Raw genomic sequence first — 288358 nt, 5'->3', positions numbered from 1 at the left:
GTGACATTGAGCATCTTTTCATATGCAATGGGCCATTTCTCTATGTCCTCTTTGAAGAAGTGTTTATTCAGATACTTTGTCTGATTTTAATTGGACTATTATTAACTTTTTTGGTGTTGAGTTTTATAAATTCTTTACAAATTTTGGATATTACCCCCTTATCAGATGTATTATTGGCTGATATGTTCTCCATTTTACTGGGTTGTTTCTTCTTTTTTTCCTTTTTTTAAATGAAAAAAATTAATTTTTTAAATTATTTTTCAACTACAGTATTCTTTCTTTTACTCCCTTCCCAGCCCACCCCCCGTGCTCCCCACCTCCCTCCCCTTTCCACCCCCCTTAGTTGCTGTCCATGTGTCCTTTATGCTATTTCCTGTAAATCCTTCCCCTTTTCCCCCTGAAATTCCCTCCCCTCTCCCCTCCGGTCACTGTCTCCCTGTTCTCGATTTCAGTGTCGTTCTTATTTTGCTTCCTTGTTTGTTTTGTTGTTTAGCTTCCTGTTAAAGGTGAGATCATATGGTATTTGTCTTTCACTGCCTGGCTTATTTCACTCAGCATAATGCTTTTCAGTTCCATCCAAGCTGTTACAAAGGGTAGGAGCTCCTCCTTTCTTTCTGCTGGATAGAATTCCGTTGTGTATATGTACCATAATTTTTTGATCCATTCATTTACTGATGGGCACCTAGGTTGCTTCCAGTGCTTGGCTATTGTAAATTGTGCTGCTATGAACATTGGAGTGCATAGGTTATTTTGGATTAGTATTTTAGGGTTCTTAGGATATAGTCCCAGCAATGGAATTTTTGGGTCATGAGGCAGGTCCATTTTTAGTTTTCTGAGAAAATTCCATACTGTTTTCCATAATGGTTGTACCAGTCTGCATCCCCTCCAACAGTGAACTAGGGACCCCTTTTCCCCAAAACCTCTCCAACATTTGTTGTTTGTTGCTTTGTTTAGGATAGCCATTCTGACTGGTGTAAGGTGGTATTTCATTGTGGTTTTAATTTGCATCTCTTTGATAGCTAGTGATACTGAGCATCTTTTCATGTGTCTCTGGATCCTCTGTATGTCCTCCTTGGAGAAGTGTCTGTTCAAGTCCTTTTCCCATTTTTTAATTGGGTTATTTGTCTTCTTAGAATGGAGTCGTGTAAGTTCTTTGTATATTTTGGAGATTAAACCCTCGTCTGAGGTATCATTGGCAATTATGTTTTCCCATACAATTGGTTGTCTTTTTATTTTAATACTATTTTCTTTAGCCATGCAGAAGCTTTTAATTTTGATGAGATCCCATTTGTTTATTCTTTCCTTTATGTCCCTTGCTCTAGGAGACATATCAGTAAAAAAGGTGTGTTTCTTTTTTCTAAACTTTGTTGATGGTTTCCTTTGCTTTGCAAAAACTTCTAGTTTGATGTAGTCTCATTGGTTTATTTATTTATTATTTTTGTTTCCCTTGCCTGAGGAGCAATACCAGAAAAAAATATTGCTATGAGTAATGTCTTAGATTTTCCTGCCTATGTTTTCTTCTAGGATTTTTATGGTTTCGTGTCTAACTTTTAGGTTGTTAATTCATTTTGAATTTATTATTGTGTATTGTATAAGAAGGTGCTCTAGTTTTATTTTCTGTATGTATCTCTCCAATGTTCCCAGCAACATTAATTGATTAAACTATCTTTAACCCATTGTATGTGTTTGCTTCCTCTGTCAAATATTAATTGAATATAAAGGTGTGGGTTTACTTGTGGGTTCTCTATTCTATTCCTTTGATCTACGTGTCTGTTTAAAAACTAGGAACAAATTTAACCAAGCATGTAGAACACATGTATTTGGAAAATTATAGGACACTGATTATAGAAATTGAAGAAGATACAAGCATAAGGTGGGACCCCCCAAACCATGGAATTATCTTTTGGAGAGCAGGCTCCTTATAGCACAGTCTTCCCCCACTATGTGAGTATTCCAGGAAATCATCTCTATCAGTGTACCAGCTGGCATTGTTGTGAAAGGCTGTGTTTGGCTTCAGTGAATCTTTTTTTGAAGACTCTTTTACTGTGCTTGCCCATTTCAGGATGGCTGATTTACAAGTGCATCTGCCCACAGCATACCGAGTATTCAGCAGTCAATTCTGAGTATTTAGTGAATACTAAGTATACTCAGTTTTCAGCATATTGAGTATTGACTAAAAATGCCATGACCCCCATGCTCCACCCTCCCAATTCACCTGATCTTGCCCCAGATGACTTTTGTTTTTGTTTCCTCAGATGAAAATCTCCTCAAGGGGAAACAATTTGCTGATGTGGAAGAGGTGAAACAAAAAATGGCAGAAGTACTAAAAGGCATCCAAATTGATGAGTTCAAAAAATGTTTTGGGCAGTGGAAAAATGTCTTGATAGGTGTTTTGCATTAATGGAAAGTGCTTTGAAGGTGATTGAAGTTTAAACATGTAAGAATAAATGCACATTTTTAAATAAATAAATTCTAGATGTTATTTTGGTCCCCCTTGTAGGTTAAAGCAAATACCATGTTCATGAGTAGGAAGAATTAATATCATTAAAATGTCCAGACTCTCCAAAGCAATCTATAGATTCAACACAATTCCTATCAAGATATCAATGATGTATATCATAGAACTAGAACACATATTTCAAAACTTTATATGGAACCACACAAAAGGCCCCAATAACAATAGTGAACAATAGTGATCTTGAGAAAGAACAAAGATGCAGGAATCATGCTACCTGTTAGCAAACTTAAGGTCACAGTAATTATCTTTATTATTTTTTCCTGAATTGCACACAGGAGGTTTCTGAATCAGAGCAGATTTCTTATTATTTACCTTACAGAAAATAATGAACATGTTGTGCCCATGTTCTTAGTTCTTACACTTACACCAACATGATAATTGTTACATCAAATATCCTACACTTACAAAGTCTGTCTTGTAGGACAGAAGTAGAGAAAGTAAACTTTCCATACTGACATACAGAAAAATTAGGCAGTTAACTCTCTTTATACATCATAGCATGTTTTCTTGGAAAATTCGAGTCTAATACACTGGAATTTAAATAAAGCATCTGGGGAAAATATGACTATTGCTTCAAGCTTTATAGTTCAAGATGACTTACTTTCCTTACAAGTGTAAAAACATAGTTCTGTAGTTAAACATATCTCTTGGAGTGGTCAACATATGCAAAGTGGTAAATTAACTTCTATGGCTTACTCTTTTAACACAAGTTCTAAGTTTCAGTAAAGTTTCTTCACAAAGTCCTAACTATGCAGAATCGTAAAAATATTTTCTCTTTTACCACATTGTTTCACTGCAGATTACAAATGTGCCTTCCAATAAAAAAAATCAAGCTTAGATGGCTCTACAATTGATTTTTTTTACAAACATGCAAGTTTAATCTAAATTATACATGATTTTTTTAGAAACCAGCTTTTCTTATAAGGTTCATGTAACTTGAAAAAAATCAGTGCAATACACAGCAATGAGAGGGCACAGATTAATGGAATAAATAAATAAATAATAAAATTTAGTTAACCTGACTTAAAACTACTTTAAAATAATAATATATCATTGTAAAGTGGTATTGCCCACACATATTTTAGTGGCCCAACAGTGGTACATCAATCTAATTCAACATATTTGCAGATTAAAGGAGAAATATTATATGATTACCATGATGGTTGCAGAAATAATTTCATAACTTTCAATTCCTATTAATCTTTAAAAAATATTTAGTAATCAAAAAGAATAAGGGAAAAGGTTTTTCAGAAAGTAGATGTGTGAAAAATTTTAGATAAAATTTCTGTGTGATCAGAAATCTAGAATGATGCTAACCAAGAGGATCACATACTGGAGGTATTGGCAGTGTTCTAAACACATCACTAAATTTTCTTAAGGAAACACACAGCAAATATTTTATGCTTTTGAGGGGTCAGAAGACAAAATTGAGGTATTATGTGTGAATGTATATACACATATTATATATGACCATAAAAATGCAGAAAGCATCCTCTGCCCCAGGGCCTGTATGGAAAAATAAAAACAAAGCCAATTGTTCATGTATGTGTCATGATTGTAGTTTCCTGTCTCCTCAAAAAAATAAATAAATAAATAAATAAAGGTTAAGCTTTAAACTGAGGATATAGATGTCATATGACTCAAAATTTTTGTATTCTGACACAGACATTATATATAAAATCTTTTTTTCTCTATTTTTTTCTTTGAATCACATGCAGACTTAAACAATGCTGATTGAATTGTACTTGTTTTAAAAAATAAATTTTAATGAAACTTGTAATAATGATGTTTCATTTTAATTTCTTGATGAGTATTGTGGACCAACTTGTTTCATTACATAAGATTATAAAAATATATTAACATAGATTCATAAAAAATGAAAAACATACTTTTAATTGAGAATTACTTTTTTAGAGGACCAAACTCAGTATATCATGCTGATTTTTATCTGCCACAATTTCAGACAGCAAATCTTCTGATTTTCTCATATAAAATATTCAGTGTTTCTCATATTTTATACAGTGATTATATTCTTTGAGGACTTTGAAAATAGTAAAGTACTACCTGAATATTCAGCAAAATTTTAAATTTCTCCACAAATATGTAATACAGCTGTGCTTCTGTCCAAGAAAAAAGCCTCACATGAACCACATAATATGAAGTGCCTTATTTTCCTTTGGTTGAAGTGTAGCAAATAGCCTCAATTGAACTCATTTGATAAAAATCCTTAGGAAATTTCATTTATATTTTTATTACAGTAATTAAAAAATTGTTTACAGTTTACATCTTCATGGTTCTGCCATAAAAACAGACACACAGACCAACAGAACTGAATGGAATGCCCAGAAGTCAACCCACACCTTTACAGACAAATAATATTTGACAAAGGAGGTAAATGGGGTAAAGACACCCTTTTCAATCAATGCTGTTGGAAAAACTGGCCAGGTACATGTAGAAAAATGAAACTAGACCACCTTCTTACACCATACACAGAATAAACTCAAAACAGATTAAAGACTTAAATGTTAGACTTGAAACCATAAATATCTTAGAAGAAAACATAGACCATAAAATCCCAGACATTGCTTGGAGCAATTTTTTATCAGACATATCTCCCCAGGCAAGAGAAACAAAAGACAAAATAAACAAATGAGAATGCATCAAAGTAAAGTTTTTGCTCTTAAAGGAAACTATCAACAAAATTAAAAAAGACAACCTACTTAATGGGAAAATATATCAACCAATGATAAATCTGATAAGAGGTAATGTCCAAAATTTAATGTCCAGAACTTATAAAACCCAACACACACACACACACACACACACACACACACACACACACAAACATTCCAAGTGAAAATGGGCAAAGGACCTGAACAGAAATATTTCCAAAAAGGACATAAAGATGGGCAATAAATGTACAAAAAGATGTTCAATATCACTAATCATCAGAGAAATGCAAATCCAAACCAAAATGAGATATCACTTTACATGTTTCAGAATGGCCATCATCAATAAATTTATGGACAACAAGTGTTGGGGAGGATGTGGAGAAAAGGGAGCCCTAGTGCACTGTTGGTGGAAATGCAAATTGAGGAAGCCACTGTGGAAAGCACTATGGAGATAAACATGGAATTGCCTTATTACCCAGTGATTTTATTTGGTGGAATATATACAAAGAAACCTGAAAGTCTAATGAAAAAGAGTATATGCATCCCTCTGTTTATTGCAGTGTTATTTACAATAATCAAGATTTGGCAGCAGCCCAAGTGCCCATCAACAGATGAGTGGCTACAAAAGCTGTGGTACATTTACACAATAAAATACTACTTGGTCATTTAAGAAAATAAATAAATAAATAAAAGTAGGAGATCTTACCATTTAGTACAGTATAGATGGACCTGGAGAACAATGTTCTAAGTGAAATAAGCCAGTCAGAGAAAGACAAGTACCATGTGATTTCACTCACATGTAGAATCTAATGAACAAAATAAACAAACAAAATAGAAACAGACTCATATATACAGAGAACAGATTGACAGCTTTAGAGAAGAGGGGTGTTGCAAGCCTGGTGAAAAATGTGAAGGGATTAAGCAAAAACAGACAAACAAAAAAACTTCATAGACAAAAGTGTGGTGATTACCAGAGAAAAAGAAGGGTGTGACAAGGTGGAAGAGACATTTGAGTGGATAAACAGTGGTGGAAGAGGACTCGACTTGGGATCATGAACACATAATACAACATTCAGATAATGTATTCTAGAAATGTACACCTGAAACCTATATATTTTTATTAACCAATGTCACCACAATAAATTCAGTTAAAGAACAAATATATTAGAACACCAACATTTATTTAAAAACTCTTTAAAAAGTAAACAGCTATCCTTAGTAAGGAAAAGGATAATTAAAAAATAATGCCCATACAACATAATGAAGGAAAAAGTCGGATGCAAAGGAATTGAATGTTCCTCATGATTGACGGGACTAGAGAGCTGCCCGTGCACTACTGCCAAGGACGGCAACTTCCTGATTGTCTTGATGTTCTCCTGGCAGCCTTCCTCCTAATTCTGTCAAGTGGCAGCCATGTCAACAGCAAACAATTGCATAGACATAATTTCTATCATAGCAAGGTTTTTATTGGTTTATTAAATTAGCTTCATCTAAGTGGGTAATCAGTTGCATTTTTTATTTAACATGTCATTCATTTAAATGTGTCATACCTGTACATGTGTGAGTGAGTTTGTTAGAGCTGGGTGATTCACTCTTACAGGATGACTTCATTAAAAATGGCAACAGCAACATTTTAGCTGACTGGAGAGATTTTTATTCTTAGTATATAGACCAGTCATTTTACTTGTGAAATTGGTTTCAAAAGGCTTGCAGCATAATGGCTTTGACAAGATGTCGCACTGTGAGATGTGGGTGACAAAATGGATCTCACTGACTAGTGTAAAGAAAGATGACATAAATTAATTTCAAAATAACAACTTGATTCTGCTGATAGAGGGAAAGGAACAGTGACTGTAACAGGACTGTCAGGGACAGTCCTGAGGCTTTACAAATACAGAAACCACCAGCTGAAGAGAATTTTAAATTTCATTCTTTATATATTGTTGAGGTAATGAGGTGGAAACTTTCAGGAAAACACAGGCAGAAATGTTCATTCAGATTAAGACCAGTGAGTTTGGATTTCCTTATGAATCTCTCAATCTCCTGAGAGTTGAAAAACAAGTTGGAACTCCTTCAGACTGTCAAGATACCTTCCTTCAGCTGTGGTATGAGTATTCAACTTTGTAACTTTCTCAAGTTCCTTATGTTGTACATGTCCAAGGTATGCATTTATATAAAAATATACATGCAACCTTTCATAATTTTATTTTTTTAAATATTTCTTTATTGATTGGAAAGAGAGAGAGAAAAAGAGAGAGAGAGATGGAGAGATTGTTTTGTTGTTCCACTTAGTATACATTCATTGATTGATTCTTGCGTATACGGATTGAACCAATAACCTTGGTGTATCAGGACACTGCTCTAACCAACTGAGTGACCCAGCAAGGGCCCATCATTTTCTAATTTATTTATTTCTAGATTGCCATCAGGCACTGGTCCAGGAGTAAAATTCCCTTCAAGTTGTTTATTCCTCATCTAACTCTAGAACCTCAAAAACTAAGGAAGTTGAACAATTTTATTTCTATTCTGGTTCTGTTTAATCTATCCAAAGAATCAAAAAATAAACAAGGGATATATTAATTGGCTTTTTTTCATGGACAACAGATATTAATAACTTATTAAGGGCCTGAGCTTTATTTACTAGGATTTCCTTGGTTTTACAGGTAGGGTTAAGCATGTAACAGATTTACCACCTTGATTATTTCAAAGAAGAGATAGGGAATATTGAGCAAAGCTTTTTCAAATGCCCTGCTCAAAATAGCTTCTTATTATATAATTGTTCTCAGGAAACATCTAAAACATATCAACTGACATATATATTTTGTATAGACAGCCTATCTTATAGCAGAAAGGCTGGAGAACTCACCAGGCCAGATGCCCTAGAGAAGACATATAAAGGGGATTATAATTTTGCAGCTCAGGTTAGCCCAATGATTGAGATTATGAATGTTAAAATCAGGCCTCCATGGTTCACAACTCTGACTTGAGAATTAAATGATTGTGACTATGTAAAAATCACTTACTTTCTCTAATAAGATCCAAATTATAATAATATCTTAATAAGAGTCAGGCCTCTAAGTGTTAACCAAGAAGCTAAACTTTAGACTGTTTCTTTTTGTTTCTAGCTCTTCTCCCCTGACCTCCCTTTTCTTAGAGTATCTTCCAAAAATTAGAAATGTAACTTCTTTCTCTGCCCCTTTGACAGGTACATCTTTTATCATCTACTCATAAGTTGACCCTTATTTGTTTTCATATTTTGGCCATTGTGAATTATGCTGCAATACACATGGGGTTGTAGATATCTCTCTAAGATCATGTGTCTATTTATTTCAATATATAGCCAGAAATGGGATTACTGGATCATATGGTAATTTTGCTTTTAAATATTTTAGGAACCTCCAAACTTGTTCCCATAGTATTGTACCAATTTACAGTCTAAACAACAGTTTGCAATGGTTCTGTTTTCTCCACATCCTGGTCAACACTTGTTCTCTCTTGTCCTCTTAATGGCAGGTGTGAGGTCATATCAAATTGTGATTTTGGTTTTGATTTTCATGATGATTAATGATGCTGAGCACCTTTTCATGTACCTACTGGACATCTACATGTCTTCTTGGAAAAATGTCTATTCAGTTTCTCAGCCCATCTTTTAATTACATTTTTTGTTGTGGGGTTGTACAAGTTCTTTATAATTTTAGAAATTATCCCCTATATGATATAAGGCTTGCAAATATTTTCTCCTATCCTGTAGGTTGCCTTTTTAACTTGCTGGTCATTCCCTTTGCTGTGCAGAAGCTTTTGAATTTGATGTAGTCACACTTATTTATTTTTGCTTTGGTTGCTTATACTTTGAGTGTCTTGGTAAAAAAAAAAATCATTTTCAACACCAATGTCAAGAAGCTTCTTCCCTGTGTTTTTTCTAGGAAATGTATGGTCTTATGTTAAATATTTAACCCATTTTGACCTAATTTTTTGAGTGGTGTATAATGGGGGACTAAATGTTGTTAAGAGAACTGGTGTTGAGAGACACCTTAACTGGTGTATCTTAACAACACTAGGGTCTCTCAACACCATGTGTTGAAATATCTATCCTTGTCCTTTGACAAATACTAGTTGACCATATATGTGGGGTTTAATACTGGGTTCTCTACACTGTCCCATTGGTCTTCATGTCAATTTCATTTTTTGCCAGTACAATTTTGTCTTAATTACTATAGCTTTTTTTAAACGTTCATACCATAAAGTGTGATAATGTCTCCAGTTCTCTTCTTTTTTTTAGGATTGCTATAGCTATTTGATACTTTTTGTAGTTTCATACAAACTTTAGGACATCTTTTTTACTTCCATGAAAAATCCCAATGGAAATTTTAAAGGGATGCAGTTGACTCTAGACAGCTTTGGTAAGTTTATTTATTAAAAAAAATTAATGGCTGTTCAAGTGCAGTTTTCTATCTTTTACTCCCATCCCACCCCACCCAACCCCTCCCATTTCCACCCCCTCCCTAGTTTTTGTCCATGTGTCTTTTATACTTGTTACTGAAAACTCTTCTCCTTTTCCCCTGAAATTCTCCTGAAATTCCCTCCCCTCTGGACACTGTCAGCTTGTTCTCTATTTCAGTGTCTTTGGTTATATTTTGCTTGTTTGTTTATTTTGTTGTTTAGGTTCCTGTTAAAGGTGAGATTGTATGGTATTTGTCTTTCACTGCCTGGCTTATTTCACTTAGCGTAATGCTTTCTAGTCCCATCCATGCTGTTGCAAAGGGTAGGAGCTCCTTCTTTCTGCTGCATAGAATTCCGTTGTATAAATTGACCATAGTTTTTTTTATCCATTCATTTACTGATGGGCACATAGGTTGCTTCCAACCCTTGGCTATTGTAAATTGTGATGCACTGAACATTAGGATGCATAGGTTCTTTTGGATTGGTATTCCAGGGTTCTTAGTGTATAATCCTAGCAGTGGAATTGCTGGGTCAGAAGGCAGATCCATTTTTAGTTTTCTGAGAAAATTCCATACTGTTTTCCATAGTGGTTGTATTGTGGAGCAATCCCATCAATAGCTTTGGGAAGTTTAGACATTTGGACAATATTCATTCTTCTAATCTACGAACATGAGATATCTTTCCAATTATTTGTATCTCATTCAATTATTTAATAGTTTTATAATTTTTATTGTTACAGATATTTCACATCCTTGGTTAAATTTATTTCTAAGTATTTTATTGTTTTTGATGCCATTGTAAATGGAATTATTTTCTTTATTTCTTTTTCAGATAGTTCATGGTTAGTGTATCGAATGCAATTCATTTTTGTATTTTGATTTTATATCTGCAACATCACTGAATCTGCTTGATTAGTTCTCATAGTTTTTGCTGCCTAAAAGCCTCTAGTTATAACACTAGATTGTCTTTCTCAAGGAACTAGGACCCAGTCATTTGAATGTAATATATTATCATAAAGATAAAGAAAATGAATCAAAGATCTAAAAATAAGACCTGAAACAATAAAGTACATAGAAGAAAACACAGGTACTAACCGTATGGACCTTGGTCTTGGAGATTTTATAAATTTGATACTAAGGGAATGGAAGTAAAGGCAAAAATAAATGAACTGGACTATGCTGAATGAAGACGTTTCAGCACAACAACAGAAACTGCCAACAAAACAAAAAAGCAACTGATTGAATGGGAGAAGATATTTTCAAACACCAGTATACCAGTGGTTAATATCCAAAATACATAAAGAACTCATACATATAACTTAACACCAAAACAACAAAAAAGACAATTGAATTAAAAAATGGGCTGAGGACCTGAACAGACATTTCCCCTTAAAAGACATGCAAATGGCCAACAGATATCTGAGAAGATGCCCAACTTCACTAGCTACTAGGGAAATGTAAATCAAGACAACAATGAGATACCACCTCACATCTATTAGAATGGCTTTTATCAACAACACAAGTAATAACAAGTGTTGGAGAAGTTCTGGAGAAAAAGGACCCTTAGCACTGCTGTTGGGAATGTAAACTAAGTACAGCCATCATGGAAAACAGTATGGAATTTCCTCAAAAAATCAAGACTGCAGTTACCAAATGACCCAATAACCCCTCTTTTGAGTATTTATCTGAAAAATTTGAAACTATTTATTCACAAAGATCTATTTATCCAATCTTAATTGCACCATTATTTAGGGTGGCCAAAATATGTAAACAACCTAAGTGTTCTTTGATAGATGAACAGATAGAGAAGATGTTTTGTGTGTGTGTACATATATGTATACATACACATATATATGTGTGTGTGTGTATATATATATATATATATATATATATATATATATAATGGAATACTATTAAGCCATAAGAAAAGATAAAATAGTGCCATTTATAAAATATAGTGGATCTTGAGAATATCATGCTAGGTGAAATAAGTCAGAAAAAATCAAGAACCATATGATTTCATTCACACATGGACTATAAAACTGAAAGCAACAAATGAACAAACAAGAAAACTAATGAACAAATAAGTAAACTAAGCAACAAATGAACAAACAAAAAAACTAAGCAAACAAAAATTCCCTGACACAGACAACATTATGGTGATTGCCAGAGGGAAGGGCAGTGGAAAGGTAGAAAAGGGTAAAGGGGTCTAAATATATGATGGGAGATAATTTGAATTTTGGATGATGGGCATGCAGTGTAATATACAGATGATTTATTATAGAATGATACACTTCAAACCTATATAATTTTATTAATCAGTGTCACCCCAATAAATTTAATTAAAAATAAGATAACACCTTCATCTCCCAAGCTTTTTGGGATGGTAGAAGCCTAATTTGGGTGGGTGCCTTGCCTCAAATTGTAAAGTTTCCTCCTATCACAAAGATACTTCTTTTTTGAGTAAGGCCAATTAGCAGATACAGATAGCCTGTGATTCTTTTTACACAGGTACTTAAAACTTTCACAGTTTCAGCAGAGTTGAGTTTGGACTGCATTCTAGTATTTCTTTTCTATTGCAATTGCTTTGAAAAAAGTCTTCCCTGCCTGTTCAACTTTGTGAGATGTGATTCTCATTTTGAAATTGTTTTAGGTACAAAATATAATTGAATGTTCACAAGAACTCAATCACAAAGGTGTTACATATGATTATCGTTCTTAACATTTTGTTCATTAAGAAGTTCTCATGTATAATTTGATATTAGAGGAGCACAGAATCTAATCCAGGAAGTCAAACTCTAGAGCTTATGCCATTGGCAACTATATTATGCTGTCTTTCTAACTCCATTTCCCTACATCTGAAAGATAGGTATAATGATATTGACATAAAAAATTTTTTAAAGTAATAAGCACTGTAATGCTAATCAAGCAAAAAATTCTATAAATATTATTATTACTGTGTTTTGCTTAATAGTAATAACTATCATCAATGTATTTTAATACTAGTAGATTGCAACCAGTTTATAAACTGTAATTCCAAAATATTTCTTTCCTTTAAATGTCAAATAATTACTCTAAGATAATCATCTCTGAATCAAGTCAAGGCCAGAAATTAGGTGATTTGATATGTCAGGATAGTTAAAGAGTATTTATGCACCAGCCATGGACATGGACAACAGTGTGGGGACTGGATTGGGCTGGGGAAAGGTGGGCATGGGGGGAGGGAGGGGAAAGGGGGAAAGTGGGAATAACTGTAACAGCTTCAACAATAATAAAAATGTACAAATAAAAATCTTCCAAAAAATAAATGATATCTTCAGCTTGGACAGATTCTCCACTTCTATCCCAACTTTTTCAATAAAAATGAGCATTCTATAAACAGCTAATCAGCTTCAGGGCCAAGAATGATTTCCTAATGTCTCACATACTTCTGGAGAAAGAAAATTCTTTTAGAAAGTCTAAATATAGATACACTCTGTAGACAGCGGAAACAACACAGATACCTCTACGGAGATATTATTTTGCTAAACAAAACATACCAGAGAAATTGTCAAGCCATGCCCATAAACTGCTCAGTTCTATGAGAGACTGACACACTCTTCAAACTACTCTGCATCTTTGTCTTCGAGTGCTTCGTTATCAAAGCATGTTTGAATGCGGGAATGAGGGGAAGAAATAGCTGAGGGGAAGGATAATTCTTTCGTTCTAAGTAACAATGATGAACTCCAGAACAGAAAAGGACTTATTAAAAACTACAAGATAAGCAATTTTGATAACAAGCAGCTGCGTTAAGTTTTAATGCTTTTTTTTCACTGCTACACAAGATAGTTTAGACTCTGCTTGGAGCAGCCTGGGAGCAGAATGTCCCAGATTCACTGCCTTTGTTCTAAATGTGCATCCCACCAACCTTCCCTACGCTGACAAGGATACACACACACACACACACATGATAGGAATGTACATATATTCCTATCTATATATAGATACCTATATACATATATATATATATTACTTATAGAGATAGAAGTATATATATACACACACACATATATATACCTATATATATATAGATATATACTTCTATCTCTATATAGGAATAGAGATAGGAATATATATTTTTATATATAAAAGGCCAAATATATTATCCATGGTTATGAGGGAGTAGTTCACCTTTGTGAAAGAAAAGTGCAGCAGGACACTTTAAAAAAATAGCACCATGAGATTTTGACTACACTGACACCTATATTCTGTTTTTGTGAAAACTCAAATACTTCATGTTTTTTTCTGGAGATGTGTAACCTAAATCTAACAATGCCTTCTCCTGTGGAGTTTTGAAATAAAGTAGTTCTTTTTTTCCTTTTAAGTCTCATTGGATTTACTTTTTTACAAAATTTGGAAGTTACTTTGAACAATATTTTATTATACCTGAATTCTGGAAAACAAGTATACTAAGAACTCCTATATTCAGGAAGTGAATCAGTGAAAGGGACCTTCCTTTCAAATATGACTTAAATAATAATTACAAAATTCCCCCCTTGTTACCTATGACAAGGCCAGATGTGGATTGTTCAAATTCCCATTCTTTGCTTCATAAAGATTAGCTGTACTGTTTATCTCTGCTGAACAGTTAAAACAAAGGCTTATTAATGGAAAGACCAAGTAGGCTTTTCCCCTCCTTTGACTCTTAAACTTAGAGTCACTCTCAGTTTTAGCCACCATACAATCTTTTCTTTAGGGTCCCTGAGGTATTATCCAATCTCGAGGAAAGACACTGTCAGAACAACTGTTCAGTCACCTCCCCCTCTAATCATATACCCTCACACATGTTTTGGTCCACTCTTGTTGACTCCTCCTTATTAAAGATAATCATGTTTGACTTCTGGTCAAGATGGTGGCATAGGGAAACATGGTTCACCTCCTCACACAACTACATCAAAATTATGACTAAAATATAGAGCAACCATCACTCAGAACCATCAGAAGTCAAGTTGGATGGAATGATCACAACTATGAAAATTAAAAAAACACGTTTATCTAGACTGGTAGGAGGGGTGGAGATGCAGAACAGGCTGGGCCCATATCCACTTGTGGTGGATAAATATTAAGGAGGGATATCTTGGGAGTGAGGAGTCCCAGCCCCGCACCGACCACACAGCCCAGAGTTCCAGCGCCAAAAAAGTAAGTCCTTATAACTTCTGGTTGCAGAAACCAGTGGGGTTTGGCATGGCGGAAGAAACTGGGATTCTCAGGGCTCTCTACTTAAAGGGCCTCGTACCACACATGGGCTTAACTCAGATGCACTCCCTCTGGGCTCCAGCATCAGTCATTTACTTTTCAGTCGCTGTAGCTAGCTGTTCACGAAGTTGAGGACAAGAATTGTCATAAGAATAGAGAGTTTACAACTAGAAAGCACCTCAGGTAATATATATCTTAGCAGGGAACAAAATATTTATAGTTTCTATTATAATAGTTATGTGCAAATAAAACAGGATGAAAACCCAGCTATTAGAGATATTTTTCTGTTATCACTTTACAACATGGTTGTGAATTCCAAGTGATCTTTGAGAGTTGAGTGCAAGAAGGTCCAGTTCTTTCTTTATTAGAAGTCAGCTTACTTTGTAATTAACCAATTTTATAAAAGTATGTGTGGTTGATATTTACACCTTTGCCTGTGCCAAATCTTTAGAAATGCAATCTATGTTGCTTCTGTTTTGTTTATAAGTGCTTAAATTTTGTATAATATTACAAAGTGTGAATTTTTTCTTTACCCTTTTATTTTTGAAACACTGTCCCATTTTTCAGTATGTTCTTAGATGGTTGTGGACAAATATGTGTATCTCTATCCAAATTGCTAGTGAAATGTCAAGTTTAAATTAGTTGTTGCCCGAGTCCATGAGTTAACCTATAGGAGAATTTGGCAGGGTTATCAGCATGGCAAACACTTAAAATGAAATTTGAATAGTACTGTATCAGGGAAAACAATAATTTTCAATTCTTTGATCTGTCATTCAAATACACATAGCTTGAGGCTAAAGAAAGACTAGAAAAACAGTAGGGAAAAGGAGAAACATTTCCAGATACATGTATTCAAAGATCATGTTCTATATAACCACATTCATTTAAGACATAGGTTAAAACATGTGAGCATTGTTACATACAATAACAGTATGTATGTTACATACGTATTATTATATTAATAGTGATCATATTTTTATATTATATTCTCTGTATCTACCTAAGATAAATTCTGTTATTTTTATATTAGTATTACACTATAAGTGTAGTGCTGCAGCCCAGTTCAAATGTTACCTGAGCAAGTGTTATAAACAATTAGCTCATTTGTATGAGAGTTTCAAAGCTCTCGTAATATCTCTGATCTTCTCACTTTTCCCATTACAAAAGGAGATATTGAGAGAATCCAAAGTTTATAAAATTTGTGTTTTAAAAATCAAGTTTATTTCTAGTTATTCCAAGTACTGTTTCTGAGACGATGAGCACATTCCTTTCTCTCTTGAAAAAACAGTTGTTTCATCTATAAATAATAATTTATCATTTTGTAGGCAGTTGAGCACAAAAGACTACGTGAATCTCAGTAAAGGTGTTGAGTATTTTTGTTCAACAGAGCAAATGGAAAAGCCTGTTCCCCACTATTCAATGCTGTTATTGGCATTGATTGCCTTTAATCATCTCCAAAACTGTGACAAATTACTGTATAAACTATGTTACACTACTTTTGAAAACTTACATGCATAAGTTGTAATTTATTTTTTATACCATTGTGGTAACTCTAATCAACCACTTTCCTTCTCCTTAAGTTTCTAAAATTATCAATTGGGAGAATTAGAGGCACTGAAATTTCAGCAGATGGTTCAGCCCTAGAGAGTCATGTGAGTCTGAGATGTTTTGGGTTGATTGGCTGAATAAAAGGTATAGCGGTTTGCTCCAAATTTAGATAGAATGATCTAAATAAAGGAAGAGCGATGTGATTGGAGTGATTCTCAAAAGCAGTTATAAAATGCATAAGCATTAAGGATACTTGATAATTGCCAGTAATTTTAAGTAAGTAAACTCCTAGAAGTATAAAACATAGAAAAACCTATAAATTGTCTAATTTATTAAAAAGGCAGATACTAGTATGTGATGATTTATCACATAATTGTCTCTGACTCACACCTAGACAGGAGTATAAGGACTAAGTTGAATGGGTCCTTGAAACTGCAGCTGTGTGATGCAACCCAAATGGACTTATCAATAGAAAGCTTCTATTTAATAATAAAAAAATTGTTTAACTTTATTTTTAATTTTTTTATTGTTCAGTTACAGGGGTCCTACTTTTTTTCCTATTGTTCTCCCCATCCCCCCAACACTCTCACAGTCAATCCCCTGCCATTGTTTATGCCCGTGATTCCTCTATTTGTGTTCCTTTGCTTGACCCCTTCTTTCCCCCATTACCCCCCTCCCCCTGCCCCTCTGGATACTGTTGGCTTGTTCTTTATTTCCAAGTCTCTGATTCTATTTTGCTGGCTTGTTTGTTTTGTTTAATAGGCTCCAGTTAGAAGTTCCAATTATAGGCGAGATCATAGGGTATTTGTCTTTCACTGCCGGGTTTATTTCACTTAGCATAATGCTCTCCAGATTCATTCATGCTGTCATGAAGGGCAGTAGTTCCTTCTTTCTTCCTGCTGTGTAGCATTCTATTGTACGTTTTTTATCCACTCATTGACTGTTGGGCACTTAGGCTATTTCCAGCACTAGGCTATTGTAAATTGTGCTACTCTGAACATTGGGGTGCATAGGTTCTTTTAAATTTGTGACTCAGGATCTTGGGACATAATCCCAGCAGTGAGATCACTGGATAAAAATAAATAGATGATGGATAGATAGATGAATAGAGATTGAAATAAAAAGCAGTTTTACTGTACACTCACATTGACATCTATCACCAACCTTAAATGTACATTCTTAAGAAAATGTATTGAAAAAAGTCTGTCTTAGATGTAATAACACATTTTATTTATAACAATGCTTCTGACTGGGCAAAAAAAGAAGTGATAAAATATTTAATTATTTTACTTGTATGTGTGCTTTTTTTCCCTGGATGAGGCCTAAACCAGCCTGGTATGCTGTGAGAACTTTCATACTTCTTGAAATCATCTGCTTTCCTTCCATGAACAGATCTGTCATTCACATGCTGTCACTCTGGCAACTGGCATTTCCTCCTCATCTTTCTGTACAAACCTAGACTGGTAATAAAGACCACCACAATCCCTTTTTTAAATCAAGTGCATTCATAGGGAAATTGCAAGATTTATAGAGTCTCAAATTGCAAGCCACATATTACCACATTTTACCATAACTCAGCTGTTCTACCATCACCTTGCAATGAGGAAGAAACAGTCCCAATAAGAGGAAGTCTATGTGATTGAAGTGACTTCGAACTAGGCCAGTCCAAAACCTCTTCCAAGCCACAGGCCAGGGAAGAGCCTGCCATAGGCCTGGAAACAATCCAGGTAAGAGTCAACACTTTCCACTAGTAGCACGGCTACGTTAATGTCATAATTGTTCAGTGATACGTCATCTGAACCTTTCATACATACGTTATTTAAGGTGTCGAAATATTATGTGTAAAAAGATAAGCTCTATAAAAATCAAGAGTAGTCTACTGCTTGGATAAATATAATTGTAAAAAAATCTAACCAAATGAATGTTCAGAATGTCTGTGTTTATGAGTTGCATGTCAATCCCTTCCTGGCATATAGTGGTAGAATAATTTTCTTTTGAATCCTACCTTTGAGAATATTTGGTTTGGGATTTAGAAAACGATGATGTGTTTATCACCTAACTTATTTCTTCTGTATATTTCCTTTTTTTTTTCTTTTGTAAAAGGCATCATTTGTCATGCTATTATTATATCGTCTGGGCTATTGCAATGCTCCAAAATATGGCCTTTTTTTTTGCTTTCATAACACACTGGGAAAAAGAGTGGGCTTCACAAAAATGATTGTGGCCCATTTGATATTTTGTCTATTCTCATAGAATTGGATTATAATATATCCTTCCTAGATAATTTCAAATTTTAACATACATAGTGAAGTGGTTATAGCTTTTATTCCAGGGTTACAACTGTTATTTTGGTCATATTGAGTAGTTATGAGAGTTGTACATTATTTTTTATTAATAAAAGCAGCCTTATATAACAATATAAATAAAACTGGAAGACATTTTTCTAAGTGAAATAGGCCAGCTGTAAGACGACAAATACCACATGTTCTTATTAATATGTGTTCTTGAAAAAAATTATAACAGAGAGTAAAAAACTGGTTACCATCACCAGGCAGGGGAGAATGGGGAGTTGCTATTCAATTGGTATAAAGTTTCTATTATGCAAGAAGAAATAGTGCAGGACATCTGCTGTATAGCATAGTTCTTATAGTCAACAAGAAAAAAAAAAGAAAGAGAAAGAGAGAAAGAAAAAGAAAAAGGAAAGAAAGAAAGAAAGAAGGAAGGAAGGAAGGAAGGAAGGAAGGAGAGAAGGAAGGAAAGAAAGAAAGAAAGAAAGAAAGAAAGAAAGAAAGAAAGAAAGAAAGAAAGAAAGAAAGAAAGGAAGAAGGAAAGAAAGGAAGGAAGAGAAATAGATTCTGGAGGTGATAGATATGTCCACTGCTTTGTTGTCAGTTTCATGGGTATATACGTTATGTCTAAAATCATCAAATTGTATATATTAAATATGTGCAATTTTGTATATCAATTATATCTTAATACAGCTCTTTTTAAAGATATTTTATTATGTTATTACAGTTGCCCCATTTACTCCTTCATTCTCTTCCACCCTGCACACCCTCTCCCTTCCACATCCCTCCCTTTAGTTCATGTCCATGTGTCTCAAGATTTTTAGCTTGTACATTTCCCATACTATTCTTGCCCTCCCCCCTATTTTCTGCCTGCCATCTATGCTACTTATTCTCTATACCTTCTCCCCCTCTCCTCCTTCCACTCCCCTGTTGATAACCCTCCATGTGATTTCAATTTCTATGGTTCTGTTCCTGTTCTAGTTTTCTCAGTTTGTTTTTATTTTAGGTGTGGTTGTTAGTAATTGTGAGTTTGCTGTCATTTTAGTATACATGTTTTTTGTCTTCTTTTTCTTAGATAAGTCCCTTTAACATTTCATAAAATAAGGGCTTGGTGATGATGAACTCCTTGAACTTGACCTTGTCTGAGAAGCACTTTATCTGTGCTTCCATTCTAAATGAAAACTTTGCTGGATAGAGCAATCTTGGATGTAGGTAATACAGCTCTTTTAAAAATATAATTGTTGGTATGTAGGGCATAATTGATGCTATAAGACATAAGAAAAGCTATTTGAAAATATAAAAAAACACGTGAAATGTCATCAAAAGAGTAAGATAACATAGGATATCATGTTATTTTTATATAATTTTATAATAGAATTTAAATATAAGTTGGCATTTTAGTTGAAAGAAGTCAATATAATAACTATACAATTTATATCACTTATTTTAGAATACTGATTAATGACACATATATAGGGTGATGTTACTTTATCCAATAATGTTTGTTTGCTTACTCTGTGGCAAGCATTTGGAAATGATACACAAAATTATGTGAATTAGGAACTCATATTTAAAGAATCTAACAGAGGATCTCTTTCATTATAGGATAAATCTAAGCTATGTATAATGATGATTTTGTAATTGCAAAGTTAATAAGTGCCAGAAAGATGTATATACAGAAATCACAGAAATTTGGAAGAGAATGAGACTACTATGAGCAGAGAAAACAAAGAAGAATGTCTCTAACTCAATGGTATGTGAGCCGTTTGTTCAAGGTTAGGTAGAATTTGAATTCATGGAGATTTAAGGCAAAAACAGAGCAGGTGAAGAAAACATCATGAACAAAGACATAGGTAGGTGGATATAAAAAAGTAAGGGAGGCTTATAGCAAAGAGGATGATTATTTAATCTATGCGTAGAGATGAAAGAATAAAATTTAAGAATAATAATGGAAATATACTTTGGGGCTAGAACTAGATTATTAGATTATAGAAGACATGGAAGGCTAAGATAAAAATATTAGATGACATAAACTTTGTATGATCATGAACAATCAATAATGATTTCTCAGGAAAGAACTGTGCTTCACAAAATTAACTCTGAAGAAATATATTAGATGGACTAAGGAACAAAAAAAAAGAGTAAAGACACAAATTAAGACTCTATTGTCACACAACTATTAAACAATAAAAGTGAAGATAAAAAGTCAAAATTTTGATTTACTTACATGAAAAACTTGGAAACATTTGAAGTGGACAAATAAATGAAAACAAAAATTTTAAAACATGCACCCAACATTGTAGTGTTTTCATTACTGAAACAAATCCTCAAAGGTAATATGAAGATTCTATAGCTTATATGGCCTGAATACCAATTTACTGGAATGGGCAATGGTTTAAAGGATGTCTTGGAAGTTGATGCCTCTGCACATAACAGAGAGAGAGAGAGAAGAGTGATTAAAAAAAGGAGAAAGTACTTTAACTATTTATGACCCACTGGGTTTGAGCTCCTCATGGAGGTATCTATATGGAGATTACTTATAGTCACAAGCAAATGGAGAATAGTATTTCATAAACTGATATATTTAATTTAGACCATGTGTAAGAAAATTCCATTAAGTTATAGTGAGAGACAAGTTGAGCTCCAAGTTGCAAAATACCTGCAAGCAATGACCATTGCCAACCACACATTGCAGAAGCTTTTCTGTTTGTGTACACTAAGGAAGGTGGCAAGCACTAACTTTTGGTGGGAGTATAAAATGTGCTGTGTCCTTGCACCACTATAGAACACATGGTATAAATGGTGAAGTATATCTGATTATGTACTTTTATTCAAACAAGGAACATAATTCAGTGTTTTGTACCAGAAGTATCCCTTTTAATTTACATGATTTTTTCAGCAAATTTTATACATGGATTTAGGTAAGATAACTAATGCTTAATTTCTCTGAGATACTCCTTCCTCCCATACAAAATATGGAGAATATTACCTTTGAGTTTATGTTTAAAGTTTAAATAAATAATAAATGTAAAGTACTCCACCAACCAAAAGTGACAGATTAGTGTTTTCAAAATATCCAATTTTTACTATCACTCCAATAAATTCTGTCTATAGGTATCCAGCCATGCAATATGAAAAATAAAGGCAGTTACTGAAGAAGATACAAGATATAACCTTGTACATAGGACAATGACAACTTAGTTCCCTTCAAAGTAGGCACCTTGGACCCCACACAGTTCTCCCAATTACCACCAGTTCTCCCATCATATTTTTCTGAATCTCATTAATGGTCTGATATCTCTTCCCTTTCAAAGGTGACTTTAGTTTTGGGAAAATCCAGAATTGGCAGGGTGCCAAATCTGGGACTGAGTCACCTGGGTGATATGATATTTCATCAAAAAACTCTGCACAAGATGTGATACATGAGCAGGTGTGTTGCTGTGATGAAGCTGTCAGTCACCATTTTCCCATAGGCGCGTGCAGACATCTGAATCATCTGAATAGTTCCTGTGGAGGAATGTTCAAGCTTAATGCAAAATTCGATGCAGATCTGTTCCTCTACTCACTCAGTCATTTTGAATGTGACAGCCACACGGTACACATGCTCACTCACCAGCATCTACTGCCCCCACTGACTAGTACAGTGAAGTTGTCATTGTTCATACCTGCATATTCTAGTCCAATTTCCTTGGCTGCCAGGTTACATGAATGTCTGCAAACAATTCTCATTATATTAATGGCTGGGCTTTTTCTGGACAGACCTCAAATGCCAAATTTATTTAAATCTTTAAAAAGTAAATAGCTAAACTTTATTAAGAAAAAATGAAAATTAAAAAATAATATCCACATAATATAATGAAGGAAAGACTCAGATGCAAAGGAATTGAATGTTCCTCGTGATTGACGGGACCAGAGAGCTGCCTGTGCACTACTGCCGAGGACGGCAACTTCCTGATTGTCTTGATGTTCTCCTGGCAGCCTTCCTCCTAATTCTGTCAAGTGGCAGCCATGTCGCCAGCAAACAATTACATAGACATAATTTCTATCATAGCAAGTTTTTTAATTGGTTTATTAAATTAGCTTCATCTAAATTGACAAGCAGTTTCAAGTTTTACTTATAGCTTCATTCATGATCGTATAGTGAATACTTGAGAATGATCTGATTTATAGTATAATTATTTAATTTTTTCCTCAGATCCCCAATGCCCATACCCACTGACGGCTGTCAATATTTTCTTTATACCTGTGAGTCTGTTTTTATTTTGTTTGTTAGTTTATTTTGTTCATTGTTTCCACATATAAGTGAGATCATATGCCATTTGTCTTTCTCTTACTGCTTATTTCACTTTGCATAATGCTTTCCTGGTTCATCCATGATGCGGTGAAATGTAAGATTTACTCATTTTTAATGGCAGAATATTATTCCATTGTGTAAATATACCACAATATTTTTATCTACTCATCTACTGATGGCCACTTGGGCTGCTTCCAAGTGTTGGCTATTGTAAATGATGCTGCAATGAGCAAAGAGGTGTATATATTATTTGAAATTAGAGTTTCAGATATCTTTGGATATACAGCAGAAGTGGAATTGCTGGGTCATAAGGTAGTTTGATTTTTTTGCTTAGGTAACTCCATACTGTTTTCCACAGTGGCTCTACCAATCTGCATTTCCACCAACAGTGCAAAAGTGTTCCCTTTTCTCCACATCCTCACCAACACCTGTTTTTGATTTATTGGTGATAGCCATTCTGACAGGTTTGAATTGATATATTGGTTTTAATTTGTATTTCTCTGATAATTAGTGATATTGAGCATACTTTCATATGTTTATTGGCCATCTATATATCCTCTTTGGAGCAGTTTGTATTCAAGTTCTTTGTCCATTTTGATTGCTTCTTTTTTGGTTTGAGTTGTATAAGTTCTTCATAAAGTTTGGAAATTAACCCCTTATCGGATGTATCATTGGTGAATAGGATCCCCCATTCCATGGATTGTCTTTTTATTTTGTTGATGGTTTCCTTGCTGTACAGAAATTTTTTTTAGTTTCATGTAGTCCCACTTGTTTATTTTTGCTTTTGTTTACCTTGCCTGAGGAGATATAGCAGAAAAAATATTGCTATCAGAAATGTCTGAGATTTTTACTACCTATGTTTTCTTCTAGGATCTTTATGGTTTTCCCACTAACATTTAAATCTTTAATCAATGTTAAGTTTATTCTAGTGTATGATGTAAGAAGGTGATCTAGTTTCATTGCTTTTTACATGTATCTGTCCAATTTTCCCCAAACTATTTATTGAATAGACTGTCTTTACCCCTTTGTGTGTTCTTGCCTCCTTTGTCAGATATTAATTGACCATGAATGAAGGTAATGTACATGTTATATGGCATAACTAGTGTTAATGTTGGTGGCCACAAATTGTGTAACTGATTTGAGACACTTTGGTAGCTGATACATTTCCGAGTATTACCATTTACCTGAAGACACACAAGGAAGTGACAGTACAAGGCAGAAGGTGGTGGTGGGTGGGGGCTCATTTGCCTGAGATCATAGAAGCAAATAAGGAAATTCTGACTGAATCTAGGCCTTCAATGTCTCAATCTGCCACCTTTTCCTTTAACCATTGTCATCTGTAAATATATTATAAATTAAAAGCAGCCTAATTTATTTTTTAAAAACTCAGATATGCCTATTGGAGCTACTGAATTTTAGCCTAAATTATTATAGTAGTGCATTACAATATTCCGTGTGCATTCTGAGATTCTGTGGCAAATTTATTTTCCCACACATTTCTCATAATCTGCATTATATCAGAATTATAAAATTATCACCTATCAAATAAAAAGGTATTTTCTGAAGTGACATCTCTTTCCTCTTTTTCAAGTCCCATTTAATTCTTTCAGAGGTATTTATCTCTTAGGACACCATTAAAAGTTGTTGCTGACAACAGGTGACTACAGTTAAGTAGTCTGTGCCCAACCAATGGCTCCCTCCCTGGCCGTCTGTTGACCAACACGGCTATGAATGAAGTCCAACGCAAAATTGTAAATTTACTTAAAACCTTTTTTGTTTTTTGGCCATCAGTTTTTGTTAATTTTTGTATGTTTAATGTGTGGCCCAAGACAATTTTTCTTCTTCTAGTGTGGCCCACAGATGCCAAATGGTTGGACATCCCTGGCAGGATTCTAACATTTGTAGCCTTTAGGTCCAAATATGACAGGAGTGATGTGTACAAATGATTATTTTTTTTAATTTTATGGATTGACATATAGTTTTTAGAAACAGTGAAAATTTTGTGATATGTGACATAAAAATAATGTTATACAAAAATTAAAGCACTTAATTATCTGTGACAATTTATTTTATTGGATCCTGCCTTAAGTACATCTCTAAGAAGCAGGCCCTTATGGGGATTTTTGTTCAGTGATACATTTAGGGCAATTTTCCAGAGGAGGAGTATGAGGGAACTTGTATGGGGCAGGGGTAAAAAGTTAACAAGAATGTGATCTGAGCATCACAATTTCCCCCTAGATTTCTCCCCACCTGTTGACAAGGGACTGTCCCTTTTTGTACAGCTCCTAGTGAGCTGAGGGTGAGGGTAGGGAAGGGAATGTGTCCACCCAGACAAAATTGTTTAGGGAGATATTTTAGAAAAGAAGAAAGATAAATGCATGCAGTCCCTACTCAAGCCATAATTCTGATGCCTGTAACCTTTTGTGGTTATACAAAATATATATCTAAATTCACTTGAAAATTATAAATTTCCTTGTCTTCTAGTTATAGAAAAGGCTTGTTTGATGCATGGTATTATTAATATAGCCTTAAAGTTTTAACACTATTTTCATGATTTTTTTTCTGTAAGATCTAGCAAATATATATAACAACTTTTATTTTCTTTTGCAAAATAATCTGTTCTCCTCAATCCTTTCATCTACTATAACAATCTTTCCTCTTTTTTTTTGACAAGTTCACTGGCCAAGAGTTCTCTGTTACATGTTTTTTTCATTTCCATGGGAGGTAACATATGCTACTGGGAGCAGTCTTTCAATGGTTTCCATCTTTCCTCCTCTTTTTCACTGATGTCCTTGTGGTTGAAATATTATCATGTACCTCGAGGCCACTCAAGAGCCATCAAAGTTCTCATTCATCTCAAAACTCCAATAATTGAAGTCTTTTACCTGCTCATATCTTTCTGTTAGAGGTAAGATTTGTGTGTTGCAAGAAATTTCCACTTCGTTTTGAGATTATGGATAGGTGCGGAAGTGTAGGCTACATTGAAGGATAAGCTCGCCTCACAAGGTTCTAAAAGTCCCTTTCCTCAAGCACTGATGAGCATGTGTTTCAGATTTAGAAGGTGAAAACCATATCATCATGAATAAATACTTTACATAATCTGCACCCCAAGAGAAAAGATAATATAAATTGCAATTGCAATTTTCAATACGTTTTTAATAGATTTTTTAAAGCAAATGGCTGCAAGGTTCTATAAAAAAAAAGGAGTGAGAAAAACCTAGAAACACAATGCATTTTTCAAGATTTTTTACCCCCTAACTTTCCAGGGAATCCCAAGATGTTTTACTTCCTACCTGCACTTTTTATCTTTCTCCGTTGTTTTTTTCACTATTCTACCCTTCCATACTTGTCCTCACATAGAAAGTTGGAAGAATCCTAGATTGAGAATCTCGTGCATTTTATTTTTTAAATTTATAATAGGCTTTTATTATCTTCAGAAAAAATATTGGACATACTATTTCAAACATAGATGCCTGCCTGTTCCTTGGGAAATAAACATTTCCCTTTTAACTTTTGTTTTCATTGTCTAGCTGTTGTGTAAGGCTACAACACAATCATAGGTTACTGAAGAATTGACCTAGGTAAACATCCGACAAACCATTGTGTTGTTGAAGGATGATCGTGAACACTTAGCCATATACTGTTAACTCCATGTTATCGTAACCAGACTTTGTAGTGGGAATCTCACACACTTTAGGGGAAAATCTGACATTTTGTATATTCTTTTAAAACTTTGGGGGTCAATTCATGTTGATTAAATAGTATCCACTCCTGTTGAACATGCTAGAGATTTGAGAAACTAAAGTGAGAATAATATGTGTATGCGCTGTTCATATTTCTCTGCTGAAGGTGTTGAAATTGATTAGTATCTCTTCTCAGACAAAATATTTTGATCAAGAGCTCAATCTTCTGGCAAGATAAGTCAAGATTCCTTTGGAGGTAAGGAAGACAAAATATAATTAAGTGTTTTCTTCATGTTACCAAATTAGAAGCTATAAAAAAGGCTTTTGTAACAATTTATAATTGGTCTTCTGCAGATAGATTACCTTTTAATAGACCATCTAAAGAAATAACCAACTGTATGACCAGTATATGCATCACTGGAGTTCCTTAAATATAAACAAGATTGAAATGAACATTTTAGCAGGTGAGAAATAGTGATCAGCAATGTCATGAAAATTCAACACACTGACATTTTTATGGAAAGACTACTCCCAGTTCAAGAACATTTACTTGTAAATTCATCTCTAGTCTGCTGAATAATGCAAAATTCTGTTCGATAGAATGGAGGTTTATAACAACTCTCTTTAATTCACTCTCATGGGCATTTGTGAGAAATAACTGCTAGTAGTATGTTGTGAAGTGCAATGATGCACAATCCATTGCTTCGCTTTGCTACCACTGCAGATGACCTTCATGCCAACTGCAAACACAAGTCCTTTCTTAATTATCACTGCTTTTCTTTTTTCTTAATTCTTTGTTAGTTGGTTTGGGGTTTTTTTGTTTGTTTTGTAGCTCTGGTCACTGAAAGACTCTCAGGATTACTTCTCACCAATCTCAGTGTTACTGTGGCTGTCCTAAGTGTGTGGCTGTCTCATTCTATGGCGGTAAGGTCACCTATTTCCCATATTATTCTGAGGTCCTATTTATCACTTCTGTTTTATTCCAGGAAATGGAAGCTAATTACTATCCATCCATTGAAAAAATTACCTGGTTTTTCACTCTGTCCGTAACTTGCCTTTACTCTATCGGATGCTTGCAGCTCAGATTCAGATACATTTTCTGAAGTGGGTTTACATCTAATATCCCCAATTCTCTCAATTTCCAATATTCATATGAATATAACAATATGATATGGGTTTACATCTAATATCCCCAATTCTCTCAATTTCCAATATTCATATGAATATAACAATATGATACAATGTAAAGCATTGAGCTCAAATCTATCATAGTAACCACTCTGATATATCCGCCAAATTTTAAAAATGCCACCTATATATTTTCTCTTATTATGGAAAACAAATGACCTTCTCATTCAATTTAAACTTCAATTATAAATTATCTATGTTCTTCAAAAATTAGTTATTTTTTTTAATAAATTTCAAAGAATTATGACTGACAAAAATATACGTAAATAGTTCTGTGGTAAAAATTAATGCCTTTTATTTTATTTCTCATCCGAACCCTTCTCTGTTTTTTTTTTTTTTTTGTCTAGGATCAAGCATATGTATTTCAATTCTATTTTAAGTCATCTTTTCACATTATTTTAAAATAGAAAAAGATACATTGAAGATTTGAAGATGTGAGTCAATGTGACATATTTTTCAAACTCACATGACTATTGCCAATGTGAATTATGGGTTGACATATTGACTCACACCATTTAATAAAAATAATAAAAAATTTTGGCACTCACACAGATGTTTCTTAAAAAAATCTAACACATCTGTTTTCTCCTGAGAATCATTTTTCTTGCCCCCAGTTTCCATAGTTGTAACAGAAATAAATAGGATGTTCATAAATGACTCTGTTGAGTACATTCATGTAAAAATCTGCTGACACATGTATGTAAAGATGCCTTTTGAGTACATATTCACAGTTCTACCTCTGGCCCTTAGAGCATGTGCACCTTTAACTTTAGAAGCTAATGCCTATTTGTTTCCTTGAGGGATTGCATCCATCAGCTTGGGGTATACGTTCATGGTAATATTTGGTATTGTCGAAGTTTATACTTTTCTATTTTCTCTCATTAGGTCCACAATATCGATTTCATTTTTTGGAGTCAGAATTTCTGACTATCTTATCAAAATATACACATTTTAAATTTTGTTGTTATTTTATTTTATTCTTTATCCATAATTCTCAGTTGTTTTTCACTGATAGTGTTGGTAAGAATAGCTAGTTTGCTGGAAATGGACTATACTGAAAGGCATGTGAAGTCTTCCTCTGAGAAAACTAGAAACTTCAAGAAAGTCAATAGTTTATGTGAGTGCACTTAAAAAAATCATGGAACAAGTATGCATAACAATTTTGGGTATCACTGGGAAGTTTCTTGTAAAATTGAAATTTACATATCATACACAGAAAGTCGACTTCTAGATACAGAAGTGTATAAAATGATCTCTCATATGTACATCCAATGATATAGTCAAAAACCTTTTGCCTAATTATTTAAACTATTAATCACTAGAAAAATGTTCATTCTAACATATGTAGGAATGAATAGAATATAATTAACATAACTAGGTCTTAAAAACTGATATGGATAAAAATTGTTATAATAAAAATTATAACTTATGCCAATTATATCACATATATATTTTTATATTTAAATAATATGGCCATGCCTCTGTTTCTATTTTGTTCAATATATTTTGTCCACTAGATTCCACATATAAGTGAGATCATATATTATTTATTTTTCTCATAGAAAATTATAATATTGATTGTTTATAGGTACTTGTAAGTATGTGAAATGTAATAAAAAACATAATTGGTTAAGTAATGAGATGCATTAACAAGCTTAAGATACTTGAGAGAAAGCTATTTGGGAATGAAATTAGGTATTAATGGGGAGAATTGACTCACATTCACTGATTTTTAAAACATGAATTTTCTCAGATTGTCAGTGGTAAAATGATTTATATTGTTATATCAGTATCTTCTTAAAAAATGGTTTAAGCCTCAAAGAAAGCAAAAAGTAGATTTAAATAATATCAATAGTAAGATAAAAAACATGCTCAAAATACTAAATTAAATGATTATAAAATTATAGATTAACTAAAATTTATCATTTTGCACCAATATATCATGTACTACTTTAATATAACCTTTGAACAAGTTCCCTCCAGTGAATGCTTAGTGTTAAGGATCCTAATATTAATGTTTTTTTCTTTGCTCATCACAATAAATAGGTTTATTACATATTAAAAGGTATCTATTTTATATTTCTTGGTAAATTAGAACAATGTTAGGACTTTATGAACTTGTCGTATTTTCTTTTTCATATCTGTGATAGTGAGCTCAGGCTCAGCCTTATAATTTAAGAACACTGTAAAATTCTATGTTTTTTGAACTTGCAAACTGTTTACCAATGACTTTTCTTCCCCCATGTACCAGATGCCTGCCAGAAGTGCAAAGAACAAAGAAGAGTTTTAAAAATTTCAATTTGAATTTTCTTTGTTTTAAAATTTGTTCTACTTTAAAATACTTGATTTTCAATTTTTTCCATTGGAAAAAATCAGAGTACACAGGCTTAGGGTCCCTTCACTACTCATATTCCCATTCCACCAGTAATGTTATTCACTTTGCATTGAAGAATTTGTGCATTTTTAACACCCTAAAACCTGTTAAGGTGACATCCTTAACTCTATGTGCTAATTACTCCCCAAAATGTATATTTCATCTTCTGGTGACAGTGATTATAACCACAAAGCACTGATTTAGATAAATTAGTGACAACAATATTATTGAATTGCTTTAATGTAAAAAACAGCCTATAACACTGAGATACCACTTGAAAAAATATCTGCTAAACCTTCTTAGTATTATTAAAAAGTGTCTTTAAGTATAAAATATAAGGTAGTTAGTAATAGATGCCCAAGTAATTCAGAACAATCTTCTTCCTGGAAGAATAAGAAATGCTACTAAAATTTGTGTCTGTGTATATTTGTAACTTTTATATGTATATAATATATAAAGTTTATATGCATATATCAACATGCAAGAGAAAATAAAATTAAGAGGCAAATCTATATAAAGTTGCCATTGTTCTAGGATAAGAGGTTGAGAAATGATTTTGAGACCCTTCAGATGAAAACCAAAAGTTGAAGTCCAGAATTACTGACACATAAGGAAGCTGGTAAATAGTTCTCTGCTTATGCTTATTGATATGTTACCTACAGGACACAGCTGCTCCCTAGGAGTAAACTTGAATCAAAATTAAACCGTGTCTTGCAGACACAGCATCTTGATTTCAAGTCATTTGGGTAGTCCAGAACATTTCAGCCTGTAAAATTTGTTTAAATTGATTTTAAATTGCTGGTTTCCTCACATGGTTGAAGAAACAAAAGAAAATTCCCTCTAAGAAAAGGTAATATTTTTCTAGTTCTCAAATTACCCATAAAAATCTCTAAAATTTGTTATATAGTACATATCTAAGATATTCTAGGCATAAAATAAGGCAAAGCATGTGACTGAGAATCAGTAGAAATTAACAACAAATATACACAATGCCCACTGAAAATCCATGTTGTAGAAGGACATTCTTTCCATTGGGGAAAAAAACTAAAGAATAACAACAACAACAAAACAAAAACAAACAAACAAAAAACCCAGGACATTAAAAATTTGCATTAGGACCAACTAGAAAATTTTAGAAGTGCAATACAAAATAACAAATGTTCAAAACTCATTGGTAGGATTAATAACAGTGTTAAAATTATTTTTGAAAAGGGTTTCTAGATTGAAGCACAAAGACAAAAAGATTGAAGTATTGTGAAGAGTAAAGAAACATGAAAAATGTAGTGAGAAAATATAGCAAATTTAATTGGTGTCAACAGAAATGAAAAGATATATGGTAATATAATTTTTTTAAATTGAAGAGAATTTCCTTTAATTGATAAAAGACAGCATCTATAGATTCAAGAAGCCAAAAACATCTTAAAGAGTTAAATAAAAAGAAATCTGTATCCACACATATCATTTGAGCCTAAAAAATCAAATGTAAAGACAAATATTAAACAGGTTACAGTGAAGTTAAAAACAGTTAGCAACCATTAAGCTCATAGATAACTTCAAACAGAAAAGTGAAGCATGATAGAAAATAATATTTTAATAGGTTAGAAGTAACTGACAACAACAAATTCTAAATACAGAAAAAATATTCTTTAAGAATGAATGTGAAAAAATTTATTGCTGGACAACCAAATTCTGATAAGAGCTAACATCAGCAAAACAGTCAAAAAGTGAACCCTTAGAGCTTTCCTCAAAATAATGGACAGTGATCTCCATTGTCAGTTTGGAGATGCAAAAAGGAATGGAGAGCAAAGAAATAAAAAAAAATATTTATCAAATTCATCAAGAATACTGAGCCATAAAACACACTTCAACAAATCAAAAATAATAGAAATTATACAGTGTCTACTCTGAAACCACAATGAAATTTAACTAGAAATCAATAAAAAAAGATAACTAGAAAACCCTAAAATATTTGGAGATTAAACAACATACTATCAAATAACACCTGGATCAAATAAGCAATCACAAGAAAAATTTTAAAAATATTTTAAGTAAGATGAAAACAAAGCCTATCAATATTTGTGAGATGAAATGAAGTGCTTAGAGGAAAATTTATAGAATTGAAAGCATATATTTTAAAAAGATATAAAATCAGCTGTCTAAGGCCTCGTTTAAGAAAACTAGGAAAAAGAAACCAAACTAAATTCAGAATAAACAGAAGAAAATAAATAATAAGAGCAAAAACCAGTTAAATAAAAATGGGAAATGAAAAATCAAAAAAAACAAAACTTGGTTCTTTGAAAAGATCAATGAAATTGACAAGACTCCATTGAGGCTAAATAAGAAAAAAAATGAGGATGCAAATTATTGAGATTCAAAACAAAACAGGGGACTTGACAGATTCCATGGACACTAAAAGAGTAATAAAGGATCATGATGAACAACTCTGAACCCACAAATCTGATAACCTAACGGACCAATTCTTTAAATGGTACAATCTACCAAAATTAACACAGAAAGAATTAGATAATTTGAATAGGTGACGTCTTCAATGTATGCAGTAAATAACTAATAACCTTCCCAAACAGAAATCACCATGCCCAGAGAGGTTCATTGATGAATTTTATAAAATATTTTTAAAAAATATTATACTAATTCTATACAATCTATTTCAGGGAATAGAAGCAGAGGGAATACTTTCTAAATCATTCTATGAGGCTTATATTACCCTAAAACCCAAAGCAGACAAAGATTATATGAGAAAACACAACTAAAGATCAATATTTCTCATAAACATAGCTGCAAAATTCCTCAAACAAATTAGAGTGTTGAATTCAACAATGAACATAAACTATCAGACACAGGAACAAGTGAGATTTATCCAGGCATGCAAATCTTTGTTCAAATTTAAGTATATATTAATGTAATTCATTACAACAGGCAAAAAGAAAACAATTACATAATAGATACAGAAAAGACATTTGATAAAATAGTATACCCATTTGTGATAAAAACTCTCAGAAAATCAGGAATAGAAGGGAACTTTCTCAAATGCATAAAAATAACTTTAAAAATAGTATCTAACATTATACTTAATGGTGAAAAAAACTTGAAACTTTCCCACTAAGAATAAAGCAAGAATGTCTCCTGTCACAATTGCTCAACATCATAGTAGATGTCCTTGCTAATGCAATATGGCAAGAAAACAAAATAAAAGATATGCATATTGGGAAGAAAAATAATAATAATAACAACAACAAAAACTCACTCTGCATATGATACAACAGTAGAAAATCCAGAAGGAAATGACAACAAAAATAATCCTGGAACTAAAAAGTAACTACCAAGGTTGCAGGATATAATTTAATATACAAGTCAATCATGTCCTCAACATCAGTAATGAACAAGTAGAATTTAAAATAAAAAACTCAGTACCATTTATATCTGTACTTAGGTACAAATCTAACAAAATATATACAGACTCTATTTGAGGAATTCTACAAAAATCTGGTGAATGTAGTCAAAGAAGAATGACATACATGGAGTGATATTCCATGTTCTTAGATAGAAGGCCTGAATATTGTCAAAATGTCAGTTCTTTCCAACTTTATCTATAGATACACTACAGTCCTGATCAAAATTCCTGCAAGTTACTTGTGGATATTGAGCAACTTAATATAAAAGTTATATGCAGAAGCAGAAGACACTGAATATCCAACACAATACTAAAGAAGAAAAACAAAGGTGGAGAATGGGCACTGTTTATCTGCCTTCAAGATTTGCCCTGGAGGTGCAGTAATCAAGGCAATGTAGGATTGGCAAAAGAGTACTCAAATAGATCAATAATTCAGATTTGAGCCCCCAGAAATTGACTCCCATATGGGACAAATATATGTAGTAGACATGTTTTTTTAGGTTAGTGAGAACTTTCTGTGTGCATCCACAATGAAGGATACATGTACAATCCCATAGATTGTACAACACCATCAGTGAACCATAGTGTTGAAATTTAAAGTATGGACTTTGGATGACTGTTATGTGTCAAGGTAGGTCCATCAGTCTCAATAAATGTCACCCTTCTGGTGATGGATGGTGATAACGGGATGGTTCCCATGGGTGACCTTCCCATAATGCATGTATGGGACAGGGGTTATATGAGAAATCTCTACCATTCTCTTAATTTTGCGGAGAAACTTAAACTACTCTGAAACAAGAAAGTCTTAATTGAAAAAATATATATGTGTATATATACTTACATATACATGTATACACATACATATGTGAATTTAAATAAACATTGCTTACATAACTATAATAGTAACACATTATAGGGTTTTTAAATGATTAAAATAAAAGTATAAGGAAACAGCATTTAAATTGAGGGGAGGCATAAAGCCAAAAATGTTTGTATTCCATTCAGTTTCCCAAAGATTCCACCCCTCCCCCATTTTTTTTAGCCTCCCTTCAAAATTCCCTGAAATCTTTAGCCAAAAAGTCTTGGCCAATGGAGCACAAAAATCTATATTTTTTGCAATGGATCAGACAACACTGAGTTGCTATTTAACCTCCAGAGTTCCTAGGTGAGACTTCCTCCTACCTTTTTCTCCTATTTCCCCACTTGTTTGCTGTTTCCCGTGGAATACTTCTTTAATAAATCGCTAACAGATTATACTTAACCTTAGGATCTTTCTGTAGGAAGCAACCTAAGGTAGTTTTTGGTTTTCATTAAACAGATGAACTCTTTTGAAGTGTTTATAAATGTATGGAGAAGAGTAAAAGTTCCAAATAATATTGATTGTGATAGTCAAGCTTGCATTATTTAGTCCTTGGCATTATGACCAATTAATAGCAAAAGAATGTATAACTTCTGAACTAAGAAAAAACAAATAATAAAAATAATCAAATCAAAAGGATACAAAAAGGAGAAAATCATAAAACAGGAAGAACAAAATTAAAGGAATATTGTAAGATAATAAATTAAAATCAAGTACATCACTAGTTACATTATTAATTCCATGAACATGAGCTTCAACGATAGGAACCAGGCATCTTGACAGTGTGCTGTACTATTTCTTTTATATTCAATTCAAAAATAGTCATTGTGTTTTGGGGTTTATTCTTAGGTAGTAAAACTATAACAAAGGAAAGCAAGCAATCACTTACTAAGGAAGTGAAGAAGAAATGTCAGCATGGTGACTATGATGAGCAGGAAGGGAGAGATTTATGATTTGTAAGGAACATGGTATGTGACAGTTAATGTTTTATTTCAACTTGACACGTTACAGTGCCCATTTGTTCAGTCAAACACTACTCTCAATGTTGTTATGACAGTGTATTATAGATGTGACTAAAATTTACAACAAATTGACTTTAAATAAAGCAAATTATCTTCCATAATGTGTGTGGATCTCATCCAACCAGTTGAAAGCTTTAAGAACAAAAACTGAGGATTCCTAGGGAAGAAAGATTTCTGGTTCAGAACTGTAGTGCAGTTTTTGTTACTTTTGGCCTGCCCTGTAGATTACAGACTGAAGAATACACTATCAACTCTTACCAGAAATTTCAACCCATTGGTTGACCCTACAATATTCACACTTGACAGCTCCCACAACTGGGCAAGCCAATTTCTTAAAATAAATCTCAATTTCAACCTTTTTTTCCTCCTCTCCCCACCCAGCTGTGTGCGTGTGTACTTGCATGTTGCGCTTATGTTTAGTCTCCAGTTGGTTTGGTTTTTCTGCAGCATGCTGACTTATAGGGTCTCTGGGTTGCTGGCTGTATTGTATTTTATTTTCCTACTTGTGTGATAGTTACATGGGCATTCATTTTACAATAATTTATTAAGCATTGCATTTATGTTTATGCCCTTTTCAGTAAGTTTTTATATTTCACAATAAAAAGTGAAGGAAAATAAATGAGAAGGAAAAGGAAGGGGAGGCCCTTCTCACTAGGGACTGTTATCATTGAACTTCTATGGGGTAATGGCCAATTACATACTATATGTCATCATTTGAGTACATTGACAATTTGAATAGTGTCAAAGGCCTATAAAGAAACTTCAGCAATGTAGGCAAACACACAAGTTAATACATTGAACTCTTCCTCTTCCCCAATAAAGGTAAAGCCTTATAACTATGCTTCTCACTGCAGTTTTAATTCCATGCCCTTACCTCCCTACCCTTGGCCACCTGAACCTATTTATGCTTCATTGCCCCTAAGGTAATTTTCTTTCACTTCCTTTCTCCCAGTGGCACAGACCAGATTATAGCAATGAGTAGTCCCACGGTTTCCTTAGACAGAGCCCTTCAAGTCAGTTAGTCTAATTAAAGAATGTGATTTAACCAAAATGAAGTGAAAAGCCAGTCATTAAAATAGCCTTGGCCTGCATATAAATTTAAAAATTACCAAGAGTTTAACAGACACAAACTATTTAATTTAAAATCCCAAATTAACTGTGTAAGATTAGCATGATTGTCCTGATTTTACAGTTGAGGAAACTGAGGTTAATAGAGCATAGCTGATGGCCCTTTGTCACTCAGCAACCAACACGTGAGAAATACATTAGCAACCCAGGGCTTCCATCTTTGAGGTCCAGCTTAGGACACTGTACCGATCAGTGGTATTGGCTTCAAATGGAGCTAGTCTATTTAACTGATATTCATAAGGCATGTGAGCATTTTAAATCCCCCATTTGGATCATGTTTGTGTGGCAATTTGTACTTTGAAAGTATTTTATATCTTCATATTTAGACATTTCCCAGTGTCAAAATATTGGTATTAATATCGCCATACTTTTGCATATATTTCTAAAGTTTCCCTGGTGAAAGCATACAGATTTGAAAAAAAATTAATGAATTTTTCAAAGGATAACTTGGGACTTAAATCTAGATGTCTAGGCTTGTGCTTGGAACTCTAGACCACATTACCCACACAATCACACCGTTAGAAGTACTTACCCCTATTTTGTAAGACTCTCTGAAAATCATGTTATTATGCTTATATAGTTACAATGGTACTAATTTTCAAAGTAAATTATATACATACATATATATTATTTATATAGTGTCTGGAAATTATATGTATAAAGTATATATATATGTGTGTATATATGTGTAAATGTGTGTGCATATATGTGTGTGTGTGTGTGTATATATATATATATATATATATATATATATAATTTGTATAGTGTCTGCACAGTTATCATTACTAAGCCATGAAGTTCTAAAACCAAATGCTATAAATTAGGATGGGGCAGATAAAGCTAGGCTGATATTTATCTTTAGCAAAGATTGCACACTTTTATTAATTTGAATTTCATTGATTCACACTTCACAATAATTCATTTAGGCATTTATGAAACTGTTATAAAATACCCAGAGTTTTTACTTATCTATAATGAAGGAGTTGGTAGAAAAATTAGTATTTGCCCAGGGAAGATTGAAATGACTAAAAAGAATGTAAGAACATTTTCAAGTGTCTAAGGGCTCTAGAAATAATTTACGTATAGGCGATTGATGGGCAGGTTTAAACTCATCTTATCTATTTATTGAGACAAGTTAGCTTTAGAAATACAGTGCTTTGTTAGTCTAATTCTAATTATAGTATATAACAGAGAGTATTTAAAATGCATTTTGGGGGGAAAAAGAATACATTTCATTAAAAATAAACCTAAAATTTAGATCTTTTATTAGGGAAACTAATCCAGATTAGAAACCGTATTAATGATTTTTTTCATTTATGACTAAAAAACTGTATGTGCTATGATATATTAAATAAAGGAGAAACCATGATCTACATTGTAGTTTTTATTTTCAGGGTTAATTATTTTTAATTAAGAATTTCTGCTTTGGTTGTAACTTTATCCAGTGAATACACTGGATTTCTAGCAGTATACAGGAATTTAACAAATTTTTATTGTAGAACTTGAGAGCAAGTCCAAGAATATATTAAAAACCCCCACAATCCAGGATGTTTGGTTAAGCTTTTAAATAATCCTAGAAAAAAATAAGCAAAGATTAGTAGAAATCAAGTCATGGAATCGAAACCATGCCTGGTAGGCCATTGAGGTAGTGTAGTGTGTTTAGAGTTACTGTTAGGGGTAGGGTACAAGATGCATGACTCATTCAAAACTTATGATGAAAACTTACAGTATAGAAGCAAGAAAAAGATCTAGTTCAAGTTCTAACACTGCCACTTGAGTACTGTATAACTTGTTGCAAATTAACTTTGTGGCACTGCTATTTCCTTCTCTACAAAAATGCTGAGAATAATACCTACATCCTATAAAGCTGTTACAAAGATGAAAAACATCAATGTGTCTTGAAAATGGTTAATCACTCTATAAATATAAGGCATAGGTTCATTTTAGGCATACCGTACTATATCACCAATTTATCTAGAAAAATCTGGGTGTGATGGTTTTAAACAAGTTTAGAAAGATCACTTTATTTCTCCCACACCTGCAGAGATCTTATTGTCCTGCACCAAATGAAAAACTGTCAGATCTGAGACTCTGACCAAGAATGTGGGGAAAATATGAAGTGGAATGACACAGAATATAGCAGAACCGGAGGCAACAACACAGCTGTATTAATTGCCAGCCTGCAGGACCTGGAAAATGTACTGGGGCACTGAAGAGACAACAGTTAATATTATATATAAGACCCGAGAACAAGTGTTTCCCCATAATCACAGTATAAGTTTATAAATGAAGTCATCTCAAAACTAACTTTCATTTTATCACTCAGTTTATATTCTCTGTGGCTTAAAGTATATTGATTCAGTCCCTTTTGTTCTAGACCACGTTGGTTGTCTAAACTCCAAATAAAAGCAGCATTGTTTTGTTCCTCTTATGCTTGTTTTCATAGATGCTTGACATGCTTCAAGAATGACACTAAGATAAATTATTTTTAAAAAAATCACCAATAGAATAAAGAACCTAGGTGTCATGTGGGTTGTAAGTTGTTTTGACAGCCCAAGGCAGTGAGCTACAAACAATTTGTACAGAAATATTTTAGAAAGACATCATTCTCCAAATTCAGGACTAAAGTTTTTATGGAAAGTTACATGTGTACATCGGCCTAGGTCTTGAAAATTATTTGTCTGAGCACTGCAAGCTGGCCACCCGAACTCAAGTTATAAATTAGGTAAGTTTCCACAGAACCAGAACAATATAGAGAATGCCCAACTAGGTCTTCTAGTTCTTTTAGAAACTTGACTGGATTTAGGTTTCTGAAAAAATTTAGCCTAGTGGAAACTTAAGCTTCCATAAGACTTGAGTTGAAGCATAACTATTCTAGCTTCAGATCCATTAATAAGTAGATTGTTTAATCTGAGCAAATGAAATTAATTCCCAGAGCCTTGCTTTTCATTACCTACAAGTAGGAGAACAGATACTGGAGAAATATTATCTACCAAATCGCTTTGTTAAGGTAATCAGATGAAGGCATACATCCCCAATAACAAGAACTTACTCAGTGCTAAACAGTGTGCATTATATTGGAGTTCTAAATAATGCATTGCATCGCTTGTAAAGATGAGATTTTTTTCTATGTATTTTTGAACAATTACTGAGCTTTTATGTTGATTTTGCTTATTGTTTTAATGACCCATTCCCCAGAAAGGACATGGAGATATCACGCAAGTCCCTGGGCTCTTTCCTTTTCTATTTTTGTCCTTGCCTTCTGTCAGTCTTTTATCTCTCCTTTCTGCCTTCCACAGTAAAGCATGCTGGGCAGGCTTTTTCCTGTATCAGCACTGGTATTCTGAGGGAGCTGTCATTTTCTTTGTCTACAGCTCGTCAAAATTCGGTGATTTAAGAAAACACTTCCTGGCTTAACTGCACTAAGCTCAGGAAGAAATATGTCCACTGCCCTTATTATTTCTGTTTCTAATTGCTAATAGGAACAAAAAAAATTTTAGGCAGTAGAAACTGTAGAAGGTGTGACTTTAGAGGGTTTCCTATATTCTTTGCAGAAAAATTAAACCTCCTTTTTCTGTCTTCACTACAAGAAATATGTGAGATTGGTTTAAGGAATCATTGTTAAAGACAGCGGGAATCAGTATGCGGAGCTGAGTAGTATTTGGGAGTGTTTTTTCATTGCTCAAAAACACCCTTCTGTGATCATCTCTCAGGGTTCAAATCCTGACTCTAACAGAAACTATGGTCTCAGACACAGTACATGAATTTTGAACATCTTAGTTTCTCCTCTGTAAACTGGGAGTAAAACTATCACATGTATCGTAGAGTGGTAATAAGCATCAAATGAGTTAATCGCTGCAATGATTTAGAACAGTGTTTGTCATGATAAAATGATTGTACATAAGTCATTATTACTATTCTATCTTCTACAGCATATCATGTCACTTGAAAGAAAGTGTAGTGTCTCTTAAAGGTTCTAGCTATTTAATCTCTCATATATACCATATGTACTGTAAATATAACATATATGTACTATCTACACAAATACATTTAAATTCACACACAAATAATCAATAAAATCCTTTGAAGTATTTTGGTCAGCTTTTTCAGATTTCTCAATATAATTGCTAATTAGCTGCACTGAATTGAAACAAGGAACAAGTCAAGGTGTTTTGAACAATATAGGTTGTGAACAGGCACTTCTAATGTTGCCATAATCTTTCTCAATAACGGTAGGAACAATGGTTCTTTCTCATTGTGCTCTTAGTTACCACGTGGGTTAAGTATAATGATACCAATTTCATATCTGTGACTGCTTTTCTAACAATTCACAAAGAAGTATGAGAAGCTGCAATTCAAAGGTCAGAGAAATCTGTGTTTGAATTCCATCTACACCATCTACTTATCTCAGATTGGAGGAAAATTACTTAGCCTCTCTGAACCTTCAATCCTTCTATAAAATGAGGATTTCTATCTCAGGAAGCCACTATTAGAGAAAATAAAACAAAAATGCACCACTCAGCTGCTTTTTAAGAAGGGTAATTGACCAAAGACCCCCAGATGCTGCCCTGCTGAATGGACACGGTGTTTGTGTGAGGCCATGATTCCTGGGGGCTGCTCCAGGCCATGTCCAAGAAAGGCGAGGGTCTAAGCCAACGTATGCTCACTCCTGAGAGAAGTCAGGAATCCAGACGACACTTTGGCTAGGAGACTCCGATGGGCCTGTTCGAACCTTTCTTAGAACTGTGCTACAGTGTAAGATCCTTCAAACCCGAGCTTCCTTCTTTCCTGTCTACTTCACAGTATCTTGTCTGTTCTGCAACCTAAAAACAAAGACAAAACAAAACAAACAAAAACCCTGTGCTGCTCCTCACTCTCACCCTTTACCCTGCTGATGCATGTCCCACAATTGATCTGTTACTCATACGCATCTTGTCATCGACTTCTCTGAAAATCCAAACTGACAAAATACGCAGCATAGCACATGGCACAAGGTAAGCATTTTATAAAATGCTTTTATCAAAACCTAAATTATAGGAATAGAGACAAAATAAGAATTTTTTCATAGACTCTATGAATTCAACATGCAGAAATTTTATTATATATAAAAATTTTATGTTTTTGTATATAGAATCTAAAAACAGTTTAATTGGTAGCAATATCAGCATTACCTTGTATTTTATTTCTATATAGATTTTTCTCCAACACCTTCTCTAGCCACTTTTTATCTCCTCCTATTTCATGAATGCATATTCCAATAATTATCACTATATTTTTAACTAAAATAATGAGCTAAAAATTCAGAACTCAGCCTTATTCTGGGGTGTTTTTATTTTAAAGGTATGGGAATCCCATACAAGGGATGTAAGAACAATGACTGTAAAAGGGTAACAGTCATTTAAAGGATTATGAGTGAAAAATAAATAGCCAAGGAAAAGCTGATTACATGTTTCCTCTTTATGACACCTTTCCCATGGAGCAATGTGTGTGTGTTGGGGTGGGGGTGGATGCCAGCATGTGCTAGGGAGGGAGAGTAGGGACGAAGTAGAAAATAATGAAAAAGAAAAACAAGATCATAAGCACTCATAAGAAATAGAGAGGAATTAATTTCTCCAAAAGTTGAAGCAGCCCTTTCCTGTCGTATACTATCTCTCCTCTCTTCCCTATGCCTGCACACTGGAAAACTAAAGTTTTGCTCCTCTTGCCCTCTAACTCCTGGACAATCATTTTGATTCTGAGTTACATGTGTTTTCACCACAAATGCATACCTATATGGTATTATTTTACTTTTACAAACTTTACAGGGTACTTACCATGCTAAGGACCGTTTATACAATCCCCCTGAAAAATACAATATAGTAGTGGCTTTGCAAGAGCTTTAAACTAAAGTGCAAGCATTAAAAGGTACTGTGCTAATTGTTTTTACTACAAATCAGTATAAATTGCTTTGTAATAATCAGTGAAAATGCTTTGCTCCTCTTTTAGGTGGGGAAGTACTCCACTAAAAGGTGAAATGCCATAGAGTCTTGGGGAGTAAACCTTCATTAGTGAGTTACGGTCAAGAAGCAAATTCTGAGGCAGAAAGAATAATAGTATCAATGAATTGAAAGATGCATAAAGGACCATGGACTACCCTAAGAATGCAAGTGAATCCATGTGATTGGAGCTAGGTTGGCATAGATGGGAGATAGCATGGGAAGATGTGTGGGGGCGACTTCTTTCACAAGTGCCCCCAGTGCCATGGACACACGTCAATGAGTAAATATGGCTGAGACAAGTTGAGATCTGTTTGGGGAGGAGGAGTGGGCTGTGGCCAGTTTCTCAGGGGAGACAAAGGCCAGCAGCGGCCAGTTTCTCAGAGGAGAAAAAGGCCTCGAACACCTTTCTGCATAGCCTTTTACTGAGTTGTAATACACAGGAATACAGGGCAGCAAGGATCAAACAGTAGATAACATTTCAAAGAAATCTGAGGGCTTCAGAGAGTCTGAGTCAGTGTCTGTCAGGAAGAGAGGTGCAGAAACTTTGGAAGACATACTCATTTCCTCTTGGACCCTTATTATATGAATGAAAGCACTCTTAGCAGAGCAGATTTCACAGGTTTATTAGCAAGTTTTTGTGATGCCAGATTGTTCCCCAGGACACACTCTAGAAAGCAAGGAGCTGCTCCTCTCCCCATCAGGTATTCAGGCTTAACGGGATTAGATACAGGAAGCACTTCTCCCAGAGAACATAGGGACTTGGGCTATGTCAAATCTGGGGGGCTAGAGTCCATTGTTCTCTGTTGCAGCCCCCTGAATCCTTCCATGAAAGCCTCCCAGGTGATAGAGTCTGGCTTAGGTTGCCCCCCACTGTGAGGGGTCTTACCGATCATTGACTTCTAACCAAGCTCTGGAGGCAGGGAGAGGAAACTGAGGCAGCGTTCGCTACCAGAGACAGGCTTTGTCTCCTGCAGCTGGCATTCCAGAGGTGGTCCCTCTCCCTTAGCCAGGAGGGGTAGAGATACAATTCCTAAAACTAGGCAGAGCGGTCTACTACAAAGACAGGAGCTAGATTAGTTGAAAGTCACATTATGAAAGCACCAGTGTGTTGTGCTTTTATTGCAGGGAATAGTTAATGTCGAACCATTACAAAGACATGTGGATGCTTTTTTTTTACTTAAAACTTCATCTCTCATTCTTATTTCCCAGTTGTTTACCCAGAGAAAACTTGCTTTCTAAGCACAATTTTGGACTATGTAGCAAGTGATTTCATATATGTAATTTATCAAAACAAAAATATTAAAGCTCATTTAATTTCCTTACTGTTTCTACATGTCAGCATTCTGCAACTATTTTGCTTTATATAGCATGCTTTCCCTTCCTTCCAAGTACTACTAAAATTATTCACTGAAAATCACAAAGACATGACCCATGTTCAAAGTTAAATATCTTACCTGAGGGATTAGAGATTCATGTATAAGAAACTTTATGAAAATGTAGTTTCCCATAGGTCTATATGAATGCAAACAAAAATAACTCTTAGCATGGTACAAATTATTAGAATATTCCCATTCAGAGCCATCTAAATTGATGTTGTTGCATGCAAGGAACAGAATAAAACTAAAGCTTTGATTGTATTTTCTGTTCATCTGGTAACTTGGTAACCATAGAGAGAGTAGTCTTCCAGATCCAGCCTCTAAAGAATAGAGAGAGAGAGAGAGAGAGATAACACATTCCTATTGCTGAGAACTCATTGTGACACCTCTCTGATAAGCATTTTGGGGTCAATGATAATTGTGAAGGTATGGTCATTTAGTTTTGCAGATTTAGAACTTTAATATCATGTAAATAGTTAGGGTATTGGTTTAGTAAGTAGTCATATAAATTTATTTTTAATCCTTAAAAAAACTTTCACAAACTTGAACAAGTTTGTAAACTTGTTTCCAAGCAATGTTGTTTTGATGTACATATAAGATACAAAACATAATAGTGGCAAGAAAATTTTTTGAGAAATGTTGTTTTTTCAAATTATATTAAAGTTTTATTCAGGTAGTACTTGTTAAAAGATGTGTAATTATTCAATTTTAAATGGATTCCAGTGAATTTTTTTTAACATTTTCTTTTTTTTTGAGGGGGGCAATGGTGTACTAATACAAGGTTATGATTAAAAATAAATAAGTGTAGTAACTATAATGTAAATATAATGTCTTAGTTAAATATGCCAATAAATCATCAATCTTTTCCCTATTTACTAGAATAAACCTACTTAACATTATATGGCTGCATTATAAATAACATGTAGTCATTTGAATAATATAAGACTAAGACTATGACAAATTTTCATATGAAATTTTAATAATTGTCAAAATCCACAACCATCTAGGCAAGACAAACTTCTACAGAGATACTTTTTTTAGAGAAGATACTATCCTAAAAATGTTATTTAATGGAAAAACCTATGTATACATATGTTTATCCTCATCCTTGATATTTTAGGCTGTTTGGTTATTATTGATCTTAGAGTAAAATCTGTAGAACTTTTTTTTTAAAGATTTTATTTATTTATTTTTAGAGGGGAAGGGAAGGAGAGAGGAAGAGAAACATCAATGTATGGTTGCCTTTCGTGTGTCCCCTGCTGGGAACTGGCCTGCAGAGAACCAGCCTGCAACCCAGGTATGCGCCCTGACTAGAAATTGAACCATGATTGTCTGGTTTGCAGGCCCACGCTTAATCCACTGAGCTATACCAGCCAGGGTAAAATCTGAACTTTTGACCATAACATGAAACTTAAAGAAGGCATCATATTTATACAGAGAGCTCTCTGTTTTTGTTAGTTTGATTTTGTCCCCCCTTCTCAACATCTCTTTTACAATCTACTTTTCCATTACTGAAAATACACTAGAATTTTGAAAGGGATTGCATCAACTTCCTATATCATTTTGAGAATCACGTCATCTTAATAATATTAAGTCTTCAGATCTATGAACATGGGATGTCATTCAATTCATTTAGATCTTCATTTCCTTTCAATAGTGTTTGTTAGTTTTCAGCATACAACTCTAACACCTCCTTTTTGTGAAATATAGTTCTAAGTACTTTTAAAAATTATATTGTAAATTGAGTTGTTTTCAAGTTTTTCAGATTATGAAGAAAGTGTTTTTCTTCTTGTTTGTTTGTTTTTTACTTAGGGTGCCCAGACATTTGGCATATCTGTACTACACTGGAAGAAGAAGAGTTGTCTTGTGCCACACATTAAATAATATTGTGACACATGATCACAAAAAAATCATATGTTTTACAGAAATTTACAGTTTTGTGTTGATCACATTTACAGCCATCCTGGGCTGCACACAGCCCACAGGCCACAGGTTAGACACCCTTAGTTCACTGGATACAGGATGCTTGGTCGATTTTCTTAAATCATTTCTAGTCCTTTATATGTTTATCCTATTGCTTTTTGGCCTCCATGGTCTCAGATGAGGAATTGTCTGTTAATTGTGTTCAGTTTTGTTGTTTATGATGCTTTCTTTTGTTGCTTTCAAGGACCTATGTTTGTGATTTTTGACATTTTGTCTATGACAATATGTTTATGATTGGCTCTTAGTTTATTGTACCTCAAGTTCATTAAGAATTTTAGCCTTGGCTGATGTAGTTCAGTAGGTTGGGCATAGACTTGCAAACCAAAAAATCACCAGTTTGATTTCCAGTCAGAGTTTGTGCCTGGGTTGCAGGTCTGGTCCCCAGTATGGTGTGCACGAGGGGCAACTACACATTGATGTTTCTCTCCCTCTCTTTCTCTTCTGTCTAAAAAATAAATAAAATTTTAGATATGTGTATTAGTATTTTTCTTTAAATTGATAAGTTTTATTATTTCTTGAAGCATTCCTTTTGCATGTTTCAACTTTGATTTGTAATAGGTACACTTGACAGTGTCCCACATCTCTGAAGATGTTTTCATTTTTCTAAGTTTTCTTCAGACACTAATTTCAGTTGACTAATCTTCAAGATTGTTGATTTTTTTTCTTCCACCAGTTAAAATTTGAATCCCCTTGGTGAATTTTTCATTTCAGTTGTTGTAAATTTCTATTTTTTAGTAAAATATTATTCTTACTTGTATTGATATGTTTTAATTTGAAACTTTTCTTAAGATATTTAGAAATGTTTTTCTTCATTTGTTGAACATATTTATGATAATTAACTTAAAATCTTTTTCTTCTAAGTCCAATGTTTAGGTCCCTTAACAGACAATTTCTATCACCTCTTTGGTTTTCATTTCTTTCATACTTATAACACAATACTTTCTTTTTTCTTTGTATGTCTCATTTTTTAATTGTGTATGGAACATTTAAATATTAAAATGTGTCAAATCTTGAAGTCAGATAACTTTCCTCCCTACAGTTTGCTGTTCTTGCTCTTTATTGTTGCAGCTTATTGTGAGTTCTATTTTTTTTCTGTTTGTTTAATGACTTTCTGGAACTAATTTGCTAAAATGATTTCTATGTTGTGTGTGGCTAGTATGAACTTGGGTTGGTTAACTTAGTGGTTAGATAATGTTTAGAGAGAAATTTTCTTAAATGCCTTGAACCAATAAATCTTCCAAACTTTGCTAAAAGGCTTTATGCATGTTTTGAGGAACACATTTAATGATTTTTCCAATTTACAACTCTGGCTAAACCTTCACTTCTTGATTACACAGTTTCTCAAGGTCAGACAGAGTCGAGAGATGCAGGTCTTTTCATATCTTTTCTGGGCATTCAGAAAGCTCTGAATATTTTTATGGACTTTAGATTCCCAAGAATACTTTTTGAACATTGGAAATTTTCAAGGACCTTGACTGACATTCTCTTCGATCATTCTTTTTTCATGCTTTTTAGCCAGTTTTTTGTTCTCCCTCAGTAAGTACTGCTACCTTAAACAGTTGTGATGTTAAACAACTGCCAATGATTTATTAAGAAACACTCTTAAAATAGGTATTTTCATACTAAAGAAGTATTGGTTCAGGTAAATATATGTATATGTCTTGTGAAAAAGACTTTTCCCAAGAGTCTTTAAGACGTGAAATAGTGACAGTTCTTGAGAAAGGGGTTATTGGTGATTCTATCATTTTTCAGTGTGAGTCTTCTGGTTTTCATAGCAACTGGGTTATGAGGCTGCAGATTTTTAAATCTAACAGAAAGAGTTATGTGGATAGGATAAGATAATTTCACAGCACATACTATTCTTACTGAGATTCAGCTGTCTTGTTCAATAAACACTCAACTGGTAATTTCCATAACTTGAAAAGGGTTTTATTTTGACAATGTTTGCCAGTGTTCTTATGGCTTTTATCAAGAAACGAACTTTTAGAAGTTGTTAATATATGTATGTGTGTGTATATGTGTAAGTGCTTTCCTGATTCACTATGATTATTATGAACAGAATGTATGGAAACATTAAATATTTTATAGCTCTCCATTTCTTTCTTAGCCAAATGGCAAAGAAAGATATTTGTGATTATATTTTTGTACTAAATGCTAGTGCTATTTTTAAATAGTAGGTTACCACTCAAAAATAGGACTGCTGAATCCTAAATGAGGCTGAACATTATACAATAAATTTTTTAAAGGGACTTAAGGCTGTGGTCCCATTTCTACCTCTGTATCTTGACTCTTCTATCAATATCTAATGCTTCATCATTGTTAGGGTATCTAAGGTTTAAATATATCTATCTACCTACATACATGTGTGTGCTTGTGTGTATATTTAAAAATAGCACATAGCCTAAAAATGATGTTGTTGTAAGAATCCATCATATATTTTAAATGTATGAATGCATTATTTTCATTATATTTCCTAAATTGCAAGCTGTGTGTGTGTAATATGAATGAGTGTGGTTGAATGTGGCTTTATTTAACCTTCTTGTTATCCTTGGTAGATTTTTTTCATAGTGCCTTAGAATTAACAGGCACTCAACATTGTTTCTGAATAAAATAAAAAATTTATCAATACCCAATATACAATATCTGTCCAGAAGGTATCCAGTCACATAATAGGAAAAATAGAGATGATTATTGAAGAAAATAAAGATATAAGAAATCTTGTACATGGGACAATGATATCTCAGTCCCCTTCGAAGTAGGCACCTTGGGACCTCACACAGTTCTCCCAGTTGCCATCAGGTGCCCTGTCTTATTTTCCTGAATTTCATTGATGGTCTGAAATCTTTTCCCTTTCAAAGGTGAGTTTAATTTTGGGAAAAGCCAGAAATTTCTGGGCACAAAAGCTGGGGTATAGGGGGTGCTGAGTCACCTAGGTGATTTGATGTTTTGTCAAAAAAACTTTGCACAAGATGTCATGTATGAGTGGGTACACTGTCATGATGAATAGGCACATTGTCAAGTTGCCAGTCACTAGTTGCCCATACCTGTAACCTTCTGAATCATCCAAATAGTTTCCATAGAGGAATGTCCAAGCTTAATGCAAAATGTGATGCAGATTTGTTGCTCTACTTGCTCAGTCATTTTGATTGTGATAGCCACATAGTATACTTGCTCACTCAACAGAGTCTACCACCCCCACTGATTAGTATAGTGAAGTCATAATTGTTCACACATATGCATTCCAGTCCACTATTCTTGGCTGCCAGGTTACATGTATGTCATGCAAACCATTCTTATTATATTAACAATGGCTGGACTTTTTCCAGGTAGACCTTGTACAGTCACAGATGTGGCATTAATTTCATGATTGCACAACTGTCTTTGAAGTATAAGGCTGAGGGCACTAACTTCATATACATAACACAAACACATAATCATTGCTGAAGTAATTTACCTGGCACTTGGTTCTTAACACTCCTGTCCTGCCCTTATGTACATAATGTTGAGAGCTGTGCTTTTTCACATTCCTCCTACTCTCGACCCTGGGTTTTACTCAGGTTCCCAGATTAACCCATGCCTAATTTTTCCCCTAATGTGACCTTCACCCTTCTGTGTCAGTTATGGATAAAAATGTCATACATCTAACACTCTTCCTAATGCGAGGTGGGATTCCTACCATTTCCCTCGAATGTGGAAGTCTAATGTGTATGCCTGGCACTCACTATGTGACTTCTGAGAACAGGTCACACAATGCTATGCCATTTCCCTGATACTTGTAGGACATTTATTCTCAGGATGCTTCCCTGTAGGATCCAGCTTCCACAATGTCAGACATCCAATCACTTGAAGGGGACATGTGTAGACATGCTGCTTGACAGACCCAGTTGGGGCCAGCCCTTGGGTCATCACAGACCATTTACCAGACAATGAATGAAATATTGTCAAGATGTTTCAGTTCCCAAATATTCACTTCATCCCCAACTAATTGGATCCTGTCAGCTGAGGCCCCAAACACTTGTAGCAGAGATGAGCCATCCCAGATGGGTCCTACCTGAATTCCTGAGCCACACAGTCTGTGAGTTTAATAAATTGATTGTTGTTTTATGCCATTAAGTTGGGATTGTTTATTTACACAAATTGGGCTAAGGATCTAACCTAACCCAAACATCTCTACCACACATGCTGCTCAGTGAAGTTCTGATAAGTAGTCTTAAAATTAACTTACTATCCTTCCAAGAAATTTTGTGAACATTGTTTCTTAGAAATTTGCTGAGCAACATGTATTTTCTTTCTAAGACACCTTTCTCTTAGAAGTGTCACTGTTGGAGGACATAAATCAACACACATTACTGGTCCCTTATTTTTCTCATTAGCACTATATCTTTGGAAAGGTAGAATATGTCTAAGGAAAGACCGGAACTTGAGATACCTCTTATCTCATTGCATCACAGTTCTCACTGAAACTGGAAAAACAACCATTTTGAAAACTTACTGAGAATCATTGGCAATGGTTGCCCCATGAAATTGTAATAAATGTTCAGTAGACATTTAAAACATTGCTTTTAAACAGAATCTTTAACCTAGATCTATTTGTAGTAATAAAATGTATACAGAGGAAATGTCTCTCCAGAATCATTTCTGCGCCTGCCATTTAATGTTGTTATGCATATGCTTTATGTCAATGTATTAATTTAAATTGCAGTTTGGTCATCTTCATTAATTAAAATATGCTGCTCTAAATGATGAAAAATCCAATCCATATCTGTAGACCCTGGTTCAGAGTCATCAGCACAAGGAATATAATCAAGTGCTGGCTATTAAACTCAATAGTGAAAATAGCCAAGAATATTAAGAGCAACAGTATATAAACTTGCCACCAAATAAGGATTCCTAAAAAGTTATGAGAGGATGCTTGCAAAAAAAAATAGCTATTTCTGTGCATAGATGATTTAATAAATATATAGCTAGTGGTATTATATAGAACCTAAGTAGCAAATTAGTGAGCTTAGCAGATATTAATTACAAATTTTATATTTCTTGTTTACCTTAAGAAAAAATTATAAATTTTAATAACTTAATTTTCCTTTCAGAAAAACTACTATACATCTTTCTCTAAAATAGTCAATAATTATTTCTGAGTGTTAATTTCTAGTGAGATAGTTTATAAATTGAACCAGATTATTTTTTGAAGTTATTTAGAGTTGAAGAAACAAACCACCTAGACTGCACATTAATTTAACATTTATTCTTTATGGATATATGATACATTGGCCATCTAGTCTGTGTAAGGCATCCTAAGAGATGTGTTGATGAAAAATAAAATTTAATAAAGTAAATTAATGGTCACAACTTGAAAATAAGACATCTGTAAGTAAAATACTACAAATACAGGTGGTAAAATATAGTATTAATTCACATTTTCAGAATAATTTTAAAGCATATGGTTCTTACACACACTTTTTTCCTTAAAATTTCACTAAAATCTCATTGAATATATTGGTCAAATTATGTATCTTAAATTATAAGTAACTATAAAGGCAAAGAAAAAAATAATCTTGGTAGAAAATCAAGATTATAAGAGTTAAGGGTAACTTTAGGAAATTTTAAAAAATGTACTGAGGTAATTGAAAAACCCATTTTCATAGTTTTCATATTTTATAACACAATACTATGCAATAAGTTATGGATTTTACAAATCTAGAGAAAGTACTTCCTCTTAATTTCAGATGGAGAACATCAGGATTCAAGTATAACAAAGTCTCCTAAAAATCATATTGTTGAGGAAAAATAATTTATTTTTTAAATTGCTGCTTAAAAATTTATATTTTAAAATTACTTTGGTTTCAATCCATGCAAGTATACACTGTTATAGAATTAGGCAAACTGCTATTAAAATATAGGCCTTGGTTCTTTGTTTGGTTCAACAAATAATAATATAGATATAGCAACTTTTGCAAATTAAATGACTGTGTAACTAATTAAATTATTTACAAGTACTTTAAATTAATCATAAATATAGTTAAAACTTTTCAGGCTAATATACTAGTCCACATATTTGGATGGTTAATTTAACATGAAACTTTGGAAAAGCATACTACTAAAAACAATAGATAATTCCAACTTTTTGGATTCGGCATTAATTAGGTTTAATTTTATTTTCCAATCAGTTGACTGCCCACAATGAAAGTTCAAAAATTCATTTTAGTATATAGAAACCATTTCAATAAATATGTGGATCAGACATATTACCAGGGACTTGGAAGACTGGGAGGAATGGAAAAGCATTCTGTACTGTCAAGAAGCCTAACATGTATGAGGGATACAGAAAGAAGTAAATTGTACAAACAATGTCAGAAGCTTAATCATCAGAGAATATATCAGGTACAGATAAAGAAACTATCAATTGTATTTGCAAAGAGGTCAGAGATATCTTCCCTGAAGAAATTTATTCTAATTTTTTTGAGGAATGATTGTTTCATTTGTGAATAGGGCAAGAATAGTTATTGTAATTAATTATAGGGAACAGTGATGAATATATAGAACAGAAATTTGATTTAAATGAATTATTCTACTGTGTCAGTAAGTGAAATGTTAGTTATTAGAAAACACACATACACAGACAGACAGACACCCTTACGTGAACTGTGTTCTGCCTCTCTGTATTATATAAATTGGAAATAGCCACATTTATATTCATAAGAAAGCCCTCACAGTGCTGTTACAATAACCATTCATTTTATTTGAATTTGTTTTTAACATTGCCTTCCAACTTCTAGCTCTTTAAAATATGTCATCAATTTTAATAGTGCTTTAATAAGGATGGTAAAAAAAATAAAATATAGAACACATCATTTATGTCAGCTGACTTTTTCAAAGTGAAAGGAAATGGTCACGCTGGCATAACTGGCAGCAAATGTACCTGTCACAGGTCAGTGTGCTTTTCTCTCCTGTCAATCAAGCCTACATTTTCCTCTCCATTAATATGTGTATAGTAGAAACTGACTGGGTGTTAGGAACTTATAACAATTCTTCATTATCTGTCACATGATGGAATATTAGTTTTTAATGAGGAATTTATTTCATAACCTCACTTAAGCATTCCAGGTTAGCTGTTACTATCAATATATCTCTACTTATACTTGAAAGTCAAACTAGATGACTGATTAAATATAATGCATGTATCAGGGGACTATTTTCACATTAAATTGTGTTGTTTCCCAACACGTTTCTTCCCTATTTTTTATTCTTTCTGTCTTCCAACTCACTAGCCTCACTTAAGAAGCAGCATTGGCTGTCTATATGTATTGCCTAAGTGCAAGTTTGTAATTACAGAAAGATGTAGAAAAAGAGAAAAGTATAGCTCAGTTTTAAATATTGGTTTAAGTTTCAGTTTTAAAGACAAGGAGTAAAGACCATATGTTTGAAAGAAAAGCTTTGGGGAGTCATAGAAGTTGCTCAGACCACCACTCTCCCAGATGAGAATGACGAACTGTGAAAGGGGGAAGCTCAAGCCCAGTGGCAGAAGTCTAGTTTGATAGGCAACTATCCTTTGATGTTGTACAGGTTTTTACTGTTTTGTTATATAGCTAAGCAAAACCTGTGCTTGATATTTGGGATGCTGAAAGAGATGAACAGGCTTCAGAATTAATGTGATAGTTTAAAAATACCTTAATTTCTTGGACCTGCATATTTAGCTGTTTTGGGATAAGGGATGCAGTTACTTCCTTATTGAGTTTCAAGTATATCACTGCAATCACGCCACAATATTTAGTGGCAAAAAGCTTGGTTGTTACTGTCATTCCTGCTCCTTTTTTATTTAGAATTAGAATAAAGTAGTATTGATACAGGGTGCAGCCAGGGGGGACCCCCAAAAAGGATTTGGAACGATGTCCAGAATTCAAAGTGTATAGGAGAGACATATAAGATGTCCTCACCACTGCCCCCAAGGGGAAGAGACAAATAGAGCCAGGGCCATTGAGAGCTATTTTGCATAGCAACAGTTTTGCAGCTAACTTCTGGAATGATTATTTAACATATCTATAACCTTTAACTGGTTTCATAGATATGTTAAATAGCTGTGGCCAAGTTTTGAGCCAGGGTGGAGGGAGTAGCTTGGACCCAAGATGTAACTAGGGGCGGTGCCCCTGAGTGAGAAGGCCTGTGTGAGAGCTTGGAAAAGATGGACTCCAGGACATGAGGTGATAACTGCCCAGGTGAAAGGGAAAATCAAGCAGCTTTGACAGAATAAAGATCCCTGCAGCCAGGTGAAGAAGAAAGCCACATGCTTTTGGTGGAGTGCAGACCCTTGCAGCTTTGGTAGAAGAGGCCCACGTGGCTTTGGGGTGCCCCCTTTGGCCTGGGGCCTGGAAAGCAAGAGAGATTTTAACTAGAACTTGGTAGAAAGAACTCTTGCCAGTGGACCATGAGAAAGTGCCACATGATTTTTAGATTAACTCGAGAGATCCTGCCTACATGGTGATACAGCTGACGGTGCCAGCGGCCTGAAACACAGACGTGTGTTCTTTTCCTGATTTACGGTACCCGGAGTTGGGACAGTGGGAGAAGGGGAGCTGTGTGGGTGTAGGTGTATACCCTAAAGGACTTTGATATTTTAGTGGAGGCATTAAGCCTAAATAGCATTAAATAAACATTTTGTTTCCTTTTCACAAATCTCTGGCATTGAGAGATGTCTTTCCAATTGGCGGTGGACAGAAGAGCCCAGTAGATATTAGTATTTTGTCCTTGGGAGGGGCCCCTGTTGTATAGCAGTTTTTGGCACCCTTAGGTGGGCCAAATATTGTATTGCCCCTCCCTCGGACCTCTTGTTCTGTAACAGTATCTCAAATATCTTTTTAGAGAAAAGAAAGAAGAGCATTTGAGATCAGAAGAGCATGAAAACACAAAGCTAAGGTTTATATGCACCATGAATGAAACATTACCAGTAGAATAGAGGAAGATCCAGATTGTTATCCTCTTAGAAGAATGGATAAGAAATGCTGGGGCTGTGGTGGGGAGGACAGGGGATGATACAACATGGGGGAAGGAAGAAGGGGTTAGCTAGAATAATAGCACTGGGTCTGGAGGGACTAACAAACAAGAGTCGAGTCCACACTAAGGTCCTGTGAAAATGAACGCTCTTTTCTTGGCTCCAGGCAAATGTGGGAGCCAAGTTCTCACAAGTTGTTATTGTAACCAGGAAAGTATCTTGCCTGTGTTGACTGCCATGTTATCTACTCATGTTATGCTCAAATAGCTGTGGTACCCAAATGTTGCTGGTCAATAACCCACTGAGAGTGATATAAACTTGTGTTATATGAGCTAACTTGTCTGGACATCCTCCCAAAACAACACAGTGAAGTATTGAGACCTTGAATAAAGGAAGGGTAAACATGAAAGGAAAGGGAACACCTCCCAGTTTTTGCTGTAATCTCTGCCTGCCTGTGAAGTGAGATATGTGGGACCCAAAGTTGGGCCAGGACAACTGGTATACCCTCGGAACTTTTAATGTCCCCATCACCACTTTTTGTGAATTTCATCTTCTGCTGTTAATAACACCTGTTTACCTAAATTACCCTTTGACCTCTTGATACTGTATTCTATTCTTCAGCAAATGAATTAATATAGACACAGGCTATTTGAAATATCTAATTGTTAATATGCTTCATTATAGAAGTTGCAGTTTAAGCAGTATTATCTTTCAATGTCCAACTCTATTCCCTTTTAGGTAAATAACTCCTTAATAAATCTAACCATATGTTATTACTTGTTCTCTGAAAGTTGCATCCAGACTCTTGGTTTATAATAAGCTCATAAGTATCATTCAGAAATTTTGTGATAAACCTCCATCTGACTCAGTTGTTAGTACCTGAACTGATGGTAGCACTATGATTTCTCTTTGAACAAGAGATTGAATTCTCTTTATAACACCAAGTCAAAGATAAAAGGCCTCAAAGTTATTTTACATTGCTGCTTCCAATTCCCTTCCAACAGGTTACTAGGTGCTCTGTAACTCTAAATCTTGTCAACATTTTCTAACAAGGATGCATTTATCCTTCTCCCTTATTCCTGGAAATCATCAGAGGTTTGTGATAAACATCTTTGCCCTCTCAGAGTCCACCTGTATTTTATGTTCAGTGTTCTTACAGGGCAAGGTGGCGCAGGGGACCAAGGTAAAGATGGTAAAGTGCAATGAAGGTAACAATTTTGATTTCAACATCTTCAATGTTACAAAACTAGTCTCTCTTCTGAAACAAAGAATGAAGTGTTTTTACTCAGTATTATCAGTTATGTAAATAAAATGGAACTGAAATATTTTTAAAATATATATTTTTAATGAAAAGTAGTTTTTCCTGAAAGAGTGACTACTTCTATTCTGACAGTAGAAGAGGTCCTATTGGTATCTTGATAGGAATTGCTTTGAACATACAGATTGCTTTGGGCAGTATGCACACTTTTAATGATATTAAATCTTCCTATCCATGAACATGTATGATATGCTTCCACTTATTTGTAGCTTCCTCAATTTCTTTCTTCAGTGTCTCATAACTTACTGAGTACATGTCTTTTCATGCTTGGTTAAATTTATTCATAGTTATATTTTATGCAACTGGGAATGTAATTGATTTCTTAGTTTCCCTTTCTGATAGTTCATTATTGGTGTATAAAAATGCAACTTACTTCTGGATATTTATTTTGTACTCCACTATTTTACTGGATTGCTTTATCACTTCTAGTAGTTTTATTGGTGGGATCTTCAGGTTTGTCTATATACAGTATGTATTTTGCAAATAATGACAGTTTTACTTCTTCTCCTCCAGGTTGTGTGCCTTTTTTATGTTCTTCTTGTCTGATTGCTGTGGTTAGGACTTCCAGTGCTCGGATGAGTAAGAGTGGTGAAAGCCAGGCATGCTGGGAGCTCCTGCAGGAGCTGGACATGAACAAAGCTAGCTTCAGACCATCCATCTGCTGGGCCTGGGCAATGGCTTCTCTGGAAGGCTCTGTCTGTTCTCTCTGTGGGGAGCACATGAAAATGCAGGCACTTGGATGGCCATCTCTGTTCCCACAATTCCAGCACCTGCCCAAGAGGCACAGCTGGCTCTTGCTTCAACACCTATCATACATCCGGAGGAGTCAGATGCAAGGGCAGACCGGGAGGCCATTCCGAACCTGGAGGGGTGCCCGCCTCCAGTGGTCATGCCACAACCAGCTGCTGCTCCAGCCACAGTTTTAGATCCAGGGCTGGCCTGCGCAGGATCTGCTGACCTGAGGCCCCGCCACCCCTGCCTAGAGAGCCCTCACTCCAGCCTCACCTGTTTCTTGCTAGAGATGTGGAGCTGATCTGGAAAATTTATTAAAGCCAACTCTAGAACTGATTATTACTTAATCAGTTTTTCCATTTCCACTAGAAGTTGTTTTATGGCCCCCACATTTTTTATCTTTTTCTTTGATTTTCTTTAAGTTTTGTATTTTCTTTTTCTCCTTGGCATGATTTATTTTAAGTAATAAGTAAAAAAATAGTGTATATGTTTAAATTGTGCCATTCCTGAGCATGAAATATATTCATGATGCTGTACAAGCATCACTACCACTGTCTAGTTGCAGAACACTCCATTACCCTCAAAGTAGTGACTTTTTACTCATGCCCTGATGTGCTTTCTATCTCTTTCTTTACATTTTTCTAGGTGTTTCCTATAAGTGGAATTTTACGAAAGTGCCCTTTTATGTCTGTCCACATGTTTTCACTTTTTTTATCTCAAATAATATTTTGGTTATTTTAAAGGCAAATACCAGAAGGAACTGAGATCAGATGAGAAGAGATAAGAATGAGGAGGAGAAGGAAGAAGACAGGAAGAGGAAGAAGAGGAAGGAGAAGGAGGAGTAAGAGGAGGAGAAGGAAAAGGAAGAATAATAAGAATAAGAATAAGAATAAGAATAAGAATAAGAATAAGAATAAGAATAAGAATGATTAAAGAATAAGAAAGGAGGAGGAAATGAGGAGGAGGGAGGGAGGAGAGAAGCCCTGTTAGTAATATGTGCATAATTTCATGGTGTGACTGCTGTGTGAAGTACAACCCAGAGCCAGAAGCCAGTCAGGACTATTCCAAAAGAAATTCAAGAGAAGAGAAGACTCCCAAACTCATTTAGTAAAGGCAGTGATATCTTAATTCTAAAACCAGATAAAGACACTACAAAGAAAGAAAATTATAGGTTAATGTCCCTGATGAACAGAGATGAAAAAATCCTCCACAAAATACTAACAAACTGAATCCAGCAATACATTAATACATTAAAAAGATCATATTCCATAATCAAGTGGGATCTGTCCCTGGGAGGCAAGGTCGGTATAGTATCTGCAAATCCATTAATGTGATATACCACATAAACACAATGAAGAATAAATCCCATGGTCATATTAATAGATGCAGAAAAAGCATTGATGAAAACTCTCAGCAAAGTGGGAATAGAGTGAACATGTCTCAACATAATAAAAACACATATGACAAACCCACAACCAACATCATACTCAACAGGAAAAACCAAAAACATTTTATTTTTTTTAAATGTTACTATATTTTTTCAATGATCGGGTTGTCCCTTTATAACTCCCTCCCCCAAGCAATCATGATACTGTGTCCATGTCCATGAATCCTTTCTCCTTTTTGTACAACACTCCCAACCCCCTAATCTCCATGCACCTTAACTATCATGCTGTTATCTCTCTGTGAGTCTGTCTCTGTTTTGCTTGTTAGTTCAGTTTGATCATTAGACTCCACATATGAGTGAAATCATGTGGTATTTGTCTTTTTCTGACTGGTTTATTTCATTTAGCATAATGTCCTCCAGGTTGGTCCATTCTGTTGTTAAGGGTAAAATTTTCTTTCTCTTTATGGCTGAGTAGAATCCCACTGTGTAAATGTCCCATAATTGTTCTATCCACTTCTCTGCTGATGGACACAGGCTGTTTCCTTATCTTGGCCATTGTAAATAACACTGCAGTGTACACAGGGGTACCTATGTTTTTTCAAATTAACATTTCAATTTCCTTCACATATATTCCAGAAGTGAGATTGCTGGGTTAAAATGCAGATCCATTTTTAATTTTTAAAAGGCAGATCCATATTGTTTTCTACAGTGACTGTACCAGTCCTCATTCCTCCCAACAGTGCAAAAGGGTAGCCCTTTCTCCTCATCCTCGCCAGCACTTACTGTTTATTGATTTATGGATGATAGCTATTCTGACAGGTGTGAGATGATATCTCGTTTTAATTTGCATTCCTCATTTATAGGTTAAACACAATTGGTATTCAATGATGTATTTCACAGAATTAAAACAAATATTTCAAAAATTAATGTAGAACAACAAAAGACCTCGCAAAGCAAAAGTGATACTGAGAAAGAACAGCTTGGAGGGATCATGTTACCCAGCATCAAACTATGAGGCCATAGTCATCAAAACAGCATGGTACTTACATTAAAACAGAAATACTGATCAATGGAACAGAATAGCCCAGAAATAAACCCATAGCTTTATAGTCAATTAATATTCAACAGAGGAGGCAAGCACATACATTGGGCTAAAGATAGTTTATTCAATAAATGGTGTTGGGAAAATTGGACAGATAAATGCAAAAAAAATGAAAGTAGACCACCTTATATCACACACAAATAAATTTAAAATGGATTAGAGACTTAAATGTTAGACCTGAAACTATAAAAAATCTTAGAAGAACACATAGGCAGCAAAATCTTGGTCATTGTTCATAGCAATAATTTATTCAATGTACCTCCCAGGCAATATAAATAAAAGAACAACTAAAAAAAATGGGACCACATCAAACTGAAAAGTTTTTGCACAACAAAGGTAAACATCAACAAAATAAAAAGACAGCTCACAGAATGGGAGAATAGATTTGCTCAATACATTTGATGAGTTGATATACAAAATTTGTAAAGAACTTATAAAGCTTGATACCCCCCCTAAAATCAAACAACCCAACTAAAAATAAATGGGCAAAGGACCTGAATAGACACTTTTCCAAAGACAATACACGGATGGCCAATAGACATATAAAAAGGGTCAATGTCACTAATCATCACAGATATACAACTTATAACCATGATTAGTTATCACTATACATCTTTCAGAATGGCTATCATCAATAAATTGACAAACAACAAGTACTGGTGAGTATGCAGGGAAAAGGGAACCCTCATGCACTCTTGGAGCGAATGCAGATTGGTGAAGCCACTGTGGAAAACATCATGGAGATACCTCCAAAAATTAAAAATGGAACTGCTTTATGACCCAGTGATTCCATTTTTGGAAATATATCCAAAGAAACCTAAAACAATAATTCAAAAGAATAGATGTACCCATATTTTAATTGCAGCATTATTTGCCATAGCCTAGATTGGGAAGGAGCCCAGGTACCCATTCGTAGATGAGTGGATGAAAAAGCTGCGGTGCATTTACACAATGGAATTCTACTTTGCTGTGATAAGGAAGAGAATCTTACCTTTTTAAGACAGCATGGACTTGGTGGGTATTACAGTAAGTGAAATAAATCAGTCAGAGAAAGGCAAATACTGCATGATTTCACTTATATGTGAAGTATAACAAACAAAATAATCTAACAAACAAAATAGAAACAGTTTGATAGATACAGAGAACAGACTCATTGCTGTCACAGCAGAGGGGGTTTGGGAAGCTGGGTAAAAAAAAAATAAAAGGATTAAGGGAAAAAATACCTCAGACACAAACAATGTGAAGGTGATAAGGTAACTACTAGAGGGAAAGTGGAGCAGGGAGGTGTAGAAGAGGGTAAAGGGGGATTAATCGACAGAAGAAGACTCTGGGTGGTGAACGCACAATACAATATGTAGATTATGTATTATAAAGCTGTACCATGTAAGCCTATATAATTTTACGAATCAGTTTTGCTCCAATAAATGCAATAAAATTTTTTTAAAAATGTACTTCATTCTCTATGTGCCTAGAATATAATTGGCAGAGTGTAACAATGTAATAAATAAGTGCTTTTACTAATACACTCCTCCCATAATCATCAGTGTAACAAACAGAAATGCTGAACAATGGCACATCTGCCATCTTCAAAAACACGTGTAGATATTTATCATTCAAGCAATGGTTGATTTCCCTAGTGAGGATGCACTAAGCACTATCTGAGCCAACTTGTTAAGGAAACAGATGTCCCCTCATCACCATTAATTTTCCCTTTTCTCTGCTCACCCCAAAGTGTGCTCCATAGGAAATTGAAATCCTCAGCGTCTGGATGGTACGGGGCATTAATTTGTTGCTGCCACTAGGCATATTGCTTTCCTAACATGTCAAATGTTACTACATGGTTTTCTCTTACTGTTTCTCTGAAAGCAATAAAATCAGAAGTGAGGTACAAGCTCTATTAAATGGCTTCCACCAACCTGATTTATAGATTCAGTAATGGCCTTGATTCAACTTGTAAAAAATATTGACTAGAGCATGTGCTAGAGGCTTCTTCATTACATGTGCACTGATTACTGAAATATCAAGGAATTATTTGGTTTGGACATAAATCAGTTTAATTTGGGTATAATATTCCAATTAATTACATAATTTATATATATATCAGTTATATATGAATATTAAGAGATAGTTATTTTATCGCAATTGTTAAAAGGATTAAATATTGTAGCTATTGTGAGGAAAGCCATGAATTTAATGAACACATGTGAAAATAAATTTTTCTTCAACAATATTGCGTATTTTTAAAAAGAGCTAAAGTCATTTGTTGATATTTAGGTTGAGAAATAACTATAGAAAATAATTTCTACATTTCCTAAGAGAAATAACTGAGCAAGTACTACATGCATTGCAAAATACATAGAAAATGCAAAGACACAGTCATAGTATTTGCCTGAAACAAGGCAAGTGGAATTTTCAAGTTTTCATTGTAGTAAAATCACATATTTTAAAACTTTAAAAACCACAAATTATTTTTACCTAAAAGCTTATGAATGATTGTTAAAAGAAGCAACATTTAATATACAGTTTATAATGTAGTATTCACAAGTAACAAAATTACAGGTTCAATAATTTTGAAATCATGGCCTGAGTTTTTTATACCACCACCTATATTAAAATAAAACTATGAAGAAAATGTTTTAGGTGATATACTAATTAATGTTTGACAATATAAGTTAAATGATGATAAATGATGATTGGTTAGAAAAATCATGTATCATGACATTCTTGCTCTTCATAAGAAAGACACTGTATATGTATAAATGGAGAGGATAAAATAGGCAAATAAAATAGTTTATGCAGCAGCTAAGTCATTCCTTGGCATGAGTGTTACATAATAGTTTATCTTAATAAACAATAATGTGAATACCAAAAACATACAATTACTCTGGTGTGAAAATGCTTTTTCATCAATCAAATTGCTGTTTTTAATTTTAAAAATAAGCTTTTTAAAAATGCTTTTTGCTAGAATAATGTACTTATTAACCAGTTTTACAATAAGCAGCATCACCTATTTTTAAACTATTAAAAACTACCTGTCCCAAAGTAATTGATAATACAGAATATACATTAGAGCATATGCAGTGTTAATGAAATCAGCAATAATATTTTTTGCTCATTTATTTTTTAAGTTACCTTTTCTGCAGCCTTTTTTTCTATGAGAATATAAATTAATTTTTATGGTATTTTTACCTATGTGCTAAATAATGTCAGTCATTTTGCTGCCCACAGTAACTCTACATAGACATTCATAGCCTCAGTGGTTAGTTGGTCATGATGAAGCAGTTTTCTTTTCTAACACATGCAGGTCTGTTTTTTCAGCAATTTGCTTGAAATCACTACCTACTCCAGTGAGTAACACGAAATTCTACATGTCTAAATAAAAAAGTAAATTTATTTTCCTCCCAAATCAATTCTTCCTTCTTTGTTTCTTATTTAATTAATGATATTAGTATTTTACCTATAACTTGGACACAAAACACTTGGAATTACCATAGAACATTTCATCCAGCTACCTACCTCCTCTTCTAATAAATAAGTAGTCCTCAGACTCTGAGGTGATAAGGCTTTGCTTTTCATTTCACTTCTCTAGCTCAGTCTTTTACTACTTGACTTTTGAACTACAGTAATACATTCTTAAATTACTATATATACAAAGAGCATGCTGCTTTTATTTAAAATTTCTGTGATAAGTCCTTACTAAATGCATAGTAAACTGAAAATTTCTTTATATGTCCTATAAATCTACTAGCATTTAACTCATACACTAAAATTTCAGTAATATTCCTCATTTTCTCACTATGTGCTACTTTAAAAAACTTTAATGTTTCCTCCTATCTCTGAGATTATTGCATATTCCTATCTATAGATTTTTTTGCGAAAAAATATATCCATCATTTAAAGTACAGGCTAGATTCTATCTTTTCAATAAAGTCTTCTCACTTTTTTTTAATCCTCACCCAAGAATATGTTTATTGGTTTTTAGAGAGAAAGGAGGAAATATTGACCAGTTGCCTTCCACACGCGCCTCAAATGGAGGTTGAAACACCAGCCTTGGTTTGTGCTCTGACCAGGAATCAAGCCTACAATCTTTTGATGCACAGGACAGTGCTCCAACCAACCTAGACATCTGGCCAGGGTAGGTCTTAGCAGCTTCTCGTTGATTTGGCACATGATTCCAAGGTGGCAAATTTCCATAATGTTATGTGTGTTGTAATTGTGGAAATAAATTTATTCATTACTAAGCAAGAAGGCAAAGTAAAAATATTAAGTATCATTATGAAGGTCCAATTTTAAAAAAAATGTCTATTAAAAAAAACTCATGGAATTTATTTAAACAATTAAAAATGGAACAGCCAATTGACCCAGTGATACTGTTTTTAGGAATATACCCTAAGAATCTTGAAACATGAATCAGAAACAATATATGGAGTTCTATGTTCAAAGCAGCACTATTTACAATAGCCAAGAGCTGGAAAGAGCCCCAGTGCCCATCAGGAGATGAGTAGTTAAAAAAGATGTGGTACATTTACACAATGAAACATACTATGCAGCTGTACAACAGGAATTCTTATCTTTTGTGACAGCATAAATGGACTTGGGTATTATCATAAGTGAAATAACCTAGTCAGCAAAAGCCAAATACCATATAACGTAACTCATATGTGGAATCTAATGAGCAACACACAGTGACAAACAAAATGAAACCAGAGGCTATGTGGAACAGATTTACTAATCACAGAGGAGAGGAGGGTGGGGGGACTGGAAGCGGTTAGCCAAAGAACATGTATGCATATACGCACAGCCTGTGTCACAGACAACCAACTGGTGCAGGCTGGCGGGGAGGAGGGTGCCAGCTGGCAGGGAGCAAAGGGGAGAAATCGGGGACATCTACAGTAGTGTCAACAATAAAATAAAATTTAAAAAAGAATGTATTTGGTAGGTTAAGATAAATAAAAAAGCCTTTTTTAATGGCTTGGTATGTTCTAGACTAAACATTTCAAAATTTGTAAAAGGAAACAAGCTACAGATTAATAGTAAAATTGATGAAAACATAAGACAAAGAAAAAAATCTTTAAAGAAGAATATTAAAAGGACCATGCACCATGATCCGGAACACAGGTGGCAAACACAAGGCCCGGGGCCTGAATCCGGCCCTCCGCCTTGTTTGATCTGTCCCAGCAGCTTGTTTCTACCCTGTGACAGTGCCGAGCTCTGCCCCTAGTTAAGGAGCAGTTACATTTATACAGTCTGAAAATTACATTCAGCCCTCTGAAGGCCACAAGGCAGATGTGGTCCCTGGTGAAAACGAGTTTGACGCCCTGATCTAGGGTAATTTACCTCTAGGAAACAAGGATAATTAAACATATGCAGATTGCCAAGGTGATAAATGTCATTAATAGAGTACAATATAACCATACAATTATCTCGATGCAAAAAAAAAGCATTTGACAAATACAGCATCATTTCATGATTAAAAACCCTCAATAACTTTGTTTGAGATGGAACATAAAAAACATGCCATATAGGATAAACACAAAGTTAATATAATACTCAAAGGCAAAAGGTTAAAAGCTTCACCTTCAAGATCAGGCAAAGGACAAGGTTGCCCACTATCACCACTCTTACTCAACATTGTACTGGAAATTTTAGTTAAAGCATAAAGCAAGATACATTGGGGAAAAAAAGCATTTGAATCAGAAAAGAATTACTAAAATAATCTCTGATTGTAGATTATATGGTTGTATATATATAAAATCCTAAAGAGTCAATCAAAATGACTGTTGGAAATAATACATTCAATAGTATTGCAGGATGTAAAAGCAAAAATACAGAAATCAGTTGTTTCTATAACAACAAAGTATTAGAAAAAATGACAAAATATTTAAAAATTGTCTCTAATATCCAAAATATATACAGAAATCATACAACTAAACCAAATAATGAAAATATAATTAAAATGGGCAGAAGAACTAAACAGACACCTTTTTTATTGTCGTTCAAGTACAGTTGTCTCCCTTGTCTTGCCATCACTTTCCCCTGCCCCATCTACCCACCCTCAATTCTCCCCTCTTTGGCTTTGTCCATGGGTCCTTTCTACATGTTCCTTGATGATTTTTCCCCTTCTTTCCCCCATTATCCCCCTTCCCACTCTCCTCTGGTATTATCAGTTTGTTCTTTATTTCCATGCCTCAGGTTATATTTTGCTCACTTGTTTGTTTTGCTGATTAGCTTCCACTTACAGGTGAGATTATACAGTATTTGTCTTTCCCCGTTTAGCTTATTTCACTTAGTATAATGCTCTCCAGCTCTATCCACGCTGTTGCAAAGGGTAGAATTTCCTTCTTTCTTTCTACTGAGTAGTATTCCATTGTGTAAATGTACCATGGTTTTTTGATCCACTCACTGAGGGGCACTGAGGTTGGTTCCAGAACATGGCTTTTATAAATTTTGTTGCTATGGACATTGGGGTACATAGGTTCCTTTGAATTAGTGTTCAGGATTCCTAGTGTATAATCCCAGCAGTGGAATTCCAGGTCAAAAGTCAGTTCCATCTTTAGTTTTTTGAGGAAATTTCATACTGTTTTCCATGGTGGCTGCTCCAGTCTGCATTCCCACAAACAATATATTAGGGTTCACTTTTCTCCAAAATCTTGCCAGCACTTGATGTTTGTTGATTTGTTTATGATGGCCATTCTGACTGGTAGGAAGTACTATCTTTTTAAGAAGACATATTTATCACCAACTGGTAGATGAAAAGATACTCAACACCACTCATTATCAGGAAATGCAAATCAGAACAAATGAGCTATCAGCTCATACCTGTCACAATGGTTATTATCCAAAAGACAAGAATAAATGTTGGGGAGAATTGGAAAAAGCAGGATTCTGTGCACTGTTGATGGAAATGTAAATTGGTATAGCCACTATGGAAAACAGTATGAACTTTTCACACACACACACACATACACATGCAAAAAGAACCACTGCATGATCCACCAATCCCATTTCAAAGATGCAAAATAGCTATCATTGAACTATGTATCTACCTATCATCTATCAACTAGAATACACACATACATATACATACAATGGGATATTATTTATTCATAGTAAGGAAGGAAATCTTGCCATTTTTAACAACACCCATGGACTTTGAAGGCATTATACTGAGTAAAATAACTCAGGCAGCTAAAGACAAATATTGCATGTGAATAATTATGTATGGAATCAAAAACAATAAAGTCGAGTAAAGAGAGACTGGAGTGGCAATTACCTTGGGCTGAAGGTTGAGAGAAACAGGGATATATTGAGCAAAAAGTACAACCTTCCAGTTTGAAGATGAATAAATTAGGTGGAACTAATGGATAGCATGTGAGTATAGGTAGAATGCTATAGTTTACATTGAAAGTTGCTAAGAGAGTAGGTCTAAAGTGTTCTCGACACACACAAAAAAAGAAGTGGCAGTTATATGGTGTGATGGAGGTGCTACTTAACACTGTTGTGGTACTCATTTGGCAATATATAAATGCAGCAAATTAACATGTTATATATCTTCAACTTACACAATGTTATGTATCAATTGTATATTGCTAAAGAAAGGAAAAAGTACTAAATATATAACAAAAATGTGTTGGCCAAATTACATAGCATGCAATCAAACATTAGACACAGGGTGTAAGGTTTTACTCATTTTATTTTGTTAAAATTATAGTGCATTTAATGAAAGAACATTGAAAAATGTATTTCTAATTTATGCAGTAACCAAAAGATAGAATATATAGAACTGTGAAAGTTAAATGACTGATTGAAATCTATTAAATGGAAAATGGTCTAAAAGACATAATTGCCAATTAGTACACACTTAGAACAATACACACTTGGAATTTTATATAATAAGGTAGGAAACAGTTTCACCTGAGCTTCCTGTTTGGCTAGGTGGTGGTCTTCTTATGATTTGGGCACATTTTGGTTTAAATTGTCTGAAAATTCACTTATTCAGTGAATTTTCACATGCAATCAAATAGGGAGTAGAGGTGGGGTGGGTTATTACTTAGTAACTGCTTTCTTTTTCATCAACACTTTATGACTATAAAAAATTCTACAAATTCTATTATTTTTCTAAAAGTCCTCAGGATACTTTCATTTGTGAATAATTTGACTTTCACTCATTCTTCTCCTACACAATTGAGCTCCCTAACACAGGTACAAACTATGATTCCTTCTAAGCAGACAGTTAAGAAACTAGTTTTATTAGATTATTTACAACAATTGCCACAATATGATGTTATCGGCAATTATAAATAGCCCATCTCTTTAGCTCTAAAAGTTTATTTTTTAATAAGTAACTTCATCATTTTTTATGTGCTAATATAACACAGGTGACATTTTCTTTCCCAAGTTTCCACATTTGTCTCTCCCCTGACCTCTGCCCCATGCACTTGGAAACACACAGATACACACATCACATTAGGACTTTGTCAGCACCAGTCTGAAGCTTATCATTATCCACAACAGCACCAGAAACTCAAAGGTTATTGTTCGCTTTTCCTGAAACAGCATTTATAACCTTTGTGATTATTCTAAATCACTTTTTTTCAACATTTAGTTGTATAGTGTTAGGACCTATGATGTCAAAGCCAAAATTACCTGGGTTTGAATACTGGCCTTGCCATTATCTGTGTGATCTTAAACAGTTTATTTAACTATTTGCCTCATTTTTCTCACCAGTAAAAAAATAAAAATTACTGTAGCTCCTTTGCTTTTAAACTTAGAACATAGGTATGTTCCTCAAATGTTAGTTTCTATTTTTCTTTTGTGTACTCCTTTTCTCCATAAAACTTAAAGTGAAATCCATGCATTAAATATCTGTCCTCACAGAATGAATGAAAATGCCTATCTCTTTAATTGTGATAGCCTAGGAAGGCATTTGGCACATAATAGGCAACCAAACCTGTTACCTGTATAAATTTACTGGTGGATCATCTTACTCTATTCATGCTCACACTTGTCAGAAGATTGTACCTGTTAAAGTCACACTGATGTGTGGCCAGGGCAATTTAAGTATCTTAATAATTTCCCAAATATTAGACTTTTAAAAAACTTTTAAAATTGGAGTTAATATACTCAAAGCCTACCTTTGCTTCATCAACTCATTTTATGTCATACTATAAATCCTTTGTCATTTCAACAATCCTCACAGCATAAGGGTCCTCACATCCATAAGAAGCAGCTCCTTATCCATTATAATTTTATCATGAGATTATAGCAGTTTAGTCACTTCTTCAGGCTCCACTTGTAGTTCGAGTCCTCACTATTTCCACCACTCATGCAGTTACTTCCTCCACTGAAGTCTTGAATCCCCTCAAAGTCATCCGTGAGGGTTAGAATCAACTTTTTCCAAACTCCTGTTAATGTTGCTTATTTGGACCTCTCCTCGGGGATCATAAATGTTCTTAATGACATCTAGAATGGTAATTTATTTCCAGAAGCTTTTCAATTGATTCTGCCCAAATCCATCTGAAGAATCACTATCTATGCCAGCCGTAGCCTGACAGAATTATTTCTTAAATATTAAGAGTTGAAAGTTGAAATTGCCCCTTGATCTATGGGTTGCAGAACAGATGTCATGTTAGCAGGCATGCAAACAACTTTAATCACATTGTGCATTTTCATCAGAGCTCTTGGGTGACCAGAAGCATGTCAATAAGCCAAAATATTTTGAAATAAATCTTTTTTCTGAGCTGTAGGTCTGAATACTAGGCTTAAAATATTTAGTAAACTATTTTGTCAACAGAGACGCTGTCATCTAGGCTTTTTGTTCTATTTACAGAGCATGGGCAGAGTAGATTTAGCATAATTCCTAACGGCTCCAGGATTTTCAGAATAGTAAATGAGGATTGGCTTCAACTTAATGTCACCAGCTGCATTAGCTCCTAAGAACAGATATTGCCTGCTCTTTGAAGATTTGAAGCCAGGAGTTGACTTCTCCTCTCAAGCTATGAAAGTCCTAGATGGCATCTTCTTGCAACATAAGGCTGTTCTGTCGACACTGAAAATCTGCTGTTTAATGTAGCCACCGTCATTAATTATCTTAGCTAGGTCTTCTGGATAAATTGCTATAATTTCTATGCCAGCATTTTTCTGCTCCACCTTGTACTTTTATGTTATGAAGGTTTCTTTCCTTAAACCTTGGGAACCGACCTGTGCTAGCTTCAAACATCTCTTCTGCAGATTCTTCACCTCACTCAGCTTTTGTAAAATTGAAGAGAACTGGAGCTTTACACTTGATTAGGCTTTGGCTTAAGGGAATATGTGGCTGGTTTGATCTTCCATCCAGGTCATTAAAACTGCTCTGTATCAGCAATAAGCCTGTTTTGCTTTCTTATCATTCATGTGTTCACGGGCATAGCACTTTTAATTTCCTTAAAAAATGTGCCCTTTCTATTCACAACTTGGCTAACTGTTTGGCACAAGAGGCCTAGCTGATCGTATATCCTGACTTTCCATATATTGATATTATCCCAACTAAAATTAATCATTTCTAGCTTTTGACTTAAAGCTTCTGATTAAGGCCCCCAATCTAGGTAGTTTGTTGTGTTACTTCTTCAGTTTCAATAATATTATTCATAGAAAAAATATTGACCATATTTCAGTATTGTTGTGTCTCAGGTAATAGTGAGGTCCAAGGAGAGGAAGAGAGATGGGAACAGCTGGGCAGAGGAGCAATCAGACACACACAGTATCTGCTGATAAACTCACCGTTTTGTGTGGACATGGTGTGTGGAGCCCCAAAGCAATTGAAATAGTAACATCAAAGGTCAATGATCACAGATCACTGTAGTAAGCAGTTTGGAATATTTATGAGAATTACCAAAAGGTGACACAGACAAAAACTGAACAAATGCTGTTGGAAAGATGTTACCAGGAGATGTGGGTGATGCAGGGTTGCTACAGACCTTCAACGTGAAAAACTCAGTACTTGCTAAGTCCAGTAAATGGAAGTGCAGTAAAACAATGAATGCCTCATTTATTTCCTTGCCAATTACTTCTTGCCAAACTGCTATTCCACAGCTGAAGTTCCTTGGTTACTTTGTCTCTACTGACATCACCGATTCTTTTTTTATCTTTTGTTTATAAAAGTTACTTTTTATCTCTGACCCAGGACAGGAGAGAGAAAGCTGCCTTATATTATCATGATAGTGATAATTCTTTGTTTTAGTTTTTAATCTTATTCCTAAATTTTTATTTCAGGCTACTTTCCTATAGGCATTGCTGATTGAAAGTAAAAAAAATATTCTGTCCTCTGTCATATATATGCTCTCTTAAAATAATGCATTCTGATAGTATAAAAATATATTAATTTATAGGATTAATATTTATCTCCTTTTATTCCTGTTATGATAAATTTAAAGTACACAATCTTTAATGTTTGTTATATACAAGTATACTAAATTTACTTGTAATATGAGCTTTTTAATGATTTGCATGGTTCATTTGCTGATTTTTCAATTAGGGAATTCACGGTTTTCTTCTCAGTTATAGAAATACACCTGGAGGCCTTGTTTCAATATTCATATAATTTTTAAGGGCATTAATGGTTATTTTTTAAAGGTTTTATTTATTTATTTTTAGGCAGAGAGACAGGGAGGGAGAAAGAGAGGGAGAGAAACATCAGTGTGTAGTTGCCTCTTGCACAGCCCCTACTGGGCACCTGTCCTGCAACCCAGGCATGTGCCCTGACTGGGAATTGAACCAGCAACCCTTTGGCTCACAGGCTAGTGCTCAATCCACTGAGCCACACTAGCCAGGGCCTTTAATTGTTGATTGAAAAGAAAAAATCTCAACTAATCAGGAGTGTTCAATAGATATATCCACTTTAAAAGGAATATATTAATATAAGTAATGAAATGAAGTACCCATGATTTTAAAAAGTTCCCTTGGTTAAAAAGTCAACCAGTAGCTCTAGCTGTAGAGTTAGAAATGCTAGAATTATAGTTGAAATGCAATTATCTATATTTACTGTAGATGTAACTTAGTAAGATAATAAAGCCATTTGTTTGTGATAAAATCGTTTCAAATAAGACATAAGAAAATCTATAAGAAAACTATTAAAACTGTGTTCAAGGAACTGCTGCTTGATAAACAATACCAATTGGGAATTGAACATTCTGTGTATAGGAGGAAAAATGCTTAAGGAGTTTCAAAAATAGGCATATTGAATGTTTTGTGTTTTTTTCTCGTTAATAAATATTTAACAGAACTTTTCCAAATAAATATAGATCTTAAGACTGAATTGCTAGGTTAAATATAATATGTTATTACCTTAATAAGTATGGAGTAATTTATATAGGAACAAGCTGAGCACATATTCTTGAAACATATCTAATTAGCATATCATTTTTAAATTTTAGCTTAGAAATATTAAGAGAAAAATAATATGAATATTAAAATACAACAAAGACAAGAATTTGTGTGAACAATATGATATACTTACCATAGGTACACATAAACAAAATAAATACATGTCCTCAGAAAAAAGACTTTCCCCACTGTTTAATCATCCTATTCATTCATTCCTATCCATTCATTTGTTTATTTGTAGGCACCTATCATGTGCAGATGTATCATGCAGTATAACACAAGTTACATCACATAACAAACTATCCAAAAATCTCAGTATCTAAATAAAACTAATATCTCCCCCCTAAATTTATATTTCCCCTGTGAACTTGTAGAAGGATTTTGCTTATAAAAGTTCTCAAGCATTTAAGCTTTTCTAAAATTTCCTATAAGCATGCCTGAAAAATTAAGCACAATTTTCCAGTGAGTTGCTGAGAGTGATAGTGAGGCTACTCCAGCCTTTGCTCTTTGTTTTCTGTACCCACACATTGTTCCCATTAGAGACACGGTACCACATGGGTATCTTTGTTGAAGAATCTACTCAATATCGTGGAGGATGGCACCTTGTTCTTGTAGAATGCCTCCAAGCTGGCACATCAGCTTTACCTTCACCTGGCTGTTACAGTAGTCTTTTGGGAAAATAGTTTCCAGATAGTGCAATACATGAAATGTAGGATTCCTGGTCAATTTTTATATTAATTATCCTTAAATAGATTTAAGTGTTCAATGAAATTTCAATCTATATCTAAGCCACAGATAAAAGTAAGTAACTGACAAACATATATAAGACAAATACTTGTACTCAGAATATATAAATAAATGTTAAAATAATATCAATGACAATTCCACACAACATGAAAAATATTTGAACAGAAACTGCATAAAGAATATTTGAGAGTGGTAAGTAAGAACATGAAAAGATGATCAACATTATTACTCTCTTGGAAAATGCAACTGATATCCACAGTATGATGCTACTGTGTACCTGCTAGAGATGAAAAAATAAAAATGGTTTTGTACCAAGTGTTGGCCAGGAAGTAGAGCAACTGGAACTCTACCACAGTGTAGCTGGAATGCAAAATTAGTGGTTTCCTTGAAAAGCAGTTTGGTGGTTTCCTATAAATATGCATTTAACATGTGAAGCAAACATCCTGCCCCTAGGTATTTACCAAAGGAAAAAATATATATGACCCCTAAAATCTTCTACATGAATATTCACAGCCCCATGTATCATAATACATAAAGCTGAAAAAATAGCAATGCATATCAGCAAGAGAATGGATAACCAAATCATGGTAGTCATTTAATGAGAAAAATTATTGCAGAATAATTCAACATAGCAAAACACTGGGAACAACTCAAAGTTTTCATGGACAGTGAGATCTATCATTTACTATAGTCATACAAAAAAATCTATTAAAAATGTAATAAATAAATGGAATATAGGTAATGTATCTACAAGGATGAAACTTAAAACCATGAAGTTGAGGGGAAAAGGTTAATTGTAGAATACATTTATAATGTTATGCTTATAGAAAAATGAAAATGACAAAAAACCACAATACTTAGGGATTAATATGAATGTGGCAAACTTCATATTTTTAAATAAAGCAATAAAATTATTAATATAAAATTTGGCAATTATCCTGAGGGAGTAACAATAAGGGGCACACATTCTTCAAATGTATTGGCAAGCTTCTCTTTTCTTAAGAAATATAAATGCATGCATATTCACTTTTGCCATCTACATTTAAGCATAATATATACCTTATATGTATGTAATATTGATGTTTGTTGATATATGTGTGTACATATAATTTATATATAATTGATGTTTAATATATTTCACATTTTTAAAAGTTAGAAATGGTAAATGGGGGTTTTTTAATTGAAAAGCAGATTAGTTGTGTCTTACAATGAATTTCTCTAACTCCAAAGTCCATGTTTTAAACCACCAGTACATATAGCTTTAGAAAAGTAATTTCAGAACAACTGTTATTTCAGAGCAACTGTGCATGATAAAGGGAAAGGAATTACTGTTTGTTGAACCTCTGGATAGAAAGAGAGCTCCGACCTAATTTCCTTTGGCTAGAAAGTCAATTTACATTTGCAGTGTCTAAGTAAATGAAATAGGTGGAAAGAAATAGGAAATGATTGTGGGAAGAGAAGAGAGGGCAAACAAGATTAGATGAAACTTCCTTGAAATTTATGTAAAGAATGTAAAAATTAATGCTTCAATTTAACACCTGAATACAGCAAGCAAATCCTTGTACTGAGAAATGTAGAAAATATTTGAATGTGGGTATGAAAATAAAATAATAAAAATTGCTTAGTATATGTTAAAATGATTAATGTATAATTATTACTACCTCTCCCTATATTAAAAAGATATGTAATTTATTATAAATATTTTAGAAATAGTATTTATACCAGTTTTCTTTGACTTATTTTTATCATTCTCAATTTAACCTTTTATACAGCCTTTTAGCTGCTCATTTTTCATAAGAGGCACTAGGAATTTTTTTTCCTATTGAAGTAAACATTATTATGAGCAAAAAAAAATATTGAAATCCAAAACACTTACTGAGGGCTGAGTGACTTATAGACTACAATACGCAGTAGCTAGACTTCCCGATTTCCCTCTTGGCTCTTCCACATACATATTACATGAACTTTGGTATCTGTTCTCAGTTAGCTCATGTATAAAATGACAATAATAAGTTTAACTTCATAGGATTATTGTAAATATTAGAGAGTTAATTAATGCATATAAAATTATTGAACAGGGTATGGCACATATAAATATCTGAATGAATATTATTTTTATTGTCCAATCAACTTATCTCTATATAAAAATGTTCTGTGCAACATATTGTGTGTGAAGTTATTCTCTATGCTAATTTGCTGAAATTCCAATGGTCAAATATGGCCAGTGTATGGATTTATTGTATAGGCACTGCGTGGACAGAAAATTTATTCTCTGGGTGATTACCGAAAGGCCGCATAGGTAGATGTTAATATGGAAGTGTAGATAGTGAGACAATGACCTTCAACGTAAGTCTGCTGACCTGGCAGTTGTAGAGTTGGGACAGCTAAGAGTTGTGAGTTATGAGAACATGAAATTCTGAGACTGAGCTTCCATAGTCCAAGTTGTTAATATGCACAGAAGTTTTGAAGTTTTTTTTATCAAAAAGAGTTGGTAGCAGAAAAAAGATGAAAGCTATAGGGAGAATCAAACAGTAAGCAAATTGAAGTCATGTTTCCACAGATTATCATACAGAAATCTTCATGGAGGTAATGCAGACACTTCTTAGTTCATGGGGTTATATTCCTATAAACCCAATGTAAAATTAAAATATCACTAAGTCAGAGATGCATTTAAGATAGGTAACCTACAGAGCGTCACAGCGCAGCCTAGCCTACCTTTCAACACAATGAAAAAGCACTGCAGAGAAGCAGTTGCTTACCAAGGTAAAAGCACGTCGACTGGGACCTGGGGCTCTCTGTCCTTGTGCAGCGCACTTTCAAGTGTTCTACCATCAAAATTAAAATGTGAAGCACAGTTTCTACTGACAGAACATCACCCTTCCACCACTGTAAAGTTGAAAAACTCTAAGTTGAAATATTGTAAGTTGGGGTCTGTCCTCAAAATTGGGACAGGATTCTTTTGCCTGATTTTTTTTTTTAAATAATGAAGAATGGGAGCAAGGATTCTTGTTTGTTGGACAAATCCCATGGTATCCTTCTTTGGGGGAATTTGGGAAATGGGCCAAATAATAAACATATGAAAACCAGAATTATTATGTTGAAATTATAAAAGAAATAAGTGGTAAACTGAAGTATAAGATGAAGTCATAGAAAACCTGGATGATGTAAATTGTAGTGTTTAACAGTTTTCTCTAGTAAATTCTTCTGAAGCAGCTACAGGGAATTAAGAGGGATTTAGAAGGAAGGAAGGAAGGCAGGCAAGTTTATGGATTAACTTCTCTTAAAATTATTTGAGAGATATATAAATAAATATTGTAATTATCTTTCAATTATCTTTTGCTGTCAAAAAGTTTCTAAATACAATTTTCTGAACAATTAGATATACCTGGAGGTCATGGATTTGATTTCTGCTTCTTTGTTATTGTCAGTGATCTTTCTAACCTCCCTGTGTTAATTCAGACTCAACCCTTAATCTTTACAGTATTTTGGTGAGCTAGATATGCTTTTTGGTGAGCTACATATGCTTTTTTAAAGTGAAAAAAAATGTTGGATCAACCTTTAACTTTTTATATATAAGAATCAGAGATAAAAGTTATTCCTAAAAGTTATCGAAGCTCTGGAAAACTTGCTTTTAAGAACTTCCCTGGTGCTTAAAATACCTGATTTCATTTGCTTCTATTCAACTTGCTTTCTCTTTTTTTTTTTTTTGTGCATTTGTTTTTTCATGGTTTAAAAATTTTTTAAACTGTATTCCAGGTATTGACTAAAGAATAAACTGTGAAGCTTAGAACATATTTTTTCACTGTAAATGTTTGTTTCCAATGGTGCAAAAACCCTTTCAATGTAGGGCAATAGGGGTGAAAATGTCATACAGTTTCAAATTAGAGTCCAGCTGAGCTAGAGATACATCATTATTTTAATCATATTGAATTTATCTTTGATACTCTAATGCCCAACATCCCAACTCACATCTTTTCCTTTAGTAGCAGCAATCTTAGTTTTGGTTCACTTTTAATTCCTGCTCCAGTGGAATCCTAGAATTCATTTGCCATGAGCATATATATGTTTTACAGTGTTACCAACCTCCCAGTTCTATTTATTTCTTACAAAACTCTGAGTGAGAAAGGATTAGTGTATGAAATTGATTGAACCATGTGTCCTTGCATTGGTGCTGGTAACATTCAGATTCATCCCACAAATCTTAATTCTTCCACAAGACTGGCTGTTTCTCCTACCTCTGGTAAATTTCCCGCTATTCATATGTATATGGTGCATCCACCCATATGTCCAGAAGCTGCCAATACTCACTGTTTACATATGGTCATCTCATTTTACTCTAAAGAATATTTTCATCTTCTTACATTTAATTATCTCCACAAGATTTATATAACATATGTGAAATTAATTTTAATATAACAGAGTGGGGCAAAAGTAAGTTTACAGTGGGAAACAATACAATAATTAATAAGTAATAATATAAGAATAAACTCTTATGTTTTATGTACTCACAACTATAAACCCACTTTTGTCAGATCCTGTGACTAGCTAATCTAATACATCCAAAATATAATCATTTCAAACCGTGATCTATATGTACTAGAAGTGTACAAGGCTACTTCTAGTCTTTGATTAAATACTTTTTATCAAGCATTTCCTTTATTTTAAGATAATCTTGAGTTCTGAGTAATAATAGAGTAAATCTGGTAAAATTAAAAGTCTCCCACTATACAAATACTAAGTATTGGCAAATAACTAAGTCATTAAATTCATTATCTTCTAATTATTTGAACAATCATATAAATTGTTCAGTACTGAATGGTCCATGACATTTTCCAAAGAGTCTGCTTCAAAAAATAGCACACATATTTTTAATGTGCGGTACACTAGAGCAAATCAGTAAGGGAAATATTAGTCTTTTGTTGTAAAATTCCAAGCAATTCAGATTATAACCTAACAAAGGTGGAGTAGTTTGAGATAGGAACTATTTTTTTTTCATATGTAGCTGGTATTTCTCTGTGATGAAGATAATTTTTTAAAAATCTGTGTAAGAAGAGTTCAATATTACTATTAATTCTATAAAACTTTTATTAGTAAATTTGGAAGTCCTCTGAGATAAAATAAACTGAATGTAGTAATTTTACAGTAACTTTTACATTGTAACACTCACCCAAATATAAGCAAAAGTAGTAAATCAACAAACAACAAGTGCTGGCAAGGATGCGAACCAAAGGGAACCCGAGGGCACTGTTTGTGGGAATGCAGACTGGTACAGTCACTGTAGAAAACAGTATGGAATTTCCTTAAAAAATTAAAAATGGAGCTGCTTTTTGACCAAGATATTCCACTGTTAGGAATATATACTAAGAATCACAAAACACCAATTTAAAAGAATGTATGCACCCCTATATTCATAGCAGCACTATTTATAATAGCCAAGATTTGGAAACAACCTTTGCCCATCAGTAGATGAATGAATTTAAAAAATTAATTAACTTCAAAAAAATTTGTGGTACATTTACACAATGGAATACTATGCAGCAGTGAAAATAGAAGGAATTCTTACTTTTGGGGACAGCATAGGTATAACTGGAGACTAGTGTGCTAAGTGAAATAAGCTAGTCTGTGAAGACAAATACCATATGATCTCATTTAAAGGTGGAATGTAATGAACAAAATAAACTAGTGAGTAAAATAGAGCCAGAGGTACTATTTTGCCAGACCCTCAGAAAAGACTGACAGCTGTAAGAGCGGGGTGAAGGCTGACTGAAATAATATGAAGGGATTAGTCAAAAAACATGTATGAATGATCCATGGACATGGAAAACTGTGTGGGGATTGACTGTGGAAGTGGGGGGTAGGCTAAGTGGAGTGAGGTAAATGAGGAACATTGGGACAACTGTAATAGCATAAATAATAAAATATTTTTAGAAAGAAAAGTACTTAACATTTCTAAACACTTCAATAAATTTAATTTTGATAGGGTTAAAAATTTTTCTCTGAATTGGGATATTTAAAGAAAAGTATTGTATTCTATAACTGATTGTTCAATGGCTTAAGGGAAGATTTTTCATTTATAGTAAATTCACCTTTTTAGTTTTTATTTCATGAATTTCCCACAAAATTTCCATAACAGAAATAATTATTACTTGTCTTTTATTTGTTCTTTACCTATAGTGTAGCTTTGATTTTGTCTAAAACCTTTTGGTGGATATTTAATTATGATAGTAACATTTTAAATATTATCTTCTGACTATTTAGAGGAAATATCAAATTTGTTATGTATTTTTGAAACTAGGTCTTTTTATTTTATCCACTTTATTATGGTTAGAACTTTTTTCTCAAAGTAATGAACAGCTTTCTGTTTTGCTCTGCTGCAGAAAATGCAATTGTCCCTCATTGAAACAACTGTTGCATACCTTAATTCAATAAATTTATCTTCACTGTTCCTGTCATAATAGCAGTTCTTCATCCCCACTAGATACTGCATCAGAAATATGTCTTTATTTTAAATTTTAAAAATTGCCCATACCTAATTTAATTTTAACCAAAAATAATTTAATTATGTGGTATCATAAGTATTTCAATTAATTGCTTGTTTTGATTTAAATCGATATCACCATTCTTGTTTTGTCTGCATAAAAAATTAAATAAGTAAACTGTAGTGTTACATTTGTGTCTAGAACAATCATTCAGATTGAATCAGTCCAATGACACAGACTAGATGAGAGATGCATTTGTATGTAACCACAGGAACCTTACATCACCCAACTGCAAAATACTGCTAGACAGTATCTTATACAGTACAAAAAAAGGAAAAGATAAAATTATTTAAAAAAATAAAGCTTTATGTCAATAAGGTTTTTGTTTTTTAAATTTAAATGAATTAAGTTAAACAATATTAATAATTCATTAGATGCATTAGCAACATTATAAGTGCTCACTTGCCAAGTATGTCTAGTGGGCACAATATTGAAGAGTACAGATCTAGACTGGAATTATCAGCATAAGGAGAAAGGGGATTTTTTAATATATTTTATTTTTTAAATCACTGTTCGATTACAGTTGTCCCATTTCCCCCCATTACTCTTCCCAGCCCTACCCACCCCCCACATTCCATTTTCAATCCTCCCCCGCCCCACTATCTTTGTCCATGGGTTCTGGGATTTATTTTTAAAAGAGTTGCTGCTTGAAGAAGCTAATAAATAGAGTTAATGGCGCAAACCATGTTACTGTCCACATAAGTTATATCAAGACAGAGGGTGTTTTAACCCAAAGAAACTCTCTGGTGACAAACACATGCCAGTAGTTGAGATGGGAGCATTAGATATTCAGAGCTTGATAACACTATTTTTTCTAACTGTGACTGCAAGTTCAGCATACATGCTACTAATAGTTTTCACCCTTTTGGGTTTTCCATGGGGTACGCTGGAATAATGCACAACCACTATGAACATACATTTCTGTTTGCAAATTTTTACATTAATCATGTAAAACATGCTCTTTTGAATTCTGTGAATAGAGTGAGGTACAATTAATCTATTCAAGTCTAAAAAATGCTGAAGCAATGTTGTGATATGCAAACTAAATAGTAAGTTATGTGCTGTTATAAATAACCAAGGGAGGTATTATATCATTTATCTTTTTGTGGCCATCAACTATTTTATGGCAATAATATGATTGTTCAATTCTGCCATTATTCATAGTTTCAGCTCCATTCAAAATAGTCAAGATATAGGAACAGCCTAAATGATCATTCACTGATAAACAGATAAAGAAGATGTAGAATATATACAGTGGGATACTATTTGGCCATAAATAAGTAAAATATTGCCATTTATGGCATCATGAATGGATCTTGAAGGAATTAGGCTAAGTGAAGTAAGTCATGAAAAAGACAAAAACCACACTATTTTTATATTCCACATATGAATAAAATTAAAGTGACAAACAGTCAAAACAAAAGCAAAAACTTGTAGGTAACAGAATGGCGGTTACCGGGAGGTTATCTGTTAAGAATTAATTGTTCTGCAATTACCAGTGATTCGGGGTTCTCACGATCACCCTAAGTTCAATGACTCACTAGAAGGGCCCAAGGAAGGGCTAAGTAGCCTGTAAAACCCAAGGCTAAATTGCCTTCCAGTAAAATTTAGAGAGGAAACACAACAGAAAAATAAATGAATTGAGCAAAACCCAGAGAGCTTAGGTTCTGGCTACTAAGTCGTTCCCACCACCGGCTGCAGGGATGCACTCCATGAGCAAATTCATAATTTTCAGCGCACAAGCCTTGTGCTACTTTTGTTAAATTTATTCAAACATATTTTATTCATTTTAATTCTATTGTAAATGAATTCATTTTATTGAGTTTACTTTGGATTGTTCATTTTGAATGTATAGAAATACAATTAATTTTTTTGTCTATTGATTTTGCATTCTACAAAATTGCTGAAGTGATTTTATACTGAGATTCTGTCTCAAAATTTATGACACTAGAAAAGTAGTTTAGTATTTATGGGGATCCCCTTGAAGTTTTTATGATTTTATTGCTTCTTTTAAAGCCTGGGCCCTTTTTTATTTGTTTTTTAAATATTGCCCTGGCTAAATTATCTTGTGCGATGACCAACGAAAGTTGCGATCCCGTGATCAGCAGGAGATCTCAGTTTTCACCATATCATGTATGGCATTAGCTGTGGGCTTTACACAGCTATTCTTCATTAGGTGAAGGAAATTCTATTGTAATCTTAATTTGTGAGGTGTCTCTATCAAGAAGAGTAGTAGATTTCATCAAATGTCTTTTATTTACCTTTAGAGTATGATAGTTTTATCCTTATTCTATCAATATGATGCATTTTGAAGACTTATTTTTTAATTAAATCAATCTTTTAAAATGTATTTTATTGTTTATGCTGTTACAGTTATTTCTGTCTTTCCTCCTTTTCACCACCTCTACCCAGCCCCACCCACTCCCCTACCTGAACCAATTCCCATATTGTCCCTGGGCTGTGCATAGATGTTCTTTGGTTAATCTCTTCACCATCTTTCATTCCATCATCCTGCCTCCTTTCTGGCAGCTGTCAATCTTTTCCATGTATCTAAGCTTCTGTTACTATTTTGTTCATTAGTTTATAGTGTTTATTAGGTTCTACACATAAGTAAGAATTTAATTAACCTTGCATTTCTTGGATAAATAGTATTAGATCATGGGGTATAATATATTTTACATTTTGCTAGAGTCTACTTGGCTATCTATAATTGTAATATAATTAATTACAGGTTTACTAACTGTATTCAGAGTTTAAACAAGTATTTTAAAATTTTTTCTTCCCTGAATTTGATGATCTCAACAGTGAAAATTCTTTAACAGAACCTACAAATTCTCTTCAGCTGAATTTTACCAATAGCCTGCCTAGCTTTCCATTGATAGGTTCATTATTCCCCTGTCTTCCAGTAGAGTAGACATTCCATAAATGTTTACAAGCATTACCCTTAATCCACAGATACTGCTTCCTTTATCTTAAAATATCTGTTTGTATCTATCTATCATCTATTTCTTCATCTATTTCTCCATCCATCCCTCCATTCAGCCACCCATCTGCCCATCTCCCATCCATCTGTGGATATAGAAATACATATTTAATAGTAATATTATATAGGAGATAGTAAATATGCCACATAAACTTAATATTAATTTAATATATATTAAATTCTAGATTTCATATTATTTTCATTTTTCAAGGCTATACAGACATTTAGTAACAGGTTGGTAGAATTTCTAAAACTTCAAGGGACATTTTTCTAATTACTTTTCGACTCTCTTTGAGGCTTTATAAGAGAGGCTTCTTAATTTTTCCTTCATTCTAGTTTCTTATGCAGAACTAGTATAATGCACTTTCTTAATTTTATCTTTATTTCTGAGTTATGTTCATCTCAGCCCCACCCACTCACATTCATAACCTAGCAACCAACATATTGCTTTCTTTTTCAGTGACTACTTTAACACTAGTCAATCTGGGAGACAATCCTTATATGTTTATATATGTCTTCCTAGGGATTTAAAATATATTGTGATCATTTGATATCTTTCCGGTATATTCTAATGATGGCCACAATTCTCTTAAAATAATCTCCCTTCAATTTAAGTAATCAGATTTATAAACTTTGTCTTTATTCTCACAATACCCTTATTTTAACATTATATTGAAGCATATATTACAACCATTTTAATTAAGTTTTGATATCTGAGAAAAGAATTATTAGAGATAGGGTATTACAAGAAGAGTTTTTTGAAATTGTCTTATAATAGATATTATCATAAGTACATAATTGTTTCAGCTTTGATTTTGTTTACTTATATATAATCAACTGCTAATTCTCTGAGTGATGGATCCTCTGAAATAAAAAGTTATCTGGGACCTTATAAGTTAATTTGAATCTTTTTTTGTAATATACCTAAAAGACTCATGAGTTCAATGTATGTGTAAGTCCTTATGAACACTTATACCTTCACTACTTCTAGTTTATCAGCCTTCACTGAGAGGAAAAAAAGTGGGAATAAATATGATGCTCTTATGATGATAATGTAATTTTGGCTGTCCTCTATAATCAGCTATTGGACATGAGCACTAACAACTTCCCTCCCTACAATTTCCTAAACAAAATTCATTCATAATAATTTGTTTAGAAATTGTGTTTATCAGCTATTCTGGATAAAATTAAATTACTTCAGGAACACATGAAGCATTGCTTAATAGGATAATAAAATTATTAACAAAAATATCAATCATTTCAATAACCTAGAATTATAATTACAATATGTATTCTCTCCTACCTACTAAAATTTGTTTTATTTTTCCATTGGGCAAGCATAAAGAAAATCAACCTCCATGCTAAATTTTGCTCATACTTACTAACATACACTACTGCAATCCAATATTCTATGTGGACATACATTTGAATTCTCATCCACATATCCCATTGTTTATCTATTCACCATGAGAAAAGCACATTTATTACAACTCACTTTCATACTTTTGGATATTATATGAGCAACTTACAGTCCTCTTATTTCTGACAATGATATATATTTTGAAGAACTGTAGGCCATGTCACAGTTATGATTTCATTATATTTAGGGAGAATACATAATTAGGTTCCCTTGATTTCAAACCTTAATTAGAGATCATAAATATCTGTGCCTAAATTTTGCTGTTGACACCAATTTTATTATACTTACCTTTGTTATTAAAAGTCTTACATGTCATATAGTATTATGAAAAGTTGTAATTTTCATAAAAGAAGTTTTGTTAACCCTAAAATGTTGAATTGTGGTCATTCCTCCTTTGTTTTTACATATATAAAGGAATGTGTTCAAATATATCACTTATAAAAATTGTAAAAACTATGCTAATGATTTATATACTCAGTAAGGCAAACATACAAAATGACTTGTCTCTGGTTGGTCTGACTCTGTTGGAGGGCCAACCAGAAACAGAAAGGTTGTGGGTTCAATGCCCAGTTAGGGCCCAGGCCCAGGTTGTGGTTTGGATCCTTGGTCCAGGTGAGTACAACCCCCTTCCAGATGCTGAGCCCCAGTGTGGGTACCATCCCCAGCTGGGCACATGTGGGAGGCAGCCCCTTGTTGTTTTTGTCTTGCACTGATGTTTCTCTCTGTCCTTTCCCTTTTCCCTTCCTCTCTCTCAGGGGTGTCCACATTTTTGGCATCTCTAGGCCACACTAGAAGAAGAGTTGTTTTGGGTCACACTTTAAATATACAAACACTAAAAAAAAAAATGCTGAGCAAAAAAAATGGTTTTAAATAAATTTATGATTTAGTGTTGGGGCACATTCACAGCTATCCTGGGCTACTGGTTGCACATCTCTGTGTCTAAATGAAATGAAAAATTAAAAATCCTCAGGTTAGGATTTAAAAAAATAAAAATGACTTGTATAATTAATATTTGAAAAATGGAAAAAGTCTTCAAGGTGCTTTTTAAAAAATGTATTATGTTCCCTTGCAGCTGCCCCACCTTTCCCCTGTGCTTATGCCAACCCCATCCTCCCCACTGCCACAGTCAGTCCCCCACTGCATTGTCCGCGCCCGTGAATCCTCTATTCCTGTTCCTTTGCTTGACCCTTCCCCTTCTTTTCCCCATTATCCCCCTCCCCCCTCCCCTCTGGTCACTGTCAATTTGTTCTTTATTTCCATGTCTCTTGCTCTATTTTGCTCATCTGCTTGGTTTGCTTATTAGGTTCTACTTATAAATGAGATCAAAGCTCTTCCCTGGGGTAAAAATATAATTTGTACTTTTTTCAACTTCTTTAGAATTAGTTTTCATTTTAATATGTTATAGGACAAAGGATTAGAAATTCTGAGAAAAAAAGAACAGAGAAATTTCTTTATATATTAGATAAAAATTAAATATTAATGAATTATATAAAACCAAGCAGAGAAAAGGAGGTGTATTTTAGAATTTTAAACACTGTAAACATATCAAATACTGTTGAACATATAAAACTTTGATGTAATCTTTTTCATGCAGATATCCTTTCTAAGATAATACTTCCCAAAAGGTATAGGCAAAAGTAAATGGACAATTATCTTTCAATATGTAATAACATGAAACATTATCACTGAAAATAACTCATCTCTCTCCCTTTTTCCCTCTACTCCACCCTGTTCTTCTAGAGAAATATCTCTGGTATGCTTCTAGTTGGTGAATGATTTTGTATGTCAGGTAATTGAGAACACCCATTTCTACCACAGTTAGTAGAAATTCTCTAACATGCTTTCCCTTCCTATGTTTCTCCCTGTGACAGTCCTACGCCGATGCTAAGACATAAAACTCAGGTATATTCTGAATATGTGCTTATGTCCTCTGTCTCCCTTCCTGATTCCAATACTGATTCACATTGATATTTATTCTAAGTAATGAGTGGGTCGAGGTTGCTTTTAGTTACACTGACATAATCTGAATTAATTGGGTTGAATGTCTGTGGAGAGGAATAATTCTAAATGAATTTTTTCCTCAATAAAAAACATTTCTCTACACTACAGAAACATTTCTCTTATTAACATTTACATTCTTTTCCCCCTCATTTAATTTTGGTTCTATAAAACTTAAAATATTACCTAAATAAAGATACAAAATGCTTACTCTTTAATTATTTATATATAAAAACTTGCTTATTCATCCATAATTAAAGTTTAAAATACCATGCTAAGTGCTTAAAATTATTAGAGTGGTTAGTGATAATTCTAACCAACCTTTATTATGATTTATAAGAGATTCCCTGATTTGCCATTGACCCCTCTTCCAGTGTTCCAGTACTCTGTCCTGAGAAGTGTCTATCCAATTAAATCCTAGACATCTACTTGACTAGATATAAATGGCTGGAATATTTTCTAGCATGCACAAATAATTTCACTTTTATTTTGTAAGTGTATATAAAGCGGGTATATGTCTGCATCGAAATCACAATGACAAAGTTATTATGAATTCTGGGTTTTATTAATAAAAGTCTGTGAGAAAATTGTCCTACAGTTACATTTTTGCAGCATGAGATACCTAAGTGAAAAGAGTTTTGTATAATATTGGTAAGTACATTTCAGTGCTTACTGTAGGGAAGTATATTAGGCTGATGAAAAGTGCACTAGAGAGATTGCCATCATTTGAAAGTGCCAAAGATGAATTCTACATTTAATAGACCTTTTTCATCAAATGAGCATAATAGAAAATTGAAAATCTTTATCAACGTTGTAATGTGTGTTTATAGGGAAATTCAATAATAATTTCTAATTGTAAGAAAGTTTAATGCAAAAAGGCATTTAAATGAGTTCAATAAGAGAAGATGAACAAACTTAATACCAGACACAAAAAGAAGTACTCTTGGTCATCTTGAAATAAAGCACCTTGCCCTTCAAAACATGTACAACTTAACAAAATAAAAATATGCAAATGGAAGTAATATATTTATCTTGAGAAAGGTAAAGTTTTAAAATATAATCAAGCTGAAATATTATAAAATGAGTTCTACTGCAACAATATTTTTGGGTAATAGCAGCGATGTCAGTTAAGCAATTTGCAAAATGTATATTTCCCTGCTGTGTTTGCAAGATTACCTTGTGAATCATCAGGATCTATAACCCTAAAGGCTTTTGATTTACATTTTTCTGAAATACAAGGCCAGAAAGGACATTACAGATAAGACAAACAACATGATGATCTAGTAGCTACAATACCAATAAAAAATAAACAAATAGGTCTCTTCTCAGGGGCTAAAGCTGACACTCATTTTCCTTTTGCAACAAATAATTTTCTGCAAATATATAGACTTTATATAGGTTACTTTGGAACAGCATTTTTACTGAGGTTTGTTAATGTATTTTATATTCAAAGTAATATTTGAGGCTAAAGGTGGGGTGAGGGGATCTCTTTACCTATGATATTTTCCAGAATCTTCAAAACCTTTCATTCCTGTATTTTTGGCCACATTCTATTTTCCTTCACTCCCTTAATCAAATAGAGTTTTTTTTTCCCCCTTTGTATTCAAACTTAATGACATTGCTTGCATTACCTTCTTCTCAACATCTCTTGTACTCTTCAAGTATGCCTACTTTCTCCCAATAAAAATTCATAACTAATATATTCCCACCACTTTATACACGCCAAGAATTTATCTCAGTAATTTTACATGTCTCTCCATATATATACATGCCTACACACATACATATATGTCATAGATAGACCTAAGATATATGTACTACATATATGTATATCTTAGTTTATTTATCATGACCTCCTAGAATAGTGGTAACACAGTAGCAATAAACATGCCTAGTACTGAGATGTTGCACTAACTACCATTGTTCCAATCAAATAAGTCAGAGCTCTTCGAAAAACTGCTGGTGCTAGAGCAAGATATGACTGGGATATTTTCTGTACTAGAAAGTAAGTCCCTATATCTTCAAAAAGTGATCCTAGCCTGGCTGCAGTCAGAAACCAATTTGAAAAATTCCCATTGGGCAAATCTAGGACAATTTTAGCGATAAAAATGAATTGTTACCACAGCATAAAATATATATGTGATTTCATGACAATATAAATAAATGAGTAAATGAATACATTGGGTTGGAGAAACTCCTTTTTCTTACACTAAAATTCCAATTAAAATGTGAAATATGGAGAAAATAGATAATTATCTTTGACAATCACTATAGAAATAACTTCTATGGTCAAGAATCAGAGTGGATGCTAATATTAATGGAGCAAAATATGATAAGGTATCAAATATTTGCAGAATCTTCGAGTATGTTCCATAACGTGTATTAAATATTTATACTACTTATTACTACATATAAAATTACTACAGATTACTAGATATTTAGTAAAGATTAATGGTTATCTTACCAAAGGTTTACCAATTGAATTTAATCATGTCAAAACACCACACAAATCTAAATTATAATAAATTATAGAAAATAATTGGCTGGTTCTCTTTAAATACTATCTCAAAGTCAGACAAAAAAAAAAAAAAAAAAAACAAGCAACCTTCCCACGTGGAGAAGCCTGAAGAATCATTCCACTCGAGTGTCATGTGGGACCCCAGATCAGATAGTGAACCAGAGAAAGGACGTAAGTGGGGCAGTAGGCAAAATTTGAAAAGGTCTCTTCGATGGTTAATAATATTGTAGAAAAATTACTTTCCTGTTTTTGCTAAATTTACTATGATTCAAATTTTCACATTTGATAAGGTTGGGATATAGGAACACAGGAAGTCTTTATGCTATTTTTGTAAAGTTTCATAAGTTTAAAATTACTTTAGTGTATAAAGTTAAGAAAGCAAAGAACGTTAAAAATTATTGTATAGACCATGATTGATAAGAATTAAGGACAACAAATAAAATTGAGAAGACAAAAAATATGGTAAAAGTTGTCAAATTTGCAGGAACAGTACTATTATAAATCTTTATTTTAGCTATGCTTTTTATTCCTTAATCTAATTTATTTTATTATAAAATTCTTTGAGAAAAATAGCGTTACTTTAATCTTGCTGGTGAGAATATATCAATTTCAATATATTTGTTGGATATAATCAGATTGATCTATGTTAAATAAAGCATATATGATTATCAAATGTTCACACTGCAATTGTGTCAGTGGAACTCAAATGTAGTAGTAGTCAGGTCCCATGAAGGAGCATAATTTAAAAAATTGAAAAGCTATCAGTGTTCTCTGGGTTTCACCTGTTTTATCCTATTTACATATTTCTAATCTTTGTTTCTCCATCTCTTTCATCTTAATTTTCTTACTGAAACCCCAAGTCCCACGATTATGTTATATATCTTTCAAAGTTTAACTGGGCAAAACCAAACTGCAGTTTGAAACTTTACAATGGTACAAATACACTTGCTTCACTTGAATACTGTGTGTGGGGGGAGAGAAGGGGGAAGGGGAGAGAGAGAGAGAGGTAGAGAGATCAGAACAGGCCAGTGATCTTTTTGGAACTCAAAAGATATAGGTACCATACTTGGTTTTTCTTACCTTATAATCTTTGGATCTGTTTGTTTACCTGCTTTATTTCTGTGTTTAGATTAGCTCTCTTAGTTTTGCACTTACATTGTGAATGTCTTTATTGATCACACATTCAGAGAGATGCAAATTAAAACCACAATGAGATACCACTTTACACAGGTCAGGATGGCTATCATAAAAAAAAAGAAAACAACCAACAACAAATGTTGGAGAGGTTATGGGGAAAAGGGGACCTTAGTTTACTGTTGGTGGGATTGCAGACTGGTACAACCATTATGGAAAACAGTATGGAATTTTCTCAGAAAAATAACAATCGACCTGCCTTTGACCCAGCAATTCTACTGCTAGGATTATATTCCAAGAATCCTAAAACATCAATTTCAAAGAACCCATGCACCACAATGTCCATAGCAGCACAATTTACAATAGCCAAGAGTTGGAAGCAACCTAGGTGCCCGTCGGTAAATGAATGGACCAAAAAATTGTGGTACATATACACAATGGAATTCTATGCAGCAGAAAGAAAGAAGGAGCTCCTACCCTTTGCAACAGCATGGATGGAACTGGAAAGCACTATGCTGAGTGAAATAAGTCAGGTGGTGAAAGACAAATACCATATGATCTCACCTTTAACAGGAAGCTAGACAATAAAACAAACAAGCAAGTGCAATATATATAACCAGAGACACTGAGATAGAGAACAGGCTGACAGTGACCAGAGGGGAGAGGGGAGGGAATTTCAGGGGAAAGGGAGAAGAGTTTACAGGAACAAGTATAAAGGACACATGGACAAAAACTAAGAGACGTGGAAATGAGAGGGAGGTGAGGAGCACTGGGGGTGGGCTGGGATGGGAGTAAAAGACAGAAAACTGTACTTGAACAACAATTAAATAAATTTTAAAAAATATAAAAAATAAAACAAGAGCTTGGGTGCAGGAGTTTTTCAACACAAATGGCAAAGAGGATATGGTAAATCAGACTTCTTATACAAGGTATAAACAGAAAAATATGTTATATTTTAAATATTATAATGTTTACAATTTACTTCAATAGTCCTTAAGATTTATTTTTGCTCTTTGATAAAGATTTTACTGTACTGACATGGGTACAGTAAATCATTAAAAAGTCAGATTACTATCTATGCTTTTAAATGGATGCATTAATTGAGTCCAAGTAGAATATAACAAATCCTTATCAGAGGACCAAACATTTTACACCTATCAAACATATTCTTACAAAATTTGAACTTTATGATTGAGTGTATGTGAATGTGTGTTAAGCATTTCTCTTGATTGACTAATGTTAGTAGGAATATTAATATATTTCACTTCTATAAAAAACACTAGTAAAAACAAATTGGTTTTTATAAAACATGTGCACATGTTTTGCACATTGGAAACAGATTTATATATAATATTTTGCCATGTGTAGAAAGATTTTGAAATGTTTTAAATCTACATGGTGCCAAATGTTTACATATCTACAAAATGATTGACACATATTAGCTATTTTTATGTTACTAGCTAATATTAAATATTCCAGAACAAGTGTTAAAAATAGGATCTTTCTCTAGTATTATTCAGATGAGTCACTTTACCTAACAGAACTATTTATGGTTTTAATTAAATCTTTTTTAATAAATTAAATCTTTTAACATTAATACAAGTTAGGTGAATAATTTTGATCTAAAAGCACAATATACAGATTTGTCTTTAATTACACTTTAGAATTTTTTATTTAATCTGTCGTGATTTACTTTATGATTCTGTGATTCTTTTCATTTATAATATACTAGGACATATCAAGTTCTGAAAAAAATAAATGTTTTATAATAGTATATTATAAGCCATTTGAATACAATGAAAGATTTTTACAATGTTTTATTCTTGAATTACAAAATAATTTCAAAACTTTTCACATTTTAAACACTGGGATGTATACTAATTAGTTAACCAGTATGTTTACACTTTAGTAAAAAATATATTTGTATGTCATCTCTGGGTTTCTAAATAAAATCAATGTTATAATTGTAAAATCTCTAAGAATAAAATTTTGTAAAATGTAACATGTTTAATATCACTTAATTACACATTGCATACTTTCATGCCAAATTTGCTAAAATATGCCCTGGCTGGTGCAGCTTGGTGGATTGAGCATGGGCCTGCAAACCACACGACCGCAGTTCGATTCCCAGTCAGGGCACATGCCTGCATTGCAGGCCAGTTTCCAGAGGGGGACTCACGAGAGGCAACCATACATTGATATTTCTCTCCTTCTCTCTTTCCCTTCCCCTCTAAAGATAAATAAAATCTTTAAATTTTTTTTTAAATTGCTAAAATATGTATACTACTTATTTTAATTGAACTTGGGCTTCTGTGTAATTATTTGACATAGGTTATCAGAGTTAAGATTTTCTTAAGTTATCTTATGGGAGAATTTTATTGCACTTATAAAAAGTTAGTGATAGGTTCAAAAGCACGTTATTAATTTCTTAATCATTGGGTACTTTTGAAGAAATCTTAGAAACATTTATTTTTATTCCTTTCAACACAGTAAAAAAATAACACATGAACCAGGGATAAATAAGAAAAATACTAAGAAATATTATTAAGCATCGATGGAAGCCGATATTTGCATTTCTTTTCCTGACTATGTAATTTTAGCTGCCTAAAGACAAGTATGAAAGTATTTCTTTTCACTTTCTCATGAATCCGGTGAGAAACAAGAGGCCTGTTAACTAATTTTCAGCTCACAATTTTACAATCCTTTTAAACTTCAAGTGAAAAAGAGAAATGATAAATCTATAGTAACCTGATTTTCTCAGAAAATCATATCAATATGCTAGTTACTTTAATTGACTATAAGACGTAGTTTTTCTATTACCTTCAAATTTGGCTCAGTGTTTAAAAATCTTACTCCTTTCTCATCCTTTCTTACAAACTGATTCCTTCCAGGGTGGTATGTGGGAGGGAATCTGCAGTTAAGATCCGTGTCCATTTAAGTTCCTCTGAGATTGCTACCTCCCTCTCCCCCAGACTCTTCCTGCTCCCAGGAACACAGAACCGGATCTAGTTCTCTGAATGAGGGACAGGGGAAATGAGCCCCATGTGCAGTGTCCCACACAGCTGGCCAGCTGGCCAAGCCAGGAACTCAACACACGTGCCCTCCCTTTCCTCTTAGGAGACAAATAGCAGGCCCGGGAATTTCTTCTTGGGTCCAAGCCAGTCATTTTCAACTGGCGTACCAATAGAATTTTTAAAACATACAATCCAAAACTATTTAGTCAGGAGCACTGACCTCTTTTCCCTTAGATTTTCACATAAAAAACTAATAACCAGTACAACAATAGTGTCTGGGGTGGATGAATCAAAATTATATGTACTTTTTATCTGATTGGCAAAAAATATATATTTTTGATGCACCACAGAATTTTAGTGATTAGTTTATGAGTTCCATGAGATGAAAAAGGTTGAATATCACTGCTCTAAAGGTGTCATTAAGTTATTAGTAATGCATAACTAGTAAATGAGTAAAAGGAATTGTTTGCTTTGTAAAGTATTGGCTGCATTTTATACATACTTGGACACATTATTTTTGTTTCATTAGCAAAAAGAGTATATATGTAACTAGTGAATTAAGAGTAAATTGTGAAACCATCAGAATCCTAGAAGAAAACGTAAGGAGTAAAATATCAAATATTCAATGTGGAAATATTTTCAACAATAATTCTCCTGAGGTACTAGAAACAAAACAGAAAATAAACAAATGGGACTACATCAAAATAAAAAGCTAAAAAAATCAATAGGATGAATAGTGAACCCACTGTATAGGAGAACATTTTCAATAATGAATAATGTGACAAGAGTTTAATCTCCAAAATATAAAAAGAACTAATACAACTCAATGCCAGGAAGACAAAATACCCAATTAAGAAATGGGCAGTAGACTTCAATAGCCATTTCTCTAAAGTGGACATATAGAGGACCCAGAGACATATGAAGAGATGCTCAGCATCACTAATCATCAGATAAATGCAGATGAAAACTTCAGTGAAATATCAGCTGATGCTGGTCAAAATGGCTACCATCAATAATTCATCAGATTACAAGTGTTGGCGAGGAAGTGGAGAAAAGGGAACTCTAGTGCACTGTTGGTGGGAATGCAGACTGGTGCAGCCACTGTAAAAAACAGAATGGAGTTTCCTTAAAAAATAAAAGATGAAATTCCCTTTTGACCAGGTGATTCCACTTTTGGAAATATACACCAAAGATTCTGAAACACCAATACAAGAAATACATGTGTTCCTATTTTCAGGCAGTGGTACTTATTATAGCCTAGATTTGAAAATAGCCTAAGCGTCCACTAAGCCAGCCAGTGAAAGACAACACATGATCTCACTTGCAGATTTCTTATGTGCATCTATGAACGCAATCAACTAACGAACTAGATAGTAACAGAAGCTTAGGTACACAGAACAGACTGACAGCTGCTAGAAAGGAGGGATGGGGTGGTGGCAGGATGAAAGATGGTGAAGGGATTAACCAAAAAAACATTTATTCATGACCCATGGACACAGATAACACTGTGGATATTTGCCTGAGGGTGAGGAGAGGGTGAGGAGAGGGTGAGGCTGGGTAAGGGAGGGGAATGAGAAAAAAGTGGGAACAACTTAATAGCATAAACAATAATAATTTTTAAAAGGGTACATACCTCTTTTCATTTATATCAATTATTACATGTATTTCTGAAGTCTTGTATATAGTTAAATGCATATAGAATTAGAAGTTTTATGTAATCTTGAAGACTTAACTCATTTATCATTAGGTAATGATCCTCTATATTCCAAGGAATCCTTTGTATAGATTGTTTTGTTCAAATTTATATAACTTTTCTATTTTCCTTTTCATGAATTTTATCATGGTATATTTTTCTTTATGTACTTGCTTTTATCCTGTGTCATTATATTTAAAGTCAAATTTTTACAGATAACCTAAAATTAGCTGCTTTTGTATACCTTTCAAAAGTCTCCAATGTATTGAAACCATTCATATTTGGAATGATTATTGAGATAGTTGAATAAATATTTATCATGTTTATAATGCTTTTCTATTAAATTATATAATTATATATACATATGAAACTATAACAAATACAATAAAATATAATTTAAGTTTGAGAGGAAAGATACAAATTAATTTACCTCTATAACATCATAAATGGGCATAATAAAAATATGGCTTGGTGAGTCTATGCTAAGGAAAGAATTTTGTATAGCCATTACAATAGTTACAATACAAAATTTCAATTTTTGTTTGTTACTACTTTTGTGAATATTTGATTTTATATCAGGATTTTATATTAAAATTTTAAAGTTCAGATAAAGGATCTTAGATGAGTAACTGCTGATACTTCTTTTTGCTCAAAGATCTGTTAAATGGATCTTGTTCTAATTGGACATTTACTATATTATAGAAATTCACAAAATTTCTATGGCAAAAATGAAAACCATTATGATATTAAAATTTTGTTTAATATACCTGTAAATTAATTATATGTTTTGTGTCTATTCATATTTGACTTACCTTTTCTGCCTTAAATTAAATTTATGAAAGCATAGGGTAAAGTGTCCTTAGATTTTATCTGGCTCTTATTTTTGTTTGTCACAGAGGATTAGACACAGCTGAGAGGCATTCTGCACTAATGGAAAACTACTTCATATAAACATACTTAAAAGAAGTAATCATATTGAAACTCATATTCAGATTAAAAATTTTTGTTCTAATGTAGGTTGTTCATCTTAAATCCTTATAAAATAAAATGTATTCATATTTTAATATTGATATAATTAAAACATTCCAGAGAAAGTATTCCTTTACCTCTTAATTTTCCTAAATAAAACAAAAAGTAATTATTTCGATTGTTTCAAAAGTGTTCTTATAATTGTTGAAAAGTTAATAAGGAAACTCAAGTTACTATTCAATGAGAAGTAATTAACAGTAATCTCACAGTATCAGTATTATGGCAGCTTCTTACTGAATGCATTCTTTTCAAATTCATTTCTATTTTATTTTTTATAATTTGATAATTTTTTTCATTAGTACAAAAATATTTTTTCATCAGAGACAAAGTAATTTTTGGCCAGATAAATGTTTGAGCTTAGAAAATGTATTGGTATTGCACTAAAGTCCTTTTTTCTCCTTTTATTAAATTTATGAGGGTAACAATAGTGAGATCTCATAGGTTCCAACTGTACACATCTATGATACATGATCTGTGTATTTCATTTTGTGCCCACTATCCAAAGACAAATCACCTTCTGTCAGCATATACTTGACCCCCTTTATCTTTTACTACCCCCACTCTCTTTCCCTCTGGTAACTACCATACCGTTGGCTGTTTTTATGAGTTTTTCTTGCTTGTTCATTTGTTGCTTCTAATTTTATATCTCACATAGGGTTCTTAACATTTTCTGCCTGACTTATTTCATTTAGTATGATATTCTTGATGTCCATTTTGCAATTGCACTAAAAAATAATAAAATACCTAGGAATAAACAACAAAAGTTGTGAAGAACCTATATACTGAAAAGTACAAAGAATTTTTAAAAAGGAAAAAAATACACAAAATGAAATGGAAAGATATTTCATGTTCATGGATTGGAAAAAAATAACAGAGTTAAAATATCCATATTATGCTTCCCTCCAAAATAAAATTTAATGCAATCCCCACTGAAATCCCAATGATATTATTTTAAATAAATAGATCATAAGATTTGTATGAAACCATAAAAGACCCCAAATATCCAAGTAACCTCAGAAAAAAGAACAAAACCAGAGGAATCACATTCCCTGACTTCAAATTATACTATAAAGTGATGACAATCAAAACAGCATGGTATTGACAGGAAAATAGAGACATGAACCAATGAAACAGAATGGAGAGCCTAGAAATAAACCCACATGTGTATGAGAAGATAATATTTGACAAAAGAGCCAAAACATACAATAAAGGAAAGAAAACCTCTTCAATAATGATGCTGAGAAAACTGGAAAGCCACAAACAAAGATTGAAACTTGAGCACAGTTTGTCGCCATATAGTGATTTAATCTTCTTTAGATAACTTGGATTTAACACATTTTATTTCATTTAACATACTAACTTGTGAATTTATTTTTCAGGCATCACAAGATTATTTTGGTGGCTTATTTATGGAGTGTGTATGGAGTTGATAACAGTGTTGCCAGTAAGAAATTAGAGCCATTGCCCCCAATAACTTTTCAGTGCCACGTAGATACTGATTCTTATAATTTACTCCAAAAAAATTGTTGAGACACTGCTCTTCTCCATCTTAACCTCCAAAGCAATGCTTCTCTTGCCAAAACCCAGAGAGCAAAGCATCCCAGGAGAAATAATTACATTTTAGTATATATATTCGCCAAGGCTCCGTCCCCCTCTCACTGTCAGACTCTTTGACAGATGAAATGTGTTTTTGCACTTTACATGAAAAGTCACAATTTCACTTATACAAGTATAGGCACCACTTGGGTTCTTTCAGGGGACTCTTATCTGGGAGCTTGTGACCCCACTGTCAGAACTGACCAATGGAGGCCCTTATGTACAATATGCCAGTTTCTAGATTCGACACCCATCTCTGTTCCTGAAGAAGGGTAACTCCTTCTTTCAAAATTTTGGGACATTATAAAATGCCCCATTATTTAAAAACATTTTTTTCTGACCTAGCTAGTATGGCTCAGTGGATTGAGCTCTGGCCTGTGATCTAAAAGGTTGCAGGATTTGATTCCCAGTTTGGGCAAAGTTCCCCAATTAGAGGTGTGTGAGAGACAACTAACTGATGTATTTCTAGTACATTGCTGTTTCTCTCCCTTTTTTTCTCCCTCCTTTCCCCTCTCTCTAAGAAGCAAATAAATAAGATATTTTAATAATAATAATAATAATAATAATAATTCTTTCATTTTTAATTACTGAGGAAGCCAAATCTTTTTTCATATTTTAAGTACACTCACACCATTCAATTATTTTATGATTTAAAGCCTTCGATAGCATTTTCAGCAATGAATCACACATTTGCAATCATTGCATCATCTTAAAAATTACTTGCTCAAATAAATAAGTTGTTCTCATGTTGTGCCATAAATGATGTCTTTTAAATATTTATTTATTATAGTCTAACCAATTAAAGTGGTTACACTTACCTTCAGAAAGTAAGGGGTTATGAAATACTTTTTCCTTGGAGCAAACATTATTTAAGGTTTGTTTTTTTTTAGATTTTATTTATTTATCTTTAGAGGGGAAGGGAAGGAGAGAAGGAGAGAAATATCAATGTATGGTTTCTTCTCATGAGTCCCCTGCTGGGAACTGGCCTGCAACCCAGGCATGTACTCTGACTGGGAATTGAACCACAATTGTGTGGTTCTCAGGCCCGTGCTCAGTCCACTGAGCTACACCAGTCAGGACTATTTAAGTTTTTTTTTTTTCTGCACTGCTCAGTTAATATAGCTGAATGATATTTCAAATGGAGAAGTGTTTATATCCATGAGTCTCCGTTTTTTCTCTTTTTCTTTTTTCTGATATAAAAATCAGAAAAAAAAAAGTTGCCTTTTTCTGATATATTCTACCCATTATTTTTGCATGCCTGCTAAAATTGGCCACAATTTGTCCAAACTGGCTGCCACTGGAATGACTGCTGCTGTCCTGTAAAGCTATTGACCTAGAACCATAGTTGTCTTTTAATACTTGGTAGACTTAGTTCATATTCCTGGTGTTAGTCCCTGTCTGTCGCTGGTAGGAAAGCAATTTTCCCTTTTCTAACAGTATCTTAGAAGTGAGCCTCCCTGACCAGCATGTCTCAGTTGGTTGAGCATTGTCCCACAAAATGAAAGGTCACAGGTTCAATTCTGGGTCAGGGCACATGTCTGGGCTGTGGCCTGTCCTGGTGTGTTGGCATGTGTGAGAGGCAACCAATCAATGCATCTCTTTCACACTGATGTTTCTCTCCCTTTCTCCCTTCCTTCTCCCTCTCTAAATAAATAAATGGCACATTAAAAGAAGAAGAGGAAGAAAAAGTGAGCCAAATATGGACAATGGATCATTTTGACAAGTTTCTCTTGCTTTAGAAAGTGCATGACTCTGGAGAAGCCAGTGAGTCAACAGGAAGAAGAGTGGGGTCCCTTTCACTCCCATTTGCTCTTGCACTGAAAGCTGAGATTCTGAATGAAATTATCATTAGAAAGATCTTTTTTTTTCCTGGTTATACTGACCTGACTAAAGTGCCAGTAACTGATGTCTTGTGAGAGAGCTTATGAAATTTTAAGCCAGAGAATTTATTAGCCCAAATACTGAAGGTCAGCACTGACTTTTTCCCCCATTTTTTAAGAACTGAACTTTTAAAAGTTTAAGGCTTAACTATAGCTACTATAAATAAATGTTAAGGCCAAAGTGAAGACATAAATCAAAGGCAAAGTGATTTTATGTCACTAAATTACATTAAATTAAGCCTTATATACCCACTTTGTATCATAATGCCCACATACACAAAAGTTTTAAAAAGCAGCCTTTTATAAAAGAGGGAAATGTTCAGAGATTTGGAAAGGAAGGGTTGTAGGTCTTGATGCAAGGCTCATGCGGATGTGATTTAGAGATTTTTTTAATGCCTATTCACCCTCAGGATTTTATAACTGGGGGATATTGTACTTTTATTGAGACTCAAATCATTCTCCAAACTGAATGGAAAATATCTCTTTAGATTCCACCTGCCCTGCGCATTTGTGTTATCCTGGTCCTCTCTACTCTTCATCACTGATGTGATTCCTGGAACTAGCAACATCTGTCACGAATGGTCACCATTTTATACCAGTGTGACTTATTATGTGAAGCCCTGTCTGATAAAAGAAAAAAAGACAGTTTCAAAGAAGAGCTTTGCGGTTCGCTAGAGAGATGAATTCGGAGTTCTCTAAATGCTTGGGAGTGCTCTTTAGTTTCTAGCTATTTAGCTTATCTTTTAGAAAATAAACAAGAAATATCCTTGAGTAGCCCCCTAATCTAGTCAAGCATTAAATATCGAAGCACATTTTCAAAGAGTGGTATATATTATAAATTAGAAAGTGTCAATATTTTTATTTTATATATGAATATACCATAATTTAAACAATGAGTTTAGAAGAATGAACTATATTCACTCCATCTTAAAATATAATCATTTGAAAGTATACAAGTGAAAGTAAATATTATTATAATAGAAAAAATTTAGATTCAGTTTAGTACAAATGAAATTCTAGCAGTAATCTACGCATACCTGCATATCGATGAGCAATACATGTATAGATGGCTAAACAATTGACACAGAATTAATTCTTAGATTCAGTTTGACAGCTATGTTTTTCTTTAACTTATGGAGATTAAATTTTTGTGCTATTTTTAGTTACTTAATCTTTTCTTGTATAAGATGGTGTACAATAAAATACATGCAAAATAATTAATTGATATAGAAATAATTGCATTTACATTAATTTTGTTTCTCAAAAATAGGCTAAAATTAAAAAAATATATTTCTTTGTGACTAACAGGTATAACTACTGTTAATAATATCATTGTGCTTTTTTGTAATAACACCTCAAGGAGTCCTCAGATTATTAAAATTATTAACTCTATGATAAATAACATTATGCCAGTGTAATTTGTGTAATTCTGCTTTCTTCCTGTATTCTCAGCTGTGCTATTTCTTGTGTGTGTGTGTGTGTGTGTGTGTGTGTGTGTGCTATACAACTACCAACTGGTACTCTAAGGGTCATATTTCTTTGACACTGTGAAAATAAAATGAAAATGTTTTTGGAAAGTTATTATAACTTGGGAACTCTTAAACAGTACTTTTCAGTAATGTATAGCAGATAATTTATTCTTCCATAAATATGAAGTGCTTTAACATAAAAGGTGACATGACACAATTACAGACTTATTAAAATCATGATTCAGGTAAGTATTGACTAAGTTTCAAAATGAGAAAATGAAGTAAGAAAAAAGTATAATCAAAATTAACCCTGAAGTGTGCTGAACAATTCATCACAATGAATACTGAATTTCTTGTTCTTTACCAGTCTAACCAGAAGCATTTCTTCTATTAGTGCTGGTATCAATTTGTCTTTAGTGAAAGACCAGGTAAAGTGATTTGTTTGCAACTTGAGACCAAAAAAAAGAAAAAAATTCTGGCAGAATACTCAGTGTAAAAATATTCCCATAATATTAAAAACAAGTAAGAAGGAATTTTGGATATAATCACTGCAACATTTTAAGATACATTATTATTGTTTTAAAATGTTTTCTTTGCTATATTATGTTTTCTTTCGTCAAGCACATAAGCACACATAGTTCAATTGTAAGAATTCTGGTGTGCACACACACAGCTATGGAGTCTCTGCAAAGATTTAATAGTCCAAACCTTCTGAGAATCTTTTTATTCAAGGAGTTGATCAGTATTTCATCCTGTGATCAGATGCAGTTATTAACTAATTATTTCCTGGTTTTATTATTATTCTCATTAGATGGAAATATGTAACAAGTCTAATTCCATAGTGCACCAGGCATTTATTACCATATAAGATCCTATAGTTAAAAAATAAATATTCAGTCTTTCATTTCAGGAAATGCAAATAAATTGAAGGACATGCCATGCTCATGAATGGAAAGAATTAATATTATTCAATGTCCATACTACCCAAAACAATCAATACAAAACAGTTCAAGGAAATCCCTATTAAATACCAATGACATATTTCACAGAACAAGAACAAAAAAATCTCCAAATTTATATGGAACAAAAAAATGACCTGAGTAACCAAAGCAATCTTGAGAAAGAACAAAGATGAAACCATTTGCCTGATATCAAGCTATTCAACAAGGTGTTATTAATTAAAACAGCATGGCACTGGCATAAAAACAGAACAGACTCATAGATCACAGGAATACAACAGAGAACCCAGCCATAAACCTGCACCTATATGGTCGGTTAATCTATGACAAAGAAGGCTAGAATATATAATGGGGTGAAAACAGTCTCTTCTATAAATAGTGTTGGTACAACTGGATAGATACATGCAAAAATTTAATCACACCACTTTTTTTACATTATGTACCAAAAATAAATTAAAAATAAATTATAGAATTAAATGTAAGACCCGAATCCATAATAATCCTAGAAGAAAACATAGTTAATAGACTGTCATTGGTTTTCGAAATTTGTTTTTCGATATGTATCCCAGGGCAAAGAAAGTAAAAGCAAAAATAAACAAATAGGACTACACTAAACTGAAAAGCCTTTGCTCAATGGAGGAAGCCATCAACAAAACAGAAAGACAATCCACTGAATGGGAGAAGATATTTGCAAATAATATATGCAATAATGAGTTAATATCCAAAAGTACATAAAAATCTCATATTTCTCAATGTCAAACATTGATTAAAAATGGATAGAGGCAATCCATGAAAATATGCTCAACACCACTAATCATCAGGAAGTGCAAATCAAAACCACAGCAAGATAACCTCATACCTGTCGGAATAGCCGTCATCATTAAAGAACAAACTAGCATTGGCAAGGATCCAGAGAAAGGGAACCCTCATGCACTGTTGGTGGTATTGCAGACTGGTGCAGCCACTGTGGAAAACAGTATGGAGGTCCCTCAAAAATTAAACATAGAGCTACTGTATGACCCAGTTATCCCATAACATATAACTTATTTTACCAAAACCTACTTCTAATTTATACTAAGTTAATTATAGTAAAATGTATAATTGTCACTTCTTTATAACCCTATTCCCTCTTGTCTTCCTTTCTGTGCTATTATTGTTACATATAATACATTTATATATATTATAAATGCAACAATACATTGTTTTCTTTATTACTTCATATAATTTATCTTTAACACATATCTTATGTGTTTTTTGTCCTATAGCTCCTTTATTTTAGTTTTCTTATTGTTTTACTCTGTATTTTCAGTTATTATCTAAGTGGCTACTTGAGAATTACCATTTATATTTAATTGACAAGATTCTAGTTAATTTTAATTACAATTTAAATAGTACACAAGACTTTCATTTTGTACATTCTGTCCTATCCTCCTTTATGCTGTATCGCAAATTATATCTTTAAATATTGTTTCCATCAAAAATACGTATTATTACAGCTTTTTTGCAGTTGCTCTTTAAGGCTTGTAGAATTTTTTAAAGGAATTTGAAACAAAAATGCATTATAGTATCTTTTCTAAATAGCATTATTGGTAACATACCATAAAATTTACCCATGTAAAGTGATGAATTAACTCAATGGATTTTACTATATTCACAGATATGTACACCATTGCTCCAGTCAATTTTAGGCCATTTGAATCACCCCAGAAAGAAACCCTGTACTTCCAGTTGTCACTCTGTTCTAACATCAAGTAAAAACTCAAATGGCCTGAAACATCAACAACTCTTCCTAGAACTATGAGACAGGGTGGAGACGTGGCAGACCACTGTTCCCAAGGTAGGAGAGATGGGCAAATAAAGAGTCAATGGCTTACCTGAGCAAACTCACAGTAGAAACTTGCCCCTGGAACCGAAACTGAGATGGGGAACCACAGCAGTAGTTGATTTCTGGGGGCTCCCTGTGAGCTACTTGAGAGTTAAAAACTCCAGGGGGAACAAACTTGAGGAGGGGCCCTCAAAATATTGTGAGATTTGCTGCTAGGGGGTTGACCAAATTTCCACAGTAGATATCCAAGGAAGATCCTCTTCGTTTTCTGATCAAGAGAGGAGAAATGGTACCATTTTTGAAATATCCCAGAGAGCTCTGCTATTCTTTAAGAAGCCTGCCCACAGGGGAAACTAGTTAACAGGAGCCTAATCAGCTGGGTGTTATTACAGCTGAAGAGAAATAACCCTACTTCAGCTGGTGCTAGTTTTCCATGCAGGAGAAGGGAAATACCCAACTCCCCCTCATTATAATCATCCTGTCCCCCCAACAATGAAAAAAAACAGGGACAAAGAAAATTGAAAGACTATTATGAAATTCAAAATCCAGAGGCATAGTCTCAGCAAACACCTTACACAGGGCTATAGAACAGTTTCTCTCCCTTTATACCTCATCGGCACATTATTGCAGGATCATTTGCAGCAATTCCTTTCACTGGTACCTCGTGTCCGGCTATCAGTGGAAGAATAGAAGGCATACCAAAAACAGACCAAGCTCAGAAACAGGTATGTCAGGATGTTGGAATTACCAGTTAGGAATCTAAGGCAACTGTGATTAATGTGTTCATGGCTCTAATGGATGGAGTAGACAGCATACAAAAACAGATGGATAATGTAAGCATAATGATTGAAATCTTTTTTAAAAAGTGTTATAGCCCTGGCTGGTGTAGCTCAGTGGATTGAGTGTGGGCCTGCGAACCAGACAATCGCGGTTCGATTCCCAGTCAGGGCACATGCCTGGGTTGCAGGCCAGTTCCCTGCAGGCCACTTCCCAGCAGGGGACGCACGAAAGGCAACCATGCATTGATGTTTCTCTCCCTCTCTTCTTCCCTTCCCCTCTAAAGGTAAATAAATAAAATCTTTTAAAAAAAGTGTTATAGATCAAAAACACTGTAATGAAATAAAGAATGCATATAATGGATTCATCAGCAGACTGGACGTGTTGAAGAAAGGATTCTGAACTTGAGAATATACCAGTAGAAACATCCACAAACTAAAAAGCAAAGAACTGAAAAAATCTGATGACTGTGGGACAACTAGAAAAGATGTAACATATATGTAATGAGAATACAAGATGGTGGAGAAAAGAAGAGAATAATTAGTAAAAACAATAATGAAGAAGAATTTTCCCTAGTTAATGACCTATACCAAACCACAGATCCAGGAAGCTCCGAGAACACTGTAGGGTAAGTGGAGGCAGTCTGGCTTCCTCACCCAGGTGTCTGGGCAACTAAGAGAAACAGTGTTTCCACAGACTTGAGAAGGGCCTGATAACTAGTGTTCTCATAGCCTTGAGACTGGGTTCGATAAACTGTTCCCATAACATAAATTGAGCTCACATGCGCAGAATTATGCTATGTTATAAATTTTCTGGCATCTTGCTGCCTTTTTTTCCCGGTCCCTACTTAAACCGGTAGGGACTCCCTGCTGGGGGCGATGATGATGAGAGACATACAAGGGGACAGGTGCCACTATGGGTGCCACTCTGGGGAACAGGGGCCATGACAAGAGACATGTATATTGACATGCAGCTTGCAGCATGCGTGGCTCACCCACCCATGAATAAAGGCATGCCAGACATCCTAATGGCTCTGTGAATATTCTTCCATCTGCACGAATACCATGAACCTGCCTGGCCTTAAAGGGTGGAAACACAAATACCAAGCAGATAAATGTAAAAAACAAAAATAAAAACAAACAAAAATTAAAACAAATATACCTAAGCATATTACATATAGAAAATAAAAGGTAAAGAAAGAATTCAGGAAAAAAGCCAAAGGAAAAAGCACTGTACTTATAGAAAAAATTATATTTGACTTCTTGTTGGAAACCATGCCAGCAAGAGGAGAGTGAAGTGAAATATTTAAAGTATTGACAGAAGAAAACCTCACTGACCTATAATTCTGTACCCTGTGAAATTGTCCTTCAAAAGTGAAAGAGAAATAAGACTTTTTCAGAAAAACAAAAATTGTAAAAAAATTTTGCCAGTAGACCTGCCTTGCAAGAAAGGTAGAAGAAATTTTTAGTCGCAGAGAGCAAATACTGTATGATTCCACTTCTACAAGGTATTTAAAATAATCAACTTGTAAAAGCAGGAAATATAATGATGATGCCAGGGGCTGAGGGAAGGAGAATATGAGATGTTTCTAACCCATAGGTATAATGCTTCAGTTATGCAAGATAGGTAAGTTTCAGAGGTCTGCTGTACTAGTGGGCTATAGTTAAAAGTTCTGTATTATGAAGTTAAACATTTATTAAGAGGATTTATATTATGTCAAATGTTTTTGGCACAAATATAAAAAATGAGTTTGTAAGGGGTAGTTCTGAAACAAATCCCAAGTCTTAAATTGAATCACTATTTTTTCTACACACTTAATTTACTTTTGTATTTCATTTCCAGTGGTTTGAAATCACCATGTTACTATGTGATCTTGTCCTTCAAACAGTGCATAATATTTTCATTTATGGAATGTTTATAATCTCACACAAACAACCTAGTTAAACTCTTTCAATTAAGTAGTCAATTTAAAAAACTTAAAACAATGTATCTGGATAAAATGTAATTGCACTGAACACAGTGACTTAGAATGTTGATCATTACAAAAATTAATTTATCTGGAGAAATAGAACACATGTTTCTTTTGTGTTAAAACAATGAAAGCTAGACAAGGGGTAGATATTTAGTTAAGCAGACCTAAAGATAATAGGTAGTATTTCCATAGATATAGAAAATTATGCACTATTAGATGAGGTCCAACAGTATTATTTCAGGATTTTTCCACTGGAAAAGCTTAGAATAATATCTATATACCATACTTTTGCTCAGAAGAATATAATAATCTAGATATAATGATCCCACAAATGCATGCAAGAAGGCTCTCAAATTTCTAATGACAACAGAGAGGCTTTAAAATGTATAATTGTTTGCCCATTAGACCATCCTTGACCAGTGGCATAAGGCATGATTTGTATGATATTGCACGTAGCACTGATGTTGCTTTGAGGCCACACCTGTCTCTAATTTATCACCATTACATACCAGACCTGTTTAACTCAGCCCGTTTACACACTCATGGGCAATACAGTATAACAAATAGCCTCTGATTTGGAAAACTTTATGAACCTAAGAGAAATGAGCTTTAGTAAACCAAAACAAATTAAAATTAAAAATAAAAGTGAAAATAATTAAAGAATACATGGTAGTTGATGATAGTAATATAAGAGCTATTTTAACTAATCACCTCGTTGATGATACGGAAAACATTGTAGGTGCTCATGGGACAAAGGGATCATAGAAGGTAGAGAGGGAAATGCTTCCTTGAAAAGAAGGGGGAGAATTTGTACCACGTTGAATATCAGAGATCCAGTGTAAAGTACAGTTAAGGACTTTGTATTCTATTCATGTGAATTCCCTATGAAGCTATAGTTTAAAAATACAACTCAGGAAACAGGGATACATAACTTAAAAGTTTGGCAAGAATCTTAAAGCAAAGTTTGCCCAATGCATGTTTATATGCAAAGCAAGCTCTTTGATATTTACCATAATTATTTGTATATATGTGTAGACACTTTTTAAAAAAAATAGTACTTTTAGTGTATTATGATGTATGCATGTAATAATCAGCTATTTTACAAATTATGTATTATTAATTGTAGCACTAATATCCACTGTGCTTTTGCTAATAATTAACTCATTATCACTAGAATGAATTAATACATAGTCTCATGATGAAACAACAGTAGAATAAGGCCATAACTGTCATGGAGAGAATTATGCACAACACAGTTTGTGGTCAGTAGAGTCTATTATGAGAGGTGGTATAAGTACGTAAGGTGGGTGTACGGCCCTGTGACCATCAGTGACATACACTGCTTTAGGAGATATATGTAACTGACTCCTTTAAGGGATTGTCAGCAAAGAGAGAATAAAAAACTCTTAAGACTAAACTTTGCATAAAGCTAAAAGTAAAAATGAAGCTTTAGTATATTATTTCTCTATTATCTTAAAAAATCATTATATTGACCCTAGGTGGTGTGGCGCAGTGGATTAAGCACCAGCCTGTGAACCAAAGGGTTGCTGGTTCAATTCCCAGTCAGGATACATGCCTGGGTTACCAGCCAGGTCCTCAGTAGGGGGAGCATGAGAGACGACCACACACTGATGTTTCTCTACCTCTCTTTCTCCCTCTCTTCCCCTCTGTCTAAAATAAATAAATAATATTTTTTAAATAAAAATAAAAATTGTTATATTGAAACCTATCTTTAAAATGTAGTATATATTTTTTCTTTTTTAAATTTTTATTTATTTATCTATAGAAGGGAAGGGAAGGAGAGGAGAGAAACATCAATGTATGGTTGCTTCTGGTGCATCCCCTGCTGGGAACTGGCCCCTGCTGGGAACTGGCCTGCAACCCAGGCATGTGCCCTGATGGGGAATCGAACTCAAATCTTTTGGTTTGCAGGCCCGTGCTCAATGCACGGAACTACACCAGCCAGGGCCTAAAATGTAGTCGATTTTTAAAATACCAATTTACTAGAAAACTTTATGTTGAAGTGGAAATTACTTATATAAAAGAGTTTAAAGAATATCTAAATATGCCAATGATATCATGTCCAACAGTATCCTTATCAAGAAATAATACTTTTATGCTAGAGGGTATGTAAGTATATGTTTTATTTTTATCAAGAACAGGAGTTTTTAGGTTAAAGCAAAATTATTTCTATTGAATGAGTAGTCTGGTTCTCCCACAATAAAGACTCATCATTATATCTGTTTAACTTATCCACTAAAGGATTTTATTTACTTTTTTACACTTGAGCAGAAAACCTTTAAAAAATGATCATTTTTCTTCAGAAAAAATGGTTATTTTTGTTGTTCTGACTCACTGAAAGATATTTAATGTATTATATCATGCACAATTTTTATGAAAGAAGACTAAAATGCCACTTTAAACTAAAAAAAGATGTGAAAGAACACCTTAAAAATAATAAAACTGGAAGAAAATGTCAGAAGAACAGAAGAAATGTTCAGAAATCAGAGGAAAACTTTTATGTTTTTTAAGCATTGTTGAGGAAGCTGAGACCAATATCAGTAGTTATGCATGTCTTCTTTTATTGGTCTCCATTAGCACTGTTACACAGGACTCAGTTTACCACAAGTTTTATTTCCTACAAACCGTCAAGAGTTAGAGCTCTTCTCTAGCCCAGTTTTCTTAGTATTGTATTTCAAACCCCTGCACTAATCCCTGCCCTCCAAAAGAATACTGCTTTCAAGTATCTGATGAGTAGAGGCATCCATCAGCCGCTGAATAAATGGCAAGTGGATGTCCTGCCAGGAGCAATGCATAAAGCAGCATTATCTGAAAGCTGACCCCTTCATTACTGCTTTCCCTACCAGTAATAATTAGATGTTACGGCTCAGTGATGTGCAGCATTGTTCAGCTCCCAAGTGTATCTCCCTGAGAACATGCCCAGATGGGTATCTTCAATGTGTCTAAAAAAATCATTGTACTTATTCATACCAGTGTGAAAGAAGCAAACACATTCCTAAACAAGGGGAGATAGATAGTATCTCAAATCCACTAGAAGAAAAGTCTAAGTTTTTGTTGCACATGTTTTATTCAATAGCAGGTTTCTGATTAGGGTCTATTCACCAAATGTTTTGACCTGGACAGATTCTTGAGTATGTGTTGGAAGTTTTATCTCTTTCTCTTCTTTCATCCCTTTAATCTCTTTGGCCAAGAATTTCCTTCGTAAGGGACACTCTTACACACAAACATACACGTGCACACCCATGCATGCATGCACATTTGTCCATTGCCTACTGTGCCAAGTGCATTTACAAGATTATGGCAGTGATCCAAGTGCTAAAAAGAAGAGTAAGATAAGAATATATAAGCAGAACAGCTAAAATACTCCACTGAAAATAATATATTTTTAAACTTGCCATTTACACTCCTGGGAATTATCCAAGAGAAATAAAGAGCTATGTTCAAGCAAAAATCTGTACACAAATGCTTATAGAAGCTTCATGCATCATAGTAAAAAAAAACTAGAAATAATCTTGATTTTATTTCTCTCCATTTTAAATGAGACAGTATCTGCAATGCCCTTAGCATTATCAACATTGTAGAATTTTAACTGAAATGTTTGGGTAAATCCAGAGCAAGCAATAGATTCTTTTGATTGGTTGCTTTTTTCTTCACATGTATTTTCAGTTTCATTCCATGTCTTGGTTAGAACTTCATGTATCGCCCATATGCACCAAGTTGTTTCCGCTCTCTGAGGTGTCTGTATTTTCCTCAAGGCAAGGGTGAACTTCAACTAACCTCCCAACACCCAACTCAAACATTTACTTCTTAAACAATGTTTCTTTTTGCCCTGTCGGGGTGTGGCTCAGTGGATTGAGTGCTGGCCTGTGAACCAAAGGGTCACCGGTTCAATTCCCAGTCAGGGCACATGCCTGGGTTGCAGGCCAGGTCCCCAGGAGAGAGAGGGTGCCCGAGAGGCAAACACACATTGTTGTTTCTCTCCCTCTCTCTCTCCCACCCTTCCCCTCTCTCTAAAAATAAATAAATGAAATCTTAAAAAAGAGAATATTTCTCTTCGTATCACTAACACTATCTATACCAATATAGCTATGTGTTCTCTCCATTTTATCAGTAGTACTTCTGCATATGTTGCCAGTAAAACACAAAAATTTATATTGGACATGTTTATTTATGTGTAAAGTGTGCCTTGAGTAACCATATAACTTGTCATCCACATTGGAACACTTTTGAAAGTAAAATGTAATGCGATTAGTAATAATGTCAGGCCAGCTGATATAAATCCAAATGGTAATTTAGCACCTAGAACAAACTCACCACTAAACAATCAAGTGGAGTCTGGGGACCTGGTATTATACTCGGTTACATATGAGCAGAGTAGCAGTTTGTTTTTCACTTAACGTGTATTAATGTTTGTGGCACCTGCATACACAAATGAGTCCATTAACAACAACTCAGGGTACATATACTCTGGTCATTGACTGTTGGTAACTCCTGCGGTATCAGTTCACGAGTTTATGTCCTTTGGTAATTTATTTCACGGTGCTGGGGGAGAGACTCTGCACACCACACTTTTGTTCTGCCATTTGCAGGTTCTAACAATACTGGCCACTTCAGAGAGACTGAGAAGTTGGAGGCGGTAGTTCTCTGTTTGCCTCCTCTTCCTTTAACAACCTTCTTCTTCACCACACAGCTGCAGTTACTTCCAGCAGCAGCAGTCGAGTCTAGCTTGTAGCTTTTGTTACAAATGTCACAAACAGAGCCTCACGGTTCCTTCTCAAATACGCATGCACCTGGGTCTGGCCCCTTGCCTTCAGATGTCTGGTTCTCTTCGCGCTCAAAGATGCCTGGAGGAGCTGGCCAGGACCCACCGCGTCAGAGCCTTTGGTTTCAGCACGTGTGCGACCCTTTCTCTGAGCCTGTAAATCATAGTGATCCCAAGTGCTTTCTTTGTCCCATGCCCCAAAGATGGCTGGTGTTTTATGCACTTATTACCTTCAGGATACCTTGCAATTTTCTCTCTCTTTCCAATTACTCATTTAACACTGTCAAGCTTAGTTAGGAATTATTTATGTTCTAAGTTATCTTGTTAAATAATTGAACTATATAGGCACCTTCTACAGAAATAATAATGATACATATTTCATAAATGTTTTTTGTCCCTGTGGGTTTGTGTCTTTGTGTTGCTCATTACTAATTAACTATCAGCCACCAAAAGCAAAAAATCAATAGTCAGGTCTGAACAGAAAAGTTGGTATTGGTATTTCTTATGATTCCGTTTGGCCTTCTGTAACAACGTATCTGAAGGCTCCAAACAGAAAATATTAATAACATAACTCCTAATTTTTCATGAGTACAAAATATAATCTTTTTGCTCTCATTGTTTTGGTAGCTGTGTTTAAAGTCATTCTCTGATCATTAATGCCCTTTTTGAGGCTGTAATCATTAACAAACATATGGTCACAGGAAAGGAGCTACCATTAATAGAACTTTAGCTTTGTCTCCAAAATCAATCTTTCTAATATCCAGTGTTTATCTTATTTTTACTTTTGTTCTAATGCACAATATAACAATTACAATGGTGATTTAATATACAAAAGTATAGAGAACTATAGGATATTAATGGTACTCCTATTATAGTTAATGTCTATGTATCTTCCTATTCTAGTTAATGGAGTATATTATTACATCCAGCTCTCTTAGCACATTAAAAATAGTTGCCAATGTTTATATAAATTCAGGGTGGAGCAAAAAGAGATATACAATTGTTCATATGGAAAATAATGCAATCATTAATAGATAATAATACAAGAATAAACTCTGTGTTTCCCATATTCACAACTGTAAACCTACTTTTGTGCCAATCTGTATTCACAATGATCATTTATATGGTCAGAAATATTTCATTAATTCATTAATGTAAATATTTATGTAGCCATACTTCAGCTTCTAGGTATTTAGTTTGGTTTCAGATTTTGTATATACAGCTCCACACCACAGTGAATCTATTTGTATATATATTTATACCTAGTTTTCTTTGGAATATGTCCTTAGAGAAAATGCCTAGTTTTGGAAATGCCGAGCTTGAGAAAATGAAATCATGTGCCTGTAATAAAGTCGGGAAGAATCTGCTACCCGATAGTTTACCTCTAGGCTCTTCCACAAAAGAGGAAATCATCCCAAACTTTTAAAATGTAGCCAAAAGATTTTGCACCAAAGTTGGTAATGAGAAATTGGGGGCTGCAGTTTTTACAGAATGTTTATTTGTTGGTAATGGGTTTTTGAAATATTTAGTAAGTGGAAAATGAAAAGGGCCTGTCCTATTGTCATTCAGTAGTCTAGTAAGTAATTAAGTTCTTTTAAATTTAGTCTGCAAGTGAAATCAGGTTGATAAGTAGAGGTAAAGCCAAAGATTCTTAAAAAAACACTTGAATATTACAATTTCATGAATCCTCACCAGTGAAATAGAAGCAGAAAGAATAGACTCACTAAGCTAGGTTAGAGCAGAGGAAAGTGAAGATGTACCTGGACCATGAATAGAGATTCAGATGGAAAACAGGAAGGTGTGGAGAAAATAATTCAAAAGAAACCAGTGATTAACAGAGTTTAGTCTTTATGAAAGAACAAGGAGATCCAAAGCATGCACTCTGGGAACATGAATAAAAACAGAGATTGTTGATAACCTGGAAGGGAATTTTCAGTGGTGTGATGTGAATTAAAAAGGGAGTAAAGGTTTGGAACATGGGCATAAACAACTGGGGCTATGTTTTCCAGTGTGTTCATTTTTTAAAAATGAAGTAAATAAGGTGATAGTCAGTGACACTATCTCTTTTCCCTTGGATCGGGTGTCAAACCCATTTTCACCAGGGGCCACATCAGCCTCCTACTTGCCTTCAAAGGGCTGACTGTAATTTTAGGACTGTATGAATGTAATTACTTCTTACCTAGGGGCAAGGAGCTCAGCACTGCCAACAGGGAGAGACAAGGTGCCAGGTTCAATAACACAAGATAGAGGGCCGGATTTGGCCCATGGGCCTTGTGTTTGCTGCCTGTGCCTTAGATTGTCAAATAATAAAATTACAATACCCAACACAATAATCAACCAGTATATATGAGTCAAAATTATTCCAATTTTTTGTCAGACCATCAATTCCACAGAATTTTAGGAATTAGTTTATGTGTGCCAGGAGATGAAAAGGTTGAAAATTGATGATCCAATGTGATGGAATGTCCTTCCAAAATTAGGTGAATTTCTTTTTGTTCACATTTCATCATGAACTTCTTTTTTGTTCACATTCCTTGTTCACTCTCTCTCTCTCTTATTTGTACCTACCTGCTCAAATTGAGGAAACTAGCTGCCGTGTTTCAGATGCCTTAGGGAGAGGCCTATATTATAAGGACTCAAGGACAGCCTCTGCCAACCAGCCAGCAAGGAACTGAAGCCCCCACCCAGGAACCAGTAAGAAATTAAATGCTGCCCCCAGCCAGTTCAGCTTGGGTGGTCTTGGATCCTATCAATGTCAAATATTGAGAGGATCTTGGTTGGTATCATATAAAAAATGATATGATTACATCCTGGTTGACACTTTGAATGCAAACTTGTGAGGATCCCTGAATCTGAGAACTTGGGTAAAGCCGCATGCGTGTTCCTGCCTCCTAGGGTGGGTCCTGGGCTGTGGCTTCTCTGGAAAGTGCTAACCATGAGCTAGCTGTGGGAGGGCATCGTAAATGAAGACACATGGATAATCTTTTCTCCTCTGGAAACACCAGCACCAACCCAAGAAAAGCAGCTGGTTGTTGGAGACCCTGCCCTTCTGTACAAGTAAGGGGCAGGTATGCCACACCACTGAGGACCAGAGTAGGCCCCAAGTCACTGTGGCCACCCAGGGGTCCTGAAGATCAGAGCCCATGTATGGCCAGAGAAAGACACCTCTCCTGAAGCCACCTACACTCTACAGGAACCTTATGATTTTCAGCTGCAACCAGGAGCATCGTGACCATGTTAAACAAACTGGGCCAGATAGCCTGGAGCCCAAGGAGACAGAGCCCAGGGCTCTGAGAAGGAGGATATGGGGGCAGGACAGGAGTGAAATGTGCATGCAAGCTTATGGGGAGGGGTTGGTGCCGGACTAAAAGGGAGCACCTGAGAGGCTGGCCAGGAGCAAAGACTGGCCTCAGACTACCCGCGTGCTGGACTGCCTGCTCGGAGGGTGTCCTGGGATGCTGTGTCCTGACCTCTGACTGTGTCCTGTCTTTGGCAGCACGTGAAAATGCAGGCATATATATGATCTTTTGTCCTCTTGCAACCAGACCAGGAAGCAGAGCCAGCTCCTGCTTCAATATCTGTTGTACATCCTGAAGAGCTCCATGCAGGGGCGGACCAGGAATCTGCTTCAGACCTGGGGAGGGGGGGTGACCACCTCCAGCGGTCATGCCACTTCCAGCAGCCCTACCAGCTGTAGCTCTGGAGCCAGTGCCAGCCTTTGCAGCATCTCCTATCTTGACTGGGGTTCGTCTACCACTGCTGAGGAGCCCTCCCTGGAACCTGCCCTGGTTCCTGCCACAGAGGAGGAGCCACCTCTGGAAGATGCAGCAGGGCCAGCTCTAGAGCTGATTATTATTCAACTGGTTCTCCCATGCCCACCAGAAGTTGTTTTACCCCTCTTTTTGACCTTTTTCTTTTATTTTCTTTAATTGTTATGCTTGCTCTTCTAGGAAGTAATTAAGTTTAATTATTAGATGAAAGTTATTATTTATATGGTAAATTGTGCCATTCCTGAGCATGGCATACACATATGATGCTGTATAAGCATCACCACCATCTAGCTGCAGGATGTTCCATCACCACAAAAGGAAATCCAGGACCAAGACTATTCAATCCCTACACTTCCCGCCCCTGGTCACCCCTGTACCTATTTTGAATGTTTCCTATAAATGGAATCTTACAAAAGGTACATTTTCATGTTTGCTCACATATTTTTGTTACTTGAAAGGAAAATCCCAGTTGGATTAGAGATTAGATATAAAAAAATGAAGCCATTTTGGTCAGTGTGCACATAATCTCAAGGTAGAGATCACTGTGGTAACTGTGACCCTAGGGGATGGCTGGCTGTTTCTGTGCCCAAAAAGGAGAACAGGAAAAATGCAGAAATGTGAAAGGACAAACCACAAGCTGAAAAGCATTCCTCGCAACCCAAAGCCAGAAAAGATTCAACATCCTTGTAGTGCAGAAAACTCACAAAAGTTCTGTTTTCTAAAGGGACAGAGGACAAGCACATGCACTTCCAATAAGAGGTAGCGAGCACACCTCTACGTGTCAGAGATGCCTGACCTCTGTGATGGGTACAGGTGCATTGCAAACCCTGGGGAGAGAGCACTATTCCTGTTAGGCTTCTGGTCAGATGGTGACCAACCCTGGGCATAAAGTGAGGAGGCAGAGGCTCCAGCAGATACCCTTGGAGAGAAAAGGAGAAGTCCTTTCCTCTGGGAAAACAGTGGGCAGGACCCCTCAACATTCCCTGTGTGAAAACCCTCACTGGGCAGTGCTCATCCTGGGAGGTGCCCCACAGGAATTCTTGCACAATTTTTCAAAGATGTATGTTCCAGATTACCCATCAGAGCACTGATAAAGTGGGAATTCTTAAAAACACTAATGTCCATGGAGAGAGGATAGGAGAACTTAAATATGCAAAGCACCTCTAATGGACATAAATGGAGAGATTGACAGAAATACAGTCATAGTCAGGAGTTTTAACACCCCATCAACCGTAATGGATAGATCTTTCAAACAAAAAATCAACAAGGAGGCAGCACTCTTAAATGATACACTAGATCATCTGGATTTAATTGATATCTACCAAGCATTTCAACCCAAAGCAGCATAACATACATTCTTTTCAAGTGCACATGGAACATTTCCTAGGATATGTCAGGACACAAAATAAGTCTCAATCATAAGAAGATTGAAATCATATTAAGCATCTTCTCTGACCATAACTGTTTGAAAGTAGAAATCAGTCACAAGAAAAAAAACTGAAAAATACACAAAGACATAGAAGCTAAATAACATGTCATTAAACAATGAATGGGTCAACAATAAGATCAAGGAAGAAATCAAAAGACAGAACCTTCCCGGAACTGCATCCTTCCAGATGCATCTCCATAAACACAACACAGCAAAGGCCATAGAGGATCTGTACAAACACGAGTGCACAACACACACCAGCTAAACCCCACTCTTCCCTCCCCATGTAGCTATCTCCTTTTTGGAAATATCTTTCCACAAAGAATTTATTCAGTAAGTGAGTGAATGAATAATTTCTAGAGAAGACTTCATTGGAAGAAACAAATGAAAATGAGAACACAACCACCCCAAATCTGTGGGACACTGGGAAAGCAATCCTAAGCGGGAAATTCATAGCATTACAGGTCTACTTCAAGAAACAAAAAATAAAAATAAAGCTGAGATAAACAATCTAACTTTATACTTAAAGAAACTTTCTAAAAAGAACATGAAATAAGCCCAAAGAAAATAATAAAGATCAGAACAGAAATAAATAAAATTGTGTCTAAAAATGATACAGAAGATCAGTGAATACAAAAGCTGGCTCTTTAAAAAGATAAACAAGATCAAAAAACCTTTAACCAGATGTATCAGAGAATGAAAGAGAGAGAAAGAAAAAGAGAGAGGACCCAAATAAATAAAATTATAAATAAAAGAGGAGAAATAACTCACACAAAAGAAATCTGAAGTATTATAAAAATATTATGAACAATTATATGCCATAAATTATTGATAATTATATGTTATTATGTCATGAAAAAGAGGATTTCAGTTCAGCCTATGTCAGCCTCATTACCAACTTGTCATTTACAAAAATCCAAAAATATATTGGGGATTTCATTCTGTGTTTTCTCACGAGCTCCACTCCTCATAAACTGTAACCAGTATGTAATGGTTGCACAAGAAAGCTCCATGATTAGCTGTCATTAGTGGGGATATTCTTAATGGGGGAGGGCTCTTCTTTCTGTCTAACTCTGCTAAACAACATCACAGAGAAAAACCAGAACAATTAAAGCGAGTATCTCCCCACTTATGCTGGTAGTACAGATCTCTATTCTGCTGAGCTCTTTAAATCTCAAGATGACTTTCTTTTCCACAACAAGAGAGAAAATTAAAACTATGCCTGGAAAAATATCACAAATTTTATGTATGGTAGATATGAGAGAGAGTTTCCATAGATACCTATGGCTGATTATTTATTTCAAGTGCACAGGCAAGCTAAAGTCACTTTCAGATCTTCCTTATACTGCCCCCATTTGACCTGTGCTTCTTCTACAGTTTTAATTGACACAAATAACTTTCAAAGTGTCTATTTTGGAAGTGTCCCACTGTGCTGGCAAAAATAATAGGACTAGACTTCATTTAAAGTGTATTTAAATGCTGTATTTTCCTACCAGCAATCTAATCTTGGTTGTTTCCTAATTGGATAAACCTATTTTTCTTTTTCTTTTTTTTTTTAATTGCTCATTTATTGTAGAAATACTCATACCACACATTGATCTCTGCTCCACACATACTAACTTTCTTCCTCAAATTATAATGAATTTTCCTCTCAGAATAAAATTTTTGTGAGGACAGTATAAAGTGTGTCAATTAGCAAAGTTTAGTGTATTATATCCATATGTTCTTTTAAAACATAAAATGAAATTTTACCATTTTTTCACAGCCTGGATGGACTGAGGGTATTATGCTAAGTGAAATAAGTCCATCAGAGAAAGGCAAATATTATATGATTTCACTTAGATGTAGAATCTTAAGAAAAAATAAATAAACAGAAAATATTGAAACAGACTCATAGACACAGAGAAGAGACAGTTTCCAGAGTTGAGGGTTTGGGGAAATGAATGAAAAGATGAATAAATTAAGAAATACAAATTAGCATTTATGAAATAGTCATGAGGATGTAAAGTACTGGAATTATTGGAGGAAATTTGTAAATTATATAATTTCTAATAACTCTGCAAAATAATACAAAATACTATTGAATGTAAACTATAATTGAAAAATAAAATTAAAATTGTCACGAAAACATAAATGGTAATAACACATTTTTTATTTTGAAATATTGGAAGGCTCTGAGTATATCAGAATTTTTACATTACACATTAAAATAATTTTAAGGTAAATTTTACTTTTAAGAATAATTTACTTGAATTCATTTTTGTGTATGGTATAAGTTGGTGGTCGAGTCTCATTTTCTTGCATATAGCTGTCCAGCTTTCCCAACACCATTTGTTGAAGAGGCTATCTTTGCTCCATTTTATGCTGCTCTTTGTCAAATATTAATTGACCATAGAGACCTGGATTTGTTTCTGGGCTCTCTATTCTGTTCCATTGGTCTATGTGTCTGTTCTTATACCAGTACAAGGCTGTTTTCATTACAGTGGCCTTGTAATACATTTTGATATGAAGTATTGTGATTCCTCCTACCTTGCTCTTCTTTCTCAGAATTGCTGCAGCTAGTCGGGGTCATTTATGGTTCCATATAAATTTTTGAAGTGTTTGTTCTATGTCTATGAAATATGCCATTGGTATTTTAATAGGGATTGCATTGAATCTATAAATTACTTTGGGTAGTATGGACATTTTGATGGTGTAGTGCACTGTTGGTGGGATTGCAGATTTGTGCAACCACCATGGAAAATAGTATGGAATTTCCTCAGAAAACTAAAAATGGATCTGCCTTTTGATCCAGTAATTCCACTGCTAGGATTATATCCTAAGAACCCTGAAACACCAATCCAAAATAATTTATACACCCCAATGTTCACAGCAGCACAATTTACAATAGCCAACTGCTGGAAGCACCCCAAGTGCCCATCAGTAAATGAATGGATCAAAAAAACAATGGAATTTTATGCAGCAGAAGGAATGAAGGAGCTTCTGTCCTGCAACAGCATGGGTGGAACTGGAAAGCATTATGCTAAGTGAAATGAGCCAGGCAATGAAAAACAAATACCATATGATCTCACCATTAACAGGAATCTAATCAACAAAATGAACAAGCAAGCAAAGTATAGCCAAAGACATTGAAATTGAGAACAGGCTGACAGTGATCAGAATGGAGAGGGGAGGGGGTAAAGGAGGGAAAGGGTGAAAGGTTTACAGAAATAAGTATAAAGGACATATGGACAACAACTAGGGGGAGTGAAAATGGGGGAAGGAGGCAGGGAGGGCTGGGATGATGGGGAGGGGTGGGGAGAAAAGGCAGAAAACTGTACTTAAAAAGCAATAAAAAATTGTCATTAAAAAAGAATAATTTACTAATTTTCTTCTTATATTAATTTATTAATTTTATTATACTTGTGAACTAAATAAGTTAAATTGTTATTGAATAATTACAATAATACCATATTATATAGTTATATAAGTATTTACTGACATCTGTATTTTAAATTTCATAGTTTGTAATTTGTAATTATATAAATTTTTTCAGTTGACAAATATTTTCTTAGTTTAGAGTGGATCCTGTAGTGAATCCATATATGTGGGTGGGTATGTATGTGTATACCACAGTTGTTTACCCATTCATTTGTTGATAAACATTTAGGTTGTTTCAATATTTTAACTATGATGGGTATGTTTGTGAACATTTGTGTAAGCATTTTCTATTTGGACATACACTTTCACATCTCTTGGGTGTATACCTAGCAGTAGAATTGATGGATCATATGGTTAGTCTATATTTAACTTTTTAAGGAACTGCCAAACTGTTTCCACAGTGGTTGTATCATCTTACATTCCCATTAGTAATGTACCAGTATTCCTACTTCTCTATATCCTTGCTAAAGCTTGTTATTTTTCTATTTTTTAAATTTATTCTCGTCTAATGAGTGTGATGTGGTATCTCATTGTGGCTTTGATTCTCATTTCCTTTAATGACCAATGATTTTGAATATCTATAACCAAGTGCTGGTAACTGCCAAAGAGCCCATCAGTAAATGAGTGGATCAAAAAACTGTGGTACATTTACACAATGGAATTCTATGCAGCAGAAAGAAAGAAGGAACTCTTACCCTTTACAGCAGCATGGATGGATCTGGAGAGAATTATGCTAAATGAAATAAGCCAGGCAGTGAAAGACAAATATCACATGATCTCACCTCTAACAGGAACCTAATCAACAAACAAACGAGTGAGCAAAATATAACCAGAGACAGGAAAATAAGAACAAACTGACAGTGACGAGAAGGAAGGGGAGAAGGGGACAACAGGGAAAAGAAGGGAGATAGTCTAGTTAAGGAACATGTACAGAGGACCCATGGTGATGGACTGTAGGGTGGGGAATGACTGAGGGAGCAGGGCGAGGTATGAGAGAGCAACAGGGGGAAAATTGGGACAACTGTAATTGGAAAACAATAAATAAAAGAAACTGGAAAGACAATCCACTGAATGGAAGAAAATTTTTGCAAATGATATAGCCCACAATGGCTTAGTATTCAGAATACATAAATAAATCTTACAACTCATCAACAATATGAGAAACAACTCATTTTTTAAAAGAGCAAAGGAATTGGACAAATATTTCTCCAAAGAAGATATACAAGTGACTATCAAATGCACAAGTAGATATTAAAGAACATAGGTCATTGTTGCTGATATATTTTTAAAAAGTTGACTGACTGTGATTACATTATGGCCTTTTTAATGTATACTTAATTTAATATTAAATTAATATAAGGGAGGACTAGTCTAACTATAACTAATGATAAACTATTTTTTCTGTGATATATGGACCTTTTATCTCTGAACAAAATTTTTATCAAGGCTTGCATTATAAACAACTGATTTTTTTTTCTTGTAAGATTTTATTTATTTATCTTTAGAGAGGAAGGGAAGGGGAGAAGGAGAGAAATATCAATGTATGGTTGCCTCTCATGAGTCCCCTGCTGGGAACTGGCCCACAACCCAGGCATGTGCCCTGACTGGGAATCGAATAAACTGATTTTTTACAATTACTTTATTGTTGTGCCATTACAGCTGTCTGCATTTCTAACAAGATAACTTTTTGATCTATTAAGAAATGTGTCATTTATAATGCAAAAAAAGCCATTTATATTTGCTACCCTGAAATATAACTTAAAAACTGGTAATAGGGCTTCATTTGTGTTCTTTTATTATCATTTTTATCTGATTTGATAAGCAAATTTGACTGTTCACTTGAGACCCAGCTTCATATAGATGACGGACTACATTGCAAAGAACAAACATGATCCTTTGGAAGAAAAATCTAAGACAAAAATATTTTGTTACTAATTTATCTAAGAGAACTAGCATCAAACTGCACCATTTAGCTTTTAAATAATTTGCTTTCAGAATAATTTTTTAAAAGCTATGCTCATGGACTAAAATATCGGCATCTAAATCTACTCAACTTTTTCTTATTAAATTTTAATGCACATATTTCAGAAGCACATTTTCATGTTTTCAAAAACTCTAAATATCAATAAAATAAAAATGAACAAGCTAGTCCAACTCCATTGGGAACTTGTCTTACAAAGTAGATCAATGAGGATTCCAGCTAAGCTCCTAAGAAAAGAAAAATCATCCACCTGCTAAGGGATCTGCATTTCAACAGGCTGCTTATACATTTGCTCATGTTGAACAGGAGCCAAATGCTGTGGGTTTTGCCTTTTAGCTTCTCTATACAGGATTTTGCCTTCATAAAAATGTACTTTAAAAGTAAGTTAACTGCTGTGCAATTTTTTTTGCCTTTTTATATTTAAGGAAAACATTTAGTGCATATAAAATAGGAAGCAACACAAAATCCTAGAGACTACTTTAAATTGGAGTAGATAATATATTCCTTTTAGCATTTTACTTTCAAGGTTGTATAAAAATAGAATGACTCAAGAAATCAGAAACTAGGTCAGTTGAGGTTTTTCTGTGAGCATAGTCTCCCAAAGCATATATGGTAACAGAAAAAGGTCAAAATATGTTGACAAACATTCTCCCCTCTACTGCTTTTCCTCTACTTTCAGGGCATCAGAAAATCAGTGGTAGACCAGTGGTAGCAAAATGCTTTTCCAGGATACTCAATGATGCAGAGACTTGAAGGGGATCAATAAAATAAAAAGATGAGAGAGCTAAATACATTCTAGCTCTGGAGTAAAACTTCTTAATCTTCCTTAAAAGTCTCTTGTGGTCACCTAATAGAACAGCAAAACCTGGATACGTTCTCTAGGATGCCACAGGAGAAAAACACATGCCTGAGCAAGCTAATACCGATATGAACCTTTGGACTCAGCTTAAAGAGAAAATGTTGTGGAAATCTCAGTTGGACTCCTACCTTTCTCAAACACTTATCTATATGTTTTTTGGCAACTTACTTATTTTAAGACGCAAATTTTTCACTGATGAATTAAAGATAACAATGTGTACATTATCCTATTGTTTTGAGAAACACATAAGACACATGTGAAATCTATGTCATTCAATGGATGGTAGAGGCTTCTAAAATATTTAAAAATATTTTTCAAATTATATTAATTTTAATGGCTTTTAATGAATCATTTTATAGACATTGCAAGAAGTTTATGTATTAGCACTGTATACAAATGAGATTAATTGTCTAGTCTTGAACTGAATAGAGTTCTCTACAACATTAGAAAAAAAACTGATGTCAGCATTTTTGAGTGATGATAGGGTAACTTTATTGCTTAGGTTGAATGAATGAATTTTAAATCATATAGCAAACAAAGATGATACAACAACATTCCTCTAAGTCCAGTCACATCATAAGTACTGGCTGGTAGTATGTGGACTCCTAATATTTACTTCAGAATTCCTATATGGAAGCACTAAAAGTACTGGAAGTTTTTACTATACTTTGTCATATGGTCATATTTTTTCTTTCCTACACATGGCACTTTCCTATTAATATATCCACATGATATGAAAAGAGAGTACCTTCTACTGGCAATTACAAAACACATGTGCTTCTGCTTAAAATGTTTTCCCTTAAATGGCAAAAATATGTGCATAATGTAACAAAAATACACCCAAATGCCTGTTGATCAGGGCCTTGATATTTTAATTCTATAATAGAAACCCAGAAGAAAAATGTCATGACTAGCTATTAGCAACAAGCCCACCTAACCAACTTTTAATATCTTATGTTCATACATCAGCCTCCACCTGTCTTATGGTTAAACAATTTATGTTCATAGCCAAGGACACCTTCCACTTGGCCAATAGATCTGAGCTCCATCTCTCACTCAGTGCTGTCTCTTCAGTAATTTCCCCTCTCAATTTCTTCTGAATTATTATTTGCTTCCCTATACCTCTACTGGATCATCCTTATCAGCATAGAAACATCCTCTTATTTATCCCATGAGGGAAAATAAAATGTGTTTTGACACCAAATCATTGTCCAGCGCTATACTCTCAGTTCTCTGTTCCTCTTGAAAACACAGGTATAAAATATTATGAACTCAAAATGTGCATTTTCTTTGCATGTATTTTCATAATCCCACTCCAATCGGGCCTTTGCTGCTACAACACCTCCATACGTTTCTTGTCAAGGTCAACTGTGACCTACACGATGGTAAAGCCAATGGTCGGGTTTAGCCACTACCATGTTTTTCACCTCACCAGGACTTTACACAGACAATTATCTCCTCCTTCTGGAGGCATTTGTAACACTTGGCATTAAAGGCAGTTTCTTTTCTAATATCACTGGACACATTATGTTTTCATCTTTCTTGATGGCTCCTTCTCAATTTCACTCTCTTTACTCACTTCCCAGATCATCTCCTCAAGCAGCTTTAAACACAATCTATGCTGTTGGTTCCCAGCTTTATGTCTCTATCCTGGAAATCTCTGAGTTTCAGACATAAAAGTCAAATTTTCTATACAGCATTGTCACTTGGAAGATGGTATTTTTAATATATCTCATATGTAGCTCCCCAATTATTAAATAATAACCATTTTCTCATTTCTCTGCCAGAAAATATTATTGATATATAAACATTTTAAAAAAATTAGAAAAACATAAATTCTTTTAAAATATTTTTTTAATTAAAGTATATTTTATTGAATATGCTATTACAGTTGTTTCAGTTTTGTCTCCCCTTTTCCCCCCTGCCCAGTACTCCCTTCTCTCCAGCAATCCTCTCCTTTTATTCTCTCATTCTCCACCTCCTGGCTATTAGCAAATTCCTTGCCTCTAATTTCATAATTTAACCAGGACCCAACCAATTTTCACCATCTCCAGAGCTACCATCTTGATCTAATAACTAAAATGTCTTTCCTGGTTATTCAATATCCTCCCAATTATTCTCTATTCTTCCATCATATCCTTCTTCCATGGATTCTCGAAACAGCAATGACAATGAGAAAGTCTGCTTTAATAAACCTGCATCAGATGATAGTGCTATTTCCTCAAACACTACAGCATCTTCTTAATTCATGTATGACCACAGGAAGTATATTTTCTACATAATTGTATGGCATATACATAGTTATGTGGGGGAATAATTATGATAAATGCGTAATAAAATTGTGAGTATAAAAATATAGTGTTAAAGTAAAATACGGTAGTGAGAGTATAACAAAAACATAAGACTAAAATACATTAAATAAAAGTTTTGATATGAAATTACTTAAACAGATGATGCTACATAGGATAATATAAAGACATTTAGTTTCAACTGGATAAAATTAATTATATACTTTGTTTTATACTTAATTTACATTTAATTGGTTACTAACTCATTACAATCAATTATTTAATTGTTATGTTTATTGGATATATTTAACAAATTTAATTGATTACATTTAATTTATATTTTATATGATTTTTTATTTTAAATATCAATAGTTAAAAACACACAAAAAATTCATTCTTTCAAATATATGAAAATTTATAATAAAAACCTTAAATTGCAACTTGAATTTTATTTAGGGTTTGTAAATGCAAAAGCATTTGAAAATCAGTGCTGTATACAGCACCTTCTAATTGTTAGGGTTGGAAGACAAACTTGGGGACACTGACTCATTTTGATACATACTTCCCAACTAACAAAATTTTAACCAAACAATTATATTCTGCCATATCTTTTAAGAAGCCTTAGAATTCTCACTATTAAAAAAAGTTGTCAAGGATATAGAGAAAAGGGAATGCTTTTGCAATGTTGGTGGGATATAAAAATCAATAGAGGTCAGGTACTGAACTAGGTTCTATAAATACCGTATAACCTTGAAGCTTGGCTGCCTTCACCCAGGCTTCAAGAAAACACATTTCTCAACCCACATATAAATTTAGAATTTATATTTAAATTATCCTTTGTTTTTTCTATTTTAATAATTTATCTAATTGATTTGTTCAATACTGACTTTTAATTATAATTTTTGGCATAGAAAGATAAGTATGTTCTTACCATGTAACTCAGTATATCTTCACATACAGTTCCCTGAAGAGAGAGTCCCTATTAAAGACTCATGCTATGGCTCTACTCTAGAAGCTATGAAAGATTCATGCTGGGAAAATGAGCTCCTCAGGTAACAGTGATAAACATATCTGAGGACTGCAGTGTAAAGGTTATGTAGCCCTAAAAAGTACAAAATGCTATATTATTTATATATATTAAAATGTACTATTTTTCAAAAAAGCAGAAGTTAGAGAAACATTTTCAAAAAAGATACTGAAGGAATCTTCAACAATTACTTTGAATCTATTAAATGAATTTGATAACTAAAACCACATGTAAGAATAGAGAGCACTCTATGCAATGATACTCTAAAGAAAAGAAAAACAAAACATATCCTTCAACAGCAGATTCAGAGGCCAGATAAGATCTGTACTTTGTAACTTTCAATAAAATTAAATAGCTATCAAGTGAAGTGAATGATTGTCTAATTACTTTTTCTAAGTCAGAATTTAAGAAAATGTCTCCAAGAGATATGAAAGTAAACAAAATTAGTAGAACCTGTGTGCATTTCATTTTATAAAATATATTTTTAGAATAATATTAGATTTAAGAAAAGTTGAAAAAATAAGTTTCTTTCACCGTACATCCATATTTCTCTACAACCTAATCATAAATTTGTCACGTTTGTTTTTTTTAACATATGTTACTGAATTTGATTTTCTGACATTTTATTAAGGAATTGCATTTATATTCATGAGAATTAAAGGACTGGGTATTTGTCTTTGTCTTATCTTCTGATTTGGGTATCAGGGTAATACTAAACTCATAGCTATTTGGGAGCAATTCTTCTGTTTTTAGGAAAGCATTTGTGTGGAATTGATATTATTTTTTGTTTAAATATTTGAAGAAATGTAATAATGAAGGCATCTGACTTTGCAGTTCTTATTGTGAGAATGTCTTTTAATGTAAATTCAATGACTTTCTTAAGTATAAGGTTATTCATGCTATATATTTGTTTAGGAGGGTACTTTGGTACTTTGTGTCTTACAAGGACTCTATTAAATATAAACTGTCATATTTACTGATAAGTAGTTGCCCATAATGTTTCCTTATTATCCTTTAAGTATTTGTAATATATATAGTAATATCACCTTTTTAATTCCTGAAATTGGTAATTGTGCTTCCTCTGTGTGTTTGTTTATTTATTTGTTTATTGGTCTAGGATTATCAATTTTGCTTAAGATCTCTATTTATTTGTTTATTATTATTGTATATGCTTTTATAGTTGACCCATTCTTCCCTTTCACCCCCCTCCATGCAGCTGACCCCCCACTTCCATAGTCTTACAACCTGCTTTTGCTTTTACTGATGTCATCTTTTCTCTGTACTTGATTTATTTATCTCTGCTCTTATCTTTTTAAAAATATATTTCATTTATTTTTAGAGAGAGGGAATGGGAAGGAGAAAGAGTGGGAGAGAAACATCAATGTGTGGTTGCCTGTCATGTGTCCCCTACCAGGGACCCAGCCTGAAACCCAGGCATGTGCCCTGACCAAGAACTGAACTAGTGACCTTCTGCTTCACAGGCCTGTGCTCCATCCACTGAGCTACACCAGCCAAGGCCTCTGCTCTTATCTTTATTAATTAATTCCTTCTCTTATTTTTTTGCTCATCTTTTTTCTTTCTCAAGATGAAAGTTTAAAATAATTGATTAGGGTGTTCTATTTTTTTCTAATATATGTATTCAATGTCCTAACTTTTAATGTGAAGCATTTAGTTTTATTCCACAGATTTTTATTTTGGTTTTACTCAGTTCATATTTTCTATCTTTTAATAGTGTCCTATTTGATTTGTGAATTGTTTAGAAATGGTTTTAGATTTTTTTCTGGCAGTATGTTTTTAAAGAAACATTTTTCTGATCATTCTAAGAAAAATGTTTCTGACCACTCTAAGCATATACAACCGTTCTGATCGTTGTATATGCAGTAATTATTAAAAATATACAGACTCATATATATGGAGAGAGAACTAATTGTTACCAGAGAGGAGGTGGTTGGGGTTGGGGCACTGAGTAAAAAAGGTGAAGGGACTAAGAAACAGAAATTGGTAGTTACAAAATAGCCACAGGAAAGTAAGTAAATCACAGAAAATATAGTTAATAATATTATAATAACTATATAGGTTGGCAGTTGTGCTACTAGAAATATTGAGGGGAATGTTATATAAAGTATGTGATTGTCTATCCACTAAGCTTATATTCGAAAGCAAGGCATAATAAATATTTTTTTAAAGAAAAGAATATTCTATAGTAAAAAAAATACTGCAGTTGTTGAGTCAGCAAAATGAAAAGGAAACCAATCATATGAAAAATATGTATTTGCAAATGATACCTCAGACAAGGGTTTAATCTCCAAAATATTTAAAGAACTCACCAGACTCCACTCCAGGAAGACAAACAATCCAATTTAAAATGGGCAAAGGACCTGAACAGACACTTTTCCAGTGAGAACATACAAAGGGCCCAGAGACATATGAAAGAATGCCCAGCATCACTGGCCATCAAAGAGATGCAATTTAAAACCACGATGAGATACCAGTTCACACTGGTGAGACTGGCCATCATAAACCAACAAACAAGTGCCAGTGTGGTTGAAGAGAAAAGGGAACCCCAGTGCTCTGCTGGTGGGAATGCAGACTGGTACAGCCACTGTGGAAGACAGTATGGAATTTCCTCAAAAAAGTAAAAATGGAACTACCTTTAGCTCAGATCATAACCTAAAAATCCCGAAACACCAATCCAAAAGAACCTGTGCACCCCAATGTTCATAGCAGCAGAATTTATAATAGCTAAGTTCTGGAACCAGCCTAAGTGCCCATCAGTAAATGAGTGGGTCAAAAAACTGTGGTACATTTACACAGTGGAATACTATGTAGCAGAAAGAAGGAGCTCCTATCCTTTGCAATGGCATGGATGGAACTGGAGAGCATTATGCTAAGTGAAATAAGTCATGGAGAGGAAGAGAAGTACAGTATGATCTCACCTGTAAGTGGAACTTAATCAACCAAAAAACAAGCAAGCAAAATATAACCAGAGATATTGAAATAAAGAACAAGCTGACAGTGACCAGAGGCAGGTAGGAGAGTACAGTGGGGGAAAAGGGGAAAGGGTGGTCAAGGAAGATGTATAAAGGACACATGGAAAAAGCCAAAAGGGGGTAGGATTAAGGGTGGAATGTGAGGATAGCTGGGGTGAGGAAGAGTGATAGAGGAAAAATGGAGACAACTGTACTTGAACAACCATAAAAAAATGATAAAAATAACATTTTTGTAGGATATTAAATCAATAAACAAACAAACTGCACCTGCAATATAGTCCATCTATGGGTTTAGTCCTTTTTATATTACATTGTTTTCATAATGTTTTTAATCTATGAAAGCATAACTCTTTTCAGTTGTAGGATCTTATGTTTTCAAAGATTATTTTTCAATATAACTTATTTTATTCTGTGACACCTATTACATGTGAATTGAAGTACTATAATCTCTTTAACCTATCCAGTAATCATTCATAAAGAAAATGATATATGCTTTTTATTTATATATCAGTGTTGTATTCTGAGTAAATTCCTTTGCAATATTTACATTAGCCAAGATTAAAATGAAGGAGAGAATCCTAGAAGCAGCAAGAGCTAAGGGGACAGTCACCTACAAAGGAGTTCCCATCAGACTGTCAGCTGATTTCTCAAAAGAGACCTTACAGGCAAGAAGGGGCTGGAAAGAGGTATTCCAAGTTATGAAATCCAAAGACCTACATCCAAGATTGCTCTATCCAGCAAAACTTTCATTTAGAATGGAAGGACAGATAAAGTGCTTCTCAGATAAGACCAAATTCAAGGAGTTCATCATCACCAAACCCTTATTATATGAAATGTTAAAGGGACTTACCTAAGAAAAAGAAGATAAAAAAGACGAACAGTGAAAGGACAGCAAACTCACAGTTATTAAGAACCACACCTAAAACAAAAGCAAACTAAGAGGATAGCTAGATCAGGAGCAGAACCAGAGAAATGAAGATCTCAGGGAGGGTTAGCAATAGGGGAGTGGGAGGAGGGGGAAAGGGGGGAGAAGGTACAGAAAATAAGTAGCATAGATAGTAGATGGAAAATACATAGGGGGAGGGTAAGAATAGTAGGGGAAATACAGAATCTAAAGAAATTGAGACACATGTTCATGAACTAAAGGGGGAAATGGTGGGAGAGGGGTGTGCAGGGTGGAGGGGAAGGGAGGGGGGAATAGAGCAAATGTAATGGCATAATCAATAAAAAAATTATATTTAAAAAAAAAAAAAAAAAAAATCACTCCTTTTGGATTTGACACTGTAGAGATAGAATTATAATATTTATTGAATTTTTTCAAGAATGATTATGTTTATTCAAATTTTTCTAATTGATTTTTCCCATGCTCAGCATTTGTTTCACTTATGTTTGTTTTTTTATTATTTGTGAAATTTTATACAACTTTTCTTAAAAATTGTTCATAATAAATGTGATCAGACTCTTTTTAGACAGTTCTGTGACATTGACTTAAAATGTTCCAAGTTTTCATTTTCATTTCTTTGTCTTAGCACTGGAATTTATCATCTGTTTTGGAGCTTCTGTTTGTTGATTTATTATTAGGGTTTTTGAAAAAAAAATACTTCAAACTCATTCTTTCTCTTTATTCTCATTCTGTCTTATTTATATTTTTCTGGAATGTATTACTGAGGGCCCCCAATTAACAGCATATTTTTGTAATGTTGCTTTGACTTCCTGTCCTCTTTTGATATTATAGATATACTAACCTATTGAATAGACTACTTGGTTTCTATCCTTGAGGAAAGGCTGTTTCTACATCTTCCTATCTCCCTAAACATAGAGCTTCATTCAGGCAATAAACATGGCCTGTGATTGGGGTGAACTTTTATTCAACATCCATTCCTAAGCAGGGGAGGGGTGGAGGGGCTGGACAGAAAGGAAAGCCCCACTCTAACCTCAAATTTAAACCACTGAGCTTAATTCTTCTCTCACCTGTGGAGCACCGTCAGTTTCCGTTACCTTTATAAAGTCCGTATTCTGGCCCTTGTGGCCCATTCCTCACAAGACGCCTTGCATACCTATGAATTCACCTCTGCTTTACTTTATGTTTGTTGCAGTTTATTTAGTGTTGAAACTGTTTTATAGCTCACCTATGACTTTTTGGTTTCAAATATTTTAAAATTTATCCATGTTGGTATATATTTGTAGCAGAACAGATGCATTAGAACATGGACTTGTTGAGCTGTTATCAAAGTCCCGTTACATAAACTTTAAAAATTTCCACATCAGGTAATTATAGATGGTCACTCCTTGACCTGTAATACAAAATTTCTGATTCAGGTTAAAGGCATCCAATTTCAAAATGACATTGTTACTGACATCTAACATTTCTTTGAAACGTAGGCTATAAGAACTTCTATTATTATCAGTTTGTTGTTGTTAATCGCAAAAGCTGAAGCTCAGATTAACTATAAAGATTTTGTTTATTTTATGAAGACTCACAGTTTTCTGCCCTGACTGGTGTGGCTCAGTGGGTTGGGTGTCATCCTACAAACAGAAAAGTCACTGGTTCAATTCCCAGTCAGGGCACATGCCTAGGTTGTGAGCCTGGTCCCCTGCGTTGGGGCATGAGAGAGGCAACTGACTGATGTTTCTATCCCTCTCTTTCTTTCTCTATTCTTCTCTCCCTAGAAATAAATAAGTAAAGTATTTTTTTAAAAGATAATTCAGCTTTTGCTTCACAGAAGAAAGAATAAAGCAATTCTGAAGTTTCCTAGGTGGGGTTCATTTGCGGTAATTATTTGGTAATTAATGTCTTCATAATTTTTGAGTAAAGGGAAAGAAGATCCATGTTCTGCTAGAGATATCTCTTTTATGAGCCAGATATAAAATATATTGACTATTACAAAACAATTTTAATCCTAGAATTTTTATTAACATAAAAATGAAAATATGTGTTTTCCAGGTATGTGTCAAATTTGAAAAAAAAATCCGGAAAAAATGTTATTTGGCTTAAAATATTTTATATGCCCTGGCTAGTGTGGCTCAGTGGATTGAGCACTGGCCTGGGAACCAGAGGATCATTGGTTCAATTCCTAGTCAGGGTTTCAGGACTTGTCCCCAGTGGGGGGCTCATGAGAAACAACCACATATTGATATTTCTCTCCTGCTCTTTCTCTCTCTCTTCCCCTCTGTCTAAAACTAAATAAATAAAATAAAATTTTATTCTTTAAAAAATAAAATAAAATATTTCATAGACCAATGCAATGAATGCTTATCTTTGTATGGCTTAAACTAACATTTTTTTTGTTTTAGTAAAGTTGTATTTGGTGTTTTAAATCTGTCTGAATTTGCTTTCTTGTTCCATAACTGAAAAGGAGCCTTCCTGGTATGCTGCCAGAAAACAGTTCTTATATCTTAATACTTCTGTGAAGTTATAGGTTATATTTAAGTCTTTTATCCACCTTGAATTTATTTTCATGCATGGTATAAGTTGGTGCTCAAATTTCATTTTTTGCACACATCTGTCCAGTTCTCCCAACACCACTTGTTGAAGAGGCTAGCTTTACTCCATTTTATGTTGCTGCCCCCTTTGTGGAATATTAATTGACTGTAGAGACTTGGGTTTATTTCTGAGCTCTCTGTTCTGTTCCATTGGTCTATGTGCCTGTTTTTATGCCAGTACCAGGCTGTTTTGATTCCAGTGACCTTGTAATACAGTTTGATATCAGGTATTGTGATCCCTCCTACTTTGTTCTTCTTTCTCAAAATTGCAGCTGCTATTCGGGGTCATTTATGGTTCCCTATAAATTTTTGAAGTGTTTGTTCTATGTCTGTGAAATATGTCATTGCTACTTTAATAGGTATTGCATTGAATCTGTAAAATGCTTTGGGTAATATGGACATTTTGTTGACGTTAATTCCTCCAATCCATGAACATGGTATATGTTTCCATTTGTTTGTGTCTTCTCTGATTACTTTCTTCAGTGCTGTGTAGTTTTCTGCATACAAGTCTTTTACCTCTTTGGTTAGGTTTATTCTTAGGTATTTTATTTTTCTTTTTGCTATATTAAATGGGATTTTTTCCTTGATTTCTGCTTCTGCTGTTTCATCCTTGGTATACAAAAATGCCTTTTATTTCTGGATATTGACTTTGTATTCCACTGTTTTGCCAAATTCATTTATTAGGTCGAACAGTTTTTGGGTGAAGTCTCTAGGATTTTCCATGTATACTATCATGTCATCTGCAAACAATGACAGTTTTGTTTCCTCCTTTCCAATTTGGATGCTTTTTACTTTCTTTTCTTGTCCAATTGCTGTGGCTAGGACTTCCAATACTGTATTGAATAGAAGTGGTGAAAGTGGACAATTTTGTCTTGTTCCTGATCTTAGTGGAAAATATTTTAGTTTTTGCTCATTGAATATGATGTTGGATCTGGGTCTCTCCTATATGGCCTTTATTATGTTGAGGAATGCTCCCTCTATTCCCACTTTACTGAGTGTTTTCATCATAAATGGGTGCTGTATCTTATCAAATGCTTTTTCTGCATCTATCGATATGATCATGTGTTTTTTGTCTTTCCTTTTATTTATGGGTTGTATTACATTTACTGATTTGTGAATGTTGAACCATCCTTGCATCCCTGGGATGAATCTCACTTGGTAATGGTGAGTGATCTTCTTCATATATTGTTGGAAGCATTTTGCCAATATTTTGTTGAGGATTTTAGCGTATATGTTCAGCAACAATATCAGCCTGAAGTTTTCTTTCTTTGTTGTGTCTTTATCTGGCTTTGGAATTAGGATGATGTTGGCTTCATAAAAAGAGTTTGGGAGTCTTCCATCATTTTGATTTTTTTCAAATAGTCTTTGAAGGATAGGGGTTAGTGAGAACATAGGCAGGAAAATATCAGATATTTCATGCAGCAACATTTTTACTGATATGTTCCCTAGAGCAACGGACATAAAGGAAAGAATAAACAAATGGGATCTCATGAAAATTGAAAGCTTTTGCACAGCTAAAGAAAACAGCATTAAGATAAAAAGAGAACCAACTATATGGGAAAACATGTTTGCCAATGATACCTCAGACAAGGGTTTAATCTCCAAAATATACAAAGAACTTACATGACTCCACTCTAAGAAGACAAGCAACCCAATTAAAAAATGGGCAAAGGCCTTGAACAGACATTTCTCCATGGAGAACATACAGAATATCCAGAGACACATGTAGAGATGCTCAATATCGTTAGCTATCAGAGAGATGCAAATTAAACTCACAATGAGATACCACTTTACACCAGTCAGAATGGCCATCATAAACAAAGCAACAAACAACAAATGTTGGAGAGGGTGTGGGGAAAAAGGGACCCTAGTTCACTGTTGGTGGGATTGCAGACTGGTACAACCATTATGGAAAACAGTATGGAATTTTCTAAGAAAACTAAAAATGGATTTGCCTTTTGAACCAGCAATTTTACTTGTAGAATTATACCCTAATAACTCTGAAAACACCAATCCAAAAGAACCTGTGCACCCCAATGTTCATAGCAGCACAATTTACAATAGCCAAGTGCTGGAAGCAACCTAGGTGGCCATCAGTAAATAAATGAATTAAAAAACTATGGCACATTTATACAATGGAATTCTATGTAACAGAAAGAAAGAAGGAGCTCCTATCCTTTGCAATAGCATGGATGGAACTGGAAAGCATTATGCTAAGTGAAATAAGCCAGGCGGTGAAAGACAAATACCACATTATCTCACTGTTAACAGGAACCTAAAGAACAAAAAAATCGAACAAGGAAAATATAACCAAAGACACTGAAATAGAGAACAGGCTGACAGTGTCCAGAGGGAGAGGGGAGGAAATTCCAGGGGAAAAGGGGAAGGGGTTACAGAACAAGTACAAAAGACACATGGACAGACAAAAACTAGGGGGGTGGAAATGAGAGGGAGTGGGTGGAATGGGATGGGAGTAAAATACAGAAAAGTGTACTTGAACAACAATTAAAATAAAAAGAAAAAATACTTTGGTGGAAATTTTATAATTCTGAATGTAAAGTAATACGTGTATTTTGAGTAGAATATGCATTTTCAGAAATGTTCTTAAAAAGTAAACAATTTTAAAGCTCAAAGGTATTATAATAATTGTCTCTAAAATTGACTCTCAGATTTACTGTAGAGCACTTCAGTACAATTATTTGAATTTTCTTTCCCACATGAAAAGGATGGCTCATGAATTGCAAATGAAATAAATAAATTACCCAAAATAACCTAGTTGCCATGTCTACATAGTACATGGGGTCTGGAAATTGCTGGTGAAATGTGGGTGTTTCTGCACAGGCAATCTAGACTATTCTAGGCAAGACTTTATTTTTCTTAAAATTATCTTATTTATTTAGGCAAAAACTGAAATAGGAGGGCAAGAAAGGTGATGGGGATGATTAGGATTTAACTAAGGAATTATTATTATTTATGTCTGTGCTGTACTTAGGAAACTAAAAGCACAGAAGCTACCTGTCCCTTTTTATTACTATCAATATTCATCATCATTCTAGGAATATTTCAGTAGAAAACTAAAACAAAATCTTTTATTTGTTTGGAGATTCAGGGAACATTAATACTTTTACAGTGTGTTATATATGTTTTCTATTCCCCGAAGGGCAGCACACTGTCCTACACACTGAGTGGGTGCTTACAGGCATGATTAATTCAATAATTAGATTATGCATATCTGCACTGTCTCTCTTTCTTTTTAAAATTATGTTTTCATTCTAATCAGCTTACATAATGTCTAATTACCTTTTTACAGTCAGATAGTTTTATTAATCTCTCCTTCAGACAAAACTGTTCATCCTATCCTTTTTTCTCCCATTAAACATAAATGTCTCTATTAGAGACATTTTCAGACAAAGATCATTCACTCCAATTTTGCATCCATAGCTTGGTTATAGCCCAGTAGGCTGTTAATAGGGATATAAGTCATAAAACATATACTTTCTTTTTGACTCTCTCTTTATGATCAATAGGCAGAGAGATTTAGGGTGAGGGTTAGCAATATATTCAGTTGATAAAACGATAATTCAAAATGCTGGTTAAAATCAAATTAATTATTAATTTTCACTAGCTTGCCCCTTAAAAATATATATGCATGTAATCATAACTCAGTGATGGGATTAAAAAAGATAATTTAAAGACTCATATAGAAAAAAATATCTTAAAATTAATATATCTTAAAGTTAAGTAATTTGAGTAAACATCATACTCAATAAAATTTGAAAGGATAGAATATATTTCAATATTTGTAAATATTTTAAGAACATTCAGTCTTGATTCATCAGTTTAAAAATAGATATTTAATTTTTAATTACTTATAATTGCTTTATAAATATCTAGTGGCAGAAAATGATTTTTAAGTTGGGCTAAATAAATGATATGTAGACATCTATGTGGCATTAACAAATGGTAAAAGAAAATTTTATATAGTTTTGTAAACATAGACTATTTTCCATTTTGAAAATAGAAAAACTCTTATGATATTCCATCAGAAGCATTGAGTGAGTCTTAACTATTTGGTAATTATATATTATTAAAGAAGTCATAGAATCATCTGAGTTTCTCTTTCTCATTCTATCAAATCCCATGGCCCCATTTAGTATTGAATGCATATAGACATTATTTTTATTGTTATATGTTATAATTATCATTATTTTATGCTCATATCATAGATAGTTATGAATGAACAATTTAGATCATTTAGTTGCAGCATGTATTTGTTGCTATTAATAAAGATGACAAGGTGTTTTGGAAATGCCTCCGAATTCAGTATTTCAGTCAAGTACACATTACTAATACTGTGAGATCTGTCCAGAAAAGCCCAGCGGTATAAGAATGGTTTGAGTGATATCAATGCGACCAATGTATAGTGGCAGCTAAGGAGAGTGTTTTGGAAATGCTTAGAAATTCTGTATTCCACACAAGTATATACTTCTAATTTACAAAGCCTGTCTTGTAAATGGTTTAGTGATATCCATGCAGCTTGGCAGCCAAGGAGAGTGGACTGGAATGCATGGCTTCAACTGTACTAATCACTGGGGGCAGTACAAGCACGTGTACTGTGTGGCTGGCATTCAAAATAACTGAATGAGCCCTGACTGGTGTAGCTCAGTGGATTGAGCATGGCTGCCAACCAAAGAATTGCCTGTTTGATTCCCAGTCAGGGCAAATGCCTGAGTTGCAGGCCAGGTCCCCAGAATGAAGTGCAACCACACATTGATGTTTCTCTCCCTCTCTTTCTCCTTCCCTTCTCCTCTCTCTAAAAATAAATAAATAAAATATTTAAAAATATAGCTGAATGAGTAGAGCAATGAAGTTGCACCAAATTTTGTGTTAAGCTTGGACATTGCTCTGTGGAAACTACTGGATGATCCAGAAGGGCACACCTGTGGGCAACTGGCTATTGGCAGCTTTATCATGACATGTCTGTTCATGCATCACATCTGATACAGAGTATTTTGGTGAAACATCAAATTACCCAGGTGATTAAGCCCATGTACAGCCCAGATTTGGCACCCTGAAACTTCTGCCTTTTTCCAAAACTAAAATCGCCTTTGAAAGGGAAGAGATTTCCAACCATTGACGTGATTCAGGAAAATACAAAGGGGCAGCTGATGGCCACTGGGAGAACTGTGTGAGGTCCCAAGGGGCTTACCTTGGAGGAGGCTGATGTGTCACATTGTCCTATGTTCATTGTGTCTTGTATCTTATATCTTCTTCAATAAATGTCTCTGCTTTTCATAATATATGTCTGGACACCATCTGAACACAGCTCATATGGTAATTGATCGGTTAACATTTCTCCAATGTATTCTTTAGCAATGAAAATAATATGCATCATCCACGTTCAATTTAGAAATATGAATTCTAAATTTTTTTCCTGTCATATTCTTTATTCTTTAACTTATTACACATATTTTATGTTCTCTCTTAGGTAAAAAAATCTAATTAAAAAACTAATATTTCATAGGAAGGATAAAATCAGTAAGTAAATTAATATTCTCTGTAACTTGAAGAAAAACTTGCAGACAGATCCTTATGTGTTGGAAGGTTTCATATTTGAAAATGTTATCTTATTAAAATATTAAAATTAATTTGCCAATAATTATCATTTACATACACATGATTATTTTTGTTACAATATTGATTAAAAGTTAAAAGTGGGCTTTTAATGCACTTCATTACAAAGATAGGTTTAGAACCTATAGCTTTAGTGTTAATGTGATAAGGCCATACATTTTCCATATTCTCTCTTTGTATAATATCTAACAGCATTATTTTATAAAGAAGAGAAGATAATCTGTGTGAAATGGAGCATATATTAATATCATTGAATACTCTCGCCAGGATATCATCTTACTTTTAGTCTATTTCAAATGTTATTTGGGCCTGTGTCATTTCAACATCACAGTGATATGTTATATGGCTTCTACATGTTTATTCACTACATTTTTATATCACTGACTTCTTAAACCGCTTTTGTCAATAGTTACAAAAAAACTCAAAATGAATTAAAAATAAGAAACTTGACATCTCATACAATTGAAATTCATATATATGCAAGGCAGGTTTTCTTTGGACTTAATCCAGCCAGTGTGATCCATATTTCTGTTATTTTCTGAGCATGTTTACTATCTGCATGACTGATAAATCATTTTGATTAACATTCTGGCTACTCTACCTTGTATTGAGATATATAATAGACATGAAAATTAGTGGTACATGAGCTGATCAGTACCTTCCTATGCCAGGCTTTTAAAGGGAAGGCCTGGAGCTTCTGATTAAACTAATCCCTTCTCTTTCTCTCAGGCTGTACTAGAAAGTGGCTGTAGTTGTGACTAATTTGGCAAGGTGGCTGACTTCAAGTGTTCATTCTGGAATTTATGAAACAGTTCACAATGGTGGCTGCTTCTGCTAGAGGCCTGTGTTGTAGCCTTCTCTGCCAGCTCCCAGGGAAAATGGTTTGTTTCCACATGTGACTGAAACCATCCTGGTCAAACATTTGTATTGTCATCTGGGTGGTTCATACCTGAATGTTTTTAGTTCTTTAAGTGGTGTGGATGTTTCCACGCCAGTGATGTCCAGTTCCAGTTCCACTATTTCTCATTTCACTGGAAATGCTCATTTTGACGGTTTTTGAGCATTTTAGCTAGAGATGGATCACCTAGGAATAAAATACTATGAAGCTACAAACAGGCAAGTATAGGATTTCCAAGAAAAATGACAGAAGTATCATTTTATAGGCTTGTTAATAAAAATCTACATTATGAGTTACAATGGAAAATATACACATCCATATACAAATATATATTTTCAGGAAGATTAGAGACATACTTGTCTCTTTTCTCTTAATCTTCAGATTTATAAGATGCTGGTATCATTTCTAATACCAATACATTTGAATCCTTCCTGCAAATTCTTATTTGTTTGTCTTTTATTTGTTTCTATTTGTTAATTTTGGTATTTATTACTTCTCCTGGTTCTTAGGAACAATTTTATCCTCCTTTCTATATATTAATAAACATATGCTTCTCTATGGCCTGTCTGCTTAGGATCCAACTGGATTAATCATTGATTAAACTTTCTGTCCTTTTAAAAACAGTAAGTATAATTTTGTTTTTCAGTATTGTTTTCTGTTTTTATTCAGTGATTAGAGTTAGTTTTCTATAGTTTTATTAAGTGTCCAAAGTTTAAAAGTCAACTGACATCAACAATCCATAATCCTTAATATGTGCCTTGGCTCCTGCATTTTTTGTGCTAGGTCTCTGGGCCTCTGACCTTCTCGGCTTCACAGTGACCTATTGCCAACAGGTGTCAGGCATCTGTGCTCAAACTATTCAACAGGTGCTGCTGAATATGTGTTTGACATTTAATATGTAAAATGCTGTTAAATTATGAAAAGAGATGAAGATAATGGGATTTAAAAACTCGTGTAATTGATTTTATAGTTTCAACAGAGAAAGCACCAAGAAATCTGTTAAATAATAGTGCCCACTTAGTTAAGATTACCTACTGATCATGACATCTTAAAGAAGATATTATATAAATATTTATTATGTAAAATATTAAATAAAGTAAACTATTGTGGCATTTTAATATGGGAGTAATGATTATTTTCCAAATGTCTAATTTTATGAAAAAAAGTGAGATCCATCCAACCAAACATTGAATAAATAAGATTATGAGGGTTTTGAAATAATATATAGACTAATTGGTTAAAAATATCTTTTTAAAAAATATTTTATTTATTTATCTGTAGAGGAGAAGGGAAGGAAAAATGGAGAGAAATATCAATGTATGGTTGCCTCTTATGCATCCCCTGCTGGGAACTGGCCTGCAATGCAGGGATGTGCTCTGACTGGGAATCGAATTGCGATCTTTTGGTTTGCAGGCCCGCGCTCAGTCCACTGAGCTACACCAGCCAGGGCTTGGTTAAAAATATCCTTTACGTGCATTATCTAATTATTATCTGATACATTCTGGAACACAGAAATAACTTCTAGAACTGATTATATTGACTGACCCAGGCATATAAAACAAATCAAAACCACAAGAAAAGGTGATACAAACTCTCCTGTTATGTAGTAAATTGAAGTGTAGATTCTGATTAGTAGGTCAAAATGTTTTAAGTAAGGCTGCTGATAGTCTACTTCCCAAGAATTCATTTTCGATGGTATCTTCAGATGATGAGTTACTTCTGAGTAGGCTGATTTCATCTGATACACTAAAATCTGATGAGTTTTACTGCTTTTATTTTTAACTTAGAGCAGTTAAGGAAAGAAACATGGTAAGAGGTGTGATGACTTCTGAATATATTGCAGAGAACAGCTTCACATGAAGCCAAAAAGAAACCATCAATTTCATTCTTTTTTTAAATTATTTATTTATTTATTTTTAGAGAGAGGGGAAGAGAAAGAGAAAGACTGGGAGAGAAACATCAATGTGTGATTGCCCCTCACGTGTCCCCTACTGGGGACCCCGCCCACAACCCAGGCATGTGCCCTGACTGGGAATCAAACCTGTGACCCTTTGCTTCACAGGCCTGTGCTCAATCCACTGAGCTACAACAGCCAGGGCGATTTCATTCTTAAACAATAATTATTATCCTGGTTGCTTGGCAGATTATAAAAAGAGATCAATTTAAAATGCATACAATGACTACATAGCCACCTCCCCCCCAACTACAAATGTCTGGAGAGAGAGAGAGACATTATGTCCTAAATGTTCATTCTGCTTAACTTTTATTAAAGTCTAAATTATGACTGACCCTGGAAAGTCTTAAATCTTACAAGGGTGATTCTTTTATTTGTCTTCTAAAGTCTTTAAAAATCTTTGTATTCTGCTATTTGTTTTTTTTTTCCTTAGGTACTAGTTTGACTTAGTACTCTTTGAGCTAGTATCTGTAATGCAGTAAGGCCAAATTTTTAATAATTGGACAAGCAGTCTTCTTATTGTACCTTATGCTTGTTCTTTTGTTGTTTCAGTTGCTGGAAAATTATTAACTTTCTTCTAAAATTCAAATCACCTATCCAAGCCATACAAATTATTGTAAGACCTGGTTTTATAATCTACTTTTTGACGAATTTCTCCTCTATCCAGGACATTTTCTAAGCATCATATATCCAAGACTATTCTTTTAACTTCCTTACTAATTATAGTATATTGCCTTTGTTTATGTATTCTAGAGCCTCATTAATTTCCATCTCATTTCCAAATATATATTAAACTTCTAGGAAAATAGGATATGTTACATATTTCTTTCTGTCTTCTCATATAATCAAGAAAACCCTTGAATAATTTACTGATTGTCTGTTAAATATCTATGGAAGTAAAGCATTTCATACCTCAACCAGATGCGTCAATAGTATGCTAATAACAAGAAATTTCATACTTAATGAATCACAAAGCACAGATAGAAAAATCCCCTGGCAAGATTGTAGACATCTATGCTGTCACCACATAAGAAACCCTGACATACTGTGATTAACTTCTCATCATTGAATTTAAGGCACAGAGCTTATATTCCACCTTCAAAAGGACCAAGTGTAGAGAAAAGGCACTTCCTTTTCCTACTTTCTCTACTAGCTGCTAGGTATTTGTCCAGAAAATGAAAAAGAAAAAAAAAAGGTGTGCCTCTAATTTTGTGGTTAGTGTTAGATTAAAATATCTGAATGACCATCTCCATGGATTACATGAAAGTTCCAACTAAAAGCTTCCAGATAGCATTCTGCACACATAATCCTTTCTCCATTACTGCTCACGGTTTTTATCTTCTGACTTAACATGCTGCCTCTCTCATAGTTGTTAAATACAAGTGCTGCAAGAAAATGGTAACCATTTTACTCAGCTATTTTTTTCTTATGCTTTCAAAAATGTTTATCCACTGTTTTTCCTCTTTTTCTTTTCTTTTTCTTTTGTTTCTCTTTCTCTCTTTTTTTTGTCTGTTGGTCATTCCCTTTCCTTTGACCTTTATTTTTTATTTTCTTTTGCCACTATATGTTTACAAACTATTTAGTGCAAGTACTGTTAAAATATGAGATGTTCCAATGTCAATTTATATGGCTTATGCCCTTGAGGTACTTACTGTCTGGTAAGACAGATGATGTACACATAAATAAAATAGAATACACATTATAAGTGATAAATGCCATGAGAAATTACTGATAAAAATTTTCCCACATAAAACCACTGGCTCTTCCAACCTTTTAAATCATAAATTCTGAATCCCTGTTTACTGAACTATTTGATTTATTAAGCTCAAGTATTTGTACAAAGAATTCTAGACATTAGTGCTCAGATTTACTAGGGCATGGAGACCTAGAGGTTTAAGAGTAAGAACTTGAAATACTCACAATGGTCTGTGTGAGCTTACACAGGCATCTGTACTGAGGAAGATTTCAATCCGAAAGAGGAATCCCAGTTAAGAGGCTATGAGGAGGAAACAAGTAAATGAGTAAAGCATATAGCAGTGACAGAGAAGAATTGGAGTTGATTTAAGTGTGTGTACTAGAATTATTGTGCTCCTTCTTCTTCACCTAGTCCTTCTCACACATGGGGAAAGTCCCGAGGAAGAATGAGAGTAAGTGTGATATGGTTGGGCTGTTTATAAGACAAGACCTTAGAGACCAACAGGAGTAGTGCTGATCATTAGAGTGGTGGGAACATATGAGAATGTCTAGCAACCTTCCTTCTAGGACAACCAGTCTCTCACTTGACCCATAAAATCATTATGGAGCTACCATATCTAAGTGATGAGATCTTATCTATATGAACACATTGGATATGTTCAAGGATAGGAAACTCAATCAACTGCCATCAAGAAATCCCTGTAGATTATAATAATCTAGATGTATAGCTATTTTCCCCTTTGGGTGTCTATATTAAAAGATGAAACCCATTTTTGTTGTTTTGTCTATTTAAAATGAAAAAAGTGGATTCACAAGAAAAGTAGAGACATTATGACTGATGGTAAGAACACATGTCATTACAAACAGGCTCTGACAGAAAGGGGAGGCCAAGGAGCCCTGGGTGGCCTGGAGAGCCCAGCAGAGGTGACACCGGAGGAATCCATCTGTAAGCAGGTTCTTATAGGTTCTTCAAGATACATCTGTATATTTGTAATAAATTCCTCTCCCTTTCTTAAGCAAAATGAGGTTGAATTTCTCTAGTTACCAACAATGGGAGTAGAACTTCCACAATGAAAAAGGAAACCTTAATATAAAAGTTCTCAGACAAAACAATGCATTCTTTGCATACTTTCTGTCTCTTTTTTTATAAAGACATGGGTGTGTTCCCTTATGTTAATTAATGACTTAATTATAGCCCCACTTCATATGGTCTATAAAATCACTTTGAATGGGCGAAGCACACATCGAACATATCTGATTACACTGAAGATAGTCCTGTTAAATCAATTCATTTCAATAAGTAATGTCTATGTGGACAACATATAAAATAAAAATATAACTGTCACATTCAAACTTTAAATGGAACCTATGTCCAATATAAACTGAAGATTGCAGAAAAATTAGACCATGATCAACCCAGAAAGTTGATGTAAAATACAACATAACTTGCCCATTTTTCTGTTTTATAATCATGCCTAATCATAATAAAGTTAACAAGAGCTATCAATAAAGTTATTTATAAGAGAAATTGAACTAAATTGATCCAAAAATATTAGTCATGAAAGGAATGCCACTGTTTTCCAGAGTCAATATGTATGCCATATCCTCATATATATTTTTTAAATCTCTGTCAATGTTTTAAATTCAAAACCATGTCTGGAATATTGAAAAATTCTCAGTGGTCACAGATAATTTCAAATATGTTCATTAGGCCATGTTTCCTAAAATTGTTTGACAAACTATAATATATGAAATAATATAGTCTTCATTTGAAGGGTTATTATTATAGAGTGATCATGTTCATCACCATGAAAAATATTTACAATTGCTTTTTGTTTAAATTAAATGCGTCATTGGGCACTTTCATTCAATCAAATAGAAATTTTGTAGGTCTTGTTTATATAGTGGGATGGGTGTATTTTATAATTTCTGTAAAATATTAAACATTAACCAGAAATTCCCAGGATTTGATTCTTACTCACAGGAGTCAGATGCATAAAATATTGAGGAACATGAGAGGAGTAAGAGCAAATTTTTCCAAAACCCTAATTTTTAAGAAAAAATACAGATTTTCAAACAAACAGAAAGTAAAACTGGAGACGGTGAGTAAAAAGTTAATGTGCAACACAGATTAATTTTCTTTTCTTTTTTTAAAGATTTTATTCATTTATCTTTAGAGAAGAAGGGAAGAGAAAGGGAGAGAAACATCAATGTATAGTTGCCTCTCATGTGTCCCCTGCTGGAAACTAGCCTGCAACCCAGGCATGTGCCCTGACTAGGAATCAAACCATGATCTTTTTGTTCGCAGGCCCACGCTCAATACACTGAGCTACACCAGTCAAGGCCAGATTAATTTTCTAAGTGGATTATAGTTAGTTTTCACACATTCTTGACTTCTTGAGGGTTGTAACAATCACCAGCACCCTGGTCCTGCAAAAGACCCGTTAGTATCTACAAAGCAGTCAGTGCTCACTTGAGGGCACATCATAATGTGTATGTCAAAGAACCATTAGTGCTCTGTCTAGGTGGCCTCATGAGATCCCCTTTGATAAAAGCCAAAAGTCACATGTTATGTATTGCTCAGCTAGAATGATGCTTGTTTGTAGCCTAGATTGAACTAGGACCCTGTGGTAGGCTGACCAATGCACCCAAAACTATGTTCACATACTAATCCTTTAATTCTGGACTACCTTACTTGGGAAACATATGTTTCTCCATTTGACTATGTTATGGATTTTTAGATGATTCTGGATGATCCTGTGGCCCTAAATGCTTACAAGTATATTTACTAGTTTATTGATAAGAGAAAGCAGAGGGAGATTAAACGAATGCAGAGGAGATGGCAATGTAAAGGTAGAGGGAGACATGATGGAATGCTCACAAGCCCAGAATCCTGTCACATACGATGGAAAAAAAAAACAAGAAATGGATTATCTTGTAGAGCTTTAGAAGGAGTGCCAATCTAGTGATACTTTCATTAAGACTTCTGGCCTCTAAAATGTGAGAGAATATATTTCTGTTGTTTTCAAGCCATTGGCTTTGTGGTCATTTATTACACTATCTATAGGAAATGAGCAAAGCCCCCCACCCTACTTTTGCTACATGAATATTCCCTTTTCAAATAAAATTGGAGTCCTAAAATCCATAGAATGGTTGCATGAAACAGAAATGGCTAAATATTTGAATATGAGTAAGAATGAATGAAACTAAAAATCGATGATCTTTCAGTAGAGCAGCAATTAAATGCAGTTCTTGGATAAATATATAAATATATGTATGTGTATGCACATAAGCATTAGATATTTGTTTAGATGGAGCAAAAGAGGAGTTTAAGTCAACTTAAGAATACTGTCTTGTCCTGGCTGGGTAGCTCAGTTGGTTAAAGCATCATCCTGATATGCTAATCTTATAGGTTCAATGCCTGGTCAGGGTACATACAAGAATAAACCAGTGAATATCTTTCTACTTGCCACATTTTCTGCAAAGAGCCCATTTTTTTACATAAATAATTGCAGTATTAAGAAACAGAAAGGGAAAGAAAAACAAATTTTAAAAATTAAGAATATTAGAAGAGTTGGTTATTAAATCAAAACATAAATAAACCAATTCCCTAAATATGAGCAAGGTGCTCAGCCTGACAAGCTCTAAAACTTTGTTCCCAATCATACTATTTTGAAATCCAAAAATTTTAAAAGGGACTGAAGAAATTTAAAATAAGCTCTTAAATTTGCCTCGAAATATAATATTTGGAAGTACAAGAAAGTAAAAAAAAATAAGTTGACTTAAAAAACTATAGTGGAAAATTGAGATATTTAAGCAAAAATACATTATTTTGAGTTATCTCTTAACTTAATTTAATTTCCACATCTTATATAAATATTAACAAAGACTTAGCTAAAAGTGTGTACCACTCAGCACAAAATAAAAGAACTGGAGACTATTATACTAAGTGAAATAAGCTGGTCAGTGAAAGACAAATACCACATGATCTCACTTCCTCACAAGAGTAATTAATCTAATGAAGAAAATAACCCAATGAGCAAAAGAACCATTGGCCTAGAATCATGGAATAGACTGACCGAGGTAAGAGAGGAGTAGGGAGGTGTGGACTGCTTGAAAGAAGGTGAAGAAATTAGTCAAAGAACATATACGAAGGACCCATGGAAATGGACAACAGTATGGGGATGGACTATGGAAAGGAGGGGTGGGTTGGCCGAAAAGGGGAGTAGGGGGCAAATTGGGAGAACTGTAACAGCATAAACAATGAAATATTATAAAAAATAGAAAAATAAATAAAAAGATGAAAAATATTTAAGGTCATAGAAGATAACTAATCTTACAAAGTTTTCATCATCTGTAGAACAGTTTTAATAAGCATGCTTGTTATCATCTTTAGGAACACCTATTATTTCAATGTTTTTTTGTAATATGTTTAATTGTGGCATTCATACATTTTATTAGTCAAAATATTGAAAACAATAAAATGCCAAAGCCTAATATTTATGTTACCATTATTGAAAATTATAAAAATATTAGGTTGTTTTTCTGAATTCTTTTACATTTTTCAAGGGGCTCCAGATGACCCTCCCTTCGGACAGTGGTCAGTCTGTTCTCTGTATCTCTGAATCAGTTTCTATTTTGTCAGTTTGCTTATGTTACTCATTAGATTCCACATGTATGTGAAATTATATGGCATTTGTCCTCTTCTGATTGGCTCATTTTACTTAGTATAATATTCTCCAGGTCCATCTGTTGTTGCAATATGTAAGATTTCCTTCTTTTTCATGACCAAGGATTATTAATATTCCATAGCATTAATGTCTGAGTTAAGTCATTTGTTCATTTATTCATTAATATGTTGTCAAATTCAGTTTTCTATACACTATGGTATTTATTCCATTTTCTGTACTATTAGACATATGTATTTAAAATATTTACCTTATTTTATAAAGAAATAAATACTTCCTGGGAAAAATCATTTTATTGTTCCCTAGCAACAAACCTCAACTAATTTAAATACTTTTGCTCCACGGCAATTTGTTTAAAGATCTAGTTTACACTATTGTAGTCTACATAACACTGTTTTACCCTGTTACATAGTATATATACTTTAAGAACATTTTGTGACAAACATTTTTATACAATACAGAACAAATTTTCCCGGCAGTTACTTAAATATGTATTAAAATATATCTTTTTAAATTTTTAATTTATTTTTGTATGTATTTTACTGTTGTCCAAGTATAGTTGTCTCCCTTTTCCCGCCACCCCTTCCGCCGGCCCCACCCACCCCCACTTTCCTCCCTCAATCCTTCTCCTCTTTGGCTTTGTCCATTAGTCCTTTATACATGTTCCTTGACAGCCCTTCCCCCTCCCCTCCAGTTAATGCTCTCTCCTCTGCCCTGTGGTTACTGTCAGTTCGTTCTTTATTTCAGTGTCTCTGGGTATATTTTGCTTCCTCGTTAGTTTTGATTAGGTTACCCTTATGGGTGAGATCATGTAGTATTTTTCTTTTAATGCATGGCTTACTTCACTTAGTATAATGCTCTCCAGATAAATTTATGCTGTTGTGAAAAGTAGGAGCTCTTTCTTTCTTTCTGTTGCATGGTATTCCATTGTGTAAATGTACCACGTTTTTTTGATTCACTCATTTACTGATGGGCACTGAGGATGTTTCCAGCACTTGGTTATTGTATGTGCTGCTATGAACATTGGTGTGAATAGGTTCTTTTGAATTGGTGTTTCAGATGTTTCAGGGTATAATACTAGCAGTAGAATTACTGAGTCAAAAGGCAGTTCCATGTCTAATTTTTTGAGGTATCTTCATACTGTTTTCCATAGTGGCTGCAGCAGTCTGCATTCCCACCAACAGTGCACTAGGGTTCCCTTTTTTCCATAATCTTGTCAGCACTTGCTGTTTATTGATTTGTTTATGATGGCCATTCTGACTGCTGTGAAGTGGTATCTTATTGTGGTTTTAATTTGAATCTTTCTGATGGCTAGTGATGCTGAGCATCCTTTTATATGTCTGTGAGCCCATTATATGGGCAAAGAACCTGAAGAGGAGCTTCTCCAAAAATGTATTCTTCTTAAAAGAAACACAGATTTACAGGTTCAAATCTTTACTGTTTTAAAATTTTACATGTATTTTCCAATATTTTGTTATTTAAATGACCTCTAAATGGTTTATGTACAATGAATATTTTTCCTGAAACTGAATAATGACTTATAATTCCATCAGTATGATTATTCTAAGCAGAATAATAAAGATGTGGGGAAGGTTTCAGTGCTTCGTTTGAATCTGCCTAGAGCATACTCTTCCCTTTAGAACCCAGGTGACCAATTTGTTGAAAGTCTTTGTTAAAGACTGCTAATTATGGCTGATCATAAAAATCAATCAATAAAATGAGTTTCTTTTTGTTTTGAAACATCAAAGGGCACTTTAAAAAATAAATGAAATAATTTGGTTTGGCAAACTCCAAATTATGATTATCTGCATGAAATAACACTCCTATTTCTTTAGTTTTTAAGCACTTATACAGTTTATAAGAGATGTGTTAAAGAGTGCAAGTTTCCTGGCTGGTGTAGCTCAGTGGATTGAATGCGGGCTTGCAAACCAGACAATCGCGGTGCAATTCCCAGTCAGGGCACATGTCTGGGTTGAAGACCGGTTCCCTGCAGGCCAGTTCCCAGCAGGGGATGCACAAAAGGCAACCATATATTGATGTTTCTCTCCCTCTCTCCTTCCCTTCCCCTCTAAAGATAAATAAATAAAAATTTTTTTAAAAAGAGTGCAAGTTTTTATATTGATTTCACAAAAAGAAAACTGCTGGTAATAACAACTAACATTTAATATCTAAGCTCAAGTTAATGTATATATAACAGGCAATCAATATGGCTAACCATAAGCCGCAATGCACAAGGTATGCCCTTTGAGAAAATGAACTAGTTTGGTCTGCATGTTTCCAGTTCTGTGGGTAAAAACAAAAACAAAACCTTCTTAAGTCAGCCAAGGGTCTTGATGAATTTATTGTTTTTAAAGTGTCACCAATTAAAAAGTATATGGTATATACTAATGAAGCACATCGTCATGTTGACTTTTGTATGAAAGGAGGGACTGCTGTTTAGGGAGTGGTGAATGAACACTGCAGGACAAATCAGGAGAATGTCACTTTCTTCCACATGACACAGCTTTCACTTTTGAAAACTTTATCCCCAGGGGAACTTTAAATCTGTTTTGTGCATTTTGGGCTTGAGAGTATTCTTTTCCCATTAGTTTTCCAAGAACCCAAGTTGTTCTAGATGCACCTGAAGTTACCCTCACATGTTTCGAGATCCAGTGTTTGAGTTTTTTTATCCACTCATCATCGGATGGGCACTTGGGCGGCTTTCAAATCATGGCTATTGTAAATAATGCTGCAATGAACGTACGGGTGCTTATATTCTTTTGAATTAGTGTTCATGTTTCTTTACAATTATTCCCAGAAGTGGAATCGCTGAGTCAATAGGCAGCTCCATTTTTTATTTTTTGTGGTAACTTCACAATGCTTTTCCACAGTGACAGCACTAATCTGCACTTCCTTCCACCAACAGTGCATGAGGGTTCCCTTTTTCTCACATCCTCTCCAGTGATTGTTTGTTGATTTATTGATGATGGCCATTCTGACAGGTGTTAGGTGATATCTCGTGGTAGTTTTAATTTGCATCTCTCTGATGAATAGTGACTTTGAGCATTTATTTGTCTATTGGTCAGCTGTATGTCCTATTTGGATAAATGTCTACTTTTGTCCTTTGCCCATTTTTTAATTGGACTGCTTTTTTCCCAATTGAGTTGTATAGTTGGTACCAGACTCATGGAGCACCAACAGAGGCTGGCCAGGAGCAAAAACACGCCTCAGATAATAATCTGCTAACCTCTGTGCTGGGCAGGCATCCTGGGGCATGTTCTGGGCTTCCACTACTCTAGAAGACTTTGACTGTATTCTGTCTGTGAAGGGACCATGGATTCAGGTACATATGCCTTCTCTTCTCTTTGTCCATCTCCAGCACAAGCCCAAGTGGAGCAGCTTGGTGATGGATACCCTTATGAATAAGGGGCAGGTGCTCCTCTCCACTGAGGGACTTAGCAGTTCCTATGTCATTGTCACCACTCATGAGTCTGGGAAACCAGGATGCATGCATGTTCAGAGAAGGACTCCTCCCCTGAAGCTACTCAGACTCCACGGAAGGCTGAAAATTGCTGACTGCAACATGGAGCACAGTACCCACTTTAATGGAACAGGGACAGATCACCTGGAGCCCAAGGAGTCAGAGCCCAAAGGTACAAATTGGCAGGAGATAGATGTGGAGTGGGAGAGATATCGCAGTTGAGCTTATGGGGAAGAGTCCATGCCATACACGCAGGGAGGACTTGTAGAGGCTGGCCAGATGTACAGACCTGCCTCAGAGCACCCATTTGGTGGTCTGTCCGGTACTGTGTCTCCTCTGGAAGGTTCTGGTTGTGTTCCGTCTTTGAGAGGCACGTGGAAATGCAGGCACTTGAGTGATGTTGTCTCCTTTCTTAACTTTATCAGAAGCCCAGGAGGCAGAGCTGGTTCCAGATTCAACACCTGTATGTAGTATACTTTGAGGAGTTTGTTGAAGGGGCAAACCCGGAGGCTGTTCCAGACACTGAAGGTTGCAAGGCTCCAGTGGTCATGGCACTTCCAGCATCCCCTCCAGCTGCAGCTCTGGAGCTGGTACCAGCCTGGGCAGCAGCTCCTGACCTGACTGAGGCCTTTCCATGCCTGCCTGAAGACCCCTCCTTAGATCCTGCCCGTTACTGCCATAGAGGAGGAGCTGCCTCTGGAAAATGCACCAGGGGCAGTTCTGGAGCCGATTATTATTTAACTGGCTTTCCTGCTCCCACCAGAAGTTGTTTTACTGCACCTTTGTGACTTTATCCTTTTGCTATCTTTAATTACTATGTTTACCTTTTCTCCAGGGCATAACTAATTTTAAGTATTACATAGAAGTCATTGTTTGTATTGTAAATTGTGTCATTCATTCCTGTGTATGACATATATTCACGATGCTGTGCAACCATCACCACATCTGGTCACAGGAGGCTCCATCTCCCTAAAAGGAAACCCTGCACCAAAAGTGCTCACTCCCCACCCCTCCTGCCCCTGGAAAGCCCTGATGTGCTTTTTGTCTTTGATCCTTTATCTATTCTGGACATTGCCTATAAGTGGAACCTTATAAAATATGTGAACCTTTTTGTGTTTGCTCACATAGTTTTGTTACTTGAAAGGAAAATCCTAGAGGGAATAGATATCAGGTATATAAAAATAGAAGCCCCTTCTGTGTGCATAATCTTGGGTACAGACCCCTATGCTAAGTGTGACCGCAGGGCCAGAAGTCAACCAGGCAATGACTGGCTGTTCCTTTGCCCAAAGCAAAATATAGAAAAATACAGAAACCCAGAAAGACAAACTATAAGCTGGAGAGCATTCCTCACAACCCAAGGCCAGAGAAAGGTTTAACAGCACTGTGTTGCAGAAAACTCTAAAAAATCTGTTTTCTAAAGAGACACAAGGCACTTCCATCGAGAGGAGGTGCACAGGGCTCTGCATGTCAGAGATGCCCGACCTCCCCAGCGGGGACACACACTGTAAATACTGGACAGGGCACTGTCAGTGTCAGACTGGCAGGCTTCTGGTCTGGTGGCACCCCGCCCTCCAGGCAAAATGAGGAAGCAGAGTCCCCAGCAGTTCCCCTGGAGAGAGAGGGGAAATGCCCCTCCTCTGGGAAAATAGTGTGCAGGGCTTGTTAAAGTTCCAGAGGTGGCCCCCGGCTGGTGTGGCTCAGTGGGCTGAGTGCCCGCTTGTGAATCAAATGGTCCCTGGTTTGATTCCCAGTCAGGGCACATGCCTGGGTTGCAGGCCAGGTTCCCAGTCGGGGGCACGTGGGAGGCAACCACACATTAATATTTCTCTCCTTTTCTTTCTCCCTCCCTTCCCTTGTGTCTAAAAATAAATAATTAAAATATTTTTTTAAAAGTTCCACAGGTGCACACTCTCACCTGGCACTGCTCATTCTAGGAGGTTATCTGTAGGGTAAATGGAGTCAGTCAGGATCTCTCACCCAGATGTCTGGGCAACTAAGAGGAGCAATTTTCCTATAACACTGAGAGTGTGCCCACCCAATAAGGAGCATTCTCAGAGCCTTCAATGGGTCTGCATGTGCAGGCTTATTCTGTGTTATATAATGTCTTGGCATCCTACCAGCTTTGTGTGCATTTAGTATATAAGGGACTTGGGGGATTCCTGCTGCTCAACACGCGGCTTGTGCAAGCATGTCTTACATAAGCCCACCCTTGAATAAAGAGATAGCTGGCATCTGCACAACTCCACTCACTTTCTTCCATCTTCCCGAATCCCAATGAACCTGTCTGGCCTTAAACGGTCATAACACATTACCCTACAGAAATTCTTGCATAATATTCCAAAGATGTATTTTCAAAATTACCCATCAAAGCACTGATGAAATTTTTAGGAATTGGAGAAAGCACTAATACTAATATCCATGGAGAGGGGGTGGGATCCACCAATCCTGGTCCACATGGACAAAGTATGCTGATCAGTTGCTAAAGTGGGTGCAGGTGTCTCTACGTGCTGACAGATAAAGATGCCAGTGGTGTGAGACATGTGAAACCCTGTGTGCATCCAGGGTCCTACCTGTTAGATGACACACATGTAATTTCAATAGGGAGACATACATATGTGAAAATCATTCTTCCTAGGACAGAGACAGACAAACAGAATGAGAAAGGCAGAGTCTGAGAGACACCCACTAAGCCACTATGATGGCCACTCTGGGGTAGGACTTGCAAATCTCTTATCTTCTTCCAGAGCTGAGGTCTACATTTTTTATAATACATGCATGATTTTCATAGTTCCAAAAATAGTAAAGTGATATGTTTAATGTTATCCACTTATCACTCATTAATAAAGTACATTATTTAGTTTTTAATTTTTAAAGAATTTGTGGCAAAAGATAAAAGTTTATTATAGAACAATAATGGATTCTAAAGCAATTCAGAATCAAGAAAAGAACAAAGCATCTCCAGGAGAGGCGCCCTGATGGGAGTGTTCACTGTTCCGGTCCTTTTCCCTGTGTGTGCACACATGTGTACCTGCCTTCCCAGAGCCATGTGTGCTGGTGTGAACGTTTGTGCTTGTTCACATGTGCATTTGGAGTGCTGGGCAGAGAGTATTCTGAGGTGTGGGACCTGCTGTGGGATGCATTCATTTTCTTAGGAGTCGATACTGCCTGTTGACCCTCTTCCTCCTTGGCATTTTCTGTGTCCCTGCATTTAAAGTTCTGGAGTCCCTGCTGTGAACATGAGCCATTTCTGATTTCCCCCACCACAACCAATCTACCCCTACCTCCCCCATCTTATCACCCTTGGTCTCTGCCTTGGGGTCCAGGCCTTCTGGCCCAGTTCTATTAACATAGGCACCATACTCCAAGTTGGAGTCAGAAATCATGAAATCATGAGCTGCCTATGGGGTTTGTTTTCCTCTTAAATAGCAGTTCTTATTATCCCATTCTTTACCACACAGTTAACAGAAGTGCCTCTGCTCCTTATTGATTCTATAATTTATTATTTCCCACCCTTTATTTGAAAATAATTTCTACCCTTTGATGCCTTTGCCTATTCCTTTGATGTCCATTTGGTTCTACCAAGCTTCTTTCTTCTTGAAATTATTTGTCAATATCTTGATTACCCTCATTCATCAAAACCTCACATCTGACTTTTACACTTTAACCCAACTTTAGGTTCTCATTTGAAGCTATGTTTTGATCCTGGATGCATTCAATGTCCCCATCAATGACTATCTAATATTCTGCTTGTTGCATTATTTATCTCCTTAGTCTAGAGGATCTTTCCAGATAGAAGAAATGCTTCACTTTTTAATACACAGTTCTAAAATCCTAAACGTGGAATTTTCTTTGTCTTCAGTTAAAATGTATAACAAGATCATACCTAACAGCAATTAAATCACTGGCGATGAGTATTTTTAACTGGGAACTTCATCATGATGAATAATGAAGAATCTGTTGTGTGGAAGAATAAGTACTGTGTAAGCAATGATCAGAACCTGTGACACCACCCCCTTTTACATCTCAGAGGATGTACACTGTTTGCATCTTTTTTCCCTTAGATAAACCTCAGCTATTAATTGGAATTTCCCTTTGCTTTTACATATTCTCACATTGGTCCTATTTGTATAAAATAAATTCTTCACTTAGGTAGGCACTTACTCTTCTGAAGTTACTTTTTGTTCCTCCAGTTGCATTTAAATATACGTGAAAAAGTTGGTGAATTCGAGTCTCCATTTCTTTGGCTCTCATTTACTCACAAGCCTAATTCAATCATGTTTTACATCCACTTTTAATGCAGCGGTTGCCACTGAATTTATCAATGATATCCAGGTCAAAGTCACATGTGAAATTTCATTAATCCTCTTTCTTGACCACTCTTACCTCTTGAAACTACTGACCACTATGTTCGCAAAATATAATCCTCCTTTGGCTCCCTTAACAAAACAATTATCTGGATTTTCGCCAAGATGGAGGTGTAGGTGGAAACACTTTGCTTCCTCCCACAACCAAATCTAAAAAAAAAAATAAAGTTTTAACAACAATAAACGCAACCACACCACAGAAAATTGAACAATACAGAGTCCGAAAACAACGGACTGCTCAGCTAATCCGGTGAGAGGGTCGAAGCCAGCAACTGAGCGGGTCAGGCCAAAAAGATCCCTCCGACCCAAATCCCAGGTGTGGGGTAGCTATGGGTGGACCCAGGGAAGGCACAGCATGGCTGGCTGTCTGCGGTTGTACATTTGCCCACAGATAAACCAGTGAACAGACGAACATTGAGACAGACCGCGCAGGCCCCGGCGGGGGTGGTGGGCTCGCACATTTGCACTCAGATAAACAGGCCGGGGCAAGCAGTGAGGTGGACGAGGCGAGCAGAGAGGACTGCCATTGCTCACTCTCTGACCCCGCCCCCACATACAGCTTCATAAACCAGCGACCCGAGCAGCCCTACCCTGGTGAACACTTAAGGCTCTGCTCCTCATATGTAACTGGCACAAACAGATCAAAACGTGGCTCAAGAACAACTCAGAGCCACAGAGCCAATAAATCTAAGTGATGAAGAAATAGCCAAACTTTCAGATGCACAATTCAAAACACTGGTGATCAGGATGCTCACAGAACTGGTTGATTTTAGTCACAAATTAGAGGAACATATGAAGGCTAAACTAATTGAAATGAATGAAAATGCACAGGAAAGAAATGGTGATGGAAAGGAAACTGGGACTCAAATCAAGGGAGCAGACCAGAAGGAAGGAAAAAATGACCAAACAGAAAAGGATGAAGAAACAAGAATTCAAAAAATGGAGGAGAGGCTTAGGAACCTCCAGGACATCTTTAAACGTTCCAACATCCGAATTATAGGAGTACTAGAAGGGGAAGAGGAACAATCATGAGTGGAAAACTTATGTGAACAAATAATAAAAGAGAACTTCCCTGCTCTGGCAAAGGAAATAGACTTCCAGGAAATCCAGGAAGCTCAGAGAGTCCCAAAGAAGTTGGACCCAAGAAGGAACAAACTAAGGCACATCATCATTACATTAGCCAAGATTCAAATGAAGGAGAGAATCCTAGAAGCAGCAAGAGAGAAAGGGACAGTCACCTACAAAGGAATTCCCATCAGACTGTCAGCGGATTTCTCAAAAGACACCTTCCAGGCAAGAAGGGGCTGGAAAGAAGTATTCCAAGTCATGAAAACCAAAGACCTGCAACCAAGATTGCTCTATCCAGCAAAGCTTTCATTTAGAATGGAAGAACAGATAAAGTGCTTCTCAGATAACATCAAATTCAAGGAGTTCATCATCACCAAGCCCTTATTATATGAAACGTTAAAGGGACTTACCTAAGAAAAAGAAGATAAAAAAGATGAACAGTGAAAGGACAGCAAACTCACAGTTATTAACAATCACACCTAAAATAAAAGCAAATTAAGAGGACAGCTAGATCAGGAGTGAACCATAGAAATGAAGATCATGTGGAGGGTTAGCAACAGGGGAGTGGGAGAAGGAGAGGGGGGAGAAGGTCCAGAAAATAAGTAGCATAGACAGTAGATAGAAAATAGATAGGGGAGGTAAGAATAGTAGGGGAAATATAGAATCTAAAGAACTTGAGACATGTTTCATGAACTAAAGGGGGGGTGAATGGTGGGGGAGGAGTGTGCAGGATGGAGGGGAATAAAGGGGGGAAAATAGAACAAATGTAATGGCATAATCAATAAAAAAAGAGGTAAATAAAAACAATTATCTGAGATTTCAACTAATATTTCCAGCTTCAGTCTCTGTAATTTGGAAGCTATTACTTTTCTACACAATCCTTACATTTTGGTTTTTTCAGGGTCATGCTATATCATATTTCCAGCTATATAATTCTCATAGATCATATAATATTTCACTTTTTCCCCCACAGTCATTTACTTAACCACCTATTTGTGCCACTCAAGTGTTAGAGTTTGAGTAAAAGCCCACAAAAATACTTGAACCCGTAAAGACAACATTTTACTGTAAGAAATGGTTAATATATAAGAAGAGTAAATAAAATATTTGTACATGGCAACAAAGAGTAAAAAGAAATCAGAAATACTGATTCAGACCCCAGCTCATGGGGTCCGTGACATTGTGGATGGGGGAGAGACATTCACACGGACTGGACCACCAGGTCCTGTGGAGGAAAAGGGCAGGCATGGCTTTTTCTTTCAAGGAGAGCAAAAAGCTGTGGCCTCCACCATGACAGGCCTTTATTGGGTTTCTGCTCACATTACATGACAGTTCTCATTTACTTTTGCTTTAGGTGGTTACCTTTTACAGAAAACAAAGGAGCTAATGCCACTAATCACATCACAGAAAAGAGATAATTGCAAATGAAAAGGCAGAAAGAGTTGAGCCAATTACACCCCATACTGGGGAGTTTTAGCATGGATTTTAGGAAGTTACATTAAGCATTTGCTATCTTAATTCAGGGTGAGGGAGTTTTAGCAAAAGCAAGACTCAAAGTGGCCTAGGCATATTGTAGGCCTGATTCCCCATGGGAGAACCTATCCATGGGCATGGGTCCTGTGCATCTCCAAGTGGGAGCTGGGCCCATGCCACACAGAACAGTCTCCTACAGGATGTAGAATAGACATTGTCAGGGTGGAAGGACTAAATTTTTAGATACAGTAAAGAAAATGACTCAGTGACAGTGGTATTTGAAAAAATTGAATTAGGCAAGACAATGGAGCTATGTGGATGTCTACCATGAGATCATTCTAAAGGGAGAAGCTAGGGGAATATTTTAAAGGAACCATTTACAGAATTTTAATTGTCTTCCGTAGAGAAGTACTATTATTTTGAGTAAATAAATTAATCTTTATGATTACTATTCTTCATTACATAAGACATATATAATATAAAACTTCATAGTCCATATTTCACTCATTTTTCATTCCTAATAATTATTCTTTTTACAGTGAAATTAAATCTAAAATATAACTGATAAATATATTACTACGATATAAAATATATAAATAAGAAGTATACAGCAGAAGCATAAATATGAAATAAACATAAACATGAAATGTATGTGAAAAAATATAAAACTAAAGTACAATTAACAATTCAGTTTATTAACACTCTTCTAGATTCTATTATTCAAAGGAGAAAACTTTTTAGACAGTAGTGTACAGAGTGTATTTTACATACTTAATCAAGAGAGGTGAAAGTGGACATCTCTGTCATGCTCCTGATCTTAGGGGAATGCTTATTGTTTTTGCCCATTGATATGATGCTGGTAGTGGGTTTGTCAAATATGGCCTGTATTATATTTAGGTATGTTCCCTCTACTCCCACTTTGCTGAGAGTATTTATCATAAATAGATGTTGGATTTTATCTAATACTTTTTCTGCATCTATTGATATGGTCTTATATTTTCTATCCTTCAGTTCCTTTATGTGGTGAATCATATTTTTTATTTACAAATACTATATCAACCTTACGTTTCTACAATAAATCTCAGTTGATCATGATGTATGCTATGATCTTTTTGATGCACTGCTTTATTTGGTTTACCAATATTTTGTTGAGGATTTTAGCTCTATGTTTGTCAGAGATATTGACCTATAATTTTCTTTGTTTGTAGCATCTTTTTATAAATTATACTTTATTGATTATGCTATTACAGCTGTCCTGATTTCCCTCCTCTGTCCCCCTCCACTCAGCATCCGTTAAACCCTCAGGCAATCCCCCCACCATTGTTCATGCCCATGGGTCATGTGTATAAACTATTTCTTTAGCTATTCCATTTCCTACACTGAACTTATGTTCCCATGAATATTCTGTAACTACCTATTTCTACTTCTTAATCCCCTCACCTCTTCACTCACTCCCCCACATGCCTCTCCCATCTGGCCACCATTAAAACGTTCTCTATATCCATGAATCTGTCTCTGTTCTTGTTTGTTTAGTTAATTTTTTTGATTCAATTGTTGATATATTTGTATTTTTTCCATTTTATTGGTAATAATTTTGATCTAACTTCTTATTGTTAAATAAATCCCTTTAACATTTCATATAATAATGGTTTGATGATGATGAACTCCTTTAGTTTTTTTCTTGTCTGGGGAGCTTTTTATGTGCCTTTGGATTCAAAATGATATCTTTACTGAGTAGAGCAATCTTGGTTGTAGGTCGCTGATGTTCATGACTTTGAATATGGAATTAGGATAACGCTGGCTCATAACGTGAGTTTTGTTCTCTCCTCCTGAATTTGATGAAATAATTTGAGAAGGAAAGGTGTTAGTTCTCAGAGTGTTTGGTAAAATTCACCTGTGAAGCCGTTCAGTCCAGTGCTCTGTTTGTTGGGAGTTTCTTTATTACTGCTTCAATTTCAGCAAGTATAATCTGTCTATTTAGATTTTCTGATTCTTCCTGAATTAGTTTTGAAACATTGTATGTTTCTAGGAATTTATCCATTTCCCAGGTTGTCCAGTTTGTGGCATATAGTCATTCATAATATTTTCTTACAATCCTTTGATTATTTGGTGTCAGTTTTTATTTCTCTTTCATTTCTGATTTTATTTATATGGGTCTTTTCTCTTTATTTCTTGATGAGTATGGTTAAAAGTTTGTCAATCTTGTTTATCTTTTCAAAGAACCAGCTCTTGGACCCATTGATCTTTTGTATCATTTTTTAGGCTCTATTTTATTTATGTCTATTCTGATCTTTATCATTTCCTTCATTCTACTAACTTTGGGTTTTATTTGTTGTTCTTTTTCAAGTCCTTTTAAGTGTGAAGTTAGATCACTTATTTAAGCTTTTTCTTTTTTTTTTCTAGAAGTCTGATAACGCTATGAATTTCCTTCTTAGGTTTGCTTTCCCAGTGTTCCACAGATTTTGGATTGTTGTGTCCTCATTTTCATTTGTTTCTAGGTATCTTTTGATTTGTTTCAATGATCTTGTTGACCCATTCATTGTTTAATAACATGTTATTTAGGTTCCATGTCTATGTGTGTTTTTCAGTGTTCTTCTTGTGATTGATTTCTAGTTCCACAGCATTGTGATGAGAGAAGATGCTTGACTTGATTTTAATTTTCTTAAATTTGTTGGGACTTGTTTTGTGTCCTCATATGAGGTTTATCATAAGAAATGTTCCATGTGCACTTTAAAGGTATGTATATTCTTCTGCTTGGGGGTGAAATGCTCTGAACACACCAGTTAAATCCATTTGATCTAGTGTGTCATTTAAGGCCACTGTCTCCTTTTTAATGTTCTGTCTGAAAAATCTATCTATTAAGGTCAATGAGGTATTAAAATGCCCAACTATGACTGTATTTCTGTCTATTCCTTTATGTCCATCAAAATTTGCCTCCCATAATTAAGTGTTCCTATGTTGGGTGCATAAATGTTTGCTAGAGTTATATCCTTTTTTGGATTGTTCCCTTTATCATTATGTAGTGTCCTTCTTTGTCTCTTACAAAATTTTGTTTCAAAGTCTATTTTGTCAGCTATACATTCTGCTACCCCAGATTTTTTCTTTTCATTTGGATGAAATATCTTTTTCCATCCCTTTACTTTTAGCCCGTGTGTATCTTTTGATCTGAAATGAGTGTCTTGGAGGCAGCATATATATGGGTCTGGTTTTCTTATCCATTCAGCTACCCTGTGTGTTTTGGTTGGAGTATTTAAACAATTTACATTCGAGGTGATTATTGATAGATATGTATTTAGTGCCATTTTATTGTTAGCCTATTTTCTTTCTCTATTTCTTCTTCTCCTTCTCTCTTATTCAACATAGTAATGAAGTCCTAGCCACAACCATCAGACAAGAAGAAATAAAAGGCATCCAAATTAAAAAGGAAAAAGGAAAACTGTCACTATTTGCAGATTACATGATACTGTGTTGGGAACTGCTCTGCCTGGTTTCAGGAGTTGTAACCACCCCCCATGGATAAGGCTGAGTGAGCAACCTCCGAACTGTGAACCACTAAAGAGACAAAGCTTATCTCTGGCAGCAGCACTGCTTCTGCTTCATCCATCTCTGTACCCAGCACTTGGTAGGTTAGTCAGTGACGCGTGAGACCCCTCAGAGGAGGGGCAACCTAAGCCAGTCACTTGAGAGGCCCTCAAGGAAGGACTTGGGGGGGCTGCAACAAGAGGGAGTGATGGGCCCTCACCCCCCAGCTATTCTGACATAGCCCGAGTCCCCATTTCTGTCTGGGAGAAGCTCTTTCTGGCTGTAATCCACTTAAGCCTAAAAACCTATGACTGGGAAGACAGTGCAGCCCTGTGCTAGAAAGGGCAGGTTCCCTGGGTGATCAGGCATAAGAAAGAATATGTAAAATCCTGTGAAACCTGCTTTGTTCAGAATGTTCTCATTTAAGTGATAAGGGTCCAAGCAAGAAGTTTGTTCCTCAAAGTTTTATGGCTCTTTAGCTATCTGACCCTGACTGAGAATAAACCCTCATAGTTCTTTGAATGCTATCTATTGTTTGATCCTTACCTGTATATTCTTGTGCAAAATGAACCCAGTAAAAGCCCATTGAGGAAAAGGCTCTTGATCTTTCTCCTCTGAGAGACTTACCACCTCTCCTCCCCAAGCAGATCATGTCTTGGTAGTTTTATTTTCATCCATGGCAGATGGGGGGACTTGTGGGCAAAGTTGCTCCCACAATACTGTACATAGAAAATCCCAAAGATTCCACCAAACAGCTACTAGAATTGATAAATGAATTCAGTAATTAGCAGGCTGCAAAGTTAATACCCAGAAAACAGTTGCATTTTTATAAGCTGATAATAAGCTGACAGAAATGGAAATTAAGAAAACAGTCCCATTCACAATTGCTACAAAAAGAATAAAATGTCTAGAAATAAACCTAACCAAGGATGCAAAAGACCTGTACTTGGAAGATTATAAGACAATGAAGAAAGAAATAGAAGGTGCAAACAACTGGAAGCATATACCATGTTCAAAGATAGAAAGAACGAACATTATTAAAATGTCTATACTATCTAAAGCAACCTATAGATTCAACACAATTCCCATGTAGATTCCAATGATGTATTTCACAAACCTATAGCAAATATTTCAAATATTTATGTGGAACAACAAGAGGTTCTGCATAGCAACAGCAATCCTGAGAAAGAAGAACAAAGTTTGAGAAATCACAGTACCTAATATCAAACTATATTATACGGCCATAGTAATAAAAACATTATGGTACTGGTATAAAAACATATACATAGATCAACAGAACAGAATAGAGAGACTGCAATTAAACCCGCACCTTTATAGCCAACTGATATTCAACAGAGAAGGCAAACAGATACACTGGGCTAATGATAGTTTATTCAATAAATGGTGTTGGGAAAATTGGACAGATATGTACATAAAAATGAAACTAGATCACCTTTTTATATCACACAAAATAATACATTAAAAATGGTTCAATGACTAAATGTTAGAACTAAAACCATAAAAATTGTAGGAGAAAATATAAGCAGTAAAATCTCAGACATTGCTCATTGTGGGGGTGACTACTTCACGAGTCCCCCTGGTGCCACGGACACATGTGAATTAATAAATATGGCCGAGAGATGCTGGATCTGTTTGGGGAGGAGAAGTGGGCTGTGGCCAGTTTCTCAGGGGAGACAAAGGCCAGCAGCGGCCAGTTTCTCTGAGGAGAAAAAGGCCCCGAGCGCCCTCTTCCATAGCCTTTTATTGGGTTGTAATACACAGGAATACAGGGCGATAAGGATCAAATAGTAGATAACATTTCAAAGAGGTCTGAAGGCTTCAGAGTCTGAGTCAGTGTCTGTCAGGAAGAGAGTTGCAGAAACTTTGGGAGACATACTCATTTCCTCTTGGACCCTTACTATATGAATGAAAGTGCTCTTAGCAGAGCAGATTTCACAGGTTTATCAGCAAGTCTTCGTGATGCCAGATTTTCCCCCAGGACACACTCTAGCAAGGCAAGGAGCTGCACCTCTTCCCAACAGGTATTCAGGCTTAAGGGGATTGGAGCCAGGAAGCACTTCTCCCAGAGAACATGGGTACTCAGGCTTTGTCAAAGCCAGGGCACGAGAGTCCATTGCTCTTTGTTGCAGTCCCCTCCCCGCCCGAGTCCTTCCATGAAGGCCTCCCAAGTGATTGAGTCTGGCTTAAGTTGCCTCCCACTGTGAGGGGTCTTACCCGTCATTGACTTCTGACCAAGCTTTGGGGGCAGGGAGAGGAACTGAGGCAGCGTTTGCTACCAGAGACAGGTTTTGTATCCTGTGGCTGGCACTCCAAAGGTCGTGTCTCACCCTTAGCCACAAGGGGTAGAGATACAATTCCTAAAAGTAGGCAGAGCGGTCTACTACAGCTCATATAATATTTCATCTAATATATCTCAACAGGCAAGGGAAAGAAAAAAAACAAATGGGATTACATCAAACTAAGAAGTCTTTGCACAGCAAAGAAAATTATAAATAAATTTAAAATAGAACCTATGGAAAGGGATATCATATTTGCCAATATATCTGATAAGGGGTTAATACCCAAAATTTATAAATATCTTACATAAGTGAACACCAAACAAACAAACGACCTGATTAAAAACTGGGCAAAGAACCCAAATAGACACTTGTCCAGAGGACATGTTGGACAGCTGTCTATTGGACAGTTGGCCAATAGACATATGAAAAGATGCTCAATATCTCTAATCATCAAAGAAACCCAAATTAAAACCATGATAAGATATCATCTCACAGCTGTCAGAATGGCTGTCATCAATAACTCAACACAGTTCAAGTGCTGATGAGGATGTAGAAAAAAGGGAACCTTAGCACACTGTTAGTGGGAATGTAGATTGGCATAGCCACTGCAGAAAGCAACATGGAGGTAACTAAAAAAATTAAAAATGGGTCTGCCTTTTGACCCAGTAATCCCACTTCTGGGAATATATTCAAAGAAAACTGAACACTAATTCAAAAGAACATAAGCACCCATTGCACTTTATTTATAATAGCCAAGACATGGGAGTAGCCCAGGTGTCCATCACTAGGTGAGTGGTTAAAACAACTATGGGACATTTACACAACGGGATACTGACCATAAAAGAGGAGAAATGTTTACCCTTTTTGACATGCTAAGTGAAATAAGACAGTCAAAGAAAGATAAATGCCATATGATTTCAATCATATGTGGAATCTAATGTGGAACAATCTGAACCAGCAAGGAAAATGGTGGCAGACTCGTAGATGGAGAACAGGATGACAGCTGTGGGGTAGGGGTGGGGTATGGAGGGACTGAACTAAAAGAGAAAGGACTCATGGACATGGACAACAGTGAGGTGATTGCTTGGGGGAGAGACTATAAGGATACCATTACTAAATGGTAATGAAACAAATACAACAAATACTGTCAAAATAAATAATCAATTATACATATCTACTCTAGTACCTCAAAAGGTCATTTGGAATTTCTTTTATGACCTACCCGTTCTGTTCTCTATCCTCTCTCTTCACTGTCTTGCATGTAAGTTGTTTTTTTTTTTTTTGACCATGGAAATAACCATAGCTTTTAAACCAAAGAATTTTAAAAGATATTTCTATAAGAACGAGGTTCTCGATGTCTCTGATGTTTTGCTCTTAAATAAATTTGATCATAACTTTCTTTGCAGTTGATGATTTCAGCCGTAGCTGAGGTTAGAGCATTTGGTCTGGAAGCACTTGCCCCCAATGTTCAAGTGACAGCTTATTTTGTCACCCCTTCTCGCTTATTTAATTCCAAAGGATTGAATATAGCTTAGTAGTCAGTCAGTAGCCTTGGGATTATATTTTGGAATCTTCTGCATCTATAAATACTGTAAAATTTTACAAAGCAATGAACCCCACCAGTTGAAAATCCATCTGATCTTTCTTTTCTTACGGCACATTGTTCAGGCCTGATTATTGTTCCATAAAAACTGGGTTGTGGGAGGTGAATAGAGAATCCTCAGAGACTGGTGATCCACTGTGACCAAGGCTTAAGATCTTTTCTTCATCTGACACATAATTTCATACTTTTAGTTTAAAGTAATATATCATCTTATTTAAATACACTTTTTATTAGTTTCCCTAAAGTTTTTAGAAAAAAATAATAGAAAGGATGGTTTTGAATTTACTGTTAATCCCAAATACCACATTTCTGTACCATAAGACACACCTAGGTTTTAGAGGAGAAAAATAGGAAAAAAAATTGAAGTGAAAAATGTGGTAAAATATTTAATAACATAAATAATATAATATTTCACCAATGTAAGTGTAAACAGAACTCAACAGCAGCATTAACAACCATTATTCCTCCCAAATTTGGGGGGAAAAGGTATATCCTATAGTCCAAAAAATATGTTAATAATGTTATCATTTAAAATTGATCTCTTTGGTTAAATACAATTGTGCTGCTGTTATTAATGCCTTTAAGTAGAATGTAATATTGCAGTTTCCATTTTTAGAAAAAGATTTATATAATATATGGATATGATTAGGTAGTTATACATTTTCAGTAGAAAATTAAGTAACTATTACATTTACATTTACAAGTCAGGGCAAATAAATCAGTGCTGTTGACCTTCAAGTTGTGAACTTAAGTGATTCTTCAGACAGTAAAATTGAATACACAAATATAGCTACAGATTCTTCAACTTTATTGTAAGGAAAACCTAATAGTAGAATTCATCATCTACAATATATATTACTGACTTTGAAAGTGTCTTCTTTCGACCAGCTTGTGGGGTGATTTTTTTAAACCAATTAAAAACAGAAATATATTTGAAAATATAGTTAACAAAATTAATCTCTCTTAAGGGAAATATATTTGACTGTTCCTGAAGCTATTTTCTGTGACGTACTGATCAATAAAATAAGTGTTTCTCCTAGGTAATTTTAGAAATAGAAGGCAGAAAGGAATTCTGGAGGTTATCTTATCTAATTCATCCACCCAAACCTGGTTTCATGTCAAGCAGTGAGGAACCACTGCTTGAGAAAAGAAATCTGTTTGTTTAACTAAACTCTTACTGCTCATATGGACGAACATTCGCACACAAAAAAATCAAGAAAAAATGCGAGACTATTATCTTGAATATATCCCCACCAATACTTAATAGTTTAATTGCCTTTGAATACATTTCTTAATTATATTGGTTATTTTTTCTTTAACCTGTAAACATACTGAATATGCTTAAAGGTCTTAACTTGTCTTTCAATGTAAAACTAAAATTTATGAGTTACAGGTCTAATATTTAAGCTTAATGTATTTGTCAATATTGGCGACTAAGGTATAAATAGCTTAAGTACACCCAGTCCTCTTTTCAAATGAGAAAGCTGCTTCTCAGCGGTATTAGCCGAATCATTCTCACAACTTTTTCTATTTCCTTTTAACTCTAATTCACCTCTAAGATTATATAAAAGTTTCCTTCCCTGGCGTGCGGTTTCTGCTACTTTACTTGCTCAAGGTCAATGTTTCTTCATTATAGTTAGCTCATACCCTTATTGGTATGCCCATCAACCTGTATAGCAGGTCAGACTGTTTCACATTAATATAATACTCTGAAAACTGCAGCTGTTTGTTTTCATATAATTGTATAATGTTCTGTGCATAATGTGGTCTAATTATTCTTTGAGATACTGAGTTTATAATTGATTTTATGGATTGATTTTTATTATCTCCCTACTCTATAACACTTTCTAGGTTCCCCTAATTTTTTGTCAATTCTTTAGCTCCTGTGGTATGCTTGCTTGATAGAGTGATTCAGACTTTCATCCCAGAAGAGTGTGACTTCGTTTTACTTGATCTTTGTGAGGTGATGGTTCCATCAGGTACACATTCAAGAGTATCATGTAACATGAAAACTCCAAAGGGTTTCCCAGTGAAACCTGATTTCTAGATGTGTTTGTGGATCCTGTTGCTATAATACCATACCTAGCTCTTCATAATAATATGTACATATTATCCATGTCACTATTTTAACTAATTCATTTTCTTTCTAGTACACCAGGTATCAATACTCAAAGTGACCATTAAAAATGTCATTACTTTAGGTTTAATCTTCTCTGTATTTCTTAGAGAAAGGGCTCTGCATAGGAAGCAGAACATCTAATCCACCAGAACTTAGTACACAAAAGAGAGAAGCATGTCTTTAAGATGAATGAGTGAGAAGGAGGTTTAATCTACTACCACATTGTTTCTAAAACATATCAATTAGAGTTAAAATAATACATATCTTCATTTAATAGGTACATTTACTACAATTCTGAGACAGAACTCCCATTTCTTGAGGTGTTTACCCTGAGCAGGCAACTTATTTAAGCTTTCAATAGGCCATTTTGCCATTCTTTAAATCTGGTTACTTTTAATGATGTTTTATATGTTAGGAATACTCATCCATACCCATGAGCCAGTTGTGATACTTCCTTTGCCATTAAATAAGCATCTTGTTCTGAGACAATATTATATGACCTTCTGTGTCAGTAAGTGAAATTTTCTTGTAAGCCCTTAGCCACTGCTATTGGCAAAGACATTTCAGGCAGGAAAGGGACAAACGTACTTGGATCAATTCTGGTGATACAAATTGCTGTTTCTGCCAAAGTGAAAGGAATACAATCGTATCAAATTGAAGTCGACTAAGTGATCACCTGGAAGAATGTTTCAAATCAAGAATTTGTACAAATCTCTTCCAGTAAGGATACCGTATATAACAAAGCAAGAAGAAATACCACTTGACCAGGTTTACAGTGTTCCATTTTGAGGGGCGGGGTGAAAAAAAAGGTAAAATAAAAGAAAAAAATAACGGGGAACCACAAACCTGTGCATTTTTTAAAGTCACGTGTGAATTGAAAATTCCAACAATTTCCTCCAGAATGAAGTATTAATTTTGATTTACTCACATGATAGGAAGAAATGGGGGGCATTTTTTTCAACTTGGTCTTTCTTTTTATTTTTTACAAAATTTATTGAGGTGACATCATTAATAAAATTATATAGGTTTCAAGAGTGCAATTCTTTAATACATCATCTGTACTTTGCACTGTGTATTTACCACTCACAGTCTAATCCTCTTCAGTCACCATATATTGACCCCATTACCCTTTACCACCTCTGACCCTCCTTTGTCTCTTGTAATTACCATACTGTCATCTGTGTCTATGAATTTCTGTTGGTTGATTTATCTTATTGTTCATTTGTTGCTTTCAGTTTTATATTCCACATGAGTAAAATCAAGTGTTTTGACTTTTTCCATCTGACTTATTTCACTTAGCATGATATTCACAAGATCTATCCATGTAGTCAAAAAGGGCAATATTTCATATTCTCTTATGGCTGAGTACTAATTCATTGTATATATGTATAGCTAGTAAACTTATAAACCTAGGTCTTAGATAAGATTTTATGAATTTGACCTCAAAGACAAAGGAAGTAAAAGCAAACATAAATGATTGTGACTATATCAGACTAAAGAGCATCTGCACAGCAAAATAAACCATCACAAAACAAACAAAAAAAAAAGGCAATCAAACAAATGGGAAAATACATTTACAAACAGTATTTCCAATAATGGGTTAATATTAAAAATATATAAAGAACTCATAAAACTCAAGAATAATAACAATAAAAAACAAAAATCCCATTTAAAAAATGGGCAGAGGACCTGAACAGACTTTTTCTCCTAGAAGGTATCCAATGGCCAACAGATATCTGAAAAGTTGACCTGCTAATGAGAATTATAATAAGAAATCATCTCACACCTGTTAGAATGGCTATCATCAATAAGACAAGTAGTAACCAGTGTCGAAAGAGATTGTGGATGAAAAGGAACCCTTATTCAACGTTGGTGGGAAAATAAGCTGGTACAGTCTCTAAGGTAAAGAGTATGGAGGTTCCTCAAAAAATTATAAGTAAAGTTACCATATGCCTCAGCAGCCCTTCTTCTGGCTATCTACCCCCCCCAAATTGAAAATATTTATTTATAAAGACATATGTACCACTATGTTCAGTATTCTTCAGTAGATGATTGTATAAAGAAAATGGGCACAATTTGGCCATTTCTTACATCCTCTTTGCACATCTCAGATCAGGAAACCGCTGTTAGAACTCTTCTAATATCTAAATGCATCCATTCTCATTATGCATAAAGTACCAAGTAAATAAGTGCAAACTGGGTCTGTGTGCCAATTGCGTCTAATATGAGATGTCTGTGCCAGCAATCCATATATTGGACCATTCCATAAAACCTCCTGCAACCAGGAGGCAATAAAGGCAAGTAAAGACTTTTGATATTGGTGTTAGCGAGGACTCTGAGTATAATAGACTTAAAATACTTGCTATTCCTTTTTTTCTCAATGGCTTCTTGAGGAAGGATTGTAGGACTTTGAAATGATCTTTCTCAAGAAATCTAATCCCAATTAGATTGAATTGAATTAAATCCCAATTCAATTAGTGTGCTTGGGATGCGATAACAGTATTGGAATAAAAAAAGTGGATGAAAGGTAGCAATTGTTTCTTCATGGCAGGTGGCTCAGACTACTTTGCATCATCTTCATTTTCATAATCACACAAATGAAGCACATTTTTAAATGACAGTCTATTGTGCCTCTAGCCCTGTTCTTTGACATCCTAAATAACATTTAATTTCCTCGGATACATTTCAAAAAATTAAGAAGGAACACTCCTATTTTGTTTTTCCTGTTCTCTTATCCACTCTGGCCCCAGATATTTCATCAAGCAATCTTTTCAGGTACTTAAAAAGGATTCGGTTACAAGTCCCCAAGAAACACACATTTGTCATTGACACCTTTACCAATTTTCTGCCCTTTTATCATAAACTGAATCTTACATTATTCTGCTTAAAGATAAGGCTCATTCTACTGCCACAGAATAATATTCAAATAAAACATTCATTTGAAAAAACTAAAATTTTATTTGGGATATCAGATAATCAATTGACATATGTCTATATTTTACCTAGATAGACATGTCATACATAGAAAATTCAAAAGTGGGAGAATCTAGATAAAGATATTTTGTCTTAAATATATCAAAATGATAACTCATTTTAAGTACATGATTGTCATCAATCATCATATATACACAATTATATAGCAAGCAGGTAATTTAAAACACTTAGTTTTTAGGGTAAGTGTATTCTTTTAGTGAAATATATTAGTATGTGGTTTAGATATTTAAGTAATTATCATTATATATTACAATATACTAATATAATTTATATATTATATGTAATATATAAATATATAAAGAGAAATATATATATTTATGTATTAAGTTCACATACATTAATTTTTTCTGCATCACTTGAATAATGCTACTTTTATTTTCTACTTCTTTAACAAGTTCTTTCCTCCTGTTCAACCCTGTGATTAATAAAAAGTCACATAAAAATATAAAGCCCTGGCTTAGACTAAATATCTTTTACATTCAAGGCTGGAAACACATTCTGTATTAACCAGGACCATTTGAATTTTTAAATATAATCTATTTACTTAACATTATCTGCTGAAAATGACGGCTGTTGCTGGAGGTCTTCAGCTCCATGAAGAGGTCTGAGTTCATGTGTCAGGTGTAATTAGTACGTACAATCAGTCCTTATCTCCTGCAAGTTGAAGCGTGCAGAGCACCTCTAGACATTGAAAAAAATTAATTGTTCACTTTATCTTGTATTAGGACTCTAATACATTCAAATTATATTGATTGTGATTTTGTTTTAATTTTTAAAGGAACCTGCGGGGTCTTCTGCATTATGCTCTGACTTTGGGTGATGGTTGTCTGTTTTGCTTTCTTGTATATTTAAAGCAAAAATCTAAGGAGACAGCCAATGTGATGGAACTGAGTTCAGTGTGCAAGCAATCAGCATTAATACTTTAACATACACTTAATCTTAAGTATCAAGCTGCAACCTACTTTCCTCTAATACACTTAAAACCATATGGTTGTTTCTGTTTTTGGTGTCAGTTTGGCTGTGTGGGCAATGCTTAGGCACAACATGAGACATTCTCATTGATTCTAAAAAGGTCTTTATTCACACTTGAGCTAAAGCAGCTGGTAGAGGGTTAGAGAGCACTCGAGTCACCAAATCTCTAGATATTGCTTTTTGCTGCACCATCTGTGCCCTGTTAAATATTCTTAATTTTTGCCAAGTTTGAGCCAATTTATATGTTAAATCAGTTACTAAAATCAGGATCCGAGGAGCCTCAGGGAGGGAAAAATAAAATATTTAACTGCATAACTCTTACACAGGAATTGTTACTATTAGAATGGAAAGTTCCAGAATGGCCACTGGAAGGACTGATGTGAGAAATCAGGCTCCCTGGATTTTGGACGGACTATGAATGTGAATAATTTTTCAGAAACTTTCACCCTAGAGAAATATTTCCCATCTTAATCTTTCAGGGTAGTGAGTGAATTTTGTATGGGATGCTCAGACTAGCTGCAGACTCAGTTCTGTTCACAAACAGTTTTTAATCTTTTACACACCATAGCCTAGTAAAACCTACCACAGTGGCTAATTATGTGGGTAGCCTAATAATTTCAGTGTCTTGTACCTGACAACAGCTTCCAGTAGCATAGATTAGCCCGTATGTCACTTCTCCCTCTAAGATGCATACATAACACTCTGAATTGCTGATTGGCACAATGGCTCACATTACAAAAACTACTGACCTGCTTTTATCATATTGATTTCCAACAGTGGATATGACTGACATTTTATTTTTAAATTAAATAGGAAGCCTTGGATATAAAAGTTATATCACATTACACATTTAGATGCCTTTGTTTAAATCAGATACAAAGTTTCACTGTGACCAATAGTCAAGAATAGAAAACATTAAGGTTTGAGTCTGCATATTTAAGAGATTGAATCAAGAGAAAAAAAGAAGTGTTTGTTTTTGAAGTGTTTGTTTATTCTATGTCTATCAGAGAGATGCAAATTAAAACCACAATGAGATACCACTTTATACCAGTCAGAATGGCTATCATAAAGCAACAAACAATAAATGTTGGAGAGGTTGTGGAGAAAAGGGAACCCTAGTTCAGTGTTGGTGGAATTGCAGACTGATACAACCACTATGGAAAACAGTATGAAATTTTCTCAGAAAACTAAAAATGGATTTGCCTTTTGACCCAACAATTCCACTGCTAGGATTATATCCTAAGAATGCTGAAATACCAATCCGAAAGAACCTATGCACCCCAGTGTGAAAAGCAGCACAATTTACAATAGCCAAGTTTTGGAAGCAACCTACGTGCCCATCAGTAAATGAATAGATCCAAAAACTATGGTACATTTACAGGATGGAATTCTATGCAGCAGAAAGAAAGAAGGAGCTCCTACCCTTTGCAAAAGCATTCATGGAACTGGAAAGCATTATGCTGAGTGAAATAAGCTAGGAGGTGAAAAACAAATGCCGTATGATCTCACCTTTAGCAAGAACATAAACAATAAAACAAACAAGCAAGCGAAATATAACCAAAGATACTGAAATAGAGAACAGGCTGATGGTGACCAGAAGGGAGAGGGAAGGAAATTTCAGGGGAAAAGAGGAAGGATTTGCAGGAATAAGTATAAAGAACACGTGGACAACAACTAAGGGGGGTAGAAATTGGAGGGAGGTGGGGAGCACTGGGGGGTGTGGGCTGGGATGGGAGTAAAAGACAGAAAACTGTACTTGAGCAACAATTAAAATAAGTAAATAAATAGGTAAAGAGATAGATAAATAAAAAATAATAGAAAAAAGTGGATAGTTAAGAAATAACAAGAGAAAAAAACATGCATACTGACTTACCCAAAATACTTATCAATCAATATCACAAAAATAATCTAACTGAATATTTCTTTAGTGCAAAGATCAAGATATTATAGTAATGAGACTGATTTAGCTAACATTTGCCAAATATCTTCTATGTGCCCACTACTCTGCTAAAGACATTGATTTATTATCTCATACAATCCACTTCAAATCAAACTAATGTATACATCTAAGTATACATAACCCTATTAAAATATTTCAGAATTTTTTTAAAATTTTATTTCTGTAAGTCTTTATGTTTAAAGATTTTTTTGTTTATTTTTAGAGAGAGAGGAAGGGAGGGAGAAAGAAGTGAAACATCAATGTGTGGTTGCCTCTTGCACGCCCTCTGCTGGGGACACGGCCTTCAACCAGGTATGCTTTATCTCAGGATCTTATACATATGAGACATAAGGTTTATTTATTGACATCAAACCTTTTAAAAATCCACCCACTCCCCAAAATGCCTATAAAATCATATACAAATGTCTTAATCATGGGTTCAACAATTATCTCATATTATCTAATAGAGACCACAATCTTTTACATTTCATATTATGAAGCACTGAGACTGTATCTTATTTCCTTTATATCATCCTGAAATTAGTAGTGATGCATCCCATAAAGAGATACATTCAGTATATTGCCAACAATAAATTAAAGATATAAACCATTTTCTCCCACCACTCCCTCCCACCCAAGCCATCCCAAAATGGAGATAACTGTACTTGAACAACAATAAATAAATGTGAAAAATATATAAATCATTATGCAGTGCTGGAATGTCAAAGCAAAGTAACAAAGCTTATCTTTAGAATTATTTGAAGATCAACTCATTTTTTCAGTATTTTTAGCTAAAAAACAATATTCTCTCTGATTAGATATTTAGTTTTGTTTGCCACAGTAAAGCTAGAAGTCACTTAGTCTCTACTGGATGGTCAGGCACATCAGTCAGGATTTTCAAGATTCATATAGTGCTATCAGGTTTTAAAGTTTTCTAGGGATAAAGAAGGATATAAAATAGTGGGTAAAACCTGAATAAACCCAAAAGATTAGGGTTTTCCATGGTTTTTAAATTCAAAAAAGAGGAACATATATTTTCTTAGAGGAAGTAAATGTAATGTCATAAAATGTAATGTGATTTAAGAGTTCTTGAGAACCAATTGTAAATAATCTTAAAATTAGAAAATTTTACTGAGTTTATGTAATTTCTCCAGGCTATAATACTAAAATACATTGTAAAGTAAAAATAAAAATCAGGTATTACATATATGACTTTTATTTAAATGTACAATTTCCCCAGTTTTTTGTGACTGGTAAGAAAAAGCTTCACATAAGTGGAAAATAATGTATATTTTTAAGTAAAAATTCAAGTATAAAACTACTGAAATTATCTTTTATAAGACAATCTCAGGAAGTACATATGATGTTCTTCATCAGGATAACAAGACCTAAATAAATGACAATGACACTTCGTTAGTTAGAATCAACCATCCAAACCAAGGTGGGTGCATTTAGTCTGAGGATCATTTTTCATAATTTATTATGATATCATCTAATATTTCAATAATGAATTTAAAGTACCATTTCTAAAAATCATGTCAAAATTCAAAATATTAAAATTTATACTCTTTAATATTATATGCTATATACATTATATTATATAATGATGGATAATTAATTGCTAGTTTCTTTAATATTTACTGATGTTAAATGAATACAAAATGACCTTAACTTTGGCTCTATATCACTACATGGGCAGACACTAAATATAAATCAATACCATTAACACTTCATAAATAACCTATGTTTCTATATACTAATTCAGATGAGTAACACACTTATTCCATTTTTTAAAAATTTTTATTTTATTGATTATGCCATTACAGTTGTTATATTCCCCCCTTCATTTCCCTTCACCCTGCACCCCCTACCCCTACCATTCCCCCCCTTAGTTTATGACCATGTGTCTCAAGTTCTTTAGGTTCTATATTTCCCATACTATTCTTGCCCTCCCCCTTATCTATTTTCTACCTACCGTCTATGCTACTTATTTTCTGTACCTTCTCCCCCTTCTCCTCCCACTCCCCTGTTGCTAACCCTCCCTGAGATCTTCATTTCTATGGTTCTGCTCCTGATCTAGCTGTCCTTTTAGGTTGCTTTTGTTTTAGGTGTGGTTGTTAATAACTGTGAGTTTGCTGTCCTTTCACTGTTCATCTTTTTTATCTTCTTTTTCTTAGGTAAGTCCCTTTAACATTTCATATAATAAGGGCTTGGTGATGATGAACTCCTTGAATTTGATCTTATCTGAGAAGCACTTTATCTGTCCTTCCATTCTAAATGAAAGCTTTGCTGGATAGAGCAATCTTGGTTGTAGGTCTTTGGATTTCATGACTTGGAATACCTCTTTCCAGCCCCTTCTTGCCTATAAGGTCTCTTCTGAAAAATCAGCTGACAGTCTGATGGGAACTCCTTTGTAGGTGACTGTCCCTTTCTCTCTTGCTGCTTCTAGGATTCTCTCCTTCATTTTGGCTAATCTTGGGTAATGTAATGATGATGTGCCTTGGTGTGTTCCTTCTTGGGTCCAACTTCTTTGGGACTGTCTGAGCTTCCTGGATTTCCTGGAAGTCTATTTCCTTTGCCAGATTGGGGAAATTTTCCTTTATTATTTGTTCAAATAAGTTTTCCACTGGTGGCTGTTTCTTTCCCCCTTCTGGTACCCCTATAATTCAGATGTTGGAGCGTTCCTAAGTCTCTCCTCATTTTTTTGAATTCTTGTTTCTTCATTCTTTTCTGTTTGGTCATTTTTATCCTCCTTCTGGTCTATTCCCTTGATTTGAGTCCCAGTTTCCTTTCCATTACTATTGGTTTCCTGTGCATTTCCATTCATTTCAATTAGTTTAGCCTTCATATGTTCCTCTAATTTGTCACTAAAATCGACCAGTTCTGTGAGCATCCTGATCACCAGTGTTTTGAACTGTGCATCTGAAAGTTTTGCTATTTCTTCGTCACTTAGATTTATGGGCTCTGGGGCTTTGAGATCTTCTTGAGCCATTTTTAGTCTGTTCATGCCCATTATGTATGAGGAGCGGAGCCTTAGGGGCAGGGTGGAGCCCCCAGGGTGGGGTCACTGGGTTGTGATGCTGTATGTGGTGGTGGGGTCAGAGTGGGGAAACGGCGTCCCCCTCTCCTGCTTCCCTCTGCTGGGTGAGGAGCAAAGCCATAGGTGTTCACTAGGGCAGGGTCGCTCAGGTCGCTGGGTTGTGATGCTGTATGTGGGGGCCGGGTCAGAGCCAGAAAATGGCGGCTGTCTCTGCTGGGAAGTCCACACTTATTCCATTTTAACATGCTATAATTTTTGAAATTTAGACCTTGAAATTCAGGCCAATAAAGAATACAAGATGCTTCTTAGGTAAGCCATATGATATATGATAGATAGATACAGACATATAGTCAAAATTAAAAAAATAAGACACATGTTTAAAGATTAGAACTGAAAATGCTGTCTATAAAAACCAAGCTTACTTTTTCTCTCTACTATCTTTTAATTATTCATCTCTTCTCTTTACTCTTAGCTAGATTTTTAAAAGTCTCTCTGCTTATTTCTTCCTACTAAATTTTATATTTTTCTTCCCAAACTAATTTATATTGCTTAAAATATAAAGCAAGGAACAAACCACCACATAGACTAAAATTGGACTCCAAACAATGTAGAGTCTATATACTTATAGTAGTAAATTTTAAATGATGTCCATAAAGTTTTTTACTTACATCTCTCAGCATACCAATATTCATCACAATCTTTTTCCATGTATGTATTCTATATCATTTTAACTTAATTTTGCATGTATGTATCTATATCCTTTTTAACTTATTATTTTTGATATTTTAAAACTATCATTGTTGTCCTAAGCTACACAGTAAGTCTTCAATGATTTTGAAAAAAATATAATTTTAATAATATTTAAAATATCTTTTCTCTAAAAACAGAAATTTATGTTAAGACAAAAGCATAAAATTCACTGATAAAATGTTTTAAACTATTCTGTATGACTGTTAAAAAATACAGACTTTTGAAAACACTTGATTTTCTAGGTTTATAATGTTTTCTGTATCACAGGAAAATTAGGGATACTTACTGAGGAAATTAATTTAGTTCCATATAACAATATTTGAGATATCACTTTCTTTGCTGTTTTTGTGTGAAATTTGTTTTTTAAAAAAAGAAAACATTTCAAAATTATTGTGGATGTAACATTTTTGCAATTGATTAGGTGAAACAAAATACAGTTGCATGTTCCCTAGCTTCGTGACTGTGGCCACAGTGTCTCAAAGGCACATTTTAATAAAGGGAAGTGGTCAATGCCAATTATTAGTGCTAACATACTGTGTATTATAAAGCATCATTTTCTAGAGAGATCAGAACAATTCTTTGGATTTACATGACATAAGAAGAGGAGAAAATTGGCATATCTATAAGGACACAAACAAGGTGATGACGTGAGATATATTTGTTCAACAATGACTTTATTTCAGATTAACAAGCAATGAAGCTAATAGATCAAAGTAAAAGTTTAGATCACTCTTTAAAACCAATGTCTTTATTAAAATACTAACAGGTAATAAATAAAATAATGTTGTCTAGTCTCAGATATTTTTAAGTAAGTAATCTTTATCTCGATTTAAGTACCTGAATCTAAGTATTCAGAAATATAGACTGATGTTTATTTTTCCACAGTAATTAATATGTGCACTAATATCGGAAACATAGTGTATCAGATTCTGATCAGAATTTGTTTAAAAACAAATTATGAAAATCTCTTAGTTTGAAGTAATGGCTAGGTCATGGACAAATATTAATTAAATCAACTTCTTTGCAGTCATGATTAATACAAGCCTACCATTTCCAATAATAAAACTTTGTTTTGTTAGTATTTAATTGCAGTAGAAAAAATAACTTGAATAAATACAGACAAGTTCATCTTTCCTAGGGTAAGAAAAAACATAGTGTCATTGTTCTTATTTAACAAAACAAAGACACAGTATATTTCCAGTTATATTCATAGTTTTATGCCATCATGATTAAAATTAAGTGAGAGTTTCATGGCTCCATTCCTACAGAAGTTAAAATATCTAAGGAGTGTTATTTAAACAAATAAGCAAATAAAAAAAAACCCACTTTTCCTAAATATAAATAAACATGACCAGCAATTCCACTGCTAGGATTATATCCTAAGAACCCTAAAACACCAATTTCAAAGAACCTATGCACCACAATGTTCATAGCAGCACAATTTACAATAGCCAAGAGTTGGAAGCAACCTAGGTGCCCATCAGTAAATGAATCGATCCAAAAACTATGGTACATATACACAATGGAATTCTATGTGGCAGAAAGAAAGAAGGAACTCCTACCCTTTGCAACAGCATGGATGGAACTGGAAAGCATTATGCTGAGTGAAATAAGCCAGGTGTTGAAAGACAAATACCATATGATCTCACCTTTAACAGGAAGCTAAACAACAAAACAAACAAGCAAGCAAAATAAAAACAAAGACACTGAAACAGAGAACAAGGGGACAGCGACCAGAGGGGAGAGGGGAGGGAATTTAAGGGAAAAAATGGAAGGGATTTAGAGGAACTATTATAAAGGACACAGGGAAAATAACTAAGGGGGGTGGAAATGGGAGGGAGGTGGGGAGCACAGGGCAGGGTGGGCTGGGATGGGAGAAATAGAAAACTGTACTTGAAAAATAATTTAATTAAAAAAAAATAAAAATACATAAAAAATAAAAATATAGTAAGCAAATCATAAAAAATAAAATAAACATAAGCTTTCAAAAGTTTTTAAAAATGTTTTAAAAACTTATAATATATATTTGCAAATAAGGTAAGTGAATATATAGTAAAAAGAGAGGAAGAATATTCTAGTAAACATAAAAAGAAACTATGTTGTACCAAGCATGACATTAAAAAGAAAGATGGCCAGATAAACCATGACTCATAGAGCTTTTTTCTGAATAATTGCAAGGATAGAGTGATCATTGACTGAATTACATGAAACTGAATAGAAGATTTTTCCTGAGTAAACATGAGTACAACTAATATAAAATTAATGTTAGATGTAAGGTGGTGAAGTGGCATCCGGATCAGAAATACAGATCTAAGAGATAGGAGTCTATATTTGAAAGCAACATAGTAATGAAGAAAGAATTTAATAAAGTTTCAAAAAGTGAGATTTTAGTTATTGCCTTTCCTTGTGTTGTTTTTTCTCCAAATTTACCTTATGAAGTAGAAGCACCCCTACCCACAAACACACCCTATGTTACAGAAAACTAAGACTCAGAACAGCAACCTCGCTGTCTCAAATTTGTGCAGATAGTAAGAGTGAACCAATGTTTAACAGTCTAAGATTTTAGCTGTTTAAGCAGATCATTACTCTGAGAAAGAGTTGCTTAGAAAGGATGAAAAAAACTAGGGTAAAATATTGCTATTAAAATGTTCAATAAATATTACTTGAATGAATTAAAAGAGCTGAGAGTGATGCTGTTTAATGAGTCACTACATTAAAGACTAGATTAAAATATCCAGGTCTTATAAATATTACTTACAGGGGTACTGGAAGGTCATCAACATATATCTAAACAAGTGTTTAGAAAATAAAACATATAGATTCAAAAATTAATGAAAATGTGATTTATATTTTGGAGAGAGTAAATTAAAAGTTGATATATGGAGGTTTTATACAACTACAGGTGATAGCTTGCAGTTATATCTTGATGGAAGTTTCCACAATGTTATTATTGAATACCAGGTCATCTGACAGCTGTAGGCAGACACAAAGCCTGTCTCCAAATCCCAGAGACAAGATTTGAGGTATATCAGAGAGTCCTACAACACAGGAGTTTAATTTGCTTATGCCCTTAGAAAGATTTCTTTTCTCTTTTTACCTTTCATCTTTTTATGTATGTATGTATGTATTTATTTATTTTTAATTTATTTATGTATTTATTTATTTGTATTGTTGTTCAGTTACAGTTGTCCCCCTTTCCCCTCATGACTCCCCCGCACCCTACCCACCCACCTCCCACATTCCATCCTCCCCCACACTGTTGTCTTTGTCCATGGGTTCTTTTTTGTTTGTTTGTTTCACAAGCAAGCAAAATATAATCAGAAACACTGAATTAAAGAACAAACTGGCAGTAACCAGAGAGGAGGGGGTAGAGGGATAATGGGGGAAAATGGGGGAAGGTTCATCAGGGAATATGTATAAAAAGACCCATGGACAAAGCCAAAGGGGGTAGGTTTGAGGTGGGAGTTGGGAATGGGGGGGCAGTCGGCTGCAGTGAGGTGAAAATGGAGATGACCTTACTTGAAAAACAATTTAAAATTTTTTCTTAAAACAAGAAATAATGTTGTTTTTCTTCTTAACCACCATCCTATTAACAGAATGTTTTTATTTCAGAGTGTGCTGGGTTGTCAAGAACTCCATGTGAGATGTGGAATTTGACATTGATACCTGGTGTGATTGTCTGCAGATTGTAGAACATGTATTTGCTTTAAACTGCTACAGCAGAAGCATTTTGGTTCTTGCTTCATCGCCTCTTGCTAACGTTTGGAAATCTATAACTGCATTAGGGTGTGGGAAAATGCTCTTCCCATGTGATTCACTAGCTTGACAATAGATGATAAAAATCCATCTAAATATCTTACTAGACAATGGAAGTACAGCAATCAAAGCAAAGTTAAAGAAAGGTAAGATCCAACAATATATTTAATATTTGTGTGTGTTCACAGAAGAATGAGATGGAAAAGGGAAAAGGATTGTTCTGAAGGAGCAATGAAGGCAGGGAGTTAATTTCATCATTAGGACACATTTTAGTGAACACCAACAGATTTTTTTTTATTGTGAAGTAACAGTAGAATAAAAACAATATAGCAAAGAGCAGAAACAGAAAATCTGAAAGATTCTAAAATCAAAACCCTAAAGTTACTAAAAATGGTGGAAATAATAAATTCTTTAGCTCATATAACTAGAAACTAAGATAGAAAAAATAACAGGAATAAAAGAAATTCTGAATGTAGACCAAAAGACTTAGAAAACTTATAAATGTGTTTATTTTTTTAAATCATAAAAGCTCTTCTTAAAATTATGGCTAAATACCTTAATTAAGGCAACATTAAAATGCATTTTAAAAAAGGACAAGGACTCTTCACATAATAAAATAAAATTACTAAAATTTACAAAGTTCAGCATAAAAGCTGGATCTTCTCCAAGAAAACCTGGCATGACAAAGTACATCAATTTGTAAACTACATCTACTCTGCTAGAATGCCAGTTTTTAAAAAACAAATCTGTGAAGCATTTATTGTAAGAAGCTCGTTGAATTTTTTAAATATGATTAACAACTACTAAAATTGCTTTTTTGAGGTTTTCTAACCTATAAGATGACATGAATTGTAGGAACAGCATTGGGTCATTTCTTACCCCTTCTTCTACATATATCCAAGCATTAGTTAACTCTTGTTCAAATATATTTTCATCTCAATGTATTGGAAGGTAACATTTTTAAAAATATTTGAGCTTGATCTAAAATCTCTAATAGCTTTGAGTAAAAAATCATAAACATTGAATGTGACCAAATTTAAGCCAAAGGCCATTTGTGAACATGTTTATGTTATTTTCATTCAATTCAGTTATTATTTATTGAGGATCTATTATGTGTCAAGAACACATAGGATTGTGATAATGAATTAAGACAATATTTGTTGGGAACTGCTGTGCCTGGTTTCAGGAGTTGTAACTGCCCCCCATGGCTAAGGCTGAGTGAGAGACCTCTGGAATCCGAGCCATTAAGGAGACAAAGCTTGTCTCTGCTTCATCCCCCGCCCCCAATGCATGGTCAGTTAGTCAGAGATGGGTAAGACCCCTCAGGGAGGGGCAACCTAAGCCAGACACAATCACTTGGGAGGCCATCATGGAAGGACTCAGGGGCTGCAACAAAGAGGGAGTGATGGACCCTCGCCCCCCAGCTATTCTGACATAGCCCAAGTTCCCATTTCCATCTGAGAGAAGCACTTTCTAGCTCTAATTCACTTAAGCCTAAAAACCTATGATGGGGGAGGCGGTGCAGCCCTTTCCCTGCTAGAGCAGGATGGGGGGGGCAGGATCAGGCCTAAGAAAGAATATGTAAAAATCCGGTGAAACCTGCTTTGTTCAGAATGCTCTCTTTTAAATGATAAGGGTCCAAACAAGAAGTTTGTTTCTCAAAGTTTTATGGCTTGTTAGTTACCTGACCCTGACTGAGAATAAGCCCTCATAGTTCTTTGAATGCTATCTATTGTGTGATCCTTATTTGTATTCTTGTGCAAACGAACCCAATAAAAGCCCCTTGAGCAGGGGGCTCTGGGCCCTTCCCCTTTGAGGGATCGGCCACCTTTCCTCCCCATGCAGATCAGGTCTTGGTAGTTTCACTTTTATCCATGGCGGAGGGGGGACTTTACGGGCAAAGTTGCCCCCACAGATATTTATTACGTATAATTGAATTTTCATTCAAAACAGCTTATTTAGATTAGCTACATAATTTGTTGGTAACTGGGAGCAAAGTTTTCATACTTATCATTTTTTTATCCAAATTAAATCTGAGAAATGAACTTCCTTTGGAAATTATTATCTTGCTTCTTTTTATTCTGAAAGTTTCTAAAAATACCGAACAAGTTAAAATAATACAATGATAATCTAGACTTATCTATCAATATTTTTAACATTTATTTTGCCACCCATCTGTAACACTTCCTTCATGGTCGATCTAATCTACTTATATATTTATATTTATTCACCCAACTATCTTTTTGGTTTTTATGGACCATTTGCAAGTAAGGACTTCATATTGAAATTTGTTGAACATTATTCACTCAAGAGTCATACATTACATTTGGCTCATAAATCCCTTTAGTTTCTTTAAAAATAACATAAGCATTTTTGTGCTATTGATTTTTGAAAAAAATTGGATCATTGTTTTGCAGGGCGTTCTGAAGTCTAAAGTCTGAATTTTTCAGTTTATATCTTACTAGGGTTGTTCAATTTGTTTCTCCTTGCCCTGTTTTCTTTGTCAACTGGAACATAAGTCTAAGTGCTGGATCAGAATTCACACTATACGTTTTGGGGCAAAATGTACATCATAGTTGAATTATTAGTTAATTGAACTCGATGCAGAGTCATTCACTCTTAAGTTGTTCTACCACTAATCATAGTAAATTGGATCTCTTGATTTAGTTAAAAGCAGATCTTTTCATTACCTCTAATGTTACTAAGTAAAATTTAGAATTCTTCTAAACACATTAATAAGATATGTGCCTAGATATCATTTTTTTGTAAATTAAATCATAACATTTTTTAAAATTTCTCTAATTTTCCTTTTATTTATTGGTGGGTGCTCTTTACATAGATGAAAACTAATCTCACAGAGCTAATCTCATTAACTATGGTAAATAAAAATGCTTCTTTTCAAAGATATAAGTGTGATTGTCTTTAACTTTCTTTAATAAGAATTTGTATGAATCATTTATTTTTATTTTATTTCTTTGTAAGCATGTACACATGTACTTATTTATATTTATATAGTAAGTATACTGTAATCAATTACAGCAATTTTTTAATGTTTAAATTATTCCACATTTGGCCAGGAATCTGCTTCTTTAAAGATACAGAATCTGGTATCTGTATCTTTAAATTTTTTTTAAAATTTTATTTAGTTATTTTCAAGTACAGTTTTCTGTGTATTTCTCTCATCCCAGCCCACTCTGCCCTGTGCTCCCCACCTCCCTTCCATTTCCACCCCCCCTTAGTTATTGTCCCTGTGTCCTTTATACTTGTCCCTCTAAATCCCTCCTCTTTTTTTCCCCTTAAATTCCCTCCCCTCCCCCCTCTGGTCACTGTCCCCTTGTTCTCTATTTCAGTGTCTTTATTTTTATTTTGCTTGCTTGCTTGTTTTGTTGTTTAGCTTCCTGTTAAAGGTGAGATCATATGGTATTTGTCTTTCAACACCTGGCTTATTTCACTCAGCATAATGCTTTCCAGTTCCAGTCCTGTATCTTTTGACATGCCCCCAAATCAGTTTTTAGCATTTCCTTGCTTTTTGATAAGAGAAGGTATTCTCCTGTAAAAAAGATCCCTCATTTAATATATATCACTCTGTATTTGTGTTTTAATCCAAAATAGGTATTGAAATTTGATGAAAGTCTTCTCAGCATGTATGAAAATATTCATAGTATTTTTTCTTAGACATATTCATATGAACACAGTAATACTTAATGCTCTCTGTCCTAATTGAAAAACACCATAGTTGTGTAACTAGGTTTTTTTCCCCCACAATAGCTTTTGGGGCAAAATTCAAGTAAATAAAAATATTGCTCTTAGAAATATTTTTTTAAAATCTCTGAATTAATAAATTATTTTTACTTAACAAATAAGACCTACAAGTTGGCCCTCATTTGTATGTCACATTGAATCTGCTTTCTGAATAAAACATCAGATCAATTTTCATTTGTACTTAACAGAAATGGATCATAAAATGTAATGTTATAGTATATTATGAAGTTGTTCTTTTTTGATTGACTGTTCTATACTTTGGACTTCTGATTTTCAGTTCACAAACTTATATTTACTAGATCCTTAAAAACTATAGCACTGGCTAAAAGTTTAAAATAACAGAAACTGAAATTAAACATAAGAAATAAGAACCTGGTTATATCTAAAAAATGTTACATGCATATACTCTTTTAACTCAGAAGGTCCACTTTTGAAAATCAGACTGTTGTGGTTGTTAGAAGGGACGGAGGTTGGGAAATTAGGTGAAAATGGTAGAGGGATTGAGAAGTACAGAATGGTAGTTACAAAATAATCATGGGAATGTAAAAAGTACAGCATAAAGAATAGAGTCAATATTGTAATAACTATGCATGGTACCATGTGAGCACTTGAAATATTGAGGATCAGTTTGTAAAATATATGGTTGTCTAACCACTATGTTGCACACCTAAAACTAATACAAAGTGATACTGAAAGTAAACTACCTTGAAATTGTTTTACAAATTTACTTTACATTGAAAAGTAAGCTTAAATTGAAATACATTTTTTTTATTTTAAAAAGCCATAAAATATAATCTTATAGCTGTGCAAAAATACATGGGCAATAATACTTGTTATAACTTATTTTTCAAGTACCAAAAATGGAAAAGAATCAATATATTTATTTAGGACTGCTATGTAAATTACAATGTATCTATACAATGGAACATAGTACTTAACCGTTTAGAAACAGCAGCCTGGATACATGGGGCAGGCTGAGAGCTTGGCAGAGGGTGTGGGGAACTGGGCGAAAGAAAGTGAAGGGATTAACCAAAGAACATAAGTGCTGAACTCATAGACACAGACAACAGTCTGCTGATGGCCTGAGGGAAGTGGGCAAGGGGCTGACTAGAGGTAAACAAAGGCGAGGAAAATGGAGACTTTGCTAATAGTCTCAACAATAAAAATAAAGTTAAACATTAATAAAATAATAAAATAAAATAAAAAGTAATGGAGGGGCAAGCCACAACTAGTAAAAGTGGTTAAAATTTAAAAAGTAAGTGAATATTAATTATTGATGGTATGAATCTCAAAAATATGGAAAAAATGAATAAAATTTAAATCTATGCACACAATACAATGTACAAATCCTATGTGACTGAAATGTACACTTAAACCTATATAGTCTTTTAACCAGTGTCACCCCAATAAATTGAATCAATTAAAAAATAAACAAATAAAATTGAAAAAATATATATGATGATCCCATTTGAAAATTAGTATATGGCCAGAGAATTTTTGAGACAGCATTTTCAAGCAATTTAACCTCAGGAGAAGAGTTTAAGTCAATGGGAAAGAAGTCTTTTTAAAGATTTTGTAATATGAAAGTGATACATATTGTTTTTATAATAAGCAATCTAAGTAAAATAAATAAATGTTCAAAGTTGTATTGTTAAGTGTCTAAATAAAAAAGAAGTTTTGCTTTTATGAACTAGATTCAAGCACAAATTTCTAGATTATATAACTTTTAGAATTTTTTTTGTCATTAAATGAACTTTTTTCCTTTTTGGTTGTTGTTCTCAGAATCAGAAATTCAAAGTTAAATATTTTGGATAGTTTGGGAAGGCACCATGCGGAAATGAACACATTTTGTCCTTTCATTAGTCTTGTTTCTTTAGGGAATTTATTGTTCTGGGAACATAAGAAGGAGCCACAGAAATGTTTCCTCTATACATAGGAGGTACATACATAGTAATCTGAGATGTCATAGAAACCCCCTTGGAGAGAAAATGTTAGATTCTCTATCTGAATATCTAGGCTTTTCCAGCACATTTCAGATGTTTACCAAAGAGCCAAATTAGGCTACGAGAAGCCAATCCAAAATTCAGAGGCAGTATATATGCATGTACAAACTGCCAAATCCCAAAATAACCCCATCACTGATTCCAAAAGTGAAATGAAGTTAATAAAAAAATATCCTCTGGCAGTAGACTTTCATTAGCTACTCTGGCTCTCAAACTTTAAAAAAAAAATGATAATCTCTTGCTCTTCCCTTTTCTCCCAGTGCAGAAGTCTCTACCCAAGCGGTATATTTTCATTACCTAAAAAAAGAAAATTGATCCTTTAAATGCCCTTTAGTATCCAGTTATTGGACACACACACTCGGAATAACTTTTAAATAACTTTTGTATTTGCCAGTCCAAGGTGTGTGGAACAAGAACATGGTGTGAAGATCAAACTTACTAAATGAGCCCTTGCAGAAACCAATAGCTTTTATTTTACGTATGAATAGCTCAAACCTACATAAAGAAAAGCCTGCATATACAAGTAGTACTAAAAAAAATAATAAGTTGGTTGTATGTCTAAGCTGTAATGTGTTGGACCACAGTGATTCACAGAGACGTAAAATCTGAGTTTTGGAATGGGCTTTCAAGGTCACAGAGTGCCAGTCCAACTTTCCTTTTAAGGAACATTTATCCCCAGATTATTCTGGAAGAAAATAAGAATTTATTTTGAATGTGAATATTTTTATTAGTAACATTAACATTTACATGAGAGAAAGACAAGGTGGAGAAAAGCATACCTAAAAGTGGGTAGTTCAAGAAGCCGACAAATCGAAGTGTTATTGATTGCCATATGGGTACCGAAGTCATCAAGATGGTGACAGAATAGAGATACTTTTTTTAAAAAGTGAAGTAAAATACAAAATATTCAATGACTGAGAAGAGTGATGTAGATACCTAAGGGGTTGGTAAATGCCAGTTTAAAAGTCATTGCCATTTTTAGCCAAATGGCAAGAGGTTCAAATAAGTTGCCACTTTGAAGGAGTAACTAAAATAGTTGGCATTTAGAGTGGAATATAGAAAAGCACCACACTACTTGTGTTATCTAGTTACAAGGAATAAAAGAAATACAATTTTTCCCACTAGAGAATCCTACGGGGAAAATTGCTTTATCAAGAAGCAGGAGAACTCCGGTTTTTACTGATAGTAAGATGCAGAAAACATCAGGAGGTTAGAGAGGGCTTTTTAAAATCGCATGTCTAAAGAGTCGTGTGGGTTGACGGGAGTAGGGTATTAAATTTACGAGAAGATGAATGGACTGGTATGGTGATGAGTGTTTGCGTAATTTATGGCCTGAGAAACAGGAATAAAGGAGGTGCTGATATAAGCCCTGATTCATTTCAAGCCCGCAGCTCAGTCAGTTCAGGTTGTGGTCCTGTAGCATGGGGAGCTCACTGTAATTTCTCCCTATTGATGTTGTTGAAGATATGGCTGTGAGGGGAAAAGAAAGAAAGATCCTTACAGAAGGCAGTGGGAATACCATTTTCTTTCCTGTCATCTGTGTCTCACCATCATTGCTAGTGAACGACTACAAGGTGACAATTATTCCCATTGTTTCAAATATGTCCTCGCTCCCGGTGGTGACAAGGCCTTTAATATAATGTAATAGAGTGGTTGACATGGAGAGAATACTTCATGGCTCAGATCAGGGTGGTGAATGTACACAGTTGAAAAAAATAGGGCCACAGGGCACTTGATTGGGGGCTGAAATTGGGTATTACTATGCAGTGGCTTACTTGAGAGGTGCTGACTAAGAAGGATGAAATTGAAACAATGAAGCAATATTTAACAAGCATGGGGGCATGTCTCAAGGAGGAGTAGAAATCAATGAGGCAGAAAAGACTCCTCTCGAAAACAAATGAGGCAAAAATGAACCAACTCCCAGACCTTTCCAGGATCCTTTTTTTGTTTGCAACTAAGTCAGCCAAGCTGAGATCCAGTCATATTTCTTCCTGCTCTGAATTGCCTATGTTTACGTCCAGTTATGGACATGAAAAATAGCCCACTAGAAGGATAATTGCCCATCCTCCTTACTCCTCAGCCAGAATTGCTCTTTGTACTGCACTAGTTCTAAGTCACAATGTACTTAAATGTCATCACTCAGTCACAGTCCAGCTTCAACCGTATACATCATCCTGTTTCTCTTTTCAGAATATTGGGTTTGGAGTAAACAAGGACATTAGAGAGGTCATTGTGCTAATGGCTGGGAGTAGAATTCATGCTAAAATATCAGGATCCATAGCAGATCTTCAGAGCAAAAGTTATGTTGTATTCCTAGGAACAGTTTAGCAAAATTATAAGGCTGCTGCACACGGCATTTGTAGTTTGTTTTGTGTTAAGGGAGCATTCCACCAGAATGGTGGAAAAGCAGGGGATAAGTTTTCTGTTTTGAAACAGATATTCAAGCAAGAGTATGCGGAGATCAAAGTGCAAATTCTCTAGCATTGTTTTTGAGGTTGCCTCTGATCCACAGCCTCCTTCTTCATCAGACGTATTTCTCACTTAGCCACCAGTTATATAAAGTTATTCTTCACTCCCTTTTGCAACTTTCCTCATGCTCTTCTTAGAATTGTGTGCAAAGTTCCAATGCTCAAGGAAAAAAAAAAACACCACTCTTGAAAATTCATCTCAAATGTTACCTCTTTGTTCTTCAGTCCTTATAAGATCATGCATCTCTTAGGGTAAAAATGTGAGCCTCCCCCCGCCCCCTTCCTGGGTCTAGCACAGTATTTTGAATTTAAAAAATTGAGTATTCTTTATGGACTTCAAGATGACATGTACAATTAAAATGGTGAAAAAAAAACATAGATTGTGGACTTTGGGAAACAGGTGGGCAAAGGGGGTATTGGAACATCTGTAATAGTGTAAACAGTAAAAGTGAAATAAGAAAAATTCAAACTATGACACTTAGAAAAAATTTAGATTCTCTGAAATTTGCTATAATAGTACGTGAAATGAATTATAGCATTTAAAGAAGTTTATTGCAATACAAAACACAATTTTCAACTAATGTTAATTCCTTTTTATTGTCTAGCCTAAAATAGCTCAAATAAAGCAAAAGAGAATAATTTAGGACTTTGAAAATACATATCCACCTTGGGTCAGCTCTGATACAAACTTGTAGATATAGCACACATCTGAGAAATAAAAGGGATTTTAATTCTTCTAAAACTTATTTCCCTAGCATTGCAATAAGAAAAGCAAAGATTGACTAGAATATTTCTTATTGATATTTTAGTATTTCATGGACAGGCCAATACTACATGTACAACTTGAGGCAACTACTTGGCATGCCACCTAAGTCCCAGTTTTTATAACGTTAAATGAGAAATGGAGTGGCATGTCCTGCAGTGTCTTAAAGGACAAAGAAATATGATTCTTTCTGACCACAATATGCCTATTCTTGTGTTAGTGTCAGTAAGCAAAGAATACTAAGAAAACATATGGAATTAGTTATGGAATTGTAGAAGCAGGCACAGTGATGATGTTAGAAGAAGGCTACATTTAAGGCAGGTGTAAACTTAAGGACATTTTAGATAATTATAATTTGGAAGAGACTCATTTAGAACTCAGAAACAAAGGCAACGTAGGAAAGGGACTATCATTACAATTTAACACTAGTTAGCAGTAATTAATTTTGCCTGATTATTTGAAACACTTACTAGCCAATTTTTTGAGATTAAAAAATGTAGTCGATATTCAAATTCAATTTTGATTAATCAGCAAAAATGGCATCATCGTTCTCTCCTAATCTAAACATGTAAAATTCTAAATAACTTATTACTTTGACTTATCTAGCAGTCCTTAGTGCCTTCTACTAATTGTTCACATTTCTCTATCTTGACTCATGATAGGTTTTCACTGCCTGGAACCTTGAAGTTAAGTGTGATCATTTGAGTTAGCTGGCTAATGGGATATGAATGAAAATGACATATATTACTTTTAGGCAAAACCCTTTAAAGTTGACAGTAAATTTGAGGTTCTTTCTCCCTCCTGCTATATATGAGTAAGGAACATGTAAAATAAAGTTTCCAGTTTTACACACAGTGGTCTTGTGTGAATAAAAAATACAGGTTCTTTCTGAGTTTGTCATATAGTAAGGCTATTTTTAATTGCAGCATTAAACTCTCCTAGGTGATTAAGAAACTGGAACCAGAAACTGAGTGTTGTCCCCCCAAAAAATCAGAAGATATGTTTCAGAGGCTTAATGGTTAGGTGGCTACCAGCAAGGGAACTATTTCCAGGGTTTGGAAGATGGCCATCCAACTCACATGGTAGCAAAATTTGTGGGAATACTGTTGCTTTTGTTTATTAAATATGAACTGTGTGTGAAGAAGTCATACAACAAAATATTAGTGTGTGTATTATTTATTGGTAACTGTAATTAGTCAGGAATTACAGGAAGGACATGACTTCAGGAAACAAGTGGTCAGTTTGAAAGCAGGAATGAAAGAAATTAGAGAGAATTTAATATTGGAAGCATTTGAGTTTGAAAGAGAAAACAATTCTTAATTTTGCACAGTAAACTTATCACTTTAAAAAAGTCTTGACACAACAAAGATTTATTAAGTCTGTCACCAAAGTTCATCACTCCATTGTGAAAAACTCTGAATAAATTAAAGTTAGTAAGAGTAAATGTCCAATTGAGGGTACACTGTGAGTGAAACACTACCATGGCAAATAGCAAATGGCAAATATGACTAATAGAAAATTAATTGAAGATAATGTTTTTCACCATCATATGAAAGAAATGTGTGAGTTGAAAGAAAGAAAAGAAGGAAGGAAGGAAGGAAGGAAGGAAGGAAGGAAGGAAGGAAGGAAGGAAGGAAGGAAGGAAGGAAGGAAGGAAAGAAAAAAAATATGAGAATTGTAACTGAGAGGATACTTTGTGCATGTTGGCACATGGACCTGTGGGAATTAGATAAGAAGTTCACTGAACTTTGGAAAGATGTATTACTCTAAAAGACACATTAGTCTGGACTTAAAATTATGTTATGGCTAAAAATGATTACTGGACTCCCAACTATTTGTGCAGTACGTAGACTATAAAATCAGTTGAGCTTTTTAAAAAATTGTTGTTCAAGTACAGTTGAGCTTTCAATAAGGAAAATTTTGTCACTATCTACTTGAATTTAATGTAAAAGGAAAAGTTAACCAGTTATCAGTGACCGAGCTGGGAAAAATAATGGGCAGGGACTATCAATGAGAGAAGAAGCCAAATGAAAAATTCTGCCTCCCAAAACAGACAGAGAATTCCTCAAAATATCTGCTCATATGTACATCAGAATTCCTAAAGAACCAATATTAGTGTCCCTTTTTTTCCTTTCCAAGAGGGGTTACCTATTGTGGTTATTCCTTCTCTGCCATTGACTGAGATGGGAGCATACACCCGCTGTTTAAATAAAGTCATAGCTTTCCAAACCAAGTAAACCTACTTTTAGAACTCTAAAAATCAATTTGTACTATTAGTTGACATCATCTAATTTGACACAGACTTGGAAAAGAAAGTGTGCTGAGAATGTGTGATGATTTACTTTCTTGTTTTAGAACATTTTACCACATAGCATGAGAGAAAAAAAAAAAACTCTTATAGCTTTTTTTCCAGGTAACTTTAATCCTCCCTATGAGGAGGTTCAGGGGAGATTGTTTTTTTTTTTTTTTTTTTTTAGCATCTTTGCTTGCCTGGGCAAGTTAAACATTTCACAGGCCGACATATCTGACAGACACCACATCAGTGAGAGGGTGCTTTTCCATAAACATTACTGCGGATCTCTATTACGCCAGTTATTATTTGAAGGTACAATGCCTTCTTTTCCTTCCGACTGGCTGTCAGCTTTTCTTCTTTCATTCCACTTCTACAAATACAATGGGCATCACTGACAATTTTCACTCTGAATGTTGAAAATGAACTATTTATGCTTCTTAGCTGAGAAGTGTTAATGCTGTGAAGTTCCTGTTATATCTTATCACTGTTTGTCAATGATTTAAGATCATTTTATCTGAAAACAATATACGTTTCTAAAAAAAACATTAGCCATAAAACTATGCATGTTTTATTAATAAATTCTTAATAGTAGTTGCTATCCTCAAAGGCTTTTTATTTTGAATAACTATTTTTCACTTTAGCACACGTGTTTATTAAAATACAATTTACTTGTTCCAGTTAGAGTTTTACTGTTTGGGTTAAAGGCAAAAATTAAAAATTAAATATATAAACCTGGAGCTAGTATATTTAATTGTCTCTGGTTTACATTAGAGACCTCACTCATTTAATCATAAAATTAAAATATATATATATATATATATTAAAAAAGTACAAAGAATCAAAATAAAATTTTATGCACAATTTTACATTTATATATAAATATTTTCCTTTTAATTTACTTAGCAGGTTTGAACTCTTTTATGCCTATTACATTTCATAAAAATTGATCCTGGGTTTTTTGCACAAGCTATTTTTATTCCTTGGAACACAGTTTCTCCCATTCGTCACCTAAGTCCTACTTACTGTTCATTCTCACTGTTTTATCTGAACTAAACGCCTCCCCTTGACCCGAACCTACATTAGATCTGTTATTCCCTCATAGCTCACTCATTTACTCTCTTAGCATGATTATTTTAAATATTTTCCTCAACTACTCTTAAGTACATGCATAATGGCAGAGACTGTTCAGTGAAGCCTGAGTTTATGTGTGTGTGTTTGTGTCTGAGTTTCTGTGTTCTGTTGTTTTAAACATTAAATGTGAACACTTCACAGTTTAAGATTTCCTAGCCTAGTCAGCTGTTTGTCTCCTGGATATATTCAATTTATCTTTCATTATCTGTTTAGTCTTTTATTTGTTTCCTTGGTTAAATGCTGAACATCTACTATGGGCTAGATATGATGTTGAGTAAAAGAAGCTGAGTGTATGAGATATAAATCAATACTTAAAATATATCAGATCCAGGGGACTTCCGCCAAGATGGAGGCGTAGGTGGAAGCACTGTACCTCCTTGCACAACCAAGTTTAAAAACAACAAAGTTTTAGCAACAAAAACGCAGCCAAACCACAGAAAATTGAACTACACAGAAGTCTGACAACAACGAACCCTTCAGCCAAACCAGTAAAAGGGGCAGAGCCAGCAGCAGAGCTGGGTCAGGCAGGATAGATCCACCGGACCTACCCGTGGGGTACAACCCAGGTGCTCCAGCAGCCGTGGGTGATCCCAAGTGTGAAGAAGTGGGCAGACCCACTGAGGGCCCAAGGCGGTAGGCCCACTGAGGGCTGACCACAGTCACACATTCACGCGCAGATAAACTGGTGAAGGAGTGAGTGGTGAGACAGACCATGCAGGCCCCATTGGCAAGAAGCAGCAGAGAGGACCTTCATTGTCCCTCTCTGACCCTGCCCCCACATACAGTGTCACAAACCAGCGACCTGGGTGGCCCCACCCTGGTGAACACCTAAGGCTCCGCTCCTCATATGTAACAGGCACAAACAGATCAAAACATGGCTCAAGAACAACTCAGAGCCCCAGAGCCAATAAATCTAAGTGATGAAGAAATAGCCAAACTTTCAGATGCACAGTTCAAAACACTGGTGATCAGGATACTCACAGAACTGTTTGATTTTAGTCACAAATTAGAGAAACATATGAAGGCTAAATTAATTGAAATGAATAGAAATGCACAGGAAATCAATAGTAATGGAAAGGAAACTGGGACTCAAATCAAAGGAGTGGATCAGAAAGAGGAAAAAAAGTGACCAAACAGAAAAGAATGAAGAAACAAGAATTCAAAAAAATGAGAAGAGGCTTAGGAAGCTCCAGGACATCTTTAAACATTCCAACATCTGAATTTTAGGGGTACCAGAAGGGGAAGAGGAACAACCATGAGTGGAAAACTTATTTGAACAAATAATAAAGGAGAATGTCCCCAATCTGGCAAAGGAAATAGACTTCCAGGAAATCCAGAAAGCTCAGACAGTCCCAAAGAAGTTGGACCCAAGAAGAAACACACCAAGGCACATCATCATTACATTACCCAAGATTAAAATGAAGGAGAGAATTCTAGAAGCAGCAAGAGATAAGGGGACAGTCACCTACAAAGGAGTTCCCATCAGACTGTCAGCTGATTTCTCAAAAGAGACCTTACAGGCAAGAAGGGGCTGGAAAGAAGTATTCCAAATCATGAAGTGCAAGGACCTACATCCAAGACTGATCTATCCAGCAAAGCTTTGATTTAGAATGGAAGGACAGATGAAGTGCTTCTCAGATAACATCAAATTCAAGGAGTTCATCATCACCAAGCCCTTATTATATGAAATGTTAAAGGGACTTACCTAAAAAAAAGAAGATAAAAAAGATGAACAGTGAAAGGACAGCAAACTCACAGTTATTAAGAACCACGCCTAAAACAAAAGCAAACTAAGAGGACAGCTAGATCAGGAGCAGAACCATAGAAATGAAGATCACATGGAGGGTTAGCAACAGGGGAGTGGAAGAAGGAGAGTGGGGGAGAAGGTACAGAAAATAAGTAGCATAGACGGTAGATAGAAAATAGATAGGGGGGAGGGCAAGAATAGTATGGGAAATATAGAATCTAAAGAACTTGAGACACATGGTCATAAACTAAAGGGGGGAATGGTGGGGGAGGGGTGTGCAGGGTGGAGGGGAATGGAAGGGAGAAATAGAACAACTGTAATGGCACAATCAATAAAATATATTTAAAAATATATCAGATTCAGGTATGAAGAAAGTGGAGAAAACAAAACCTAGCCATCAATATACATTAATTATTATGATAGAGGTAAACAAAAAAGGAGGAAAATGTATATCAGTTAAATTAATTCAAATTAGGCTCTTCAAAGGAGATGATGCATTAAATTTTAAGGAGAAATCTGCCACTTCCAGAAAGACTGCAGCACATAGAGTGATGGAATAATAAAATATTTCAGATAAAAATTTGAAATGGACAGTAGTAGACATATGTTTAGGACTTTGAGCTCAAAGCACTAGTCTCTTAGGTGAATTAATGGTTGGCTTTATATTTTTGAAGATTTCCCAAATCTGCTTCTAGTTTTCCCAAAGCACTAGTCTCTTGGGTGAATTAATGGTTGGCTTTATATTTTTGAAGATTTCATGCACATTTAACTCAGTGAGTCTATGGCCAATCTACCAAAATTGCAGTTTCACAGATCTCTCAAAACCTTATACCCTGCTCTGATATTAACATGTTTTTTAAAATTCTGCTTGTTTATGAACTTTATATAAGAATATATATATTTTTTCATTTGAAATTTTGTCAATGATTTTATATAGCTGGTTACATGAAACTATTGGTCACTAAATTATACTGCGAAATCTGACTTTATTTTATAACACAATTCATTTGTGTTTTTTTCTTTGAATAGGCTTTGCTTTACTTCCAGGTTTCTGCTATTATGAACTAAAATGCTACTTACCTTTGTTTTGATACCTTCAAATATACATGAAGCACAGCAAAGTTCTCAGATATAAGAAGTTGAATTTTTGAGTTACAGGGTAGAAGAGACTGTTACCTTTAACAATGACACCAAGTTGTTTAACCAAGTCTTAATAAAAATTTATACCTCCATCAGTAATGTAGAAAATCTTTGTTTTCTGAGTCTTCTCTTTAAGTCATTTTTTCAGCTGAAGTCAGGACAAAAATCTCAGAACATGCTAAGTCCAGATATGCACCTCTTTTTGACACACTGTGGTGGGGCATTCAGATTCTGATGAAGTTTAACTGCTACATATGTCAGATTTCCTTGGATTTTTTTTAATGTCAGGTTTCCTTGAACTATTATTTAATGACCACTTATCAATATTTTAATGTTCCCAAAAATGCACAGCAACATTTGAGACTGGAAATTAGATCAATGAACACTACAACACAGACAAACATTAACAGAGGGATTATGACCACAGCTGGTACTTCACTTTTAAGAGAGGAGCACAATATGTCCCTCAAAAGCTAGATGTTAGATTTTATTTCCAAACTAAAACCTATGTGAACTTGATATGGGGGTATTATTTACTTTCAAGGGCTACGTTTCTCTGGGTCTCTTCCACAAGACAAGACCTCTAGACTTTTAGGTAATACAGAGGCTCTTGGCAAGATGTTGAGAAAAAGCTATCTGTATCAATTGATAATAGAATGTAAATTTCATAACCTGCTTACCGTATGTTGTGGTGTCTGCTTGCAACTGACAGGGCCTAGTGTCAAAGGTGCTGTTTCTAGGACACTGACGACTGTCCACGTCACTTATGCAGAATAGGGAGAAAGCTTGATAATAGTTACAAAGGCCAATTTGGGAGGCAGTAACATAGTTCATTATAAAAATCTCATGTTCATTTTTTGGTTGCTGAGAAAGAGTTTTGGATACTGAAGACTTGGTCACATCCTACTGAAGGCAATTTCAGTATAGTTAGAAATTTACTGTCTTCATTATGAGGAGAGTCACAAGAATCTTCTTAACTGCCACTTAGTAACCTGCCTGGAAAATGGTAGTCTGCAACAAATGAGGGATGTATCATCTTGGGAGAAGAGCAAACAAAGAGGTAAGTGGTTAACAGCATGGAGGATTTTTACCAAGGAAAATAATTTTTATATATGAACACTCATTGATAATGTTCCTAATAGTGTAGACATTATCATTCATAGAAGGCAAAGCAACTCAGCATTTGGGAAGCCAATAAAAAACACATAAACAAAAACAAAAAAAGCGGGAGTGCAACCTGGCAACCTGGAATTTATCTCATTGTCATGAACTCGGGGAGCCCTGATTACGAAGTTCCTGAGACCTCAAGGGAGTATGTCCTTCCTGAATCAGAGGTCTTAGAATATGGAAATGAGGCAGCCTTGGCTGTCAACTAATGATATATCAGGAATGCCAAAGCTCCCACAAAAAAGTTTACCAAAAAGATGGCTCTTTAGTAAAAGTTAATCTATGCAATTTATTGCAATAATAAATGTCATGTGGTGTCACAACATTATTTTTCAAAATATGTGAAAAAGGCTCTTTTTAAAAATGTGCTTTTTTCTAGCCCAAAGTGAGTAAAAGATAGGGAATAATAAAGATAAGAGCAAAATAAATATAACAGAGTCTAAAAATATAACAGATCAATAAAACTAAGACATAGTTTTTGGAAAAAAAAAGCAAAATTGACAAACCTCTAAAAAGACTCATAAAAATAGAACAGACCAAAATTAATACAATTAGAAATAAAAACAAAGAAGTGAAGATTAACACCACAGAAATACAAAAAAAAATATGAGAAAATACTACCAACAATTACATACCAACAAACTGGACAAACTGGAAAAAATGGATACATTGCTAAAAGCATACAACCTTCCAAGACAGAATAAAGAAGAAACAACAACAAAAAATCTAAACAGACTAATAATACTAAAAAAAAAATGAATCAGTAATTAAAAAATCCCAACAAACAGAATTTCTGGCCAGATGGCTTCACAAGTAAATTTTACCAAACTTTCAAAGATTAAGTGACCCTTCTCAAACTATTCCAAAAAAGTGAAGTGGAGAGAAGGTTGGCAATCTTGTTTTAGAAAGCTGGCATCATCCCAGCACTAGAACAAGACAAAGACAAAAAGAAAAAGAGAAGAAAAAGGATATTACAGGCCAATATTCCTGATATAGATAGCTGTAAAAATCCTCAGTAAAATATTAGTAAGCTGAATTTAGCAATACGTTAAAAAGATCATATATCTTGTTCAAGTGGGATTTATTCTTAGTATGCAAAACTGATTCAAAATGTGTAAATCAATTAACATGAAAGATAACAATTTTATGACCACATCAATAGATGCAAAAAAAGCATTGAAAAACTCCCCATCTATTTATTATAAAAGCTCTCAGAAAAATGGGAACGGAGGAACCAAACCTCACCATAATAAAGAGCCCATATGACAAAGCCAGAGCCAGCATGACATTCAGTGGGCAAAATCTAAAACTGTTTCCCTTAAGACCAGGAACAAGGAAGGGGCGTCCATGATCACCACATTTGTTCTACAAAGTATTGGAAGTCCTAACCTCAGTGTCCACACCAAAAAGAAGAAATAAAAGGCATCCAAATTGGAAAGAAAGAAGTAAAACTGTCATTCTTTGCCAATTACATGATACTGAATACATACAACACTAAAAATTCCACAAAAACACTATTAGAACTGGTGAGTCCAGTAAAATAACAAGATATATAATTAATATTCAGAAATCAGTTGAATTCTTAAAATCGTTTATTGTTGTTCAATTACAGTTGTTCTCATTCCCCCCCATTACTCTCCCCTGCCCTACCCACCTCTGACTTCCCATATTCAATCCTCCCCTCTGTCGTCTTTGTCCATAGGTCCTTTATACAAGTTCCTTCACTGGACCCTTCCCTTCTTTCCCCCATTATCTCCCTCTTCCCTCTCATAAGATTACTGTCAGTTTGTTCTTTATTTAAATGTCTCTGGTTCTATTTTGTTCAATTGATTTTTTTTTTGTTGATTAGGGTCCACTTATAGATGACATCATATGGTATTTGTCTTTCACTGCCTGGCTTATTTTAATTAGCATAATGCTCTCCAGTTCCAACCATGCTGCCATGAATGGTAGGAGCTCCTTCTTTCTTTCTGCAGCATGGTTTTCCATTGTGTAAATGTACCATAGTTTTTTTTTATTCACTCATTTACTGATGGGTGCTGAGGCTGCTTCCTGTACTTGGTTATTGTAAATAGCATTGCTATGAATTTTGGGGTGCATAGTTTCAGGAACTGGTGATTCAGGATTCTTAGGGTATAATTTTAGCAGTGGAATCACTGGGTTAAAAGGCAGTTCCATTTTTATTTTTTGAGGGAATTCCATACTGTTTTCTACAGTGGCTGTACCAGTCTGCATTCCCACCAACAGTATACTAGGGTTTCCTTTTTTTCACAACCTTTCCAGCAGTTGCTGTTTGTTGATTTGTTTATAATGGTCATTCTGACCAGTGTGAAGTGGTATCTCATTGTGGTTTTAATTTTCAGCTTTCTGAGTCTAGTGATGCCAAGCATCCTTTCATATGCCTCTGCATCCTCTGTATATCCGCCTTGGAGAAGTGTCTGTTCAGGGCCTTTGCCCATTTTTCAATTGGATTGCTTGTCTTTCTGAAGTGGGGTTACATGTGAGTTCTTTATATATTTTAGAGATCAAACCCTTATCCGAGGTAGCATTGGCAAATACGTTTTCCCATATGGTTGGTTCCCTTGTCATTTTGTTGCTATTTTTTGTAGCTGTGCAGAAGCTTTTTAATTTGATAGAGTCCTATTTGTTTATTCTTTCTTTTATGTCCCTTGCTCTAGGACAGGAGTGTCAAACTCATTTTTACTGGTGGCCACATCAGCCTTGTGGTTGCCTTCAAAGGGCTGAATGTAGAGCTCCTTGCTCTCAGTTAAGAAGTAGTCACATCTTTAGAATCCTAAAATTATACTCGGCCCTATGAAGGCAACCACTAGGCCGATGTGGCCCCTGGTGATGATAAGTTTGAATCCCCTATTCTAGGGGATATGTCTATGAAAGTACTGCTGTATAGAATATCTGAAATATTCTTGCTTATGTTTTCCTGTATGACTTTTATGGTGTCACAGTTTTATTTAAGTTTTTATCCATCTTGAATTTATTTTTTTGTATGGTGTAAGTTGGTTGTCTCATTTCATTTTTTTGCATGTACTTGTCCAGATCTCCTAATACCATTTGTTTAAGAGGCTATTTTTACTCCATTTTATGCTCCTGTTCCCTTTGTTGAATATTAATTGATCATACATACATGGGTTTATTTCTGGGCTCTCTACTGTGATGTATGTGTTTGTTCTTATACCAGTACCAGACTGTTTTTATTACTCTGGCCTTGTGATATAGTTTCATGTCAGGTATAATGATCCCTCCTACTTTGTTCTTCTTTCTCAAAATTGCCATGCAGAAGCTTTTTCAGATTGTTTATGGCTCCATATAAATGTTTGAAATGTTTGTTCCTTATCTGTGAAATATGTTATTAGTATCTTGAAACAGATTGCTTTGAATCTGTAAATTCCTTTGGGGAATGTGAATATTTTGCTGATATTAATTCTTTTAATCCATGAATATGGTACATGCTTCCATTTCTTTGTATCTTCCTTATTTTTTTCCTTTGGCATTCTGTAGTTTTCTGAGTACAGGTCTTTTACCTCCTTGGTTAGGTTTATTCCCATGTGCCTTATTGTTATTGTTATTAAGAAAACAATGAGATTTTCTTCCTGATTTCTGTTCCTGATATTTCATTGCTGATGTAAAAAAAAATGCCTTCAATTTCTGCATATTGATTGTGTATTCCATTGTTTTCCCAAATTCACTTTTTAGGTTGAGTAGTATTTTGGTAGGGTCTGTGGGGTATCAGTTGCATTTTTAAACACAACTACTAGAAGCAAAATTAAGATAACAGTTCTATATATAGTTGAGTCAGAAATAATAAAACACCTAGTAATAAATTAACCGAGGAGGTAAAGGACCTATATTCAACAACTATAAGATATTGAAGAAAAAATTAAGAAGAAAAAAATAAGAGGAAGGATACACAATGCTCATGGAAAAGAAGAATCAATATTGTTAAAGTGTACATACTACCAAAAGCAAAGGGAATACGATGCAATCCATATCAAAACACCGATGACATTTTTCACAGAACTAGAACTAATAATCCAAAAATATAAGTGGAACCACAAAAGATACTGAATAGCCAAAGTAATCTTGACAAACAAGAATCAAGATAGAAGGATCACATTACATGATATTAAAATATGCTACAAAGCCATAGTAATCAAAACAATGTACTTGGATAAAAAACCGAAAACACAGATCACTGGAATAGAATAGAGAACATAGAAATAAACCCACACTTATTTAGTTAATTAATATATGACAAAGGAAACAAAAGTATATAATAGGGTAAATACATTCTCTTCAATAAATGGTATAGGAAAAACTGGAAAGACACATGCAAAATAATGAAACTGAATCTTTCTTATACCAAATATAAGAATAAACTCAAAGCAGATTAAAGACTTAAATGTAAGACCCCAAACCACAAAACTCTTAGAAGAAAACAAAGGCAGTAAACTATTTGACATTTGTCTTAGTAATATTTTTGGATATATCTCCTTGGGCCAGGAAAACAAAGGAAAAAATAAACAAATGAGGCTACATCAAACTAAAGGGGTTTTGTACAATAAAGGAAAAATCAATACAACTAAAAATACCCTACTGAATAGGAGAACATATTCACCAATAATACCTCTAATAAAGGGTTAATATTAAAAAATAAATAAGAAACTCATGCACCTTAACATAAAAAATAATGACAACAGCCTTGGCTGGTATAGCTCAGTGGATTGAGCACAAGCCTGTGAACCAAATGATCATGGTTCGATTCCCAGTCAGGGCACATGCCTGGGTTGCAGGTCAGTTCCCAGGAGGGGATGCACAAGATGCAACCATACATTGATATTTCTCTCCCTTTCTTCTTCCCTTCTCCTCTAAAGATAAATAAAACAAACAAAAGAAATAATGACAACAAAAATAACCCAATCTAAATATAAGCAGAGGACTTTCTTAATAGAAATTTTTCCAAAGAAGACATACAGAGAGCCAATAGACATGAAATGATGATCAACATCACTAATTATCAGGGAAATGCAGATTAAAACCGCAATGATATATCACCTCACACTTGCCAGAATGGCTATCATCGATAAATTATCAAATAAGCATTGGTGAAGATGAAAAGAAGGGAACCCTTGAACCTTGTTGTGGCAATTGTAAGTTGATACAGCAGCTATGGAAAACAGTATGGAGGTTCCTCAAAAAGTTAAAAATAGAACTACCTTATGACACAGCAATTCCATTTCTGGGTATTTATCCATAGAGATTGAAAGCACCTTGTATCTTTATGTTCTCTGAGGTATTATTTACAAAGGCAAGATATGGAAGCAACCTAAGTGCCCATTGATAGATGAGTGGATAAAGGACTTATGAGACATATATACATATATACATATGTACATATATATATAATCACTATATATATTCTATATATGATATAATGTCACTCAACCATAAACACAGATTGAAATCTTGCTTTTTGTGACAATATAGATGGACCTAGATGATATTATACTAAGCAAAATGTGTCAGACAGAGAATGACAAATGCCACATGACTTCATTTATATGTGAAATCTGAAAAAACAAAATAAATGAACAAAAAAAAAACAGAAAAAAACTCATAAAGCACAAACTGATGATTGCTGGATGGAAGGGCTTGAAAGATAGGTGCAAAGGGAGACAGACTAGATGTAAAGATTACCAGTTATAAAAACAATCATGGGGCTGTACAATACAATATAGGGAATATAATCAATAATATAATATAATATTTATGCATGGTATCGAATAGGTACTCAATTTAATGGAATGAACCCTTAAGTTATATAAATGTCTAATTGTTATGTTGCACAACTAAAACTAATAATATTGTATATCCACTGTATTTAAAAAAAACAAAGCTTTAAAAAGAAAGCAGACTAAAATTCACATTTTTCTAGTTTTTGAAGTTTAGATAAGAAAAGAAACACTGTCAGGCTCCCAAAACCAAAAACAAAAAATGTGCTTATTTTATTGTTTCTTTGCACATATCATAATTAATTATTGCTAGTGTGATAATATATAAAATGATTAAACAATTAATAAATAATGAAATAATTAAAATCATAAATAGTATAATAGCTTTATAGATAATATGAACTGGGTGCCTAGTATGCACTGGACAACATATAAAACATTTTATTATGCATATATTTCATTTCTCATAAAATCTCATGGTATAAGAAATAGTACAGATCATTAAATCGAGATGAAGTTATTGAGTTGCCATAAATGTTAGAACCAAGGTTGGAATTAAATTAAGCACCAGTTATGTACCAGGCACTCTTTTAAGCACTAGGGATTCATCAGCTAACAGAAAGGTAAAAAATATCTATTCCTGTGGAGCTTTCATTCTACTAAATGGAGAAACACTGTCCAAAATATAAGCAAGGGAAAGAGTTAGAAGGCAGAGCCAGATGGATATATATATGTGGCAGAAAAGATGACAAGCAAGTTAAACAAGATAGTCAGAGAAGGCCTATGAGAAGAGAGGCATTTGAGGAAAGGTAAGGATGAAGTGAAGGGTGAGCTTTGTGGGTATCTGTGAAGAGAATTCCAGGAAAGTTGATCAGAAATCAGGATGGTTCCAAGAGAGGGAATTCCTGACTCAGTCTGGAGCACAGAGACCAATGTGGAAGAAAGAAGAGCTAGTAGGAGGGTGGTCAGATCATAAGGTCTATGGAAGCCATTTTATTTTTTTTTTAAATACTCTTTTGTGCTTAGAGGCCTAGAGAGACATTGGGGAAGAATTATACAATCTGACCTCTGTTTTTGATCAACTCTTTTTGGCAGCTTTGTTCAGAATAGTTTTAGAAGCTTGGAAGCAGGGAGACTACCAAGGAGGAAAGATGGTTAAAAGGCTATTTCTGCCCTGGCTGGTGTGGTTCAGTTGGGAGGGTGTGAAAGGCAACCACACATTGATGTTTCTCTCCTCTTTAAAAATAAATAAATAAAATATTAGGGGAAAAAATGATATTCCCTCTCAGCTTGAACCCATTCTTCTATGTAATGACTTGTGATCTGTAACTAGGACCCTCTAAACCTGCTAGTTTCTAATTAGTTGTGCAAATAAGGACATGTAAGGAAGCCTGGAAGCTGATGGAGAAAGGAGTGACACTCTCTTTCCTTTTTGCTTCTTGCCCCTTCAGATGGGACTCCAGCAGTTTAGTAATAGTTCCAGAGCAGTAATTGATACCAGTTTGTAGTTTTTTCAAAGGTCCAAGAACCTCCCCCCTTGTGACTCCTCATAGCATCAGCATTAAAACCACAGTGGTCTTAGCCCCAGACCCGTTAGGTCCCTCTTTTGAGCTTCTGGGCTACCTCCATTTTGTCCATAGCATCATTTAGAGATCATGAAACTGAAAAGAAAAGCAAGACAGTGATTACTATAAATGTTTTCCTTAAGGTAAATAATATTTACCCTAAGGATAAAGGGTCAGGGGAATATTGGGCTTTTGCTGTGATGGAAATATTATTGATGTGGGTAATTGTGTTGCAGCATTATTTGATTTGCAATTATTTTCTTTGCTGTATGTTTCTGTTCTACAAACTTTCTTATACCTATCCTACATTCCATTATAAAAATTATTTAAAACTATCAGTGTGAGTGTTAGAATTATTCTGTCAAGATATGGACAATTTCATTCTATTGAATAATTTATCTATAAATTATTAAAACAAAAATTTATTGCATAATAGATCTGTAATTTGAGAAAACCTACCTTTTCTTGGGTTAACAAAGTTATTTCCTTACTTCAAATTTGTACGCAATGTGTGCTCTAATTTGTTACTTTGACAAATTATCTTTATAAAATTTGTAAAGTTAAAGAAATATTTTTGGATTAAAAACAGTCTGTTCATTGATATCTGAGATTTAAGTACAAAAGTATCAAATACAGAATAATTGTAAGACTACTAAAGAATTATCTTTCTGCGATTTGTTAAGTGATTTTATTAAAATTTTAATATTTGTTCTAATTTATTCATACAAAGTACTGTAATTTATACTTTTAATATTTACTTTTATTACATTGCAGTATATTGTTTATTTGTGTGCTGTGCCTTTTGCTAAGTCATTAAGTTGTTTTTTAATATGCTTTTAAAAATAAAGTATGCCTTTGCTAATCTTTTATGTATTGTCATTTTATTTTCTTCATTCACTTTGCTTTCATTTTTTATTTCTTTTCTGAATTTTTACCTTTGTATATAAAGTATTAACTATCAGTCTCTCTTCTCTTCTATATTACTATATTTAAAATACCACATTAGAAATATGTCTTAATACATGTAATATTGTTAGTTTCATTGTATTTTCAGTAGAGTTTAAAATTTTATTTTTTAGATATTTATATTTCTAAATGTTTGGGATTTTAAGATTTATTTTGGTTACTTTTTATTATAATTACATTTTACTCAGAGAATGCTGCCTTTCTGTACAGTTATTTAAAATTTGTTGGTATTTGTTTCAGGATCTAATATATTGTGAGTTTTTTGCGAACATTTCAAGTGTTCTCTCAGAGGAATATGTATTCTACAATTGTCTGGTGCAGAATCGTATATGCATGCTTGTTAATTGTGCATTTAAAAATATATTATAGTTTAAGGATCCACAATTGGGATATTTATCCTGACAGCTCCCATAAAGTAAAGATATTTTCGTTTGTTTTTAAACTTCCATCAATTTTTGTTTCATGTATACTGAGCCTGTCTTATTATGCCGACACATATAAAACTGTTAATGATTTCTGAGTAATTGGATTCTTCATCACTACTAGTGATTTCCACATGATGATTTTGTATTAAAATCTGTTGTGTAGCAAATTTACTTTGCTTTATTTGGAGTTTATTTATAATGGGTTTCCCCTATTTATTGACTTTCAAGAATTCAACATTTAAACTTTTTGACGTCCATCCCATACAAAGCCTATAGTTTGAGTTTATATTTTAATCCAGACTGATGATTATTGTTTTTATTTGTAATCTAGCATGCTTAATTTGTTTGCATATGGCCTTGTTACTGATGTTTTTCACTTATTTCTATATATAGTGTTCTTCCAAATCACATTTATTTTTCTTCCCTTGTAATGTTCCCTTTTATCACCATATTATCAACTGATTAAAATTACTCTTACTTATGCCATTTTATTTTTTGGTACCAATTTTGATTTACTTAAATATTTTAAAATATTTTAGTTCAACACTTTACTTTGAGTAGTCCTTTTTTAAAATTCTAAATTAATTTATATTTTAATAATTCTCAAATGATACCAAATTTTAAAGCATTTTATATTTCCCCCTCCAAAGTTATATAATTTTAATTTTATTTGTTTTAAATTTTTATTGTCAAATATGTGATGCATTCTGTAGCTTTGGAATTCCAATTGTTTTGTATTATCATCAGATAAGGGTTAGATATTTTTAGAAAGTTTAAAATATTTAGTCATATAAATGATTATAAGCTATCTTAAATTAAAATTTTATTTTGTATTTGAAAGAAATTTTTATGAATTATGTTTTTTTATGGGTTGCATAAATGTGTTTCTCAAATCTTATTTCATAATAGAATCATCTTGCGATATTTTAGATCATAGCATTCTCATATGCTTCATATTAAATGATATATTATCTTCATACTAAATGTTACTTGATTGGTCTAATTGAAATGTTAGCATTTGTATTTTTATAGACACTTCCCACACCCCTACCTGGGTTCAGAACCACTGGTTAAGTTGAACTGTGGGTTCATTGAAATCAAAACAATATCTTGCCATTATTTGTAGTCCAAATACTTTACTCACTACATAAAATGCAGTGACAGCATGTTAGACAATTAAGTGAATAGCCACATATCATAATGACATTCAGAGCTTACAGTCCTTTGCAATCCTATCAAAGGATTGCATGATGATGGTCCTTCTACTTAAAGTTAAAACATTCAAGTAAGCAAAACATTATTTATTCATTTCCTATTGCATTTTTAGTTTACTTCAATGCGTTGATTTACTTTTTGTGAATAGAATTATGTCCATGAGTCATAACCTTCCATGTCCCTATTTTATTCATTATTTGAAATTGTCAGTTTTTGCAATGTAACTGTTTATCTTCATTATATAAAAATCATGCATTTATGATGATTAAACTGAACGAGTTTAATGTTAGTGATATTTTAAATAGAAGTGGTTTTGACTTGGAGCTTATTCCATAAGACAGCTATGAACTAAAGTTTTTTAGAACTGCCAGACCTCTAATGGGGTAGATTGGCTTAATTAATGCCAAACGATGTTCACAGCAGGCAAGCGACTTCTTGAAACCTGGAAGGAAGCAGCACAATTAATTTGTTGTTACTAAGGGAAATGTAATACCGGGACTGGATGATGCTGAAGACAAAAGGGCCTACTGGTACACTGTCAAATTAAGTTCATTTGCATTCAAGCAATAATAAAGTTGTATTTAAATAAATATCTAAATACTAGATGTATTTTGTGTTAGATTGATTTTTTTTAACATTAGTTTCTAGAATTTTTGAAAGTCAAATTAAATCTGGAGAGCTTCAGAGAAAATATCTTTCAGTTGTAAATCACCATTATTCTGAGTCTTCCTTGATTGCAAGCATAAGTATTGAACTTTCTATTTAATCACTTATTCATGTTCCCAGTTGAAGATATATAGGCATATGCAATAAAATGTATATACATTCTCTTATACACATAAATTTCTAATATCTCTAGACACACTTTAATCTAATTATGAATGAGGCTTATGGAAGTCTGTCAATGAAATTTAAATACTTTTAAGTTATTTTAAAATATTATTTCATTGTATTTTTCCATTACCATTTAACCCCCTTGTATCTCACTCCTCTCTGCAAGCTGCACAGTGTTGTCCATGTCCATGAGTCCTTTTCATTTTTGCTAAATCCCTCTACTCCCTAACACTCCCCCCACTAACCCTGGTAGCTGTCATCCAGCTCTCCATTTATTACTCTGTCTCTATTTTGCTTGTTAGTTCAGTTTGTTAATAGTTTCCACATCTAAGTGTTGGGAACCATTCTGCCTGGTTTCAGGAGTTGTAATTGCCCCCCCATGGATCAGGCTGAGTGAGCAACCTCTAGACTGTGAGCCACTAAGGAGATATAGCTTATTTCTGGCAGCAGTGCTGCTTCTGCTTCATCCCCTGATTCCAATGCTTGGTTGGTTAGTCAGTGATGATGGGTAAGACCCCTCAGAGGAGGGGCAACCTAAGCCAGACATCATCACTTGGGAGGCCCCCAAAGAAGGACTTGGGCGGCTGCAGCAAAGAGGGAGTGATGGGCCCTCGCTCCCTGGCTATTTTGATGAAGCCTGAGTTCTCTTGTCCTCTGGGAGAAGGGTTTCCTGGCTCTAATCCATTTAAGCCTAAAAACCTATGATGGGGGAGGCGGTGCAGCCCTTTGCCTGCGAGAGAAGGATCCATGATGATTGGGCATAAGAAAGAATTTCTAAAGTCCTGTGAAACCTGCTTTGCTAAGAGTGTTTTAATTCATATGATAAAGGTCCAAGCAGGAAATAAGTATATCTCCCAAAGTTTTTGCAACCCCCTTACCTGACAGACATTGACTCAGACTAAGCCCTCAGATTTCTTTGAAATGTTATCTATTGTTTGATCCTTGCCACTTGACATTGATTGATGAGCTTTACCTGTATTCCTGTGTAGTACAACCTAGTAAAAGCCATTGAAGAAGAGGTTCTTGGTCTTTCTCCTCTGAGAGACTGACCACCTCTCCTCTGGAAGCAGATCATATCTTGGTAGTTTCACTTTCATCCATGGCGGACAGGGGGATTTGCTGGCAAAGTTGCCCCCATATCTAAGTGAAATCGTAGGGCATTTGTCTTTCTCTGACTGGCTTTTTTTGACATGTCCTTTACTGATTTTTTTATTTGGTGTCTATAATTTGGTAACTATTGTTTTCCTTATAAATTATGTACATTATCATGGCCCAAAGGTTTTTTAGCCTCCTCAATGAATTGTAATTTAAAGTCCATATTTTCTGTTATTTTTATTATTATTTCAGTGTAATTTATATTTTTAGGTAGTGTTCTTTGATATAACCCTTTTGGAAGGATGGGGAGAAGACACTATTGTGTAGAGGGAGACCTTTACCCACAGTACAGATCCAACAACACCAGATCACCCTTTATGGAGATCCAAAGCTGAAATGACCATTAGATATTTTGTGTTGACAAATACCTAGACCTTCATATCTCTGTCTTGAGGATCATTGCATGTTAAAAAAATACATGTTTCTGAAGTGCCCTGGAAGATGTTATCAACTGCAGGCTGTTTGTGGATAACAAATCTATCTTGAAGGAGAACTAGGGTAGCCCATCACCAGCCCACTACAAACACTATTTCTGGAAAGAAAAACCAGCATTATTTTATTTGTTTCCACCTCTTACTGAAGACCCAAATTTCCATATGTTACCATTTCTTCTTAGCATCATGAACCTCCTTAATATTTCTTGCAGTGCCAGTATACTATTGAAATATTTCTTAGTTTTCTTCTACTGGAAATGTCTTTATTTCTCTGTCATTCTTGAATGATATTTCTGTTTGAATATAGAATTCTTGGAGGCAATACTTGTGTGTTTGTTTCTGTGTCCTTCAAGCACTCTAATGATGATTCACCATTAACAGTCTCTACGGGGTCTCTAACGAGGAACCATGGTCAACCAAATGGCTCTTCCCCTCCATGTGATGTGTTTCTGTTCTCTCACTGCTCTCAGGATTTTCTCTTTACCTTTGAATTTCATCAATTGACCTATGATGCATTTACTTGCAGTTTTATGCATCTCTTGCTTTGATTTCACTGAGCTTATTTATACTCTATTTCTTTCAACAGACTCAATAAAATTCTGTAATTTTTCAAATGCTATTTTGGCCCCATTCTTTCACTCCTTTCCTAAAACCCTGCTATATGCCTTTTGGGATATTTTACATCATTTCACAGTTCCATAAGACTGTTAAGTTTTCTTTCTCTGTTCTTCAAGTAGAAAAATTTCAGTTAATTTCCAGGTTAACTGATATGCTCCCATCTTATCTATTCTTCATTTTGTTTCTAGTTCTGATCTATCTTTTAATTCTGATGATGGAAAATAACCTTTATCAATGACAAGTCCTAGATATTAAAGTAGGGGTGGGGGAGGGAGATAAGTGAGAGAAATCTACATGGGTTAAGATTAATTATATAATTATTAATATATCATAAGTTTAAGTCATATACTGGTAAAATTTGCTAAAAAGTAGTTGTGCTAAAAGTAGTTGCTGACATAGTACTTCTTAAATTATTGGGCTGCAGTCAACAAATGTCTATTTTCTTTTATCTGTATTATATGTACGCCATTCATATATTTTGCTTTATAGAGGAGAGTTAATACCAATATGATCCATTTTGTAAAATGATCCACGTGAAAACGTATAAGGAGTCATTAGGTATGATATCTATTTATATGGCGACCCAAACTACACAAAAAGAACAAGGGAAGAAACCTAAAATCATCAAAGGCAAAAAAAATAAACTATTAGAATTTTTACATTGTAATTGACAATACAATAAAGCTAGATAAAGAACTTACACACACTACCCATAGACATGAACTAAGGGTGGGTGAATGTTGGTGGGAGGGGAGTGCAGGGAAGAAGGGAATGAAGGGGAGAAAAAAATGGAACAACTGTAATAGCATAATCAATAAAATATAATTTAAAATAAAATTAAATGAAAATATCACAAAAAAATCAATCTTTGGAACACAAGCAACAATGCTCTTTGTTCTCATCAGAAGGTAATATTTTGGTGTTTATGCTACATATGAATAAAATAGATTGCTAGCCCTGGCTGGTGTAGCCCAGTGGATTGAGTGTGGGCCTGTGAATCAGATGATCATGGTTCGATTCCCAGTCAGGGCACATGCCTGGGCTGCAGGCCAGTTCCCCGCAGGGGACACACAAGAGGCAACCATACGTTGATATTTCTCTCCCTCTCTCCTTCCCTTCCCCTCTAAAGATAAATAAATAAAATCTTTAAAAAAATAGATGGCTAGTTTTCACAAAACTACCCTTGAGACAAGATTTGAATTAAAAAAATACTTTTTTAAAGTAGCAATTATCCCAGCAATTTTGATAATAATTCATTTCTATGGCCACTGCCTATAATATTGTGTGGCATATCTTGACACTTTTACCCAAGCACCTTATTGTAATTATGGTTATTTGTCCTTATTTTTCCTACTATTTGCCTAGAGAAAGAGTCATTTCTGCAGCTTTACATGTTTAGTTTTTCCAAGATGTTTTAGATCCTGGTTCTGGTACTATTGCTTAAGACACTTATGCTCTTCACAATTAAGTCTTCTGCAATAGGAGTTGAATACAATTCTTCCAATAAAAGACAAAACTTCCTGGATTTCTTCCTTGGTATTTGGGCATTAGCAACCTTTCCAAGACCATATGGTGTGTTGGTCATCTCATTTCATCTGGCACCTTCCCAAATTCAATTTAAATTGAATATCAAATTATTCAAAGTCAACTTATAGCAAGAAGTTAATCTGCCTCCTTTTTAGTAACAACTGGTTTAGGGCTATAGATAAATTTGGAAAAGTGATTATTAAGTAGATTGAAAGATGCATACATTTTTCTTTTATCTGAAGTAATATATTAATGTTTCCTAAATTATATGTGAAAACTATTATAATATCAAGATTTATTTACTTTAGGAAGTAATATTTATTATCCCAAACTAAACTAGAAGGCTTTATATCAGAGGCAAATACCTAAAATTTTTAATAAAAGTATAAAATAATATTGGAAGAAGCAATAGTAAGTACTAATTTATTTGTGAAACATAATATTGAAAAAATACTTGAAAGATGTAATCGTGTGATAAAATAAAGTTCTGTTTTCATTCAGATTTTTATAAACTTAGTTGATTATTATGTTATACCCACAAATAAGCTTACTTGAGAATACATAAGTGTATTTTTATAAATTATTAATAAAATAATAGATATTTATTCATGGCTAAATTTCTTCTGTTAATAAAATGTGAAAATGAATAGACGTAGATTAATCCCTTAGTAGATCAAACAATTTTGCTACATCTGTAATACAACGATGCCAAAAACAAACTTTTCTCTTCAAGAAACTCACAGTTTAATGAACACAGATGGATAAATAAATAATAGAAACATAATACAATATGCTGTGTGTTATACTTAGGGGGGAAGTAGCTTTAATTTCTAAGGGAGCAAGAAAAGTTCTGACAGAAAGATAGGAACTATTTTTTTTATTGAATCCAAATATCCTAAAAACCAAGAACATTACATGGAGAGGAAAAGGTATAAACAAAGGCATAAAGAAATGATAAATGCCCAGTACATAACTTGGCCAGAGTATGGTATATACTCAGACTACTACCAATAATGTTGGTAAATGTCACAGTGTTGAAAATTAAGAATTAAGAACTAAGAAGCTATTCTATGATATTGCTGCCTCAGCACCCATTTCATTTGGATAAACCACCATAGATTTAAGAAGTTCATATATATATATATATATATAATTTCTTTAATATTTATAATATGTAAACTTCTTTATGGTCTTGGAAAGGTTGAGATATATACACACACACACACACACACATATATATATAATGTATATGTAGTGTATTTTTCTTCTCTATATATGTCCATTTTGTTTTATATATATATATATTTGTTTTATTTATATATATAAATAATGCACACTGAATAGAATCACAGCAAATTAGACACTACAGGCAAAGAGACTACTGAACATTATGGCATAGCAATGAAATGGGAAAAAAGACTATGTAAAAATAAGGCACAATGTACTACTGTAATATGTGCTGTTGGCACCAGAAGGAGTGGGGGGGGGGCATTAGTTGAGAAAAGACAAATAAAGAAGTTTGAAAAATTTGTGAAAACTGTAAACCCATACAACCAAGAAACAAAATAAACACCAATAACCAAAATATGAAGAAACATCACTGGGGCATATCATACCAAACCTTTTAAAACCAGCAACACAAAGAAAAATCTATGAAGAAGCCAATTTTAAAAAAAAACCTAAATGTACAGAAAACAAAGTTAAAAACAACAAAGTTTTCTTGTCAAAATGTATGCAAACCAGAAGAAAATGTAGTGACAGCTTTAAAGAACTTGCAGGGGGAAAATCTCTAAAACTGTTAACCTGGCTTTTTTTACCTGGAAAAGATAGGTATAAATATATATATAAAATATTTAATATATCATTTATATGTAAATTTATTCAACATACATTATTCATAATATAATAAATATATAGCATATATTACATTGTAACATTTCATAATTATAATATTTTATCATTATAATAATTATCCTAATTATACTATTACAATAAATACATATCATTATAATTATAATAATGCCTTATCATTGTTTTTTCTTATAATTGTTTATTATGTAATAAATCTATGCTATATAAGGTATTTATACAAATATTATATTACATAACCATACAAATACATGTTTATATTATAATGTATGTTATTATATAATATATAAGTATTACATTTTATTATATTTAATATGAGTTATAATATACAATACATTTTATATGTTTATATTATTTATACATTAATATATAATAAATATATTTATATGTATTATATGATCTTTCAAAATGGGAGCGAAAGGAAAAAATTTATTCAAACAAATAAAACCTGAGAGATTTTAGTGCAACAAGTTAAAAATTCAAGAAATGTTAGAAACCTCTTGGAGGACCTCTGCCAAGATGGAGGCATAAGTGGAAGCACTGTACCTCCTTGCACAACCAAGTTTAAAAACAACAAAGTTTTAGCAACAAAAACGCAGCCAAACCACAGAAAATTGAACTATACGGAAGTCTGACAACAACAAACCCTTCAGCCAAACCAGTAAGAAGGGCAGAGCCAGCAACAGAGCGGGGTCCGGCAGGAAAGATCCACCGGACCAACCAGGGCGTGAGACCCAGGTACACCAGTAGCCATGGGTGGATCCCAGGTGTGGAGTAGCGGGTGGACCCACTGAGGGCGCAAGGTGTTGGATCCACTGAGGGCTGATTGCGGTCACACATTTGAGCGCAGATAAACTGGTGAAGGAGCGAGTGGGGAGACAGACCATGCAGGCCCCAGTGACAGGAAGCGGAGAGGGAACCGCCATTGTCCCTCTCTGACCCTGCCCCCATATACAGCATCACAAAACAGCAACCTGGGTGGCCCCTGTCTCACCACGCCCCCACATATAGCATCACAAACCAGCGACCTGGGTGGCCCCACCCTGGTGAACACCTAAGGCTCCGCTCCTCATATGTAACAGGCACAAACAGATCAAAACATGGCTCAAGAACAACTCAGAGCCCCAGAGCCGATAAATCTAAGTGATGAAGAAATAGCCAAACTTTCAGATGCACAATTCAAAACACTGGTGATCAGAATGCTCACAGAACTGGTTGATTTTAGTCACAAATTAGAGGAACGTATGAAGGCTAAACTAATTGAAATGAAGGGAAATGTACAGGAAACCAAGAGTAATGGAAAGGAAACTGGGACTCAAATCAAAGGAGTGGACAAGAAGAAGGAAAAAAATGACCAAACAGAAAAGGATGAAGAAACAAGAATTCAAAAAAATGAGGAGAGGCTTAGGAACCTTCAGGACATCTTTAAACTTTCCAACATTTGAATTATAGGGGTACCAGAAGGGGAAGAGGAACAGCCATGAGTGGAAAACTTATTCGAACAAATAATAAAAGAGAATTTCCCCAATCTGGCAAAGGAAATAGACCTCTAGGAAATCCCAGAAGCTCAAAGAGTCCCAAAAAAGTTGGACCCAAGAAGAAACACACCAAGGCACATCATCATTACATTACCCAAGATTAAAATGAAGGAGAGAATTCTAGAAGCAGCAAGAGATAAGGGGACAGTCACCTACAAAGGAGTTCCCATCAGACTGTCAGCTGATTTCTCAAAAGAGACCTTCCAGGCAAGAAGGGGCTGGAAAGAAGTATTCCAAGTCATGAAATCCAAAGACCTATATCCAAGATTAATCTATTCAGCAAAGCTTTCATTTAGAATGGAAGGAGAGATAAAGTGCTTCTCAGATAATGTCAAATTCATGGAGTTCATCATCACCAATCCCTTATTATATGAAATGTTAAAGGGGCTTATCTAAGAAAAAGAAGATAAAAAATATGAACAGTGAAAGGACAGCAAACTCACAGTTATTAACAACCACACCTAAAACAAAAACAAACTAAGTGGACAGCTAGATCAGGAGCAGAACCATAGAAATGAAGATCACATGGAGGGTTAGCAACAGGGGACTGGGAGAAAGAGAAGGGGGGAGAAGGTACAGAAAATAAGTAGCATAGATGGTAGGTAGAAAATAGATAGGGGGGAAGGCAAGATTAGTATGGGAAATATAGAATCTAAAGACCTTGAGACACGTGGTCATAAACTAAAGGGGGGATTGTGGGGGAGGGGATGTGCAGGGGGAGGGGAATGAAGGGGGAAATAGAACAACTGTAATGGAATAATCAATAAAATATATTTAAAAAAGAAACCTCTTTAGACAGAGGAAAATTATGTCAGATAGGAATTTCAATATAAATAAATGAATAATGTGTCAGAAGTCATAGGGTAAATATGTTTACTTAAATATCTCTAGAATTTATTAAAATAATTGCTTGAACAAAATAGAAATGTGTTGTCTAGTTCAAAACAAACACTGAGGGCCAGTTATACTTATTTAGGGCCCAGTCATGTGAACTCATTTTATCTTAATTACTTTTTCAAAGGCCATATCTCCAAAGTCAGTCACATTTTGATGTATTGGAGGTTCTGACTTTTTATATGAATTTGGAGGTGTACACAGTTCAGCCCATAATATTATTTAAACATTGATTTTTCAACTTAGGATTAGTTTTTAACATTGTGTACTTATAGTAATTTATAAACCACTTTTTAAAGCATTTAAATTAAAAGAGATGAGGCTACTTTGGGGTGTTTGAGAGTCAAGTATTATACACAAGTGCGAAACCAGAAACATATCAAGGATATAAATTAGAGTTGTGAAATAAATATTAGCTTTTTTGAATGTGTTATCCACTTAACTACTAGTTCAGGATGTATTAGTAGTCAGTTCTGAGAGAAACTAACAATATTTCACCTCCATAATTTCAACTATTTTTTATACTGAAAGATGAGCTCTCTTTAGATTAGAATGTTTCTAATAAATTTTAAAATCATAGAATTTAGTATTTGTAAGTATGGAGAATGTATGTAATACACAAAGAATTTCTGTAGACTAGCAAAATCACATGAACTAGAGCTATAAAAACCCAAGGTCCGAGAAGTAATTTGGATCTTCCAGTGATGGTTTTCTCATATCACTATCAATGACATATGCTTCCATTTAAAATGCAAAACTGCTGTTATGTACAATAAATAACAGTGAAACTATATGTTAAGAAATAAAAATCATGACAAATTCTCAAAACTCTCTACTTTAAATGTGAACATCAAAAGTCTCTGTTTTTCTCCAGAATAAAGAGTTTAAGCTTGTCTTCTAGATCATCAGAGGTATATTCACATAGGGAATCAGAAAGATATTTCGAAAAGCCAGATAAATATTAGAATATATATTTTAATATCATTTGAGAGGCAATAATTATCTATAACCTTAAATTCCACAACAAAATGATAAAGAAGTGCTAAAAATCACAAATATTGTGACAACATACAAAAATAATGGAAACCATATTTACTATAAGAAAACACCTTTGGAATAAGAAGAAAGCAAAATAAGCAAACCTCCATCTTTTCTATGACATGGTATTATGGGTTTGCTGACATTAAAATTCCTTAGTCTATAATTCCTCTTGCCCTCAAAAGCCCTATAGATAGACAGACATTTATTTATTTCCTATGTTTTCCTTAATCTGACTTTAATATGTAGCTCTGACCTCAGGGATCATTCTCACTCAGTGTAGAAACAAGGCACCCTTCCCCCCCCACACACACGTCTGAAATGTTTAAATAACAACAGAAAGCAGTTTTGGATATGACCTTGTGTGAAAGTTTTGGACAAATTCATCATTAAATTTAGTATATTGGTGTTAAAATGGCAAATGTGTATATGTTGGGGTTAAAGTGGAAGCTTCTGCATTTCCTCAAAGCTCAGAGCTTACTCAGGACTTCAGGGTTACTGTTCATTCTGGTGGGAATGGCAGTGGAAACCTGGTCAGGAGGAGAAAGATGTGACAGGAAAATCTGGGGCTGATCACAGGTAGCTTATTTCTACAGAAAGCATGAGCCCAGGATCCCAGCACTATCCTAACCATTTGTGTGACTCTCTGGGCAGGGAACATCATCTCTCTAGGACTCAGCTTTTGGGTGTTTCAAATGGAAGACTGAATTAGACCAGACTTTTTTTACTTTACATTTATAGGCTTTAAGAGCCACAGAGAGTGTCAAATAGAGAACACAGTCTTGGCCTCAAGTCCCCTGACATGGTACCACCAGTAAAGGAGGTCTATTGTCATTTGAATAACCTAGAAGACCACTTCAAATTGGAATCAATAATTTGGAGATTAAAATACAATTATGTTGGGAAAATGTTATATTTAAAAAAAGGATTGAGAACCACTAGGTTAGTTATTCTTTCCAGCCATGTTTTACCAAAATGTTACTGAAGCTAGCTTATCATGGCAAGAGTGTATTTTTCACACCACTAGATAATCCTGGAGACAAATTAACTATAGATCCCTATTAATAGATTATGATCCCATTAATAAAGCCCAAGTTATGTTCTCACCCACATCAGCAAACAGCATTAACGGGCATATGTGTATTGTGCCAGAGAAAAGCAAATCAATTTATCTGAAAAGCATGCTTATCTCCCTTGCCCTCTTTTGCTCACTCTTACCTCCTGGTTTTAAGCCTTTACCTGTCGGCAGTGTGAGTCCTCAAGGGGTCCTTGGATCCTTTTCATACACTGGGGCTTCTCATGCTAATTCTGGTGTGTGGTTCAGTTGCCCAATGACCCTCAGTCATTACTTTTGTCAATGGTCATTCATAAATTTACCCATGTTTCTCTTGATGGGGTACTCAAGAACACTTGCTCACCAGATTAAAGCTTTTTAAATCATAAATTAAGATAGACTTGTACTGTGTTAAAACTTTTATTTTTTTATACTTTTTAGTTTTTAAGTTGGCACATGATTATTTGATGCTAAGTAAAAGGATAACACAAATAGTCATACATGTACTATCACCTGAAATTTCCTCTGTTCAACATTGTGTCAATGAATATAAGTTTAAACTGCTCAAATACCAGGAACATTTCTTGTAAACACACTGAGAGAAACAGGATAAACTAGGTAGCTACGTCCTGGGCACATACCCTATTTTTAAATTTTCTGACTATAACCTGGGAGAAATTCTGAATAATTTACAATGTCTTCACCTATAAAATGGATCCTTAATATTGTTTCACAAGATGGTGTGAAAACTAATTCTCTAGTAATATGTTAGGAACATCAAAAGCATTAGCAGATTAAAATTATCCCCATTTCTCTCCCTGTCACCACATTAATTTTGAGTTGAAGAGGCCATGTTTGTGCCTCCAAACTCCTCTAACATGTCTTACCAAGGTGCACTTGATCATCCTGTGACCCTTCAGGCCCAAGAGGTCCTTATGCACATTTTTGGGCTCGGCATAGAAAATCCCCTGTGGGACCTGGCCACGCATGTCTTCATGTGTTAGGGCCTGACTTGTAATTACATAAAAGTAAATATATATGACATTTTCATGTACATATTTCATTCTATTTCTAGAAAACATTTTAGAACATCAAATATAATCTTGCTCCTACTGGAATAAATTCTATTTCCAGTTGGTGGGAGCATACTTTTTAGGCTGCTATTCTAAGATTCCTTAACAAAACTGTAAACCTAACAGGCCAAGCATACATGAAAGCTGGCTTCAGGTTTCCTAAGTGAGCTGAGCATTGTCTATTTATTCATTCTTCTAATGAATATTTGGGGAGTATTTCCTATTTGCAAAGATAGTTCTAAGCACTTAGGACATAATGTTTGATAAGAGAAGGCTCTTTGTGATAGCATGTATGGAACTGGAGAGCATTATGCTAAGTGAAATAAGCCAGGTGGTGAAAGACAAATACTATATGATCTCACCTATGAGTGGAACCTAATCCACAAAACAAGCAAGCATGCAAAATATAACCAGAGACATTGAAATAAAGAACAAACTGACAGTAACCAGAGGGGCGGGGGGAGAAGGATAATAGGGGAAGGACCATCAAGAAACAGTTATAAAGGACACCTGGACAAAGCCAAAGGGGATAGATTCACAGGTAGGAGGTGGAGAAGGATGAGGCGGGGTGGGGGGGGGTACATTGTGGTGTGAAAATGGAGAGGACTGTATTTGAACAGCAATAAAAATAAATAAATAAGCAAATGAATAAGAAATGATGTTAATAGCAAAAAAAGAAGAAGTCTTGCATACTTTATTCAAGTCTGGATACTGAGGATAAACAATTAAAAATATAATTAGAGTTCTTAGAGCAATAACACCTGGGGATCAGGAGTGATTAAAAAAGGGCTTCCTGAGGATATTATACTAACCCTGAAACTTGAACAATGAAAAAAGTATAACTCAGCAAAGACCTAGAGGGAAGTTGTTCTGTAGGACCAGCATGAAGTTCTAAACAGTTTGTAGCTATATCGTTGGTTGATAGGTAGAGCAACTACCCTTTAAAAAGTGGTAGAAATTTTTCTATCAAAAATGTTCATTACTAATTTATTTTTATGATATCTATGTTTTCCTATAAAGAATATATGAACAAGACTATTGATTTAAGAAAATACACTTTATGTGGCTCAAAGCTAAACATTTATCTACATTTAAATTCATTTTACAATGCTCAGTATTATAATTTTAAGAAAATTAAGTAAAATAATAATGCTGCATTCATTGTGGTTCTGTTGTATTGTATTTTTCTAATATTCCCATATATTCATATATTAAATCTATGTTACTTGAAATAAATTATTTTCCCAAGAATAAATATATTTCTTGTTCATTTTCTCTGTATCATCAGATAGAGAATCTCCTCTCAAATTATTGTTTCAACTTTACAACAACAGAACATCCATCAATATGGTACTGGGAAATAAGTAAAGTCAAGTGGTTTATAATTTGTTGGTAGAATTGATTTTTTTCTCTGAAGATTTAAGCATCTAAAAACAAGCGTGTTTTCCTGGAACTGGAAAGTATGCTCTTGAGCTTATGCTTTCTTTTCAATGTTGAGAAGATATTTAACTGTTTATTAGTTTAATAAATACTGACATGATTATTAATTGAGTGGTATGTAAGCAATATTCTGCAGGAAGTTTAAGTTTCTTTAGATTTATATAAAGTGGGGAGCAAATTTTTCCATTTAAGTCAGATCTGTTGTTTTTATTTTGATTTATTTTAGTTTGAAGTGACAAAACAGAGCAAATTTAATTGGTTTCAATAATACAAATCTTATTTTTACATAGAAAACATAAAATTGTCAAAAACACACAAATTAGATAACATAGTAAGGGCATAAGAAACAATTTGTATACATCAACCAATTCTACCATGGGGGGGGGGATGTTTGTAGGTTTAGAATAGCAATTTCCAATGTTTGAACTATTGAATACTTTTTGGTTCCTGAGACACTATCTAGGGGAATGTGAAGTTCAAACAGATTTTACAATGAATATATCATTTTTCTTGCTTCCCTAACAAATAACCACAAACTTTGCAGTTTGAAACACAAATTAACTAACAATTCTGTGGGTCAGAAGTCTGACACAGATCTCACCACACTAAAATAAAAGAGATTGGCATGACTGTGATGTTTTTTGGAGGCTCTATGGGAAAATCTTTTTTCTTATCAGTTTAGGCTGTTGGCAGAATTTAATTTCTGACCGTTGTAGCACTGTGGTTCCATTTTATAGCTTCCAGAGAATAAGCACATTCCTTGGCTCATGTCCCTCTCACTCAATATTCAAAGTTAGTAACAGAAATTTTCAGCGTATGTCTTACAATGCAAATCTCTTCTTCCTTGTTGGGAACCGCCCTGCCTGGTTTCAGAAGCCATAACCCCCCATGACTAAGCCAGAGTAAAAAGACCTTGAGACCCTAAACCACTAAGGAGACAAAGCTTATCTCCCTGGCAGGATAACCACCTCTGTCCACTTTACTTCACACTGCCTGGCCCCCAGTGCATGACCAGTTAGTCAATGATGGGTAAGATTCCTCAAGGGAGGGATGACCTAAAATAGGCATGGTCATGAGGGAGTCCTCAGGGAAAGACTTGGGGGGCTATGGACAAAGGGAGTGATGGACCCTCACCCCTCAGCTTTGACATAGTCCTCATTTTGTCTGCAAAAAGTCTCCTAACCTCTTGGCTGCCTTACTTCCCTTGCCTGACTTAAGCCTGAAACAATGCTGGAGGTGGGTGTGGCCCTGTGCTGAAAGGGTGGGCTCCCTGGGGGCAATTAGGCCTAAGAAAGAATGCATAAAATCTTATGAAACCTACTTTGCCAACACCCTCAATTTAAATAAGAGTCAAAGCATGAAGTGAGTTTGTTTCCTCAAACATTTATGGCCCTTTAGCTATCTGACCCTGACTCAAAATAAGCCCTCAGAGTTCTTTGAATGTTATCTATTGTTTGATCCTTACTGCCTGATAATGATTGATGAGCTTTACATATACACCATGTATTCCTATGCAAATAAAACCCAATAAAAGTCCACTGAGGAACAGGCCCCTGGTCCTTCTCCTTTGAGAGATCTGCCACCTTTCCTCCCCACAGAAATCATGTCTTAGTAGACTTATTCTCATCTGTGGTGGCTGGTGGGGGTTGGGGGGACCCTGCGGGTGGAGTCCCCCTACACTTCCTCTCTTTCCGTCATTTTTTCCCCCTTTTTCTCTCACTACAACTAGGTAAGATTCTCTGCTTTTAAGCATTCAGGTGATTATTTGGTCCAAACCAATAACCTAGAATAATCTCTCCAGATTATTATCCATAACTTAATCATTTTTGCAAAGTCTCTGTTGTCACATAAGGTTACATGTTCACTGATTTTGAGAATGACAACATAGATATGTTTGGGTGATATTATTCTGTCTAACACACTAATACTGAGACTGTATCATTTTAGCTTCCTTGACATTTTTGCTGAGGGTCAAAAAGAAATAGTGTATAAACTATTACTATATCAGCATAGTCAAGACATTGACAACAAACTGTTCAACATTAGTGTATTATTCACTTCTATCTGTTTGGAGTAAGACAAAAGATAAAACATGAATATCCTTGATAGAACATTAAAAATATTAATTTTAGTAATGATTAACTCTCAAGATTACCTTTTTGCAATATTCTGAGTCATCAAAAGAGATGTGTTCATAAATATTTTTGCTGCATTTTAAAGTATTACAGTTAATTGAGGAAAATGCCTGTGCAATTGTATTAATTATATACATAACTAAAATTATTTTATAAACTACATTTTTGCTTTTATTTGCTTTTATCATATAATTATGGTTATCTACACTTGTATATTTGGATGATATATTCTTGAAAATGAAGTCACATGACCTTTAAAAAACCATGTCATATCATTTGTTACAAATAATAAAATTGAAGATTTCAAGCCAAAATAAAAATCTGGAAAATTTCTATGTGCTTCCAGGAAGCTGATAGTTAACTACAACAGTGATAATAATGAATATTAGTTTTTTAAGTATCTTTTATAATGAAATGTAGCAACCCTTGGGATATCCACATAATTCAATAAATCAGTATTTTGCAAATAAAACAAAAACATGATGTAAAGGAGTCTTGAATAGGTAAAAATAATCCTCAGGGAGAAAAATAATTTAGTGATAAAGATATTTATTGATAATCATTGTTTCTATGTCCAGTTATACACTACAACTAAACTTTTAGAAGATATACTTATTTCAAAGCCTGTCATATTATTATTCCTTTTCAAATATATATGTTTGTGAAGCTATAATTTCTTCATATACTTCAACTAAATCAACAAAGTAACAAAAAAATTGCAGAAGCATCTTGGAAACCCAGCTATCTTCCATTATCCCATAGTTTAAAGAGATTAAAACATTTTTAAATCACCATAATCATTAATTTTGTGGAAAGGAGGAAAATGCAGTTATATCTCATAAATATTTTACTAATGTAAAGTATAAAAGGTTTACTATTGTCATTTATAAATAAATGCATATGTTTAAATCACTTAATTTTAGGACTTTCAGACAAAGTGGAGGCATGTGTAGATACATTTTGCATCCTACCATAACCAAAAGAATGACAACAAGACATTTAAAAACAAAAAACAACCAGAGGTGACAGAAAATCAAACTGTATGGAAGTCTGACAACCAAGGAGTTAAAGAAGAAATATTCATCCAAACTAGTAGGAGGGGTGGAGACAGAGAGCCAGTACAGAGAGTATGCACAGCTAGGTGGTGGACCTGGCAGGCAAGGAAGCGGCTGGTGGACCAAGCGGTACTACATTCGTGTGTGGGGAATATGCCGGGAGAAACAACTGGGGATCAAGACAGACCATGCAACCTAGGTTTCCAAAGCAGCAAACTAAAGCCTCAAAACCTCTGGCTATAAAGCCTATGGGGGTTGGTGGTGGGAAAAACTCCCAGCCTCACAGGAGGGTTCATTGGAGAGACCCAGGAGGTTGTACAATGTACACAGCCCACCCACCCAAGAATTAGCACCAGAAGAACATAATTTGCTTGTGGGGAGCAGGAAAAGTGACTGAAAGCAGGGTGAGAGCTGAGCAAGAAGCATTGTTCCCTCTCAGACCCCTTCACCACATACAGCACCACAGTGCAAAGACCTGGGTGGCCCTGCCCTGGTGAATACCTAGTACTCTGACCCTTTAGAATGTAACAGGCACCTTGAGACAAAAAAATATATGGCCCAAATGAAAGAATAAAAAAACCTCCCAAAACAGAACCAAGTGATGAAATGAGAGCCAACCTATCAGATGCAAAGTTCAAAACACTGGTAATCAGGATGCTCATAGAAATTATTGAGTATGGTCACAAAATAGAGGAAGAAGTGAAGTTTACCCAAAGTGAAATAAAGGAAAAGATATACAGAACTAACACTGAAGGGACAGGAACTGGGACTCAAATCAATGATTTGAAACAACAGGAAGAAATAAACATTCAACCAGCACAGAATGAAGAAACAAGAATTAAAAAAAAAAAAGAGTCTGAGAGACCTCTGGGAAAACTTTCAACATTCCAACATCTGAATCAAAGGGCTGTCAGAAGAAGAAAAAGCAATTGAAAACTTATGTGAAGAAATAATGAAGGAAAACTTCCCCAGTCTGATGAAGTAAATAGAAGTCCAGGAAGCTCAGAGAGTCCCAAAGATGCTCAACCCCCAAAAAAATAAACCAAGACCTATTCTAATTACATTACCCAACATTAAAGATAAGGAATCTTAAAGGCAGCAAGATAAAAGGAGACAGATACCAACAAAGGAATTCCCATTAGACTCTCAGCTTATATCTCAAAACAAACCTTGCAGAAAAGAAGGGGCTGAAAAGAAGTATTGAAAGTCATGAAAGGCAAGGACCTACATCCAAGATTGCTCTATCCAGCAAAGCTATCATTTAGAATGCAAGGGCAGATAAAGTGCTTCCCAGGTAAGGTAAAGTTAAAGGAGTTCTTCATCACCAAGCTCTTATTATATGAAATGTTTAAGGGACTTATCTAAGAAAAAGAACATTGAAAACTATGAATAGTAAAATGGCAATAACTGATCTTAAAAAACAAAAACTAAGCAAACAACTAGAACAGGAACAGAATCATGGAAATGGAGATCACATGGAGGGTTCTCAGCGAGAAGGGTGAAGGGGGAGGATGGGAGAAAAGTCACAGGGAATAAGAAGCACAATTGGCAGGTACAAAATAGACAAGGAGAGGTTAAAAATAATATAGGACATGGAAAAGCCAAAGAACTTATTTGTAAGATCTATAGATATGATCTAGGGGGTGGGGAGGGAGAATATGGGGTAGACAGGGATAAAGGGGAGAAAAAATGAGACAATTGTAACAGCACGATTAATAAAATATACTTATAAGAAAAAACAAATCTCTTAGTTTTAATATTAATATGGTAAATATGGATAAATATGACTACATACCAAAATTTCTTTGAGGTTCTCCATAATTTTAGGAAAATAAAGCTTAGGGTCAAAACTTGTAAAACTAGAGAATTGATTGATTGGTAAAATATTTTGTTTTAGCAACTGTTATGGTCATTTTATGACGTTATTAAATACTAATAATTAAAAGGCAAATCTACATTGTTTCATAATAGAAATATTCAAGTAATACACATTTAAATGGAATTACTGCTTTGTAAAATGTATTGGTTGCATTTTATACTTATTTGAAAATATTACTTCTGTTTGATTAACAAAAGGACTATATATGTAACTAGTGGATTTAAGAGTACATATCTATATTTTCTTTCAGTTTCATTGTTTTTTTCCTACATGTATTTTGAAGTTCTGTGTATAAAAGCATACAGAATTAGAATTTTTACATATTCTTGAAGACTTAACTCTTTTTTTGTTACATAATAACCCTTTTTTTAAATTTCTGAGAATTATTTATTTATACTATTTTTTTTCAAATTAATATGCACTTCCAGCTTTCTTTTCATTTATCTTATCACGGTATATTTTTCTCCATACACTTACTTTCATCCTGTGTCATGATATTTAAAGTCAGTCTTTTATAGACAATATGTAATTGCTATTGTGTACTTTTCAAAGATCTCTGGTGTATTTAAACCACTCATATTTGGAGTGATTACTGGGATAGTTGGATTAATATTTATTATGTTTATAATGATTTTCTATTCATTATATAAATATATATATATACATATAACATCATATATATAATATAATATGATGCATTGTAATTCAGAATTCATGGAAAGGCTTTATGGGGAGACAAAAATAAATTACTGTTATGAGATCATGAATAAGAATATTAAAAATATGGTTTATAGGGTCTACTCAAGATAAAGTAACTATTTTATGGAGCCATTATAATAATTACAATAAAATTTTCACTTTTTGGTTATTATTAATTGTATCAGCACTTAAGTCAATATCAAGATTTTATGCAAAAAAAATTGCCCTGGCTGGTGTGGCTCAGTGGATTGCGTGCCAGTTCAATTCTCAGTCTAGGGCACATGCCAGGGTTCTGGGCCAGGTCCTCAGTAGGGGGAGAGCAAGAGGCAACCACACGTTGATGTTTCTCTCCCTCTCTTTCTCCCTCCCTTACTCTCTCTCTAAAAAGAAATAAACAAAATCTTTAAATATATATTTTATATTAAAAATTGAAAATGTATGTAATGTATCCTTGATTAGTATAATATTGATTCTTATCATTGCTCCATCAAGTATCTATTGCCTGAATTTTATATTTTAATCAGATGTTTACTATTTCACAGAAATTAACAAAATTCCTATGGCATAAAATAAAAACCATCATGATGTTAAAATTTTTCAAATATTCCTGTAATTTTTATATATGTTTATTGTGTAGTTATTGTTATTAGAGTTAAATCTTTTGCTTTAAATTGAATCTATAAAATATAGGGTAAATTGTCTTTGGATTTTATCTGGCTATTGGCCTATTTAATTACAGAGGATTAGACATAGCTGAGAGGCATTATGCACTAATGAAAAAGAACTACTTAATATGAACACACTTAAAAGAAGTAATAGTATTGTAACTCAGATGCATATTAAAAATTTTTGTTCTGATGTTGGTAGTTTATTTTTCTATTATTATAAAAAAAGACTTGTACTAGCAGATTTGTATTGATGTAACTAAATCATCCCAGAGAAATTATTACTTTAAACCTTCACTTTCCTAAAATGCAAAAAGTAATTATTTCAAATGTTTTAAAGTCATTCTTATAACTGTGTTTGAAAAATTAATAAAGAAAACTAAATTACCAAAGTTTTTGATGATAACTAATGAATAACAATTAAAGTGTCAGAATTATGATAGCTTCTTACAAAATGCATTCTTAAAAAATGCAAGTCATCTCTATTTTATTTTTCATCATTATACAATTTTTTCATTAGTGCAAAAATATCTTTTCATCAGACACTTAAATTATTTATTAAATAAATGTTTGAGCTTAGAAGGTTTATTGCTGTTCCACTGAAGTTCTTTTTTTATTAAATTTCCTGGGGTGACATGGGCAAATAGATCATGTAAGTTTCAAGTGTTCATTTCTATGACATATAATTTGCATGTTGCATTGTGTGCACAGCACCCAAAGTCAAATCAATTTCTGCCACCATATAGTTGACCCTCTTTGCCCCATTTACCTCTGGTAACCACCATGCTGTTATCTTTGTCTATGAGTTTTTGTTTGTTTTTTGTTAACTTGTTCCTTTCAGTTTTATGTCTCAAACATAAATGTAATTATATAGTTCTTAGCCTTCTTTATCTGATTTATTTCACTTGAGGTCCATTTTGCAATTTTGACAAAAAGAATAAAATACTTAGGAATAAACTTAACAAAGAATGTGAAGGGTTTATATACTGAAAGTTACAAAGCATCATTTTGGAAATTGAAAAAGATACAATTAAATGCAAAGATCTTCTGTGTTCATGGATTAAAAGAATCAACATAGTTAAAATATCCACGTTATCCAAAACAATAGATAGATTTAATGTAATCCCCATCAAAATCACCTATAAGTGGAACCTAATCAACAAAACACACAAGCAAGTAAAATATAACCAGAAACATTGAAACTAAGAACAAATTGACAGTAACCAGAGGGGTTAGGAGAGGGGATAATTGGGGGGAAAGGGAGAAGGGTTCTCATGAACATGTACAAAGGATACATGGACAAAACCAAAGAGGGGAAGGATTGAGGATGTGGAGTGGGGATACCAGGGCTAGTGGGGAGTGGTGGGGATAAAATTTTAAAAACTGGTAAAAAAAGATATGTAGTACAGAATCTACCATATAGTAAGTATTCATCATATAATTAATAGTTATTGTTGTAACAATAAAATAAAACGTATGCAAGGAGAATAAAAAAATCTCAATGACATTTTTAAAGAAATAAAACAAAAGTTCATCAAATTTGTATCGTACAAAAAAAGACTATGAAAAACCAAAGCAATCCTGAGAAAAAAGAACAAAGCTGGAGGTATCACACTCCCAGACTTCAAATTATGCTACAAAGTGATGATAATCAAAACATGGTATTGGGAAAAACAACAACAACAAAAAATCAGACACACAGAAAAATGGAACAGAACTGAGTGTCCAGAAATAAACCCACATGTAAATGGGCAAGTAATTTTTAACAAAGAAGCCAAAAACTATATTGAAAAAAATCCTCTTATTTAAGAGGATTTATTTAAATGTTGCTGGGATTATTGGGAAGTCATATGCAAAAGATGCTCTTTTTTTTACATGGCTTTACTATAAGTTTTCTAAAAGATTGTCAATGGTCAACTCTTAAGAGCAAGTCAGTGATTTCATTTTAATCTGATTTCTAGAAATTTCTAACCTCTCATTTATTGTCCCATACCCTAATATACTGGTTCTGAGAAGTTAAATAGCAATAATTTCCACTGAATGACATAGAAAGCAGACACCAAAATGGCAGATCTTTAATAGAATATTTTAGGAAGGTACATAATCATAATATCCAGCAAGTTTTGTTTTTCTCATCTCTTTTTCACATTTACAGACTGAATATTACTTCTCAGTTTTTTTTTCTTTGTCATAGGTGTCATCTTACAGAACATGCACTAGTGACTATTTGACATGAATAAAGGTTATTTCTATTCATAAAGAAAATGGGTAACAATTATTGAATACACACAATGCATTATTATTAAGTGTTCACTGGAAAAAATATGGATATACATAAATGAATCTACCTATATTATACTATAATCAGGAATATTTAAGATATGATTTATAAGGATTACTAAATGAAACTATTTCCATTTGTATAACTGTTCTAATACTTACAGTACAAAATCCTTATTTGGGAATATGATAATTAATAAATATTCAAGTCCATGTCAGGACTTCACATTTAAAAAAAAAATCTACTCATGCCCTGGCTGGTGTAGATCAGTGGATTGAGCGGGGGTGAGAACCAAAGGGTTGCTGGTTCAAATCCTAGTCAGAGCACATGCCTGGGTTGCAGGTTGGGTCCCCAGTGGGGGCCACCAGAGAGGCAACCACACATTGCTAATCCTCTCCCTCATTTCTTCCTCCCTTCCCCTCTCTCTAAAAATAAATAAATAAATATTTTAAAAATATCTACTCATGAAAAATAAACCAAAGCATAAGTGCTAATAGTCATTCTTTCTCAGTTATTGCATGACAAAATTTAAATATTAAATTTAATCATGTATATATTTATGGCTTTGTTAGAAACACCTTTACAAGATTTTTAAAATGCTTCTGATATATAAAAATTGAGGTGGTAACAGATTATGAAAGAAATATTGCTTCCTCATTTCAAAGAAACATAGAAATTTGTTAATTTGTAACTATGTTTTATTAATTATGCTGTAACAGTTGTCCCATTTTTTTCTCCCCTTTATCCCACTCCACCCTGCACATCCCTTCCCGCCAGCATTTCTCCCTGCTTTAGCTCATACCCATGGGTAATACATATATTTCTTTGGCTTTTCCATTTCTTATACTGGTTTTAACCTCCTCCTGTCTATTTTGTACCTACTGATTATGCTTCTTTTTCCCTGTGACTTTTTCCCCCATTCTCCCCTCCCACTCCCCACTGATAAACCTACATGTGATCTCCATTTCTATGATTTTGTTCCTATTCTAGTTGTTTGCTTAGTCTTTGTTTTTGTTTTTTAGGTTTAGTTGCTGGTAGTTGTGGGTTTGTTGTCATTTTACTGTTCATATTTTAATCTTTTTTTAGATAAATCCCTTTAACCTTTCATATAATAAGAGTTTGGTGATGATGAAGTCCTTTAATTTTACCTTATCTGGAAAGCACTTCTGCTCGTCCATTCTAAATGATAGCTTTGCTGGATAGAGCAATCTTGGATGTAGGTTCCTGCCTTTCATGACTTTCAATACTTCTTTCCAGCCACTTCTTGTCTGCAAGGTTTCTTTTGAGATATTAAATGACAATCTTATGGGCATTCTTTTGAAGATAACTCTTTTTCTCACTGCATCTAGGATTCTCTCTTTAATTTTAATCTTGGGTAATATAATTTTGATGTGTCTTTGTGTGTTCCTCCTTGGGTCCAACTTCTTTGGGACTCTCTGAGCTTCCTGGACTTCCTGGAATTCTATTTACTTCATCAGATTGGGAAAGTTTTCCTTCATTATTTCTTCACACAAGTTTTCAATTTCTTCTTCCTCTTCTCCTTCTGGCAGCCCTTTGATTTGGATGTTGGAATGCTGAAAATTTTCCCAGAGGTCTCTCAGACTCTTCTCTCTCTCTCTCTCTTTTTTTAAAAATTCTTGTTTCTTTATTCTTTGCTGGTTGGATGTTTACTTCTACCTGTCATTTCAAATCATTGATTTGATTCCAATTTCCCTTCCCTTCAGTGTTGGTTCCCTGTATATTTTTCTTTACTTCACTTTGGGTAAAGTTCACTTCTTCCTCTATTTTGTGACCATACTCAATAATTTCTATGAGCATCCTGATTACCAGTGTTTTGAACTTTGCATCTGATAGGTTGGCTATCATTTCATCGCTTGGTTCTGTTTTTGGAGTTTTGATCTGTTCTTTTATTTGAGCTGTATTTCTTTGTCTGGGTACATCAGTCTGGATGAATGTTTCGTCTTTAATTCATTTGTTGTCAGACCCACACACGTTTGATTTTCTGGCAGTTCTGGTTGTTTTGTTTTGTTTTGTTTCACTTTTAATTGGTTGTTATCTTTCTTTTGGTTGAGCAAGGGATTAAAGTATACCTACCTGTGCTTCCATCTTGGCCAGAACACAGTATTTGTCAAATTTTGAGCTGCTTGTTTTTTAACCTAGAGAGAGGCATCTCCATTACAGCCTATATTCTGTTTTTAATGCCTAATTGCCAAGAAAGTATCCTAGTTAATTGAATACTAGGTCCATAGTACTAAAAGAAAAATAAATCTGTTAAGATGAAAAGATTGCTTTATTTCATACCAATTACTTACCAAAATGCTGTTACCAGTAACTGTCATCTGTGCAGTCAGAATACTTAGCAACCTACCTGTCTGGATCTTGTAGCAGTACAGTGTTGTGGATAAAATGCTGTTTCTAAAGTCAAAATTTTTAATGCTGCATATCTTTTTTATGGATTGTGGATAAATCAGACAATGTTTATTTTTAGGTTTAACATTTATCTAAATGGGAATAATATTGACTATAGATTTTCTTAAATAATTAAATGCAAAAAATGTATATAAATGATTCCTCAGATTTGCTGTCGCAAAGTATATTACATGAGAAGTATTAGTTATGTATATAATGAATGATTATTAAGTACCTGAAAAATATTTGCCACATAATTATTTCCCTTCAAGTGTCTTAAATTTAAAAATCATAAGTTTGTGAGTTGAAAGGGGTATGAGAAGTCAGATGGGCACTGCTTGACTTAGTAAGTTATACAGCTTTCATAAGATCACTAGTAGTTATAGATAAATGATTCTGTGTTCCTCCCATAATCTTATCTAAAAATGTAAGTACTCTAGAAAGCAGTAATTTCTTGAATTGATTCTCACAAAGTTATTAGTTGCTAAAGAGGAGAACTGTCTTTCATGGGAAGGCTCATTCGTATAAATAATGTTAAGAAAAGGGGATTTGCAGTTGAATAGTAGCTTCTAATAATTACTATTAATCTTGCACAAATTATTTGATTTTCTTTTGTCTCAGTTAATTCTTTGTAAAATGTTAACACAAATATACCTACCTCATAGGATTGTTCTTCGGGTTAAATAAATTATTATTTTTAAAGCACTGAAAAGTGTGCTTAGGCTGTGATAAGAATGGTCAAAAGTATTTTATTATTATTATCATTCTAAGACATGCATAAGGGAACATGAAGAGGTACCATGGAGGAACACACCTTTAAAGAATTGCTCACTAGAAATTTATCTCATTAATTGAAGTTTGAACCAGGTTGTTCCAAATTACTAGCATCCCCATTCACCTGGCAGAAGAACATGGAAATATTCATGTAAGAAAATAACATTGTTTCTGGCTTCAGATTTTTTTCACTATTGAATTTATAAACATATTGTCTGAGAGAAAAAATTAATTATGAATGTGAGGAGAAAAGATAACACAAAATCAACGTAGAGAACAGACAGTAAAAACCCACAAATGTTTAAATCTGTTCTTGCTAATAGACACAGATAAAAATGAATTTGTGACATGATAGAAATGGCAAAATTGAAAACTTTAATAGATAATTGGAATTTATGTAAATTACAAAATGAAAAAGTTTTTAAAAATCAATAGGTGACTTTGACAAGAGATTAGAATGAGCAAAGAAAAAAATTAGTGTACTTGCAATATATAAATAGAATGAAGTATAGAGAAGGAAAATATTTTTTTAAAAATCACAAAAAAAGAAACATAAAGTAAATAATGAAAATGGATTATGTATTTTAATGCAACCCCAAAACAAGATTTAGAATCCATACTTAAAAAAGAAAGAACTACCTGGCTGGTGTAGCTCAGTGAATTGAGCACGGGCCTGCGACCGAGAGGACTGTGGTTCGATTCCCAGTCAGGGCACATGCCTGGGTTGCAGGCCAGTTCCCAGCAGGGGACACATGAGAGGCAACCATACATTGATATTTCTCTCCCTTTCTCCTTCTCTTCCCCTCTAAAGATAAATAAATAAAAATTTTAAAAGATTAAAAATAAAGAATGAACTATCTAAGCTTTAAAAAAGTTAAGAAATAGACTATATTTGAAAAATCATACGCAGTATACAGAGAGAAGATAGCGGTTAGGTAAGAGGGAGTGGGTTCCACTTTCCTCTACACACGAAAGAGAAACCTGGCCAACCTATGGAGGAACAGAGCAGGCAGTACTCCAGCATATATGAAAATAGGAGATCAAAAATTACAGCAGAGATTGAAAAACCAGATGGTAAGGACAGTGCTTCAGGACAATAAGGGCCCAGGGATCAGCTCTGGGACTAGGGAGGCTGCAGCCCCAGGCCCAGGTCCCATGGGCTGGCCACAGGGCTCTTGGGAGAGAGCTGGGTCAGCGCTCCCTCCACAGCCAAGCAGGGTTTGGGCAGCACTGGAAGAGACCTGGTTGCTTAAAGTCAGAGATAGGAGATTAAAAATGAAGCTGCAAACACAAGGGGGCTGTGAGCACCCACACATAGCCCTGGGAAGAGTGTGCGCTGGAGCCCCAGTGACTGGAGGTGGCCTGGCCAGGCACGTGTGCCCGAAAAACAAGGAGAGAGAGCTTTGTGGAACGCCTGGGGACCAAACCCAGAGACCACACCCAGGGACCAAGAAAGAGCTCGCCCCTCGGGGGACCTGGAGCCCACATCTGTAAACCTGTCCCTCAGCCTGCTGCAGACAGCCAGAACAGAAAAACTGGTTCGGCTGGTTTGAAACCAGCAAGAGGTTTTTTTGTTTGTTTGATTTTTTTTAAGTATTTTTTAATTTTTATTATTTTAATCTCTCAGTTCCTTTTGCTTCTCTTTCCTCCTTTCTCTTTCTTTCTTTCTTTCTTTCTTTCTTTCTTTCTTTCTTTCTTTCTTTCTTTCTTTCTTTCTTTCTTTCTTTCTTTCTTTCTCTTTCTTTCTTTCTTTCTTTCTTTCTTTCTTTCTTTCTTTCTAATTTTACCTCTTCTACCTTCCTTAGCCTGCTTTTTTTTTCTTTGAAATACCCACAAATGAGACCAAAAAAAAAAAAAACACTGGAATTGGGAAAAGACCAGAGTTAGACCCAAAGAGGGGGCATCCCAACAGATGAGACAGACAAAGTTCACTTTGTTATTACAGAGAAGCTGTAAGATATTGCATATTTGCATTATTATCTTTTCATTATTATTACATCTTTTATCTGATAAATATTTTTGTATTCCCCTTCTTTCTGTTTTTTCCTCTTTGCTTGGCTGGTTATATTGTATCATATGACAGGTTTCCCCTGTCCTTTCATTCATAGTGTTTTGCTAACTTACTGTCCTTTTCTTCACCTGTGTTCTATTAGCACACTACCGAAGGTCCTATACAACATATTCTCGGTATCTAGATCTCATAGATTCTGTCATATGATTGTTGCTTTAATATTATTTTAAATAATATCTGTTCCATACTATTGTAAATACTACACAATACCCCTCCCAGATCTCAGCTTACTTCGCAGTTTCCTGAACACTATTACGGTAGTGGTTAACTATTCTCTCACACACAACACCTACTTACTATCCTTTATTTTCATCTTACCTCAGAATCTGACCTCCCACATCCTCACTGCTTTCTAGATTCAACTCACAATCCTTCCCTCCCAAACAAGAGTCTTATCTTCTTTCCATCCTTTCTAAAAAACTGGCTAGTTGGATAGAATATAATGGTTAACACTATACATAACCAAAGGATCTCCTATCTCTTTCTTACTGGCTGGTACTGTAAATAGTATAGAATACTCTCTTGCTCTCTTAAACCCTTTTGCCTTACTCCTCCAACTGATCATAAAAAAGAGTAGGTAGAAGCAGTAAACACCAGGATACCTGAAGGAGACTACACCACTGAATCTCACATGTATTCTACCACAGAAGAACACACCATAAACCCAGGGAGTCAGAACAGATCAATTTAAGAAGCTGAGGCTAACAAGAAGAGTCTCACAAACAATGAGAAGACAAAGAAACAATCCCCAAATGAAAAAAAAAAAAGAGGAAGGCTCAGAAAGCATGGTAAATGAAATAGAAGCAATTCAACTATCAGATAATGAGTTTAAACAATGGTTATTAGGAAGCTCCATGAGCTCACACTGAATTATCAGAAACTACAGGGGAACTACAAAAAACTCACTGAAAACTATATCAACATGAAAAGGTATAGAAATTATCAAAAGGGCCAAGAGGAAATAAAGAATACAATATCTGAAGTGAAGAACACAGTAGAAGGAATCAAAAACAAGATAGATAAAGCAGAAGATCGGATCAGCAAGCTGGAGGACGAAGTAGAAAAAAACACCCAGAAAGAGCAAGAAAAGAAAAAGAGGCTCAGAAAGAATGAAGAGGGTTTAAGAGAAATACAAGACAATATGAAACGTAATAATATCCAAATAATAAGGATACCAGAAGAAGAAGAAGAAGAAGAAGAAGAAGAAGAAGAAGAAGAAGAAGAAGACAAAGCGATAGAAAACCTATTCAAAAAAAAGGTAATGATAGAAAACTTTCCGAGTTTGAAAGAGAAAAAGTCACACAAATCCAGGAAACACAGAGAGTCCCAATCAAGAGGAACCCAAAGAGGACCAATTCAAGACACATCATTATTAAGATGGCAAAATTCCAAGACAAAGAGAGAATCTTAAAAGCAGCAAGGGAGACAAAGGAAATAACATACAAGGGAGCCATGACAAGGTTAGCAACTGACTTCCTGAAGGAAATGCTCCAAGCCAGGAGAAAATGGCAAGAAATATTCCAAGTAATGAGAACCAGAAGGCTAAAACCCAACAAGGCTCTCAATCAAGATAGAAGGCCAAATAAGAAATTTTCCAGACAAAAGAAGTCTAAAAGAATACATGTCCACCAAACCAGCTATGCAAGAGATGCTAAAAGGACTGCTTCAAGGAAAGAAAGGAAAAGAGAGAAAGAGGAATGCAGGTATGAAAATGACAATGAATAAGTACTTATCAATAATAACTTTAAACATAAATGGATTAAATGCTATAATTACAAGACAAAAAAATAGCTGAATGGATAAGAAAGCATGATTCACACATATGCTGCCTACAAGAGACACACCTCAGAATAAAAGACCTACATAGACTAAAAGTGAAAGGCTGGAAACAAATTTTCCAAGAAAAAGGACAGGGAAAAAAAGCCGGGGGAGCAATACTCATGTCAGACAAAATAGACTAAAAAAAAAAGCCATAAAAAAAGACCCAGGAGGTCGCTTCATAATACTCATGGGAAGAATCCACCAAGGAGACATAACCATTGTAAATATATATGCACCCAACATAGGAACACCCACATACATCAAAAAAAATCTTAGAAGACTTCGAGAAAGATATTGACAACAACACAATTATAGTAGGGAATTTTAACACCCAACTCTCAAAAATGGACAGATCTACTAAACAAAATATCAACAAAAATATTTTGGCATTGAAAAAAAGCCATTGATGAAATGCACTTAACTGATATATAAAGAGCCCTTCATCCCAAAGAAGCTAAATACACATTCTTTTCAAATGCACATAGAATGTTTTCAAAGACAGATGACATGATAGGACACAAAACAAGCATCAACAAATTGAAGAAAATTGAAATCATACCAAGCATTTTCTCTGACCACAAGGGACTGAAATGAGAAAACAACCCCCAAAAAACTCCAAACTCTCAAAATCATGGAGATTGAATAGCATGCTGTTAAACAACGAATGGGTCAAGAATGAAATTAGAGAAGAAATCAAAAAAGTTTCTGGAAGCAAATGAACATGAACTAACAATAACTCAAAATTTATGGGTCACAGTGAAGCAAGCCCTAAGAGGAAAGTCCATAGTGACAGAGGCCTCCCTAAAAAAGATAGAAACATTTCAAACAAACAACCTAACCCTACACCTATAAGAACTTGAGGAACAACAACAAACACAACCCAGAGCAAGTAGAAGCAAGGAAATAACCAAGATCAGAGCAGAATTAAATGACATAAACACAAAAAGCACAATCCTAATGACCAGTGAATCCAGGACCTGGTTCTTTGAAAAGATAAACAAAATCAACAAGCCTTTAAGCAGGCTCTTCAATTAAAAAAAGAGGACCCAAATAAATGCAATCAGAAATGAAAGAAGAGAGATTACAACTGACACCACAGAAATACAAGGGATTGTAAGAAATTACTGTGAAGAACTGTATGCCAAGAAATTTGAAAACCTAGGTGAAACTGACAAATTTCTAGAAAAAAAAATCTTCCAAAACTCAGTGAAGAAGAAGCAGAAAGGCTGAACAGACCAATAACAGCAGATGAAATTGGAGCAGTAATCAAAAAATTCCTGACACATAAAAGCCCACGACCAGATGGTTTCACAGGAAAATTCTACAAAGCATTTAAGGAGGAGCTAATCTCTATCCTTTACAGACTATTCCAAAATATTCAAAATGATGGAAGATACCCAAACTCTTTTTATGAGGCCAGCATTATACTAAACCCCAAACCAGATAAAGACACAACAAAGAAACAAAACTTCAGGCCAGTATTATTGATGAACATAGAAGCTAAAATCTTCAACAAAATATTGGCGAACTGCATCCAACAATGCATTAAAAAGATCATACACCATGACCAAGGGGTATTCACCCCAGGGATGCAAGGATGGTTCAACATTTGCAAATCAGTAAATGTAATACACCGCATAAACAAAAGCAAAGACAAAAACATCAGATCATATCAATAGATGCAAAAAAAGCATTTGACAATGTACAGCACTCATTTATGATAAAATCACTCAGATAAGTAGGAATAGAGGGAACGTTCCTTAATATAATAAAGGCCATATAGGAGAGATCTACAGCCAACATCATCCTCAGTGGGCAAAAATTAAAAGCTTTTCTACTAAGATTAGGAACAAGACAGGTTGTCCACTTTCACCACTTCTATTCAATATAATATTGGAAGTCCTAGCCACAGCAATCAGACAAGAAAAGGAAATAAAAGGGGTCCAAATCAGAAAGGAGGAAACAAAACTGTCATTGTTTGCAGATGCCATGATGGTATACCTAGAAAATCCTAGAGACTCCACCCAAAAACTGCTTGACCTAATTAATGAATTTGGCAAAACAGCGGGATACAAAGTCAATATCCAGAAATCAAAGGCATTTTTGCTATACAACCATAAAATAGCAGAAGCAGAAATCAAGAAAAAATTCCATTCAATATAGCAAAAGAAAAATAAAATACCTAATAATTAACCTAACCAAAGAGGTAAAAGACCTGTATGTAGAAAACTACAGAACACTGAAGAAAGAAATCAAGGAAGACACAAACAAATGAAAACATATGCCGTGTTCATGGATCGGAAAAAATAACATCATCAAAATGTCCATACTATCCAAGGCAATTTACAGATTCAATGCGATGCCTATTAAAGGACCAATAACATATTTTACAGACATAGAACAAACACTTCAAAAATGTACATGGAACCATAAATGACCCCAAAAAGCTGCTGCAATTTTGAGAAAGAAGAGCAAAGTAGGAGGGATCACAATACCTGATACCAAACTGTATTACAAGGCCACTATAATCAAAATAGACTAGTATTTGCATAAAAACAGACACATGGCCCACTGGAATAGAACAGAGAGCTCAGAAATAAAACCAAGTCTCTACGGTCAATTAATATTGGACAAATGGGTTACCAACATAAATGGAGTAAAGATAGCCTCTTCAATAAATGGTGTTTGGAGAACTGGACAGCTAGGTGCAAAAAAAAAAAAAAATGAAACTTGAGCATCAACTTACACCATACACCAAATAAATTCAAGGTGGATAAAAGACTTAAATATAAGCCATGAAACCATTAAAGACCTAGAGAAGAACATAGGCAGGAAAATCTCAGATATTTCATGTAGTAATATTTTCACTGATATGTCCCCTAGAGCAAGGGACATAAAGGAAAGAATAAAAAAATGGGATCTCATCAAAATTAATAGCTTTTGCACAGCTAAAGAAAACAGTATTAAAATAAAAAGAGAACCAACTGTTTGGAAAAACATCTTTGCCGATGATACCTCAGACAAGGGTTTAATCTAAAAAATACATAAGGAACTTACATGACTCCACTCTAAGAAGACAAGCAACCCAATTAAAAAGTGGGCAAAGGACTTGAACAGACATTTCTCCAAGGACAATTACCGAAAATCCAGAGACACATGAAAAGATACTCAATATCGCTGTCTATCATAGAGATGCAATTTAAAGCCAGAATGAGATACTATTTCCCACCAGTCAGGATGGCTATCATAAACACAGCAACAAACAACAAGTTTTGGAGAGGTTGTGGAGAAGAGGGGACCCTAGTGCACTGTTGGTGGGATTACAGACTAGGACAACCACTATGGAAAACAGTATGGACTTTTCTCAGAAAACTAAAAATGGATCTGCCTTTTGACCCAGCAATTCCACTGTTAGGATTATATCCTAAGAACCCTGAAACACCAATTCCCCCCAAAAACCTATGCACTCCAATGTTCATAGCAGTACAATTTCAATAGCCAAGTGCTGGTCACCTAGGTAGGTGACCATCAGTAAATAAATGGATCAAAAAAGTATGGTACATTTACACAATGGAATTCTATGCAGCAGAAAGAAAGAAGGAGCTCCTACCCTTTGCAACAGCATGGATGGAACTGGAAAGCATTATGCTAAGCAAAATAAGCTGGGTGGTAAAAGACAAATACTACATGATTTCACTTTTAACAGGAACATAAACAACAAAACAATCAAACAAGTAAAATATAAGCAAAGACACTGAAATAGAGAATGTGCTGACAGTGTTCAGAGGGGAGAGGGGAGGGAATTTCAGGGGAAAAGGGGAAGGGGTTACAGGAACAAGTATAAAAGACACATGGACAAGAACTAGGGGGGTGGAAATGGGAGGGAGTGTGGAGGGCTGGGTGGGTGGGTGGGATGGGAGTAAAAGACAGAAAACTGTACTTAAAGAACAATTAAAACAAACAACAGAAAACCATAAACAAAAAGAAGTCCACAATTTTGTATGAATAATTATTTTGCAGAAAAACAAAGTTAAAGAGAAGAATCTAATAACAGGTTTGGATACATATTAGCTTAAAAATAAAAAAAATTGTAATGACAACTAACTTGAAAATAATAGTAATGAACCTAATTATATCTTCAAAGTATTGATGAAAATTAACCTTGAAATCAGAACTCAAAGGATAATTTGTCCTGAGATAAAAGTACCCTTAAAGAATGACCATGAGATGGTGACATTATCATAATTTTTTAAATTAATTCATATCTATTGGAAGTACCTTATGTAATACAGGGTATTTTTCAACCATGAAGAAAATGATCTCAAATGGAAAACTGAGATGAAGAGCAAAACTATTTCAAATGAGTACACGATTTTACTCTTAATTTTTGTTCCATTTGTTTCATATGCTGTAGAATATTTGTCTTTTAAGTTGTCTTCATTTCAGCTCTTTTAGTGCTTTGTAATTATATCTTATATATAGATATATTATTTACTTGTTGGCTAATGATGTTGATAATTTTTACATATTTATTGGAGTTTTTATTTTCTTCTTTTAAGGAGTGTCCATGTATGTTTGTCAATTCTTATTGTTTTATTAACCTATCATTACTAAGGTTTGGAATTTTACCTTTAAAAATATATTGTGGATATAATTTCTCAGTCATGTATATGACTTACAAGTATTTTGTACTAGATATAGATTTTTTTAATGAGGAATTGTTGAATTTTATAAAACCCAATGTTTCAACTTATGGTTCATATATTCTGTCTTCTCTAAAAAATCTAGCCTCACTCAAAATTATGAAAAATATACCTGTTTCCTTATGTTATTTTTTATTGATTTTTAAATTAAAAAAATTGAGATGGCCTATGGGTCATCTCAAATTGATTTTTGTACAAGCCAAGAGATAGGATTCAAACAGGACTTCTTACTTCTCCTTTGTTTACTGCTCCTCCGCCTTCTTCTTCTGCTCCTGCAGTAAGCACAACCCACACTTAGAAGTGATGGATTAGGATTCCTCTCCTTGAGGACAGAGCATCTACAAGAATTATTTAAAATGCTCCTTGAGACATTTGTTTGGTCTCCTCCATTTTCAAATGAATCCAATCACTCATGAAGCCAAAGTTATTTATTTTATATATTGGGTTATCATCCAATACCACAGAATTTATTTTGTTGCTCACATTGTTTTGCTATCTGTGGGAGAATCCAAAATATTTGGTGGCTTATTATTGCAAAGTTACTAAGCATCAACTTTTAAACAATTTGCTGGACCATTAAAATTATAAAAATGGCTTTATATAAGAAATAAAAAACCCTTTGTGTGAATGTTTTAATCTAAAAATTAAATAACACAACATAAAGGATCTACATTCAGTCATTAACAACTTCTTGTAAATTATTTGGAATTCACCTATGCATAAAAGCTTCAAATAAATGCTATTTATACAAAATAACATACTAGAAAAGGAAGAAAAAATGCCTCTTCTTTGAAGAATCTATATTCTAATACCCCAAATCAGGTTAAAAAACTGATTTAAGATAATGCCTAACTCTCTGCACTAAGAAGAATTAAGTCAGCAAAATATTTTATGGATGGTTGAAGAAACACCTGCAAGGAGAAAGAAGCATATCCTAAATATGGCATCTATCATGTATTTCTAAAATTTAAACGTGTTTCATCCAATGGAACAATAATAAAAAATGAGACATAATAGGAGCATGTCTCACTCTTTTATTCTAAAAACACTGTTATCTACTTTGGATTATAGACACAATGCAGATACATTTCATACAGTTGTATTTAAAAGTCTGGTCAATAAATCAATAAAAGATGTCTTATGTTAAAATGTTCTTAAACAAACCATTGGACGTGAATAGATACTTAAAGTACACTCTTGAAATAAAAAGGTTATTTCTTAAAAGTGTTCTAAAGTATCTCCAAGATGTGATGATAAATCATACCTATGAACAGCAAGAAGATAACATGGAAAATAGGCACATTTAGCACACTTTCCAAATAACATTATTATATTTAGTAACTAAGGAGAGTAATGTCAATGTTTTGTGTTTTATTTGCATTTTGTATAATATCATAGTACAGATTCTAAATGTAACTTAGATTTGAAGACTTGCCTACACTGTAGCTAAGTCTAAGATTTGAAATAATTTAACTACACACAGCTATTTTTGATATGGAACATAGAAACAGCATAATTAGAGCATTTTTAAAAAGATTTTGTTTATTTATTTTTAGAGACCGGGGAAGGGAGGGAGAAAGAAAGTGAGAGAAACATCAGTGTGTAGTTGCCTCTCACGTGCCCCCTACTGGGTACCAGGCCCACAGCCCAGGCATTTTGCCCTCACAGAGAATCAGACAAGTGACCCATTGGTTCCCGGTGCTCAATCCACTGAGCCACACCAGCCAGGGCTACAGTATTCTTTTACTTAAAAATTTCCAAATCAAAATCTTTCTTCCTATATATGGGGTTAGGGGGAACTGTTACAGTTTGCCAAATGAATTAGTTTATTTTATATATTAGAATGTTAGTGTTTAAAAAAATGTATGGACTTCTCTTAAATAGAAGCAGAATCAGAACAAAAACTCAAGTCCTTTCTTTTACTTACACTTTTATTTTTCAATTCAAATGTAAAATAGATATTTTAAAGCACTAGAGCAATTATACATTTTTAAAATCATGAATGTAATAATAAAAATATTGTCAATTACCAAAAGTATCCAAAATTATTGTGTCTAGGATATGTCCAAATTTCCCTCCAGTTATTACAGAAAAATTAATTTTTTTATTCCTATGTATATATATAAACACATGTACACAATTATATTAATAATTTGGTCATTTATTTATATTAGCCTTTAAATATTGTCCCATGCAATTTTGCATAGTGTTTCTTTCCAATAGATTCTGACATTTTCAGTAAATTGTTAATATTTTAAAAGCTAAATAAAAAATATTGTTTTCAATGATATTTTTGGAATTCAACTAACAGTTATAATTTTGAGTAAAAGTTCTCAAACTTATATTAAGAAAATATTGTGTAGAATCACTAAGTCTTCTGTAACAGAAGTTATTATGTATTCTGGACTTATGCAACTTTAGAATACAACAAATATTTATAAAAATATCTGAAATTTATTCTACATACTTTGTTTTGTTTTTCTTGTTTTGTATTTTTACCTGAAGCTGAATTATTTTTTATTGTTGTCTAAGTACAGTTGTCTCCATTTTATCCCCATTGCTCCCCCCATACCAGCCACCCCCACTCCTTAGCCTTGACCCTACCCCTCTTTGGTTTTGTCCATGTGTCCTTTATACATGATTCTGAAAACCCTTCCCCATTTCACTCCTATTATCCCCTCCCATCTCCCCTCTGGTTATTATCAGTGTGTTCTTAATTTCACTGTCTCTGGTTATTTTTTGCTTGCTTGTTTGTTTTGTTGATTAGGTTCCACTTATAGATGAGATCATATGGTATTTGTCTTTCACTGCCTGGCTTATTTCACTTGAATTCTTTTTACTTAAATTTATTGGAGTGACATTGATTAATATAATTATATAGGTTTCAGGTGCACAATTCTATAGTACATCATCTGTATATTGTCTTGTATGTTCACTACCTCAGTTCAAATATCCTTATATTTTGTTTTGGAATGGCATTAAATTCTCTATTAATGACACACTGTTCCTGGAGTGATACACTTAAAAACATTAATAATACAACATATTTGTGCAGCTGGATTTTAAATGAATTTTATACAAATTTTAAAAGATTGTAGGTAGATGCTTATTCTTGTATATAAAAACTTTACTAAAAGACAATACAAATCTTTAAAAAGTGGAAAAAAGAATTATAACTAATAAAATGGATTCATCAAAATTATATGCCATATTAAGTACAGGGGAAATTTTTCAGGCATTTCTATTGATACATTTCTGTCTTCCTCTTTTAATCATGTTTTCTTTTGTATGTTTCCACTCTCATTTCTTCAAGAGAAAAATGTACAGTAATGTACACTGACAGATCTGTTCCTTTCATCAAATTTTATAAAATCCTGGGGAATATTTGAAATTTTATATGGCTGTCTGATTTTAAAGATGTTCTTTGCATTAGTGGTGAAGGGAGTTCTGAATCTCTAAAAATGCAAAAGTAATGCTGGATCATCAAGGCAAAAGAACAAACATTTGTTACCTAATCACATAACAATGAACAGAAGTATCTTTCAACATCATATATAGAAACAAGTAGAGGTATAATGTAATAACTGAGTTGAAATTAGATGAAATTCATTTTGTATAAATGAAATTTTTTATTATATGCTAAATATCAGTTTAATAAGTGACTGGTTATTTTAATAGACCTTTAGAATATTCATATCCCACATAAAAAAATACTAAACAACTATTGTTAAATTGTTTATATCATTGTCAAAATGCATACTGACTTTGTAATATCCTTATAATAAACCAGAGAAGGACAAGAAATAATCTTCATTACCAGTTTGTTTTGGTCAGCTCATATATTATAAGATTCCTTGAGAGATATACATATTAAGGGGAAATAGTTTTATTCCTTCACCAATTTTTCCTTAATGAATTGTGCTTATCTTGATTCTAAAGCTGATTCTGCTTACTCTGGACTTTGGCACACAGCTTAACCACTTCTATGTACCTTTCACTATCTCAGACCTAAGAGAAAAAATAATTCCCCAAACTCCCTTGAGTTGGCATCCCAATTCGACAAGATATTGAGTCCTGAGATATTAAAGCACAGTACACCCTACTACAGCTGCTGTTGGCGATAGTGAGTGAGGTTATGGAAATGGTTCTATAGCTACATTCTGCAGTCTGCTCAAGAGACGGGTAGCATAGTGGTAAGATAGTGTTTGTTGTCCTTATTTTTATTAGTTACAAGTTTTGTGGATACGAAAAGTAACAGTGAAGATACTAGCAATGAGAAAAGCAACAATTACTTGCCTTTCATGGCTAGTTACAGTTTTAGTTGTTGAAATCTATTCTGTAGTTTAACTTTACTAATTTACAATCCTCCAGACTCTTCAAAAAAGGTTTTAAGAACATGAATCTATTTACTAGCCTATTTTTTTTTGGTTAAAATATCTATACTAAACCCTTACAAATTACAGCAAGAAACCTTGATAGTATAAATGTGTCATTATATGACTAAGTCTAAAGTAAGTCTTCTTCTTTTTTTTTTAGTGGAAAGAAAACAAACACACCTTTGAATCTCTCACTGAATCACTAGATAACAAAATGAAGCAAGTATTCTGTGACTCTCAATTTATAATTAGGAAATTATTCTAACATGTGTTAGAGAACTTCATATCTTAAGAATTTTACATTTAATAATCTTCAAATTAAATTTAATGTTATAAAATCTGAGGTATTCAAAGACTATTCTAACTCCATTTTTGCCCTTGCCTTGCCCTTTAGAAGTGGGAAAGACAAATAACTAATTTCTCAAAGTCCCTTGAGAATAAAATGGCCATTTGGCTCAGGTTTTATCAATGAGGCAGAAGGACAACTCAGCACATTTGCTAGGGAACATATGTAAACTCATATTTTTTACTTTAAGAAAACGTATGGGTCCTGGCTGGTGTAGCTCAGTGGTTTGAGTGTGGGCCTGCGAACCAGAGGATCGTGGTTCGATTTCCAGTCAGGGCACATGCCTGGGTTGCAGGCCAGTTCCCAGCAGGGGACTCATGAGAGGCAACCATACATTGATATTTCTCTCCTTCTCTCCTTCCCTTCCCCTCTAAAGATAAATAAACAAAATCTTAAAAAAAAAGAAAATGTAATGGGATATATCACTGAAAGTTCCTTTTCCCATTCTTTCTTCATTGTATGGTGATATAATGTTTAGAGCTATTGAAGTCACGTTGTATCCATATACACAATAAGTACAAGGAAGTGAAACCAACAGCTCTGGCCAGGTAGCTCAGTTGGTTAGAGCATCATTCAGATACACCATGGTTGTGGTTTGATCCCTGGTCAGGGCACATGCAAGAATCAACCAAAGAATGCATAAATAAGTGGAACAACAAATCGAAGTTTTTCTGTCTCTCTTTCTGTCTAAAATCATTATTAAAAAAAAATAACCAATGCCAACAAAATAATGGTTGAGCAAAAAGATCAAAATAGAATATTAATTTTGTAATATCAATGAACTATTGAGCAAATGTTGAATCTCCTATCTCCTGATCTCTCAGAAATTAATGGGTCATTTTACTTGTGAATTAAGGCATTTATTACCAATTTTTGTTTTGTTTTGTTTTTTTAACTTTTAGTGGAATATATCACTTGATAGTTTTATGAGATGAGTCCCTTTCTGAGGTTCCAGAAACCATTCATAAAATTGAGATAGTAATTCCAAAGATATGAATACATTTAAGCAAAAGTAAAATTATACATTGAAGATACCATACTTAAACAAATAAAACCTCTGGACTTAAATTTTCAAATAAGAATGGAGTTCATTGTAGTTGTATATGACTTCAGGTCCTAGAGTCGCATTTTGTTCTTTCTGTGCTTCTAGGTGTGCAGATAAATATTGAAGGAAGGTTCCTGACCTCAGAGTGACACAAGAATTTGAGAAATTAACCAAGCTAAGTGGAAAAAACTGTATCAGAACAGTGTATACCACTCTTCAATAACTTTAAAGTGCTACTGGCTTCTCTAGAGTGCACATTCAGTTCTTGGTGTCAATCTCCAGAAAATGTCATTATTAATCCAGTACCATCTGGCATATAATGAAGCAAAAAATCTTAGGCAATCATGTGGTAGGAGTACTTGACTCAAACATTCAAGTGAAACATATATTTATTAAGTATTTAAAAAGTATGAAGGGGTTAATAAATTAGATGATATGATTTTTTAATATACAAAAATAACAGCATTTAAAACTTTATTTAAATAAGTAGGAATATTTTACCTTTGGGTGTCATTTTGTAAAAGATTCTTACATGACTAACTTCAAGTAACACTGGCCCTCCTCTGATACTGGGGCAAGTTTCTGTGCCAACACCTGGCAGCAATGATTGAGAACTTTAAATCAAACTTTCAAATAACATATTCATTTAGAATAGCTCACTAAATAGATTGTGATCATTTAACATGAGTGTAATAATGTTATTATGCCTGCATTTACATGCAATCTAGCCATCTATGTGGCATGCTATTGATATTGTTATAAAGTAGACATTGTTTGGTTGTGATCCTATTTTTCTGAGACTCAACTACACTCACTACACTCAAGGTGTAACTGCAGTGAACATAGGTCCTGCTTTTATGTGATTATTCTAAATAGATGACTTTAAGGTTTCAAGGTTGTTATACTAATTGCAGTGATAGCTCAGTGATTTTTTCTTCAATGTACTAATATTTTCTTTCAGGGCTCTTTTTGTTGCTGTTGTTGTTATTGTTGGGTTTCTTTTTTGCTCCTTTCATCATTTTTCATTTTATATTACCTTCCTAATAAACAATAACAGTAAAGTTAACTAGGATTTATTACACATTGTTCAGCTCTGGTCCTATTCCTACAATGGGAGGTATTTTTAGCTGGGGACAATTTTATTTTGTTAGTTGAATAATGTGTGCTAGTTTAAATCCTCTTTTGTTTATCTTTTTCTCGAAATCTTTCTCCCACCTTTTACTTTTTCACTGACTATAGATAATGTGCACCTATTATGAAAAACATGTAAAAACAGTGATATATATGATGCTTAAGCAGTGTAACTTATTTATGGCTAATCATGTATATGTATAGAAGTGACAGTCTCATAGCCTGGGTTTATTGTTAGAATATTTCAAATGTTTTAAAATATTGCTTCTTTCTTCAAAATAAAAATTGAAAGCAGTACAAAAACAGTAGGATGAAGAGTGTAGAAGTTTGCAGTTAGTAGGGACTTGGATAAGGATAACAATTCCAGCCAATGCAGTTCGGATGTGAGGCACTCAGCAAGTCATTTGCTGTATGAGTCCTTATTATCTCATCTACACATAGAGAAGACAATGAATCCATCTAAGAAATGGCTTCAGTAAGGTGGCAAATGGTCATGAAGCAAAAGCCTGGCACATAGTAGTCACACATGTAGAGTATATGTGTATATAAACTTTATAGTATTATAAATCAAATATTGATATTGTACACATGAAAAAGAGTATTTATCTATTATATTTATTTGTTCTCTTTATTTGCTGATGATACTGTTGATGATGTATGAGAGATACAATCACCATCATGTATGTCCAGGAGGCATATTTTATTTGTATAAGCCTTTTTTAACAGACACTGCACATTCTAGAGTCATTTTTAAGAAAACTTCCTTCCTATGTATTAACCTTTTACCTAAACACATTGTGACAGTATTTCAAGCACAAGTACCATATAGAAACTACTTAATTATACTATTATTATGATGGTGATTGTATCTATCGTTCATCATCAATAGCATCATCAGCACATAAAAAGAACAAACAAATGTAACAGATAAATAGCCTTTTTCATGTGTATGATATCAATATTTGGTTTAAAACAATATAGAGTTTGTGAAATTAAGAATAATCTGACAGTAACGAGAGATGAGGTGGGAGGGGATAATGGGGGGAAGGGGGGAAGGGTTTTCAGGAACAACTAGAAAGGACACATGGACAAAAATGGGGGGAGGGGAATCAGAGGAGGGAGGTGGGAATGGCTAAGGTGGGAGGGGAGTGGTCAGGGAAAATGCAGATGACTGTACTTGAACAATAAAATAATACTAATAAATTAAATCAAATTAAATATGCCTTTCATTGTAAACTTACAGCTAGCTATTGGTTCTTGTTTGAGTTATAGAAAAAATATTTATTATTAGTCATAGATAAGTGGCCTTAGAGTCAACATGGTGTCAGTATTAGGGTGAAGATATTAAACAATATTTTTAATTGAAAATGTTTAGGTAAACATTTGACACTGTTTTACATTTTATAGTATCATATGATAAGTAAAAACTCAGAGAGTGTCAGCCTTGAAGTCAGAATAGACAAATTTTTGACTGAATACTCTTATACTCTTAATTTTATACACTAATTTGTATTCCAGAAAGGAATAAAAATGCTCAGTAAAACTGAGTAGTGCCTTTTCCAATCCTGGTATTTAAGGTGTTCAAAAAAAATGCACCCATGAGGCTAAATGGAAATACTAGAGTCCTGCTTTAATATGGAGCAACAACGGCACCAACAAAACCCTAAACAGACAAAATTAACAAAAAAAAATGACCATAATGAGTAAACTACAGTTTACACATATGTGGAGAGTAAAAACACTTTTATAATGTTAGATAGTCATTCTATGGAGGCTATCTAAAAGGAGATTTAAATAATAAAAATCATTTTACAATTTTATGTTGAATCTTTTAGAAGAGGATACAAACCTGGAAACATGGTCAAAGGATGCTTTGATTGTTCAAGTCTCTTCGGTTGTTTGATCGAGAACATTATTACTTATATCTGAAATCCCTTATACTACCCCAAACAACCTTGCGAATTGAGGCAGACCAGGTGTGGTGCGGAAGCTCCTGGACTAGCAGCGCATTGCGCCCGTCCTCCCCGGAGCACAGGGGCTCCAGGGCACCTGCTCTCCTGCTTCTGATCACGTACTGACCCGAACGTAGGGAGAATGAGCAGGCACCTTGTTTTCATTTTTTAGAGACAAAATACAATAAACAACATATGTTCCTCTTCACACTAACACAAAAGTCTCATTTTGGTTATTAATGTTGAAAATACTCAGAGTGAGTTAAATCGTTAATTATTTTGACAGCATTTACTCTCCCAGTGGTTTAAATATGATTAGCTGTAACATATGTTGCACTACTTAAAAATGAAAAGTTAAACGAAGGAAGGATAAGTGAAGAAAAATTGCAGTTTTCCTGGAGACATGATGAAAAGCACACCTGTACTCTCACCATTTGTCTCTTTTACTCTAGCTTCTTGCTCGTCTCTTAATTTGTGTGTCAAGGTTTGAAGAGAGATTCAATGCTTCTGCTTCAAAACAGAACTTGCATGTTAGCCAGTAAGATTTTGACATTTTCAAGCCAAAAATTCAGGGTAAAAATTTTTGATTTCAGGAATCAGTTCAAATATCAAAGACAGGAGAGAGATCAAAAAATAAGTGAAGTGGTTATGTTTTGCATTAGGGGTGAAGCTTTGTTTTTATTTGTTAAGGGGCAATGCTTTGCTTGCATCCTTTTAAAGATTAACACTAAGTATTTTATATATGACTTAGTTGACCTAAGAAATTTAACCTATGTGTTATTATTCATAGAAAAAATATTATGGTAAAGTGCAAGTTGAGGAAATAGGGAAGGCATAGACATATTATAACCTAAAACCTGTAGTTTGTAGTAATACCATGGGCTTCTCCCAATCATTGGTTTGACAAGGAAATATATCACTTTAGGAAACTGTATGTGGAAACATATCTCAATCAGAAATCATTCCTGTTTTATCTGAGACCTATTTTTATATAATGACATTTTACAGAATGATGGCAAAACTTTGCGGTGAAGGAATACATTTGTGTAAGTTTCATGTTAGTTTGTTGCTCTGAAGATATATCTTGTGAGTATTACTCCACAAAAAGGAGGTTACTGACCTATTTCAGTGGATTTTAAGTTGCTTCCTTATAACTCTGCTAATTGTATCTTGTGAATGATGGAAAAGAAACTGCTCAGCTGGAAGGCATTGCTGTCATACAGCCAATGTCGTGTACACACAGCCAGTGGTACTTGTCTTCCTATGGCCTACAGCCCTGAGGTGGTTCCAAGCAGCAGGTGCCCTTCCAGGTCCATGAGTCACATGGTTCCCCATACAGAGATTCCCCGCAACATGTGGGGAATACAGTTTCCTGTAACTGTCCTATCTCTGTGTAAAATGTCTCCTTCTTATTGTGAAAGTGCTGCTAAAAGTCTATGACTACAAAGGTACTGAAAATTGAGGAAACAGAGAAAAATTACCCTTAGTTTTCTGGTCCCCTGAACATTGATCAGTGTGAATGGGCATTATGTGAGCGTAAAAGAAGTGCAGGGGCAGCAGCACTGCACCATCCACGGTTTCCAAGAGCAGCCTGAGCTGCAAGACACATTACAGGTCAGTTGAGCAGTGTCCAGGGCATTTCAGGACTTGGTATCTTTACCACATGGTCCTTCATACCAGCTGTCTCCAAAGTGAACTGCAGTTATGTTTGTTTTAATTTAAAATGGCTCACCTTCACAAAGAAGTGAGTCTTGTACTATGAGAAGTATTTTTTTCTTCCTTCCTTCCTTCCTTCCTTCCTTCCTTCCTTCCTTCCTTCCTTCCTTCCTTTTTCTTCCTTCCTCTTTCTTTCTTTCTTTCTTTCTTTCTTTCTTTCTTTCTTTCTTTCTTTCTTTCTTTCTTTCTTTCTTTCTTTCTTTCTTTCTTTCTTTCTTATTGTTTCATAATAAGAGTACATTTTCTGCTAGTTAATTTTTTTCTTCAAAAATAGAAGGGCAGAATGCAATAGAATCTGTAAGTCTTCTGAGAAAATCACTTATCCTTTCTGAATCTATTTCCTCATCTTCAAGCATGAGGTAATATCATATACTTTATGAAATTATTTTAAGATCTCATTATGCCTTTATTTAATAAAATACCTATATTAAGTAAATAACTAAGGTATTTTAACTAATAGAATATTATTTATCATTATCATCATCTTTTGTTTAGTCACTTTTGAACCAATCACAGCAACAATGAAGGCATTTTCAGACATTATTTTGTTGGAAGATTTTGTATATTCAGGATAAGTCCTAAGTAGGTAAATGATGTAAGCTCTGGTTTATTCAAGATTTTTTAGTTATTTAACACAACACAGAGTGGATTCTTGTAATAGTAGATGTTATAAGTAAAAATAAGGATTATAAAGACAAATCAGCATTTTCCTTTATAAATCTTGGTTTACTAAAGTAAAAGCACACACACAGGGCAAATTATGGAAGTTCCCAGGACAGTCTCTCTGCGGTGCTTGCAAAGCAGTCTTCCTGCATAAGTGCATTGGTCAAACAGCCAGAGAATAGATCACACCAATTCCACCCAGCTTTCATCCTCTCACTAGCTGGGCTGTTTGACCTCTGCAGTGAAGTTTGTTTTCATTTCTCACAGTGACAAGCAATCATTCTCTTAGATGGTATTATGGTGTTTATACTTACTGACAACAAAGACCCTCAAACTTGCCAGTTGATTCAAGTTCAGTCTCCTTCAGCACTGTGATTTTCAATCTTTATATCATATTTTCTAGCTCTTTCTTTTTCTACTTAATGTTAGAAAAATCCAAGTATATGCCATATAGTTACAAGACACTATTCTCCTAACAATAAATTTTCCCTGACAATGATTTCTACCAATTGTCTCAAATAAAATATGTCCCTGAGAATTGATAAGATATTTATGTCTATATCTTATGGCCCTACCCCTAAGATACTAAAGGTCTGGTTCCAGACCCTTACAATAAAGCGTGTATCACAATAATGTGACTCACAATGTGCTGGTGAAGGGCATTATCTTAATTTAAAAAAGGGAAAAGAAACATCTATGAAGCTCAATAAAGTGAAGCATAGTAAAACTGAGGTGTGCCTACATAGAAAGAGAGATCCCAATAAACGGAATCTAAAGAGAAACTTACATGTCACTTGTGCCAGACGTGAGGTAGACTTGATGTAATGTGACACAGCTCCGCCATGACATAAACGAGATGCGCCGTGGTGTGATGTATTGTAGATTGGACATAACATGACTTGACATGTATCTGAGGTGATGTGATGTAAAGTAAAATTGACATAGATGTTGGCATAGAGATTCTGAACTTGCTTCTGCTAATTATTGAGGAGGTCTTCTCTATTTTCCAGCCCTTTGGAAGAACTAGCTTCATTCAGGGATGTATTTATATGTTAATTGGAGCCACAGGTGAAATATTTACTTTCAGCTTTTTTACTGTCTAGCTCTGAGAACCTGGATAAGTTATCTAAATTCTCTTAGCTTTATTTTTCTAACCTTTTAAACATGTAATTATCAATAATTAATTGAGAATAAATTATATTTAAACCCCACATGGGACCATTTCAAAAATTTATGGTAGCAATTGTTTTTGTTACATTCCTACTATTAAAATCATACCACATGTGCAAAAACTGGGCTTAAAGAGACTACTGCGTCATAGGTATTTTGTGAATTTACTGCTTAATTTACATGTTTTATAGATGAGTCTATATTTTCACAGAAAGACACCTTATGAAACCTAATACTTTTTAGTTCAAGTTTTGTGGTTGTAATACTCAGCTTTTAAACTCTAGCTTTTAGCATATGTATTATAGAGTTCATTGCTGAAATGATAGCAGTTTTAAAGGACTGTTGGGAACCGCACTGCCTGGTTGCAGGAGCTGTAATCCCCCATGGCTAAGGCTGAGTGAGTGACCTTCAGACCAGAAGCCACTAAGGAGACCAAGCTTATCTCTCTGGCAGGTATACTGCTTCTGCTCCCTTTTCTTTACCCTGCCTGGCCCCCAATGCTTGATCGGTTAGCCAATGATGGGTAAGATTCCCCAAGCAGAGAATGACTTAAGACAGGCATGATCATGGGGAGGTCCCAGGAAACAACTTGGGGGGCTATAGAAAATAGGGGTGATAGACCCTTGCCCCTTGACTTTGGCACAGCCTAAATCCTCATTCTGTCTGCAAGAAGTCTCACAATCTCTTGGCTTCCTTACTCCCCCTGACTGACTTAAGCATGAAACAATGCCTTGAGCCTGAAACAATGCCAGTGGTGAGTGCAGCCCTGTACTGGAACAGGCAGGTTCCCTAGGGCGATTAGGCCTAAGAAAGAATATGTAAAATCTTGTGAAACCTGCTTTGTTTAGAATGCTCTCAATTAAATAATGAGTCCAAGAAGGAAGTGAGTTTATTCCTCAAAGTTTTATGGCTCTTTAGCCATCTGACCCTGACTCAGAATAGGCCCTCAGAGTTCTTTTTTTGCCTTCTATTGTTTGATCCTTATTGCCTGATGATGACTGATGAGCTTTACCTGTGTTCCTGTGCAAAATGAACCCAATAAAAGCCCATTGAGGAAAAGGCTCTTGGCCCTTCTCCTTTGAGAAATTGGCTACCTTTCCTTCCCAAGCAGATCATGTCTTGGTAGACTTATTCTTATCTGTGGTGGCCAGGGTGGAGGGGCCCTGTGGGTGAAAACCCCTCAAATAGCAAACACAACTGTGTTAGAGTAGGTACTAGGTTTTGCATAGTTATAAGTTTCGATAAAGAATCATGACATGCTAAGTTTAGCAAATAATTAATGTTAAACTGAACTGGAAGCATAACTTGGAATGTAAGAATTGTCATTTTATCCAGAAATTTCAAAATGCATTCTTCATCAACAGAACTACACAAGATAGTAAACATCAATAAATGACACATAGATATTTTGAGAATTCTGGCCAAGATGGAGGCATAGATAGACACACTGTGCCTCCTCACACAACCAAAAGAAGGACAACAACAAATTTAAAAACAAGAAAGAACCAGAACTGACAAAACCAAACTGTATGTAAATCTGACAACCAAGAATTTAAAAAAGAAACCTTCATCCAGACCTGTAGGAGGGGCAGAGACAGACAGCCAGGCAGAGAGGAATCCAGGCAAGGCGGCAGCTGGTAGACCTGGCGAGGTTGGAAGATTTTAGACTGGGAGGTCCCACATTCGCATGCAGATAAACTGGGAGAAACACCTGGGGAGTGAGACAGACCATGCAGACCAGGGTTCCAGTCAGGGAAATAAAGCCTCAGACCTCTGATTGAAAACACCTGTGGGGGGTAATATGGCAGTGGGAGAAACTCCAAAACTCACAGGAGAGTTCCTTGGAGAGACCTACAGGGTCCCAGAATGTACACAAACTCACCCACTGAGGAATCAGCACCAGAAGGGCCCAATTTGATTGTGGGTAGTTGGGGAACTGACTGAAAACCAGCAGAGAGCCGAGCAAGTGGCATTGTTCCCTCTCAGAACTCTTCCCCACATACAGTGCTACAACAAAGCTATGTGATTTGCCCCACCCTAGTGAACAACTAAGGATCTGCCCCTTACTATGTAACAGTCATGTCAAGGGAAAAAAAAAAAAGGTCCCAGCAAAAGAACAGATCAGAGCTTCAAAAAAAAATACAACTAAGTGACAAAGCAATAGCCAACCTATCAGATGCATAGTACAAAACACTGGTTATCAGGATGTTCACAGAATTGGTTGAATATAGTCACAAATTAGATGAAAAAAATGAAGGCTATGCTAAGTGAAATAAAGGAAAATGTAACAACAGTGATGGGAAGGAAACCAGGACTCAGATCAACAGTGTGGACCAGAAGGAAGAAAGAAACATTCAACCAGAATAGAATAAAGAATCAAGAATTCAAATTAAATAAATAAATAAATAAATAAATAAATAAATAAATAAATAAATAGAGGCTTAGAAACCTCCAGGACATTTTTAAAGGTTCCAACATCTGAGTCATAGGGGTGCCAGAAAGAGAAGAGGAAGAACAAAAAAATTGAAAACTTATTTGAACAAATAATGAAGGAGAACTTCCCCAATCTGGCAAAGGAAATAGACTTCCAGGAAGTCCAGGAAACTCAGAGAGTTCCAAAGAATTTGGATCCAACCAGGAACACACCAAGGCAAACATAATTACATTACCCAAGATTAAAGATAAGGAGAGAATCTTAAAAGCAGCAAGTAAAAACAAGACAGTTACCTACAAAGGAGTGCCCATAAGACTGTCAGCTGATTTCTCAAAAGAAACTTTACAGGCAAGAAGGGGCTAGAAAGAAATATTTTACGTCATGAAAGGCAAGCACATATACCCAAGATTACTCTATCCAGCAAAGCTTTCCTTTAGAATGGAAGAGCAGATAAAGTGCTTCTCAATAAGGTCAAGTTAAAGGAGTTCATCACCACCAAGCCCTTAGTATATGAAATGTTAAAGGAACTTAACTCAGAAAAGGAAGATAAAAAATATGAACAGTAAAATGACAACAAACTCACAGCTATTAACAACGGAACCTAAAACAAAACAAAACAAAACAAAACAAAACAAAAAAACTATGCAAACAACTGGAACAAAAAGAGAATCATAGAAATAGAGATCACTTGGAGGGTTGTTAGTGGGGGAGTGGGAAGAAGAGAGAGGGGGAAAGGTAGAGAAAATAAGTAGCACAAATGGTAGGTAGAAAATAGGGGAGGTTAAGAATAGTATAGGAAATGTAGAAGCCAAAGAACATATATGTATGGACCCATCAACATGAACTAAAGAGGGGGGATGTGAGTGGGAGGGAGTGTGCAGGGTGGAGGGGAATAAAGGGGGAAAATGGAATAGTTGTAATAGTGTAATTAATAAAATATATTTTAAAAATAAATGGCACATAGAGTACATGAATGTTTGATTTTTTCATCCAAATCTATTTCCATGTATACATTATGTTTTGTCCTCTTTTCCTCTCTTTCATCCTCCCATAGAGTAATTTTAATGAAATGGTGTTCCAACATTTCTTACCTTTCTGATATGTTATTAATGTATTAAGCAGTAAATAATACATAAATAGTATAAATGAGATTTTCAAGGATAGTCAAGTGACAACTTAGTAGAAGCTAGTTATGTGTCTTCTTTAGAAATTTGTAATTTTTATCACTATTCTTTTTTTTCTTTTTAAAATTTTTATTAAATTTCTTGGGGTGACATTGGTTAATAAAACTATATAGGTTTCAGGTGTACAGTTCTGCAACACATCACTGTATATTGTACTGTGTGTTCACCACCCCATGTCAAGTCTCCTTCCATCACCATTTTTCCCCGTGTACCCTTTCTACCTTCTCCCAGCCACTTTCCTTCTCCTAATTACCATACTGTTGTCTGTACCTATAATTTTCTTTTTTTTAATTTTTAAAATTTAATTATAGTTCAAGTAATTTTTCTGTCTTTTACTCCCATCTCAGCTCATCCCCCCAGTGATCCTCACCTCCTTCCCATTTCCACCCCCCTTAGTTGTTGTCCGTGTGTCCTTTATACTAGTTCCTGTAAATCCTTCCCCTTTTCGGGCTGGCTTTAGCTCAGCGGGTACTTCAATTCACTATTCTTTTAAGATGCACTAAATTGCCACTTCTGTACTTCTTATTAGGCCAGGAAACCAGCAAACTGGGAGTTATTGTAAAAATTAAAGAGATACCAAATGTGCATCTCCATAAAGTGCATCTGTAAAGAAAGCTTTGATACGCATTCTACATGTGGTATAGCAATTATATTTTAACACTATTTGTTGCCAGCTGAGTTTTCCAGCAACAGAGGTTGGGATGTAATTTGGCTTGTAAGATACTTATAAGAGATCAACATCTCTAGCCTGCAACTACATTACAGGATAACCCTGCAAGGAACTCTGGAATGTAACAGCTCATCTGAGCAGCCAACAAGCCTTTTGTTGAATTCTCTGATGAAAGAATGCCACATGTGGAGACCTGGGCCTCTAGCACGGCAGACACAGAATTGTAGGGATCTAAGGATTCCTCCTCTCAGAGACACAACAGCACACAAAGGTTTTCACTGAATATATATACTGCATCCTAAGGATGGGTCTAATTCAAGCTGACACTTCAATTCATATTTAAGAAATGATCCCAGTGCTGTTTCAGACTGACAAAAGAGGGGGGTACATTATGTGATACATGCAACCAGCAGATCCCATGTAATTTTGCTCAGTTCTTTAACCTCCTTTGATATGAATTTGTTCCTTTGGTCTGATATAATAAAGGGTGGAGGGAAGGTAGGTTTACAGTTCTGAGCATGCAAAACAGAGTTTATTCTTGTATTGGCATTTATTAATTGTTGCATTATTTTCTAGATAAACAACTGTAAACTTAATTTTTCCTGCCTTGTATTGCATGGGATTTCAAGCCAATAATAAATCAACAAGTCAGTCCACAAGCCCTCAGATCATGGTGCTGGCTGAGGCTCAGCATATGAGAAAATCCAAACCCTCAGTATTTTCCTCTTCCTGTTCAACTAAATATGTGTCCTTTTCAAGATCAAAAGATTCCAATGTATAATTTTTCAAGACATGACCAGTTGTTCTTCCTGAGGAATAGTGTCATATCAGGGACTAGGCATTAGCCTCTATTTTTGGCAGATTAAACAGTATCACAAGTGTATTAATGATCCTCACTAAGTGGAAGCTCATGTTGTTGGACCCATGAGTAGTCGCTATCTCTCCCAGGGTAACCGTTCTATTTATGCACCACCATGCCAGCACTGGCATGGCTGATGCATAGTGCGTCTGGTGATTGAGGCTCCCTGACAGCAACTAGCTAAGTCTTTCTATAAAGCATCCTTTATTTTTAAAATATTTTATTTATTTTAAGAGAGGGGAAGGAGGGAGAAAGAGCAGGAGAGAAAAATCAGTATGTGGTTGCCTCTCATGCTCCACCCACTGGGGATCTGGTCCACAACCCAGGCAGTGCCCTAGACCAGTAATGGAACCAGTGGCCCTTTGGTTCATGGGCCAGCATTCAATCCACTGAGCCACACCAGCCACAGTTAATGCATGCTTTATAATGTGCATCAGTACAAAAGTCTTCACACTTTGTGCCCACTCCTTTATGTCTGCCATGTGTGTGTACACACACATACACATAAATATACATACCATGGACCCATTTCAGACATTTTCTCCTGAGGTCCTGCCCAGCCAGGCAAGCCATTTGCCACATCTTATAAGATCATATATATTCTAACTTGAGGCCACTTTACAACACAATACATGGTCAGGGTGGCAGCATGAAGCTGTTTATTGGGAGAAATATTCTTCATCTTATTTTTAAGTCTACTCCCCAAAAGGCTACAGTGAGGATGACACCCATATTTGGCACATTCATAAAGAAAGCTTCAGTATTCACTTACTAAGTCCCTGTTTAAAGGATTCTTTAAATGCCAGAGGTGCGACCTGAGAGTGGAGTATCGGTGCGACCGTGGTGGATGACACCTGCATTTGAGCTATTTGTTCGTGCAGGTTGCTTGTGATCTCTAGCACTAATCCTCAGAGATAGAACTCGATCAGTTGCTGATGGATGGGCCTGAAAATCTTAAGACTTGGCACATCTGAAAGGACCAAACTCTCGGAGATTTTTCTGTCTCAGGGCCACTTGCTTTCCCATCATCGGGTACCCCTTCCCTATTAGAATCATGCCAGGAATTTTTATCAAAAGGCCTATAATTCATGTCACAGATTGTATGACCTTGACCCAGCACCCCAGAGTCCGTTATTGTCATCTTCCCACCAGCACTCCCCATAAAGCCCATGAAACATTTTGTTCCACCACTGCTACACCTCTAGACTATAAGGTCTGTCAAAATATATGGCAGGAACCAGCCACTTTTTTCTCATGTAGATCAGTTTGACTGCCGAATTAAATGGAAATAACTGTTCCTATATACTTTATATCCTTAAGAATGGAGTTAATTTCCCCATCCCCCTGGTATGTGATATCATATTTGAATTATTATGTTGACTGGGATAAGAGACAGTTTTAATGATTCCCATGTGGCAAGCTGTTGGCCTGCATGTCTAGGACCCAATGTGTGGGTGGGTCCTTGCACAAACAATTACACGTGACAATCCCAATGATACATTTAGGGAACAGGAAAACTAAAATTAGATAGGTCTTCAGACTCAATGCAGAATAACCAGAATAATCTCAATCCTAAAAAGGACTTCTTTTACCTGACCATCACATATTCCTACTTTCATAACTGGTCAGGCAGGGGTAAGGAGAAAGACATAATGATAGGTCAAATTATAGGGGTATCCATGTCTACCTCAATCTAAATTTTTTTCAATATGCTTAAATATTCCCTATTTACCTGTGTACCTTTATCTAAGTAGATGACTATGGGGACCTTTTGGGAAGCACCTCATAAAATTATTATCAAATTACTTTCTGCCATATTGCAGGGTACTTTCTTAAGGGGTCTAGGTGTCTCTTTATGTAATGGTTTCTGTGTCTAAATACTGGCAAGTGTGCCGTAGTTGGATGGCTCAGTTGGTTGGAATGTTGTCCCATATGTCAAAAGGTTGCAGGTTCAATTCCCAGTCAAGGCATATATGTTAAGTTGCAAGTTGGATCCCTATTTGGGGCACATATGGGAAGAACTGACCTATGTTTCTCATAGAGATGATTCTCTCTCTCTTTTTCTCTCTCTTTTTCTTTTTCTTTTGTTGTGAAGATTAAAAAACAAACAAACAAACAAACAAACAAACAAAAAAGTGGCAAGTGTCCGTGCTCTTTTCTGAGGCAAAGGGAGAAACCGGGGCTTCACTTCCTTCAGCTAACTAATCATCTAACCCTGATTTTTTTTTTCTGATGGTACAAGCTGAGTAATGTCCTCATCGGTTGGCCACTTTTATTTTATTTTATTTTACTTTATTTTATTTTATTTTATTTTTATCTAGGGGCATTAAGTTCTATTAACAACCTCTATCATTCTTTGGTGGTAAATCTTCCTTGTTTGCCATGTAAACCTGTTGCTCACTATAAAATTTTAGTCTGAATGTCTTGTGGAAGTTAAGCATTGTACATTTTCTTCATCGTTTTGGGGATCCTATTCTGCCCATTCTGATCAGCTGGCCTAATTCCGAAGTGACCTTTCCCACTGAGGAAGGACACCCACCACTGACTTTTCAGTTTTGCCTGTGCCCTTTTCACCATCACATTTTCCAAGGTCTCAGTAACTGAAGCATCACAGACCAGCTCATAGACACAAATCCGTGCTGTGCCTTGCACTGAGCTTTTTAATCTTTTCTTAAACTATCACCCTAGGAAATTCTGGTGTTCCAACTCCAGATAGAATGGACAGCCCTTCATCCACGCTTCTCCTTGTTTTCTTAGGGCTCTTGCCAGGGTGTTACATCTTGTAACTTGGAATACTGCCTCAAAATCAATCATCTTCTTTATCCTTATTTTATGTGGCAACTCTTTGGATCAGGCTTCTCAAAATCTAGTCTGCACATGCTAATTAGGACTTGCAGCTCCATTAGTGTATAGTGATATCCCCTCTTATCAGGCCCAGCATGTCCCCATCTGGGCTATGATAGAACTAATATTAGTTGTAGGTCAAGTAGCCAGAAGCAGAGGTGGTATAACATCTTAACTGGATGCCCGTCTTGTATGGGAGAGTTCTCTCTATCGTCTTCAGCTTTAGTAGAGAGCTAGTGCTGAATAAAGAGTTATAAAATGAGCAGAGAAGTCAGGTATTTGAAGATATTGTGAGAAATCCTCCAGGATGTCTACCTAATAAATGCTAGGGCCCCTATTTATTCTATTTGGATTCCTCACAATGCCCAAATAGACAATGACTTGGTTGTATGCCTACCCTTCTTGGGAGTTCATCCTCTCTATTATTTCATGTGCTAGTCCTCAGTTTTCTCTGTTTTTCAGCTATAGAAGATAAAAGCCTCTTTGTAGTCTGTCAGGGAAGTCTTTTGAGTTTCAGAACTGACTTCCAATTGTCTGTTAACGGGAAGAAATTTTGTGCCTTCTTTTTTGGAGAATATAAATAGTGTTATCCACCAAACAGTTGTGATTTTTCCTATATGTCTCAAAGATCTGATAAACAGCACTGAATAAAAAAGACCCTCCTGCTTGCTATCACAGAGTACCACTGGTGAGGATTTTAACAATTGGAACTCGTGTCAGGGGCTTTCTGAAGTTCACCTGTTATTAATGATAACACCTTCATTTCCAGCCAGGTAAACAAGCAGTAACATTTTCAAAATCTCGCTATTGCCTAATTTCTCAGACACTTCTGGTAACAACTGTGGCAGTCCTGGTGTCCATGAGAAAAGGCAAGCTGAAATTTGATATACAGGCTGTAATTAGGGCTCAACATCTGTGTCAAGGAGGGGACAGAAGCATTGGGTAGATTGGAAGGCCCCATAGACTCCTGGCCCTACAACAAGCACCAGCCATCACCGTGGAGGAACATACATGGTCCATCATGTATCACACATTAGGCCATTGGCCAGATCTTTATAGCAACTGCTTCATGAGTCATTGTATAAAGGCTACACTCAAAAGAGTATACCCTTGGGTGACGCAGCTCTCTGTGGTGAAGGCAAACCCTGAAGGAGGTGTTAGCAGCAGGCTACTTGCATTTGGCTGGGCAGCAATTACTTTCATGAAGGCCGATCTCTGTCTGTGTCTACTGCACTGCACATAAATCTCTCAATAAATACTTACCAAGTATATACTAGGTGTCACTTACTGTACTAGACACAGAGGTTACAAAAAACAGGAAGAAACCAGATGTAAGGCCCACTTCCAAAGATCTTACCTGTTAATGTGGGAGACTAATATGCAAATCAGTGCTCATCACAGTGTCTAAAGAAATATGCCTTGGTCATGTGGAAATATCAAAAATGGCCATCTCACTCAAACCATGAAAATCAATGGAATTTTCCAAAAAATGAAATCTTTGAAATACATATTGAAGTAGGTATTAACAAAAATAGGAATTGGGAAGAAAATTCAAGCAAATGTGTAATGTGTAGAAGTGTAAAAGAATCTGGTATGTATGAGAAAAAACTTCACACAATTGAAGCATAATATAACAATGAGAAAGTAGTAGGAGGTAAGACTGAAAAAATAGGCACTATTTGCATAATAAAAGAGCATGCATGGTATCAAAGGAGTGTAGCCTGTGGGCAATACAGAGCCACAGAACAGTTTTATTCTGTGAAGTGAAAAGATCAGAATTACACCTTAGGATATTTACTCTAGCAACCATATGTAGAGTGACATGTGGTGAAGTGAGTCAAGGTAGAAGTTTAGTTAGACAAGGGAGAGAAACGGAGATTTAAAGAAATGGCACATTTTTTAACTCTACAGTAGAATTGAGTTTTGTTTTGCTTTGTTTTACTTTAAGGTTAAATAGCATGCATTATGGGACTTCTGCATATCCCCCAAAGTACTAATGCCTCAGGAAATGTTGCTACAGATGTTAAGCACAGGTAGCTAATTACATCATGACTGTGAGTGAATGAAGATGAAAAGGAGAAGAGAGCTGGTTTTGCTCTGCTCACTTCTGTCGAGTCTGTTTCCCATAACCAAATGCATCTGAGTTGTTTCATAAATATTTTCATGGCTAGAAGACTCCGCAGGGAAACTTCTTTTTTCCCTGTGTCTGCTCAGGTCAGGAGGATTTTGTGTCCCCTGTCATCCAGATTATCTTTGAAATTCTTTCAAATATCACTCTTCCTTATCCTTTTGAACTCTTCTCATCATTTCACATACTTTGTCTGAAATATCAAGTGATTCTTTTTTTTTTTTTTGCAAAAGTGTTCAAGTTCAGGTAAAAATCACTGATTTCTCACAAATAAGATACATCCATTATATCCACTGCTTGTGAAATCTGTGTGGTTTTACCATTGTTTATCCTGAGTCATCCCCAGGCTGAAAGTGCACCCTACTTGTTTTAACTTCCCACTGAGATCCAAAAGCCTCTTTAGAGGTCACTAGAGGAAAGGAGCCTTCAGAGAAACACACACACACACACACACACACACACACTGCATTTTAAGCAAATACTTGACTGAAAATGCTTCTTTTTTTAAGTACAGCAAGGTTAAAATACCAATTTTTTCCAGTTTATTGCTACAAAATTCACCTATATATCTTCAATAGTCTTTGTTTTAGGATTCTCAACAATTAGCACATCTATCCTGCCATATCTTTAGCAGGAAGCTATAAGTCTATAAGACATTTGGGTTAGAGCTGCATTCCATACGTTTTTACTCTGGGGATGCATAAAGAGTACATCCTCTAATCTACTTTGACTTTAGTATGATATCATGACTATATGTCAATTATTGGGAATGATCTGTGCTGATTTCTGGTTGGACATTTTAGGAGGGTAAATCAGTCTCCTTCATGTTCTTTTTCTGCATGTGTCAGCTGGATGCAGAAGACAGTGGGGCTTCTGAACGTGCCAGAGCTCCAAGGCAAAGAGCCTCAGCCTCCACACCAAAGCTTGGAGGAGAGCTGCCCTGCTCTCCTGCATTTCCATCGGGCATGTTGTGTGAGCAGGAAATAAAATTACAGGGCTCTTGTCCACTGGATTTTTGAGAGCTATTCATTGTTTTTGCATTAGCTGACCAAAGTAATTTTCAAGCATGCTTTTGGCTAAAATATAATTCTATAATATGGCACTTTCAACTTGCCACTTAAAACTTCAGTGGTCCCAGAGTGAAGTCCAAGCTTCTTGGCCTGATCACCAAAGGCCTCCACAAACTAGTTTCAGCCTGTCTTTCCGATATCATCTCTCACCCACTGTTCCCTCCTGATACTCACCTATTTTCTATTCCTTGAAAATGTCATGGTTGTATAAGCTTCTTTGCTCTGGGCACACACTGTTCCCTCTGAATTAAAGGTCTTCCTCTGTGCTTGCTTAAGAAATTCCCACTTCTCCTTCAAGACCCTGCTCTAATGCGGGTGGTTCATTGGCACCTCAGCTCAGCATGAATAACTCTTTTGGTGGTACTAGGCACCACCGGAAGTCCCGCATGTATACCACAGCTACAACTCTCAGAACTTTGTTAATGCATCTATTTTTCATTCTGTACAATGAATTGTTTAAGAATGAAAACCGTTCCATAGTCATCTCTATATCCAAGTCATATTGAAAAGATAAGTTAATGTTGCCTATTTAAATGAATAGAGGACCTACAGATTAATCATTTAACTTCTTTTTAATGTGAATGTTTAATTTGATTGACCTGAAGGTACTTGTACTTGAATTTCACCTCTGTAAGCTCTTAATAGGCTGTTTCCTCAGAGAGTAGCAAATAAGCTTTTTCTGCAATTTTGAACTACTCAACTTGTGAAATGTTATTTCCCTCTTACCATTTAAAACATTCTTCATAGAAAAATAATTCTAATGAGGGTAATACACATCTAAGTGATATGTATGTTCCTCCCAAATAACCCCAAACTCTCCATCTTCTTAAGACCATCCAATAACAGAAGATTGATTAAAACTGGCTCAAACCTTGCTCTTCACACTATGGAAAACACAGCACTCACTGATCATGGCATCTCTAGGGGATACTCCAGGCTGTACTCACAAAACAGTGGTTCTTGTAAGAATTTTCTCTCTAAATTCATGATGAGATTATAAATGTTCACTTTCCTTTTACCTTAGGTATATTCTTTTTTTCTGTATCATGACAGCCTGCTGGATACCATTCTGATTCCTTCATGCCTCAATTTAAGACTCAAGTCAAAGCTAGTTTTGAAGATTTTGGAATAAGAAGGATATGATACTGTTGCCTAAAACTTTAATGATAAAATTAAACATATTGTTTTTAATAGTTTTCTACTTATTTCTGGTGCTAGAATTAAAGTTTGTCACATTTTTATAAAGGTTTCAGCACCCCAACATATTTTTGGGCTGCGCCCTTCCTTTTTGACCTTCCATCTTTCTCTGTATAGATATTTGCTTCTAAACCCCCAGGTAAGTGATATGCATTGTTCCCCCAAACATTATGAAAACCTTAGTTGTTACCTTGTATTTCTCACCTACCATATTAGAATAAGATCTGGTAACTCTTAATTAAGACTGTTAGCTCTCTAAAAAATGACTGAAAGTCATATACCTTTCAAACAAGAGGATTGGCATTTCAATTCATTTCTGAAGCTGGTCATGGAATACAGTTTATGCCGGTGCTGTTTCTTGAAATCTCGTGGATTCACTACTTAAGCTTAGCATTAGGCAGGCAGTGAACATTGTTAAACCCTAGTTGATGTCAGGCTCAAATCCATTTAGAGGCTCAAAGGAAATCCATACTTAGGTTTTAAGAATAATATATCACTATTTTGCTTACTTAGATTCACCACTGTTTCTCAAAGCATGTCGCTGTGCCAGAGTGTCTAGGTATGTATGAAGTTTGAGATGTACATGGAATGTACACCAAGCCAGAATCAGCTCCATTCCACATTCTGAGTCATAGATATGTTGGGAAGTAATTAACTTCCTTCTTTCCTTGAGTTAATGCTATTTAGGGGTCTAATTATCTTTTCTTCACCATTTGACCATTTCCATCTCTTATATGTTAGAATCTTTCGAGCATAATTTTTTTTTGTTTGTCCTTCCCAAAAGTTTTCTAGCCTATTCCCCTTCTCAGTACGGGATTGGATATTACCTCAAAATTCTACCCTCTGAGTGAGCTCTAACCAGCTAATGATGGCAAAGAACACGGAGAGAAGTAATTTGCTTAAAAATCACTAGTAACACAAGTCAGTTCAAATAATTCAGTAGAATGACCCCATTATCTCCAAAGTTTGCTTTACTTGGTTCTTCCAAAAATACACAGTTCAGTAAATGAGAGATTTGTTTCCTCTGGTTGCAAGTTTCATATACAGTGTATTTCTTTTTATCCTAGAATGAAACACTTTTTCATTGTACTCTGCACAAGCAACTCTTAAACGTCATCTCTGTCTTCCTTAATTGTTTTGTAGCTATATTGTCAAAACTGTACACTCTTTCCTTCATTATTGTCAAAAAAGAAAAGAAAAAGAAAAAGAATTGAGGCCTTAAAGAAAATTAAAAGTTTATTCGTGGGGGTGGTCTCAGGAATTTTAGAAACACAGATTCAGGAAAAACTTGAAAAGTTCTCTGAGTTGAGGATAGGAATTACAGGGTTTTTTAAACCCAAAGTCATAAGCTTACATAAGTTTTTTTGAAAAAAATATGATTGGTGTAGGCAAAAATGATAATATTAGTTCATATAAGATAGATTACTATGCTGGTTGCTAGGTTAGAGTTCAGCACAATAATCCTTATTCCAAGAACTGAAATAGATTGTACAGATTTGTGGTTAGCACAGATGAAAAGTTCATGTTCCTTCCAAGTGTGGACATTCATAATATCAACTTCCCCATTGTCTTCTGGCTCCACTTCAGGGCCCCTTGACAGAAGTGATACAGTTTTAGATGTTTTCGTTCATATTATCATCCAGAGTATTCAAAGAACCGTTCATTGATGCATCCATGTTTTTGGGCTATCAGGTTAATTTATTTGTAGTCATTCAATTAGATTCTAAATATTTCCCATTGTTTTACATATGATGCATTCTCTAAAGGTGATCTACATATACACAGATGCATTGGCCAATAGGGTTTATTTCTGATTTAATATATTCCCTCATACTCAGAGTTCGGTCGGTGTATTAATTAGCCAATTTGATCACCTACTCAGTTCTGAAGTTTAGGCTCTTATTTACCCTAACTCTGAATAACCAAGGAGATCCTGAAGATATTGTATTCCACTTGGCCTGTGGTTCCCATCACCCAACAGAAGTCTTCTGCTCTCTGGAAAGAGAAAGAAAAGAAAAAATTGTGGAGTTAGACAACGGCGATCACTTATTTTTGGTACAGACATGTGCCAGGGCCTGGATATTCACGGTATTTATTCATGTACAATGAAAAGATCACAATGTGTGGATAGCATGTCTAATGGTCAAGGTCGTAGGAAGCTCATACCATCTCCAGGCCTGAAAGGACAAGAAGTAAAAGGGCTTGATTGATTACTGGAGAAAATGGCTGTTGGAGTGATCTTCTTAATAAGATGAGTTGTTTCCTTTGCTAGAGGAAGCAGCAGATCTCAAATGACCTTACAAAGAAGAAGCAAAATAAATTAACACCCAACCACTCTCTTTCAACTCTCCAGTCTCCTGACAATGACTCCATTGGCTAAACACAAAGTAAGAAATCAATGGAAGCAAATTGATATTGTCTCCATGGATCAGCTTCCTGGGTACAAAGGAGAGTGGGCATGGGTGAAGAGTACCTCTGGAAGTCAAACAAAAAATATTCAACACAGTATCTTCACTAGGTGTCCCAGACAGAGCACTGATGAGAACTGTTACACCATTTGCTATCATTGAAAATTTCCCAGTGTGTTCTTCACCCAGGTCATGGTTTTCAGTTAGTAAAAGGAATTTGTTGTTTAAATTTAGTCTCCACTCATGCCCTGTGCATTCCTAGAAAGCCTTACCCAGTGATTCTAGTTCTCTGCATTAGAAAAGTTTGCTCTTCAATGTAAACACCTCTGACATTTTATTTTGGATACAGGGAATAAGCTGTAGCATACATTGCCTTGCTTTACAGGACCAAAGGTGAAAGCAAAAATTGCTATGTTCCTCATCCCATCTCCTATAGTCTACCATGCATTCTACCTCTCCTGCTTCTGCTCCATTGTTATATTCTCCTTGGTCTTTGCTACAGGTGATTGAAAGTGTCTTCATTGCACATATCTGTCAGGTTTCCCCAAGACCATTTATTGAATAGACTTTCTTTAACCCATTGCCTCCTTTTGTCAACTATTGATAGATCATGAAGGCAGGGAATGATTTCTGGGCTCTCTATTTTGTTCCATTTATTTTTATTTATTTATTATTTTTTTTAAAGATTTCATTTCTTTATCTTTAGAGGGGAAGGGAAGGAGAGAGGGAGAGAAATATCAATGTATGGTTGCCTCTCATGTGTCCCCTGCAGGGAACTGGCCTGCAATCCAGGCATGTGCCCTGACTGGGAATCGAACTGCGATACTTTGGTTCACAGGCTCGCTCTCAATCCACTGATCTACACCAGCCAGGGCGCTGTTCCATTTATTTTTATATCTGCTTTTATACCAGCACAATGCTGTTTTGATTGCTATAGCCTTTTGTATTCCTATATAAATTTTAGGAACATTTGTTTTAGTTCTATAAAATATATCATTGGTAATATGAAAAGAATTGTGTTGAGTGTACAGGTTCCTCTGGGTAGTATGGACACATAGGGAGCACCCACAGAGCTTAGCCCAAAAGTAAAGACTGGACTCAAACCAACCTTTTGCTGGACTCTCAGTGAGGAGGATGGGGTAGGGTGGATCCTGGGCTAAGGTTTCTCGGGGAGGCTATGGCCATGTTCTGTCTTTGGAAAGCACGTGGAGTACAACTTGGCTGTAAATAAGAGAAAAGGACTCATGGGCTTGGAAAATAGTGTGCTGACTGTGAGGGAAGGAGGGTATAAGGATGGTAAATAGTAACAGAAAAATACACTAAAAACAATATGGTGCAAAAAGGAGTGTAGTCACTGCTCTTGCCTGAGCAGGTGCTCGGGTAGGGACTTAGGCAGTGACCTTACTACAATGAGTGGTGACTTCACTTCCTGATGATAGAGTCCAACATAATTTGGAACCCTGGTAACTGGCCAGGCACATTCTAAAAATGCCCTTACCCTACACATTTGGTTAAAGAAATTCACACCCAACAGGATATTTACTTACTGTCTGCTAGAGTCCTGGGTTTGAGGCCTCGAAAAAGGCAGCAATGATAATGTATTTCACTGTGGTTACTGATGGGTACACACTCACCCCAGATGTTGTGGCTGTTTTCATAGTGGGATCCACAGGTAACACAGGGTGGCCCAGGGGGGCGGTGTTTGTTCAGGCCAGGTCACCACTCCCATCCCACCTGAGCAGCCCTATGTCTTCCCCAGGTGTCTATGTGGTGTGTGTGTGTAAGGGGGTTCATGTGGGGAGGGCCTCTGCAAGCAGAAACAGGCCGAGTTGGTGCCAGAACCTTGTGGGCTGGTCAAAGCTGGCTGGGTGGAACTGGAGTGTGGGAGGTACCTTCTGTCTGAGGTTTATCCCGAGCACTGGAGGTAATAGTCTCCTGGGTGGAGGTCTGTGCGGACACAGGGTTGGGCCTGATTTGGGAACAGAAGGACCAGTGTGCAGAAACAGCAGCAACCAGGACCAGGCAGGACTTGAGGCCTCTGGACCAGCTGATGACCACTGTCATTGCAGAGCTCAGCCCAGGTACTGGAAGAACAATAGGTGGTGGACAAAGATCCCTGCCCCATCACCACTAATGAGAGGCAGATATGCCACAATATTGAGGGCCAGAGAAGGACAGAGGTGACTGTGGCCACCTCCGGGTTTGGAGTCACGATTCCCATGGATGCCCAGAGAAGAACACCAGCCCTGAACCCACCCGGGCTCCGTGACCAGATCATAATTTCTGTCTCCAACCTGCAGCATGGTGCCCACAGTGAACAAATCAGGCTGGAGAATCTGGAGCCCAGGGAGGCAGAGCTCAAGGGTTAGAAAGTAGAGTACCTGGGGCTGGGATGGGGGTGGAAGTGCATGCAAATTTATGGGGAGAGGTTGGCGCCAGACACACAAGCAGCACCCAAGAAGATGGCCAGGATCAAACACCAGCCTCAGACCACCCGTGTGCTGGACTGCTCTCAGAGACAATGTCCTGGGGTGGGGGGTTCTGAACTTTCACTGTGTCTTGTATTTGGGGAGCACATAGAAATGCAGGCATGTGAGTAATCTTTTCTCCTCTAAAAACTCCAGCACCAGCCTACATGGCAGAGATGGCTCCCACTTCAATATCCCAAGGGGCTCAGTATAGGGGCAGGCCAGGAGGCTGCTCCAGACTTGGAGCAGTGTCCAACCCCAGTGGTTGTGCCACCTTCAGCGGTTCTGGCACCTCTAGCAGCCCCTCCAGCTGCAGCTTTGGAGCCGGCACTGGCCCGTGCAGCATCTCCTGACCTGACTGAGGCCCCACCACCCCTGCCTGACCAGCCCTCCCTTGAACCTGCTCTGTTTCTTGACACAGAGGAGGTGCTGCTTCTGGAAGATGCATTGGGGCCAGCTCTAGAACTGCCTTTTGAACCTGCTGCTCTCCCTCTACCATAACAATTAGTTTTACCTTTATTCTTTGACAATTTTATTTTCTTTATTTTATGTTTCTCATTTTTCCATAGTGTGATTCAGTGTTTTACTTTTATTTTTATTATTCGGAGTATTCTTTTCTTTTTTTCTCTTTTCATCCTTACATTTTTTCTGTGGTATAATTATTCTGAGCAATGAGTAGAAGTTATTGTTTGTGTTTTGAATTGCGTCTTTCCTGACCGTGACCTACAGTCACAGTGCCCCGAGAGCATCACCACCACCTTCTAACTGCAGGAAGCTCCATCTCCCGGCGAGGAAATCCTGCACCGTAAGGATGCACTCTCCTCTCCTCCTGCCCCTGGCAACCCTTGATCTGCTTTTTGCCTCTGTTCTTTTACCTCTTCTGGATTTTTCCTATAAATGGAATCTTAGAAAAGGTGTCTTTTTGTGTCCACTCACATATTTTTGTTTGTTATTATCTGAAATAGCATTTTAATTCTATCAAAAGGAAATTCCAGATAGACCAGAGATCATAGGTTAAACAAAGAAAAATAAGCCCTTTATAATTTTGGGGTAGAAACCCACTGTGCTAAGTGTGACCCCAAGTCAGAAGCTAGTCAGGATTACTGGAAAAAATTTAAAGAAGAGAGAAGACACCGAAGCTCATTTTACCAGACCAGAATTATCCAATTACTAAAACCAGATAAAGACACTACAAAGAAAGAAAATTATAGTCCATTATCCCTGATGAACATAGAGGTAAAAAATCCTCAACAAAATGTTAGCAAATTGGATCCAGCAATACATTACAAAAATCATATACCACAATCAAGAGAGATTTATTCCTGGGATACAAAGTTGGTACAATATCTGCAAATCAATTAACATGATTCAGTACTTAAACAAAATGAAAGATAAAAATTATATGACCATATCAATAGATGCAGAAAGAACATTTGACAAAATCTAGCACACTCTTATTATAAAAACTCAGCAAAATGGAAATAGATGAAACCTACCTTGAAATACTAAAGGCCACATATGAGAAAACCACAATCGATATTACACTCAGTAAGGAAAAACTAAAATCATTCTCCTTAACATCAGAACAAGACAGGGATCTTTGTTTTCACTTCTCTTTTCAACATAGTACTGGAAGTCCTACCCACAGCATTTAGAAAAAAAGAAGAAATAAGAAGCATCCAATTTGGAAAGGAAGAAGTAAAACTGTCATTAATTGCAAATGATATTATACTTTATATAGTGAACCTTAACTAAAGATTCCACCAGAAACTACTAGAACTGATAAATTAATTCTGCAAAGTACCAGGATACAAAATAAATATCCAAAAATGGGCTACATTTTTATACACCAATAAAGAACGATCAGAAAGAGAAACTAAAAAAAGTATCCCATTTACAAATGAATTAAAAAATAAAAATAAAATGCCTCAGAATATCGTTCATCAAACATGTAAAGTGCCAGCACTTGGAAATTGTAAGATACTGTAGAAAGTGGAAGTACATACCATGTTTACAAATAGGAAGAATTAATATTATTAAAATGTCTGTCTTACCCAAATCAATTTATAGATTCAAAGCAATTCCTATCAAGCATTCAGTGTTGTATTTTACAGAACTAGAAGAAATATTTTAAAAATGTATATGGAACTACAAAGGGCCCCACACAGCAACAGTAATCCTGAGAAAGAGCAGAGGTGGAAGAATCACATTACCTAATATGAAACTATGCTATAAGGCTATCAAAGTAATCAAAGCAGCATGGTATTGTCATCAAAACAGACACATAGATGAATGAAACAGAATAGAGAGAACATATATAGATGAATGTCTTTATAGTAGCTTAATATTTGACAAAAGTGGCAAGAACATAAAATTGGATAAAGAAAGTTTTAAATACATGGTGTTGGTAAATTAGGACAGATAGACATGTGCAAAAAAATGGAACTAGACAACCTTCTTACACCACACACAAGAATAAAACTCAAAATGGATTAAAGATGTAAATGTAAGACTCAAAACTATAAAAAAATCTAAGAGGAAAACATAACAGTAAAACCTAGGATATTGCTTATGCAAAATATTTTTATGTGTATCTCGTGGGCAAGGGAAACACAAAAAAAAACAAACAAACAAATGAAACTACATCAAACTAAAAAGCTTTTACACAGCAAAGGAAACCATAAATACAACGAGAAAAAAGGAACACACTGAATGGGAGAACATATTCTTTAATGATACATCTGATTAATGGTTAATATCCAAAATTTATAAAGACCTACAAAACTCAACACTAACAACCACAACAACAACAAAAAATCCAATTAAAGAAATGAGAAGATATACAGAGGGCCAATAGACATAGAAAAAGATGCTCAGCATCACTTGTCATCAGAGAAATGCACATTAAAACCACAATGAGATATCACCTCACACCTGTCAGAATAGCAATCATCAATAAGTTGACAAACAACAAGTCCTGGAGAGGATGTGAAGAAATGGAAAACCTTTTGTACTGTTGGTGGGAATGCAGATTGGTGCAGCCACTGTGGAAAGCAGTATCGAGACAGTTCAAAATATTAAAAATGGACCTGCTTTTTGTCTCAGTGATCCCACTTCTGAGAATTTATCCAGAAGAATCCCAAACACTAATTCAAAAGAATGTAAACAACCCTCTGTTCACTGCAGAGTTATTTAAATTCAGCAAGATATGGAAGCAGATCAAGTGTCCATCAGTAGATGAGTAGATAAAACAACTATGAAAAATTTACACAAAGGAATACTACTCAGTGATGTAAAAAAAGAAGAAAATTTTAGCCTTTGTGACAGTATGGATTAACCCAAAGAAAATTATGCTAAGTGAAATAAGCTAGTCAGAGAAAAACAAATACCATATAATTTCACTGGTATGTAGAATCTAATGAACAAAATGAACCAAAAAGCAAAACAGAGACAGACTCATAGATAGATTGAGGATGATACTTATGGGGGGAGAGTAAGGGGGTAGAACAATTAGACAAAAAGGAAAAAAAGGCTCATGGACGTGGACAACAGTGTGGTAATTGCAGGAAGGATGGCGGTTTAAGGGGAATAAATGATAATGGAAAAATGCAATAAAAAACAGTGAGTCAGTAAATAAATCAAAAGAAAAATCAGGTTTCTTGTTTGTTTATTTTTAACATCCTCATTAAGGTTAAAAGAAAGGTGACAGCAAAGTCACCTTTCATAAAAGTAATGAATCAGGACATCTATGCAGACATTCAGAGAAGATTGTGCAATCTGGAGGAGCAGACATTAGCCCATTTATAACCTATGTAGGCAGGACAAATTTTCTGTTATTTATTGAATCACCAAAATTAACTTACCTTTTTCCAGCTACCAAAGATACGGAATAAAAGTATGGAAGAGAAATGATTACTCATGTACAACGAGCAAGAGAAATGAGAGAATACAATTTCAGTTATAGAAACTGCATTCTATACAGTTTCAGAAACTGTCTTAGTTTCTGTTGTAGGGGATAAACAAGGACTTCTCATAGATTTAAAACCCTATTCTGCAAGGATGTCTGAAACTTAACTTAGTCCAACTCCGTTTACCTTGGAGTGAAAGGTAAATGTTGGAGCAGCTGCATAGTGCCAAGGCATATGTGTTGGTCGCACTAATCCGATTATCTCGTGTCCATGCATGTGTGGGTTAAGCTACTTGCCACCCACTCTAGTCTTAAGGATTGATCAACTAGGACCATTCTGTGTTTGACATTTTCTTTAGACATTACTGTGTGATGTTTGAAGAAAATTAAATGACTCAACTTCTTTCTTTACTGTTCTGACTCACTAAAATCTCTGTTACTAGATACTCTGTCCTTGGAGCTTGAAAAATAATGCAAAGAACAAGAACTCTAGGCTATATTCACTGACATCTACCTTTTCATCAATTTGCTTTTAGTTCTCTTACCTTCTATAATCCTGGTAAAATCTTTACTAGTTTTGAGATAGGGAAAGAAAAACTAAACCTTTTCTTTCTAAGACTTCAAATCTTTTGACTAAATAAAAATTGCCTTGTGATATCTTATTTCAGAATCTGAAATTAGAAAACTTTCTTTGTGTCTTAGTACATTGACATATTACTGCTATGAAAGCAATGAAAAGAGGTGATAAAAATGGGCTAAAAAGGAAAATAAATGCCAAATTATATTTCAGAAATTGTATGCATATATTTAGAATATATGTCTATAAAATAAACTTATTTATCATTGCTATATATTTTAAATGTAGATTTAAAAGTGAGATAATATGTTATATATGTATAAACATTTATAAAATAATACTATAATACATAACTTGCATTTCAATGTTTAATTAACAATATTTTATCATTTTCTATAAGAAATATAAATCAATGTATAACATATAGTACTTATTTGAAAAATAGAAAATACTCTTTTATAAATGCCTATTTTGGGGGGATCCAAGATGGAAGAAGAGTAAGTGGAAGCTACACTAACTTCCTTCCAGGACAATCTATAATTACAACTAAATTATAGGGAAATCAGCCTGAATAACCAACTAAACAATAGCTGGAGAGAAACCTTATATATAACCAAGGACAAACAGAATGATCCACTTCACCACAATGTGATTGGTAGGGAGTGTAGAGGAGGCATGAGAGGGCTTCCGGGACTCCCATGGGTGCCAGCTGAATTACCATAAGGATATGCAGCAGTTAGGGGTTCCCCCTGAAAATTGTGGGATCTAAACTCCAAGCTGGATTCCCCAAGGCTGGCTACAGCACCAGAGTCAGAGAGGAACCCGGATAACATCCAGATGTGAAAAGCAGAAGAGTTTCTGTCTGCCACGGAGAGATGGCTGTCTACACAGAAAGACTCTTAAAGGACCAATGCACAAAGTTTTGTTTGAAGCCACTTACCTTGGGCTCCAGCAAAGAGAGGATGGAGTGGACTGGAGATGCTTGAGGAGAGTCTGGGGTTGGTGGCTTTGGGGAGAGAACTAAAGGAACAGCCACCAGGATCCCTGTGCAGAGTCATTCCCCATACTACAGAAGCTATCTTTCCCATGCAGAGCACTCCAAATGGCAAACTGGGAGTTTGCCCTGAGGGGAAGCAATAGCTCTGTCCATAGGGATTATTCTGCTCCACACTTTGGTGCTTAAGCCAGGCTGCTGATTACAGCTTGAAGATATATCATTGATTAGTTTAACAACTAAGGCAGAAATACAAAGGAACAACCAAAATGGGAAAACAAAGAAACAGATCCCAAATGAAAGAACAAAAGAATTTTCCTGAAGAGCTAGATGAAATAAATGGAGGCAAGCAATTTATCAGGTAGAGAGATTAGAGTGGTGATTATAAGGATACTCAACAGCATGAAAAAAAGGTATAGAAATCATAAAAAAGGACCAGTCAAAAAAAAAAGAATGAAGTATCTGAAATTAATAATACACTGGAAGTGGGACTGGAATAAACACTAGGTTAGGTTAAGCAGAGGAATGAATCAATGATTTGGAAGATAAGATGGAAAAAAACACTCAAGCAGAGCAGCAAAAAAAAAATAAAAAATGAGGAAATCTTAAGAAACATTTTGGTCAATATGAATCATAACAACATCCACCTCATGGAGACACCAGAAAGTGAAGCAAGCAAGCAAAGAATTGAGAATGTATTTGAAGAAATAATGACCAAAATCTTCCCTAATCTGGTGAAGGAAAAAGACACAGAAGACCAGAAAACTCAGAGTCCCAAGCAAGTTGTACCCAAAAAGGCCTATATGAAGACAAATTATAATTAAAATGTCAAGGCATAAGACAGGGAGAGAATCCTAAAAGCCACAGGAGACAAGCAGGTAGTTACACATGAAAGAGCACCAATTAGACAAGATTTGATTCTAGTCTTCAGATTAGAACTTGACTTCTCAATAGAAAAATTTCAGGACAGAAGTGATTGAAATAAAGTATTCAAGGTGAGAAAAAGCAAGGACCTACAACCAAGGCTATTTTGCACAGCAAGATTATTATTTTAAATTGAAGGAGAAATAAGAAGCTTCCCGGACAACAAAAAGCTTAAGGAGTTTGTTAACACAAACCATTACTGCAAAAAATATTAAAGGGCTGCCTGAAGAAGAAGAATGAGGAAGAGAAGGAGGAGAAGAAGATGATAACAGCAGAAGAAAAGACTCTAAGAATAAAATCATACTAAATACATATCTATCAATAATCACCTTAAATGTAAGTGGCTTAAATGTTCCAACAAACTGACATAGGGTAGCTGTATGGATAAGAAAACAGCACCCATTTATATGCTCCCTCTAAGAGACCCATTTCAGATCAAAAGACAAACATAGACTAAAAGTAAAGGGGTAGAAAAATATTTCATAGAAAGTGAAAAAAAATGGGGTAGCAATACTTATATCTGACAAAATAAACTTTAAAACCAAGGCTATAGTTAAGAGACAAAGGACACTACATAATGATAAAAGGAACAATCAACAAAAAGATATAACCCTAGTAAACACTCACTCAATATAGAGAGACCTAAATATGTGAAGCAAATCTTGATGGACATAAAGGGAGAGATTGACAGAAATAGTGTCATAGTCAAGGATTTTACATCTGAGTTAAATGGATAGATCTTCTAGACAGAACATCAACAAGGAATCAGTGGCCTTAAATGACACAGGAGATCAAATGGATTTAGTTGATAATTTTTTTTTGCATTTTTGTCCCAAAGCAGCAGAATATATATACATTTTAAGTGTACATGAAATGTTTTCTAAGATAGAACACACATTAGGACATGAAACAAGTCTCAATAAATTTAAGAAGACTGAAATCAATCACATCAAGCATCTGACCACAATGCTATGAAACTAGAAGTCAACCACAAGAAGAACACTCAAAAACTCGCAAAGTTATGGAAGCTAAATAACATGTTATTAAACAATGAATGGGTCAACAATGAGATCATCACAAGATACGTTAAATCAAATGAAAATAAAAGAAGTGATCCAAAACCTGTGAGACACTGAGATAGCAACCCTGAGAAGGAAATTTATAGCATTATAGGCCTATCTCAAAAGCAAAACAAAAGAAAACAAAACAAAAAAAATAAAAACCTCAAATAAGTGACCTAACTTCACGCATAAAGGACCTTGAAAAAAAATAACAAATCAAGTTCAAAATGAATAGAAGGTAGGAAATAATAAAGATCAGAGCAGAAACACACAAAATAGAGTCTCAAAAATAATTTAAAAATATTAATGAATCCAAGAGCTGGTTCTTTGAAAAGACAAAGAAGATTGCCAAATCTTTAACCAGACTCATTAAGAAAAAAAGATAAATGATCCACATGAATAAGATCAGAAATGAAAAAAGAGAAATAACAACTGACACCAAAGAAATACAAAGGATTGTAAGAAAATAGTATGAATAACTATATGCGAAAAAACTGGACAACTTGGATAAAATTAATTCTTAGAAACATCAATCTTCCAAAACTGAATCACAAAGAATCAGAAAATCTGAATAGACAGATTACAGCTAGTGAAATTGAAACAGCAATAAAAAAAATCTCCACAAACAAAAGCCTTGACCAATCATTCTGAGAAGAATTAACACCTCTACTCAAACTAATTCATAAAATTCAAGATAAGGGAAGGTTCCCAAACTCATTTTAAGAGGCCAGAATTGTCCTAATTACAAAATCAGATAAAGACACTACAAAGGAAGAAAATTATAAGCCAATATTCCTGATGAACATAGATAATAAAATCCTCAACAAAATATTAGTAAACTGAATAAGCAATGCATCAAAAAGATCATACACCATGATCAAGCAGGACTTTTTCCAGGAATGCAAGGTTGGTATAACATTCACAAATTAATAAGAGTGATTCATCACTTAAACAAAATTAAGATAAAAGACACATGATCATATATCGATAGATGCAGAAAAGCATTTCATAAAATCCAGCAACCATTTATGACAAAACTGCTCAGCAAAGTGGGAATAGAAGGAACATACCTAAAAATAATAAAGGCCATATATGTCAAACTCACTGTATTCAATGAGCAAAAACTACAAGGGTTTCCCTCACTATAGGGAATAAGACAGGGCTGTCTTTCACCTCTCTTATTCAACTTAGCATATCTGAGCCACAACAATCAGGTAAGTATAGGAAATAAAAGTCATCCAATCAGAAAGGAAGAAGTAGGACTACCAGTGTTTGCAGATGACCTAACATTGTACATAGAGAACCCCAAAGATTCCACCAAGAAGCTATTAGAAATGATCAATGATCTCAGCAATGTAGGAGGATACAAAATTAATATCCTGAAATAAACTACATTACTATATGCATATAATGAAGTAACAGAAAGCAAAATTAAGAAAACAATCCTTTTTACAATTGCTACAAAAAGAATAAAATACCTGGGAATAAGCCTAACCAAGGTAGTAAAAGATCTGTACTCATAAAATTATTAGACACTGAAGAAATAAACAGAAGATCCAAATAAGTGGAAACACATACGGTGTTTATGCAGAGGAAGAATTAACATAATGAAAATCTTCATACTACCAAAAGCAATCTATGGATTTAACACAATTCCTATCAAGATTCCAATGATGTATTTCACAGAGATAGAATGAATATTTCAAAAATTAATATGGGACCAAAAAGGCCCCACATAGCAACAGCAACCCTGACAAAGAAAAACAAAGTTGGAGGAATAATGCTACCTAATACGAAACTGTAAACTAAGGTCACAATAGTCAAAATAGCATAGTACTGGAATAAAAACAGACACATAGATCAATGGAACAGAATAGACAGACCATAAATAAGCCCACATAATGTTAATATTATAAACCCACACAATATTAATATTCGACAGAGGAAGCTAGCATATACAATGGGCTAAACATAGTTTATTCAATAAATGGTGTTGGGGAAATTAGATTGATATGTGTAGAAAAATGAAACTAGACCACCTTCTAATACCACAGCCAAGAATAAATTCAAAGTGGATTAAAGACTTAAATGTTAGACCTGAAACCATAAAAACTGTAGAAGAAAACATAGGCAGCAACCTCTTGGGCATTTCTTGCAGCAATATTTTATCAGATCTGTCTCCCCAGGCAGGGAACAAAATAGGCAAAATGAACAAATGGGACTACATCAAACTAAAAAGTTTTTGCACAGCAAAGGAAATTATCAATAAGATAAAAGTCCAGAGAATGGGAGAAATATTCACCAATACATCTGATAAAGTGTTAAGATCCAACATTTATAGTGTACTTACAAAACTCAACACCGTAAAACAAACATCTCAATTAAAAAAGGGGGGAAGGACCTGAAAAGATACTTCTCCAAAATGGACATGAGATTGCCAATAGACATAAGAAAAGCTGCTCAATGTTACTAATCATCTGAGAAATGCAAATTAAAACCTCACTGAGACATGTTACCTCACACCTCTCAGAATGACCATCATCAATAAATCAACAAACAACAAGTGCTGGCAAAGACGTGGAGAAAGGGGGACCTTTTCCCACTGTAGGTGGGAATGCAGTTGGGTGTAGCCATGTGGAAAGCAGTATGCAGATACCTCCAAAAATTAAAAATGGATCTGCCTTTTGTCCCAATGATCCCAGTTCTGAGAATATATCTGAAGGAACTCCAAACACTAATATAAAAGAACCTAAGTACCCCTGTGTTCATTGCAGTGCTATTTATGGTCACCAAGATATGGAAGCAACTCAAGTGTCCATATGTAGATGGGTGAATAAAATAAATATTAGACATTTATACAAGGGAATACTACTTTGCCATAAAAAGAAGAAAATTTTACTCTTTGCAACGGTATGGATAGACCTGAAGAAAATTATGCTAAGTGAAATAAGTCAGTCAGAGAAAAATAGATGCCATATGTTTTCGCTCATAGGTGGAATCTAATGAACAAACTGAACTAACGAAGAAAATGGGGACAGACTTACAGATGGAGAGTAGATGACAGCTTACAGTGGAGGGCAGTTAAGAGGTAGAAAGACTGAGCAAAAAAGGGACACTGAGCATGTCATGGACATGGACAACACTGTGGTGATTGCTGGGCCAGGATATAAGGGGACTAAATTGTAATGGCAAAAATAACACGATAAAGATTAAATTAAAAAAAATAAATGACCACTTTTTAAGTTAAAAGTAGATTCATGCTGAGTGAAATAAGTCAGGTGTTGAAAGACAAATACCATATGATCTCACCTTTAACAGGAAGCTAAACAATAAAACAAACAAACAATCAAAATAAAAACAAATACACTGAAATAGAGGACAGGGGACAGCGACCAGAGGAGAGAAGGGAGGGAATTTCAGGGGAAAAGGGGAAGGATTTACAGGAACAAGTATAAAGGACACACGGACAACAACTAAGGGGGGTGGAAATGGGAGGGAGGTGGGGAGCACTGGGGGGATGGGCTGGGATGGGAGTAAAAGACAGAAAACTGTACTTGAACAATAATTAAATTTAAAAAAGAAAATAAATAAAAGTAGATTCATAAAGAATATTTGTTAAACCAATGAATGCCAGAATATTGGACTTTTAGTTGGGTTTCTATATTAATTTCAAGTTCTGTCTTAATATTTCCTCTTTCAATAGCACTCCAAAATAATTGATGTAAAATTGGTTTTAGGGACTTCATTTTATTTTAATTTTCACCTCATGATGAAGTGTAATCTGGAACATAATTAATTCCTCATTAAATAATAGCTGATAGCTATTTTTAAAAATCCTACTGTGTTCTCACTTTAATTATTCCAAATTTTACAAAAAGTGTTTATCAATTATGATTTAATGTGTTAGTGCTTTGAGATTAAAAATAGAGTATAAGTATAATCTCAGAAAGTTAGACTTGTTTTTGAAAGGTTACTCGGAAGTAATTACACTGTAGCATACTGTAGGACACCAGAGGATGCAAGAAACCCAGTTTCAAGGAGGCGTTCTCTCTCCAAAATGCCATCTTTTTTCAGTGGCCTGCTATTTGGTGCTTCCTCTTATCACTGAATTCTGTGTAGGTATGATGGACATAAGTCATGCAATTGTTTAGTCTGGGTTTTGATTTTATGCATGGCTGCTTAAAGGCATTTTGGTTACACCATATTTCCTTTCCAGAAGTCTTGCAGCTGTATTAAAGCTGTCAAATTAGGCACCTTATTCCCAATATTTAGGTTTTATAATGTAACCTACATATGCTAAGTTCATCTTCAGTGTATCACATTGTCTATCTTACCCCTGAACTTCTTTCTTGCTAGTGGTTGGAAGTGAGGGGTAGTAGTAGCATGGGTTGGAGAAGGTCAATACAAACATTTTGACAAAAAAAATATGTAAAAGGATTTAATTTTACTCGCTTTCTCTATTGTGTCATCAAGGATATATAGAACATAATGGGACAGAGACGTCTCAATGCCTTAGGAGTGCAGGTGAAGTGGGTGACTACTTTAATAGAAGGAATTTATCATCCTAGATGTATGACTGAGAGGAAAATGTCAGCTGCCATATAAAAGACATTTAAAACAGCTCCCATCCTGAGAGAACACTGCAAAATACTCTAGTTCAAATAATGAAGGGATGCCTATCTTGTGCTGTCAGGAAAGATTTCTCAGACTAGGTTTAAAGAATAAACAACAATTCATGATTTTTAAGGTTAGAATGTGCAGGTAGAGACAACACATACAAATAAAGTACATGCAGTTATTGAACTGCTTAGTGTTAGTTGGTTCTGAATGGACGCTTTGGTGAATGGCTAGGCAAGAAGAGGAGGAAGGTGGTAGGAAATCGATCCAGGGTACAGATATTGTAAAGACTGTGTCCAGCGCTAATGTTTTAGGACTTGATTTTAGTCATAGTGGTAAGAACTCAATAATAGTTAAGCTTATTCTTTCTAATACCAGTGGAAACAACATAGAAATAGTTTTCAAATGATAAATTTGAGGTTCTTTGTGATTGCTTTTAATTTAAACCCTGGAGATCTTTTGAGGATAACTGCTGTTGAGATCACTATTCAGCAGTTATCACAGCTGGTAGAATTTGTTGCAAAATGCGCCTTCAGGGTCCAGGTTCATTCTTTGTTTAACAGCTATATAAATCTAAGGGAAAAAAGGATATAGAATATTAAGAGCCTGCATCATTATTTGTAAGATTCTCTTTTACATTTCAGATCCTTATTCAGTATGTTGTCCTTTCAGGACAGAAAGAAATAACCTTGCTTTCTCCCTGCTGTATGATCTACAGTAAAAAAATTTTTTGGTAAATTTTTAATTTGCAACAAATGTTAAATAAATAGATTAGAGATAGATGTGTCATCAGGATATGTAGTTTTACTACAGCTCTATTTAATTAACCTATATTTCATTACACTCGCTAATAACTAGCAGAGTTTCAGTACTATGGTATTAACTGTTGTAGTCTTCTCTTAAACAGGGAATTTTATATAATATTTCCTACAGGATCTAACCACAAACCATGTTGCTAACAGAAAACAATTTTCATAGATCTAAATGGCAGTCATTTTATGGTTTGCATCCCAAAGATTGCAATGATGATGTCATTGTGATTTTTACCCCAGTGAGTACCTGTAATGAACACTGATGCTATCAGAGTTGGACGAGGGGAATGCATTGATGAAAGTCTTCACAGGACAGTAGCCACACTCCTACTACCTTCCCTGCGTGATGACATTCCTGAAAATAGCCTGTCAAAAATAAGACAAAGAGTTGAGAAACTTTATGGCCAATTTAACCAAGAAAGAACTGTTTTCTCCATCTAGAGAATTGCCTGATAAATGTTTTGCAGAATTTAAGTCATTCGAAAATTAGTTTCAAAGAAGTGACTGCAAATGACAGTCCCCAAATGTTTTTCCCTTCTTCTTTTTCCCCCTGTCATTGCCAACTCAAAGCATTAAGAAAAATCTAACATAGAAAGGACTATTCTTGTGAGATGAGGAAATAATTATATGTTCTGCCTGAACTGATAGGCAGAGAAACATTCCATCTCAGATTCTGCAAAGCATGTCAATTTTGAGTTTGCATGTTTTCTGTTTCTACTACCCACCAGTTGGAGAAGCAGTGATTGGAAAACAAAAGCATTATCCCTACAGCAAGGAACCTTGAAAATTGGATAGATAACATACTTTTCCACTTTTAGAGTGAAATAAATAAAAAGCGATGCTATTTCTCACTGTGGGTTTTTGAGCAGACAATAGAAACAGTTTTGCAAATCTGAGCCTCAATAATTTTCTATGACAAGTGCCATGGCATTAAGAACAGAGAATTAAGGACGCATTTTATTTTTGTCAATATGATTTAGAAAAATTGTCTCTACAGTGAAATTGATGAAATGAAGGTAATTTTTCAATGACTTACTTTTATTTTTATTAAATTTTTTGGTGACATTAGTTAATAAAAGTGTATAGGTTTCAAGTATACAATTCTTTAAAACATCATCTGTATATTGTATTGCGTGCTCACCATCTAAAGCTGTCTCCTTCCTTCACCATTTATCTCCACTTTAGCCTCTTCTAGTTGCCCCCCTCCTTTCCTACTGGTAAAAAAATAATTAAAATTAAATTAAAAAATAAAAAAAACAATGAACCTCATAGATGAAGACAACAGTATGGTGACTTTTATTTTTAAATCAAACCTTATTTCCTTTTTAAAATGCCCAATAAGTTACAAACATTAGAAAATAATCAGATTTTTTAGGTTATTTGATACAGTAATATTAGCAGGTATTTTGCAAAAAAAAAAATCATTACTGTGCAACATTCCAGTACCTCCATCTCTGCTGTTAACAGATCCCAAGCACCCTCTGGCTTCTACCATATCTGACAGACAAAAAAATCATTTCTTTGCCCACCTGAAATCACCCTTTTCCTACTTTTAAAAAAGGTCTTATACAGCTTAAGTAACACTGAATTTTTTTATAAAAATGTTTTAAATCAAATATTAGTGTTTTTTCCCCTTTGGCACAGTATGAAAATGTATTTTTACTTGATTTTTAAAAAATTTCTGGTTACATCAAGAATACATCATCTATAGAAAAAAATGAACAATTTGGGAAGGCATTAACAATTCTACCATGCCTCTTATGAACACCTTTGCACATTTTAATATCCTTTTAGAAATAAATAATATACTGTTTGTGAAACTTACTATTTGGTAAGATTTTATTTGTAACTTTTTCCCAGCAATTATTTTTTGAGATTCTCTTGTTATTAACTAGATACAAATCCATGAATGGCTATTACTGCATCATATGAAAGACTTATAATTGATTTTATCATGTTCAGATATTTTTATATTTAGGTAGTTTTTCAAACTGTTATTAGCAGAAAAGAAATAGAGATAAATCCATATTCCACATTAATATTAAAACAAATGAACTCATAGTGAAATTATATAACGATGCCCTATGTCTCTATCTTAAATACCATGAGAATTACGATGCCCACAGAATTATTTCATAATCCTGGATATTTAAATCTTACTCTCTACTTCTTTTTCCTTCTAGTCTCTCAACATTATTGATACCTGGCCTTTGGTGACTAATATTTTCTCTTGCACATGTATATCCAAACCTGAAGAAGAAGTCTCATTTTTCAGACCGTCACTAACCAGCACAAGATTGTTTTACTTCAGTTATTTTTGTCGCAGGAGTAGAGAAATGGGGAGGATTACATAATGACAGAGAAAATTACAGTTAACCCTTGACAACATGGGGGTATGGGGGGAGTTAGGGGCATCCAACCATCAGGCAGTCAAAAATGGGCGTATAAAATAAGTCGGAATTCCTAATACATGGATTACCAACCATACGTGTTTGAAATTGAACATCATATCCTGCCGAGATAAAATTTCTCAGAAACTCACATGAGAGGAACTTCTCAACTTGTCAACAGTTTTTACCGGGCTCCCTGGTACCCCATGATAGCACTGAATATACTCTCTCTCTCTCTCTCTTGCCCCCTCCTCTGCTTTCCAGCCTTTTACTCTTCCACTCTTTCAGTTTTTTAAAGGTATTTATATTTTTCCTCTTCAAATATGCCTGGCACTTTGAATACTTCCCATTTTATTACACGGGACAATTAAACAATATGCATTTGCCATCATGCCCAGAAGTCCTTGTCTTTATTAACCAAACTGCTCATTAAAGTACGGTGTTTTGTTTTGTTTCATTGAAAGAATGATTTATTTTACTGGAGAGATTAATAATATCATCGAGAAAACAAATATAGACAGAGTTAGCTATTTACTTAATAATATTTATTTTCACAGAATAACTTAGGAAAAATTATTTTATAAACACAAAAATCTTCCTTAAGAGAAATTAGTACAAGTGAAATTATTGTATCAAATTATAAAAGAGACTGTCCATCAAGAAGTTCTGTCAGAAATAGTAGTGTTTATATTTTTATCAGTAGTATGTATTTGACTAATTAGAAAACATTACTACCAAAATGGGAATCACTTTGATAGGCTAAAAAAAGACGTTCATTAATTTACATTACTTTACTACTAATGAGCATAAAATTATGTTTATTGTTTCTTATGTGCATTTTTTATTTTTTAAATTACATTGTATTGATTGTACTATTTCAGTTGTCCCAATTTTCCCCCTTTGCCCCTTTCCACCCAGCACTTCCCACTCCCTCAGGCAATCCCACCCCATTTTGTGCATTTTTTACATGTGTCTAATATCTGTATGCTCTGTAGGGGTGACATTACTACTCAATACATTATTTCAATGACTTTAAATTTGATTGGACACATTCTTAGAGAAATGTTGAACTGAAAAGTGATGTCATATGTTTTGAATAAACTGAGCATAATTATTGCTACACTACCTAGTAGTTAATATTCCCATTTTTGTTTACTTTAGAAGCCCTTGTGTCTCTTTCTGAGAATAAAAGTAAGGAAAACATCAACAAATCCATTTCTCCTACCAGCTGTGTCCAGGGACAGTGTGGTTAAACCCGGGAGTCCTTACCCTTGGGCCCAAAGTCTGGTGAAGAAAAGTAACGCATGAAGCAAAAGAAGAATTGTGACAAATAAGGGAAGTCACATCAATAAATAATAAACAGTATTTTGATTCAAGGAAATAATGCTTTTAGCTATTTCTCCTAGATGGGATGTCAATACTAGGAGGGCATCTAGTTACCCTGCCCTCTAAGAAAGTAAATTGGATTGATGTTAAAACACAAGTTTTGCAAAAGTATCTTACCTGAATATTTTGGAGGGAAAAAAGAATAATAAACAGCATCTCTTGGTGAACTGCCTTCATAATAAATGGATTTATTATTTAAGTCTTGTTGCTGGTTATGTTTATCATATTTATTCTTCTATATGATTGAGAAAAATCCTATTTTTAAATTTTTATTTTTCAATTACAGTTTATATTTAATATTAATTTGTGTTAGTTTCAGGTGTATAGCATTTGGTTAGACAAGCATATACTTTCAAAATGTCCCCTGATACTTCCAGTACCCACTGGCATCATGCATAGTTATTGTAATATTATTGACTATATTCCCTACTCTGTATTGTACATCCCTGTGATTATTTTGGAACTATGGATTTGTACTTCTTCTTTTAATTGAATTTATTGGCGTGACATTTGTTAATAAGATTATACAGGTTTCAAGTGTACAATTCTATTATACATCATTGCTATATTTTATTGTGTGCCTATGACCCAAAGTCAAATATTCTTCTGACATCATATATTCGACCTCCTTTGCCTTTACTACCCGCTACTCTCTCTGGTAACCACCGTACTGTTGTCTGTGTCTATGAGTTTTTGTTTTTCTTGTTTGTTCATAATCCTATTTTAAACTATACAGGATGTACATTTGGGACACAACCAGCAACTAATACAGTGAGTGCTTTCAACAAAAAAATAAGTTCTTTGAGACAACTTCTATAAAGGAAAATACATTGCCCTTACTTCCACAAGTCTACTTTGCTCTTTTGATTAAAGCAGATATGAATTTAACTGGAAAACTCTATAAGCTGTCATACATGAATCAGAACAGTGCCCAAGAGGGTGCATATTAGTATCATTCACAATAATGCTAATGATTTTGCCACATAGTATCGCTGATGATTTCCCCCTAGAACTTCAGAAAGGCTATATATGATAAGCTTCATGCCTTCTTAGCTGAACTGCATCAGGGGTTGAAAAGGCTCAACCAAGACTTTCCCTAAGGAGACTACGGTTTGCAGGTGAATGCAATGTACTCAGATTGCATCCATGTCACATGTAACCAATGGCAATCTCATGTGTTGTAAGTTAACCTACACGGAGCCTTCAGCACGAGCCATGTAACCAGTGAGGTATGAAAGCTGAAAGGACTCCAAGGGGATGGCTGAGCTGAAGTGATCCTGATCTACTCATCACTGCACTTTGTGACCACACGTGTCCTAGGTACACAGAGCAGTTTATAAAAGCTTGCTATTACCACCTAGACAGTGACAGTTTTTTCATATTTTTATATATATTTTTTACTTTTTATAAGAGATTTTTAATATTCATATTTAAGCAAATAATTTTGTCCAAATTTTATAAATATTTTTCATTAATCACACATACATGATTCTTATGTAAGAAACTTTTTCTAAGTACTTTACAAATATTAATAATTTAATCCTCACAGAAACCTTAAGAAAAAGACATTCTATGATCCAATTTTACAGTTAAGAAAATTAAGGTATGTTAAAAATCAGAATTCAACTGAGTAATATTAAAGATCTCATTGGCCTTATTCAAGAATTTATGAACCAGGCAGCATCCAATTTATCAAATGAAAAAGGAGCTTGGGGGAGCTGTATAAAATGGAGACTTTTATAGGTAGAAAGGAACAGGGACAAGGAAGTTATACTAGTCAAAAATCAGGTTGGCTATTGCAAGGCCCCTTTACTTCTGGGAACTGTGGGGATCCATCAGGCAGATGACCTAACCAGCTCTGATTGATTCCTGATGGGCTGGTGCAAGATACCATTTCTGGACGAGCTGAAACTGTAGTAAAGTTCAGTCTTGGTTCGGTAATGTTGGGTTTAGCATAAGCAACTCCATTTGGGGAGG

This window comes from Artibeus jamaicensis, unplaced genomic scaffold (assembly GCF_021234435.1).
Source record: "Artibeus jamaicensis isolate MK-2021 breed Jamaican fruit bat unplaced genomic scaffold, CSHL_Jam_final scaffold_1964, whole genome shotgun sequence".
Taxonomy (NCBI): domain Eukaryota; kingdom Metazoa; phylum Chordata; class Mammalia; order Chiroptera; family Phyllostomidae; genus Artibeus; species Artibeus jamaicensis.
Note: the sequence above shows the minus strand (reverse complement) of the source record.